General features: G+C 42.9%; 3 protein-coding genes across 4 annotated transcripts in view; 1 reads left to right on the forward strand and 2 right to left on the reverse strand.

Annotated features, from left to right (window-relative positions):
* Nucleotides 1–29968: 29968 nt before the first annotated feature.
* On the forward strand, nt 29969–194376 carry MTUS2 (microtubule associated scaffold protein 2; the record flags this gene model as incomplete). The annotated part of the gene is made up of 14 exons (XM_082279097.1): nt 29969–32260; nt 38201–38441; nt 47871–48077; nt 131537–131698; nt 140938–141036; nt 146123–146331; nt 174039–174105; nt 180278–180492; nt 184631–184736; nt 186502–186575; nt 188038–188136; nt 188474–188593; nt 190970–191067; nt 194160–194376. The coding sequence occupies 14 exons, from the start codon at nt 29969–29971 to the stop codon at nt 194374–194376; spliced, it is 4206 nt and encodes a 1401-aa protein (XP_082135223.1).
* A 7616-nt stretch (nt 194377–201992) lies between these two features.
* On the reverse strand, nt 201993–221599 carry SLC7A1 (solute carrier family 7 member 1; the record flags this gene model as incomplete). The annotated part of the gene is made up of 11 exons (XM_082277575.1): nt 201993–202102; nt 202682–202790; nt 204991–205139; nt 205488–205699; nt 207420–207522; nt 209187–209326; nt 210111–210333; nt 211907–212031; nt 213929–214103; nt 216280–216438; nt 221230–221599. The coding sequence occupies 11 exons, from the start codon at nt 221597–221599 to the stop codon at nt 201993–201995; spliced, it is 1875 nt and encodes a 624-aa protein (XP_082133701.1).
* A 65953-nt stretch (nt 221600–287552) lies between these two features.
* UBL3 (ubiquitin like 3) overlaps nt 287553–288358 on the reverse strand; it is a 58725-nt gene continuing 57919 nt past the window's right edge. For both annotated transcript variants that reach the window (XM_082278944.1, XM_082278943.1), the window contains one exon: nt 287553–288358. This exon is cut by the window's right edge and continues 953 nt beyond it. The gene's annotated coding sequence lies outside the window, so the exon portion shown is untranslated.

Genomic DNA, 288358 nt, shown 5'->3' on the forward strand with positions numbered 1-288358 from the left:
AAGTCATTTTTGTGTCACCTCTTGGCAGATTTTCCCAGTGCTCTGTGTTTGGTAATTTACAGCAGAACACTTCCAGCAATAACCATAACTGACATCTGAAAGTGGTTTATACTCATTTAAAAGATTGGGCAATATAAAAGTTAAGCAAGGTTTACAGGAGAGGTAACATCGCATATTATAACAGCTGAAGTAGCTGAAAAGGCACGGGCACATTTCCAAACACCCATGGCCTTCTTGGGATTGCTGCAGAGACAGAAACTGTAGAGAAACAAAAATCCAGTGCCTCCCTTTCAACTGTGGCATTTCAAAAATGCCTCCCAGTGCTGCAAATCAGTACAAGTTTAGAATAATCTGATTTATAGCTGTAGCAAATGTTGTGAGACTGGAAACTCAATAACGTTTTATTACCTACTAAAGAAGTTGTTTATTTAAATGATTACTTCTTGTGACATATACCAGAAGATAAACAGTGTACAAATGAGTAAAATGTGTGACTAAATGCTTTGTGACTACACTCTTCTGTTCATTTTATGCCATTCATTGCTGAGTTTATTCCACAATAAATACAGATACTACGATTACATGTTCCAGAAAAAAAAAAATTTCAACTAAAGGAATCAGTGTACCTTACAAGAACCACATGTTTTATCAGATTTTTATTGAAGTTGATAAGTTCCTATTTTCAGAGTGAAAAGCAGTGATAATTCATGTGATAATTATCCCAGGCAAAAAAATAAAAAAAACCACCCAACAAAAAAACCCCCAAACTAGGAAACTTCATTTTAGGGATGCATAATTAGACATGATGGGAAGATGCCTTATTCCATGGCATCACACTTCTGTGACTATTACCATGATATTTATGGATATAAAGGGGAAAAATCAGTTTCTCATCTGACAAAAAAGGTGTTTATCTGCTGCTCATAATCTTGAACTAACCTTTCCCCCCACTCCCCATTCTTGAAAGTATTATTTAATGTAAATTCCTGTCTACAGCTGTTGTGCTGTGAAAGGTGCTCTCCTTTTCCCTCAAAGGTAGGGTAGCTCATTTTGAAAACTGATGTATAGCACTGGTCTGTCTTGGTCCTCTGCCTGAAGGAGCAGTGAAGGACTGAAAGGGTTCTGTGTTCCTGACCTCATGATACTGGGCATAGGGTTTCTGCCTACCCAGTGCCATGGCAAATGTTGAGGGCTTGTGTAGCCAAGACTCCTTTTCTCCTGGGCTCCAGCTACAGTGAGCATTAAATCTGTTCCTAGTGAGACTGGCTATAAACCCCATCACATCCTGGCTGACATTCATCATGCTTAATTGCAGGCACATATTGAGGTTCCTGTTGGAAGCAGTTGTTTGCATTTCCATTCAGTCAGCACACAGACACTGGTATTTCTAGAGTGGGATCCACACAAGGATTATTTTAGGCTTTTACAGTGATTATTTCTGCCCAGAGCCGGTGACATAAGTGTAAAAGCTAATCTTAAAGGCCAAATTGTAAAAAATTTAGGTGTAGTGTCTACAGTGTAGGCATGGAAAGTTAGGTGAGATTGATCTCTCTGCTGATGAATTTTACAATGATCTCCCTTTTTCAGGTAAAGGGGGTAAATGTCAACTGCTCCAGCATCCACTGTCTCTAGTAATGGTACGAAACTGGGAGGAGAAACACTTTGCTGGGGACTGCTCTCTGCTTCAGACCCTCACACCCATTGGTTTGCACTCACACACCATGGCCTGAGCTGGAGCAGCAGATCCTGCACAAGTTCAGGGTTGACTGGGAGTTTATCATTTTCACATCCATGGTCATTCAGCTCAGGGCACTGGGACCCTCTTAGCTTGTGATCAGTGATGAAGACAGAGGCAAAGAAAACATTAAGCATCTCTGCCTTGCCTGCGTCCCTGTTTGTGAGGTGACCATAATGTTGTTTGACAATTTAGCCTTGGTCAAATATAATCTAAATATTTGCTGAGAACCATGCTGGTTGTGTATGGTAGGAGAACAATAGAAAAGTCTAAAAATGGAGCTTTCTAGAGAAATCAATTCTGATTTTAGAATTAGCCTGTTAAAATTTCTGCATGTTGTAGAAAATGTTGCAAGCCAGGCTAATGTATTAACAAATATTTGTCTTGGGTAGGATGGCTATAAAATACAGCAGAGCTGTCATGACTTTTTTTAACAATCCTAAAATGTAATCACTGTTTTCTAATGCACTTCTTAATATTTTAGTGTTTCTCACGTCTCTGTATCTTCAGAAAACAACTTCTTCCATTGAAATGCTGACATTTTCCTTAAATAAGAAACACCAAACACTAAACTTCATTTTCACAAAATAAATTATTCAGTAAGTCTTCTTTAATTATCTTCTCTTTGACGGCTTTGTTGCCTGAATTGTTCATTGCTCTTGCAGAGAAAACGAACCCCTGGATTTCCCTGATGGTTACTGTAGATGTCAGCTGTAGTGTTCAGACTCTTCAAAGGATCACTCCCATGGCCTAATCTCCAGCGCTCCCCAAAGCTCACCAGTGATTACTTTGGCATGTTTTAGTAGTGACTGTGAGGTGGGGGGCAGTGCTGATTGCTAGATTTTGTTATCCACAGAAAAAGCTTTGTACCATTGAAAAATGCCAGCTGCATACTGATTAATGTGCCAAAGACAGCTAAGGTTGTGGCTACATATAAAGTGGGAAACTTGCCACACATTGATAGGATAACCAAACAGGATGGAGGAGTGAGTGAACCATAGATAACAGACGTTAGCCACGCCACTTAATGGACTATTGGAAGGTGCCTGGATGCTGTTAAGAGTAACCTGATACAAGCAGCTGCACAGAAGAATAAAGTAGCTTTAATCCTGCACCGTGTGCCCTTCTGTTTACTTCCCTGTTTTCACAGATAAGTAGCATGGTGGTATTTGTTCTTGAAAGCTTCTGCATCTCTGACCAGCAAACAGACGGGAGGCAGTTGCGTGGAAAAGCCCATCTGCTTTGTTCACTGCTCCTGGAGGGGTGCTGCAGTTCAGGCTCACCCTAAGTGACTGAAGTAGTGTTGGGCTGTGTGGGATTTCGATAGAACATCCTGGAGAATCAATACGTTCCGTGTTTGCACTGGGGGCTAGATAGCTGAAACCTCTGTGAAGGCTTATTCCTCCTCCCCTGGAAAGCCATCCAGCGTTTGGATGTTACCAGGCAGGGTTGGATGTATCAGTCATTCAGTCACTGGCTGACTGAACTGTGTCCTTCAGGCCAAACTCTGACATATCAAACAGCTGAGGCTAACTCTGACTGAGGCTAGACTGATGCACAACTGAAAACAATTTTTTTCCTGTAACACGCACTCGGTGACTGTCAGCACTGAACCTGCAAAGTTGAAGTTCCTTTCTCATGTCCAGACCTGAGATGACTTTGTACTGAAGACAAACATGTCTGAAGAGCCATCTTGGGCTTTGTAGTCACTGTCTTTGCAGTAGTGTGCAGCTGTGGCATACTGTTGACCTCTTGAAAACCAAGCGGCCAAGGCTTTCTCTTTCCCCACAGTCTTCCCAAAAGAACAGCAGATTTTTTTGTAAATATATTTGTACTAACAATAGTATCTTTTTTCCTTTTCAAATTTTTTTAGCAAGTCAATTCCATTTTTAATTCCTAAACGTGACAGGTGAACTCTCTGGGCCAAGTTTTAACTTGCTGCTTGTATTTATAAGGGAGAAGTAGGACATGGAAAACCAGGCTTTGAAATGGAAATTCTGCCTCAGCTACAGCCACAGCAGTGCTGCTCAGAGCCCTGTTTTGTTTTCTTTTTCCCATAGTCAGCCAAATCAGGCTCGCCGCTCCTTGTTCAAAGGAGAAGTGTTAACTTTCCAGAATTCCCTGTGCGGCTGCTTATGAGTCTTACACACATTGTCAAATGTTGTATCCAGTAATCCATGTCTTTGAGCAGGTCTTGAGTTTCTAAGAAGAGACTATTCTTCTCTGACTTCCAGAGTATTGGAGCTAGCTCTAGGATACAGGGACCCCAAACAAAATAGAAGGTATGTTTCATATTGCAGTGCTTGCCCATGATTCTGGGCCAGCGCATGCATTTCTGCTGGATAGTCCTACCCCAGCTGTATGCTTCTGTGTGACCAGGCTGCCATTAAATCAGTAGCTGATCATACAGCCTGTTTAGAGTAAACCACTATTGGTTATTTGTGGAAACAGTTAATGTGTCACTGGGAAGTTCCTTAAATGTTCGCTCAATAACAAAGTGAAGTGATGAAGTGAAGGTTAGTTCATTGTGAAGCTGGAGCTTCTACACAATTGGATGGCCACTCTAACTGTGAGCTACTATTAATATCTTTTTTTATGCTGTCTCTTCTGGAATTAATCTTGCTTTTAAATATACAAATTCTGATCTAATTCCATTTAGAGAGGTTTCTGTGTTTTGGCAGATGGCAGAACTTTCTGCAGAGTGGCTTGCAAATGTTGGGGTGTGAAGCACACTTGGCAGTGATGCTCGGAAAATGATCTGGTGGGATCTGTGAAGCATGTTGTGCTGCTATGCAGTACCTGGGAGAACGAAACCATGAGCACAGTGTAGTGTGCCCAGACCTTACACAGGGTAGCATAAAGCATCACTCCTTGGCATTTTCTCCAGTGCTGAAACAGCAGGATTTTAGCTGACGATCTTGCCTGGCCATCTGGTGAAAGAGTGTGAAAGAACTTTACAGGGACTAATTATTTCCCAGATTAATACTGCTGACAAGTACTCCAAGAGGCAGTGTGTATGTTTGCAGGGTGTTACACTGCTAGAAATGCCATTAATTATTTTGCCTGTGTTTCGCCGAACACTGCGATTCTGTGTGCTGGCATTCTGCCCCAACATCACCATCTGTGTATACTGTAGTATTTATTTCAGAACTTTCTGGAGATTTTTCCATTTTCAGATTTAAGAGCCTGGATTAAGTGAAGGTTAATAGAAGGCATTAAACAATCTAACTTTTTTTCAACACAGTTTTCCTCTCAAAGCTTGTCGAAGTCTGCTTACTAACAATATGCTCTGTGGGTTGTACTCTGGGTGTAACTGCTCTCAGGCACTGCAGTTTAAATGGAATGTAAGACTCTTACACATTGATTAACTTCTCCATGTTTTTTTCTTAAGAGAAGTCACTGTGACATAGTTACTTCTTTGTAACTTGTAACTAAGATAAGACTTGTTATGTTGTAATGAGCATGTGAAAAATACAGCATTGGTTATCTCTGTCAAAAATATTTATGCTGCACATGGAGACACATCAATAATTTGATCAAAGATACTAACATAATTGATATAGCCATCAGAAATGTAAAAATAATACTAGAAATAATCCTGGTTCCAAAATATTAGAAATACTGAAGTTTAAACTGTTTTTTCTTTCATTACTTCACTAGATTCTACTTGATGATGATTTTCTTCCCAACACAGAATTCTGGTGCAATTCCACATCTAATCAAAGAACAGTTCCTTTTAAATTGATTTATCTACAGAACTCTTATTAAGAATAATTTCAGATTAAAATGCCCATAGGTTCTCTTTGACCTTTTGTATTACTTGCTGAGTCTTCAAGGTCTTCTAACACTTAAGGTGTACAAAACCAGTCTGATATAAAAAACTCCTCTAGGTTTTTGTGTTGTTAAGACAGATGTCCTGCCTTATTTACTGAAAAATGGAACAATCACCCAGTGGAGCAACACATATGCTCTAAATTCACTGACCTATATTCATCAATAAAAAGAAAATCTCTGGTGGAACCTCAGAGAGGGAAGAAGCATCGTGTTATCCCTTCAGAGGGAAAAAAAAAAGAACTAAAGAGAAGAACACTGGGGAGTTTATATAAGATAAAAATGGTTTTGGAGTGGATGACTGTGTGGAAAAATAGGTCTTTTAAGACTCTAAGAGTGGAAACAGAGGAAAGTAGTGGAATTTGTGAAAGCTGGGGTGGGATAAAATGGAAAAAGTAAGATTTATGGGGTAGCAAGAAGCACCTTGTAATTGAAGCAGGGTTGCTGTCCTGAGGGAGAAGGGTGTTCTTGCTTGGAAGAAACCTCTGAATTTTGCACACTGTGCTCAGAAATATCACCCAACTGAAACCCCAAAGCTAGTACATAACTTTTCAGAAAAAAAAAATCATTGCTCATAATTGAGAAAGGAACAGGTAAGATGTGACTACACAACTCAGTACCTTAGATAATTAAATTGCTTCAGGGCTACAGTCACTGTTTCTTATCACAATGACTACTGCTGTCAACCTAGAAACCTCTTACGAATGGCCAAATAAAACCTGTATTCTTCCTCTTTTGTTACCTTTGCATTTTGCAAAGGTTTTCCTTATTTGCATGAGTCTCTTAGAGCTCTAGCACAGCATAACTCAAAAATTTGCTCTTAATGCAGTGTCTGCCTACCCCTGACTCTGACTGAAGAGGTGCCTCCTACCCCAGTGAGGGCAGCTGTGCTGTAGAGCCAGAATGATGCTGACACGATTAGTGATGACCCAGAGAATTAGAGCTGTTCCTTGTGCAGCAACTCTCTGCTCCCAGTGCATGGCTTCCCAGAGAATCTGTTCCTCTGTGTGGTTTTAAGTCCAGAGTAGGGAAGGTACAAACTGAGTCAGCTCTGCAACAGAAGACAAACTTTTGAACTGCGAGAAGTGCTTTTACAAAACAGACTATTTGACTGCCTAATTTACATTCAGCTACCAGAAGCCTGGGCGGTGGTTTTCCTTGAAGGAGTCAAACCTGTTTTTCAAAGCCTTTTCCAGAGCCCTGCCCATAGGATCCAACATTCTATCTGTAGGAAATACTGTTGCACATCAGGGAGTCAAGATTTACCTGAGTTTTACCATATGAAAGAGTCATGATGATTCAGGCCACAAGTTTAACTTGAATTTCCATTGAGAAGAGCCCTCTTCTCTCAGCAGGTTGCAGAATATGCCTGCATGACTTGCTTAAATTCAGTGCTTACTTCTTGGGCAGCAAAAGTTTGTTGAAAAGAAACTCTGCTCTACAGAGATGAAGTGATTTGCCCTTCACTAACATTGGCTGGAGTCCAGAGACTGGAGTTTAGACCTCAAAGTCTGAGACTCTGGCCAGGTGCAGAGATTGCACTGTTGGTGTCTAGGTCTGAACCACCCCTCAGGCAGCATTTAGCCTAGCACTGAAAATCAACTCATTCTCAGCTAGGTACATAAGAATGAACCATGCCCTGAAAATACTTAATTTTCTCTATTGTTTGTAAAAGGAACTCAAGGTGACTAGTTCAGCTGTAGATGCTTGCAGAAAGGTGAGATGAGTCCAGCCTCTCATCATAGCCTTTACAAATGCTGGCCTTTAATAACAACAGACTGCAGCGAATTGCAGCTCCTGTTGGATCTGTGCACTGGTACAGGGAATAGACTGGACTGGTTGGGAGATTGCCAATTGAGATTTTAGTCTTAAACACAACTAAGACAATCTGCTGCTATTGTTGTGTTGTGAGTGCTGAATCACAAGTAAACCAAATCCTAAATCTTGATTCTAGTCACTTTTGCCAATATAAAAATAAGGGATAGGTTGTTACAGGTTATTGCAGATAGGACCACTAATGAATGAGCCACTAATAAAGAGCTTTAGTACCAATGGTGTTTTAAATTTAAGGTCCCCATCCACAGAGTTTTCAACAGTATTTTTTGTCATCTTACTTCTTCTTGCTCAGTGCTCTGGAGACTCCTTTTCTCACACAAACATCTGCCTGGTGCCCCTTCTCTGGATTACAGGACTTGGGCTCTTTTTCACATATGTTCCTTGCTCCAGATTCTCTAAGCATTTTTTCCTTTCAGTACAGGACCAGCCTGTTGTCACAGCAGCTTGGGTTGGCTTAAGCAACATGTAAGGGTAGAAAAATGGACATGATCCCGAGATGTGTAGTGTGAAATGTCTTCCCACTGAATAGCTGAATGACAGAGCATTAGACAGGATAAGCCTGAGCATCACAGATGAATTAAATCTGTTGCTCCCTCACAGCATGATGGTGCCCTGTGTGCCTGAGCTACGTCTGTGCAAAGGGAGTAGGCTGGATGTGATGTTTGAGTGGTCTGTCTTAACTTTCCAGCTGCTATTTATATTACATTACCTCACAGAGCATCCAGCTGAGAACAGCACCTTGTTGTGTGAAGTACAAGGAGTGCACAAATGGTTTTGTGGTCTTTGACCAAATACCACAGTCTTTTGGCGAGTCTTGAACAGCCTGTGACTAAAAAAAAGCAAGTGAGTTAAACACACATGGTGAGGGGTGAAATAGAGAAGTCTGTAGGGTGCTCACCACGAATCAAAAAGAGGTGGAGTATACACCTCTATGTTTTTTTGTAATTTGATCTTATGTTTCATTCAGTTTTTTCTTGGATATCCTTAGTGGCCTGTGCTAATCAAGCAGGTGAAAGACATCTACAGTGTGTGAATCCATCCCCAACAATGAATATAAAGGTGCTAAAGCAATAAAAGATCCGGTCTTATAAATTACTTGGTACACCTTCAATTTACTGCTTTTAACAAAGGCTGAGGTGGAGCCAGGAATGAGCAAGGCCTGTAACACTAAAGATTAAGCAAATCTCTCCCTGTTTCCCCCAACCCTAGCATTGTGCTGCAACATTTCAAATAATACCTCTTCACTAATCTATAGTTCTAAGTGAAATATCTGTAATATATTTTATTACATTCTTCTGTCTTGGATCGGTTATGTCATAGTTGATCTCTGAGGTCTCTCCAATTTAATGAGATTAGACTTCTTTACAAATTTTCTCTGCTTAAATATGTTACTTTGATCTTTTTGTGTGCCAAACAGGACCAAAAAGAAAATGGAACGACTTCTTGCAGCAAATAGCTGTTTCTGATAATGGAGAAGGATCATTATAATATGTTTGCTTAGCTGCAGATTGACTCTGTGTGGACAGGGACTCCAAATCTGAGCCTTGCTAAGATGTTTAAGGGATCTGTGTACTGGCTGTACAAGAGTTCCAAAATGGATGCAGCTATGCCAAGAGCCCTGCTCCCATCAGAGCTATGTGTGCAGGTTTGTGATTGTTGATAGCCAAGGACTCCCAATAGCACAGTCAAATTGTGTCTTCTTTTTCTTAGTAGAGCTTCACTATGACACCTACCTGGAGGGAACTTTCTAGTCCATGAGTCCCACACCACCTGCCACAAGCTTCACATCATCTAATCCCTTCTGAATTTTCCCATCTTCTGTTTTTGAAATACCTGGATAGCAAAAACTCACTGCTCTAAAGGCTGGGAATTGTCTTCTATTTTCTACCTAGATGCATTGACTGCTATGTTGTACTTACTTGTTTTTGTGACCCAAATTTAAATACCTTCTCTCATGTATCATTCTCATACTGTTTTTTCTTAGATTAACCCCCTTATGCTCCCCTAGAGAGAGAGAGAGAGATCAGTCTGTCTCTGCTTTTGTTTGACTAGACTACACAAGCCACATTTTCTTTACTCCTCTCCCAAACCAGGTTTTTGTCTCCTTCAGTTACCTTAAATGTCATTATCTGCATATTGCATTGAACATGGCTTGCCAGTTGGGTCACTTGGTATCTCACCAATGCTTTATACAGAGACATCTAAATTTGTGAGTCTGTGTTGAAAAGGCTTCCATAATACTGCATTTGCTTTTGTTTTGGCTGCATCACATTAGAAACTTGGAATTACTCTATGATCAGTTGACTCCAGCAATTCCAGCTGTTGAGTGTTCAGGTTTTAGTTGTTACTGGTGTTATGACTCCACGAGGGCAAGACAAAAGTGTTATGAGCTTACTGACTGCCACAGAAAGCAAGTGCTGGAACAAGGACAGACCTAGACACGGCCTGATGCCACCAGTGCCAGATGTGACATCAGACTTTTCTTGCAAAACTTTCTGGTTTTAAGCAAGATAACATTGATTCCATGGAAGTAATGGAAATACATTATTTTCATTATTGTCCTTGTCTCTGAGATAACATCCCTGATTGGTGTAGCAGCTCAGAATAAGGTGAAGTCACATTCAAAACAGTTACTTTGCTTATCAGAAGGAAGCAGTTTTATTTCTGTAGGCCACAGCCACAGCTAATCACTTTGCTTGCATTTGTCTTTCTCAAAAAACATCCCACAGTATATGATAAGGGTAATGGCTTCATGCCACAGTTTCTCACCCAGTGATCCCTTTTCCAAGGACAGGGAAAGGGCTGATGACAGGAGAGCTTTGGACTGTTTGCAGGGGAGGTGCCTGTGGAAGGTGTGTGCGCTGATGGTGATTATCGAGTAATTAGAACAGGAAGGCAGAAGCCAGCCTGAATGCTCACATGCTGTATTCAGATAGCAAATCTCCTAGCTCCTAACATAATCTTCCACTGATCAAACAGGGATTGGGCTAAGCCAGGACTTGGCTGACTGTAATACTCCTCTTGCCAAGGAGGTCAGGGCTAGGCCAGGCTGGCTGGGAGCTGGTGGAGAAAACGGCTGAGGGTGGTTGATTGTGCGTCAGGGCAGACAGATGCTCCCCAACCCACTGAGGACCTCTCTGAGCTGAGCAGCTCTCTCCTTAGGTTTCCAGGTAGGTGCAAGGGTCAAAGTCTGGATCTCATTGGAAAGAAAATAAATTAGAGCAGAGAGGTCTGCAAGAGAGCAAAGAGAGGGAAGAACTTCTCAGTATCTAGATCAGATGAAAAAGGGATATGGTTGCTCCAGAGTGTCCTTTTTAGCAAAACACTGGGAAACAAGGTGTAACAGGGAGTTATTTAGCCTGACTTCATTCACTTCTTAAGTCTTGGTTGCATGCACTCTGGTTTTCTTTAATTTTTTTCAACTTCTCCAGGGTCCAAAGGGTTTTCTGTGAGTTACAGTTGTGCTTTAGAAAGGCAAGAGTTGTTATTTGCAAGTGGGTGCAATTTCTTTCTCTTCTATGATTGTACTTCCCTGTCATTTTCCTGGTTATCAGCCTATTCTAGTTTCTTTTACTTTTATTTTTCCTTTCATTGCAAATAATGGATTTCTCAAGACTTCTTCTTTTTTATTTTTTTCAAATAATCTCATTATCCATTGAGATTGATGAACTGTTTCCTGCCTTCCTGCCTTCTCTCAGCTTTCCTTCTGCTGTCTCTGCAAATATTCTTCAGCACTCTGATGTTGTCCTTGCATCTGTTGTGGGACGAGGCTTACTAATATAGGGTTTGGACTTTCTTTGTAGGTCATGGTGTGGCTTCATGCCAGCTGACTTGCACCCTTTGTCCTGCAATGTCAAATAAAAAGAGCTGGTCAAAAACCATTGACTGGATTATGGGAAAAATGTTAAAAAAAAAAAAAATTAAATTCTATTTAAAAAGTGCTTTTTCAGAATTAACTTTTAAAAAATATGTTTAGTTATCATTGTCATAACTCCCTTCTTCTCATCTCTACTTAAGAAAAAAACAAGATAGAAACTTTCCTGCCAAAAATGTATAGAATTTTCATAGGGTGACAGGGTTATTTTGATTGAAAAAGTTAACCTGCATTAGTAACCCCTGTTCTCTTGAAGACAGCAGATGTTTTGCTATGAACATTCAGGCACTGATCTCTTCTCTCCAGTGACCAGTGACAGAACCTGAGGTAGTGGCATGAAGCTGTTTCAGGGGAGGTTTAGCTTGGATAATTATGAAAAGGTTCTTCACCCCGAGGATGGCTGGGCACTGGAACAGGCTACCCAAGGAAATGGTCATGGCACCAACCTTGTAGGAGTTAAGAATCTTTTGAAAATGCTCTCAAGAACGTGGTGCAACTCTTGGGCCGTCCTGTGCAGGGCCGGGAGTTGGACTCAGTGATCCTTGTGAGTCCCTTCCAATTCCGGATATTCTATGATTTCTTGCCAAGAACTTATACAAGGTTCAGGTGCATCTGGAGGATGAAAGCCTGTCTTGTACAATGCTCTAGGCAGCTGGGCAGAAAAAGACATTTTGATGCAGAAAGTAATGGGGTACTCCAGGCACTGCATCCCCTCCCCACAGGGTTTGACTCTGGCTTTGGTACCATGTGAGAAATGGGGCAGAAGATACTCAGTTGCAGTCTGGGGGATTCCACTGACCATTTATGGTTGTTTTAAAATCTGAAGCCACAAATACCATGTGAATGAGGTATTTTTGTATTTTTGCATGTTTGTATTTTTACTGGGGTATTTTGTACATAAGCTCTTTTCCAGAGTCAAAAGTCCAAAAAACAGAGAAAAAGCATTTCAGATTTCAGAAGTACTAGGCCATTACTATTCAGTGGTTGATTCCTACCTTTCAGGCTTATTTCATTGGGATTTGGAGCCTGATCCACAGGATCCCAAAAAGTTACAGTTTTATCAGCTACATTTTCTTGTATTTCCCCCAGCCACATCTATGCAGGTAAACTAGACAGGGAGCGTTCCTGAACGCTCACTGATCTCCTCCCAGTTAAACAGTTGGAGTGGCAGCCAACGTAACTTTGGTCCATGAAAGTTGATATTCTCCCAAACATTTCCTTAGAATATCTCCAAAGTTTGAACATTCAAGGTTGCAGTTGCAAGTATCCGTCCTCTTTTGGGGGATAATAGTTTTTGGAAGGATAAAGATGGGCTGATGGGCCATTTCAGACCAGCTATCCCCGCTGCCCAGGAGCATTTCTAGCCATGTGCACTTTTAGTCTAGGTGTTGTCTGGAAATGCTATCATACCACTTTCTTTCCTTTTTTTTTCTGTTAAAGGCTTAATATCCTTTATGATTGTAAGTATGTAATTTCACCAAGGGAGCTGTGCTGTAAGAACATAAATGATTGTATTTTATGAAAAAAGTTAGGTATCGAAGGGACATTTTTGTTGTTTGGAAAAATTCTTGCCAATGAAGGTTACACAAGAATAGAGCTAAACCAAATGGGCTTGCACAAACAGCACTAATTGCAACTGAAAGGTGTAATTGTTGTATCTTCATCTGACATGATACATTTGAAATACCATTCATTATAAAAAAAATTAAAGGGAACATTCTGTGTAAACAAGGTAACAATTCACACAGGATAATTTTCACTGATAATTTCTTTTTATATGCAAAACCTTATGCAAAGATACTCTTTTTGGTGATAAGAACTATTCTGCAGAAGAACTCACATATGCTTCCCACATTGTAGTCTTTCGGCTAAAGCCAGGACAGTTTATATCTAACAATTAATCTTGTTACTAAATGTGGGTATTTTATTCCCAAAGGTCCTCTTAAGAAATTTCACTCTGTATGAATTCATCTGGAAATTATTGTGGTGCTTGATTTGGGTGCATTTTTGTCTGCAGATCCTTACTGAACTACTCATTAAATTCTCTTCAGTACACAGGGTTTGAAAAACGCAAATTTTAACTTCATGTGAGTCCTGTCTTACCCAGGGCTTTTAGCTGCTGGGTTTAAGTCAAGGCTGCTCACATGTGGCTTCTACCACCATCCTCACTACAATATTTAAAGTAAGAGCAAGATGAAATTAGGTAATTTCCAAGTGTTCTCTGAGCACTGAGATGTTGAGCTGTTCCTAAATAGCAATATACAAGTACGTGAGTGTAAGAGCTCAGACTTTAAAATCTCTTGATGCAATTATGATATAGGACTTACTGCTAGTGGCCTTCATTAATCTGCTGGTATTTTTATTCTAACATGCAATTTACCAAATATTTTCTGGCTTTATTTATATTTGATGGGGGATGAGGAGGGAGGAATGCGGGCTCACTTTAGCTTGTGGGGGTTTTTGCATTCTCTAAACAACTGGAGATGAAACACTGGTGGAGATGTCTCTGAGTAAGAGAGATAAGAGGTACAAACAATCATTTCTTAATTACTTGGATGATGAGCCTTGGTTAAGATGCTCAGCTTCCAAATCCTGAACAGATTTTAGACTGGAATGAAATTAGCAAAGACAAGAGAATTCATAATTTTTTCACTGTGTCCGGGGGCATCCTTGCTGGCCTGGACCATTGTCGGTGCAGGCAGCATGTAAGCTCCCTGCTGTGCATGGATCTCAGGCCTTCTTATACCTTCATCTTGCTTGTCTGTGCCTGGTTTCTCAGGGACTGAAATCCTTTAATTTAACCACATTCTTGGTGTCAATACACAATGCCTTTGAATACCCGAGATTCAACTGTATGATCAAATACTGTGGTCTCTGTGATCTAATATTCTCTTCATCCTAAAAATCAATTCAGAGAATCAAAATCAATAATGCCCTAACACATGTAACCTGTCAATTCTGAAATCTGTTTCTTGTGGCTTGTCATTGTTTTTGCGAGCCTTGTGTTTTAGCAGAAAAAGTCCTTGCTAAATCATGTAACTTTAAAGAACACCCTAAAAATGTAAGTATGTGCAGTAAGACCAAAGTGCAGAAAAATTTTATTGCATTTCAGTTGCTGCCAGTGCAGTTTTATGTCTTTGCTTTCGTGTCTATGATAGGGGCACAGACTTCATATCATGTAGCAGAAATTGGATCAGGACACCATCCTTATGCACTCACACCACTAGATTTTTTGCCTACTCACGCAACATATGAAACTGGCTGGCATTTTTTGGTTAATAAAGAGGATAGATATTGTAGAGACTTTGTTACCTCTGGTTGATGCTTTGCACTTTCCCCAAGGGTAAGATAAAAGAATTTTGTGCATGCTTGTACTTTGAACAGAACATTAGATGTCAAGACTGTGGGAGAGGAAGGAGAGAAGATGAAAGTTGAAACATGATTAGGTGTACATGTATTACAGAGGAAGTAATTAAGGTCTTGGATAGGTTTTGCATGGATTTAAGATCTGCAGAAGTGTCCCCACATCTTGTAACATCCTTCTTTTGCATTACGGCAATTCCCACTGCTGTTGTACAGTGAAGAGTCTATCACTGTTTGTTTTTCAAAGAAACTTTCTGTCTTAAAAAAACCCCTTCTGTAAATGGTTTCTTTCATTCATTAAAAAAATCTAAGTCTAGGCTGAAATTTACCATCTTGTGTGTCATTCTTGAAAATGTATTTTAGTTATTTAAACTTAACTTTATGTGCAAACAAGGGAAGAAAACCTTTCACATGACTGTTCTCTACTTCTAAAATTACCTGGTGTATGGTGATTCAGATGCTAAAGTTCCTACATAAGCACTCCCTTTTCAAAATGCAGCCTACATTTAGTGTAAGATTCAGCTTTTGAGTGCAAAAAAGGCAAAGGGGGACAAAGGTATATGAGAATGGCAGCTATAGCTAATGTTTGTGTGCACTCACTTCTGTCAGCAGGCTTTCCAAGATTTTTCAATAAGATGTCAGCTGCATATATGTTGCTTGCATTGAGTGACTTGTGGGGAAATATCTCCACAACAGCTGTTCTATTATGTCTTATCAACTGTATATGTATTTGTGTAATAGGCCACAAATTCCACCTTCTAATAAGTTGTTGAATATGTATTTGCAGTACAGATTTCATGTCTCTGCAGATCAGATAATGCTACAGAAAGTTTGCCAAATGATAACTGGCATGTAGTTTTTGGCAACAGCCTTCTTTCCTTGAAAGAATAAAAACCCAAAACACTGAACAGAGAGACACTGTTTATAAATAGGTCTTCCTTACGTTTTTTCAAGCCCAGAAATGGTACATTAGCTGATTGAGTCTTTTGTGAGATATTTAATATAATGCTGCAGGGGTATTTAGACACTTCGCCAAATAAAAGAAGACAAACCACAGAGTTACTCAAAAGGCACTCTTGCAGTTTTCTGCATTGTATTTACTGCCAGCATTGTCAGTTAACCAGTGGAAACTTTCTTGAAAGTTAATTCACTTTCAGAAGGGTGGAATACCCAAGAGGCACCCTGCTTCTTTAGTGCTACTCCTGGCAAGGGGATATTTTCATTCCTCCGTTGTGCTTTTGGATATTTATATCCCCTTATTGCCTCGTGTAAGTTACTGTAAGTAAACAATGAGACTAAATGAACAAGCTCCATATATAATCTATATAATCCGTTCTGTAGCATGAGAGCAATAATTTCATGATGTTTATTTTTCAGTGCTCTCTTTTAATCAGTTTTTAATGACTATAGCAATAGGCTTGGTCCTGCACCATCCAAGGCAGTAAAAATGCCCCTAGTAAAGCTCATGGTGCAGAGCAGAGTCACAGCAGGAGAAATGTTCATTTCATTTCAATTTTCCTTTTCTCATTTTCTTTCTCTTACCACTAATAGTGTTACTTTAGGAGTATGTTAGACAGACCATCTTAACTACTATTTCTTTTTCAGATCCAGCCCTTTAAGCAATTACATCAAAGTTATTAAAGTGTTTATCTGACATAACACATATTAGTCCAGTAAAGACAAACCAGGTGTGATTTAACAGCCTTTATCACTCCTTTTGTGTAAGCATTCCAAGAAGATCCCTAGCACTCTGTCTAGGGATTGTGCCTACTATCTGTGCTTTGGCCAGAGCCATAACAGCTATCAGAGATCCCATCCTGAGAAATACTCTCCCACAAAACTGGTATATGATTGGATTTATATCCCCAAATCTTCATTGACTCATCTACTTGTTAGCTATATTAATGTATCCTGTAATACTGAACAAAAACACCTTACTTCACTTTGAGACTGACAACATTAAGGTCTCTTTATAGATCATGGTATGAATGTGCCAGTATCCTAAAACATTTGGTGTCAAGACATCCTGACTTCAAAAGTGGGAGCTTCTGACACTAGATCATTCTTATTCCATCTCCATACCCTCCAAGCAAATGTATGAACACATTACAAACTTACTGATTCATTGCCCCATCACTTTTTCTGTGTCCAGAATCCTACAACTGTTTCTTGTACAAACTACCAGAGCTCTTCTCTAGCCAGACGTTTCCAGACATTAATTATTTTTATTTGGAAGCTCTTATACAGGCAGCATAGAAGTGCGAACAGTCGTCTTTCCTCATGCTGAACAGAAGTGAGAGTTATTGTACTCACAGTGCAAACATTTTGGCGTGTCCATAATTTTACTGCTCTGAGTCATCCCCTTGACATCTGTGAGGTGACTTAAGATAATAAAGTTCAGCATGTATGGAAGCATTTGCTGGACAGGAGTTTATAGTTCCCATAGTCATTATTTATCCATGTTGCATATATTAGTTTCTTTTATTGCTTTTTCCCAAAGTTTCACAGATAAGTTTCAGAATAAGACTGGGAGGGAGGTCACATTATCCATTCCTCTTCTTCAAGGCAAGATAATCTAGAATCACATAATTTCTAAGATTTGTCTAAAATGTTCTTAAAAACATCTAATGATAGTTCCATGTCTCTTATGAAATTTAAGTACAGTGATGAACTACCTTACTGGTATGCAGAGGTTAATTACGGGATACTGCTATACTATTAAGCATTTATGTTGTATTTTTCTTGATGACCTCCAATTTCTTACTGAAACATTGACATGCTCTGAGCTGTACATGAGGTGCAGATCTCTCCAGTTTCAAGGAAAAGCAGTCTTTGGTTTCTCCATTAGTGTAACGTTTCTACTTCTGAGAGTTCTGTTGTGATCAGCCTAACACTCTAAACATCTTTATGTATATTAAAAGTACTCAGAATGAATTTGAAAATACAGTAGTTAGTCCATATACATTTCTTCTGTAGTTCTTTGAGAGCACGTAGCTAAATTGATGTCTGCTGTTTTCCACTGCTGTTTCTTTTATAACTCCTTCCAAACATCTACAGTATCTTTCCAATTAAGGACACAATGAGTGAATATTACTGACTTCTTGGCTACTGGTGCACTGTGGATTATGAGGTTGAAGGAAGCCAACTAACAGTAGACACTTTATTTAGAATTTTTTTTTTCTAGTTGCTGAAGCAACTAAGGAAGAAAAAAAATTGCAACTTTGATTCATTGAGACTTCTTTACTTTGGGAAAATGAAAGGCACAGTCCCACAGACTTCCTGAAAGCAGATGATGCTGTACTGGCATCATAGGAAAGTTCTCTGTTTTGAAGATCAGCCCTGTAGTTTTAATGGCATCAATACAAGTGAAGGGGATAAGGGCAGGTGGAATGACTGCTCTGCTGCAGGTTAGACCAAAGCTTGGCCATGTCCAGCTATGCATTCTTGCAGTATTAGTCATCTTTACATGTTTATTCAGATTAAGAAACACATTTTGCAAGTGGTAGAGTTGGTTGTAGTATAATTTTTTCTCCTTCTTACAGATTGAAATGGTCTGCCTTATTTCTTCCATTCTTTTGGATTTTCTGCATATTTTCCTGATAGGAGAGACTTCTGTTTCAGTAATGTGTGTAATTACCCTTGTAACTTGGAATTTGTTACTCTAATAGAATGTAGGGTTTAATTGAAGGAATATGCTGCTGATTCGGGTAGAATTAAAGAAGTTTTAACATAATTTTGTGTGCTGCTTTTGGCTTCTATAGAGTTATTTTTCTTTACTGCAGCTAATATGGGCCTATGTTTCAGATTTGTGCTGGAAACAGTGTTCATAATTCAGGGATGTTTTCTTTTTTGCTGAACAGCACTTGCACAGAGTCAAGGCTTTTCTCGCACCATCATGCCAGCGAGTAGTCTAAAACTTCCACTTTCTCCACAAAGGTGAATTTGAGCAACTAAGTCTATTCTTGTCTGTATGTCACTGGGAGAATGATTAATTTAACATAATAAGGGAAATAGGCACCATAATTTTCTGGCAGTAATAATTCACTGACAAAATGTCACAGATGTCAAACAGAGGGAATTTCTTGTCCTGTGTCTCTGACACTTTTGAGTGAAAAAGGATCTCAGTGTAGCACCCACATACCATGTTCAGCAGAGAGGGTATTTAGAGTAAGGAGCCGTTTTTGCCTTCAGTTTTTTCCCCACAGGAGTTAACAGAATCCTAGGACAGCTAGACATTGCTAAGTGCTTTTACAATTGATAGTTTAGTGTTTAGATATATAAAACTTGTGTTTTGAATGATCTTCTGAGTTTTAGCAAATGCGCTCACTAACAGAGTAGCACTGATTTACCTGCTCTAAGTAGATTCCTATAGGGGTCACATTAATTTTGTCTCCTTACTTTATGTCATCTAACCATGGCCACACTATGAAATGCCTTGGCCAGGAGAGAAAGAGGCAGCCTAAAACTCATTGATTTAAAAATAAATACTGTGGTATGAAGAAGGCTTGTATTCTCCTGTTTGCTGAGGACTTGTGCCTGCCAGTTTTACCTGGGCTACTGTAGCTCACTGGTAAATGTTAGGTACCCTGTCTCTGCCACATCCTTGGTGGCTCCACAGCATTATTGCTTCTTCTAAACCAAAACTGGGGCTTTTAACTACAAAGTAGCTTTACATTACAGGTGATTCTTCTCCATTTCTGGAGTGCTGAGCAAATAATGACTGCTACATTTTCTAGGTACTCTTTTTGGGCAAAATTCACTTTGTTGCAGATAAAAATAATAATTTTAGGCTGCACCATGTCTTGTTGAGAGGGATTTCCAGCAGTGTGTCCTTGCCAAAGGAATTTCTCTCCCTTTGAAGTTGCTGCTGTTAGAATCCTGGAAAAAATTGATTAAAAAAAAAGACGTCTGTCTGACTTCAGTTGCTCCAAGCCATGCTCACAAACTGGACCAATTTTAGGTCAGGTTGCTCAGAACCTTTTCGAGTTCTCCATGGATGAAGACTGTATAACCCCTCTGGGTGATCTGTACCAGTGCCTCACCTCTGTCATGATGACATTTTTTTCCCCTCTTACATTCCTTACATTCCTCTTATGTTCCTTATTGCAGCTTGATTTTCTTTTTGCTTCTTTTCCTTTGCCTGGACACCTAGGAGGTGAGTCTGCTCCATCTTTTCTATTATTCCCCTTTTTAGGCAGTTGAGAACACCTATTAGGTCACCCCTGTGCTCTAGTCTTTCAGGCTAACACAACCCTGACCCCTTGGCCTATATTCATACTTTCTATGCCCCAGATCAGTAACTCTCTTGGTGGCCCTTCTCTGGATCCTCTGCAGTATCAGCAGCCTGAGGCCCCACACTTGGACACGGTGCTCCAGATGCCTCATGCACGCCAAGCAGCAGAGAGAAGGGTCACTTCCTTGACCTGCTGGCCACTCTCTGGCTAAAGCAGTACATGGTTAACCTTTGCTGCTGCAAGGACACACTGCTGACTCACATTCAGCTTGTCCTCCACCAGCACTCATCCCCCAACCAGCTCCACCAGCAAAGCTGGAAAGTCTTGAGAAGTTCCTTAGGAGACTACATCCTTCTTCCTTCAGTTTGTAGACGCAGTCAAACTGGAGGAAGAAGGAAGGGGATTTGCAGATGCTCCCTTTTTTTTCTTTTACCTGATTTCAGTGTTTTGCCTTGAAAGCCCAGCTCTTTGGCACATGCTTCAAAGCCTGAACCTCTTCCCAGCTTCAGAAGGAGGGAGGGAAAACAATTGTGTGGTTGGGGTAAGTGGAAAGTGGGACTACCACAACTTGAAACACTGAACTCAAAACATCCCTTTCTCTTTGGGCTGAGGAGGTGGGGGCTTGCTAGTTTTCAGCTGATCTGTATCTGATAGGTGCAGGATGTGCCTAGGACACAACTGTGGGTGCTAATTAACAGCATTAAAAAAATAAACATAAGCAAAAAGCTATTAAATCCTGTCATTTTATTGTATTTAAATTTGACATTGAAAAACACAATAGGGAGAATAATCCCTAAGTTCATGACTCTTTCTGATTTTATTTACACATGTAAGGAATGCATGGTGATACAGTGCTGTAGCTGAATCAAATTTCTGTTAGTTTATGAAAATGGGGATGCAATCTTTTGACACACAAGTTGTTCCAAGTGTTTTTGAGCAACGCACACGAAATTTTTAAAGTGGAACAAATGTAAGTGTTGGCTGTGGAGTACTTGTAGTACACTTTCAGGATCTATGGCAGCAGGCAGGTAATGCATTAGTTGTGCTTCACCTTTCTGAATTGCATTCTGTCTTCTGTGCTCTTAAGTGAGAACTCCCTTGCCAGCTCTCCCTTGCTGAGCCCTGTGTCCCCACAGACACCTGTGGTGCAGGTGGGCAGCGTGGCATCCAAAGTTCCCGCTTCTCAGTCAGACTGGCCTGAGTGGAATAATTGTTTATGTTCTTTCTACCTTACTAATAGTTGGATTTACACCTGGAAGCCTACTTCATGTACTTTACTGAACCTGATAGGAAAGTAAAACTGTGACTAAAACCACACCAAGATTTATGCCCTTCAGTTGGTTGTAGTAACTTTTGTAACCAGGCTCCTCTAGTGCAGAGCCCAGTCTGGATTTTAACCCAGTTTTCATCCTGACACTGCTTTTTAAACAAATTAACAGTGTTTTTTCCTCCCTTAGGTCTGTAGTCACAAGCCATAATTTGTTCTACATTTTGAAAATGTAGATTTCCAAATCTCCAATGTTTGATCTACATTTTGGAAATGCAGTGGCATTTTGGAAATACAGATCAAATTATGGAAGATGTTTTTTACTGAGGTTAAATCAAATGAGCAGAATTGCTGATAATGCTTCACATTTGTTTCAGTTGTTACTGATGGATTGCAGTAATGTTTAGAAAGTTTGACTGCAGTAGTGTTTCTGAAATTTGACAGCATTACAGAACTGATCGTGGTGCAAACTGAAATGTGCAAACCTAGCAATCTAAAATTAGGGTTCTAAATTAATATTTAGGTATTGAGTTAAGAACTGACACATTTACCTGTCGTTGAATTCAGTAGAATTCAAAAAATTATGTGGAAAGACAGCTTACCCTTGGCTACACTTGAAGTTAAACTGAGTTCAGCAGCAGCTGTAACTGCTTTATCAGCAGTGGGTAAATTTGCTGGAGTAGACAAAGCTTCAGAGTTTCTGGGTTTTTTGCTCAATAGGAAGCAAATTTATGAACTTTTTTCCATGTTTGAGTGTTATAACTAAATCTATTTATTTCTGTCTCCCAGATGTTTTTTGGAAGCCAGGAAAGATTTAGCAGTCTTAGCAAAAAAAACAATGATCATTTTGGAAACATTTCACAATCCCCTTTCTGCGTCAAGACTTTGTGCTGCACAGAAATAAATTAAGCAGTGTTTTGGGGCCCCACGCATCCATCGTCCAGCTGTTACAGATTTTATGATGAACTACAGTTCATGTTTTTGGATAGAGAGGGACATTGTAAGTTGCCGGCTGGGCTTTGTGAGGTGAAGGCGCTCAGAAAGGATGGGCAGAATCCCTTTGCTGCTTGCTCCCTTCTGAAAGAGAACAGTAGGAGCTGATGGTGCCGCTCACACCTTCCCTGCCATCTCCTCTTTACATCAGTGGCACTGTGCCCAGGAGTGCTCAGTGGTGCAGCAGGGCATGTGGTGCCCCTGCTGGCATCTGGGCAAAAGAAAAAGTGCAGAGGGCTGTCTCCATGCCTTGTGTTTGGGGTTGACACCAGGGTAATGTCTCAGTGTGTAACAGATGGGCTGCGCTGTGGCAGCAAAGACTTGATTTGATACATAATTTTTCTTCCATTTGTTTGCACTTGTTTGGGAGGAATCAGTTTTTGCCTTACTATTGTTATTCTCCAAGAAAACTTCTTTACTGCTTTCTTTCTTGCCATTTCTTTTGCTCTATGATGCCTTGGGGTGATAAGTGATAATTTTCTCTCCTTTGGGCTTTTGATTTGAGCTTTTCTTGTACTGCCTGTGTTTTGCTCATGGCTGTGGCAATAAAGATATACATGGCTTGGGCTGAGGTCCTGCCTTGCTCTATTTACCAGCTCTTACTACTTAAATAGCAAAGATACCCTTACCTAATATCGTCTTTCTTCACAATGGCTTTCCCTGAGGTTCTGCCGTTTGTTTTGCCTTCAAGTCCTCAAATTGAACAACATTGTGCCCCAGAAAGTATGAGCTGTTCCTATACCTTTAGCCAGGCGCGCTAATCTGGAATTTAAATAAAACCAGACATTTGTTAAAGGTTAGTTGCTATGATTATCAATCAGCCTCCTGGTTGCCATTGCTAAGACAATCAGAGACTTCTGCCTTTTGGGAATAACTAATTAATAGGATTGCTTATATCAGAGTATGTTGTCTTATCCAACAGTGAATATTTGAAAGCAAGTAGAAATGTAAAAGTAAAGAAGTCTTGAAAAACAACTATTCAGGTTTATGCCTGGTGGAGACTTGATTGATATTAATAATTAAAATAATCTGTCAGTTTTGATAATGAGAATCTTTAATCCCGAATCTTGTACTCCTTTGAAATAGCAGTCAGCAGGATACTTTCTATATAATGTACTTTGGGAATTCAGCCCTCACAGGTAATAAATTATTAGGGTATTACATTACAAAATGCAGTTTTGACAAAAAAACCACACCAAACTCATACATTTACAAGCTTCTTATGAAAAGAAAATTATATACATTATTTGGGAAGCTTTTTGATGTGTTTGCATTTAAGACATCGATCCCCACAGTGTAACTGGAGATAAATTACAAAGCTGTACAAAGATTTCTGCTCTTGCATTGCCATTGCCACTGCCACTGCCATGGCAGGAAAAACTGTGGGTCTGTTCCCCAGGGAGACCATGCAGACACAGGTTTCTTTAGCCAACAGCACGTGGTCATGGTTGTTTCCCATCCTCAGTAGGGCCTGTGAGATGAAACACTCCAGTGCTGAAGAGGGGTGTTCAGCCAAGGAAAAGTGGTGCATTCCCTTTGCCCGCTGTGTTGATGTCTTCCAGTTGCTGTACATAGGCAGTTCAGGATATATATAAACACTTCTAACACGGAGCATCTTTTTCAGGGTTTTTTTTCAGTTTATTCAGAAAGGAAAGTTGCACTTGCAAGCCAGTTACACATCATGATACTGCCAGCTGCTACAGTGATTTCCAGGGCTGGAGTCTCATGCTGGCAGCTTATTTTTCAGTCCTGTTGTTTCAGGTGCTGCCACCTCCCCTCCCTTGGAAAGATCAGGGGACGACCTTGCTTTAGCACCTTTACCTTTGGCTGTGCTTTGAGGAGTGTTGCATGTGGTGGTGATTCCCAGCAAACTGGAACTTGTACTGCTTCCAAGGGATCTCTCAGGTGTGTTGTATAAGGAAATAGCATTATTGCAGGCTTGACCCAAAAATCCCTCTGGAAATCCAGTGAAGAGAGCCAAAAAGAAACATCTCATCCTAAATCTAGTGAAAGCAAGAACTAAAGAGTTCTCCACTGGACTTGTTCTCACCCCATTACTTAGGAAAATAAAAACACTAATTTGGGTAGAGGAAGTAACCTTTCTGTGTCACCTGATTTGCCATTTAAAAACCTTGTCAAGAAGTAAATTTGATCTTGAATTATTATTTGGAACTGAAAATGTTTGATTTAGAAAATTTTGAAGCTAAATATGGCAAATGTTTAAAGTCTGTTTTGTTCATAATAATTATTATAAAATCAATTTGATAAATAGGCATAAATTCATTAATGATTTGGATAAAATAAAATCTGTTTTATTATTGAATAAAAATTAAAATATAACAGAAAAAATTGCCTTGGCCTATGAAACCATAAGCTGTTCTATCCTCAGTTTTTATAATTACATTTATAAAGGTATAAAATAGGTAATCATGTAAATAATGAAATGAATTTATCGACTATAGAGACATTAAAACCACTAAAACACTGAAATTCTGGAAATGCTACAGAGCCACACTCTACAAAAGCTTTTAATGTCTTCAAATAATTTCAGTTTTACTTTTGAATCAGAACTGCCTTCCTCCCACTTTCCAGTGTGTAAAAATTTAATATTTGCTCTATCATATCTTATCTGCCTATGTCCTAATTGCTTGTCAGGCAGAAAGTTGTCTCTCTGAAGTACTGTCCTCTTCATGACAGACAGCAACATTTCCATAGGATCTGCCAAAGACGAGGTTATGCTGTAATTTCTCCAAACAGCTGTGTCTGCTTCGTTATGAATAGAAGCTGTTGGGGACTGTATCCAAATCTTAGTTCTCACCCTTCCAAATCACATTAACAAAATTATCCCATGCCTGGGTGAGCACTTTTCCACCACTTTTAATTAATTCCAATTGTACGTTATCCACTCCAAAAGGTTTATTGGCTTTTTTTTTTTTAATATCCTAGTATCAGCTGTCAGCTTCTGTCACCATTAGAAATAGTTCTTCATGAAGATTTGGGCTTCCCAAGGAGATATTCCCACCTCCTTTCCATCCAGCACTGTATTTGTTTCATCTGTGGGCTCAGCTCTTGGCAGCGTGCAGCCCTGGCATTGGATGCGGTGGTATCTTGTCTCCCAGAAAACGCCTCAGTGAGGCTCTGCCTGCTTTGCCAGTTCTCCCCAGTGGCATTTCTTGGGACGACTGTGCCTATCAGGAGGTGTCTGTTCATGCCAGTTTTCTGTAGTAACTGTAAAAAGAGCATCTGTTTCCCACCTCATACAAATATATCCTTCATCTGCTTTCACCCGTCTTCCTGCATCGTTGCACTGATCAGACAACAGGAGTGTCTTTCTCATGGGCCAAGATTTCTCCCTGAGGGTCTTTTTCTGCAGGAGTTTTATCTGTAGGTGTTGTAATGCATCCAAGACTCTCATCCTTTGGATGTGCGCTGCTTGTGCAGAGGGCAGCAGAGCTGGAGTTTGTGCTCAGCCCTTGTTCAGGATGCTCCAGGAGTTTAAAAGCTTGGAGCTCTTGATCATGGTAGCCTCTGAGGAAAATGGCTGGAGGCTTCTCACTTTGTGCTTTGAACTGAGTTGTGATCGAGCAGTCGTGGCTGCCTTCTGAGGACAAACACCCCATCACACCTCCTGACTCCTCTCTGAGTCATTGCCAGGCGGGCTGGTGCACAGGTACCCCACATGTACCACAGAATCGTGGAGTGGTTTGGGTTGAAGGGGACCCTAAAGGTTTTCTGGTTCCAATCCCCTGCCATGGGCAGGAACACTTTCCACTAAACCACGTTGTTCAAAGCCTGTCCGACCTGGCCTTGCACACTTCCAGGGATGAAGCATCCACAGCTTCTCTGGGCAACCTGTTCCACTGCCTCACCACTCTCACAGTAAAGAATTTCTTCTTAATATCTGATCTAAATCTCTCTTCTTTTGGCTTAAAACCATTTCCCCTTGTTCTGTGTCTATCTGCTCATGTAAGAAGTCATTCTCCCTCCTTTTTATAAGCTCCCTTTAAGGACTGAAAGGCTGCAATGAGGTCTGCCTTTTTTCTCCAGCTGAACAACCCGCCTGTGTAATCCTATTTCTTGGGCAACACAACCTGTTGGGTTGAGAGCATTTACCTTGCAGCAGGGGGTGGCTGATGGGGGATGCTGGCCCATGGCTGACCTTTGGCAAGCTCCTGGCTCTGCCCCAGCAATTTACAAACTCATTGGTTTGTTTTGTTTTGTTTTGGGTTTTTTTAATGATAGTAACAAGAGGCATCAGTTCAGTGGCAGATGGTTAATGAAGTGTTCAGGTGCTTCTCATACACACTGTGCTGAAAGAGCAATCAGCCTAAGCCATGCGCAGTGTTTCCAGAACAGCCAGATGTTTTTAGTGGATCTGGCTGTAAATATTCTGGTTTTAGACTTTCAGTACTGGGATGGGTAAGCAGCTGTAACAACCTGCATTAGGAAATGTTTATAGAAGAAGCAAAATACTCAACATATTTCAGGTTTTATTTATTTCCATTTTTATTTGTCCATGTGTTTTGATAATTCCTTTGCATATCTCATAATTATTGCTGTTCTATTTTTGTGGCAAATTGAAAATAGAACAACCAATAGTGTGGAATTCTTCACCATTTTTCTTTTTTTGATGCCTGTTGAGGATAACAAGATTTCTACACTGCTCGTTTAACCAAAAAAAGCACTGCTGTTACTATTCAGAAGCAGGCTGCTGCTTTCTTTTTCCAGCTAGTTTTATTTTATAAAATTGAGCTCTGCTGATGCAGTCCCTGATGCAGGTCCTGGGGCAAAAATCATCCAGCTCAGCTTCTCCTTCTTTCTGATGTCTCCAGAGGTTAGGGTGAGACCTGCTGGCCAAATGTAACTTGGAATGTAGTGGAGGAACTGCAATATCAGATGGGAAGAAACTCTTGTAGGCTTCTTTCCTAGATCATCATTAAATGGGCTCAGGTTTAAAATAGAGTCTCGTAAGAGATAGACATCTTAGAAGGAAACTGATACTGCTGGAGTCAAACAGAAGTATTTAATTCTGTTTCTGGCTCCTTGAACTTTTCTTCTCCCTGTGGGATTCATAGCTAACCATAGTCTGGTGGATATAATTTTGTTCTACTGTCTAGCATGTTCACACCACTTTGTAAAGGGGTTTTGGTTTTTTTTTTCACAAATAAAGTTATTGCATCCTGCCAAGATGCTGTGACATGGAGAACTATGACTTCATTTTCTACTCTCAGTGATTCAGAAGGGATATTTTTACATTATATGGTATCAAGAAAATTTTATCCATATAAATCCTTACGTATACCAAGTCCAGTCTTTTAAGATTGCAGGCATGTTTCTTGTCCAGAGTCCCCAGTGATATTCTGCTAAGTGATGTAGTGTTGTCTTTGTTGGGCTTGAGTCTCCTCTTACTCGCTTCTCCTGTGCTGAGGAGGGCATCTGAAGAGTTAGGAGGTTCATATCCCTCTCATCTCAGAGCATTTCTGCACAGCAGGGAGTGACTTCAGATGTGTGTATGTCAGCCAACATCAGTCAAGAGAGGTGAGTAATGAAAAATAGAGGAAGAGCCAGCAGAACCCAGACACAGCTGAGTCTTTTCATCTCCCTGACTCCAAAGAGCATAGTGAAGTGGAGCCTGGACAGTGCCATTTAAAATAAACTATCCTGCAGAAAATCCAAGCCAAAGGTTCTTAAATAGCAGCTATTTACAGAAGAATGATCAAATCTAAGGTCCCAAATGTAACACAAAACTGTGTATCTTACTTCCAAATGGGCCTATCACAATATGTAAATGTTCAACACGTTGACTGAACCAAGCTCCAAAGTTTGTATTCCTTAACAGGGAAAGTGGATTAATAAGGTATTCATTGACATAGATGGTTGATTATATTTCTTATATTAATTTAGTAGGAGTTCTGTGCTATCAGTATGTTCTGTAGCAGAACAGAGCCTTGTATTATTTACAATCACAGAATCATTAATCTGTGTAGGCATTGTAATGGCAGCTGTAGAACACATTACAAAGTTAAGCAGGCAATATTCTGCAAAAAAAGAAAATATCTTTGGGTAATTGTATGGATGTTAATTGTAAGAATGTAGTGGGTTCTCCCTAATCTGAGAGTGGATGTCACAAGAAGGGATGAAATTGGAATGTTGAGTGCACAGAGTCCATCATGGAAGGTGTTAGCACGAACCACGTTTCCAGAGTGCCTGTCCCTTCTCACTGGCTCTGGAGGAAGCACAAGGAGCAATGTTAACTGCCTGAGATTAATCTCTGCCTGTACAGTGTGTTATTGTTCCTTGTCTTAAATTCCGTGTCTCTGGCCAGCATTAGCAGCTCTAAGGGGTGAGTCTCAACTGGCAGCATACTGAGGTTGAGCAGGGCCCTGTGTTTGAGAGGGGACAGGTCTTTCCTGACCCTCATGTTAATAAATTTGTACTAGCAACATTACACCAAAGTGCTTGGTCTGGTCTCTGAAGCACACCAGCAGAGCCTGTGTATACTCTGTGTGTGAAGATGCTTTCAGTGAACACCCAGACTTGCACCCAGATACTGTAGACAGAGCACTGGACTTAATAAGCACTCCTAGTTAGTGCCCCTGTGAGCCCCCAGCTAGAAACCCAGCACAGCTGCGAGTACCACAAGTGCCTTGAATTCCTCCTTCTGGGAACTGTGGAGCATGTTCCAATTTCCAGTGTCCACATTTCTTTATGATGAAGGGTAGGAACACACAGGGTACAAGAAATACCTTGGACAGTGAATTTAAGCATGGAATAGACAGAAATCTCACCTTCATCTTGTTGGAGGTGATAGAGGACAAAATCTGGGCTCCCAAAGCCACACATGTGACGGAGCCAAAAGGAGATGCACTGTATTGGGACTGGTGTATAATCTTTTATATTTAAAAATACACACATTCATCTGTCTCAGAAAAAACAGGTTTTTTCTTTGCAAGGCCTCCAGCCATAGCTTTTGCTTTCTTGGAATCTATAGATCTGGCTAAGAAATGTCAAAGGGTATGGGGTGTCAGCGCAAGAATGGCAGTGATTTCTACAAGGCAAGGAGAGAAACCCATAAACAACTTCTATGGACCTGGAATTTTATTATTTATGGCTAATCTGTACAGTGATGCTTTAAATGCTTCAGTAGCCACTCTTGGTGTAAAAATTGTTGAAGAAATACACAGATGTTTAGACCCTCAAGACTGGATCCCCCCCTCACCTGGCTATTTTTGGCTATTTCCAGTTGTAAACCTATGTGTCTTAAAAAGAGTAGCACCCACTCTTCTAACCAGGACAGTTTTTGCAGTGTAACTTCTCAAGTCAGAGATCTGTGCTACACTAAGAATCTTTGCTGGGAGCAAAGCTGTGATTGAAACAGCATTTAAAGTGTTTGAAAACACTCTGTCCTGGGGTTATACCTGGGAGTGCTGTTGATTTTGACTTTGATTTAGTTAGCATGATTCCTGACATGAGTGTAATGTTGTCTCTTTCTGTTTTTTGTTTTATTTGTGTTTGCGTTTTTTTTCCCCATAGGTTGGCTGGATTAACTGGCTCGCATTCAGAGGGATCTTGGCAGAACTATTTTGCTTTTGTTGAACCTCTCTACAGCACATCATAAAGACTTCCTAGGTCCAGAAGCTGCAGAAAAACAACTGAGCAGCAGAAAAATGTGACTCTGAGAAGAGACTTCAAGCCTTCTGATGATGAATTTTCTATTGATCAGTTCTAATTTAAATATATAACTGAAGCATGCATAAAAGCTAACCTGATAGGGAAAAACACCTTCTCATTAATTAGAACTGCCAAAAAAAAAAGCAGTCACCTGAAGCTTCAAAATGAGTGCTCCACTAATTCCAAACAAGTCATGTTATTCCCAGCTTCAGGACAACCGCAGTGAAATAAGAAACAATAATGAAAGCATAGTGAATGTTGGGGATACCAATGCCAACCAAATTGTAACAAAAGTTAGAACCACTGACGGGGATGTTAAGAAGCACGATTTGACAGATGAGAGTGGGAATATATACTCTGGGGGAACAGAGAAAGTTACTCATCTGCCTACAGAGCAGAATAAACTTCCAACCTTCAAAGACTCTCGGACCTGTCACACCAGTGTACAGGAAAGTAAGCTGCCCTCCACCACAAGCAGGGAAATGGGAAAAGATTGTAGGACCAGCGAAGCTAAGGATGTATCAAGGCACATGAGGATTAGCCGAGGACAAAGCCTGTCCAATTTAAAAAGTAGCACAAATGACGCCAACCTAGAGGTTGTCTCCAAAGGTGATGTTGACTTCACCCAGAACTTTTCTAAGGGAAAGATGTCCAGGACTGTGGAGGTGGAGAGAATAAAAAGGCTTTCTTTGGGAAGACCAAGTAAGTTCTCTCCTCAGCCTGAAACATTTGCAAAAGACTGCGTTGGCCGTGTGTCGTGTAAACGTCTGCTCTCTGCATCATTGGACTCCATCGACAGGTCTCACCACTTGGTAGGAAGTACAGAGAAATCACAAAAAACATCCACAGAACATTTTCTTGGGATGGTGTTTCGTCCACTCGACAATACCTCAGAGGAAAATACTGTATTTTATTCCAAACCATCTACCTCAGGAAACAAGAAAACAAGTAAACCAGAAAATGTACCAAATGTTAGCATTGAAAGCACACTCCAAACTTCTCATTCTCAAAATTCAGCTGTTAAACTCAATGAGATTGCTAGTAAATCAGAAGCACAATTAGGTCAGGGTGATAAAAGTAAAAAACTGGAACTTAGGACTGCACCATCTCTACAATATAAAAATACGTGTCCACAAAAAATAGAGAGAATTATGCTGGTAGAGTTCCTGGGGTGTCCAAGAGCTGAAAATGCAGCAGTGCAGGAACAGAAAAGCTCTGGGTCTGACACGTCAAAATTTCAAGTATCTCATTTTCAAGACACCTGTAATAAAGTAGAGGACCCATTGCCAAGCCAGGTGGTAACTCATCCTGATGATAAATTGCAGAGTGATAACATCACCATCAGCGGGGAAGGGAGAGGAAGCAATGACAGTGACAACAGGGCAACCAGCCAGGCTGGTGAGGAATATTTTACTGATGAAGAAATGGAAACAATATTTCCACTCGCCTGCAGTGGTAAATCCAGCATCAAAGTGACACCTAGGAAAAACAAAAATTTGCATGAAGTTGACACAGGTTGCGCTGAAACAGTTGGTGAACAAATATCTCCTATACCTAATATTAATCCACCTGACAGCAAACCCTTGAAAGTTAATGAGAATAAACTGATGCTAGTCAAAGAAAGCACTGAGGCTGCTGTTGTGCCTGCTTCTGATCCCTCAGATCATCACAGAGCGCGCAGTGCAGAGACAATGTCAAACCAACAACCTGACAGTCCCAACAGTGATGTGGAAACCTCAAGTGTTTCAGTTTCAAATAAAGAAACAGCTAATGTACAGAAACACCCTCCAGAGGAAGCACCAGAGATCTGTAACATTCCAGCAAAGGCTGATGTCTTTTTATGTGTCCCAACTCCTATGCGCCCGGTGGCAACGCTGGATGTTAATGGTCAGCCCACACTATCAAACAGTAATTCAAAGGACCTTTATGCACTTCATGATGACAAACTGTCACCCGCCTCAGTCCTACCTCCCACTGACAGCACACAGTTGTTAAACATATCCCCTAAAGTGCCTATCAAGACTGCTTGCAGCAGCGCCATCCCAAAACCTATCCTGGTCCACCCCAAGGGCTCCCTCACAGATAAGGCCAGTGTGGACAGTGACGGCAGTGAAAAGCTGGAAGAAGGCATTGAGATGAAACCTGCCATACCCCGGCCCAAACCTGTGAGACCTAAAATCATCACATACATTAGGAGAAACCCTCGCTCGCTAGAGCAGCTCGACCCTTTGTTCGCGCCGGCAGGGCTGCCCTTCGACGGCCCCGCGTGCGGCGTCCCCATCTCTGCGGAACAGAAGGCGTCCAACGGAGGGGAGGCGAAGCCCACCAGCATCCTATATGACAAATTTAAACCCGACCTCCAGAAGCCAAGGCTCTTTGGTTCTGGACTAGTAGTGTCAGGAATTAGGCCCCCAGGTCATCACTTCAGTCCGATGAGCGAGAAGTTTCTGCAGGAGGTAAGTTTCTGCAGCTTAGACAGCTGCTTTTGTGTGCCAGGTGGTGATCATTTGCTTATTTGTTGCTGCCAGAAGTTAGTTCTCAAACCTCAAATAAGAAATAAATCCTAGAACAGTGTCTGATCATTAGAAATAAACTTACCCAACTGTTTCTGGCATTGACCCTGTTGTGATATCTTAGCTGTGACTGGACGTTGTCACTGTGTTCTTCCAGTATTTTCCAGAAAATTGGTCACCTGCTAGTATTACAAATAGGAATGTTTAGAAAGAAAAAGACATACTGAATTGAATAAATGAATTTTTTTTTTTTTTGCTTCCCAAAGAATAGCCTTGGTAAATGATTGTAATTTGCCCACATGGACTTTTCCTTCCTAATGGGAAAGCTGGCAGGTTTTTGTAAACAGAGCACTAGAGATCTAAACTAATTCCATTCTGTTTAGCTGCATTGAAACCCAGGGACTATCAGAGTTCTTTTTGGATTATACATATCACACAAAAGAAGATTTACTTTTGACTAATTTTAATGCTGTTTCTTACACTGACTTGAACCTCAAATAAGATTTCTTCTTTCCCCTGGAAAGCCATCCTGAGCAGCCAAAATGTGATGGAAATCCCTCTGGACGCCTCTGGCTCTGAATATATCATATTTCTGCCTTGCTAAGCTGGGCAGGAGCCTTGGTTTCCTGAAATCCCTGCTGGTAGGTCAGCACAGTGGAGGAACATGAGCTTGCTTGGTAGGTGGAGAAAGGACAGGGAAGAGCAAGCTACATTTGTATCTGTCATGTGCTCTTGCATCCACTGCTTGGGACCTGTGGTAGTTCAACAACCAAGCTTTTCATATAAACACTGAAGATAACACAAATGGTTTTATTTGAATGAGTCTTTAAAAAAAAGGATTTCTTTTTTTGCTCTCTGTCTTGTAGTATTATTTTATTGCCTTCCTCATTCTACATACAGTATTGATCCAAGGAACAGCATTAGAACAACAAATTTAGTGACAGTGTTGGCAGTCAAAATCTGGCAAATACCCAAATTAAGATACTGTGTGTCAGTGTAGATTGACCCTTAGGGCATATTAACCAAACACCTACTGAAGTGAACAAGGATTATAGTTATTTCTCATCACAAACACAGAAAGAACAGTGCCTGCTGTTCTTTTCCTTCTAACTCCAGTTTCCAGCTCTGTCTCTTATATTTTATGTCCAGAGAATGAATTACTAAAGTCTTTGAAAGTTTGTCTATGCCAGCCATCATTAGTATATTTTCACAATTGCCTTGTGAGGGGAAACTACTAGGACATTACTGTTTAATGCATGCAATGGAAATGAAAGCCAAAATGACCCAGACTGTGTGCTGGCTGTTTGGCTGTTTAAAGGGTGGCATGACCCTCTGAAGACCACAGGTGTCTATGACAGTTGGGGTTCAGATAATCAGGCAGGATCAGCAGACACATCTGTGAACAAAGGACAGATTTCTGTGCTCTGCTGAGGATTGTTTTTAGCACGAGAAGGACTCAGGTTGTGGCAAGTCTGCAGCATGGTTTTCTCTAGACTAGGGTTAGAAGTAGGACACCTATGGGCTGGAGAGGATCCAAAGCATCTTCCCCTGTTCCTCCAAGAAATATGACTTTTGATGGGTATTTCAGTGAGGCAAAACCTGAATGCAAGCAAGCTGCTTCTTCAGAGAAGCTGGATTGACTGGAGAAGAGGCTGAGAAGAAAAAGTCAAACTGCAGTTTGCATTGTGAGTTTGCATTAGCCCAGGAGTCAGGAGCTGATAGCAGAAAGTGGAATTTTCTTTCTTGGACTGCCACCCTAAAAGAAATAACCTGGCTGTCCTGCCAGCTGGAGGAATAAAAAGGGGCCTGATTTGTCTGCTTATGGATCAAGAAAAAGGAAAAGGATCAATCCATGGAGGTGAACAGATGCTTAGAACAGCAGCTGTGCACAGTATGGGTTCATAGCAGATGAGTGGTGTGTAATCTGAAAGAAATCAATTAGGATGCATTGAGATAGATCAAAATCAGTGTGCTGAAGGGAGAGTGTTGAAGACTCAGAGGTTTTGGAGACAAGGACACGCTGGTATGATGAAAAAAGTCCCAGACTGACCCATTTCACACATCCAGTATGGTCTTTGGACAGCTTTGATTAGCATTTTGTAGCTCCTTATATAGCTGTGATAGTGTTAATAGCTGTTAGGAGTCTAACCTGTCATCTCTAAGCATCGTTCAGCCAAGTGGTAGGAACAATTAAATATCCCTCTGGGTGCCAGGAGTTAGAAGAAATAGGAAGGTGCTGTCTCAGACGGGAGACTCCAAGAAAAGGCCTGGAGAACTCGATGAGAAAGACTCCAGGGCTGCCTCTGGGCAGTGAGAAGCCTGCCGGGCTCCTTGAACTGCCTGTGCAAAAGGCCACTTAGGGCAGCTCAGACAAAAATCCCAACTCCAGCACGAAGGCAGTTCTGCTGTGCTGAGGGGCTGGGTCCATAGTGGAATTGAGCTAAGGCTGAATGGGCAGCCGTGCCTGTGGAATTGGCAGCTCCCCCAGTGCTTTTCTTTAGAACATTGGCAGAGTGTGTAGACAGATCTTTCATGCCCATCTTCACCAAAAAAAAGAAAAAAAAGAAAACCTCTCAAGGTGAAATTCAAAATGCTTAAGAAAACCAGTCCTTGTCCAGTGAAGGTCACTGCTGTCCACATCCTTCATCACAACGTGGGCTCCCCATCTCATTGTGGACCTCACCCTCTTCTAGTCAGCACCAGTGGGTGTTTGTGGGCACTTTGTGCTCCCAGTTGCCTCAGTGGGAACTTAAAGGGCAAATTGTGGAACCCAAAGACTGTAGCTGTCCTAGAGAACTGAACAGTGGAATGACATGGCTCAGGTAAGGCTGTCGGTACTGCTGGACTGGGAGCACACTCCCCAGCTCAGGGTCGAGCTCTGCCAGAGCGTGCTCACCCAGAAGCTGCTCCCAAGGACCAGCGTGGATCAACCCGGTCTGCAGAGTGAGAGTTGACTTGTACAGGTACAGTCTGTGTCCTGTCAGAGAGTGGTCACTGGCCACTTTTTCACTATTTTATGGCTGTTGCCAAGAGCCCTGATCTGGTGAGGCTCTGTAAGGAGGTCTGCTGATAACCAGCTCTTCTGCCTGCCCCACCAAGACTCTGCCTGCCCCATTCAACCACCTCTTTGGGTCTGTCCCCGAGCTCAGACATCTTTGTGCTTCAGAGAGGATGGACTAAAGTCTGTTGAAACAAAAAGCCTGCTGAGGTTAAAAGGAGTAGGGGAATTGTTTTATATATAGTCAAACCAAAAATTCCCCCCCAAATCCTGTTACTTGAATTGCCTGAACTGATGTTTCCAACTCTTTCCCAAAGAGTTGCCTGAAGTAGACACTTGACAGGCAAATTCTTCCTCGAGGCATTGATGTTTGATGATGTTATAAACAAAGTAACATGAAGGAAAGTGTTGGGCATCTGTACCTGCTGGCCATGCTGCCAGCTCTGCATGGGAATACCCAGCCTGTGGAAATTCCTGTAAGCTCAAGGTATTTGTTGCAGACTTTCTAGCTCATTCTAACAAATTCATTAATGGGTGTGTGGGGAATGAGCAGACAGCCCCACAGAAAAAAACTCTGGGCTGACCTTCTTAGTGGACAGGCTGCAACAGATCATTTCCCTAATAGTCCATACAAAAATCTAGTACAGGGTACTAACAGGGATCATATTAATCCATGTCTTTCTGAAGAGCTTTAAAATGGCAATAATTTTATACAATTCTATTGAGACCAGTTGAATTTCACACTTCATGAATTCACAAGGAAATAGAAAGGAAAAAATAGTATATCTTCATAGCAAGTTTATGTCCCCTAAAGCTGGGATCTTCAAAAAATAGTGTCTAATTCTTGAGAGATATTTGGATAAATTCAGTTGGACTTGATTTTCTTAAGGGTCTTTTCAAATCTAAAAGATTCTATTCTAAGTCCTTCTCACTTCTCTCAGCTTGAGAAGATGTTTTATGCTTGTGATTGATTGCTTTTGTGTCCATGTTTGTTGCCCTTCTCTGTTAGTCCTAGCATACTGTCAATAAAGAAAAAAAGATAGGGTGAAACAAGATCTGAATAAACAAAGCCAGTTTATAAAAAATGCATATTTTCTACATTTAAAGATTTTCTCTTTTCCTTGTACTGAAATATGTGGCATTGGTGTTTCATTTAAATACAAAATAAGAGTATGCATAGTGTAATCTGACAGAAATAAATTTATCAGGGAAAGAGAAGATAACTGAGGCTTATCCGAAAAAACAATCTCAGGTCTAGCAGTTGAAAGTAAGAAGCCGGACGTCTGCAGTCCAAGCGTAGAGTCACATATACAGAAAAAAACTGTATCCTAACTTGTAAAAAATAGGTCATAGGAGTATAATAAAAAAGGAAACATAAAGATATAATGGCAGGAAATAGGACTGCAGAGGAAAAAATATAGGGCAAAATTATAAAGCTCTGTGTTTGTTGCACTAGTTCCTGTGCAAAGGCCTCAAAGATTCTATATTTCATAGTTTAAGGCCAATCTTGTCTCTTAGCATATTAAAGATTTGCTAAATTAGGATTAAAGCTCTTGAAGGAGCTAGGATCAAAGCTTTTATAGCCAATGTTGAAGTGCATATTCTAATGCTTATAATTGCTAAATAGAAATTGATTTGGCATATTATATGCATCATAACTTACAGCAGAGTTAATTAATTGGCAGTTACATTTCTTCCTAGGTAGCCTGTGGCACTTTTTGATTAATTTTTAAACAAATTTAGTTCAGATTTTCTATTTCCTATGCTTTTTTTCCTTTTCCCATGGCCTAAATGGGGTGACTGAAAAAATATTCATAGGTCCTTTCTACATTGTGATGATACTGCATTTTATAAGAAAATGGTGAAGAAGTTGGACTCTACTCAGAAGAGCAAACAGTTCTTTGCAAATGTGAGAGATGAAAACTCTGCACTCTTGTCCTGAGTCATGAAGCAGTACAGAAAAGTGGGAGTCAGAGCCCAGCTTGAGCGTACAAAGATGCAAGGGCTGAATCACGGAACCAGGTCATTCCTCAGCTGCAAGTTCAGTGCTGTGAGCCAGTTTGCTGGAAACACTTCCAGCTTGGGACTTATTCTGCTGTCCTTACAGTAAACACCCGTTAAAATACTGAGAGATTTGTCACTGATTTTCACAAAGCAGCATCTATTTGTGACAAATAGTAAATGTTTTACATTTGCAAATCTGATAGGTTTTTTCTCCAATTCACGTGGCCAGATGGATTTTATAGCTCTGATTTGGAATACTCAGCAGGCCTCTGAAAACATAAGTTAGAGAAGTGTGCTCACCTCCACAACCAGGTCTCTTTCCAGGAACTAGAGGGGCACAGATTGCAGTGAACATTTTGCAGTGAGAACATACTTGGGGTTGTTTTTTTTCTCACAGAAATTATTTGGCAGTACAACTTCTCTGATAAAATGTACTTAAAACACCTCCAGCTTTATTTTTAGCTATCTAAGTTAAAACTACCTTCTCCCAGAATTGTGTCCTGGTAAGAATATTTTAAATAACTTGTATTAAAAATTCCACTTACACACTCTCTTGGTGTATCTACCTCTGTAAATAATAAAACCTTTCGTGACTTAACAGTTCCTTCATTTTCACTAATTGAAGGTCTTCTTTTTGTCTGTTTTCTGATGGGGAAGGCATCAGTTTTTTATTTGGGTATAGTTGCATATTGAGAGTGTCATATACATGTTCTTGAAGAGCGATTCATACAGTAAGACCATAACTTTCTGAACATTTGCAGTGCTCTGAAGACCATATTCACAAGGAGGGAAATTTACCCTTTATACATAATTTGGAGCTCCATTATTGTCTGGGTTTATTGATTTATTGCGTAATGTCTGTGTTGATGATTTTTCTGTAGGTTGCGGACAGGCCTGCGAAAGATGAGTTTTGCCCTCCACCATACACTCACTATGAGGTCCCACCAAGCTTTTATCGATCTGCCATGATACTGAAGCCACAGTTAGGACTGGGTGCAGTGTCCAGGTTACCGTCTGCCAAGAGCAGGATTCTCATTGCGAGTCAAAGGGCCTCAGGTAGTTGTCTCCATCAGCAAGGAGAAATAACAAGTGCTCCCAGCCTCTACCATCCTGATGCTTCAGGTAAAGTATGAACTTTCTTTCCTTTCCCTTTACTGTAGTCACCAATAAGATACCTTTTTTTTGAGACAGAAAAATCACAAAATGAGCAACATTTTGACCTGATACCACAAAGCTCCAACAGCACTCTTTGAGGTGTGCCTTTTTATGCTTCAGCAAGGCTGACTAGGGAGTCTGGGACTTGTGCAAAGGTTGTTTGGCAGGTCATTGCCAAAGAAAGAATAGTTTTCAATAATAATTCTCATTTTTCACCTTTTTATCTTCCTCCGCCTTGTAAATGCCTGAAAATTCTTTGGTTTTGTTCTGGGAAGATAATGGGACATTTTCTTCCATCACGAAGACCCTGCCCTTCAGTCTGGATTTGACATTCCCCACCATGTTGTGCTCTGAAAACCTGGGCAGTGCTCAAATGTGCCAACAGAGATCTTGATTCTCTAAAGGCCTGGTATACACCTCTTTGGAGACAACACTTCTAATACCTCTTTCTTCCAGCTATTGCCCAGCTCAGCATGACCCTGGGCAGAATTACAGGGGATGGAAAAGCACAAGAAGAGCTGGAAGGAGAAGTGTATGGTGCCACAAGAAAGAGACAATAATTACTTCTACAGGACACTCCTTGGTAGCCTGGAAAAGCATGGAGGTTTTAACAATGCACATTTAAACCAGCAAGTTCAGAGAAAACTGAAAATCAGTCATTGCCAGAGTGAAATGTAGCAGCTATTTAACAGACTAGAAGTCTGCAGAGATTTTTAAAAATAGTCATAAGAGCTAAAGTTAATGAATGACTTAAGGTCATATGATGCCTCCTCTTGCCCCAGGATGGGATTCCTTCTGGTGTATGTTTATTTAACCTGTTCATGAAAAACTATTTATAAAAACCTTCAGTATGAGATCTTGGAGCCTCTGAAAGCAGGACTGCTCCAATGCATTACCTTTTTTCTGGTTAAAAGTGTTCCCTAGCCTTTTGGCTAATGCCCTTTGTTACAATTTGTTTCTTCTTTCATCTGGAGTGGTTGTGGGGTGTTTTCCTCTTTGCAGGTATTTGAAAACTATTACTGTCTCTCCCCAGCATCCATTTATCTGTACTAAGAAGCAGGAGAAATTTAGAAAAATTTCGAATGGAAATGCATGAGTGCATCCTGACTTTACCATGAGAGGACAGTCTCAGTCAGTAATACAGGTTGACGGGATTTGGAGTTTATCAGAAAATCAAGCTTCTCTGTAACACAGTGCCTCTTGCCAGTATCCTTTGCTATCTGACCCTGCATCTGGAGTTTATCTGTGCTGATGCCATTAGTAGAAGCTGACCAAGCTGTATGTGGCTTCTGAGACACCCCAGGATTGCAGCCTGGGTAGTAAATAACCATTTCAGCCCTGTGACTTGAGTTCAGTCAGCACTGAGCATGGGAATACAGGTACAGAGAGTAATTGGATCATGATTTCCAGTTAAATAAAACTGCAAGAGCCTGTGAGTTCAGGATATGAGTAGGGTAAGCCCTTGTGTAACAGGAACCAGTTTGGGAGATAGATACGAGAGAAAATGCAAACAGGACCTATTACCCAATAAACGGTCTTTTCTGATCCTCAGAAATGAACATTGCCTCCATTCTTATTCATCCATCACCCATCCATTACCTACATTATCCTGCATCACTGATGCTAGCAGACACGACTTTTCCTTAGCCACTTCTAATCCATACAGGACCTTGTCTTGTATGTATTCATTTACTGTCTTCCTATGTTATGTGACATTCTAAAATCTGAACAGGATCAGCTTATCAGTCCCGTTTTTTGTCTGTAATGCTGCCTTTAAAAATGCTAGTGCATGAGAAGTGTACATAAGTAAATTGCACCAGCTGTTACTGTGATTCTATTCACTAAAGCTGTATTTCTTAAAGTTTTCATATTTCTCAGGGTTTTCTTGTTATTTTTTAAATTTTTCAAAATTATATATTTTTTAAATCACTGATTATTTTTTGGACCTTGTCTGCTTTTGGAGGTCAAATTTAATTCATAGCTCTCCATAATTTTCTTCCTACAGCTGTTATTTTTCTCTCTAGTCTGCTCCTACCTTGCTGTTTCAAAAAGGGTGCTAAAGATAACTCATGGTAGTCCAATAATCTGTCATCTCTTTCAGGGCCCCAAAGTGTGTCTCATCTGATCTTTGGGCTCTGACTGTTTTTATGGATTTTACATTACACAGGACTTGTTCTGGAGAGGTTGCTAATGTCTCTAGTTTTTCACTGTCCGCCCCAGGACACATTGTTTTCACTTCTGGCATCTCACCTTCCATTTTCCTTGCAAGATGAAGAATGTGTTTAATTTTTCTGCAACACCTTACTCTGTTGCAAAGTGATTTTCATTGCTCTCTGTTGGTTCAGTACCTCCCCTTACTTATCTTTCGTGTATTTCTGATATCTTATGTTAGTTTCTTTACATTCATTTATTTTTGGTATTTTATTTCCCAATTATCCATCCAAGATTGTCTATAATCACCTTTTCCTTGACCAAAGCCTTTTTCCTTGTATGCCTCAAATGACCTAATCTTTCTCTCAGCAATGTATAACTTCATAGGTCAGCTTACCAGACTTCTTGTCTTTAAAACTTCCTTTTAAGAAGAATGAATTGGTCATGAAAGAGGCTGATGTGACAGGAGAAAGGATAAAACTGGTACAGGAGTGCAGAGGCATCAGAGAACTGTCTCCTGCACCTGTATCCACAGCAGAGCACACATGCAGACCAGAGATGGGTTGCTGGTTGCCATGGAGGAGATGGATGCGACAGCAACCCCTGGCATACCAGAGCTGTTGGGGTGTTAATTAGAGGGGCTCATAATAGGGTCAGGCACCTTTAAGCCATCTGTGTTAAAGTACTCAACACCATTTTCAACCACTTTCCCTTAATTTGGCTGTTAGCTGTACTATTATTTGCAGTATATTTGATCTTCATCATTGCTTTTGCTGCACTGTTTGAAAAACAGGATTAAGCACAGCTTTGATAAAGTCGTATTTGCAAACATGAGCAAATGACATGCATGAACATATGGTCAGCATCCTGAATGCAGAGCCAGTAAGACTTGCTCACGGGTGTTGTGGGGTGTGAGAGCTTGGGTATCAGCAGCAAAAGAAGCTAGGGAGTAAGGGGTATATTTCTCTCAAAGATACCAGGCCTGCCTTCAAGGTTGCTAATCGGCATCTCTTGCAGCTTGATCCTGAGCTTTTAATCCAGTTTCCAATCCTAGTGATATCAGTCCTGCCCTGAGGTAATGGAAACAGAAGGATCCAGCCAGTTGCTACCCCATGACAAAGTGTGAGGTACCGCAGAGGCTTTTAGACTGAAATCGCTGTGGTATCGAGGACAGCAGCAGTGCCTCATAATGAGGATTTTATTCCCCTTTGCCATACCATTCATAATACAGCAGTCTGGTTAAGCAGCACTGATAAGCTGAGTGGTTTGGCCCATGTATAATACTAATCCTCATAAAACTGACTCTGAAGTAATTGATAATTAAATCCCTGAACTGCTGTGATGGACTGCAAGTAGTACAAGAACATTAGGGGCTTTGTTAGTTTTAAGTCATGCTAGGTAGAAAGTAAAATAATGATGGGTGTTCCCTCAAGTGTGATCTCTAGGTGTGATGCTTAAAGCGTGGTTGGACCAGTGATCCTTCTTCATCAGTAGGATACAGGACATGTGGTGGCATGGGCTGCAAATTCCTTATTAAGCAGTGCTGCTCCTTCGGTGGTGCTTTGCCTCAGATGGGTCAAACAAGCAGCCTGACTGTAAGAAAAAGGGTTCTGCAAAGTAGGTAAAATAGGAAGTCTTTGAATGATGATATAGGTGCCATAGAGTCTCTGACAGCTTAATGTTTGTTTATTTTATGTAAATAGACTCTGCTCTTTCTATAGGAAACTTGTAATTCAAAACAAGCATTGACAGATAATGTGTCTATAACATGTAAAATATTAATATGTTTTCCTTGGTTATAAAGACTTCTTGAAGCAAATGTGTTAGGATTTGCGTTTGGTAGCTGATTATTTTGATGGAATTAATGTCTGATTTTGAAAAGTATAACAGAGATCTCATCATTAAAACTTCACTTTAATTGCGCTCATTAATTTAACTTAATTCTACATTTTTCAGTAGTGTTTAGGGTATTTTTTTCTCAAAGAGTGAGTTAATGAAATGTTACTTCCTTATCACCTCTCTGTATTAAACTTGTCAGTCCCGAGGGTCTAGCTGCTCCTCTCATTTCTAAGCAAGTCAACTTTCATTAAAGATAGAATTTACCCATAAACCAGGACAGCAATATTTCTCATTACACAGACAGACACAGATATATACATTTATTTGTGTCTTTGCATATGTATAATGTATTTCATCTTGAATGCCACAATATGTCTACAGCTTTCTCCCAGCAGGAAAGCTTTATTATTCCTGAGAATAAACAACCTAATAATGACATATTAATTGAACATGTAAATGAGATTTGATGATAGAAAAGAGGTTTTGAGGTCACTTGCTGAAATGTTGCCTTACTGCTACCCCAGCTCTGTCTGTACTTGCAGTCTGAGGTACTTGGATTTGAACTGGCAGTTTCTTAACTGTTTAAGGAAAGAGGGTACAAGGGAATAGTTCAGAGAGGAAAATATTCTCCGTTCTCCTAATCTGCTGAGTTTCCAGTTGGCACTCCGTTTTCTTTGAGAGAGCAATCTGACTGTATTTCATAAAAAAAAATAAAACTAGCTTTCAAAGGGATGCACGCACTTCCTCATGAGTTTTTCTTAAGGACATTGTCGTCATACTTGGGACATAGCCATCTGCCACCTCTCTGCTCCAGTTACTGCATCTTCAAGGAACTAAACCCCATCATAAACGAAGTGTTGTCTATATGACAGTTGTTCCAGGCTGTTCATATGAACAGTATGCGGAACAGTCTGGGTGTAGGAGCAGGCAAATACTTCCTACCCTGCCTCCTTCCTGTGAGAGCCAAGTGTTGTCTCTGGCTGGACATCCACAGCCCTTCTGAGCAGCCAGTGAGCAGCAGCTGGGCAGATGAGATGCAGCTTCAGTGCAGAGAATTGTTCTGGCTGCTCTGGGCTGTCAGTGGAAAATGCAATGAGTGAGACTCACGCACGGATGATTCCTGTGCTGCAAGTTTTTGAGGGATGCTGCTGCTTTTCACATTAGCTGCCAAGTGAACGTGGACATTTGCAGCTTGAATGAATTGTGAGATGACGAGTTCTTGGGGTGTTGAGAATGTGCTAAGCAGCCTTGGTTTGCCTGGGAGCTGGGAAGGCACAGAGCAGTTTTTTGGTGCTTTTAAATCTGAAGCATGAGGAGATGAGCATTTACTACCATATGATGGTGGACTGACCCATCAGAAATTAGTCAGTGTTCAGCAGTGACAACTGTTTGGCCTTTGGAACTGAACTGTCCCAGGCTTGACAGTATTTGGATGAGAGACCTTCGGGGCAGCTGGGCACAGCCTGCTCACTGCTGTTTAGGTGTGAATCGTTAAAGCCTCTCTTTTAAAGCCCCTTTCCTCAGTTCTTGTTCAGAGAGAACTTGTTACGTCTATAGAGGGAAACCACAAAAGCAGAGGCAACAGAACAGGTTTCTCACTTGTGTGATTTGTTTTTAATCTGCAAAGATACCAGTGTTCGGGTTAACTATGAGCTGGGTTAACTCAGCAGTCTTGTATTGTCTCTGACTGATGCAGTGACACTGGAGGTAAGTTCTTTACCCCATATTCCCCAATATGAGATGAGAATAGAGATGTTCAGAGCATCAGAAAGTGAGAGAAAATGACATTTAATGATCAAAGTTTTTACAGAAATGCTGGTTAAAAATTTTTTAAAAAGGGAGAGCAAAGATAACCCAAAAACCCTACTACCAGATGACAAAGACTTGCCAAGGTTCCCTGAATTAGGGAGTTTTGAAGTCTTGAACTGCTACTCTTTTTCATAAGAACACATCTGTATAAGTCATTTCTTTAATTTTTTATTCATTTCAGCTAAAACATATTTGAGATTTCACAGAGAAGTTATATGAAAGTTGCTTCTTACCCGTGCATGAAGATGCAATTCTTGTGCAGTGGGGATGCATAAGAAGTGAAGTTCAGACTTTTATTAAGTCTCCCCAGGCACATCTAGTTTGTGTCAATCAGTCCCTACCTCAAAATGTTTTCATGTTTCTGGATGGGAACAGCTTGAAGTGTCATAGAAAATCACTTGAGTGCATACAGATGACAATACTTAATTCAATAATTAGCTTCAGGCAGTGAGAAAACTGGAAAGATTTTTAAGCTTATTTTGGCAGATTTTTATTAAAATAAAAGCTGCTCATTAAAATAACTTCTGTATTGAACTCCCAGACCTTGCTTGAAGGAGTACTTCTATACTTTTAAGAAACAGAAATAAAACAAAAAACATGCACGAGAAAACTTGATGATGTTTAGAACAGAAAGTACATACAATAGACTTATGTCTCATATATTTTAATGAAAAAGAAGGCACAAAATTACTTAGCTTTAAGGATTTGAATGCATCCCTAATGAGGATAATGTCCTGCCCCAGGTGCTCATGGTACAGAAGAACTGGATTACAAAAAAGGTGAAAAATAATTTAAGGATGATGATGAGTTCAAGATGCAAAATATTGTTAGTTCAGGGGGAATTTGAATAGAAGTAATAAACTAGAAACACACACAGAAGTGTGAGAAAAAAACACTGAATCCTCTGCCCAAATCTGGAAGAATGACTTTGAAGAAAAGGTGAAGATGGCTGGGCAGTTTGTCACCAAAACTGTTTTGGTTTTAAGGAAATTCTTCTTCTTCAGTTACAGCTTGGTGGGTCATGGACTGCAGAGAAAAGTCAGTCTGGGGACTTGCTGTGGGCATCCCTGTGGCTGAGCTGGGGATCTGGGAGTCTCAGGTGAAGCACACTGCCCTAGGGCAAGCACATCTGAAATGTTTTTTAAATAAAGCCATTTCTAACTTTATCCCACTGCCCCACTGGAATTTCCCCTATTTTGTTGCAGGAAGTCTGTGTGTGATAATAGTTTGTTGCTGTAAAATGGAAATATCTCTCCCTCCCCCTCAATTTTCAGAGATTCTTAAGAAAAAGAAATCTCAGCTTACGTAATCCAAGTGCATTTTTTGGAAACCTGTAAAACCCACGAGAGACAGCCCCATACGTTCTCCCTGCTGCTGCTGACCTGGGCAGGTTCCTTGCACTGCAGCTGCTTACCATGAATACTTGTCTCAGCTTCAGATCTGAAGGGTGCCTGGACTTGGTCCAGTCACTGATTCAGCACCTGGAATATTTTGCAGTGGGTAGGGAAGAAGTCCTGGCTTTGGAAGGAGTCTGGTGCTTTGCAGATAGCGATAAATGAGCTGTAGTAGACCACTGTCAAAGCAACGCCGCACAAACCTGGCAATAAACTGATGGTGAGCATCACTCCTTATCTCTTCTCTGTGCTACTGTGCCTGCTCTGCCCTTCACCTGCACCTGGAACCCATGGCTACCTCGGAGCCCTCTTCACGATATCCAAATGAAGCCAGATTCAGGATCATAGTCCAAAATTGCCTCTGTGGGGACAGAAAAGTGAATGGGGATTTTAGCAGTCTTTTACTACTTGCTTCTACTACTTGTTACTTCCATTTGGGTTACTCTGCACAGCATGTATTCCTCTGGGCTGGCAAAGGTGCTGCAGATGTCCATCTCCTTGAGTCTTAATAAAGAGCTCAACCTGGGAAAAACAGGTACAAAGATTTTTAAGAGCCTAGAGTCCGTAAATTGTTTTATTCATTTTGCAAGGAGCATTTTTTTGTCTTTACAGGAATGTGTTTTATAGGAGAACATAAAAGTCTTTTTAGCTTGGTGTTACACATATTTCTATTTCAAAAGGAAAGGCTTAGATATGTTAAACAAAGCTTAGCATTAGTATTGTGATGAGGTACACAAGTATCTTTCAAAATCCCCATAACGTTCTTCTGCTCAAAGGAGTTAGCCTTGTTTTTTCTAAAGTCTTCTCAAAGTGAAATGCTTCATTAAAATTAATAAGGCTGTGACCTACATAGTTTACAAAAGAATTAAATACCGTAATAATATGACCATATTCTTACTGTGCAGTTAATTTGTATTTTTCTTTATATTACAAATGTTCACTTCTTTCTTTGAAGTTTGTGTTGGGCTAGTGTACAAATACTGTTCACTGAATAAAAATGGAAAAAGGGTGACTTTGTGGCCTTTTCTGGCAGAGTACGTTGATAGTTTTTAATGCTTTCTTGTCTCCTGTCCCACTGGTCGTGATTGAACACTCTAGAATTGCTTTTTTTGGAGGCTGTTGTTAATACTTCTAAAAAAAATATGTATTTTTGCTGCTCAGGATTCCACAGGGAACAGGAATCTGGTATTCTCAAATCTAGGAAGAAAAGCTCTGTCCAAATGTATGTATACTTGAGGTCTGGAGTCAATTGGTATCTAGACCTTTTAACCAATAGCAAACTCTAATCCTTGACCCTGAAAGCGAGACTGCCATGATCATGGACCTTTGGCCTGAGAAGAAAATGAGGAACATTTGTGAAACTATGTTCTGTATTTGCCTGGAAAAGTTTGCCTGAGCAAGAGCAGCAGAATACAGGTTAGGGCAGAAGCTGAAGACAGACGAGTGGTTAGTAACCGCAGGCAGACATCACAGCTGAGCCGCTGTGCTGGCCTCACTTCAGGTGCACCTACTACTGGCAGTTGTCTGAGACTTGGTTGATGTCACTCACACGGGCTGATGGCTTAGCAAGGAGAAGTCCACCGGTGGAAATGGCCTGTGGTATGTTAAAAAAGTAGGACTTTACAGGACATGTCCTTATTCCCAGGCTTGGTGCAAGAAAAGGGCATTTTCTTTTAGTGGAATTTGAAAGAAAAACTTCAAAGAAGTGTTTTCTTTGATGAAATACAAAGAAGTCCTGTGTCCTTGAAGAAGATTGTTGCTGGTCTACAATAGCTTCCAAAATTGGAGGTTATGTGTGGCCTGTTTGTCTCCATGATTTTTTTTTTTAAATTGGCGCATAATAAATGTAAAATTGGAAAGTGATACAGCATTGAAAATGATAACATTAAAAGAAATTCTTAGCAGTGTTGAACAACGTTACTTTGCTGGAAGTTTGAGTTATGCCTCATAGGTACTTGGCATATTTCACCTTTTAAAAATGATTGTGACCTGCAGTTTTTCCACTAAACTTTGTCTTTTCAGTGCAGCAAACAATACAACATCACTGCAATTTGATCAGCCATTAAAACTTGTATTCAAGTATTTCTTAACACTTCAAGTATTGCTTAATACTGCCTTTATCTAGCTGGGAGATAGAGGTAATGGTCAGTGTCTTCCAGTTTAGTTTGTTTAACAGAAATTTATTTCTTTTTCCTTCTTTCAGTTGATCTTAAGAAAGGATCATGTCCAAGTGCTGCAAAATCAAATCTCCCAAAGCCCTGCCCGTCTGGACTTCGTCCCCCAGGCTATTCACGGTTGCCAGCAGCTAAGCTGGCCGCATTTGGTTTTGTCAGGAGCTCAAGTGTGTCCTCTGTCTCCAGCAACCAGTCAAACGACAGTGCTCAGAGTGACCAGAGCAGGACAACTAACCGTAAGTCCCAAAAGTGCCCTTCTTTCTGGAGTGATATTAAACAGGTGTGTTCCAGGATTGTCCAAACTGGAGTTTCTATCTAATTTAGGACTAATGAAACCTGTTTAGTACTCACTAATCTGTTTTGTGCCACTGACTTTGGTTTGGTATCTTGATTTCCCAGTGAATTTTTAAAAAAATTAATATTTATTAAATATTAATAAACAATTATTAAATTCTATCAACTATTTAGAATATTAATTATAACAGATGAATAGGGGCTGAATGTGAAGGGGATTTTTCCCCTGCTACAGAGAAAATCCCATTCAGAGTGAACCTGAGGCATTCTTTCTTTTATTTTGTTTTTACCTGGAACATCTCTTCTTACAAGCTGAAATAGTAAATAAAAAGAGTGAACAGTGTTTGGTAAGTAAATGGCAGCCAATGCAGAATGGGAAAAATATTATCAAAAATAAGAGATACAGTTTTTCTCATCTACTTTTCTTCTGCTTCTTAATATTCAGTATAATAAACTTAGTTTAGAAAATTGAGCAAATAATGCCAGTGATGTGAAAGGGATCAGGGCTGATATGGTAGTACATCTACCAGACTTTGAATGATCCCATGGCAGAAATGTCATTCCAAATCCTATTTTCTGTAAAGGCTGTTAATTTTATTAAGTACAATATAGTGCCCACTGGATTGTGCAGTCCTTAGGAAATGTGTGTGTGCCCTGGGCTCAGAGCAGAAAGGGGGTTTGAGGGATTTTCATGCCCATTTTTCTCTGAAGACTGGATTGAGCCTGAACTGTGTCAATATCAAAGCAAGTGGTATCAGCCCAGGAGGGGTGCAGGCAGGGCCACCAGGTGATATGAGGCAGCAGAGGAGACAAGATGCTGCAGGCTCCTAAATCTTTCACTGTTAATATTAATTTGAAATTAATTAAAATAAAAACAATTAATATCGTTCAAAACCCTAAAGATTTTCTCTTTCCCCTTTACATGGGGTGATTGAAATGCAAAAGACTAATGTCAGCAGGGGCTTTTAACTTTTCCAATGCCCCCAAACATGTTTGTAGCTTGTTTTACTGTGGGACTGATCACTCATTTTTGGTTATTTCCTAATAAGCTTTACTTTATGGTTAGTCAACCTCTTTTGCTTTGTGCTTTTACCCTACATTTATGCCTTTGGAAAACTTCTATCTGGTGTTGTAATCTTTTAGTCTTTAGTTACATAAAACCTGTGTTAGGGACAGAATTACCTGATATCTGATTAGATCTAAACTACATTTCTGCAAATAAATTTGTTGTTTAGCAATTTCAGGTGGGAATCTGAATGAAATGACATCTGTAGGTACAACACTATCCTTGAACACACTGGATATATGCAGGTTCATAAAAATTGAAAAGCAATATGCTCCAAGCTGTCGAATTTGAGTCAATTAATTTCTATTAAAAAAACTGTGGAAGAAACTTTAGTAATCTCAGGCACAGAAAGTTACATCTGATTCTTCAGTCTTCTTAAAAGAAGTTGATTTCATTTATATATTCTGGTGTACTTTTATATTATCTTTGTACATTAGGCCCATAAAAACTGAAACCATATTCCAATCACTGGCAGGACATGGAAGCATTTGGTTTCATCTGACTCAGCTGAAGATGGTACTGCTCTTTAATGTTGGGATCAGGATGTTGTGACCAGCTTGTGCACATTACAAGATCAGTTTTGATCGGTATGAAAATTACCCAGGGGAAGTGTTCTGCTTGTACGAATTCATGTAGAGATGAGCTCAGCCCATCACCTGATGAAAAACAGCACCTATAACTTTGCTCTTGCTGCAAAGTTAGGTAACTCATCTAAGATGTTGTCTAGTTTCTCTCCACCTCCATGTGAGAGCAAAAGAATGAGCCCCTCCCAAGGGTCACCTCTCTCATGTGGCTCCTGTGACACGCAAAGCTGTCCAGCCCAGAAGTTTTTTACTTTTCTTTAGTTCCAAAAGGATAGTGCTTCCTCTTGGATAAGGGTGACGGAAGGAGAAGGTGTGTTGCCAAGCAGGTGAGGGCACATCTGGTGTTTAGGGTGCCAGGCCTCGGTAAGTCATCACACGAGGTGACACCTAGCATCACCTGCTTCCTTTGGATTAAAGGCAACACAGCTGTTCATGGGGCAGATAGGTAGGAAGAAAAAGTGTTTCCTTACTTGTTTTTTATTAACTTTCATGGAAGTGTTATCTGTATGAAACTGTACCATCTTTTCCTATTTATTGTCTATATGCCAGCAAGAGTTAAATTAGTTGCCCAGCACCCAGGGAGCACAAATTAGTTGCTTTCCATTCTACTGCATCTTATTTAACACAGAGCAGCAGTGCACTTCAACATGCACAGAAAGGATGTAGGGAAGAAGTACTGGCTCAGGAATCTGAGCATGACATATTATTTCTTCCCTTCACTACCTGCTGGAAGAATGGTTTATTTAAATTAAATAAATAGCTGATTCTGTAGCTACTACCTGTGATCATATCTTTGACTAAATCAGGTTTCCTAGAGGGCAGGAAAAAGTTTTACTGTTAATTTCCTAGCTCGTTAGGGTAGAAAATGCAAAATTATCTACCTTTAGAAGTCTTCAAACATACATAACACAATTTTCTATTTAAGCAGCTTCTCTGTGTGTAAGGGAGACAGAAGTAGTTGATAACATCTTACAAGTGCATTTGTTATAAATAGAGGAGCTGCTACTGTTGTAAATTGAGGGGCTCATTTCAAAATCATGACATATTGTAGGTTACTAGAAAGCCAATGACTATGGCTAGGTGAGAGGAAAACACTGGTTTATTTTAAGGACAGAGCGTTTTAGGATAAACAGTGATTTTTTAAGGGGCCCTGGTGAGATCCTGTTCTTGCTTTTCTCTCCTCTGCCAGATGTCTTGTGGTGCTAGTCCTTCCCAAACAGATTTCTTTTCAGAAGTCCCAATGAGTGTCTCTGCCTAGGGAGTAAAACCCCACTTGTTTAGAGTAAGGAGACGTGATGTTTGTGTTGAGGGGAAATTTGTTAATGGAGCTGTGATGTGGCAGCTTTGTTCTTCACCAGACTTCCCCCCTTCCTGTGACCCCTCTGAAAGCAGTAAGCCTGGATGTGCACAGAGCCTGTGCTGTGCTTCTTGGTTGACTTTCTGGAGGTACTGCGCATATTCAGATTGATTCAATTAAATGGATTTGAAGCAGTGGGACTATACTCTTTTCTCATGGTGAGACAGGACAGACTGCTCAGCACTTGTCTGCTTGTCCTCATGTCTTCCCTGGAGTTCCATCCCAGGATGGGTATAAGCCAGGCTGCTGTTTGCCAATAACACGCCAGCTGTGACAGTCTTGCCACCAGCTGCTACTCAGGATCAGTCATAATGGGGCTCTGCTCCTATGAAGTCCTGCCCAATTTTGTGTTGAGACTGAAGGGGCAGCTCTGGTAACCAAACTTATCAACATCTCACCAGCTTTTGTGGTAGGGAACCGACCTACAAGTCAGGGTCACTAGTCTGTTTTGGCCATTAAAAATCCACTTCTTGGCACCTAGGTGTAATTTGTGGTTTGCTCACAGGGAAGCCAAGGTCTGCAAAGCTCATTCATGATGATGGTGGCACATAAAGCAGCTTCTCACCTTGCTGAAGAAGGTGGGGTGCAATGTCAGCAGCCAAAAACCACTCCATTTCAAAGCTGGGTTCTAGGGTGGATCAGGGGAGCTCACCATGGATCACTACCGCCTGTGCTGCCCTGCTCAAGATGAAATGTTTAAATGGTTCAAGGTGGTGATCTCTTCATTTGATATGGATGACAGGGGTAGTTGTGGTTGAATCAAACAACTCAGAGAAGTGGAGGCAGTTGTACCAATGGAGGTGAGGAGCTGTGGTGTGTCCATTCCTTGTTGCTACTAATGTTCCTCTGCATTCAGTGTGGAGCCTGCAGCTCCCCCTGCCACTTCCACACCTCTCATCTCATGGTTTCCCACATCAGGGCAGCTCTATACTACAGTGCAGCGAGGCCCAGGTGAGGTTTTCTGCTTGAGCAAAGCCACATGGCCTGACAGCTATGGGATGTCTGGGGAAGCCCAGGCTGAGGCTCAGCTCCAGGCCCTGCTATCAGTACTCCACAGATCTGTTCTGCTAATATTTTGTTCAAGATTACCTGAAAAATTTAGCCCTATCTCTGGTGTACTACTTGGAGGTTTTCAAAAATGTCTGATATTTTAAACCATTATTCTTTATTTAGAAAAAAGGGAATTTTGTATGTCTAGAAACTTTTTGCTCGTTTACGGTCTAAATTGACTAGAATTGAAAATTGAGATACTTCAGTCTAAGGAGTGTGAATGTATTCTGGAAAATATGAGAAAAAGTGAATGACTAGACAATCATGTTAAGGTTGAAACCACTATGATTTGGAGGGGAGAGAAACAATTGTGTAAACATAAAGAAAAACTTGCAATTTAAACAACTTATAACAAAGTACCTAACTGTGTATTTTCCCTTGGAATTTTAAATGCCCTGTGTGGAAGCTTTCCCCCTGTCTGCCCCAATAAAATTTGCATGAGAGGTTCACAGCATCCACCAAAGGCTCACAGTTGTGGGATGTGGTTCCCAGTATTATCTTGTGATTCTGCAGTGAGGTAACATGATGCTCGGATTGTACCTTGTGTTTTACTGGTTTGAGGGGCTTAGAGTTCTCTCACTTGCTTGTATCTGCATTTTGAGTGATCAGCTGAATGTCCTGCTCACATAATTAGCTTCATGTACTTCATCAGAATAGACTCCAACATCCCAACATGGGAAAGAGTTTGTCAGGCACTGTGGATGAATTTGATGTGTGGAGGACTGGAAGAAGGGTGGATTGTTTAGAATGAGTTAAGGTATGCTAATTGCTATGAGTTCAGGAAATGGAAGAATGTCGGTGTAATATCGGGAAATACTTCATATTCATAAGGTCTACTAGTCTCTTAAATAATCTTCCAAGTGAAGTGATGAAATCCCTGTTGCTTAAGAGTCTTTAAATAGAACAATAGCACGGTGTTAGAGGCAGTTCTTCTCTGTCGACGTGCTAGACTAAGACATAATGCTATTCAGTACCTACCCACAGCTGTGAATGCTGAAGCAATTTATTTTGAGCCTGAACAAGAAAATGGTGATGAATATTTCAAACCTTGTTTTAGTATCTCACGACAGCTATTGTTTTGTTAAAAATTATAGAAAAATGAAACTGCATGCTTTATTGATGTAAGCCTCCATGATCCTTTCTTCAATATATATATTTCCCACTGGTTTTTGACCTTGTATTGCCTGGCCTTGCTAAATGTTGAATTTCCATTCTAACAAGCAAAAATGTCAAAGTGTCAGATTCAGGTGGGCGGAGAAATGAGGAAATTAAAGTGAGCACAGGAGCCTTGAATAGATGCCTAATTTTCTCCAAAATGGGTAGAACGTTCAAAATTGTCTCATGGTAGACAGGTATAACAATTGTTCTTAAACACGTAAGTGTTATGTAAATACAAAGAATTTACTGCATGAAAATGAATTCCAATCATATTTCTATGACTGATTTTCTGTTCAGTTTTCTACATGATAAATTCAGGGTTTTTTTCCCTTCTGACCTTGTTCTGATATTAATGCCTTGATAGAAGAATCACTTTATGCCATCTTTTCACTGTGAATAGGACTGAAATAGAACAGTATTAACATTCTCAGCTTAGTGGGGTGAAGCATCTGCAAAAGTGCAGTATGCCAGCCAGGAAGAGCAAGGGCTATAAGACATTTTAGCTGCCTTTACTTAGCAGCATTTACTTTTCATACTCTAGTTCCTAATGATGGGGGAAAAAACATTCAAAGAATGGCTTGGGGGTGTAGGCAGAGAGGTTTCTCTCTGATGGCAGAGATTGAAACAACAGTACTGAAGTATAAGTTGTGTAAGTTGTCTATTAATTTCAGGGGGTTTTAGATATGGTGCTTGCAGTAATATTTTAAATGTGATAATATTTTACAAGTTTAGATAATGTTTTTGCTATCTCCATTGTTACCTCTTCCCCTGCCCATCAGAACACACAGCAGAGGGGAGCAGTTCCACACTGGGAGGATCTTCACCACCCCTTGTAATGAATAAGTAGAGGCAGGAGGATCAAGCTGGTTTGGAAATGCAAAACTACTTTTATATGAAGATGCCAACCTGAAATATTTAAAGGGGTTTCAGATTTGCTGAGGTTAATTTTGTCAAAACTGAAGAAATCCGTGAAACTCTGAATTCTGCAAAGCTTGCTTTTTCTGAGCAAAGAACTGTTGAAAGAATTTTGCCAAGCTCTCGTGCCAGCTCAACTCGAGTGCTTAATCATCATGTTTGTTATTGTTATAAAGTGCCATATAAAATCTGCGGTTTTAGTGTAAGAAGTCCGGTCTGGGAGATTCTGTGTCTGTGTTCTAAAATTGTCCTGGCTCAGACCTGGCAGCTCTAGTTCCAGTTTTTGGCACTTATCTCTGTCTGGTTTTTAAAAAGTGGCTTCAATATCCACCTCACTTTCCTGTCCGTAAAATGGGGTGGGAGAGTACAAATGTTTGCGCATGTATTGGGTAACGGGACAAGGAAGAAACAGATAGTGACAAATCCTCTTTCCTGGCCCATTTCCACACAGGATTATTTGACTGATTATGTGCACCTAATTTAGTCACGGCAACTCTTAGTGTTTAATCTGCAGAGGGTAAAAAGTAGTTCAAACCACTTGCACACCAGGCTGCCAGACACCAGTTTCACTGGAGAAGGCAGTGCACTGCCCCAGGATTAGATTATTCCCATTACAGACACCCAAGGTTTCTCTGTTCTTTAGCTCTGTGGGAAGATGTTGGTTCAGTGATCAGTCTCGTGAACTGTGGCAGCATGCTTGGTGCCTCTATACTGGGAGGTTTCATCAATGCCTTCTTTATTTTAAATATGTCCTATGGCTGACTTTGTGCTTCCCTGGTCAATAGGAGATCATGACTACTTTATTTATTGCATTATGATGAACTTCATTAAGGTTGGAAAGATACAAAGAAAGCAGTGAAGCCATTTCTAAAATAACTACTTTTTTTTTTCAATCTTTATATCGCAGTTTCTAAAAAGTCTAGTCTTCAGTGATCCTGAAGGGTATCCCCACTGATAGCGATGTGAGAGAGGCGTGAGGAAGAAGAGAGCTGATGGTGGAGTGTGAATTTTACAGTCTGGGGAAAACCCTCAGTCAGTCCAGAGCCAGTAACAGGCACAAGCACAACACTCATCTTTCTGGGGACACTCAGCACTTGGAACGGTGGCACTTAAAATGTCCTTTTGAAAATATGAAGGCAAGCAGCAGCTGGAACATGTCTGTCACATCCAAATTAAAACCCCTCTGAAGACCAGAAAACTCTCTATAAATCGTCTCCTTTTCATACTCTAATCTTCCTATTCTATCTGTTGAGGGAGGAAATACTCGTTTAGAAGTGAACCCTGTGGGTATTCATTGAAATGGATTAATCTTTTAATTTAGCCCAGAGAAAAATTAAGGAATAAAGCTTTGAAGAAATGAGAGCTCATCTGTTTCTCTTTTTCTTTTTTCTTTTCTTTTTCTATTTTTTTTCTTTTTTTTCCCCCTGCCTTCTAATGGAATCACAGTTAAAATCTTCATAGTCTGCCACTAATGAAGTATGACCTTGCAGGACTTTTGAGAAACTTTCTGCTTCACCATGTCCCTCTCATGCATTTCATTTCAGTTTATAAATCAATATTTAAAAAGGGTTAATTCTGGATGTCTAGCTATGGGGCTTATCACTGGAGTATTCCATTGACTTCATCTGCAGATTTTGGGCTTTCTGAAATTCAAGCCTGTGGTAATCTAGATGCATTCAACTCCACAAAGATGCATCTTCAAAAAGCACCACATATTGCTTCTGGTTCAGTTCTGCATTTTGTATTGTCTGTGAGGTTGAAGCCAGTGAGCACAGTGAGGCATTCTGGCTTTGAAATCTTTAAGTAAATCAAACAGTTGGCCTGACTGAACCAATTACTGTCAGTGACAAAAATCATTACAGACTCTATAGTACTAGGCTTTCTTCCAAATATAACTTTTTTTTCAAAAATAAGTATTAATTTAAAGATACAAGAAGTTTGATATGGTAGTTAGGAGCCAACTTTGAGTCACAGTGAGACAAAGAAAAATACTTGTGTCACAGTTTTGAGTTACATAAATTTTGAAAGGATTTTTTAAAATTATGTTTTCCCTTGTGTGATCTTAACTTAGTGTCAGCAAGGCTGTTAGCTTGTTTTCCTAAACAAGAAGCAAATAAGCTTGAGGTTCAATGTTTCTTTGATCTCTTTCAACAAGGACCAAATTTAAAAAGTGAGACTGAGATGATCTCCTTGCAATCGTATTATTAATAGCTGTAGTCAAAAATAAAATGTTGTGAATTTGTCACACACACGGTTGAATCCAGTTTCCTTACCAGCAATAAACAGGACCAATGTTATAAGTACTGTAAATATTACTGGCAAATCACATTTAGACCAAAAGGTTTCAGAAAACAAAACTGTCCTCGTTATAGAACGTGAAAAATCAATTGACAAAATGGTATGCTGTTGCAAAATGAAGTGTGGATAATGAACACAAACAAATGGGAATTTGGAAAAAGCCTGTACACTGTCCCTTTTGGGAGGCAGAGTGACTGATGAGTTGAGGAGATCCATGGTGGATTAGTGCAGGTATGTATTAATAACAGTGGAGCGAAGGAAGACAAACTTCAAAGATGTTTCTAATCTTTGATCCCATTAGGAATCCTGCAGAAGACTTGTGAATTCTAATTTAGTAGCGTGAGAAGTGTTACAGCCAAAAGAGTGCAGCACTATTTTAAGAGGAAAAACTTTTTCCATGTAGATTTTGGGCTGGAATATCACTTGTAACGTTTTATCCGTCACACTAGACTAGTCCAAACAGGTTAAAATTGAGGTCATTGATGTAAGTCTTCCAGATGCTCTTGAGAATATCTGAAATATAAAGAAGGAACAGCATCTTTTGCAGCTTTCATTATTGCCACGGGTCTGTTAATTGTGATCCAAGAACTTGAAAATTGCAGTTTAAACAGCCTTTCTTTCCGGCTTGCTGCTTGACAATCTCTAGAGACCTGGACAAGATTACACGAGGAAACAGCTCAGAATGTTGTGGTTCTTCATCTTGTGACAGGTGTAAGACCACAGGCTTTCAACTTAGGATTTCCAAAGCTAATTTAAATGCTAGAAGAAAGCTGACTGAGGTCCGAAATAAGTAAAACCACCACTGGCAGAAAAATGACAGCCTTAGACCCTCCAACCCACAACACTAAGCTGAATATAACAGGAACAATTGCACAGTATTTTCCTCCAGGGTGGGAATTATGAGAAACTGTGGGCTGTTGGCACACGAGACATCAGTGATACCACCATCAGCAGTAGCAGACGTTCAGTCCCTTGGAGATGAGCCCAAGGCTTTCCATGTGGCAGCTTTAGGGGTCTACCTGTGGCATTAATGTGGTTGGAGGAGAAAGCTGCTGGCATTTCTGTAGTTTACAAACAAGCCTTTGACTCTCTGTTCCCTATGGCAAGGAATCAAGCTGGGCTACATGGTGTAAATCTTCAATTTATGCTCTTCCCAACTTCAAGATCTGCTCATCTCTCTTGACACAGTGTAAGTTGTCATCACTACTTCCATAGAAGGCTGCACAGTCAGAAATACTTCTGCAGAAATATGAATACTTAAGATGAGAGAATAAAGTGCTCTGATTCAGAGGTGGGAACTGGACTTCCTCGGAAGAGCTGGCAGTGTTCCCATATAAACCTTGACACCAGATTGTGCATCGGCGGGGTTTGTCTCAGAATGGGGCATGTCACTCGCTGTGTGCTGATTCACCAAGCAGTCATAAGGGTACTCTGTTATTTTAGTGCACACTGTCTGGATTGGACCCTTAGGCGTTGAGCAGCGTGTGTTTCTATGTAAAAAGGTAAAAACTTTTAACCAGAATGGTCTGGAGATGATGCCTACACTGGCCAGCTGGTGGACTGATGGCAGCAGCAACTTGTAGCAGCACTAATGCTGCACAGTGGACCTTAGTGACACAAAACAAGGCCAGACCAGTTAGTTTTTTGCATGTCACAAACCTTTCTCCAGCTGAACATGACACCAGTCTTTTCTATTTGTTTTCTTATTTAAAGCAAGCCTCCCAAAGACTACTAATTCCATTATAATCCTTAATTCAACAATCACAAAGAAAGAATATAGCTTCTAGTTGGCAGAGAAGCGTCAGGAGACACCCTTCTACCTCACCACTAAAAGCAGAGATGAAATACAGTAAATGAAGGAGTGAGTTGTCTCCTACCAGTGCCATGCATCTCAGAAATAGTGTGCATTTCTGGTGCCCTGATAGCATAATACTGAAGTCTAGTCAGTGGTTAAGTTCCCATTTATCACACACTGCAGTTATACTGTGCTCCTGCCAGCCGTTCCTGGAAAGGTGTGCACAACCTCCAGAGAAACTAAACAAAACTGAGTGAGGAATGATGAGTTTTGAGTAAAATGGTATGTCTCAATCAAAACATCTTATGGCCAAACCTGCGAAACCCTTGTATTGTCTTCCCCTGCTGCTAAACTGTATGGAATAGTGTGGGCTGGAGTTCAGTCTGTGCCCTCAAGTGTATGGTGTGATTTTTTGTGTTTAAACAAGAGAATTAAAAATGCATCCGTTTTAACCATAATTTTTCTCCTTAAAAAAGAATATACAGTTTATTTGACGCTTTTTATAAACTCTTCTGCTCAGTTCTTACTGCACATGAGACAATCTACAAATTAATACTACTTTTGTAATCTGAGGAAAGGGGATTTCCCAATGAATATTATTATGATACTTCTATTTAAACTGAAGGCCTATTTTTAGATGCTTGGATGTGTCCTGGGATAAAACATTCTTTCTCTGACATGTTGTAATGTTGACTAAATGGATTATGTACTGCATCTAGGTATCTAAGGAATTTTAATTGTCTCTGAGGTACACAATAGTGTTTTGGAATTAGGATATTTATCACTTGTCACAGCTTGTAAATTTAGATACAGAACAGGCCTGTACACTGTCAAGCTGTGTGGGAAAGAAGAATAAGAGGTAGCGTCATGGTCTCTGTATGCCTTCCAAAGAATAGTTTGGAAGCATGTTCTAAAAATGTCTAAGATGTAGTTTAAAAAGGTGTCGTTTGAAAAAGCTTAAACCTGAAAAAAAGGTGCAAGAAAACTCAAAAGAAAAAAGCTGATGCTAAGAAACTGTCTCTTGTGCACACAAGTCAGTCCCACTTCTTTGGCAAAGCAATAGCTGCTCTAAGAAATGTACTGAATTATGCATGGCTTGCCAACAGTCCTGCTCGGGAGTGCAGTCGTGGTGGCTTCAGGGAATGTGTGCACTCCTGAACTATCATCTCTCTACCCATTGTGTGAATCAGAAGTACCTGCAGATAAAAAATTCAGATTAATTGAAAAAAGCCTCCAAGCAGCTCACTGAATGATAGAAGCTTGTTATCAGTCACAGATGGAAGATTAAACTGTGGACCGTCATGATAAACAATTTGCAGCTATGATTCATTTGGTATTCCCCACTTTGAAGCATGGCAGCTATCATGTTGTAAAAAAAAGCCCAACTAGTAAAACTAATCTAAACCATCAAAGATTGGTATATTTTAAATCAGACTGGCTTTTTCATGGAGCCCACGGTTTCATAACTGTAATTTTTGATTTTGTTTTTCTTTTTAACTGGGTTGATGGCAAACGTTTCCCTAAGTGGTACCTCGGCAGCTGTCATAAGATGGTTTCTGCCCTTAGCCAGGGTGCCGGAAAGCATGTTGGCAGGGTTGAAGCAAAGCAGCAAGGTCCATTTATGACTTCTCCACTGCCCATATAGCCAGATATTTGGAGTGATTATCCTGCTAATATACATTATAATGCCTATTAATCGTCCTTAAAATGTGGTCATTCTGTTAGTGTTTGATTCCAGCATGCCTGTGCACTCTCTGTTTTGCTGTGTTCTCCCATGGCTTTAGACAAGGGACTCCCTCTCTTACTGGTGCTGCCCGTCACTCGCTTGGCACCCAGGGATGATTCGGAAGACTGGTGTTCAATAACAATTGTGGTAACATTTGCCTCTACTACAGCAGACACAAAGCTTCACCCTGCTTTTTTTGCAGTTTTTAATTAACTAATGAAATGTATATGTAATTAGTTTTGATAATGCTTCCAGGAAAATACTGCATGCTTGTTTGAAAGTTTACCTCACTGTATAGGTTTTTTAGAGGGAAGTTTTTTTGGGAAAGGAAGCTCTGCTCGAGTTTTTAGATGTTTTTCACTGGGTGGGTTGTAAAGAAGTCAGGGTTTTCCCCAGACTTGGATTTCTGAATTTTTTGTAACTTCCTCCCACTGCTTGACATAATGCCCTGTCACTTGGAGTCAGGCTGGGTGTGCTGGCATCTCACATTGGCAGCTTAGGGCTGGATGAACCAATTGTGGTGGATAATGCACTCAGTCACATTAGCCCTGTGAGCGTGCACAAATTCTACCTGTGGCTAACAAGATGCTGCTGCCTCTTCCTGTGATTGTGGGGGCCAGGAGCCGGCTGCTGGTACCCTCGGACATTTCACCACACTCAGCTGCAGTGCTCGGAATCTGGGGGTCCCGCTGTACCAAGAGCACAGCCAAGAACCAAAAACTCTCAACCTTCTTGATCCCTGTCCTTGGCTTGGCATTGGACCCAATAATATTAATACAATTTTGCCTTGAGAGTGGGACACGAGATGTAGGAGCCTATTGCAGTAAAATAAACTAGGTCGGTACAGCACTTAGTATGTTTTATGTCCCCCCAGTATGTAGTGCATATTCCTGCATATCAAGTGGTATTTATTTATGGAATTTTGGTTACACTTAGAATAAATTTATTTAAATTTAGCTTCTCTTCAGCATTAGCTTGCAGATCTGGAGATAAATTAGCCAGTTGACCTTGGACTTTCGTTGCATTCTATCCTGCTTACCAGATTTTTAACTATTCAGTTCTGGCAACATTTTTGCAAAGATATGGGAACAAATCACATCATAAAAATTACTGTTCATCTGGTAGGGGCTGGGGGGCTTTAGGTTTTATACCTCCCTTCTTTTGCAGTATAGTCCTGGAGATGAAGTAATTTTTCTGATAGTGATTCAAAGGAAATGGATACATGGTAAAAAAATTTTCAGAGCAATCTGCAAGTGCTGAGAGATGGAAAGGGTTGGCTTAGCTGGGGGTGGCCCTGGCACCCACCCTGCATCAGGAGTTCTAAACTGTCCATGAGTCATGGGGGTTTTCAGCACAGGACTTCAAGACAAACTCTCCAAGAGCTCAGAGTGATGCATGGGAATTAAACAGTACAAGTAGAGGGAGTAATTAATGGCTTAGGGATCACTTGCACTCATACTAACTTGAATAATTGTTTTCATTGGCTTCATAAGGTCTAGTCAGTGCCATATACCTTGGAAGGAGAGGTCTCCAGCAGTCTGCTGCAGCATCAGCTGGGAATTCATATCATCCAGGGAACTTGGGAACAAGGTGTTTCCACTGTGACTGCAAGTGGGAACTCCATCAACAGCAGATAATAAACAACCTACATTTTCAAATATCTCAGTTTTGTTTAAAAAAGCCCCCACAACAGATTATTAGACACTTGAAGGTTAATCTATTTACAGCTGCATGAAGAGCTCCAGTTAGCAGAAATATGGAGAGCCTCTCCACGTGGTAGTGTTAGTGCCAGCTCCACCGATTCTGTACAAATTGCCTGCACTTTCCTGCTGGCTGAAGGGACGCAGTGTGGGGACAGATTTTAACATTTCTGTGCTGCATGATATGGCTAGACACAGAAACCTTTATTTTTGGTGGACAAACCTGTTTTTCAGTCAATTTTTTGACTCTTAAGTGCAGTTTAATACCTTGATACTTGTAAAGAAATTTCTGTTGAAAGCTGTTGGTAAATGACAATTTGTTTTCTTTTAGAAAACTGTTGGGAAGCAGGCAAGTGTTGTTATCACTGGCTTGTGAAAAGGCTGAGCTCTCACATGAGCCATCTTGGAGAGTATTGGAGGGTTTATGTGGGATATTTGAAGCCCAGGTGCCTCCAGCTCTCTGAACCTGCTGTGTCCTAGGATAATTGGTCTTAGACCCAGAGATGGGCTTTCTGGGATCACAACAGGGAAAATGACCACCAGCTGTGGGAACAATGCACTGGAAGAGAAGTTCACCAAAGCCATGTCAGGGGGAGCATGATAATGCTTCAAGACTGTGTTTGAAGTGTTCTGACACAAATGTCACACTTAGCTCCTTGTTCTCAGCTCCAGTGGAACAAAGCTCTGCTTCCTTGGGGAAAGTTTTAGGAACATTTATGCTTTTATATGATGCAATGATGTCCCCTCCAGACTTCCTGAGCTGAGGGAGAACTTCCATGGGCGTGTTTCAGCAGTGAAGTAGATATAGTCCTTCATCTCTGTAAAGCTGGCTTTGGCATTTATCATATCAAAGTATTCAAATTTATGAAACAGTTTCTTGGAGCTCAGTTAGTCCCATGGGTGACTTTTTTACAGAACCAGCAGCTGAGCTGCCTCTCTGTTAAAACTGTGCAGGGAAAAGAGAGAACTGTGTCATGTGAGCTGCAGGGAAATTAGAACAAGCTAATCAAAAAAAGCAAAGAGGGAAGTTAGACATTAAAGGTACTTTCATATAGACCACAAGACATGAGTCTAGAAATGTGGTCCTAATGTGTATTACAGTCTAGTGCACAACTAAAAATATAGCCAGAATGCAGCCAGAAAAGACCATATTTGATAATAGATACTTTTCCCATTAAGAAATGGTAATGAATGTATGTAAGGCATTTCACAAACATTTCTCAGGGAGATGAGAGATGTAGGGTCACTGAAAACAGGGCAGCATGATGAGAAATCCTTGCTCTTGACAGATGATTAGTAATACTAAGCATGATTTGGGGCAGATTTTCTCCACTGTTGTTTATCACAAGCGTAAATGATGGACCTTGACTAGGAAGCTTGTTTCTTTTATATTTTTTGAAAATAATTTATGATGTCTAACCTATATTTCTCTTGCAAGAGTTTATACCTGCTTGTCTTGTTCTATCTGCAGAGGATGCAGAGAATTGCTTCTGCCCAATACACATGTGGAGAATTGTTTCTGCCTAATACATATTTGAAGACTCCTGTCATGTCTCATCTCATTTCCCTTCCGTAGAAATGAATCAATCCAAGGGCTTCAACTTTTTCCTATGCCATACTTTCAAAGACCTCTGGTAATTTTCTGTTCCTTACCTTTGGACTTCTTCTACTTTGTCTGAGTGCAATTCCCTGACCTAGACTAGTTATAGAAAGCTAATATAAATCCCACTTCATAAAACTTTACATAATGGAAGTCAATCACCCATCAAGGCCAAGGAAATTGAATCTTTCAGAGTTGAAATGAACTTGCCTAAGGATACCAGTCAGAGAACAGGCAGAGCTAGAAAGATGACCCAAGACCCAAACTCCCTGGCCAGTCCTTGCAAAGACTGGCAAACACACTACTTGCAATCCTTTCCTTGGAGAAATGTACCATGTGGAATCACTAAAAGATCTGGACTGCCCCCAGAAAGTGATCCTTTTTCTTGCAAAGTGTGAGATGTAGCAGTGCCTCTTCTCGTTTATGTGCTGACTGCTCTTGGTATGGCGTTCGCCCAGCTGAACTCCTACAGCTCTGGTTTCTTGCAGGTTGAAGGTATGACAATTTAAAATGGGCTTTATCCTCTTCCCTATCACCTTCAAAACCTTCTGTAAATGGAGATGGGCATCCAAGTTTAAGTTCTATTCAGAGCAAATTTGTGCCTTTTATTGACGGATTAGAGAAGAAAACCAGAGCATTTTAAAAAAGAAGAGCTGGTATATTCTGTTTGCTCCAACCAGAGCTCACTACCCCAGATCCATAAAGTAAAACTACAAGTATCTCTAAAATGAGGTTGTAGGGGAGGTTGCCCAGCATGAGCTGCAATTGCAGCAAATTATTTCTTCTTAATTATCGTGTAGTAGTGAGTACATTAAGATGTTCAGCCTTCTCCTTAGCTATACGATGTTTGCTGAAGCACAGCACATCTCAGCCACATTGAGTAAACACGTACTTATCTATCTGGTTTAAAAATATTAAAATATTCTAATTGTTATTCAGCTTATCTATACATCTTACTTTTGGAATTTCTCATGCATGTTTACTTTTTATTGTTTGGGGATTTTTTTGTGGTTTGGTGTTTTTCTTTTTTTTAATAAGATACATTTATTAATTTTCTTCTCTGCTCTATTGGAATAGTTTATGTGTAATTTAAGATGCAGTAACTTTGTTACCAGTGGAAATCAATGAATTAATTTGATACCAGCAATTTCTTAACCCACCCAATGCCAGAGGGACCCAGTGCAAGAAAGGGTGTACTAATGCTTTATGAACACGCAGCACTTGCACCAGCACACTGCTGATTAAAAAACACAGGAGACTTTTCTTCAAAGGATTCTGAATAAAGCCTTTGGTCCTGTTTTCACACGTGGATTGATTTTTTTTTTTCATTGTCCTAAATACATTTGTTAGACTACCTCATTTTGAACTGTAGCTGAAACTACATTAGAGAAAGATTTTGCATGCATTTAATCCATCACTGAAAACAATCGAGAGTTATATATATATTTGACCTGATAAATGTCTCAGCATTTAAAATCCTTCTGAATCCTTGGATAGTGCTACTTAATCTCTTAAACATGCACTTCTAATTACTAAGAATCCACACACTGGAGATCTAGTGACCCAGTTGTGCTCTGCACTGCTGTGTGTGGGAGGTGATTTGGGGTTTATTAATCCAAATAATTTTTGAACCCTGTGAACATACTCAGGACTTTGCAAGTGCTAATGAGCACTGCTCGCAAGCTGAGCAAATGGTGTTCTCCAGCCAGAAGCTCTGTGATGGGTGCACAGCCCTGCGATGCACACGGTGGTGGTGAGCTCTGCCCTTAACAGATCTTTCAAATGTAGTGTAGTTACTGGGAAATGTGTGTGCTGAAATTTGCAGTGGTATCAGATACTATGGCAAGGAAACTGACTGGACATTGCCTGAAAGTTTTGAACTCAAACAACAGCTTCTTTACAATGTAAATCTTCTCTATAGTACAGAAGAGAAGTAAATGCTTTTTCTTCCTTTGAAGTACAGTGGTGGTCTTAACGTGACTTAAACTGCATTTCAGGGTAGTTGCAGCCTCTGAATGCTCTATTAGTATCACTAGCTACAGCCCCTTTTTATGCCCCTTACCTATGAATTATTTCTGTTCCAGAGAAGGAGAAAAAAATTATTATGTATGAAATAATATAATGTCTAACATATATCTCTCCTGAAGCAATAGAGGTGTGTTTATCGGTATGAATGCACCAATCTTAGTCATCATAAACCCCACTGTATGAAGCTGCTAAAAACTATTTGTTACTCATAACAATATGTATATATTTATTAGCAGTTGTCAATATTTTAATGTCTAGCCTCATAACTAGCTGTACTTAGAGAGATACTGTCAAGTTAAATGTTGCTTCTCTATGTTCCAAATGGTACATTTGGTAGTTAAAATGAAAGAACGCAATAAGAAAAGAAGTTGAAATTATTGTTTGGTTTTGCTTACAATAGTCTGGCCATGTGGATTGATTAGTTGCCATCTAAGCAATTTAATTTCAAACATCCTATCAGGGCAGTTCTGACATGTGCCCTGCACAGCAGCAGCCCTGCTGGTTTCTGTCCATCCTCAAACCCATTGCTGTCTGCTTAAAAAGCTCTTCTCTTTCCTACACCACTACCCCATTTACCTGCTCCACACACACTTTGAGACCCAACATGTCATTCACTCCGTCCCTGAGTCCTCTTAGCACTGATGTTTTCATGCCAAACAAATATCCCAAGCTGCTGCTGGGAGAGATGAAAGGAGCAGCCTTGGCAGTACTGTGATACTGTTTGCATAGACAGCTGAAGGAGCACTGGATTTTCAAGGTGCTAGGCATTTTGGGCTCACCTTATCAACCCATCCACATCAGCAGATGGAAGGTGGGCCTTTCTGGGAGCTGCAAAGCAGGTGACAGCTGCTAATCATATAGTGAAGACTTTGCATGGTGAACACAAATTACTTCCAGAGAAGCAAAATGGTTTTTTTCCAGGTCCCCAATGCAGCTGACCGTGCTTGACTGGGTAGTGTCACCGCAGGTGAAGCCCAGCATGATCTGTGCTTGCCTGTTGTGAGCTGCTGTTGGGTACACCTGTAATAAGGCACACCTGCCTTGAATGTTGCCCTCAGGTACTTCCTCTTCTGAAGGCACCTCACATCCTCCTCCTCCTCCTCCTATCCCAATGCAACAACATCATTTGAGGTTCCTCCTTGACTACAGGTCAGATCAGTAGTCCTCCCTGTCATGTAGCTCTTGCACCATCTGGAGCTGAAGGCTTCCTCAGAGGGCACTGACTCACCTTGCATAGCACAACAGTCATGCATTGTCATTTAGACTTAAATGTACTTCTTTTGTCAAGGGCAAATAAACCTGCTTTCTTCTCCCATAAGTAGGCTTTGGCAGTGAATGAACCCTTTAAGCTAGTTAGCAAATAACTGCACTATAGGATAGAGAATCCTTACAGAGAAAAAGGGGAGTGAAACTGTGAGTGTATTTACATACACATATACTATCTGTATTTCCTGGGGTCTTAATTCAGAAACCACAGGTAGGGCAGGGAACTCTATTAATTGGACCAGATCAGTTTGCTCATGGGCTTTTCTTCGCTCAGAGAAAGTCAGCTCCTTCAGCACTCTCTGAAGTTAGTCACAGTGTGGTCAGAATAAATACAAGTGCAGCCCCTTCCCTTGCAAGAGCCTTGGGGATCTCGCTACAGCACAAGGGCATTAAAAACCTCTATATCACATCTTGGCTTCTAAAACAGCTGAAATATAAACAGGGCTTCTGTGCCACAAAGCTCTGTCCTTAAAAGTACCATAAACAAAAATGAGGACTGTGAACCTGTGGTGCCTTGGAGGTCTGCCTGTGAGTACCAGAGACAGGATGCTGCTTATGCACTGGACAAAACACTGCCACGTCAGAGGCATTAGAATGACATGTTTATCCTATAAAATGAACTTGAAAGGTTCAGCTCTCCGGCCACCTGCTCAGGTCTGGTTAAGTATGAGACAGCCTGGTTGGGAAAGGACATTTTTGGATAGGGTGGCCTTGACTGAGGGACAGCTTACTATCCTCTGAGAAGAAACATATTTTCATTGTGGAAGATTTTACAGGGTTTTGGGGGTTCTTTGTCCAAAAGAAAGATTCCTATCACAAATGAGATAGATGAGCTGTATTGCAGACATAATGAAGAATAGTGCCTGGGTAAAATGCACAAGGAAGATGCTCTGAGGGGGATTCAGTTGTGTGACCATAGGTTTCTTATGCTGACTTGGAAAACCCAGGAGATTCCCCTCGACCTTGTTTGACCATATGATATCTCCAATGCCATGCAGATGTCTCAGGGGCATTTAGACACCTGTGATTGGATGGATGAGTCTCATTTCAAGGAGAGAAATTCAGATTTGCAGACCCTGGAACTTGCAATGCTCCCTGTGTGCGAGCTATTCGTGGCTCTAGCAACACAGGACCTGGCTCAGTATGGTCAGAGAGGCCTTCAGAGCTATGTGCCTCCTCCTGAAGTCACTGCTGATTTTGGGCCTCCCAGCCTCCCTTACCACCCAGGGCACTTTTTTGTTTTATCTTGTACAAAGCAAGCAAACGAGTAGTACAGGTATATTTACTAAACTGTTACTCTCTATTGAGTCAGCTCTGATCCATTCATACCTTAAATTCCAATGCCATGGCTTATCTTTAAAGATGAGCTATGGACATTGGTTACTTTTGATCTGCCTGCTTTCCACTCTGTTAGCTTTCTGTTTGTCATCATGGATGATGCACAGTTCTCTCCAAAATTTGTTATTCATCTTTAGCTGTATATGCTTTAAGGCTGAATCTATTATTTCTACATGGCACATCAGAGATAGAGCTTTTCTTGTTATGAAAACAGTCACTGTAATCAAGTGAAGATTAATGGAAAGATTATTTCTGTGAATATCAAGAGTTCCTGTAATGCGGTATTTTCCATGTTAATATATTCACAAACTGGATTGCGATACTGCCACCCCCAGCTCTGGTATTTTTTTGTCCTCTCTTTTACCCCCATGTACAGATAATGTACTGGACTGTGCTCTCACCCCAGACAATTGCTTGTAGAAGCAACTGAACTTCTGTACCTGCACATGATGTATCCCACTTAACCAACACTTCATGAATCATTTGTCCTTTAAAGCATATGTTTTATTCTAGCAGAACATATGGTCTGCCTTGGTCTGCCTTACATACTATTTCAAGCAGCCAAGCCTCATTCCTAGATGTTTTCTGCCTCATTAGAGTCATTATTATTTTGGTCTTTTGTCAGAATGGAGTCAAAAAAATTTATTTTTTTACATTCTTGGTATGCTGCATCCTTGACAATTATTTCTGAATCAGAGGTGTCCCCGCCTCTCTTAAATTTTCAGCCATATGCTGCAGAATGAGTGTGAATCTTGTCAGTTCTCAGGAGAGTTTTCATGCATTTTTGCCTCCAAATTGTGCCACTGAAGCTCTTGGGTCTTCTGACATGGTGTGAAGAAAATTCTGAGAGCATGTTGTCAGTGACTAGCCTGAAGAGCAGCTGAGGATATTCTTACAGACCTCCCTGCTGCAGAGAAGGGTCCTTGCATGTCTTCTTTTTCTGCCTTCTCTCCTATTAGACATCCCCAAGCCTTCACAGGTCCTGGGCACGGATCTAGTGGGAAAACATGCACAGGGTTGTGATTTCTTGCTGAATTCAACAACATGCTCTGGTGGGCTAGAGGGACATGCTTGACTTTATGCTCATGCTTGAGCTAGAGGCTCAGCTAGTTACTGGGGAGATGTTTTTGCCTATTTCACAGTGTGACTCTGTGCACAGGTTGCAAGCACATGCAGAGGTAGCACTGGATGGCTTTGGAAGAGTTTGAAGCCACATCCCCAAAGTCTGAGTGTCTATCAGTAGCACCAGTCCCTGCTCCTCCTTTTCCTGTCTGACTCTGTAAGAGATGCCTAAATTTGGTCCTTCACTTCTGTTGTGGTGCTTTTAATAAGAATGCCCCAAGTGCAGTGCCATTTTGATTGCTCACACCGCTGTGGAAATGTTTTTTAAAGCCCAAAATGATTCATCTCATTTAGCATGTGCCACATACCTCTGGCCTTACCAGGGCAACCTGGGACCTTCTTGGTGAGGGTCCACCCCTGCTGCGGCAGGGGCAGTGCTGCAGTGACTTTGGGGCACCAGGAGGCCAAACTATTTGTTTCAGTTTTACACAGTGGAAAATCTGCACTAAGAACCAACTACTTCTCATTTCTTCCGTCTATCTGCCGTAGTAACAGTGTGCATGAGCAGTGGCTCACCTGCTTGGGTATGCCCTGAAATCACTGTTGACTTAGTCTGTCCTCACTTACTGTAAGAGTCTGTCCTCTTATTAATTTATAGTTTATTCAGAAAATGCAGACATTTGACTGAGGTGCCTTTGGGTCTTTTAGCTGGCTTCTAGCCAAGTTTGCTTGTCAAGGAACCTTCCTTTTCTTCTGGTGCAATATGTTTGTGCTGGTTGCTACGCAGACTACTTCTCAGCTGCATATTTAACAGGAGTGAGAATGGTGACACCAAGTTCGGAGGTGCTGGAGAGCAGCATGGGTTTTTTTGCGTTAGGAAACAGTAAATAAGGGACTAAAATAATGATAGCTGCTGCTTCCCAGGATGGATTTTTTATGCATGAAGTCCTTGAGAGTCTGATACTTGCTGTATTTCATGCAGTGTCTTTATTTCCGTTAATGGCCAAAAATGTTTGCATGGGCAGCAAGAAAGGTCATCTGAGGAAATGTAAGTAATGTAAAATTTGTTATGAAATATATGTTTCTCAAAGCTTTACTATTTCCCTCCTTATCTTTTATATCTTTTTAAATATCCTTATCTTAAAATATCTTTTAGGCAAAATCCTATTGGCACCTGTGCCATTGTATTTCCTCTCTTTGTGTAACCCTTTCTATATGAATGCCTTCAAGCATAGCTTCGTCTGCTGAGGAGTTACCATGTTCTCTAAGCAAAGTGATTCCTGATCCTCTCATTTCCCATTCATACTATTTCTGTATAAAAATGTGATTATACTGATTGCAGCTTCCTACTCCACAGAGCTCCTCTAAGATGCATATCGTGGGGCAAGAGGAAATCAGGAAAACAGTATCCTCAGGCTAATCTTGCTGTTGAAGTTGGCTTGAGGAAGAATGTTACATGTAGACCCCATCATTTTGAGTACTTTGGGTTTGGGTTTTTTTGCCTTTTTAGTGTGCCTAAGCTCTGGTCAATGCAAACACTTAGTAATTGATAATATATCTTTTCTTGGTTTTTTTCTTATTTTGTTTCTGGATCTTTTCTTTGATGCTACAAGATGTCAAGGGCAGAAAGTTCTTTCAGCACACTGGGAGCTCCAGCCTAGCACCCACAGAGCCATGTAAACCACTAGACAAGTTCAGAGTAAGCATACATTTTCAAATTACACTCCTAAAAATGAGGAGCTTTGCTGGACCCCAGCAAAGCCCCTTGTATATAGGGCCTGATAATAGCTTCATTGTCCTTGGAGGAGAATCTGCTGGGAAGGGTACCAGACAGCCTGAATTCATATCAGGACCTCTCATCATTCTCTCTGAATCCCAGCTCAGCAAAAGGGCACTTGTGGGGCAGGCAGAGCCACAGAAGTTTCCTCCTTGCTTTCTTTAGGATGATGATTCATTGGGATTTTGGGATGTTCCCAGTGGGCAGCTTCCTTCCACTTCTCCATAGAGTAAGTGATGGCCTTACCACGTGCCCTGCTCTTTACACCAAGCTCAGAGGCGCTCGGGGGCTGTCACTTGCTGTAGCTCCTCTCCTCTGCAGAGCACAGCTCTTGGTGCTTTGCCTTTGGCACAGTTAATGATGCACATCCGAAGGCCACTTCCAGTTTCCTCAAGTGGGGATTTCTCTGCCATATATGAACTGCAGTGCATCCAGCTGAATAAGGAGCATAGGCTCTGTACAGCTGAAATCAGTTTGTACCAGGGACTAAGCTGTTGGGCTTGGAGAGGGAAAACAGGATGAACTCCAGTAAGTTTTCCAGTATCTGTTACCTCCACCTGCAGGACTGTCTGTGGGACTACCTACTCCATGGCAATTCCTCATGCATTCCCTGATTTACTGCTGCCCATGTCTGGCCCCGGCAGTGGTGACATTGTTGGCTATTGCTGTTCAGGTAAATCAGTCAGTCTTGGCATTACAAGCAACACCGAGTTTGCTTGTAGTATGGCCAGTTTCCCCAAATAAAGGGGCTGTTGCTTGCTGATGAGTCTGCCCAGTGTTTTGGTGGGTAACATATTCTGGACCAGTCTTGAGGAACCTGAATTGCTCAGGTCTGGGAAGGGTCAGCTCTGACCAAGCAGTTTCATCCTGCCTGTGTGTCTTATTTCCAAAACCAGTGGCACTACTGTTGGCCAGATCCAACCAAATTCAGCAGAGACAGAAATTTCAGCTACTAATAAGAGGTGAGATCTTACTGATGCCCTTACTGAGGGAAAGCCTGCTGTGGAATACTCACAGCTTTTTACCGGCTAGGCTCGTAGTTCAATGCCTTAGAAAGCCTCGGGCAGCCTAGAGAGGTAGCACGGGCAATCCAGCATTTCAGTAGCTCTAAAAGCGGCAAATGGTAGCTGCAAAGCTGATACCACCAGTAGAAGCAAAGAGGGAGAAATATATCCTTCAGTTTGCCTAATTCCTGCAATTAGAAGCTTTCAAACAGAGACAGAGACATACAGATGTTCGCAGAAGGATTGCAAAGCCAAAGAGGGCGGGCCCCCTCTCGGGTCCTCCTTTTATTCGGAGAAGGGGAAAGGGGAGGACTGGGGCGGACCCGGGGTGACCGGCCAATCACACACTGCTGAAGAGTTTGAGTTACATTTGGTTTTGCCAGCTCTTGGAACAAAGGAGTTCCAAGCTCATGGCAGAGGCAAGTCCTGGCTTGTCTTGGGGAAGGGGAAGGGAAGCTCAGAACAGGCAGCAACAGCCTGCAAAACGAACTCATCATCTTTAGTAGCAGGAAATCCTCACAGGAGAATGGCAGTGGAAGTGTCCAAATCTGCAGAAACCTTCATTAAAAGCACTCTCTCTCAGACACCAGAGGGTCCAGCCAGAACACACAAGGCACCAGACTGTGTTAGCTCCAATGCCAATAAGATTTTTTCCCTTTCACTTGCATTTGGAATCACCTAATTGCCACCAGCTAATGCTCTATTCTCCACAATCTTGTTCTTTTCACATGTTTTAGAAAGCTGGGGGAAAAAGGGACATCCCTTAAACTTTTTACAGTCTCAGGAGTTTTACTCTTCCCTGCTCTCCTTCTGAAAAGTGAACTGTTGTTACACGTGTATCAGAAACAGTGAACAGACTGACAGTGGATACTGAGAGGAGAGAAAAATAAACAATACTCACACAGAAAACCCCTTTTCTCAATGACCTTATCACACTGAGAAGAAGGTAGACAATATTATCATCATTGCTAGCATATTTCCCCCAAATATGCTGGCTAACCAGTAACTATAAAGTTGAAGTGAACAGTTTTACTTAGTAAGCATTGCCTCATGCCTACCTTCATTAAAATTTATCCACCGTCACGTTGCCCAGTCATCCACTTGGATTAGATCCTCCTGGAATTCCTCTCCATTCTCAGTCATTTTGTGTGACTTAAATAATTCTGTTTCTCAGCAGATTCACCACCTTGCATACTGCTTCCTTCTCAAGAATATAACAAAAGTTGTTGAGTTGCAGAGATATTGAGAGCACCTACATCTTCATCTTGGCAAGAAAACTATTTATTCTCCATATGACTTCTTTTCTCTTTTTCAAAACTCTTGCATTTCTACATATGATTGCAAACTTACATTTCAGTAATAGACTTCAGTAAAACTAAGCAAATGTATGGCCTAGTAATTTTGTGCCCTCATAGAGCTCTGCCAGCTTTATTGCAGACAATGTATTTTGATGGAAATTTTTCTTTTATTTCTCTGTGTTTACCCATCTGATTTATTTGTGTCTTCAATGATCTTTTTTATGTTTAAATGACTATTTTACAGTGTAGAGTGAGAAAAGGTGTATTGCAAAACAAACAACAGATTCCTATTTATCCCTTGCAATAGAAATACTGAAAAAGACAAAACCACAGTGTTGAAGGCCCTCACCATTATTTATGTAAATGAATGGGACATATCCATGCATTGCTGAAAATCCAGTTAGCAGAAGTCCCAGATACTGTCATTTACAATGATGTCTTTGTTCTTTGCTCTTTTCAAAGAGTATCTGTAGTATTTGTAGTTTGCCACCTATCATGCATTTAGCTGTTTTGTGATTAATGAGTATTAGGAAAGTGCAAGTTTAGCTTACATGCTATGAAATGAAACTGGACCAAAACTGTCTGAGGATACCCAACATGGGCTAGATATGATTTTCCTTCCACATATATTGTTATTTTAGATGGTGTACAAGTACTTAAGAATTAAAAAGTCAAATTATTTTCCTTCTTCTATAGTGATAGAGAATAGACATCATTTTAGGGGAGAGGTGCAGAAACATGGATGGGCTAATTGCCAGTTGCACAGAGGGTAGATTAATACAGATGGGTTTGTCCTGTGCTGGCTTTCAAAGCTGTTGGTGTGACCTGTTGTGCTGTTGGGTGCATTTGTATTGTCTCATGAAAGTTATCAAAGGCAGGTCTTGGATGTGCAAAATGGAAGAGAAAATAATCTTAGGCTCCTAAAGATGGAGCTGTCAGAGCAGTGGTGAACCAGCTGTTCCACAGCAGAGAGAAATCTTCAAATCCAAACTTGAGAGAGTTCAGAAAGCCACGGTAGGATGAGATGCTTTATTTTCTTAGTTCTGTACATCTTAGCTGTCAGAAATAAATGGCTGGTGAACTGAGTCACCCTGCTACTGAGGGTGTATATTGTTTGTGAGTGAAATGTTCAACCAGAAGAAAACATCTTGTCCCTGGCAATCTTTAAAAATTTCACGACTTAGAAGGATTAATTTTGAGAAAGCACTGCCTACCAGCCTCTCAGTCAAAAAGCCATAGGAATACCAATACTTTAGACGGTTCTAACTACTTTTTTAGGGGTTTTTTTGTTGGGTTTTTTTCTTGTTACCTGTGCAAGTGAGCACATATAATTTTCTTTTTCATCTATATGTTCATCTCTGAGGAAGTTACCTCAATTTGTTTACTAGGTTGTTTTTGAGATGTAGCCACAAGTGATTCCGTGCTGGCTCAGAAATATGCCGCTTCAGCGCCACTCATGCGCTCAGTGCTTCGAGTAGCTACCATTTAAATGCAATGGCAAATAACTTCTTAACAGTCATGCAAAAAATAACCACAATCTGAAATATTGCTACGTGCTCTGCTTGTAGACTAAGCATTTTGCACCTTCAGAAGAAAGCCTGTCCTAGTATGTACCTGTAATATCCTGTCTGTAATAGCTAATAAAAGGTTTGTGTTTATTGATCAGTGCTTGTTTGTAACATTTGAACGTGATAAGCCTCACACTTCTTAAGAAAAAAAAAAAGCTGTAAAATTGTTCTGAGTTGGTATTGCTCTCCCAGCCTTCTCTGTGCAGTGTTTTGTGGGGTAGATTGCAACAAGGTTTGACATTGCCCTAATGTGTTAAGAGATTAAAAATAATTTTTCATTTCTGACTGGAGCAAGTTCAAATTGACTAACTGCGATAAATTATGGCATCATTTGGAATGGTTTATCAGTGCTGTCAATACTTGTTTAAAATTAATCTGCAGCATTTCTACCTGTTCCCGTACCAGGAACTGAATGTGTCTTAGAAATCACAGTAAGTGAATAAACCAATTTAAACACTTACCAAGCCATGCTTGTAGTGCCAATAAGATCAAGCTGTAGAAAAAGGAATGGGAGACATGTATGGACATCCATGATGATATTCACAGTTCTTGAAAAAGCTGGGTTTTGAAAGTACTGCTTTATGTTAGGATTTCTGATCCCAAGACTGAGGCATGTGTTGTTTTTGAATGGCTCAGCTGTTATCTAAGTGTTGCTTCCCAGTCAGCAGCTCCCAGCTGAGCATCTCACAGCTTCCAAGCAACTATTATGAAAAAAAGCTTCCCAATAACTCCTCCAGCATACTGGCAAATAGAAACAATAGAAGCATAATGTTGTCCCATGGGTTCTACAGTGTGTGCTGGGGAACAGCAGTGTCTTGGTCTGTTTGTATAAGTAAGGTCTGAAAGCTGATGTATTCTTCAGGTCTGCTGGGGCTGCCCTCCTGGTGCTACATCATTGTCTTTGCCCCACGTACCATTAGTACCTAATCTTTGGTCCTTCTGGGGCATCTGGTGATTTATTTGGTTTCGTTTTTGGATTGTCCTTCTTCCTGGCATGTTCATTCGTGTCAGTCCTCAGCATTACTCTACTGATCTTTTAGTCATTTTGATTCTGTAAATCTGTAGGCTTTTGCTTGGAAGCTACACTCAGAAAAACTTTTTTTAAAACTGAGTAATATTTGTTTGTTATTAGGAGTAGTGAAATTGCAGAGAAAAGAGTTAAGGCCCATCAGCCTTATCAGACAAATCCAGCTCAACATGTTTTCCTATCAGCTGTGCCCCAAAAATAGGGCCCTGTCTTTTGGAAGTCAGGCAGGTGAAGACCTTCTGCAGCAAGAAGATGAGCATCACAGGCATGTTTGATAAGTGCTGTGGAAGGGGAAGTTGGAGAAATGTGTCTTCCATCCTCCAGGCACAGAGCTCTCCCTGCAGTTTAAATTCTCAGCACATCACACTAACCAGACTAGTGGAGGCCCCTATAGTACATAGATGTGTACAAAAGAAAGGAGCAAACAGATATCCCTGAGGTCTCTATGCTTGGAAGCTGTAAATCTTAGCAAACTTACTTTACATGTCAGCAAGATCATGTTCTAACTTTAATAGTACGAAGGCAAGGATTACTTCAATTTCCTTAATGTCTTGTGAGCCAAGCAGCTAATTACCCCCTGTCTTTAATTTATTTTTTTTTTAATCTGTTGATGAATAGAAGTAAGGCAATTCTGCAAGGTATTTTCCACTAATTTTTCTCTTGGTATCTGGACATCTCCTTTGCTCTTCCATGCCTTCTTTGTGCATTCTCTTGGAGGAGTTGTTCTACTGTTACAGTTTTAAGTATTCCTGGTACTGTAGAACATTATCTGATTATTCTGTATCTTGTATGCTCTCAATTATAAATCAGCATTATTGTTATGAGAATGATCTGGTACTCTTTATGTTTATCTACAAAAATTAATATGAAAGTATAAACAGATTCTCTTCAAAAGTGATTGTAGATAAATTCTCAATAAAGCAAGGTATGGCAAAAAGAAACCTTTCCTTCCTGACATCAGCTGTTGAAAGGAAACTAGAAGAGGTTTAATTTCCTTGTAGTTGTCACAGTGGGAAACCACTGGAAATGATGTAATCTTAATATGAACAATTTGTATGTCCCGGTTTATTTAGGTGAGTTGTATTACACCCACTATTGGAACTGAATGGAGTAACTTTTCTATTATGGGAAGGAAAAAGATGCTGTGGTTTGTACACATAATGGTCTAGCTAGAGCATTTAGACCTGGATACGTTTGTCTTCATAAAGATAGAGCAGGTCGAGGTTGCAAAAGCTCTAATGTCTGGACCATTGCTTTTAAAGACCAGAAAGATGAAGCGTTCTCCAACCTGCCAAGCAATCAAAGATTGTCCTTTGCAAGATGTCCAACAGCTCAAGATGAGTAAAAAAGAAACAGAGAAACAAAATTAAGTCCAAGCTGGATCCTTTTCACCCACCTCCTCCTACATACAGTTTGCACCCATTAAAGAGCTCTGCATGTCGTATCTCAGGGGATTAATAATTAATGCATTGTTTCTGAAAGCCTGCCATGTGTCTGCAATTATTTTAATTTACATTCTTTTCCTGAAGGGATTAATTTCCAAAAAAAGTTATAGTTCTTTCGGACTTCCTGTAGTGATTGTAGGAAACCACAGGAGTACTACAACCTTTAGCTTAATTTCAGAGCCGAAAAAGTTGAGCAGCTCATAGACATGCAGGAACAATGCCAGTAGTTTGCTTTTAAAGTACTCAGTCTAGATATAGGTCAAAATATTAAGCAGAACTTCATAAAATTCTGAAATGTAACACTCATCTGTCTTTCCAACCATCCCTCATTATTTTGCAGTGTATGTAATTAGGGAAGTTCAGGCTGTGGGGATGAGGCAGGTCTGCAGTTAAGGCAGGAACACAAATCAGTGCATCAGGGTCAGGATCAGGTTTGGACACCATAATCAGGGACAGGCTCAGCTCAGTGATCTTTAGGCAAGCCCACAGTGATGAGGAAGGTCTGGTCATGCGTTGGGTTACCTGTTGGCTGGAGTTCTGCTCTGTACCAGCTGGTCAGGGCTGGGCATGGCTGTGATGTCGTTGTGAGGTAGCTCAGGTGGGGACCCAGGGCAAGTGCCTCATCATTAAGACAGCTCCAAGAGAAGGAGGGCAGCCTTTGTGCAGGCTTCCTCCAGTCCTTTCTTCAGAGCATCCCCACCAGATCTAAATCCAGAGGAACTAAGAGAAAAATAATAGAACTGCAGTGATGAATTTGCAGTATATCAGTGGATTAAACTAAATGTTTGTAATTAGGTGATGTGAAAACAGTCAAAAGGACAGGAGGACACTAATCACTGTCCACAAGTATGCAAAAAAGAAAAAAGCATTGTGTCAGGACAGTACAAAAATATATGTAACTTCCCTAAGGGATGTAAGAAACATTATAGAAAGAAAAATAAATATGGAAATCAGAGGAGATAAAAAAACCAAGAATCCCATATGTACAGCCACATAGCTATCTATGAAGAGGGTGGTCAAAGTCTGGGGCTCAGAACATTTTTTTACATGGCCTCACTGAAGCTTTCTACCTCTTCTAAGGATTGACTGTAGCCTCTCACCATTTGCTCCTTTGTTAGAGATCTGGACACTGATTTCTGATTTTTTGTCAGACAACTTAAAACATTTTTAGAATTGAAGCACTGTGAGAAGAGTCTTTATGAAATATTGCTGGGGTTTGAAAAATGTTTCTTCTGTGTATGGCCTCCTATTAATTTCCAGAGTCAGTAACTAATGGATGCTAACTGAAAGCAGGAATCATTCTTATGTCTGCTATTTGAGAACATCTGTGAATAGATATTTTTATCCCTTCTTCTTCTTCCAGCTATAACAAATTTAGTAACACAATTTCTTGTATTTTGTTATATATACAGCCATAAATTACAAAGATAAGACAGTGACAATAGGAACCCTTACTTAGTTAAATGAGACTACAGGCGTATGGTTGAGTACTCTTGATAAGTTTCTCATTGGTATAAAGAGATCCTGCAACTGAGTCTTGAAACCTGTGTAGAAACTTGTGTAAAAGAGTTGTTGAGTGAAGCTAATTAACTTTTTTTTTTTAATTTTTTTTTTATTATTCCCAAATCTCAAAGGCCTGTATTGGTGCATGATTAAGCACTAGGTTTTGCATAACTCTGTCTTAGTAAATGGTGTAGTCTGGTGGCAGTGTGCTGCTAGGACAAATACTATGTTTGTTCAACCTGTCAATGTTTTTCCTTTCTCACTGCCAACATCAGCATTAGCTGATTTTAAACTTTATTGAGTGAAAGAATATCCTGAGTTGGCAGGGACCAACAAGGGTCATCCAAGTCCAGTTCCTGGCCCTGCACAGCACCATCCCCAAAAGTCACACTACGTGCCTCAGCACTGTCCAAATGCTTCTTGAACTCTGTCAAGTTGGTCTGTGAGCACTTGCCTGGGGAGCCTGTGCCAGTGCCCAACCATGCTCTGGGTGAAGAGCATTTCCTGACACTCAACCTTTACTTCCTCTGACACAGCTTGATGCCATTCCCTCAGGTCCTGTCACTGGTCACCACAGGGAAGAGATCAGTGCCTGCCGCTCCTCTTCCCCTCATGAGGAAGTTTTGGACTGCAGTGAGGTCTCCCCTCAGTCTCCTCCAGGCTGAACAGACCAAGTGACCAGCAATCAAACAGATACTGCTGCCTTCCTCCTACTGGTACAGAAGGGCTCTTTATTGCCTGATGACACTTCCTGTGATAAGGTAGAAACACAGAGGTGCACTGAGTAGGAAATATGTTGGGATCAAAGCACCTGGTGGATCATTTTGTTAAGGAGGTAAAAATAAATCTTCTCTGCTCCCATTTCTCATCTATAGAGTGTAATTAGTGGTGTACATTTTCTCTGTTGAGAATGATTTCAATGAGAAAATATGAGTGTTCTGGCAAAAAGGTCTTGAACTATCACTGGGCAGAAAGAAGAGGAAGGATTCTTCACTTATTCTCACAGTATTGTCCAGGGAGCCTGTTCTCACTGCTTACACTAGCTTCCGACTGTGAATAATTGCTTTGCTCCTTTGGGGATAAAAATCCCCCACATCTGACTGATCTTTCTGCTGTGGTGGAGACAAAACACTATTCAAAATATTGAGTTTTCCCATCTTGAACTCCAGTTTCTGTGTAAAGGCCCAAGCATTGGAGCTATGTGGTTCAAAGTTAGCTCAAAGAAATAAAACTGTACTGATTGCACTGGCTGGTGATGTCTTGGTAGTGAAAAATGAAGTGTCTGTGATGACCATTTTACATCTGCCTGACATAGCTGACACTGTTGGTCCAGGATATTTATATTTACACAAGTGTAAATTCCAGTGGAAACCTACAGGGATTGTTTTGAAAGGTCTCTTTCCTTTCAGAGACAATACTGGAGATGACATTAGGCAACTATGTACTCATACTTGCAGAGATTTTCTGTAAATTACTTTAGGCATCTGTCTTGTCACTTTGCCCCTACTGTGTATTTTGCTTCTGCACCTTTTATTTTCTGTGCAAATGAGTAAGCTAAGTAGTAGGTATTCCTGTATAAAATCATAGTTAGGAAAATCTCCATCTACCTCCCTGCTGAGACTTCATGGTTGTGAACTTGTAAGGTAAAGTGAAATAGAAAAAAATTAACCCTGAAAGCTTTCCATGTTTTTTCATCCTTTATCATTCTCTAGGTCCTTCATGATTTAACTCAGAATGTCATTGACAGATACATAATTTTTACTTTGTCTTAGCAATTCTTTAAAACGGCTCTGTAACTGAGAAGGACAAGCAGTCTGGGTGATATATCATCGTATATGTAATGCATTTCTTTCCCTTTTCATAGGAGAATTTATGATTTAAAGTGACAGTCCATGCTTTTTACACTGGAGGAAGAAAATGCTGATAATATACTACAGCAAATGAAGGGATGATGTAGCATTTGAACATACTTAAGCAACATTTATTTCATCTTAAAAGCAAATCTTTTCACGGACTCAGCCTCATGTAGACCATGGCTTACCACTAGCTTTTAAAGACTCATGCACTGTTCACAGGTGATTCTTGTGGCCAAAGCCCTGGTGGTTGGTCACTGGACAATTGACATCTGTGTCTGGAGATCTAATGAGCTTCAGGGGTCTGGGAATTTGACACAGTTAAGAGTAAAATGGAGTCAAGGACTGATTCCTGTCTCAGAAGTCAAGGACTGTGGACTGGCAATATGTTACTGGGGATTGGGTCCCTTTGTAGCAGAACTGTGTTGGAGAAAAGTCATTGGAATAGCCAAAAAATAGAATTAGTAAATTGAGATAATCGTGAAGGACAATCAAGAACCCAGTGCTTGAGTTTGGTCCTTGGTACTCTTTTTATTTTACTCTTTAAAGACATTACCCAAAATCCAGGTATAGCCCCTAGGCCAGGTCTATCCCATGGGGAAGCGAAAAGACCTTTAGGAAAACACTACTGCCTCCTGTATCTGTATTATTCCTGGAGCTCTCTTCTTGCTTCTTTGAAGTATGAGGTCTCATCCACCCAGAAGTTCTGGGATGTCCCTCACACAGTCAGGAAAGTGATTCAGTTCAGACTTACGCAAAATGGCCTCTTTATGTAACAGCTCAGGGCAACATCTGCCCTTCTTTGGGGCACCTCCATCTGCACATATTGCACGCTCAAATCCTGGTGTAAGACAACACTCAGAAGATTAGTACAGAAGTAAATCCTGATATAGAAAATACCAGGATGCACTGTCATCAGAAAATGTCTCCTCTGACCAGTTAAAATAGATGGCACAGACTGCAGTCTGGGGACAATACAGAAACGTGTTCAGCTGATCATGTGTTGGTGTCTCCTTGAGATGGACAAACCACTGTACACCTCGACCTGTGTTTTATAGGTTGCTGATGAGGTGCTGGTAGCATACCCAGCTCATAGAGACATACCTGCTTTGCCATACCTATGTGCATGTGCCTCACCTGGAGCTGAATTCCATCCTTCCCTCTCTTGCAGAGTAAATCTCTGAAGATCAGATCATGCCTATTTTTCTGTTCACTTCCAATTGCAGGTCAAGGACACTGGGATTTTATTTTAAGAAGGTCATGTATCTTGCTTGTTATTCCAGCAGTGCTGCCACTGGACGTGTGGCAGTCACGCAGATTGACAGGCTCAAGCTGGCTGGTTAATCATCACACCAGTCCTGCTATTAGATTTTATTTGTCTTGGACATGCAGATCAGCTGCATCTCCCAGCTGCAGCACAGACATATATCCATCCACAAGAGCCTGGAGGTAGAACGTGGGGGATAACTGGGGTGTTATTGAAATGAGCTCCATCAAGGCACTTTCATGCTTAGTGTCAGGGCTTTTGTTCTCGGGCACTGGTCTGCTGGCACAGGTCTGCTCTGGGGAGCTGTCACTGCCTCTGTCACTGCACTTGCTGTCGGTGTAGCATTTGTTAATTTTGAGGGAAATCTGGGCACGCATATCTTTCTTTTCTTTGTTTAGTTCCCCACTACTCACTCCCTTGACTCCATTTTTTAAGAGTCCAGATGTTTTCCTGCATCCTTTTAATTACTAAAGAGGCATGCACCATTTACTTGGCATAATGTGCTCTGGGTTTCCCATACTGCATGTTGGGATGCATGCTTCTCTTCCATTTTCTTTTTACCTCTGAGATTACTGGAAACCAATTTACCGACAACAAAAAAGGGTCTGCCTGTACTTTGAATATTTCTATCCTTGAGAAATCTTTCACATGCTGTAAGCAGTAGTGTTCAAAAAAATCAGCGAGCTATCAAAAATAGAGCATCAAGTCGTGCGCTCCGTTTATTTTTGTCTCCCAGCTCTCCATGTTGGATTAGGAAACATTAAATATTTTAAAATGAGGAGGGAAAAGATGAATTCTGGCATTGATGCTAAATCCTGACTAGAAAAAGATAGAACAAACTTGTATACTATTTTATGATGCATAAATACTCAGTGTTGTTTAAAAATGCATAATTTGACATTGTTTTGAATTTCCTTGCCATTAAATTAGCTCAGCCTGGAGGAAATACTTTTAATAGCTGCTTCAAGCAGAGAATCCAAAATACTCTAAAATTTCCAGTACATGATCCAGATCACTCACAAACCTGTTCCTGTTCTGTTTCCCCCTCTCTCACATCAGTAAAATGTTACATGTTAGAGAGCAGCTTCTGTTTTCTTTTGAAGTAAATAAGCTTCGAACATTCTCTGAAACTAAGTTGATATCTTAAAAGATATTATTTTAAAAAAATACATCATGGGGGCTTCATGGTACCTTCCTGTGGTCCTCAAAAATTTCCATTAAAGTTGATTCTTGTTGATGTTTATCCTCGTCTGTGTTTTTCTTAGCCCACACTCTGGTTATTTGCTATCACAACGCAAACTGTTCACCCCTTTGTGCTGTTCCTTCACATTGTAGTCACTGTACAGTGTCGTCAGGGTTGGAGTCTGCCTACTTCTTTCAAATGGAAAGAAGTACATTTTAAATAAAATACATGAAATAGCAGCTCTACAGAATGCAGGCTCAATTAATTCAATTGGTTGTATGGACTAACTGCGGTTGTTATCCCTCACTGCTTAAATGAAAATGTTTATTTCTGTTCAAAAATGTTGTCAGCTCCAACAAAGCAGAATACTGACAATAACTATAAGGACAGCAATAACTCGTAGCTAGTGTGTAATCTGTGCTTGATATGTGTGTAATTGATAAAAATTGCTTTCAGTTGGTAACAATGAAAGAATACACCATGCTCCATATATCTGTCAGGATAGCTTTGTACTGGCTTTTGATGATCTTTGGAAGCGTTGCAATAAGACAGAAGGTCAGTGCACTTCGTTCTTTTTAAATGAGTTTCCATATGGTCTTTAGTGTGTAATATGAAAGGTGAAGGCACTCCGGGTTTTCTGAGGAAGCATCATTTAGGTTAAGCTAATGCTAGCATGTAGGGATTGTTGTGAAACTCTAGCCTGGTTGCTTGTATAAAGAAGGCTATCAGCTAGTACTCAAGTGATTCTTGTTTGAATAAATCTTCTCTGTCAGAAAAAAAATAATCATGAATTAAAGATGAAAGAGCCAGGATGAGTGAGTGTGTGTGTGGTGACAGAGTACTCTGTTTTACTGGCAAGAAAAAAAGAGAAGGATCAAGGGATCAGGGTCTTTAACAAGGGTGGGCAGAGAAACATCCCTGAGGGAGTCATTTAGGTACAGCAAGAGAAGGGTAGGAGTTATATTCCCATCTCCTTCTCAAGGCCCTCTCTCCCAAGCGAAGAGCAGCTCTGACCTCCATTTCTGCACTGGTCTTTGTGGTAGGAGCAGGATGAGGAGTAGTGAGGGGCACTGTGCTGATTGCTTCCTTTGTCATCTGGGAAAAGTTATTCCTCTTGCTTCCACACTGACTAAAATGGGGTAATATTTTTCCATGTGTTTCTGGGACAGGAGCACAGTTGGATATTCATGAGAGTCAGGTTCTGGTTCCTGGTACGTCCTTTTAAAGGGGTCATTTGGCTCTTTGATAAGACAACAGTATCTGCAGGCACAGGAGATGCCAGCTCCCTAAATTGCTGATACAATATACCTAAGAAAAGTGTTGTTCATCTGGAGAAAACAGGATTAGTATACAAATTGCATTATTGGAGAGGAACTGGCCAGAGAAAAGACAAGCTCAGGTGCCACTGAAACGGGAATTGTTAGGCTGAGGTGAAGATTATTAATAGAGTCCTTCTAAAACTGATTTGGGGACTAATCTTATTTAGCATTTTAATTTCTGACCTTGGTGGGGGTTTGTTAATGAAATTTGCTGACTATCTCGGGTGTGAAAGCTGCATCAATAAAGAAGAGATTTGTTTATCATACAAAGAGTCAGATGACCTTGAAGTCTCTAGTAATAGAAGTGGGATGAAATTCAATTGTACAAAAATACAAGTTCCTGCACTTAAAAACTAATAACAGGAATTTTTACTACAAGCTAAGAGGATCAGCTGGAAAAGCCTCAATGGGAAGATCTGGTTGTATTTCCTACCCTTGTGACCATTAATACAATCAATGGCACATGACTCCGAAAATACCAGAAACAACCCCAGAGATTAATAGAAAGGATTGTTTCAGCACAGGAATATGAACTCCACCTCCTAAGACTTTGTTGAGACCTCCTTTAGAATTCCATCTTAATCCAAAGAGATTAACTCCAGCTGGGACAAAGGGAGAAAGTCCTGCCAGAGGCAGGAAACTGCCCATAGCCACAAGTGAGTGGAAATTCCCATGTCTCTGATAGTTTGGCAAAGTGAAAGTCCAGAGGAGGTGTAGCCTCTAAGTACATGTGGGTGGCCATGTAGTGCCCCATGGTGGTTGCTTCGTTATTCTGTTTCATTTCACTTTTTGTGACTGCTAGCAAATACTGTAAGGGAACCCTGCGGTTACAGCCGAACATGTAAGCTGGTGTCTGGAGAGAAGTGTCCACCAGTTTTCTCTGGGTTTGCTTTTCTTTCCCCCAGTTTCCAGCAGAAATGCGTCCTTCACCCCAAAGATGCAGAAAAAGGGCTACTGAAGTGATCAGAAGGATGAACAGCCTGATACATAAGATAAAACATTAAATATTTGTCTTGTTTAGTATTACAAAGTCATGTATATAAATATTGTGATGGGGGTATACAGGTGAGGATAAAGAAAATATTAAATTAAAGGACCGTGTTGGCTTGAAAACAACTGGGTACATAGGGCTATGTAGACACTTAGACGTGAAATTTTAATAAATTTAGAAACCAGAAGCTCCTTCATATAGGTGGAAAGGGACTTGGGAAGAACTTCTTTGTAGAAATAGCTAAAAAAGCCCCACACCTTTTAAGCCTGTGAACAGCACTCTGTGACACAGTTCCTCACCGTAATCAGGACAGTGAATTTCAGTACACAGATCCTCCAGTCTGTCTCTGTATTTTGCTGTTTGTTCCTACCAAGGTACGAGACACAGAGTCAGGCCAGAACATTTTTAAGCATTGTAGGAACATCTCAGCAGCATTGTATGAACAGAGACTCTCCTGCTTTGATATTTACACGTATTTAATAGTCAAGATGATTTCATTGGTGCTTTCATTCATCTTAACTTACTCAAGTATAATGGAAGCTGCTTACATTTAGAAAGTCTCCTTTTCAGAATCATAGATGTGTCATCATAATTGTAACTGCATTCCTTTTCTTATTTTTGCACTGAGTAGAAATAATAGCACATTCATAACAATTTTTTAAGATACTGCCTTATATGTCCAACCGTGTATTAAGGTGGCAGAAAACTATCGCTGTTTTTTCCAGAAAAATGTGAAAATAATTGCATATTCATATTTTCAAATGGGGAAAAAAAATAATTCTCTTTGGCAGAAATTTTCGGCCTCTTCCTTTTAGGCTTTTAACTTTTGAATTGGCTTTTTTTGTTAGTATTATTTTCACTGAAAGAGAAGGTAAAAGGAAAAAGGAGATAGGCAGAAGGAGGGAAGAAACCCTCAAAAGATTGGTGCAATATCTAGAATAGCACAAATTGTATTCTGCAAAAAACTGGGGAGGCAGAAAAAATCTGTTCCTTATAATGAAATATTGTTGCCAATTTGACCTGAACAGGGCTCTTCAGCCTAAGGAAGAAAAGTCTGGCTAGATAAAGTAAGTCTTCAAGTCATGAAAAGGTGTTGCAAGAAGTAGTAGTTTATTCTCAATGCCCAAAGTCAATAAAACAAGTAGCTAATGGGTGAAAATTGCAGAAGCACTCAAGTGGGACATTATAAAACCCCTTTTTAAATAACGGATGCTGTAGGCAGGAAGAGTCACGTGGGAGGTTGCAGAAGTGCTGTCATCCAAAGGCGATCCTGACAAGTGATGTGTATTCCACCTGCACCACTCCGTTGCACAGGGGCACTGAGCATTTCTTGCGGGCTCCTGCTGGCTCCCAGGGTGGCTGGAGGAAGGGACCAGCACTGTTCACTGCTGAAATGTCTCTCCTCAGTAAATACTATTTAATTGGAGAGATATGAACACACAAACAGAGCCAACAGAAAAAAACCCAAAACAAACAAAAGAAAACAAACAAACAAAAAATCATACTTCTTTTTTCTGATTTAGTCTGTTGCATATACTTCGGTCACTTACTTGTAACAACAAGATTTTTTCTATTTATCGCTTTTTTGTTTTATGACATCCACAAGTTGGTGTGCAATTTATTTTGAGCACCCCAGAAGATCTCTTGGCCAAGTTCTCTAGTTGTACAGCTCAGAAGTCTAAAGGGAGATCTGAAGTTATGAACTTGTGCTATTTTATGGACAGAGATGTTTAACAATTCCTTTTCAACTTGGGCAACCAAACTCGCCACAAGAACTCTGGCTGAAAGCAGCACAAATAATAAGCACCTTTTTTTTTTTCTTTAATGCAGAGAAATGCATTGATTTCTGCAGAGGCTAATGTTTATGGAGATACTTTTTAGAGGTAATTTATAATAAACATTGTCTTCTGGTCATATCGGCCTGTAAACAACCTGGTAGATGTTATAATGTTATTGTCAGCAGCACATTAGGCATAAACTGAGGCTGTTAGGATCTTTGAAAAAGAAAGGAATGCTCCTCTCTACAACTGAAGAGCAGTTTATCACTACAGAATACAACCATCCCCTTTTAAAACAACCCCTTTGAAGCAATGTACAAAGCAGATCCTGTGATTCTGAGATCCACTTTGGTAATAGTTATTCTTCTTTAGTGTGTGTCTCTCTATTAAAAGCTAAGTGTGGTACAATTCAAAAAAGTGCAAATTGAAGTATAAAGGGGTTGATAAGGAGTGATATAAGGAGGGAGATTGGCAGAGTTCAACACATTCACATCTTCTGAGGCAAAGACTCCGGACTTGATAGTTGCTGGTGAGTTTTCATTGCTTTCTCCTCAACTGAAAATCTGTGTAAAGAGCAGGCTAAATAATTTACACATGGTTAATATTGAAGTAGCAAGTTATTCCTTCAAGGCCAGCATTTCCTGGCTGCTCTTTCACGGTTGAATGGGTTCCCCTGCACACACTGAGAAGCCTTCACGAAGCACGCAACCAGCAGTCTCACTTAGCTCTGGTACCTTTTAAAACAACAGAGACATCAATCTTTCCCACAACCTCAGCACGTATTTCCTCACTCTTTCTTTCTCATTCATAAATATGGTAGCTGGTCACACCACTCATATTCATCCTGTTTCTTTATGAATCACACTCTATAAAAAAGGCAGAAAGCAGTATTGGACTTCCTAATGCTTCCCAAGTGGTTTTACTTCAAATCATAATTACTAATTTCTGTTAGATGTTTTAATATTTCATTTTGTTGGTTCATTGTGAAGGGGTCTTCTTCTGGCCAGTCTTATGAAAAAGCTCTGTCAGTTGTAGCAACAGTGGCAGTGGTTAATGGCTTTAAACAGAAAGAGAGCACATTTAGATTGGACATGAGGAAGAACTCTTCGCTGTGCAGGTGGTGAGGCACTGGAACAGGGTGCCCAGAGAAGCTGTGGATTTCCCATCCCTAGCAGTGTTCAAGGCCAGGTTGGATGGGTCTTTCAGCAAGCTGGTCCAGTGGAAGGTGTCCCTGCTCATGGCAGGGGGGTTGGAACTAGATGGTCTTTAAGGCCCCTTCCAACCCAAAACCATTCTACTACTCTGTGGAAATAGTTCTTCTGCTTGCTGTATTTGTGATTGTTATTAGCAAATAAGTTTCAATACCTGCACGCAGAACTACCGAGAAGGTGTGGCACATCATTTGGATCATAATATGGATCTGATAAAGAGCTATAAAGAACATATATTGCATTCTCTTATGTGCACATCGATTTTAAGTACACAGCCATGTGCTAAGGCACATGTCTGCCTGCATGGAGTCATGGACACATGAAAGGTTATCTTAAACAGCCCAAAAGAAAAAAAAAACCAAAACACATCCATATGACCGCTCTTTGAGCTGTCCCAAGCTGGTGTTTATGCTTTTTAGTGTCCTGTTTTAGTAAGGCAGATAGTTTTATATGACAAATAATTCTGTAGAATGGTTAGGAAACTCTTGCTGTACATCTTTTAAATAGTCATAATCCTGATTTACAGAGAACATGTTTTGGCCTGCACCAGCATAATGCAGCAATACTGGTGTCTAATTTCTCCTGGGTGTGATTTTCATTGGCTATAGGAGAGAAGTAAATGCACAAAACAATGAGTGAATCCATTCAACAAAAATGCATTGCACATGAATAGTTTTACTGGCTGGAGATTTTTCTGCTATGTCTAATTGGCCATGACATATTGTATTACAAATTTCCTTGATTTCAGCAGTTTTCACAGTTCTGTGAATCTCTATTTGCTTGAAGATTTTTCTCTTTTTTTCTCTACTTCTTTTTTTCAAAGTAATTTCCCCTATTGGCTCTTAGTTATAACTTGTCTTCTAGTAGCATTCACCTCATGGTGCTCATTTACCTACCCACATCTCTGATCTAGTAAATATTGGGTGCACACACATGCACACACAACCCACATGCCTGCACATATATAGAAAAGCAGATATTATTCTGCAGAAACTTGCATCCTGGAGAGACATGTTAAGAGGGACTGACAAAACGTGCTAGTTGTCTGCAATTCTGTCTGTAGTTCTATATTGGTAATTGTTTAAAATTCTATTATCTGCATCAGTACATGTCTCTGCCCCTCAATGATTAATGACTTGTTTGGCTGAGAGCCTCTTCCTGCTACCTTCCTGCTAATGTCTTTCCTAGACGAGTACTTACATGTTGGACAATCACTGGCTGTGCTTGTAGAGTTCTTAGGGAAAGCACTGACTGGCTTCATTCATAAAACAAATAAATTATCTGATATCTACTCAGGATATTTCCTTGTTTATCCTTGCCATTGATCTTCAGTGTAATTACTTCTGTTGAACCAACTCTAGTTAGTTTCCAAAGAAATTACATATTAAATTTGTCCCTTCTAGCTATTCCTAGTCTTTCTTGTGCAGATTCCCAGTCCCTAATGAGATACTGCCTTCTTCTTGTACAAACACTCCTATAAATTAACAATTTGCCGTATCCATGTGTGTATTTTCTTAATTCTCTGTGAATTGCTGGATTAAGTGTTCCCAGCTTGTCTTTCTACACAGTACTTTGGATAAGCTATTTCTGAGCAATCTGAGAAAAACTGGAAGGCAGATTTCTGAGATTTCTACATAAGCTTTGGACACTCCAGGTTTTTTTCTTCACCAGCTTTGGATATGTCCTTCAGGCTCAACTTTAAGAGTTCAAACATTAAATCATGAGCTCCCCAGCATGAGTGCCTGCCAGTATGAACCAATAGGCTGTTCCAGAAATCTTTATAGGTGTTCCTGGTCATGTGGTTGGTAGCCTACAGGTGGTTCTATGAGTGGGAAGAGCCTAAGTGTAACAAGGCAGAGTATTTTAAAGTAATAATTGTGTAAGTGGCACTGAGATTAGCTCAATCATCATATAAATGGCACTGAGATTAGAGCATGGTGCTAATAAAGCCATGCTTGTGGGTTGAATCCCCATATGGGCCATTCTCTTAGGTGCTGATTCAGTGATCCTTGTGGGTCCCTTCCAACTCAGAATATTCACTGAAAATAAAAAAAATTAAAAAAAAAAAAAAAGAAAAAGGAAGTTATCTCTGTCATGCTTTGTGGCTGTTATCACTTGGTGGACAGCCTGCTTGATGACCAGCACAGGAGGCAGAAGGTGAATTGGTACTGAGCCCTCACTGCTCAGTGAGCACCGCTCCAGGATTGTTCCTGGCACACTGTTGAAACTGGGATCTGAAAGGAGCAGTGGAAAACCAAGATATGGCTGTGTAATTAAAGATTGTAATCATAATCCTTTTGCACAGGAGGATAGAGTTAATATTTCCTTGGCTAAGTTTTCTGCAATGTTCTTCATTTTGCAAATCTAAACAGTTTGTTGGCTCTCATGTTCCAGCTACTTGGTGCAAATATGTTCCTTTTTCTAAGGGCCTTTTTTTGTTGTTAAAAAAATGTATAAATTAAATGTTTTAATTTATAATGAAACTTCCTTTAATATATCTTGGTCCAAAAATGGGATTTTGAACAAGACTTCCAATCCATTTGCAAACAATTGGATGTACTAGTTTGAAAACAAACCAGTGGGAGGCACCAAGTCAGAATAACAATTTAATGGGGAAGTTAAAGAAAAGGAAAAAAACTAAAAGAAAACACTGGTTCAAACTGACAGAGTCAAGATACAACCTGAGTCCCTGTTAGGCAGGGTAGTGGTAGCAGTCTGCTAGAATGGTGGCTGCAGTCCTCTGAAGCGGTGATCCTGTAGAAAAGAGGGTCTGCTCTTCCTCAGAAGGTCCAGTGGTAGCTGCGTAGCTCCTGTCCTCTGGAAATCCAGTGGAAAGGCCTCCTCTCTGGTGTTCAGCCTCAGTTTATATCCACGCTGGGATGCTTGGTTCCTCCCTCTGGGTGGAGCATCTCACAATGGGGTAATGAGTCATGAGGCCAGGTGTTGATTAGGCTCATTAACAGATGATAGTCCAGAGGGAGTTATCTCTGAGTCATGCGGCAGGACAATGATGGGCCATTAACAGCAAGATAGTCTGGGGGAAGGAGGCAAGGAAACACTGCCCCACCTGATTTCAACGGCTGATGGGGATGGTAATAGAATACACTGCAACCCAGGACACTGGAGTAGGAAGGAAAATAAATATTTGTCTGCAACAAAATATTTCTAGTGAAAAACAGAAAAGTGGGGTTTTTTTCTCAGAAAGAATTCAGTAAAGATACAAGTTGAGATTTTGGAAACCTGGCTGCGAATGGGCTGTGCCTTTGTGAGGTAGGAAGAAGCCATGATCACAGATAAAAATTAAATAATGAGGAAAAAAAATTTTGCTCACTACTTGCAGTCCATTGTTGTGAAAGAATAATCACAGTCTTTCTAAGGAAATTTATGTTTTACAATTAAAATATACTTAATATAGTGATTTAGCAGCGCATCAGCCTGTAATAAGCGGAAAATAGGAGGGAATTATCTGTCTTCTCACTGTTAGGAAGCTTTCTTTCTGTATGTGAGAAGCATGAGAAGTTCTGGGGTGACTGCAGAGGACGGGTCATATTTAGTATCTCATTCTGCTGCAGGCAGCAGAGATTAGCTGACCTCCAAGGTCATATCTGATATTCTCAATAGACCGGAGAAAGATGCCCTGGCTGTGTAAAATACTGTTATTTATTTATATCTTCAGTTTTGGGGAACTTGGCATTCAAATAAAACAAATGTGCCAATGAGAATCAAGAATGAAACAATATTGTGCAAAACATAATTTTCCAATCACTGAAACACGTTTTTTTAATGCATGAAACCCATCCCTGGGGTGGTGGTCAAGGAAGCAATTGTACGATAGCCTCTTTTTATCAGACAGCTTGCTTTCTAGCATGGTCAATTTTCCATAGCAATCCATCACAGTGAAGCACTGCTCCTCTGAGCTCCGCAACACCATGGATAACTATGGCAGCAGGGAACCCAATATGTAATTACTACAATGACATCCTCTACCAAATTGTATGAGCTGGTCACAAAGCAAGGTCACAGAAAATTTGTTATGTTCTTGCTGCCACATTAAAAGGAGCTCTAGCGCCAGACACATTTTGCATTCTACATTTTTAGCTCTGCATCTCCCTCTCAAATGTTTTTTTAATCTTCCAAATTAAAGTAGTATTTTAACTATAGGGCTTTGAAATCAAGATTTTATTTGTTGCCTTTGAAAATATTAATGTATTTAAATGAGAAAAACACTGAGAGGTACCAAATCTGTCTGTTCCTGTACACAACAAAAGTACATGAAAGCTTTTCACACAATTAACTAGATTTATTGTTGTTGTTGTGTGCTTTTTTTCTGGATAACAAAGAAAAGAGCAATCTAATAAGATAATCAAACAAATGAGATGTCCTTTATGAAGAGAAGCTGATAATGAGTACTTGAAGACTTCTTTTTTCCCTTTTTGTACTGATATGAAACAGCAGGTGATTTCCTTTAACTGTGAAGAGTACAGTAAATTAATATTGCCAAAAGGCATTGAGGAAGACACATTCCACTACTAATAAAATATTGATAAACGTGTGAGTTTTTTGTCATATTAAATATTCTTCATATTTGGTACCCTAGAAGAAAAGCTGAGCACACAGCTTTTAATCCAGCCACCATCTATTAATGAAAATCTTATTTCAAGGGATGGAAACAGTTTGAAGTAGAGGCAATTTTTAAAAGATGCATATCCTTCTTCAGTTTTTATGCAGACTATAGGTCTGCTTGTTTAGATGTGTGGCTGTATATGAGCACACCAGTTACAGAGACAAGAATACTTGTAGCTGTGCAAAAAACCCAGCCCATCAGGAAAAAATGGGTTTAAGCTTCAAAGGCCAAAGAATTCTTCATCACTTTTTGGTAATTGCCTTGTGTAAAGTGTGGCCTCAATCCCTATCCACTGTCTGCTCTCCACCTCTGTAATGAATTTGTAACAAATAGCTGTAGTCAGCTCCAAACACAAATGCAGAAGAACTTCTCTTTATCACTGATCTTTTCATTATTTGCTGGAAGAACATTTCTCACTGACTTCTTCACAGAGACACCCTTGTGTGGGATGCTCAGAGGAGGAGGAACATGCAAATTGCAACCACCTGTAAAACATCTGGTTTGAGTGATGTATCACTCTCCCATAGGGATTCGGTTTTGTAGTCCAGGTCACTCTCCATTGTGGCAGTCCGTTGTCTTAACCATAAAATCGTTGTTCTCTCTCATCCTTTAATCTCCTGCTCCACTGACTGACAGCCTCCCAGTAGCATTGGTCAGCCCCTCATCCAGCTGAGTACCAGTAGAAATGTGTTTTCCAGCACCTGCAGCCAAACCTTGAAGTTCTGTGCAAGAACAATATGCTGCAGAGTTGTTTCTCACTGCTCAGCCTGGGTTTATTCGCTGAGCATAATCCAGCCTTTGGGAAGAGGGAGGCAGTGATGCTGAAGTAAAGAAAAACACTGAACCTGAACTGAAAGCTAAAAGGAAAAAAAGAAATCTAATAAAGTGGTGGGGGAAGAATATTCCAAGTTATTAAAGTGTATTTAAGTGATAGATTTTTGAAAATGGGATTTTCAATAGAAAGCATCTGCTCACCCTCAGCAGCAGTGCCATTTTGGCCTATATGCACACTTTTCTAGTTGAGGTGCAGTTGGGGTGGAGATGTCCCTGTGTTCCTCTGAGAGGCTGCCCCCCAGAATGGATGTAGCCATGCCTAGACACACACAATTAGGCTATGGCAGTGTCTCATAACCTCTTGCCCATCAGTCATGGGAGTTAGCATCACATCCTCTGGAGAGCTGCAAATGACTTCAGTGATAAAAAGAAAATAACTGTTGAGAAAATGTGCTTTCTCCCCAGACTGAGCTGGGCTTTGAGCAGGACAGCTTCCCTCTCTCCTTTCAGGGATCAAAGAGGGTCTGCCCGCTTTGTAATCCACTGTATCTGCTGCCTTGAGAACGCAGACACACACTGCTTTGTGATTCACAAAACACACAAAATTCAACCTTGATTGCTTTTCTCTGTTTCTGTTTCTGTGGTATTAAGCTCAGAAGAACAGCCCAAAGGGAGCCTGGTTTGATTCCTGGGTACTGTTTGCATGTGGCATCTGGGACAAGTAGGCTTTTAAAGCCTGGCTGTTGCAGAGCAAGTGCGGTGTTGTGGGTACCCTACCAAGAGTCCTGTGTGTTGAACTGGGCTGTTTTTCTCCACAAGGAAGATAGAAAAGGGTTTTCAGAGCATAATGAAACATCTGAAAGCTGAAAAAACCACATCTGTTTAAAGAACACCTTTTCCTAGTAGTCCCTGAACTGTGAGTATTGACAAGTTTGAAATCCCTGTTCAGGAAGTATAATTTCTCTTGTCATACATTCCCTATCTGTACATCTTAGAGGTTTGGTTTTGTCACACATGAGTTATTTTCATGCTCAAAATTTTATAAGAAATTTGTTCAAGATTACATAATAAATAATTGATTTGTCCCTGGTACTGTATTTTTCATCTAGCTGTGTTTGGAGCAAACAGAATATACATTTTGAAAGAGCAGCAATCATTTTAGCCTACTGCTGAAAGCAGAATGAATCTCAGATTTTCGTGAACTGTATTTTCACTGTTTTCAAGACAACATAGTGTTATATTCTAATAATGACCAGTCTCCTGTAAGGTATTTCAGAAGAAAAAGTCAAGGACAACAGAAACCAGTATTTCATCCCAAAGAGTGGGAATGATACATCCAGTCACTCTCACTGCCTCAGACCTTTTATATTTCTCTTCTGCTCTCTGAGGCTTGGCTTTCCCTTTTTGTCAGGGGATACTCCACAGATCCTTTACTGGTAACCAGAGAGGGAATGAGACTTTATTGATGATACCCTTTTAAAGAAACGGTGAGGAGAAAGAAGAAAAAGCCTGCTATTAAAAAAAAAAAAAACAAAAAACCCCCTAACTTTTGCCTGCTCTTTTTGCATAAGAGTATTTTTCTGTTTCAGACAGAGAAAGGAAAGTGGACCCAATGGTATAATACATGGAGATCCTATTGGACTTCACGTAGTACTAAAATTATAGACCTATCTTTGCTTTAATTGAACTACTAAAGCAGTTAATCTTTTAAACAGGAAAATTGTTGCTCTGAGCTGAAAGAATCAAAGAGAGTAGGGAAAAACCCCATGACCAGTTTAATCCCTCATCTTTAATTATTTAGTATGCCATATTATTTATGTGAAGTTTATAATCTTTACATGTCTGTATGTCAGAGGAATTGTGAGCTATGACAGTGTGTTGGGGGCTCAAGCACAGGACACAGCTCTCATGTCCCTCTGGTCTTGAGTTTCAGGCTCTGCTTTGCTGCATCCTTCTTCCAGAAGTACTTCCCTTCCTTGGTGGTATGGAATGCAAAGGTAGCTCAGGTTGCTGTGGAAACCTTGATTTTGACTTCAGTGGATAGTTGCTGGTTAAGATTTCCATCTTTAAAATTGCATTAATTTTTCAAAGTGTAGTTAGTTATTTATATGAAGACTTTTCTTTTGCAGTGTTTGAACAGTTCAGTAGACATTGTAGGAATCTAATTCTGAGTAAGGGTTTCATGCATTTGGGGATAACAATTGAAGACAAATTACAGAAGGTGACCGCTATACCTATTTACCTTTGATTTTTTGAAGGGCTACATGTTGATTACTCAATATATTTTCATAACTAGGTGGACACCCATGGATTTCCTTCAGGTTGATGCCATCCCTTAGGGATGTGCATATTGTCTTTGGAAATTATGACTCATAACCTGTTGGGGTGCCAACAGTGAAAATCTAGAGAATTTCGCCTGTCATCTATTTTATACTGGTAACAGTTTCCAGAACCTGTTTTGTAAATCAAGCAGGTCTATAGTTTCTCAACAACAGGGCTCAACTGAAATATTTTTCACAGTTCCAAGGATGCAAGACTGTGACTTCTGGTATGTAATTCTTTGTACGGTAGCAGCATGACCCATGTCTAAGTCATTAATAGTCACAGAAACAAAATTACTGTGGCATTTTGGAAATGCAAAGATCAGACCTGAAATGATGCAAAGTTCTGATATAAATTCAAAGGACAACTAATAAAAATTGTAGTTCTTTAAGATCCCATGGCTACTTTTTAAGAAAACTGAGTTTCATCTCTTCAGTTTGAGAGAGGAAAGAAACAAAACCTCAACATCCATAAAAAATGACTTCTTAAATATCAGCAGTTTGTAATTTATAAGATGTTCCATGCATATCTCCAATACCACTCCATCTAGGTGGTACCCACCCATAGAGCAGTACCCACCTTTCTTAGAAAGAAGAAAAAACAGGAATTAGAAAAATTGTGGAGGGAAGATACCATGGCTGTAGGGAAAAGGGGAACACAGGTAAGAGGTGTGAGATAGAAGCCTGAATCACAAAGGTATTTTCTTAAGGTTAATTCTGCATGGACACTCACATCCTGTTCAATGCACGATTGGAGGGTACACTGGTCTGGAAGGCCATGTCACTGTCAGACATATATTCACTGGAGGTATGCAAAAAATGAACTCCTCCTCCAATGCACCAAGTTGAGAATGAGACATTTCAGCCCATAATAACCATTATTCTCTAGCACTGTGATGATACCTACACTCAAGTATGATGGATTCCTGTACTCTGGTCTTACCATCCCTCCCCTCTCCCACTTTTGCATGCCTTTGGAAAGAGCTGCTACAGGTGGCCTGGGATATGCACATCCAAAATGTCACTTTGTTTGAAAGAGATTTACAGAACTCCAACTTTTTCTAAAGTTTCGTGATGACTCCTGGCATCTCCCTTTCATTCCAGTGGCCACAGTTTATTTCTTTCAGAGCTGTGCAGTGCACATACTCAGTGGTACCACTTGTCACTGGTCGGGAATGTCCTACAGTGTTGGGTATTTCTGTAATCCATCCATCTGCATAGCTGGCATCGTGTCTTGTTTGTGTGCCTTCACCAGCTTTATGTGCATCTCCCAGCTTGCAGCCAGGCTGTGTGCATCCTCAGGGAATGCATGAGTGCATCATCTGTGCTTGCTGTATTTCTGATGCTTCCTGACTGCTTTTCATGTTAACCTAGTTTGAAGCAAGTACTGCATGTCAACACAAAAGCGGTGACTTCTATGTCAAAAATCCATAAGGACAACATATAATCTCCAAATTAGGTTCTGGACTATAGACTGTGCTGTGAAAATCAGAGGGGTTATATGAAGTTATTGAAAAGTAAAGGCTCAAAATCTCTAATTAATATCCACAGACTGTTGTTGATATTGAGTGAAGTGGCATATGTGCTTTATTAACTTTTGCATAATGACAGTCCTCTGTCACAGTGTGATCTTTCAGTCTTACCTTCTCTGTCATCATGTGTTTATGAAATTGCCATGGACATTCTTCCCCTGAATCATATCATGAGCCACCAGATGAAAGATTATTTCAGGAAAGACGATTAGGAAAGAAGGATCTTGAATAGTTTATATGAGCCATGGACATCACTGATAGGATTTATTTATATTGAAAATAAATTGTCTTTACTTTCTGGAATCTTAGTAAAACAGACTTAAAATGATTGTGCTGTTTTGGTTTAGATAAGCAGGTAACATTTCTTAAAAGCATAGTGGTGTAATGGGTCCTACCTTGAATTTCCCTGTAAGTGATCAAAAGCCTGAACAAATTGAATACTATTTTCTGAAGGACTGCAATGTGTTTCAGTTTCAGGGAATTTTATTGAACCTAGTGTACATTCTTTTTCCTCCACTCTGTAACAGGATTTGGCTAAAAAAAAAACCAAATTGTTGAATCAATGGCGATCTGATCTAAGAAATTATTCCCTCTCTTGTTCATGGCTTTGGATTCACTAGTCCATGTCCACTTACATGCAAGAAGAGATTCATTTGGAATTGATAGTTAAGGGAATGTTTTATAACCTTAGGGTAGACTTGTCTGGTGGGACAGGCTGCACCACTCCAACTACTGGTACCTATGACATTAAGCATTGGCAATATATGCAGCTTGAATTGTTGTGTACTTCCTAGGTTTCCAAACCTCTATGAGATTAATTTGATGCCCATGACTGATGCAGGTGAGGGTAGGTGACCTCACTGCTGGTGTCCACAGATCACTGCAGTGGTTGGTTTGGTTTTAGGGTTTTTTAGCAAAACTGTAAAAAAATTGAAAGGATAACTGGAAGAACAGTGGCAGTGTGGCACACAGTCCTTTTCATTCCTATGCATAAAATGTACAAGGGTGGCTGTGTGAGGTGGAAAGATTTCTGAATAATATTATGGCATGCCAGACCTATGCCCACAGAGCACAGCTAGTCATGGATGGTGAGTTTTCAAAAGGTTTTCAGAGCCTGACAGAGACTGAGAAGACTGAATTTGCTCTTTAAATATTGAAGGGTCAGAGCTAGGGATTTGCTGTGGTTAAATCGTGGTATTTTCTTGAATTGCATTAAATTCAGAAAACTAAATGAGGTTTTCTCAGCAATATACCGGTATCAGAACTAATTGTGTAACTTTTTCTAATTGCTTTGCTTGTATGAGAAGAATGTTTGATTCATATTATATATTCTTGAGAGAATCCCGAGGCAGCTACTGGCAGGGACCTCCACTGAAGACAGTCAGTGTGCACAATACCACAAGAAATCAGAAAAATCTGTTCAATCACTGTGGTTGTTCAAGGGAGATTTAATAATTTTTCAAAAAATAACTAGCATATTTAAACATACAGGAAAAGCAGTGGAAATGGAGTCTTCTCACACAAGGTGGCAAAGACAGCCAGAAGGAATTGGTTTAAAATGAGGAAAAATAATTGTCAAAGCTAAGACAAAAAATAACATGATCTTTAACAAAACTAGCAACAGTTAATTATTAGCTCATAGGCTGTAATGCCCCTGGCAACATCACTTTGTAAAACCATTTTCATTCTCCATTATCTGTTTTCATTTGGTGTGAAAAATGATGCAGCATGAAAAATGATGGAGCAAGAATCCACCGTCTGATCGCAAACATCTATCTGATTCAACCCAGAAACAAAAATTTATTTATTTATTTATTTGCTGCCCTAGCTACATTGCTGGGTTTTTTACCAATGTTATTACCTGGTTTCAGCTACTGCCAGAGCTTCCTCATGTCCTCAGTGCTCCTTGGGGCTCTGCAGACAGCTTCCTCTCCCTCCCTTTCTCTGCTCTCGAAACTTGGGAATGACAAGTTCTCACATTGTGTCCTGAAAGCTATCAAATGCTATTTAGTCAGAGGTCTGGCAGGCTGAGGCAAGAAATGTGATTTAAAGACAAAAGCAAAAATCCAGGAAACATCTCCTGGCTATACAATCCCAGTTATATCATGAAAGAGTGCAAGTTTTTTGGGACATCCTTGGCAATACCTGCTCCACACAGCTGCTCCTGAGCAGGGTGCACTGAGCCCCTGGCAGTGATGACAGCTGTCCAAAAGCAAAAATAATCCCTGGAGATTTCGGGGGAGGATGAAGAACTGTGCAGGTGCCAGGACCCATGAAACCATGTGTGTCACCAAGCTGATGGTAATGAGGGCCTGTCCCAGCAAGCCAGGAGGGCGTGTTGGACTCCCTGCACAGGACAGGTTACACTGCCGGCGTTTGGGGATTTAAGAAGCCACCAGACACGTTGTTTTCTGAAACATACAAAGTGTGCCCAGTGTCTGAGTTGTCACTGAAATGCTCACATGCAGCACCTTCAAACGCAGGTCCCACATCAGGAGCCTGAGAGGCCCCCCAAGATGAAACTGAAAGGGGAACAACACGTGGCAGGTCCCAGTTTGCATGGGGGAGGTAAGGACAGGCTTGGAAAGTCTCAGACCTTGTAGTCCAGTCACCTGTAAGACTTCCCTAGTGTTTGCATGGAAACAAAGTGCTCTTAATTTTAACTCCACCTGGGAATTACGCGTTTTGCTACATTTAAGTAGACTGTTGTAAAAGAAATCAGTCTTTGAATCCAGCATGCACAGAGGTTTTATAGGATCTCAAATTTAAATAGCCATAGCATGTATTCCCCAGGCTTTATCAGTTGGGAGCAGATCTAAACTCATTCTCATTTGCATGATTCTATGTTTTGTAAATGCAGGTGCTATAAAGCATTGGTGTAAAATCCAGGTGAATTTTCTTTGGAAATACATGATTCGGTGTTTCATAAGCTGATATATTTGTGTAGTTGTGTTATAGCCAGGGGTGGTACAAGGATATAAGAGGCAAAATATTTACAGGGAAAAGTAATATTATTTATTAGAATATATGACAGAATTGGGGGAAGAAATAAGCAAGGTTTCAGACACATGAGATCTTCCTCAGGGCTGATACAGATGTCATAAGCTTTGAACTATATTTAAACTACTTTGAGCTTAAGTTGATTACGTTAATAGTTGGATGTAAAGGAAAAAGTCCTTGGTACTTGAAGACTAGAGGTGTCTCTTAGATAAGTGAAAGTTGAAAAAGGCATTAGTTCATCTAGCACAATGAAGGAAAAGTAATAACCAGCTGTGAAACAGCAAGGGTCTAGCTGGGAGTGAGCAAAATTGTTATGTGCCATAAAATCACCTTCCTCTCTGAGTCCATAATTTTAGGTGTCCACTTGAGTTACAAATTTCAGTTCCCAGACTCAGCTTTTGAAGATATTTTTTAAGACATTTGTGGGGCCAAGGACTGAGAAGTCAGAGATGGACTGGCTATTCTGTGAAAACAGATTTCCCACTGACAACTTACTATTTCTGTCCTCTGTGAATTATCTAGAGCATCCTCTTCTAGTCTAGAGAGGCTCATTTTTTGGGAGTGTGTACAGTGCATTGGGTAGAAGGAAGCAAATCCAGGGCTGTACGAGGCCCAGACTGTTAGGTTTCTGGTGTGAGAAGCAGTCACTGAAAGGGTCTGCATCATGCTGAGGACACTGACAGATTTGAGGTTTAGGGGGTCTCTTCCATGGTGCTGCATTTTGACCCGCAAGGCGTTTGTTTCTGATCTTAAGATTGACAAGTTGAGGGGGTTGCCTGATTGCCAAGAAAGGCAGTAGTAGGAAAAGTTAATTTAATTTATGATTGTCCCAACTGTTTGTTGATTTCACCCCTCCCTCCTTTCCAGGATGTGTTTTGATGAATAGAAGTACATAACCATTGGGGTTTACATTTTGTATTTTGTTACATATGTACACTGTCCAGGCCCCTAAACACGAGTCCTTGTTGAGGGTAGGAGCAGTTCTCTTCAGAAATTTTACATTGATGAGGTGCATGTTGTCAGTGTCCTCAGGGCACATCAAGCTTGATATAACCATGACTAGTTTGGTGTATTTGCAATGCCTGTTGGATTTGTGGAGGCTGGGCTGCGCTCTGTTGTGGCTGAAAATGTTTAAACATTTAATGTTGTGGTAAAACTGACCCAGATGCAAAACCATATCCATAGTTGGATTAGAAAGGAGCAGACAGAGAATTTGGAACAGGTCCCTCACCTACAGTGTTTGTAAATGACAGTGTAAGAAAGTCTGAGAAAGAGCTGGGTAAGAACCTTATTTCTTAAATCCCACACCTTTTGGTCACCTTTATAAAAAGCTATGTTTGGTTTTTAACCCATCCTTATAGTTCAGTCACTTTTTTTTTTTTTTCTTCATCTTGAGGACAATTTTATAGCCCATGAGAGCTGTTTTGTCTGGGCATCCCTTTGTTGAGTGAAAACCAGAAGTTAAGCGGATAAAGTTGAGATCAGCGTAGGTGTCACTTCAGATTACAAATTTCAGCTCTGCCTGTAAGGTTCTACAAAGAATAAAAAATGGAAGTTAGAAGTGTTTGAAGATGGAATTGAGGGACCTGTTTTGTCAGGGTCACATTTAAGGATAAATGCTGAAGAAGGAAAGTGTCCTGAATTTCAGCAATTTCTCCTCTGCTGTCACATGGGACCAGACCTTCCACTGGTGCTGTGCCATCAAAAACTACAGTGGCTCTTCAGTGATTTATCCCACGGTATCCGCCTACCCCCTTAGTTGCAGCACAGCTTCAGCTCTCCCAGAAACATTTCCCTTGTATTTTTTTTGGAAGACATTTGCTTCTTGTTTTCCCCAACCGTGAACAGCTCACAAGAGGTACCACAGGTCCTGCTTCTGTGTGGAGGTTTCCCAAAAACAGTGGTCTCCTAATCAAAATTTCTCCTAACAATGATTCATTTAAACCTAGAGGTTATAACTGAAAAATAAGACATGGTATTACTTTAAGTATCAATTGATGGTCTCTCAGTAGCCTATGGTACACCACAATTGGGAAAGATTTATTATTGAGGAAAACCTCTGACTGAAATGAGCCAACTGCCTGTAAAGCATGCCCTGAAATTTAAATACATGTCAGCAGCAATACTCAGTATAGCTACTGGCATTACTGTTAGCGTAAGCAGAGCTAGTATTTATAAAACCAATATCCTTTCTGCTATCGTGGGCTAACAGCCTTTGTCTAATTATTAATATTTTCAGTTGAGGGAATTTTGATATGATGAACTGCCTATTATTTGATAAAACACTTTGGATGCAATTTAAATTCAGTGTCAGTTCCACTTCAGTAATAGGCCATATTTTCACCATTTTTTAAATTTACCTACTCAGTCTTACAGATGTACTATAAATTATGGAAAGAACAATAAAAATCCAGAAGCTAATCACACCCTGGACTATTGCTGCTGGCTAAAGCTGTGTTACTGGTTACAGATTGCATGATATATATGGGCGGAACTAACAGCAGTCATAGTGGCAAAAATTCTATATTTAAAAAAAATACGTATTTTGCAAGTCATTTGTTTTACTCTGTAAAATGCTCCCTTTTGTATTATACCCAGCTTATTGCACCTCATGGAGTCCCTGTTTTTGTGTAGATGCGGTGTTCACTATCTATTATTTTAAAAAATATGTTCAAAAACCACATGAGATCCATGTGGCTCATATGGGTCCAGTTCAGTCCATGAACTTCTGTTTAATTTTTCTTTCCACCTCTGCAAGGGTTGTGATAATTTTTTCTGAAGCATGTGAATTTAAATAAATTTTCTGAGGTCTTTCACAGTTTACCAAAGGAGTTAAAATCGTTCTCCTAAGAGAGTGACTGTGGAGAAAATCATGGTATGCATATATGTTGATGTTTTCTAAGACTGTAAAGAGTGGTTGTATTTTGTTGGTAGTAATGCAGGAGGAAGGGAATGGATTGGTTAAACAAGGGGTGTGCTGTGGTCAAGTGAAAGAGTTGTTTATTCTCAGTATAGCCTAAGACAGAAAAAGATGAGACCGGGCACTAGTACAGGTTTCCTTCATGCTTGTGTACTTGATTAGTCACTGAGAGGCTGAAGAAGTGCTGCAGCCTGGGATGAGAGTCCTCGGGGATTTCCATGTTATAATTGCAGTGTGTAGCCCAAGAGGAGGAGCAACTTCAGATAAAAGATGCAGTGTCAGGAAAAATAATGCACTGTGTTTTGGAAAATTTAAATTCTGCGTTTTATTAATGCAGTTGTAGATTGTGTTACACCTGTGGCTGCAAATGTTTCCTGAAGGAAGCAAGGACTGAGTCCAGTGAAGGGAGGCTGCTGCCAGATTTCATTGCAAGCTATAAGCAGGAATAACCTGGTTCCAGGGGGGCAGCAGCACCCCTCAGCCTTGGAGCAGCACTGCCTTCGAAGGAAAGCCCTAGCAGGATGTGAGGCTTGAGCATTTAACCTCACATCTGGGAGGTTTTATTTGTCATCTGGCTGCACAATTTGGGCAGTGTTCAGTGTGTCCTGTCTAAGGCAGGAAAACTGGGGAAAGAGCCACCCCGAGGTACTGCAGCAGCAAGGGAGTTTTGTTGCCCCAAGGGCCAGGACCTGCTGCATGGAGAGACAGACAGTGGAAGTGGACCAGGCTAGGCACAGAGTCAGGGAGAAGCCTTGTTGGACCTGGCTGGGGGAAGCAGGAGGGACAAGCAGCTCTTTCTGCCCTGCTCAGCATCACTTGTGCCCTCTCCCTAGCCGTGGTGCAGGCCTGGTGGCTTTCTACTGTCCCCAGCACGCCGCTTCCACAGACAAGCTTTGCATTGCATGTGCCGCGAGCACAAATGCTGTCTGAAAGGAGACTACTGGAAGGTGGAGTTTCAGCCTTGAGGTGTGAGTATCTGCCAGCTCAGAGTAAACTCTGGTTCACTCACTGTCATCAAAGCAATGACTTTTTAACCTGTTCTAGACTAATTGAACAGAAAACACACTTTCTAAGCCTTAGACTACTTTCCCCAGCAGAAACTTACTCATTGTCTTACAACTTTAGGACTAGAGTGCAGTCAAATTTTTGATGTTACATCCTTAAGAGGAATACGCCTTGGTTTGGGACTGCACACCTTCCCTGTGCTTATTGAACAGGTGCCCAACTTGATGAAGGATTATGACTTGATCCTCATTTAATTCAAAAGACTTGGCTCATAGATAATATACTTACTTGGCTGTGTCTTCTTTACTGTCTCTTTATAAGATTCTTTTTCACAGACAGACGATCTTCCTAATAACACCCATGCTTTAATTACAAACATATAACAGGCACACTGAGGAGTACAGTGCTGGTGTGAATCAAGTGCAATGTCTGAAGGTTTAATCACTTTCTGGAGAAGCACTATTCTTCTGCAAAGGTCAATCCAACCTATTAACATATTGAAGGTGCAGGGTAGCAATCTTGTTTTGACAGGATCCACATCAAACTAGGGATTTGTTCATGGTTCCCTCCCAGCGCTGCTCTCCACACTTACCCATCCATTGACTCCACTGGCACTTCTCGGTGTGAGAAAGGAATCACAGCCAAGTGCTCAGAGGGGCCAAGGGAAGCACCCCACTAGTGTCATGGGCAGCAGCAGCGGGACAGGCAGTGCTGTCACAGAGGTGGCTGCCTGGGGTGTACCCAGCAGGACAGGAGGGGGAACAGACAGGGAAATGCTGAAAGTGCAGCTTGAGCAGGTGGCAGCATGCTACCCTGCAGAGGAGGTGTAGATTCTTCCATAGCCACCCTCCCTGTTCCCTACAAGCAGCTGTGGAGCTCAAACACCCCTGCAGGGAGCAGATGACTGCACAGGCTTGCAGCTCCAGGGCAGCCTGTGTGTCAGTGCAGTAGTGCTGGTGCTCTCAGGTCACCACGGCACCGGGCATTGCGGTGAGGCCCTTGGCTGCCCTCCTTACCCTGGCACTTGCTGCTTCAGCAAGACGTACCCGCTGTTGGAAAAAGTGGCTGCATTTAAGCCTGCAACCTTTCACTTTAACCTCAGGGGTCAGAAGACAGAATGGGATTTTAGGGGTGTTTGTCTAAGCAGCTGTTGCACCATTTTTTGTAGGAGTGTGTTGGATTCACCGGTTCATGTGCACATACAGCCCCACAGCCTACTGGGCTGTGAGGGAACTGTGGGGCTGAGTCGGTACAAGGTTACACTGCCAGATGGTGACTGAGATGAGATTATATCCTAAGACACTTTCGGAAGTCTTGCTCTTACCTTGTATTTGCTATGAGCTTTCCAGCTTCCTTGAAAAAGAAATGGATGCTAGTTTTGCATTCTCCTCCTGCTATTTGAATGATGCTGAGGTGCTGTGGCAGGCAGTGAACGGGTGCTGGGTTCAGGAGGGCTGGCAGAAACTCCCGAGAAGATTTGCTTCCTTTGTTTCTCCGTTGTCACAACATTAGCTTTTGTCAGAAACCTGCTTGTTCCGAGGTTTTAGGTTGTTAAATATTGATGATGTCTACACAGACATGTATGGTGTTTCGAAGCGTCTGAGCTCCTGACTCCCTGCTCTGGAAGGATTGTCACTGCTTTGAACCTTGCACACAATTTAGGAAATCAAACAAGAGTGAAAGAGTCATGGCAACAAGTCACTAGACACAAAGGTAGTTGGATCAAAGAGAATGTCTCATCGACTTTCCTGCCTATAACCTCACATAAACACCTTGCTCTTTGATCCTGGCTGCACAGATGTGTAAATTATTCAAACCAACAAACAAATTAGATACTGTACATGCCAGAAGAGGAGGACTGGTAACAACGAAAGTCTTAGCTCTGAGAATTGTTTGGGGCAATTGAGGAAAGCAAAGGCAATAAAATATTTGGTAAAGATAAAACAGATATCAAGCTAAGCTAATATATACAAATAAAATACACATGTAACTATGTCCATAGGAACCCAAATGTTGTGCCAGAGCGAATCCCTGTTTCTGCAGAAGTTGGTGTTGAATTTTCTAGCATAGGATTTAATCTCCCAGGTTTTCACAGGTGTAATCTGTGCTACTTTTGGAAAGGAGGATGAGGGAGTTAAATGCTTATGAGTCGGCAGATTGTGACAGGACCACAGGTAAGCATGAGGCATGTCCACCTGAGTGTGAATAAGAAACAAAGTTGTACCAGTTAGGCCAAGGAGACTGCGAGGAGATGTAGGAGGAAATGATACTAGAAGTATAGGAAGGCATTCTTAGGTCAAAGGGAGTTTCAGTAATTTGTTAATTAACTAATTAAGCCCCAATTAACCCCACCCTGCATTAGGCCCATGAGACACAAGGGTTTAGCTCATTGCCTGCAGCAGTCAAGCAGTCAGCAAGGATTCCCCCATGCACCCTGCCAGCTGTCACTGCCTTCACCACACAGCTAGCTGTGTGCTTGCTTTCTAGGCACGTACCCAAACCTCCTCCCTCTGAAGTGTTAAAGGTGTCAGTGCAGCTTAATTCACTGTGGATGGTGGCCTGAAGTGGCACAACAGTCCTGCTGCAGGTGACTGATTAGTGCTCCAGGTCCAAGTGATAATTAGTTGTGAGGATTTTCCTCAAGATTCAATTGGAAAAGCCCCTGGGAACTAGAGGCAGATTGCAGCTCCTTGTCATGGCTGCAGACATTTGGTGGCACCATGGTGTTTCCTGCTCTCCAGTTATGGCAAGCAGTCCTTCAGCTGAATGAAGAAATGTGGGTGCCTGCCTCAAGTATTTGGGCTCAGTGTTAAGGTATCAGGGCGGCATATATAGGATCTCTAACATGGCTGGGATCAAATTAGATGGGCCAGAGGTCCCTTCTGTTCTTAAACATTTGCTCAGCAAATTAAGTTTAAGAAAAAATGGTGTGTTAAAGGCCACAGAACTGAACTTCAAAGCAGCATCTCCTGTTCATTTTTCTTCTGTTTGTCATTCTGTCATCTTTAGGTTTTAAAACTGGATGACGTGGACTTCTATTGCTTGTCTGGCTGGACTTTCTGAGTGTTGAGTTGTCAGTCTCAGCCTTCATCAGAGACATTTTAAGATCTTACATTTAACTACAAATTTGAAACAGTCTCTACTTTCTTCAGTTCTAGTTCACAATAGCATATGAAGGCAATTTTTTTGAAAAATTGATTTCTGATTGCATGAAAAGTGAAAATCAATCGTTTGGCCCAACTAACCTTTTAAATCAAATTGGGTTTCCTAATATAGTAGTTCTTTTCAGATCATGGTTTGCATATTGTCTTTGAATGGTCCTTATTTTAGAATAATCCACGTTCCACTTGCAGTTTTCTAATGTGAAGCCTTTTTTGCTGAAAACAGAGAGGTTAATGATTTTTTGGTTAAATTTAAAATATGCAGCCTGAGATTCATGCTAGTGAGAATATTATCACTTTGCAAAGAATGATTCCCTTTGGAAACTTTATTTTGTTTACTAAATGACCCGGGTTTTTTTCCTTTTCACAAACTTTCACTGTAAGTTTTTAAAGACTTGTTTAGATTCCTGTGCTTCGGAAAATGTTATACAATTCATGAGTTCAGCATACAGTCACCTGAAATATTCTTTCCCGTGTCACATCTTCACTGCAGCATTAGCTACTTGAACAGTACATTTTGTACAATATAAGCATAAGCCTATGCCATCAAACAAACACAAAGGGTCATACCAGATGTCCTGGGCCTTCCAGCAGATCTATATTTTTAATATCATATTCTTAATCAGTGCTTAATCATGAGTACATAGATCTTAGATGACCTTGAATTACTTACATTAAAAAATAATACATAGTTTATTAGAGAACATCAGTCTCAATGAGATGTAAAGCAAACTAGTTAATTGTTGGCTCAGGTTTTTGTGTGTCGCTGACAGTATCTTTGTTCACAGTTCATTCCATAGTTCTTTGTATGTAATTAATGGTTTGGGTTTTTTCTCATTTGTGTAAGTTCTCCATGCAGCTAGAGTGAGGGGACAGGTACCGTTTCTGCAGGTAGGAAGGGCACATCCACCCGAGATGGCAGGGTGCTGAGGACAGAAGGAATGCCTGAGGCCACATACATTCCCCTTGGCCTGGCTTCCTATGGAAATGTGTCTCAGGCTGTCATGTGTGCTGGCAGTTGTTGTAGTTCCTTTGAACTCTGAATTTGACAGGGGGTTAAGAACTTTTAAATCCCTGCAAATTTCCTGAAAGTAAACATCTGTGTAGAGGGAGAGCTACCCTGTAAGTGTTTGGACAGAGAGAAAGGCAAAAGTATGAGCTCACATACTGTTAGGCACCAGAGGATCTGCGTGGGACAGGGCCCTTAATAAATATCCCAGCTGTGAGAAAATGTTGCACTTTACTCCAGCATTGCAGAAAAACCCCAGTCATCTTCTCCTTTGCTCATGAAATAGCATCTGTTGTAACTATAATCACAGTTGTGATAGCTGTAGTTTCACCTTACAAATAGAAGCTTTCTTCTGATAAGCTGCTTTATTTTTTATTAATACTTATTTTATGCATTTCTCGGTTTGGGAGCAGAAAATACATATTCATTGAGACTACTATAAGAGGGAAAATTGCTTATTTTATCTTTCAAAGATTAGATCCCCTCAGTCAATCAGATGATTGCAAATGCATGCTCTTTTGTTTATTTTTGAAATCTCATAACATCCAATTAATTTAGTTTAATCTCTTGCATCTAATCATACAATGTATCTTTCTCATGGGTGGAAAGTAAGTTGTGCTTTACCAAAACATGAAGATAAGTGGCCGGTCATTTCATTCTACCCTTTTTTGTTCTAAAGCATATCTGGTGCTATTGGTCAACAATTTTATACCTCCCAGTTGAGATACCAGTCGGACTGGTCAGTCACAAGAGACCTGTTCTGTACATTGTGCCTACTTTCATAGTTTTTGATTTATAGCTTCTTTCATAGCTTCATTTTGGTTATTAAATATTTATAGTTAAGAGAATGGACTTGTTAAATGAAATTGCTTGCTGTGATTTCACCTAATGGCTTCATGCTTTAAAAGAATTAATCCATGAAATATCTTAGATTTAGGGAAGAGTGTCTCCTTAGGGTAAAGCTCAACTCTTGCGAATTGCATTTGATAACATCAGGGACATTCTGCTTCAGAAGCTTTCTGACATGGAACAAGCAGACCTTGTTTTGTCAGACAGAATAAGTGATGAAAGATTTTTGTTTTTACAGAGAATAAACTCCTGTAAATTTTGTACATCAAGTTACAATATGCTGATATCCTCTGAAGATGTGACATTTTCTCTGAATCTATAGTACACATGTATGAATAAAAGTTAATAAATCTACAATGCTAAACTTGTCAAAAAGCATCCAGAATAAGTGGGTTCTCTAGGTACTGTCACAGCACAATTGTCCTAATTTTTCTTACCCTGAAATGCACTTATTACAATTGCATTATTATAGTTGCATACAAACCCACATGGAGCGTCAGTCTGACCCACTGCAACAGATCCTATGTTCTCTTGGAAATGCAGTAATTTGAAGGTCCAGTCTCAGGTTAGGTTCCAGCAGAGCATGTAAGGCAACACTTAATTGTCCCATTTAAACCATTAACTTATCTGGGCATTTCTATATAAGCATGTGCTAAAGACCTAAGTATGTCTTGAGTTGGAGGAAGGCCTTCTGATGGTCGATGGTACTTAGTGTTAGTCAGCTTAGCTTCAAATAGTGGTATCAGCAGCACAAATTTATTCTGTTTTATTGGCACTTGGCTGCCTTCTAGTTTCTTCGTTGCTTAGCAATTCAATGAAATTGAACATTATAATACTTCATGCATTGCTGGAGCAAATGGTATTTTACAGATGAATAGAGAGCTAAGTTTTTTCATCTCTGCATTAATAACATCATTATAATTGTTTTTATTATTATTGTCCATTGTATTATTTTGCAAATGAGATATTAAAGGCCCAAGTAAATTAGGTTTGAGATTCATCTGTCCTAATTAGGTATCTCAAAGTTAGACTGCCTCAGTCTGCAGTACTCACCACAGGCTTCTTTTCTAATCAGCAAAGAGGAGCAGCACCTCTTGAAAGTAACTCAGGTCTTCCTGGAAGAAAGGCTTTGTTGATGTCTCCTCTTCTCTGCTGACCATGAAGAGATTGTGGAGTCACTCATTCAAATTCAGGTAGTCAGTCTTTTATAGGGAAACATTTTTGCTGAATTCATCGTGTTCACAAAAGTGTCAGTGGCAAATGTGAAAACTGAATTCAAGTGTGTCTTTCTTCTGATCTATGCCACTGGTTCCTGAGTTTCAGGGTATTTCATTTCAGGACCCTGATTTCGTGATTGGACATGATTGTCCAATGCCACAAAAAACCACAAACTGTTACAAGGTGTCAGTGAGTGGTACTTTTCTGTCAGCAGCTTTAGAGATGCCTGAACATAAATGCTGTTGGGGAATCTTATGCTGTTTGGTGCACATGTGCTCCAGGTGACTACAGTTGGATTTATCAGTATCAAATATTTGTGAATTTTGTAATCCTTACTCAAATCTCGATTCTGCAAACTAGTATGAGATGAGGCTTGGTGCTCTGGTGATTTGTTTTGCCCTTGTTTATGTGTTTCCTCTTTGTTAAGGTTCATTTTTCTGGTGTATAGAACCAGGAAGCAATCTTCTACTGCCTCCCTATCCCTAGGGAAGGGCATGGTGGAGTAGCCAAAATGGGTTTTCCTATGTGGCAAAATGATGGTGAAGAAGCTGAATCTGGGGTTAGAGGTTTCTCCTACTGGACTGGGAGCCAACTACTGTTCCCCAAGGACCCTTTATATCATTACTTGCGATGTTTAAAACAGTTGATCTTAACAGTTTGAGTCATATTTACAGCTAGTCACTTGTGCCTTAGTATGGAGTCCCATCATGCCATTACCAAAATCTTGCATATGTCTCCTGACTCTTGGCTCCTCTCCGAGCATGGTTTTTATTTCAGCACTTTTTCATTAATCCAGGAAGAGCTGAATGTGGGGAAAGCAGTTAAGGTCACCTCTTTTGTCTCCTTTTCTTCTTCTCTCTCCTGTTTCCAGGATCAGAGGGAAATGGTCCCTTTAGATGTAATACAATGTTAAAAGCAAAGGAGGTCTTTGTGCATTTTCATGGAATCACACACTCATCAAGGTTGGAAGAGACCTTGAAGATCATCTAGTCCAACCATCAACCCAGCATCATCACCCCTAAAACATATTCCCAAGTGCCACATCAAATGCTTCTTGGGCAATTCCTGAGATGGTGGCTCCATCAGCCTCCTGAGTAACTTATTCCAATGCCTAACTACTCTTTCAGTGTAAAATCTTTTCTAATACCTAATCTGAACCTCCTGTGGAACAATTTAAGGTCCTTTCCTCCCATCCTTTTACATGAGACCCATCAGAAGTGACTGACCCCACCTCACTACATCCTCCTTTCAGTCAGTTATGAATTTGGCTCAGATCCTCCTGAGATGTGGGACAAGTGAAGGGAAATGTCATCTGGCAATTGATCTGTGCAGGGACAAGGGCAACACTGAAGCAGTTACAGATGTGTGAGGCAAGAAAAGTCCAGCATCCTCATCACAACCTCCCTCCAAGCGCTGCTGCCCTTCCCACAAACTATATTAGAGGTCACATTTGTATTTTATGGTGTCGCTACACATGCTGTTGTTCTAGTCTGAGGCTTTGATGATTGTGCAGCAGCGGAATGAAACATGCAGCTTTTTGACAGTATTGATTTCCAAAAATAAAAGCCAGTCACTGACCCATGGCAGCATGCTTTTTCCTTCACTGCAGTGTGCTGCACTGGGCCATGGTCTCAGTTCTTGCAGGACCATTTCATGCTGGAATACAGAGAAATAGCTCTGAGTAAATGAGCAAAGCTGCAACAGTGGCATGGTTGAACCTAGTCAGAAACTCAGCCCCACACAGCTGCTCACTCACTCCTACCAGCAGGATGGGGGAGAGAATCAGAAGGGTAAAAGTGAGAAAACTCATGGGTTGAGATAACGACAGTTTAATAGGGAAAGAAAAAGCCACACATGCAAGCAAAGCAAAACAAGGAATTAATTCACCGCTTCCCATGGGCAGGCAGGTGTCCAGCCATCCCCAGGAGAGCAGGGCCCCATCACACATACCGGTGATTTAGGAAGCTAATCTCTCCAATCTCTCCCTCTTCCTCCTTCAGAGGCTTTATATACTGAGCATGATGTTGTGTGGTCTGGCATATCCCCTTGGTCAGTTGGGGTCACCTGTCCTGTGTCTCCTCCCAACTCCTTGTGCACCCCCAGCCCCCTCACGGGCAGGGCAATGCAAGAAGCAGAAAAAGCCTTGATGCTGTGCAAGCACTGCTCAGCAACAGCTGAAGCATCCCCGTGTTATCAACACCATTTCCAGCACAAATCTGAAACACAGCCCCACACTAGCTATTAGGAAGAAAATTAACTTTACCCTAGCCAAAACCAGCACAGTCAGGCTGATTATTTCCTGGATCGCTGGATCAGAGAGATTGAACAGATGAATGTGTTTTGTTTTATTTCCAGAAAAATTATTTTCTTTTAACCCCATTGTTCATATCTGGCAGCTGGTATCAGTTCAATTAATGACTCCTGTTTTCTTTGCAAAATTATGAATTTACAGTGTACCGTGTTAACTAAAGAACCATTTTCAACGTATTTGTAGAACTCTCCCACTCCATCAAATTCTGGATTCAGTTTCACTGAAGACAGTTTATCCTCTAGCATTTTTGCCATGTTTATTATTTTCTTACTCCGTTATCTAGGTAAGCAGACTGAAGAATTTTCATATAAATATTTTCCCAGTGTTATGAATAATTAATTTGACAAAATTACAACTACACAGGCAGAAGAAAGTAGTAAAACCAGGATTTGAGTACCCAGCGGGAAAACAAGTAGTCCTTTGTTTGTTCCTTCACCTCAGGTAAACTTAAGATGTCAAGCCTTGCCTTGTGCTTGGTGCGGCGCGTGGGAAGCCGCGATCCCGGAGGATGCGCAGCGGGTTTGGCTCGGGCTGGGTTGTCAGGATCGGCGCTGCCCTCTCGTGGCCGCAGCCGTAAATCGCTCTCGGGGCTCCCCGGCTCCTTCTGGGCACCCGCGGTTTGCAAACGCTCGCTGTGCCTAGGAAAGGGAAAATCGATGGCAAAATGTATTCAAAAGGAATACGAGGCTGAGCCTGAATTCAACTGCCTTTACAAACATTTTTTTTTCCCCGAGGCAAAGGCTTGCAATGTAACTCCGGAGTTAATTCCTGATGAGCATCGATGTGTGTGAGTCAATAAGGAACTCAGGACCTCAAGAAACACGTTTCTCTGCAACTGGGCTCTGTGTATCCAGATGATTTGTGTGGTTTTGCTTAGGCTGGTTGGTTCCCAGGCCATTTCCAATGCAAAGGTCTATTTTTCTTCTCGGTGACTGAAGTTCAGTATGTAACAGGGCTCAGTGAGGAAAGCAAATGACTCATCTCATACACTCAGCACCCCTCCACGATGCACATATGCCTTCACACCAAGAGAGCTGAAGAAGAGAAAGCATACAAGAAAGTCAGGGGAGACCACCCATCCTCTCTCTATCAAAAGGCTTTCCTGGTCATTAAGGCTTGGTCTTTATACTGGACTTGCTCCAACTGCCTGGGAGCCAAGCATCTTTCTCAGAGAAGAAAGAGTGCATGGGGATCAAACTGTAAGTAGAGGCTGACCATATAAATCAAGTACTTCTGCATGATGTGTGAACTGACTGTACACTTTGGCAGAGATCTTAGGAAATGCCTAGATGCCATTTAGCTACTCCTTTGGGATATTCCTCAGTGATTTCACTGGTGATCCAAAGGCTTTCCAAAGGGGGCTTTTCACTTTCTGAGGAACCTGTGCCAGCACGTGCTCCAAACTGAGGCATTTGTGCTGAGTTCAGTGTCAGGAAAACACATCCCCTGCTGAAAGGTGGGCAGTGGGAAGGTGCAGAGGCAGCAGGGCCAGGGAAGGGAGAGCTCCGGGGCTGGGCAGCAGTGGGCAGGGTGGCAGGCGGAGCAGCACGGTGCTCCTCATGCAGCTGAGCTGTCTGGATGGGCTTGTGCAGGTGCCAGCCTGCCTCCATTTTCAGCACATTCTGTTGAACACAGTTGCCTGTGTCTGCCTCTTAGAGGCATACTGATTGTACACTGAAGCAGCAAGAGGTTCAGAAATGCAAAAATGTGGGTACAGAGCAAAAAAAAAGGAGGGGCTAAAGTGTGGCACTGCTGCGGTGAGAGCTAAAAGGTCCTGTGGGCACAAGCAAAGACTGGACAAGCCCAAAGAAGTGAAAGCCACAGAGGGCTTCTTTGTGCACAGAAAGGGAAGAGAGGAGGTTCACTCTCTTCTGCTCTCTTTCTGTGTTGTTTCTTTTTTTCTCAGTCTCTGATCACCAGTGAAAACACAAAACTGGGTTAACTGGGTTTGTTGTCTGCCAATAGGGCTGATGTTTTGTTCTTAAGTGACCTCCCCAAAGCCGGGGCTTGGTGTTCTGAAGAGATTCAATTATCCATTGTTGCTCTGCACCCATACTGCAGGGGTGAAAAAGAAGCACAACCAGTTTCAGCCTCATTGTGCTGAGGGCTGTACAAATTCAAGAGCTCTCACAGTTCGGCTTTGTTTCTTACTGAGGTGTTTGCTACCTTTGAGTGCTCCTATTTAAAACTATGACATAGATACACCTACATACAGTTTTCAAAGAATTGTTGTTGTCATAGTTGTTGCTAGATATCAGATATCTCTGTAATTGTGACTCTTTTCTATCTCTGTTTCATGCTGTGCCTCTGAATTGTTTAGAGGCAACCTGAATTATTTTCAAGCCCTGCTAGGGAGGCCCTTTCTAGGTACATAAAAGAGCTTATATAGACTGTTGTACTTGCAAAACCACTTGAAGTGTAAGCAGTCTATATGTTTACATAAAGGGAAGCAATAAATAAAGAGAACTTTCATCTTGAAGGTTAGTAGCAGCTGTCAGATGCTGAGTTTGTATTAAATATAGTCTGGTAGTACTTATATAATTAATAGGTGACATACTGTCTTACCTGATCTGGGTGGTGGGAAGAACAGTGACTGTGAACCAGGGAGTCTCTGTCTGTGTCGCTGCTTGGCTAAGCCATGGCCACGTTGCACCCCACAGTAACCAGCTTGTGCCTGTAACCCTGGCCAGCTGACAAGGGTCCTTATGGGGTTACCTACCCCCTGGGCAGCCCAGAAACACTGTGGGCTGTAGGGGTCCACCTGCAGCCATCCCGGCTGCAGGGATATTGGCTTGCTCCACTGTGATACCGGTGGTGATTTCCCAATACCAAGGGACCCAGCTGCTCTCCGTCCACTTGGCACTTTGGAAAGGCCCAGGAAGGAGAACCTGTCAGCAGATCTTCCTCAACCCTTACTGCACTTTCTTCTGCTTCTGGGGAGCAAATGGAAAACATAACCCTGAACGAGTTCCTTGTATGCAAATGTGTGTTTGTTTATATGTAATGTGGGACGCTGGGTGGTCCCAGTTTTGTGAAGGGAGCCCCTAGGGAGTCCAGGCCTTGAGGCTTAAGTAATCTGACCGAGAGACTTGTATTTACCTTCTGAAAAACAGTCAGGCTTCTAGAAGTGATTGCTCCACCACATAAAGAGTCTTACAACAACTTTGACAGATACAATGGAGGTTGACTTTGGGTCATAATCACATTGGAGGCAATCATAAGGCTTTAAATTAATAAGACATGTATTAAGCATAGCCTGAAAGCACTCCCACTTCACTAATCCACTCAGAGTGGTAGCTTTTGAAGGAATCATGTAGTGTTTAAGTTAATAATGTATTTCTTAAAAATAGTTCTTTTAGTAGCAAATGTATGACAGATGAATTTATTGTTGAGCCTTCTAATTTGTGACTGTAGTCCTGCTTAAATTGGAGTGTCTGTTTAGCATTAGAGAGGCTTCCCACAGCTTACCAGTTGGAAAGCCCAGATCCATGCTTCCTTTCCAGTACCAGTGCAGTCATTTTGACAGACACAAGGAAGAGCTTTTCCTCCTTTCCTTGGGTCCCAAAAGCCATCCCTGATGTTTCACTTTTAAATGTGATTGTAATGACTCAAATGTTTGGAGTTTCTCTCTCAATTTATTTTCTTCATGATTTCCCAAGTAAACAAAATCTGTGTAATTCAGTGGGATTAGTCCTGTATTATTCTCCATCTCTCTTGCATTTTGAACTGCTCTGAGGGAAGGAGCCACTCCAGATTCTACAGGTTTCATAGAACTAGCAGCTTGCTAAAGACCAAAGATCCAAACTAGTGCTTTCCACTAAGAAAACTGCTATCTTGTGGTCTCAGTGGTGCAGGGCCTGTCTGACCTTCTGGAACAAAACCTGCCACAACAACAGAGCCTGAATAGCAGCTAGAGGCTTTAGCAGGGCAGTGAGGGTTCCCTGTGTCATTTTTGAGGCCTTTTCAGGGGGGAAACACTGAAGCTGCAGATACAAGGAGGATCTACAGGTAAGGGCTCATGCTGCATCTGATGGGGAGATGGGAGCATTGTTCTGGGAATAACTGGCACTTGGGTGTGCTGTCATCATCAGTGCAGTGGAGATGTATAAAGCACACTGCACACAAATCCAAAGGAGACCAGATTACATTCGTCCTCCTATTCACAGAGCAGATTGTTGAAAAAATAAGTAGATGGGCAGAAGCTGGCGATGGTACTGGCATTGTTAGAGATGGTCTTCCAGATCGCCCAAAGAGCAAAGACTTTTTTGATTTGTTGCAACTCCCTGCATTCTGCTAACAAGAACAAGAAGGTGAAATACTGTTGAAGAACCACCAGCACCACTCCCAATTTATCTAATTTAGAGGTTTCTCAGCAAAATATGTTACATTTCCAAACTCACGGGAACCCTTTGTTAAGCTTTTTTTTTTTTTCCCCCTAAATTTCAGAGAATACAAAGAAGGTAAGAACCCTGTCTGAGGTGTAGCAGTTAAAATTCCATTATGAGTTTGAACAAAATGACAAACCTTCCAGGGAAACCAGTGATATCTGTTGTGTTGATTACTCAGAAAAAGTCCATATGTTTTTCAGGCTTTCCATTGTGTTTTCATTGTATAAACAAGAAAACAAAACCAAAACAAACTCCAAAGGAATTTCATGAAACTGTGCCATGTAAAACCAGAAGAAAAATTTGTTACCACCCATAAAAGATGAAGCTGTTTGCTTTTTTCCCAGCTACTGAGAAGCCACTGACTATTTTTGAGGTTGGGGTTCTGGTGGAATGGATCTTAATTTCTAATAATGACTATGCTTCACTTAGGAGGGGTATGGTCTATAATATAAAATATTATCTCCATGTGTGTCTTCTGGGGCTAGTAGTGTTTCTTGCTCTCAGACAATAATTTTTGTCCGCTAGAACCCCCAGCCTCAGGGCTGTTCTCCATGAGTTCTTGCCCTATTTTCTAATTTTGATGTCGAAAAGAATAATATCCTTTTTGCAAAGAGCTTCAGCAGTATCTTCCACTCCCTCCTTCATCCATGGGACTTTGGAAATTTGGAAGGAGAGAGATGGGCTTGGTGCATGGTCTTGTCTCCCAGATCCTAAGGAGTTTACAAGTAATATACATGCAGCTTTAACCAAAATCGGCCTTTCTGCAGAACAGTAAAAGTGTTGTCTCCTCTAAGAGTCTCCTTCTTTGTCTTCAGTATCAGTGCTCTAAAGCTGTACTACCACCCACATGTTTAAATGTCAGGGACTAGGACTCAAGTGTCCTGAGATATGTGTTCATGTTTAACTGAGAGATGGAGGAGCTTTTTAAGCACTTCTTAGAGCAAATGCACCTTTAACCTCCATGTTATCACGGTAGTGTGGTGTGATATCACTGCTCATGCCATTTCAAAAAACCCCAGCATATTTCTTTAAAAGGAAGATCTTGGAGATGCTCTCAGGCTACATGTAAGTGCTGAAGAAGGAGGTAAAAAAAAAAAAAAGAGAAGTTTCTTTTTCACTAATAGCAACTGAAATTTTTACATTACCACTTGCCTTCAGTAATGTATTCAGGAATATAAGAGAAGCAGCATGGACGAGAAGGAAACTCTGCAGAACCACCAAAACAACTCAAAGGCAGATCTACTGCTTAGCCTCTCCGGAGGCCTCTGCCATTTGTTAGCAGGGCTAAGAGCTATCCAACTCCTCCTCCAGAGTATGGAGCTTTGGACACCTTTTCCTAAAACTGGAATATTATGGAAATCACTTGAATTACAATCTTCCAGTAGACAACACTTCGGTTTAATATTTCTGCACTTGTACTATATATGCACAGTTAATTAAATGCGCCTGATATACCAAAGGACCTTATTTGTGTTGGTGTAAAACTCTACAGATCATACTCCTAACTGTAGTATGTCCCTACCCACTCCCCATGTACACAAACTCAATCCTGTTAATAATTCCAGGTGTCTTGAAAAAATACATGGATTTAAAATGGTACAAAATGAGAAACTGTACTTTACTCAATAACCCTTATACTACATGTATGATTAAAAAGCTTTTGTTTAAGTGGTCCCTTACAAGTCTTAACTACAGAACAATTCATACAGAGGTGAAGTTAATAGGATATTTCTCATTAATCCTGCAGTTCCATTTTCACATGCCAGAGATGGGCAAATGAATTTATCTTCAAAGTATCTGTACAGTATTAGAGCGCTGTTTAAGAAAAAGAGCAATGTCAAGGATACAGGTAATTATGCCTCTTTGTAACATCAGGACCTTTCTTTTTAAAAGCAGTGGATTTAGAGGAAATCTTGTTCAGTAAAGCAGTGTTATCAGGTGTCCCAGCCATGCCAGGTGCAATCCACACAGTATTATATCATGCCAAAATGGATGTTGCAATCAGGGGTCCAGCCTGGCAGCAACTTGCCTACTGATGCAGAAGACCAGGAACAGATTTATTACTTTTTTATAACTTGTTTAATTTCAATGATACCATGATATAGTGTGCTGACATGGCAAAACACAGCACATGCCCACAAAAGTCGCTCAGAGAAGGCTCCCTGATGCCAGAGCATGTGGCAAGACCACTGGGGTGCTGCAGTCAGACAGGGAATTTCATGCCTGGCTGCCCAGGCTATGTTTGCCCTCTGAAGAGCAGATTTTCTGAGTAATCAGACTGGTATCCTTCACCCTTCACATCTACAAACTCAGCAAGAAATACATATCTAGAGCATAAATGGTATTATAATACCATAATTTATATTTAAACTGTCTGACCAAATGGTGTCTAGTCCTTACCTTAATCCTAGCACTGGAACTTGGGGGTCTTTGTTGATTATTCCCTTTTCGCAGAATCACAGAATAGTCCATGTTGGAAGGAAATCTGTTGATCATCTGGTCCAACATTCTGTGGAAAAGGCATCCTAGATGAGATTACCTAGCACCCTGCCCAATCACATTTTGAAAAACTTTAGTGATGGGGACTCTTCCACGTCCCTGGCGAGGTTGTTCTAGTGACTGATGGTTCTTACTGTAAAATAGTTCTTCCTTCTGTTGAGATGAAATCTCTCCTAGTGCAGCTTGTACCTTCTTGTCTTCTGTATGTGGCTCCTTGTGAAGGGAGAGTCTCTGTCCTGTGTAGGAGCCCTTCAAGTACTGGAATACTGTGATTGGGTCCCCCCTGAGCCTTCCCTTCTAAAGCATATAGGAGCTAGCTCCTTCAGTCTTTCCTCATAGGTCAGGTTCTAGAGCCCTTTGATCATCTTCATGGACTTCCTGTGAAACTTCTCCATTCTGTCCATTTTTCTTTTGAACTAGGGGACCAGAGCTGGAGACAGTACTCCATGGCTTCCATTTTCTTTTGCATAAAATGCAGCTCCATTTCTTTTTCTTCCCTTTATATCCTTCTGAAAATGTTTGTAGCCATCCACTGTGGTTTTCTAGTCCTGAGAATTTTCCCACCAGCTTTCTGTAATTCCTATCACATCATGAATCTCAGGGTGGTCACAGAGTTCCAGTTCCTCCTGTTTGTTGTGCAGACCGTGTGTGTATTTGCCTTTGGAAAGACTTGGGGAGTATTCCGCACTGCTCTGGTAGGTGCTCTGGCTGTGCCGTTATAACCCTGTGAAAATCACTTTTGTGTGCTCCGGTGAAATGGTCTCACATTTTATTTATCAGCAGCATTTATTGTAATGCAGAGAAGCCACTCTGATTCTGCTACTGCCAGTCAGATGCATTCAAGTATGAAGGGGAAAAAAACCTGTAAAAGGATCAAAAGAACAAAAGTTCTGATACTTTATCAAGTAGAAAAGTTAAATTACTTGTTCTATAAAGGCACTGACTTTTTTTAAGAAACTACCTCCTCTATTTAAACTTTGTGGGTTTCAACGAAATTTTAATTTTATGTACTTTCAAGAGCTTTCATTTCTTGAGATAAATGCAATTAAATATCTGTTCTCTGCAAAATATTATGGGTCAACTGGTTTAGATTACTTTATAGAAATATAATCATAGCTAAAACACTTTGCAAAACTTATTTAGCTGGATCACTAGGTCACAGCATTTAGTATTGCTAGCTGTAAGATGAGCTTATTGTAAAATAATTGCATTTTCCCCAAAATCATCTACTAAAGGCATTGGTTTTAGTAAACATGAGATAAGAAAAAATCTTAACAGTCACATCATTAAAAATTAATGCTTACTCTCCATGGAAGATGCCATTTATAATAGAAGCCTGTTTTGCTTGTGTTTCTCTCTTCTGGTGATTTTGAATTGCCTCATAACTGACAATATTAATTAAAAAAACACGTTAGTTTGATTGAACAGGTTAAGATGTTTTGTGAGGAAAACATTTAATGAGCAGAATTCTACAAGTCCAACTTATTTTGGAGTCTTAAAATACACAGTGTAGCCAGTGCATGTGTTAAAAATAAAGCTTTCCACTGAAAAATGTTTCCTGACTATTGAAACCCTGGACTACACAAAAAACAAAAACAAACAAAAACAAACAAACAAACAAAAAATCGTGGTTTTTATTTTGCTATAGATTTCTTTTTTTTCTGTATAACATTCAAAATAGCCACAAAACACAGATCTAGACAGGAGTCAGCCCAGAGCAGCACTGTACATGTTGTGCATTACTTAGATGGAAGATTGTGAAAATTAACTGGGAAAAGAAGGTTCTCCTGTTTTTTCTTGAACAGCATGTTGTCCAAGAGGATGAACATGATGTGAGCACAGCAAATGGCTGCTCTGAACAGCTTAGAAAACTCCCTGCCAGTTTACAAAGCACAGCTTTGGTGCCTGTCACCACCTTTCTCCTCCAACCAAAGCACTGTTCAGCACTCATGGGAGGTTCTGTTTAGCTGCTTGCATCCTTCATAGTCTGAAATGGAGACATCTGTGGGTTTGAAACTCCTTCAGGGCTGAGATGGTGATTAAGAATAAGCACAGTGAGTTAAATTTGAATGTGAAATGAAATAGGAGTTAAGTTCCTAAGCAGCTTTGAGGATCTGTGCCTGAGCTCATAAAATGCAATTAATTAGTGACTAACTGGGGACTCTCTAAGGCTCTTCCATCCTTGAGGTTTCAGTATGACATCTCCCCTCCTTAGCCTATGTCACATGCTCTAAAGTCATCATTTTGCCACGTAAGGAGTCAGACACATTTACAAGCTCTTTGATCTAGCACAATTCCATGTAAACCGTAGCACACACACATCATTGTGTGCTACGGTTTGTGGCAGGGAAGGAGCAGGACTGAACACTACCAGGCCTTAAGCACTGACAATTGTTAGGGCACTGCTCAACCTCTCCTGGTCTGCTGAGCTGTGGCAACAAGCATGGATTGCTAAAGCTGGTGGAAATTCATTATCACTATTGGAATGTCATTAATGCTTTTCCCAAGGATTACATATACTTTTAGGTGTCGAAATACTCCAAGCCAGTGTTCAAGCAAATTAAAAGCAGCAATTCCAGGGAAGAGGCATTTATTGATGATAAAATGCTGTGAGGGCCAACAGATGTCATTCCTCATAATAAGGCATGTGGCTCTAATTTGGCACTTCTTGCCATCAGGAGGAACCTCTTGCAGAGCAGATGTCGCTTCTAATCCTGTCTTCCATGGGTGCCTGTGCCCTGTTGGAATTGGTATGCCAGTTCAGAAGCAGGCTCAGTGCCTTGAAAGCAGATGGTCATGAGCACGAGTCATGCTACAAAACCGATACTTCTAGAAGTGTGGGTGCTGAGACTGAAGGACTACCCAGGAACATCAAAATCTTCCTGTGCAGGAAAATTCCCCCTAAGTAGGCTGATACATGCCATTAGTGCTTTAGTGGTAGTAGAAAATGGATGTTATCTGTATCTTCTTTCTGGTTATTTTAACTTTTGGCCAGCCTCTGGTGATCCCAGCGGTCATTCTGGCAGCTGAGGGCATTGGATAATATACGTGTCTTTGGCAAAAATGCCGTCAATGCTCACTGTTACTTTGAGAGCTCTACAGCACCTGGGAATTGTTGTAGTGTGGAGGACTACCCTGCTGGGCAACAAGGGGGAGAAGTGGCCCTTGAACCTGTATTAATCCAATTCCTCTGTAAGACAGGGCATGACTGTGCCAGACAATACCTGAAGTAAATATATGCTCCTGTTTCATTTCACCTGCTTTTTGCTTGGTATAGAGAGTAGCATTTTGCCTACAACATTCAGCCTAGGTCAAACTTTTGTTGCACTGACGACAACACCTCAGTTGCCCTCACTGGGATCAAATACCGTTTTTCTTACAAATTCAGCCTTCAATAACAATTAATTTCAGTAAATTTACTGAATGCAGGATCCCAGAAAAGCTGGTGCTTGGATATAGCTACTTATTTACTCTCCCAAAATGAATCTTAGAGGAATTTAAATGTTTAACTGATATGTAATATGTTCTTAACTTGTGTCAGCAAGAAGAGCTGTTAATCTCTCAAAACACCATGAGTACATGCTTGCTTTCAAGTGTATCTCAGGTTTTAAAAACCAGCCCTTGCTACAATTAATTGATAGGCTTCAGTAATTACAGAGTAAGATCAGGTTATGCAGATCTGATCTGTTAGGAATCTTAATCCATATGTCTAGGAGAAGCTTACAGTAGGTATGTTTCTCTATTCTCAGTTAGAGAAGCAAACATTTCCCCAGTATATAATTATACTGCTTCAGCTCCTCCGAGTACCTCAAGAGACACCTCAGTGGAGGACTCATGATGCGGGATGTTTCTTGTCACTGTGATCCTTGCTGAATGAGGAAGGTTTGCAGGGAAGATTTGGTCATGAATGACCTTTGATGACTCAGTCGCAGGTAGTGCCAGGAGATTCTCCTTTCAGAAGGTAGATTCAGTGATGTCTGAAATCCATTTTAAAATGCCTGTGCAGCCCAGGTATCTTTGGAAGGATTCCAAAAACCTTATATTATCCTTTCTGACAAACATTACAACTGATCAGCAAAATACTATGGTGTCTTCGCTCCATGTCCTAGGAGTTTTTAATTAGCCAGCTATGCAAAAGCTCTCAGCCAGCCAAGCAGCTGTACAACCTGCCAGTGGTAGGCAAAGCTACCACCAACATACGGTGCAACTTTATTACATAATAAAATGCTCGTCTTTCCTGATAGAGATGTAGCATTTCACAGGAAATCAAATAAAATGGGTTATGTGATTCCAAGGTCTGGCACAGTCAGCAAGTTGTCTGCAACTCCCAGTAACACGCTGAGAAATTTTACTTTGTGGTGAAGTTTTCACCTTGCCCAATGAGGCTTGTAACACTTCAGGAGGGAACAGCACATAGCTCCACTCAAGTAAGAAATGCATATAGCCAGATCCTAAAATACGTATTTTATTTGGTGATGTGAAATGAATTAGTTAGCATTGATACAAGGAGGTGTATCAGCAGAAGGCTGTATTTCTGCTATCTATTATGTATGAAGGACACTGAAGATGGGTTTGTGCCACAAAAATTAATCTAGATTTCAAAAACTCAGTGTCATCAAAAACAGTAAGTCGTGTAAAGGAAGGAGCTTCAATTCCACTTGGCAGAGGCAAAACATCTCCACTTTTCTTAAACTCACTTTGATGTAAGTGAGGCTAAGCTGAATGAGTGCATGCAGTGACATGGAGCATACATGGCCCAGCTCAGTGGATGCTTCTTGGCTGCAAGTCCAGCTGTGCTGGTAAGCAAGGGAAAGCCTGGAAGCCAGGCTAAGCCCAGTCTCCTGATCCCTCACCCTGTTCTTCACACTGTGACTGTGGTTTTGTCTGCTCTAACCCTCTCAGGAAAAGCTGCTATAATCAGCCTGGGTGGTGTCAGCATGAGCCAGCCTACAACACCTGGCCAGCTTTTGTTTAGCAGTGTAAATGCAGTCTGATGGACCAAGCCTCAAACAAAGGCCATGTGTGCAAGGACATCCTGCTGGAAGTAGGGTTGCCAGTGCTGCCCTGGCAGCTCAACTGCCACTGGAGTTAGGAAAGCACAGCCTGAAGAGGTGATGCTTCCCTCTGCCCTCCCAGAAACACCACCTCTGTCTTTTGCTTGCCTGCATCAGCTGCAAGTGCAGAATACAGCCTCTGACTGCAGAAGCAGTCAGGGCAGCTGGAGGCAAAGGTAGAGCCTGCCAATGCATCTGCACAGAGCTGCTTTTGCAGCTCTTCTGGTGGTAGTCAGCCTTGCAGGGTTCCCACCCTTCAGATGCCCAGCAGCTTTCTGCACAGCCAGATCCAGGGGCCCAAAACCATCTGACAACAGGTGACACAGGAGAAAGGTGCTTGGCCTTAGGACTGGAGGGCACGTGGAGAAGGATGGATATGCAGCAATCCCTTAGTGATGTGTTAGTGTACAAAAGCCATGGCTGATCACAGCTGTCTTTAATCATCAAGGATGGCACCAAACTCCCTCCCTAGCAGTGAGGGGGCTGCCTCAGAGGTAGTGCCTCTGGCAGTGCAGAGACCCAAAGCTATCTAAAGCTGTGCTGACAGGCACTGCAGATTTGGCTCCTTATTTTGGTGGAAATTATCAACCTGAGTTATTAACCTGAACTCAAAATTCAGGTTTCATTTTTGAATGTAAAGACTTCTGAAAAATCAGCTTTTATAAAGGCATGTGGTCAGGCACGAACCTCCTCTAAAATAAGTATTTTACAGAGAATTATTGCTCAAACATCTTTGTCTGAGCCAAAGAAAAATGCAAAGGGGAAAAATGACTTTGAGCTAAGTTAGGCTTAAGCATTGTGTGGACATTAGTTCTTAAGCATCTTCTTGTTCTGGATGGAAAAGAAACCTGTCATGAGCTGGTCTCTGATCTCTTGCATATTTGGCCTGTTAGGAAATATCAGGCACTAGCTGTCTGAAAGACAAAAAAACCCAATTAGTCAGCTAGTAATCTTATCTACTATCATAACATCTTAATAACATGGTTAGCCCTTGGGGCCAGTGATCACACCGTACCTCTTGGTCAATAGCTTTGTTTCAGCTTGAGCTACGGAGCTGTATGTTCAGTTGTGTCTCTTGAAAATTACACTGTGAAACCTCATATTGAAATATACTATGTTGGACTTCAAAACAGCCCCCTTAAAGTAGTGAAATAAAAATCTTGGCTGACAGGTTGCATGTCTGGTAATCATTCTACAATGTTTACTTACCACTTTACAAGTAACAATCAGGAATAAAGAATGGGCATTAATTGAAGGATGGGCAAAAGTTCCAAGTTAGTGAAAAGTGTGTCTTGCAGGTTTTAGTTTTAAAAATCACTTGATTATTTCCAGTAGTTTAAGATATTTTTCTTATCAGATCATTCCCCAGGGCAGTGATTTTAAATTTCACTTTGTGCTTGTACTTGTGCTTGAAAACTGGGGCACAAAAGTGCAGCCTAGTAAAACCCAGAGGAATAATACATCCCAGTGTTTTGCAGGTGAAAAAAAGTCTTTGCAACCTCATTCATCATCAGGTTTTCCTGCTCAGTTCTCTGTCTGTGCTGTTTCCTTGCTGTGTGAATTTGGAAAGTGGCTCAACTTCTTTTTTAAAGCTTCTTCAGTTCTGTGACTGGGAAGTGATTTAGAATTGCTAAGTGGCATCACTGATGCAACAACTAGATGTAACTTCATTGTCGTTAACTTGGCATCAAGTAGTGTCCAAGGATCTCTATGCTGGAAGGGCCTTCCTATAACCCTGGGTAAATGTTTGTCCTTCAGTGAACATGCACGATGCCAGCATGTTCCCAGTGTCTTGAGTGTGATTACAGCTGTGGCAGGAGCTATCAGCTCCAAGTCTCCTGCCAGCACACGGAATGCTTGACCTGCTGTGAAGAGCTGGAAACTCACTCTGTGTCACAGGCTGCACATAGCAGCCCACGGGACAGGGAACTGCAGACGCAGCTGCACTCATGCTGTAACACTCCTCTGCAGTTTGTTTGTCAGCAAGACACAGACCCGCAGGCATTGTCAAACAAGCTGCTTTTCTAGAGAGGATGCAAATTCTCCAACAAAAGGAGACTTTATTGCCCTTGGCTGCAGACAGGGAAATCTGTAGCTGTGGGGCTCCAGAACACAGCCCTTCCTATCGTTGTCTCCTCTCAGATCAAGACCTGCCACAGAACATGGCCTAATTTATTTCTCATCAAATGCAGAATTCTCCCCATACATGTTCCTGCTAGTTTTACAGTTATCTATATTATCATATGATATTTCCATCCTTTTTTATAAATATTTGTAAATAATTTCAGAAAAAGAACACCTATAGGAGGCACTAACTCCTAGTCAGACATACAAGAGAGTCTTTGTTTTCTGAGGGTGAGGAGCCCCTGAAATGAGCTGCTGCAGGGCAGGGCCAGATGGTGAAAAGAACGGTGACAGATATGGAGGGAGAGTGGTTCAAAGACATCTAGGAGCCTGTGGGATTTTGGTCATGGTTTTCTTTGAACATACATGTTCAAAGTATGTTCCCAGCCCTAATTTCTCCATGTCTACTGGCAAACAAGTGTAGGGGAAGAGTAGCTGCAGCTGGGACTCTCCAAAGTAACTGCAAGTCTTCAAAGGAATATTCTTCTTTTCTGTATAGTTTTTTTTTCAGAAACAGAAGAGTAGGATTCCTTGGGGCTCACAGTGAGGAGGTGATAAAAGTGAGGATGAAGGCCTTTAGCCCCAGCAGATCGTTAATAGCCTGTTAAACACTACTGCAAAGTCAGCAGTGCTGCTCCTCACAGAGCACAGAGTCTGCAAAAATACAGGGCCTTTTATGTGCCAGCCCCCCAACGACTCACCAGGTGCTTCAAAGGCAAGCAGAGTCTCCCCTGGTTTAGAATGCCAAAGTAGAGGAGTAGGAGGGAAGAGGTACAATACAACAAAGGATGTGGTCACCTGGAAACTGTTCACCCACTGCACATCTGGTGTTTCAGTACAGGCTTTTACTGAAAAATAAGAGGTGGTATCATGGAAGAACCCATGCTACTGATTCACCTGCTGCAGATAATAGTGGGAGGCATTATTTCATAATGGACCAACAGGTACCATCTGATGAATAATCTTTCTGATTCTCCTATAAGTTGATTCCTTGCAGTAAATTAAAACCTTTATTTTCCTCCTAGGTCATGAGGAATATGCATTCTCTTAATCTTCAATTAATTTCTTCTTTAAATGCTATCTGAACTCTGGAATCCAGCACTATGTGTAGCAAGGTGAAACTCGCCTACCTCTGCACCTGGGGAACTAGATGCTGCCCTAGTGATATCCGTGGAAGCAGCAAACATTTGCTTTTTGGGGCATGTTATACACGCATGTGTTGCTGTATCCCACTGTCTCTTTCAGATCTCCATCTATGAGTGAAGAGCAAAGTGGGACATAATGTCTCTTAAGTTAAACATTGACCTTATCTCAAATCCTGGGTGTATTGATATTGCTTTGGTGAGTTGACCTTGGCTGGCTGCCAGGCACCCACCCTGCTGCTGTCACACTATCTCACCTCCTCTACAGGACAAGAAAGAAAATAAGGTGAATAAGACCACAGGTAGAGATAAAGACATGGAGATCACTTACTAGCTGCTGTCACAGGCAAAACAAACTTGACTTGGAAAAAATTTTAGTATATTAACAATTAGAGTTGAAAGGTGTGAAACAAAGACAAAACAAAAAACTAAAACGGCTTTCCTACACCCCCTTTTTCCAGTCTCAGCTTCACTTCTCCCTTCCCAAGTCCTCTACCTTCTCCATCCCATATCCCCATTGAGCAGTGCTGTGGGAGGAGAATGGGGGTATCAGTCAGTTCATTACAGTTCCTCTCTGTCATTTCTTCCATCTCACACTTCTTCCTGCTCCTGCATGGGTCTTTGCCCAGGGCTGCTGTCCCTCAGGACAAACCTGCTCCAGCATGGTTCTCATGTCCAGGGACCACAGCTTCTTCCAGAGCCCTGTTTCTGTGAGGGCTCTCCATGGATGCAGCTTCCTTTGGGCCATGTCCACCTGTGTCAGTGTGGAGTTCTCCGTGGGCTGCAGTGTGAATATCTGCTCCGCCATGGTCCTCTCCACAAGCTGCAGGGAAATACCTGCTTCCCCATGGTCTTCTCCAGGGTCCTTAGGGAACACCTGCTCCCTCTCAGCCTCACAGTGTTTCCCTCACTGCTCACTGCAGGGCACTGTTTTGCCCTTTCTTAAATACATTCCCTCTTGGCTGACAGGACAGGCTGTGCCCTGTGGTGGGTCCATTTCGGGAAGCATCTGTGCCTGATACAGAGCAGCCCTGGTTCCCCTGGTGCAGGCTGGCCCTGGGGCCTCAAGACACCCAGCTCAGTGATGCAGCTCAGCTCCCTGAGTCCATTTCTTAATAAAAGATCAAAAGCTGTATTGCTTTTGTTCCGTGTGTTTTTTCGTTGGAAGGGCTTGTCCAGCCACAGCACAAGGTGTGTGGCCGGTTCTCTCCAGGCTCTGGCATTTCTGATCCAGGGATCCTATGAGGCCATGTTTGTCAGCTTTCTCACCCACTCATTTAAGGAATTAGGAGATCTCTTACGCTGTGTTTTAGACAGAAAAACTGTTTGTAGCTGGCAGCACTTCATCTTCAATACCTAGGAAAACTTTTTAATTTGTTTTTTAATAAGAGGTTATGTAACTCCCCTGGGATTGTACTTGAATGCGGGAATTGCTTCCATTTGGTCAGATTTGAGAGGTGAAATATTCTTGTATAATACATTTTGCAACTGAGAATAACGGGTTTCCATTAAAGAACACTTGAACAGCATTTCTCTGCAAATAATAATACTTTAATCTTCAAGGTTAGTGCTTCTCCAACTGAAACTTACAAAAAAAATAGCTGAAGAAAGAGAAAAAACTTTCTACAAGTGGTGCTACCCAAACTGCCTGGGTAAGCATATATATCAGACCACTTCAGGAATAGCTTCAGGAGTGTGATGCAGACAGCCTGAGGTGGACACACATGCTGCAGCATTCCCTGGCACCTGCCAGAAGAGATGTCCTCGTGCACAGCTGCAGAGGAGACGGGGCTAGGCTGGGCCAGGTTGTCTGCGGTTGTGACTTTACAGAAGTCAGCAGTGTTTGTCAGCAGATAATTCAGCACATAAATGTTTGTTACACAGGTGAAAAATCCATGTATTTTGGCTATTCAACACTGACCTGATGTGCTGAGGGGTTGTTATGTGCACAGCTGTGTAAAGGTGACCAATGCTTCAGGTCTTTCTGTTCCTGCATAGAGGAACACTACACTGTTTTGTCTGAATTTTTAATGTGGCTTGAGAAAGGTCAAATATGTTTGTAGAAGTCCATTTATACTGCAGATACACACTTCAAATTAAGACTTATGTGCAAGCAGCTTCAAAGGCACAGAAAAACTTAAAGCTGGTTTCTCAGAGCCAAAAGGTGTATTCTTCCTGTATCAGAAAAGAGGATTTTCTTTTCCAACCTGCTTTTTTTTTTTCTAGTAGATTTTCAGTAAAAAGGCAAAAATGAAATCTCTTCTTCACTTGCACACTTTCAAGAAGCCTGTGTCTTAAAAATACTGGAGACTTGGACATGCCAATTATTCAGATAATGCTGTCATTTTCCTGCAGGCAGTACCTAACCAATATAATATTGTATCTTTGTAAAACAATTGAAATAAAAATTATAGGCCTTTTCTGACATCCTTTGTATTTCTTGCCACTATCTCCTCTTGTTTCTTCAAACAAAATGTTCATTCTTTTGCAAATGTCCAAGTCCAGATCTGCTGTAATCTTTTGCTCCTCTTAGGCTTTGTAGACAGATAGGTAAAAACAATACTCCAACTTTGCCTTTCTCAAATGTTAAGAAAATACTGTTTTCCTTATGTCTACAAGGAATCTAGGATGTCATTATTCCCTAGATGGCAAGTTCAGGAGGAAACCAGACCCATTAAAAGTTTTGAAAGAGGTCAATATAAGGTGGAAAACTTAGCAACCTAATATTTGTTATGAGAATATGATTGAAGTGGATGTGAGAGTTAAGGCAGAATTTTTCCTTTGGTTTTTATCTTATTATTCAAATATCTCAGTGTGATGAGGGGCTCTGTGGGAAATCCCACCTGAGCAAGAGAATTTGGAACTTTGCACCACTGAGCCTTGGTATTCCGCTTTATTTCAAACACCAGCAGCTTCCAAGTGATAGGGTGAATGTGTGGTGTGGCTCCTGTAGCAGCTACAAAACCATAAACAACTTGTCCACCCAGATATTTAGGAATTCCTTTGTTTCTTTATGAGCATTGTACCCACACATCTTTACAGAGCTAGACCAAGGGGAGGTCTTAAGTTCCTGTTGGAATCAGACTCTAACAGCTGCCAAGACTTGGCATTTAAGTAAGTTGTTGGGAACTCTTTATTTCTACCTAAAGGTTTGTCTTGGAGAAAGTCCATGTAACTTAGCCCAAGGTGCAGTGAGAACGTGTCTTTGTAGATCGTAATTGCTGATAGAAGTTCGGTCTGTATGCCACAGTTCACATATATTTTTAATGTACTTATAATTAGTGTAATTCTGGTCTCCTGCAGGTTCCAACTTCGGAAATGAAGAGCAGACCACCCCTAGGGTGTCTGCACCTTCCAAAGATGTTCCCAAGGGGAGCAGCAAGAGCACGACGCAGGTATCGAGCAGCACAGCGACTTCACGCAGGAGCTTGCTGCCAGCACCAAAAACTGCCACAGCACCCGCTGGTAAGTGCTCCAAACTTAAAACACCACCTGTGTTAAGCCAAGAAATGCAAAAATCTTGCTGTGATGCTGTTTTACTGCTTGCTTTTAATTAATTTTCATGCCATCCCTGGGCCCATTGCCAGTGTGCTGACTTGGACTCCATTTACTGGAGTCTCTTTTAAACACAGTCAACAACTCGGCTATAATCTCATTTTGTGAGCTATGTGTGGATTTGAAGGCATTTGCTGTCCCTAACTGCACATATCAGAGATTTAGTGTATATATTGTTGGTTCTCACCAAGCAGCTTTTTAAAAACATTGCATTGCTTTAGAGACCAAAGCATTCCACTGAGCAGATAATTCATTGCTAGGTATGCTTGCAGTGATGAGAATATTGGCCTCTAGGTTTAAGCAATTTTTTTTTTCACTCAGAGAGGCAGAAGGAGGCAAGCAAATAAAGCAAAAAAAACCCTAGTCTTGTTTTCAATTTGTTTCCTTGCCTAAACTCTCCTTCTGTTCAATTCACTTATATCTCAAATGACCAGTTCCATCAAGTTCAGATTAGACCTAACAGTTTAGATTCCAAAATAAATAATTTTATCCAGGCTGGCTCTTACTTAACAGTGTTTCATTTCTATGTAAGTTCCATTGGGTTTGATAACACACTGCAAATGGAGCTGGGAAGGAAAAGTCAGCGCAAAATATGAGACAAACACCTTATGAATGGCTAGTTCTTGTCACCTGCTTTCAAGATAGATTAACCTGTTGCAGTGGTTTGACCTTGGCTGGACACCAGATACCCACCAAACCAACTGAACAGAGGGAGATAAATACAATAAAAGGTTCATGGTTCAAGATAAGGATGAAGGGATAACTCAGTAATTACTGAGTCATTTTATTGTCATAAACTTGGCTGGTTTATTTTGGAAGGAAGCTAAACATGGAAGTAGGGTTACCTATCTGTGTTATGCAAACAGTCAGACACAGGGGCAGCTGACAAGTTTAGGGAGTCGTTATTATACACAACAGACAGAAACAAAAGAAACTATGTTAGTCCAATGCTCTGGTTTAATTTTTTATGAGCCAAGTTAGCAGCATGTATCTGTGGCCAATTCATTGCTTCTTTTTCTTTTTTTTTTATTATAGCAGTGCCATGGTTCCTCACAATGCAAGTATCTGATAGGAGCAAAGGTTGAAATAAATCAAGAAATGATGAAGACAAGGGTTTTTTAGCAATTCTAATCTTGCCTCTCTTGCAATAGCAAATGAACACTGGGTGTAGATCCCAATGTGATAGAGACACCTACAGGATGTAAATTTTTCTGTTTAGGTATCCTTTGGACAGTAATTTCTATAGGCTTGATGTTGCATATATATTTAGCATCTGACCAACCTCCTGTGCAAGACATTGCAGTTACTAAACTGAAGTGCTTGGAGCACTCTGCAGTTGCAGCTGAGGAGCACAGGCACTATGTGTATTGCACACAGCTCATTTTATGAAAGGAAGAAGGAAAGAGTTTCACAAAGAGGACGGCAGTAATTTAAATATAACTAGTATTTCTTAAAGAGTGCAATATCAGGTAATGTAAAAAATTACAATTGTATTTCAGAGACATACATAATTTTATCTATGTGTGAGTAGTAAATTAATTCACAAATGAAAATATCTACCTATATTAATGAATCAAAAATAACCATCAAAAATCACACAAAAGCTTTCATTATTAGATCTTACTTGAGAAGACCACCTGAACTGTAAACTTTCACTTAAAAAAAAGAATAAAGACACAACTGCTCAAGAGAGATTATACTCCTGATATTTCACTGAAAGTGCTCGTGAAATAAATTGGAATGAGGGGAATAAAAAAAAATTTAATTAATGAAAATTGACTCCTTTAGCTGCTACTGGTCAGAAGATGATGCCGTGCTTCAGATGATAAAAAAATAATTCTGGCATGGGACAATAGGAGTGGAAGATCGTTGTCATGCAAATTGTTGTGCAGGCATGAACTGACGGCCTTTCGACTGGTCTATGAGCAGAGTGCACTTAATTAGGTTTCAGTGTATTGCACAGCCCTTTCTATACCTACATGTCTGTCCATTCATAGAAAAGGGAAAAGAAAGCACATACTTGACTAGAAAAAAGAGGCCTTTTAATTTCACTTAAATATATTAGCTATTTTGGGAAGTACCGTGATAACCTAACTAAAACATGGCATTGCTGTATTGCTTCGTATTTTGTTTAACAATAGGTGAAAGCAGCTCTCCATCAGGAACTTTGCAACTTGTGAGAAATGAGACAACTCTTAAAAAGATTAATTTATTGAAAACAGAAAAATTGAAAACTTACAGAAATTAAAAAAAAATAAAAATTTGGGATCCTATGGCTAGGTAGATGGTATGCCCCAGGAGCGCAGGGATTTGAGATCTTCTGGCTGAGACAGCACTAAACCTCAGGTAGAGAAAAAAAACTTGCAGTGCTGGGTTGACTTTAAAAAATTACTAAAAGCCCCTTAAAAGGGGTAAGGCTTTTAATGCCCAGCACCAACGTCTCCCACAGCTAGTCTGGAGAGAGCAAGAGGGGAAGAAAGAGGAGGGCCCACCTCTTTGCTTCGTTCTTTTTATAGTTTTTGCTCCGCCCCCAATCTGCCCACAGCCCGCCCCTTCGGTCCAAGGCGATTGGTGCTTTCCCTTTGATGGATCATCTCCTTCCACCAATGGCTCACCGTTGTCAAGGGGGGGGGGGGTGGTATCAGTTAGAGATAAGGGAATACAATGCCTTCATTAAAATTCAGATATTCAGGTTGCCATGGAACTTGCCTGCAGAGTAATGGCTCTGTAGCTAAAAATAGCTGCTGGCTAATAAGACTGGGTGGGGGGTTTGGCCTTGGAATCAAAATGCAAGTGAAACACCTACAAAAAGTATTAAAATACATCCAACACACCTCAAAACACTTGTAAAAGTATACAGTAAACACAGGAAAGGTAACTCTTATGGTGTACCAGTGGTTTGTAGCTTGAAAAGGGGCAAGTTTGTGATTTTTAACTGGGAAAATTTTAACTGGGAAGGGTGCAACTCTATTAATAAACTTTAAACAAATGGAAACACTGATAATGGAACTGGATTTTTGTACCTGGGCTGATGGGTTAATTGTAACAGTCAATTTAAAAATAATTAACTCAAAATTAATTACTTAAAGCACTTAATATGCAAAGACCAAGCACAAATAGGGATTTCATGTATGACACAACTGTAAACTAGCTCTGAAATTCATAGAAGCCTCCTCTTTCCACAGATGTTGATGAAAATATATAGTACTTGAAGCATACATATAGGAATTTTCTGGTCTAAATTGCCCTTAAAATGGGGGAATATCAGCAGAAGGCAATGTTCAGAGACTCAGTTCTGTCCACAAGGCTGGACCTGCCACCCAACAGTCTTATGAAATCAGAGAGCTGAGGGATTTCATATTTTCTATGGCCTGTTACAGATTTTGGGGTGTGTGTGTTATGGGATTCCTTTTTCTACTTGCTTATAATTTAATATTTATGTCACAGACAAGTGACTGTTATCACCCAGAAGAAATACCCTGATTTGAGTGCAATGACAGTGGCAGTAAGGAATTAATTTGAGCAGCTTGTTTCTACTTGGCCCACTAAATTAAAGACAATCAAAAGCATTGTTCAAAAAACTCACCCAGTCAATTCCTGTGCTTTTACAAGTACCAGTAAATCATATGTAACAGGACAGGCTGTTAAATGCAGTCAGTCAAGATGAAAAATAGGAGGTCAGTGTTATCTCAGCTCTCACCAGCAATCTTGTAGTGTAAAATGCGCTTCTTTTGATCAGATTCTGCAAAATCCAGACAGCACAACATCAGCAGGAGGGAGAGGGATGAGCTGAGGTCAGCTGAGGGGGGAAGAGTGAGCACCAGCGCTCTTGCAGGGATGAAGGGAGAAGAGTCTGCTGCTGCTTTGTTCCCCCTTGCAAACACTTTCCCTTCAAAGCTGAATAGCAGTGGGTTACATTCATGTTGTTGCCGTATGAACATGGGGATATGCAGCACTGCCTTGCAGGTGAAAGTGGGATGTTCAACTGCAGGTTTTCCTACCTCTCTTCTGGGAACCCCTCTGAAACATGCCACAGCACAAATGTGTGAGGAAGAGACAATAAAATGCCATAGGATCCTTGCAAAATGGCAGAAAGAGATGGAGCAGTTGTTTTAACTCTTCAACTAGCATTGGATGGCCTGAATTATTACCCTGAGATTTTCTATTCAGTCCAAAGAATGACTAGTTTTATCAGGTTTATTTTTTCCTTTATTTTTTTAAACACCAGCTAAAGAGACTTTTCTTTTTCAATACAACAACAAGGCAATTGCTTTCAGACAAGACAATGAAATAGTCACTGTCCTTTTATTCTTATCACATTTAATTTAAATTTGAAATAAACACAAAGGGAAAAGCACAAGCATTAGCAGTTTCTACTTAAACAAATACACAGTCTTTCTTCCACATCTACTTATTTATTCAGTGTTTCAGTGTCTCATAGATCACAGGAAGTAGAGAGTCTCTAGAGAGAATTAGACTGCTCTCATTCTACAGAATCCATCATATTTCCAGCTTTGCTCATTTTGTCTCAAACAATGCATGCAGGGATGTGTCATTACTCACTAAGGACATGACTAGTCGTGGGTGTCAGGGGGAAAGGCAGAAGAAAGCTCAAAGGGGCTCTCTGTGTCTGTGAGTGACTGAAGACATTTCCTTGGGTTTCTGATTTTTTTTTTTAACTTGCAGACTGCATTAGTTAACTTATAAAATACTCCTGAGAACAGCTGGAATCCGTCTGAATGCAGTCAGTCCCATTGAATTGTTAATGATGTCTACAGCATGGTAGGATTTGTTTTGGAATAAATACTCAATGTACAATTTGTTAGCGTGCTTTCAGTCTGAAGTATGAAAGCAAATTGAAGCCTATCCCACTGTACTGGCTTTTGAAGACTCAAAAAGCTATAGGCAAATACAAGTGCTGATTCTGCAGCGCTTGAGAAGATGTCTTGGGTAAGGTGTCTTTTGCTCTGGTTCCTAGGCTAGAATTCAGCTCTCCTGGGGGAATGGAGCAGTGGCTTTGTTCATCTGCTGTTTTGCTAGGTGATTTCTGGAATGCTTTGCCTTGTGTTTCTAATTATTTTGCATTTGCTCCTTCTGTTTCATTTGGAGCAGGCTGTGTATGTTAATTAGGAAATGTAAATACCTTTACAGAACTGTGTGTTTAGAGGCCTTTTTTCTAAAGCAAGTGTTGTAAGCACACTAATAGAAAAGACAAACAAGTATTTCTGCTCATTGTTATCTTATGGCCTGAAATATCCTTTTCTTTACACAAGTATAGCTTTTAAAAGAGGGGAAACACTGGGAGATGTCTAACCTTAAATGAGATGTAGATTCACATAAAAATTAGTAGTTTGTGGCTTTGATTACTGGCTACCAGAAAGACAGCTTCTCATTGCATGAGCTTTGCCAGTGGTAGGAGTTGGCAGAGCCTTGGAAACTGTTCCAGGAAGCCTGGAAGTTAATGGTGGTTCCTGCTATGCCAGGAGCTTTTTGCTGGGAAACTCAGTGCTAAGAGCCCTGATTATGCAGCCAGCAGGAATAAAGCTAATGTACAGGCATTTAACACAGAGCTAACTGGAATTCCATATTTCCAGTATGTGGGCAGTGACACTAAGGATTTGAAGTAAATTTTGTTCCAGATCAGATTTAATATACATTATAAAAGACAAATTTAGAAGAAAATTAAAACAGTGTGCATGTTCAGGAAATATACACTTATAGTGCTTAATTTCCTTTTGTAATTTAATTTTGTGTATTTTTTATTATTTCATGATTGCACGTACAACACCTTTTGACATTTCAAAATCTATATGACAGAGTATGATTTGAGGTTTTACATGTGTCCGGGCCTGTAATAACAACTGGAAAATGTTTGTCTTTTTTCCTGAGTTACCCTGGAGCATCAGACTTTCTATGTGCATTTTAGTCTTTGAGTTACTTCTAGTGCACTTCGAGCTAGAAAAGATCAAACTATATAACCTCCTGCTGCACCATACCCTGTGGTACCGCATATTATGCTAATTACTACACCAGTGCTCTCCCTCAGATTTTTTTAAACCTGAAATTCTATATTTCTGTGAAATGACAAATTCTGAGCCCAAACACTTGTAATCTAAAAATTTATTTTCCCTGCAGGAAATCAACATGTTTTCCTAACCAACTAACAGCTGTTGTTTCAAAAGACAAGAACAAGCCCCATTTTTAGAAAAGCATTCAGCTCAAGCTCTGATATGAGGTCTGATGCCAGGGATGGCTCTTCCCCTAAAATTTCCCTGTGGGTGAGGAGCTCAGCAAAACGCTAACAGTTTGTTCCCGCAGACTGTCCTTCCTTTTGCCTGCTGTGTGCTTTCTAAATCCCTCTCCTCTAAGGAGGGCCACAGAGAGGCCACGAGGGCCCTTCAGCTTAGGAAGGAGAAGTAGAATAATTGCTAGCTCCCTGTGTCCCTGTCCCTGGCTCCTTCCCAGCAAGGCTGTGCTGGGTACTGGCTCTTCCCTTGCAGCACAACCCCTCCTCATGTGCGTGCTTGCTGCACTGCTGCTCCACCAGACCGTAGGAGCTCTCCTGGTCTTGTAAACTGAACAAGGGCACTAATCTTCCTTGTTATTAGTCCTACTTATCTTTCCTTGCCCAGATACCTGTTTGCACCTTCTATCTGCTGGTCTCCGTACCCCATGCAGCTGCCCCTGCTGGCCAGCACCCATGCACAACTCCCACTGCTCTCCACAGACCCTGACTTGCCCTCTGCAAAATTCTGGGCTTCTTTGCTCTGTTCTCTTTCAACCAAGCTCTAACTAGGGAATTGTTTCTCGTTTTGTGCTTAAGGTCAAGGGGCTGAATGAACTCCCATGGGGTCCTCACTGAAAATGTCTCAAAACCAAAAGTAGTTAATTATTTACATGCCTAAGGAAAGCACACACTTTTCTCTACCACTGCCTGTGTTTGGCATCTGGCATAGCAAAATTTATGGAGGAGCTCAGTGTATGGCCCATTTGTGCGATATATTTTTATTTTGAAAGCCCCAGAAAAGCCAAAGCCTTATTGCCATGAAAAAGTAATGCTTTAATCTGTAACTATATAACCTACATCTTATAAAACAAGCCCTGGTTTTGTCTCCCAGCTGCCATCTCAGGTTGGTCCTTAGTAATGAAAAGGCACCATAAACTTATTTTATGTCCTACTCTGTAGTAAAGCACAGTGTAATAGGAGGCAGGCACAGGCAGTTTCTATCTTCAGTCACTTCACTGTGAAAAGTACTAATCACAAATGAGAATCATAGCTTCAATATTTTGTATTTATGAACAGAGAAAATGGAGCGGGACAAAAGTAAAGGTATGAGGAAGTGTTCAGTCTTTACCAGCCCCTGACAACTGATGGTGTGATTTGCCTATGAACAGTGGAAGAGAGTCAAAGAAGGTTTTAGAACTTGTGCTGTGCTTCCCTCCCATAAACAGTTGGACATGCAGGTGCATGTGCTCTTTCCAGAAGCACTCTGCAAGCAAATGCTGAGAGATGGAGCTAGAAATTATGCAGCTCAGCTTCTGGTGCGTGGCAAATGCTGTATCTGCAGCTCTCTGCATGCAAGTCCTGATGCAGACAGGAGTGGAAAGGTGAATGAGGCATCAGAAATAAACCTAATACTGCAGCTGTGACTAGGTGTGGCTTTGGAGAGAAACTAGTAAACCAGTAAGTGTCCCTGAAGATTATGATCCCCATATAAAATTGTCATTTTTCTACACTGTTGAAAAAGCCAGGTCACATTTGCATTAAGCAAAATGGAAGATAGTGTTAGCTTTTGGACTACCAGTCATTAGGCACCACCAAGAAAATCTGATTTTGTTTTTCTGCTTCAGATAGTTCAGATTCTGTGGGACATTTTCCTATAAGATGTCTGTGAACATACTCATGAGAGAGGGGAAAGTTAATAACACAAACTTTGTTTTCCCTCTAGAAGAAGTCATTTGCCTTAAATCTCTCTGTTTTTCCAGTGTATCCACAGCTGTGACACAGTTCTTCAGGCTAAAATGCAGCCCTCAACAAACACTAATGCTTTAAAAAAGGAAAGCAAGCAGGAAAATACATTATTATCTCAGGGTTTTGCTTTTTATTGCTCTTTCTCCTTACTTCTTTGATGAATGTTTTCTGCTTGAAGTCCTGTGTCTGTGACTGTCACACCATGGTCAAACAAGCAGGGCAGGACCTCGTGTTACTGCACTCAGCATGGTCCCCAGAGCTATTTTGATGGGAGCTGTGGGTGGGCAGGAGGATCTGAGCTTGGGTGGCCGCTCTGGCTTTCCAGGGAAGTTGTAACTCCCTGGTACAAGAGGCAGTCTCTGACTGCAGAACTTTGACAGCTGGCAGACCATCCCGAGGCCTTAACCAGAGAGCTCCAGTGGTGGGATGAATAATAACAGAGTTACCTCTCTCTGAAATATTCCATGCCCTGTTTCATCCCACACTGGCATAGTGTCTTGCAGGTTTGTGCACTGAATGTGCTTGCCCACCACTGTCCCTGCCTGACTTACTGCACAGGCAGAGACCCACTCTCATGTGTCTGGGCAGCCACATCCAGCACAGCTCCGACATGTCCTGCCTGCTTCTGGCTCAAGCCTCTCTCTTGCCTACATGAGACCATCTTGGGAAAGCTGGTCTCCAGAAAAGGCAGCTTCCTTACCTGTGGAAAAGGTGACAGGGCAGGGACTTGCAGGTAACTTCAGTCAGCTTTGCACTGTTCCACCTATTCCACTTCTCCTGCAGCCCAGAATGAGGTTGCACAGCAAGGTAAAGAGACAGAACACAGCACTCAAAACAGATAGGATGGGTTACCTGTGTAGCTATTCATGCCTTAATGACATTTGTCATGGGGCAGATGACTGGAAAGCCAATATAGTGTGTAAGGCCTTCTTTTGTCCTTCTTTAGTGCCGTGAATGTCAGCTCAGCCACGTGTACACTGTTGTGGTTGCAGACGTGGCAGGTTGGCATCCAACCCAGAAGTGCTGTGTAGCATCATTCTGTGCAGAGCCCAGGATGTGAATTGGTGAAATACTTAATTTTGCCATTTTGGTATGTATCTTAGTGATATAGTTCTGCACAGTTATGAACAGAATTATAAACCAGGTGTCTTTCTATCTTTGATTTTTTCTAAAACAGGTGTGAAGAAAGAAGTACAAAAAGATCAGGATGCTAGCAGACCAGCTGTCTCATCCCCTAAGAAATCAGCAGTAACAGCCACAAAACTCCACTCACCAGGTATTTATGAACCTGAAAGCACTGCTTCAGGAAAGATTTAAACTTGTTGACTTTGCATCTCTTGTTAACACACTCAAATCTGAGACCTGCTATTGTTAAGTGAGGATTGATTGTGTCCAAGGTTCATTAAGCTGGCTACAGCAGGCTTTATCATACCAATGCATGAGCTGAATAGACTTTTGTTCTCTTTGTTATAACCATGCAATCATCTCTCCCTCAAAACAAAGAGTTGTTGCTATTACGTGTTTAAGGGCACAGGAACATTTTTTTAATTATTCCAATTTTATTACATAAAAAGAGAACAGATAGATATAGCAAAATAAAATACACCTCAGACAACTGCCTGGAGTGATAGTGTGTTGCTCAGAATCTATTCTTACGTTTATGCAGAGGGACTAAATTTCCTGGGCTATTTCTATGCATAACTGGAAAAGGGATTATGTATAGAAATAGCCTTCAAAGTGCTATTGGGATGTTGTCAATTTATCCCTCATTATTGGGCACAAACACATGGTTTTAACATTTCTGAAGAATACCTTTTTTTGTTTACTGAAATGGACTTGTGTCTATTTATGTCTACTAAGTGTACATTAACAAATGGATAAGGTGCCTGAAGGCTTTTGTGAGGCTGGCCTTTGGCTGATCTAAATGCTTCTGAAATGAGCGCGCGTGGTCTCACCGATTTCATTGTGCTTGCAGTTTATCTTCTGTTGCCTCGTTTTTCAGACACTGCTTGAATACCTAAAACATCATCTCTACAGATGTATCATACCTGAGTTATAGGTGTGGAGGATAGAACCCCATGTTGCTTCATTTGGTGGCAAAATGTAAAAGCATGTAGATCGGCTCTCCAGCTCCTATAACTTGCACCAAGAGTCTCTCCATTATTACTAGACTCAATCCCTACTCTTCTCCTTCTCAACCAACAAAATCAAGAAAACTGAAGGTTAAATTTAATCTTCCCAGGCACCAACAGGACACAAAATTCTTCTCCTTACAAAGATATTAGAGTAAAAAGATGAACTTAACACTGTCCTCTGAGTCATATAATTTACAGGCTATTTTGCACCTGGTGAGATCACAGAGAGGTCCAAAGAATTTGTTGCAGAGACTGCCAGACCAGAAGCTCACCAGTGTTTATAACAGTGGGGGTCCAGTTTTAAGCATCAGCACTGATTGTGGCTGTAGCAGCATGTTACAGCATAGCTGATTTGCTTCCACTAGGATTACAAAGCAAAATGGAACACAGGAATGTTTTTAAAGTGTATTTGTATTGTCTTAAGGAGGTTTGCATTTCCACAGGTGACTTAATAATTTTCAGGGCTTAAAGTTTTGGCATATCCAATTCATGAGGCCTCAAAGTTTTCTTCATTCTAGTGAGAGGCTGAGTACTAACCTCCATCCATCAGACTGATTTAGAATTTGTTCAGCTTGGTTGTGTGCAATTAAGGCAATCTAAATTTGTTTATCACTGTAAGGATCAAGTAGGAAAATAAACCTCATCTTAATTTATTTTTTTTAGAGTAGCCTTTGGCATTCTTTGAAATAATTACAGCAATAACAAAGCAATAATGACAATTTTTTCACCTACTTAACTATTTCAAAAAATAGTCAAAGCAGCCTTTGAAGAGGACACAGAGTGTAGCTGGTGCTAAGGGGCCGTAACAGCCTTTCCTCTGTCAGAATCACAAACTCCTGCATCATTTACACTTTTCAGTGGGAGAGAATGTGTCTCACAGGTAACTCCACCACAGCTACATCTGGCCATGAAACAGGTTCTAAAATTTCTGAGTGCTCTTTCTAGGTTGTATTTGCCTTTGTTACTGGCCTTCTCACATTCAGTTTCTTTTGATCAGTGCTGGTTTTCGACTGTTATACACAAATTTTTTGAGCCTTGAATCTGAAAACTTGCAATGGAATTTTGAGATGCAGAGTCTTGCAGGGATCTCAATTTTATCCTTTGATGCAGTACTATTCCTGAGATCTGTGTATAGGAGCAGGTGTCCACAGATGCAAGTGCTCTCCTTCCACTTCATTTTAGAATGGTGCCAACTGTTTCTGGCATCTGTCACTCTACAGAATGCTTGATATCAATTGTCTCAAAGTAATTTGCTCCCTTTCCTTACCAAAATGTTGGAAATTGGACAGTTAAAAGGCGAATAAATTGCATTCCCTATCTAAATCCTCCTGGACAGTGTTAATTATGAGTATATACTTGTCATGTCTCCTTAGTTCAAACACTCACTTAGATAAAAAAGGCTTGGGAGTTTTGAAGCGGATCAAAGGGGTTCAGTGATTTCAGCACACACTGGGTCTGCCCCTCTGGTCCCACCATCAGCAAAAAGGACATTGAGGATCAGGGCCAGCATCATTAATATATACCCTGTTTTGTGCAGAGCAACAGAAGAGAGACATCAATGGCAGAATAAGCTTAGTAAGCTGCCTTTCAGACCCAAATGAACCGAGAAATTCAGATTTATCCCTGAGGAGAATAGCACCGTTTAATTTACAAGGACAGCTTATAATACTGACAAGGACAACACAGAGATGTGCACTTCAAATCTTCCAGCTAACAGGAAGGCTAGAAAGATGCAAGCAACCTGATGGGTTTCTGTTTTAATTAAAACTGAACTGATTTCAAGGGCTTTCCCCTACACTTCTCCCTAAGCCTTCTGTTGTAACATCACTGTCCTTCTTAAACAACCCAAGATTTTTTTTTATACTAAAAAGACAGATATTTATGGCTGTTGTTTTTATGAATTTCTTATTTTGTGGTATTACCTACTGTACAGTTAAGAGCCCCTTGATATGAATGGAAAAATCGGTAAGAAAATACCATTACTGCACAAAAAGGTTGCCAGGCTTTAAGTGACATAAAAATGGATAGAGGGCAACAGCTATGCTGGTTGAACTCTGTTAATGACAAAAACTCCTTGTGTTGTATTATTTAAGTCTTCCAACAACATGGCATTAGTTTTGATGCTGCAGAACATGATATTCTTTTTCACAAATGCAAGTCATGGACACAAAGAGTTTCAAAGGGTTTTTTTGCACTTGTGGCTCTTTGCAGTTGCACCATGAGATGCCTGCAGACCTGAGGGAGCATCTCTGCTGGAGCTGGCTCCCTGTAAGCTTAGCCTGGAGCCAGGACGTAGCTCAGCAAGATGGAAGATGTGCACCCAATGGCTGCACACAAGCCTGGGGATCTGAAAAAGTAGGAATACACTCCTGGGGTATTGCTCTGGGGAAGCCATACTGTTTCCCTGCCTGATCTAGTAAAATTGCCCTAAAGGATCTATTTGCACACCCAGACCAGAGTCTTAAAGATCTAAAAGATCTGAAGCACATCTGACAAAATTACCTCTGGAATTTGTAATGCTCTACTTTACAAATTGGCTCAGATTCGTACCTTCAGAGGCGTCTCTGTGGAAGGATTCTGTGGCTTTTTAGGGAAGGGATAGGTACTATTCACAGCAGAAGACTGTCCCCTATTACATGATTGCTGGGGACTGGTTGTAGACATGGCTTCTGTGTTGTTTCTCAGGGACTGTATACTACAAGACAATAAAATTACAAACTCTCTATTTTTTTCATATTCTTGCATACACAACCTTTTCTACTGACACAGAAATGTTCCAGATGCACGTCCACCATCTCTAGTAACACGTGGGATAAAGATGTCTGACTCATATTCTCCCTCTTTCTTACTGACTTCAGCTTCTAGGCTAAAAGCTGGAGAATAATGGGAGGATCTGTGGAAGACCAGAGGTCCCTGGCCAGTATTCAGGAATGAGCTAAAGAGCATCAGCTGAGGGGTAGCAAAAGGGTAGCAAAAAAGACTGAAGGTGGCAAAAAAATTCAGTAAGCTGTGCAAAGGTGATGCCCAGCTGGCCATAAATGTTTGCAGAGGAGAGTTCTCAGAAAGCAGAGAAGGTAAAGACAAAACAGATTTTTCGAGCAGTGGCTTGAGCAGCCCGATGCTACCAGGACAATGGCCCTTCTTGCTTCGTCCTCATAACTGGGTATATCCACAGAAATGGATAGTTGACTCAAGCAGGATGTGAACTGAGGAAAAACCCTCACTGCCCTGAAGTGGCTTATCATGAGTAAGCTTTAGTTCTTGTGCCATTGATATGAATATGACACAGTATTTGTGCTGATACCCTAAACTCAAGCTACACTAGTGCTTTCACATCTTTGTACAGCATCAGGCTTGCTTTAAGCCAACTTGGAGCACACCAGAGGAGCCAGAGTCTGTCTGGGCCTGGACAAGCAAACTGTGTAGTGATTCTGGTGTGGTCGATGATGCTGAGAGAGCAGCCATGCAGAGCCAGTGATGTAACTCTTGTGCATTGTGTGGCATTTGGTGGCACTTCAGTACAAACCTGCTAAGTGCTGCAATTTTAGACGTCGTTAAGGTGAGAGCAAGGGGAGCTCTCAAGGTAGACTGCAGTATTGTAGGTAGAAAGTAATAGTGATATCCTGATATCCCGGGGTGTTTGCATTCAGAGAGGGACAACTCCAGCCCCACATTGTTCTGTTCAGAGGCCAAATGAAATCTGCAAAGGCAAAGGAAAACTGGCACCTCCGTCGAGTCACCAAGCTGGGGGTTCATGTGGACAAAGAAACCATGTATAGAGTATAAATGTCATCTAGCTGTTTTCCACATCCACAATAAGATAAGGTGAATCCTGACCTGGAAGTGCCCATTTCTCTCACTGCCATTCAAGAGAGTCCAGCATCACACATCAAGATGCAGACCTCTGTTCTTCTAGATGTCTAGCAGAGGTGAGGTGATTCCTTCCTCCAACAACCTCAGTTCTCAGTGATACTCTCTTAGGACAGCTCTCCCCAACTTGTAGAAGACTTTCAGGCTCAGAGCCTGAGGTGACATGACTGATAAAAAGCTTTGAGCTTTGTCCCCTAAAAAAACATATTTCACTGGGCTCTTGCTTTTTTTTTTTTGAAAGACTGAAAGTTTTTTCTTTTGAAGGGATGAGTCTCAAAGGCCATAGAAACACATAAAGGTCATGTCTATACATATAAAGTGAGTCTCCTGAATGGTCTTTTCTTCTCTCCTTTGTAGGACATCCCAAGCAAAGGCCAACCACCCCAAGGAATGGATTCTCCCCCAAACCAGGAGAGGGTCGAGACACTGAAAAGCAGTTCATTCAGAGACTGAAGGAAAAGTGTGATGAGCAGTCCCGGCAATTGATCAATATCCAAGATGAGCTTAAGAGGGCCAGCTGTGGCTTTGATGTCTTTGCTATAACAACCCAGTACTTTTTCAGGCAGGTAAGTGCAATGGGTGCTTCATACCATTGAAAAGATTCTTTGTCTTTCCACCTGCCACTTGCCAAAATTTATTCCACAGTCACTGAAAATTTGTTCTTGGGACCAAAGCATGTAATTTCTTTACAATGTTTATTATGAGAAGGGAATTTTAATTTCATAGAATCATAGAAAGAAAATCTGCAATAACAAAGGAAATCTGACACCTCTGTCAAGTCACCAAGCTTGGGGTTTGGGTGGCTGAAGAGCCATGTGTAAAGTGTAGATGCCATCCAATCTGGTAAGTTGAATAATTTGATGCCATATATTTGAAAATAGAAGTTCAGGAACTTGGAAGAATTTTGTGTGAAGTATTTGTCATAAGCAGGCATTTTTAGAAGTAAAGGAGATGCAGAAATTTAGAATTCCCAGTCTCTGATTGCTAGCACTGGTATGGAAAGTGTAACTGAGATATTAATACTTGTGAGCAACCAAAATTGTTAGATGAAGGAAACTATTTGATTTCCCTCAATAATGATCTACTCTTCCTGTTCACCATGAATCAAGCAGAGTGTCCCTGTTACAGGGTTGCCAGTTGCTGAAGATGTTAGGATAACATTTTCTCAGCATGTAGAAGATTACGCACAGCACGTACAGGGAACATAAAGAAAATGTTGCTGGTAATTAGAGAACCTTGTTTATTCACTCAAGTCAAAATGAATAAATTCTAAGACAACCAAAATAACCATGAAAGACTTGAAAGTGTTGCTTGTTTCAAAAGCTGTTTAGTGATCTAGGAAATGTAGCTGGGCACTCAGGTCCAGGCCTGGTTCACATGATCCCACATAACATCCCAGGCTAAGCTGGTGTCCCAGCTACTTTGTACAACAGGTAGACAATCACCAGCAGGAGGACCTAACGTTTGGATAATACCCTTGATTGCCCCCTTCTCTGCTTTTGGAAGAGGCAAGAATAAATCTTCTGTGTTAAAAGAGAGAAAGAAAAACAAGAAAACAAAACCTAAATTCAATCAATCTTAAAAATTCTGAAATACTTTATTTAGGTTTGGGGTATTTTGTATTAGTGGGAAAGGTTACCTTTGAATAAATAACCACAGTTCACACTGTTCCCTAAGTAGGAGCTGATCGTGCCGGGGAAGATTCACTGAACTGAAAAAACAGGGAATTTTTAAAATGTCCTAAATATTTTAAATATATTCCCAGGAGATTTCCCCCCTCTATTTTTCTTTCGACTTGACATTTCTTTATTTCAGGACTTGCTGAGCATTTCTAAACACTTTTGGGTGGGTTTTTGGTTTTTTTTTTTTTTGGTTGGGCTTTTTTTTAGCTTTTTTGGTTGGGTTTTTTTGTTTTGGGTTTGGGGTTTTTTTGAGCTGACTTTGGAGTATGCTTGTTTAAATCAGAGGGAAATAAAAAAGGGCAGAGCACTGTCAGCTCAGCTTTGTCTATGCATTTTCCACTGGGGAGAGATTTTTCATCACATGCCTCATTCACAATTTGCTGAAGGAACCCTGGAAACTTGGGCTTATCTCCTTCATCTCCTCTGGGTATGTTTTAAATGAGAACAGCTGCTGCAACTGAGCTTTGAGATGACTGTCATTCTGTTGGCTCATGTTGGATCTGTCCTGAAAATGCCTCCTAAATTGGACAACTCAGGTGTCTTTATTTAACAGCATCCTCTCCAAGTCCTGGCCAAGCACAGCTGCACCTCATGTACCCAGCTCCTCTGTATTATCAGGCCAGCTGGGGATTGCAGTAATGCCCCTCTGAGTGCCTGAAGGTGAAAAATAATACACCTGTAGACTTCAGGCACCTTCAGGTTTGGGCAGGATTAGGTGTTGATTTTTTTCAGATCCACCCAGGTGTGGTACCTCCTTTAGGAGTATGGTTGCTTTAGGCTCCATTTTTAGTGCATGCAGGCAGGTGAACACTTCATGAAGATTATTTAAAGCACCAAAGTCCTGAATTTCTGCTTGAGTTACTTGCCTGTCCCATCTGAGACTTCCAGGGAGCAGTAAGGCTGCTGCACTCCTAAATTCAATGCTTAAGTCGAGAGCTTGCATACAGTGGGACAGCCTGGGACTACTCAAGCAGTTGTGTAACTGGGCAGTCAGTTGTCTTGCAACACAGACACAGACAAGTTTTTAAGTATCATTCAAAAATACAATCTGTAGACATCTTCTGAGATGGCTTTATTGTCTGAAAGCTTGAGCAAAATTGAGTTGGCTGGCTTTGAGTTAGGGCAGTATGGGGAAAAAAAAACTTTTCACATTATTAATAAGAGTTGTGTGTGTGTTTGTTTCTGAGAACCCTGCAGGCAAAATGGTTGAGGTCTGAGTGGAACTGCAGTGTGGCAAAGGAAAAACACTCATTCAAGAAAAAGGTGCGGCCATATTCCAGAGAAATTTGGGGCTGTTTTGACCCGCTGGCAGTTCCACTCTGTTTAGCAGAGGGCCCAACCCTATCTTTGGTACTTGGGAGCCTCTTTTGGGCTGATAATCACTTGGGTCCAATGTCTCTCTCTCCTTAAATCACAACAAAATAGTGTTCAAAACATAGATTTTTCTCAGATTTGGACCTGAATTCTGTTGGAAAACATGCTCCTACACAGTGAGGACAGGAATGAGTCCTAATGACAACCCAAGGACCAGTGTTTTGCATGCAGGTAGGAGTCTGCCCATGCCCATGGCTCTCTTGTCTTGCTCACACTGTTTCTCTTCCTTCTCCAAAGCCGGGGAAAGCACCAATGCAAGTGGTCCAGCAGACATATTTAGCTGTAGAAAGAGAGTGCTGTATGTAAAAAAGAGTGTTGGACCACACCAGCAGTTGCTTTGAGTGCTTTAAGATTACATAACCATTTTCTTTTAGTTTCTTGGATTTGTTTTCTGACTGTTTCAGACCACTGCTGAATGGTATCCTGGAATCGTCTCTCTTTCTCAGCTGAAAATGCACATAATTGGCATGGTTCTTTTAATTGGCATCTAGAAGTGCACAGCATGTAACAGTATTTATTACAGACCCATTAAATGCCAGATAAACCAAATATCTATCCTTGGGAAAAGCCTAGGCAATCGGAGCAGGTGATAACTGAGGAAGTAGACACAAAAAATATTAAAGCAGTGGCTCTGACATAAGCATGAAAAGTAATGATTGCAGTGCCTGTTCAGAGCATGGCTTTTAATTATTATTTAATTAGCAGATGTATTAACTTAAGACCCTCATATATGCACATGACTCTTGTTGACTTTTGGAACTGCTTCAAATTAATTCTGAAGAGGAGATTAAGTTTGTCCTTAATGTTGTCAGATGCTCATCTTGCCGATACAACCCTTGTGCTGTGCTGGTACTCCAAAGTGAACAACTGACTGACAGGAGCTGGAGTGACACCAGGAAGAGTTTTTAGAGCAAATATCTCTAGACCCCTGATCTGGATGACTCCTGAACTGCTCTGGCTTGTTAGCCCAGTGATAGTGGCAGTCCTGGCCCAGTTTCAGCCCTGTTCAGCGAAGTGGCCAGCAGTGATCCCTCTTGGAAGTGGTAACAGTGCCATCTAAAGGAGAGTCACCCGAAGTGACAAATTTTGGAGAGAAATATCTTTCCGGACATAAATGGGGAGAAAAACAAAAAAATCCACTTTCAGGTCCCTAGTCCACTCAGAGAAGTGTTTGTGTTGGGGGCTGCTGTGGCCAAACTGCACCGAGGTCCTGGAAACTGGGCTAATGGCTCTCTGCAATCCAGCCTGCCCTAGCAGGAAAGGGGAGTCCTAGTTCTGCCTCTGAAACTTCAGAGGAGGATTCTAGAGCTACAGTGCATGTGAGGAGAAGGGATCCTTTCTGGGCTGCAGACCCCAAGGGTGGGATCAGGGAAGGGAAAGGGAGGAGTTTCCAGACCTGCAGCACGGTCTCTTGGTGTGATTTTCATCGTGGGGGAAAAACTGCTCAGGACAGGTCCCAGCACAAGTGCAGCTGGATCAGCTAGGAATGGAGGAACTACACAGATGTCCTGAACAAGAGTTGGGACAACACTGTATTTGATGGCATCCCAGAACTTTGTGTCTACCAAGACTGGGAAAGGCATGTCACCAGTAACCAGAGTGTGTTTGCCTGCACATCTAACCGTGGGTATGCAGTACATGTCTTCCAGAAGAGTAAACACACACAGCAATATCCTGCAAAATCTAGGGTGGGCAAGGAAGACCTTTCCCTCGTTTAAATAACAAATAAGTGTGTGCTTGTGTGTCTTCTTGAGAGTAATGTTCCTGTCCTGTGAATGAACAACATGCCACCCAGTGTCATGTAACATCTTTGGCCAATGACCGCTCGTGCTAGAGGCAAAACTGGCCATGCTATTTATAAGTTGCTTGGCACTTCCCACCACTGCCTCCAAAACATTAATTTGGGCTAACATTTCAAGGGATTATCTTTGGCTAAGCTGAAAATGGTTTATTTTCACAACTGTCTCAGAGAAGAAGTTCAGGAGAAATATATCTATTTGTTCGTGCCTGGTGCTGGCAGAGTGGTGAGAAGCCGGCACTCACCAGAAAGATTGAACTTCTGGCTTTCAGGGGTAATGCTTTCCCAGCATTTGCAAAATATGTTTTAATCTGGCCCAAGAATAGTCCTTAGAAGAGTGCCATTACTCCCTCCTCACGATTACAGTTAGTCTACATGTCCTGTATTGAGCAAGTTCATTCTTTTCATTCCTCCTGAAGGAGACCAGAGCAGTCAGAGCAGCTCAATATTTCCATTCTGTATCCTGAAAAAAAATACACTTTGGACTCATCAAACACTGACAGTTTAGGGTTATGAATAAAAAAAAACTTATTTCACAGAAAACAAAACACTTTGTTTACTTGGGGGAAAAAAAATAGAAAGAAGCTCTGTCATCATTTAGAGCTTTCTAAACTGCTTTTTAAGGAGAAATGCACAAGATTTGGTACGTGGGGCTATTAGTTATGGTAATGATGCCTTTTCCTGGTCTTAAAATCAAGAGTCATACACGGTTAGAAGGGGAAAAGGGATTTTACCTTGGTATTTATTTTAAGGATCCTTAGGTGCACATGTCCAGGTCATATGCATCAAAATGCACCCCGCTGAATTATGCCCCCCCCAAAAGATCTGGTATAACATTATAGGTTTTACTAATTAGCATATCTATCAAAGATTCCCCAATGAGAGGCTCAACTGAGCCCCCCCTCCCCAAGGAACCTTCCCCTGGATGGTTCTATCTTGGTTTACAGAATGTGTTCTGGAGAGGGCCTTGGGGTCTGGGGCACACTGATCCCTAGCTATGAAGCTTCTAAAATGTTTAGTCTCTCAGCTTGACAAACAAGTCCAAGAATGTAGGCAAAAAGCACTAGGAATACAGAAGTTGTAAAAAGGTGTAACAGGGATATAAAAGAAAAGGCAAAAAATCTTCATGGCATCAGTAAAACGGAGCAGTAAGAATCCAGAGGTATACTCCTTTACTTGCAAGCATTACAATGAAGACTCTACAGTGCAGATGCTGTGGGGCCTGCAGGCCACTCACACGTGGTCAGTCTACCCAAGGAATGGATTGGGGTTTGTGAAATGAAGGAAATCACCTTCTGCAGGCCCCTGCTTATTTTCTGTCTATGCTAAAAGTCAGGCAGTGAGTTAGGTAAAGTGCTACAGGAATAGAAACCTTAAAGCAGCTTAGTATCTTTCCCTTCCTCATCCTTTGGGTACCTTTGGATGTTACACTGCTTCCAGACAGCATGGCCAGCTCTGCTTCAGGCCCTGCAAAACAGAAGGAAAAAGGTGCAGGGAATCTCTTGGCTTCTCCCTGTGTCCTCAGTGGCCTTCTTAGAGACACTGCTGTGACAAAAAGTGCAAATTTTAGTTTCGGGAGGTGGAAGAATATGCTTCCCTGGGAATTGCTGGAGTAGTTACATGGCCTTGTTTTGAAAAAAAAAAAAACAAATTAGACTATGTTCATATCCTTGGCTGGAGAAGGGTTTTGTTAGTTACACATAAATATTTTAAATTTTGAGATAAAAAAGAAATAGCTCCAGGCATTCTAATGCTCCTCTTGAAGAGGTTTTAAATGGCCATTAAAAATTAAAGACCTCTTTATTTACATGTTGTCCTTGAAGAGAAATATATTTAGGATGTGTGCCAAGCATCAGGTAAAAGTGAATTTATTTTCTTCTTTTGTTTGTATTATCCATCTCTTCTGTAAGCAACTGACTTTGACAGCCTTGATTTTATACTGCATTCAGAGGAAAAAACACGTAAGAGTCAGAAGTGGTTCTTGTAATGTTGGCAGCCTCCAAGCTGGGTAGGCGTCTGGGCTTGAGGGATTTGGCAACACACTGGAAGTGGTGTGAAAAGCAGTGATGAGTAATAGGGTCCAGTGCTGTTGTGGCCTCTCATCATGGACAGGGACAGGACAGGGAAAACCCAAATCACAGTGTTTTCATGCTGTTCTTTCAGTTCAGTGAAGGAGTCAATGGGAATGTGCACCTCTTCTAAATTCCATGCATTTTAAATTCCTCTCTTGCCGCAAAGAGGCAATATCCTCAGATCAATCATTGTTTGTTTTCTCGTGTTTTGTTTTTTGGAGGTTTTTTTCTTTGATTGATTCATTGATTACTCCCCAGAGACACTCTACCAAGATTTCTAGTAAGAATGTAACAGAACAAAGGCTTTACAATCCAGTGTAGATCAATAGGTGCAAGGTTCATATATGAAAGTATTAATCACACCAGGAACTGAAGAATTTTTCTGTTTCCATGAGAGAACAGAAATATTTAACAAATGAAAATTTATAGATACCTTTCAGGAAGTAAATAAGGAAACTGTAACTCTCATTAGCAGTGGGGTGGACAAGACCTGGCCTGTCCAGGTCAGAGGGATCCCATCCTCTCTTTGGGAGTCAAAAAGCGGAGCCTCCCTTCGGAGGCAAACCTTTCAGCACATCTCTTGTTTTATGCACACAATTATGTGCATAAAATATTTATGACAAGACCAAATATCACTCCTTAAAGTTGCTGTAAAGGGGGAGGCCATACCTCAATTCACAGATAATCTTCAAAAGTCATTTCAAAATGAAATTTTTGAACATAAGTCCAAAGATGGTTAGAATCAGCCTAGAGAGAAGGCAAATACTGAGTTCCCCTCCCAGAAGAAGCAGTGACCACTGCGTAACTTGACATATATTTACATGCTGGTGGTTACTTTTCAGTAACCTGTCCCTCTGGCAGATCCATGTCCCACTCTCCCATGTGGCCAGCCTCAGGCATCGCATGATCGCTCATTCTGTGGCTGGAGCCTCACCTGGAGATGCCCATTGTAGCATCCCAGGAGCTCTCCTGCCCTCAGATACACACCTGTGGCCTTCCCTACCTTCTCCCTGCTTGGATTTTCACACCTCTGGCAGCAATAATTTTGTCTGGTGGCTTTACATTCCCCTCTGGGCAAAGTGGCATGGCTCCATTGATACAGACATGTCTAATAATGATCTATATAGGCATTGTAATAATATTGGCAACAATGATCAGTGCAATAGAACTTAAATTTTTTCAAGTGATCTTAGTGCTTCTACAGTCTAAAAAGTGGAACAATTTATTATCCATAACAAAGGTCTGGTAGTGCTATGTCCATCAAACCAACCATGTGCCAGCTTATTAATTGCAGGAATACTATGGTTTTAGCCATCACAAAACATAAAGGCTAGCCTCACTTAAAAAATCAATTTTTATCTTCTTATTTGCCAGTGGAATACAATCTGTTTAAGTTAACATTAGCTTGTGTTTAATCAAATTACACAGAACAAGGAACAAAAAGATGATGGGATTGAACTGGGTTTGTTGAAAACAGAAAGCACTTGGCTGACTTAATGTATTCCTCTGTTAATATTTGAGTTTCAAATAGCATTCTCAGTAGAAATGAAGACATTAATATTTTTGTTATTCCACAATTAATCCCAACAAGTGCTAGACATTTTGAGGATGACATAAAGATGATGTTCCAGTCCTGGAGCGCTTAAGCATCTAAATAGGCAAAAGCCTGATTAAAACTGGGGAGTCAAATGGACTGAGTCTGGAGATTACCATATATTTAGTTTCTTAGGGGATTTATGTGGGAAGACAGGCATGTGTTTGTGTGTGTGCATGGATACACACACCTGCATGCATGTGAGCACACTGTGCGGTGTGTTCTGCTTTCAGCTGTCCTCTGGGAAGAGGATCTGTGTTTCCAGTGACTGTACAGGGGACAGGGCTGGAGCACCAGAGGTCTTGGGGTTGCTGACAGGGCCACAGTGACAGGCACCACTGGGCGACTGGACAGTGAGATGTCCTGCCAGTGTGTCACCCAAGTGCAATAGTGAGGGCAGCCAAGAATTCAAAGCAAACCCACATACACCAGGAGGTGCAGAGGCAGCAAGGGTTGTATGTATGCAGCTCTGTGAGCTGCAGAAGAGAGCCCAGCAAGTAGTTTCCTTTCTGCAGACAGGAATACTCCCACTGTTCGTGTTTATTTACACCAAATGGGTGTGATGAATATTTTACATCCCACACAGGTTCGTCCCATCTGCCCTTGTCGGTGTTTCCTGTGGTGCAGCACATTTCTCCAGGCAGCTGCAGAAATGAGCAGCAGGACGTGTCCTCAGCAGCACTTCTGGGCTGATGGCTGCTTCTGAGGCAAACAGGCTCCACAGCTATTCTTATTACCACATTCTGGTTTCATCTGTGAGGGAGAATTAGCTGTGTTTCTTCCTTGCTTTGTTTTGTTGGCTTTTTTTTTTTTTTTTTATTGCTTAGTACACTACAGTCAGTGAATAGACCGAGAGGGATGCTTCCCCTCAGGGGACATATTGAGTGTGTCTGCCCATGGATTGTACAAGAAGCCCTGGCACCTTTGGTGTGCTGCCTGGGGAGTGCTGGGGTTCAACACCACTTACCAGAGAGGTGCCTGAGTCTGGACCTTATTTGGGACTGGAGATGCCTTTATACATCTGAGCTTTGGTGCCCCAGGCAGTTGGCTGCATGCTGCAAGAGGACCCTTTTGGTCCCATGACTCTTCAGTTCTGTGCAGGGTCTTGACTTCCCCAAGAGTAGGGAAAGCTATTTTCCCCCTTCATCTGGAGTATTGCATCACCTGCAACATGGGACATTCTTCCCATGCCTGGCATAGGCACCTTGCTCAGGCTGAACCTGAGCCTGGGGGGATTGGTCTGACCACAAGATGGTTAAGTAAGCAGTGATCCCTTCAGCAGCTGAAGTTGGCTGCATTTCTGAAAATGGCTTTTGAAGCTTCTTGGAAAAACTTGTGTAATGTTGAGCTGTCTGTTTTAAGCTGCCTCACACCTCCTGCCAGGCAGGAGGTAAGCACCAAGACAGGTCTCTGATAGGCAAAGCTCCCCAGCCCTCTGAACAGGCAATGACAACCCACAGATAACTTGCAGGTTAGGGAAGGATATGCTTGATAGGTTTAAGTGTTTGCAGAGTTATTCTGCCCTGGAAAGTAGAAGGAAAATGTTTAGGAGGGACTGGATGTTGTCCAGGTATCTCTGCATTTCCAGTGGGATCCATGTTGCAAAAGAAAAAGGTTTTGGGATTTCTTTCTGCTCTGACTGTAAAAAACAGAGATCACCTCCTGATTTGGTAGAAGTTTTCAGATATTTGGCCTGATTTTTTTGCTTTCACCTCTTACTAACTGGTATTCTTAAAAACAAACACATTACAAAGGAGCATAACATACTCAAAGCAATGGCTAGAACCATGAAAAGGATTAATTTAGAAATAAACATGGAACAGTTGGATATATGCCATATATTTGTGTAGGTGCCACACATATGACTATAATGCTTGAACTTCTTTCCTATAGTTTTGGAATATCTTTTGTTTCATGTAAAACTTAATTTCACCAATCTTTAGTTAAAATGAAGTACTAGAAGTTACTGAGTGTTAGATGCACTTAAATGTTCTGTCTTCTTTCCTGTCACGATCCGTTAATACAAGCGAGGGCCGTGATGGTTCGTTTATTGATCTCAGAGTGTAAAAGGACACAAGGGATTTCAATTTTAATCAGAACAGTGCACCTTTATTAAGGGCCCACAACACAGTAATGCAATAGAGGAGAGAAAGAGAGAGAGATAAAGAAAAACAAAGTAAAAGGGTAAAGAGGAAGAAAAGGGGAGTAATAGCTACCAACAGATGAGACGAAGTCCTCATGGCCTTCTGCCAATAGATTCGTCTTCTTTCCGTGGGGAGACCTCAGTTAATTTAGAAAGTCCCTTTATAGTCCTTTTCAGAAGTGAGGGGCAACTGGCCAAGACCATATCTATGTTTCATAATAACATTGCAAAACTAGAAGCTAGCACTGACTATCACAGTTACATACCAAGCATGCCTTTCATAGGCAGTACTGCCTGCCATGGTTTGCAGCCTAGCAGCGTTAGCTGACATGAGTTTAGCAGTGCTCTCACTTCTGCTTTCTAGCTGTATCTCCACATCTCCCTCCTTTTCCCAAGAGGTGAGGAGATCTACAGCCGATGTTATGAGGCCTGTTGCTTTGGGAAACAGGTACAGGACAGGTGTACAGGGCAGGTCACTCCTTTCCGCTTCAGCGCAGTCCTTCCCGCCTGGGCAGCAAGAACGGTGCAGTCCATTGCGACCTGCACTAATTTTCCTCAGGAATGCGTACCAGTTCCCAGTGGGCACACCCATAGGCAGCACTTGGCAGACATCCCACCTCAGCCAGGCCAGGACTCCTATGTTCAGTCTCTGTCCTTGGCGATGATCGTGAGGCAGATGAGGGATCTTCGGACCGTCTCTTACATTTCCCCGGTCCCAAAGGCATTTTTAAATGTCATTTGTAGAAAGACTTCAGATTATTTACTGTGTTCCCTCACCACTGCATACTCCTAAGCTAGAACGGTCTGCTGATATAATTCCCTGTCTCTCAAAAATTACTGTCGCAGTCCCAGGGGGTGAGAGTGTAAATATCACAAGACCTCTTATGTAGATGCATCAGCAGATGCATTCTGAGCTGACGCACAAGAGGGATTTTGCAGCAATGTAGTGGAACTTTCCCTGTTGACCAAGCTTCCTGGCAGATGTGAGGTTGTTCCAGTGGAAAGCAAGGCTTGAAAATACAGATAGACTGTGATTACTATTTCACCTCGTGTTTCAAGACCGTGTGCCACATCTGCAAAAACCTCTCATATAGACATATAGACATGCTGACAGAAACGCAGCACTTCCTTTCTAAATGAAGTTCTGATTTGAGCTTCAGTTTCTTAGGTACAACTTCATATCCCCATTGCAGTCCGTGTGGGTTGTGGTTACAGATTTTAGCAGCTGGAGAGCCACATATTTGATTAGTGGATGGCAAGCTGCCTGCACTTTTGAGCATGTAAAACCAACACACTCACAATCCCACTGCACTGGCTTTGAGTGGTGGATGCAGCAAAGCCAGGCTGAAACCAGCTCTGCCTGGAACTGGTCTGGCCATCAGCTGCAAGGGAGTAATCCTGGGAGCAATTAAGAGTTTCTGGTGTCAGCACAAATCAACATGAGCTCCTACTGTGAGCATGTGTTATGAAAAACTGTCAAGATCTTCAGGTGAGTAAGCGGAGATGCAGCAAGAAATAAGAGGGTGGTACCACCCGCACATTCAGCACTGGGGAGACTGATAGTGATTATATGACATTTAGCACTGGTGCTCAGACATCTTCAGAAAACAGCAAAACAATAGAGAGGAAACAGAGAAGAGCAATAAGCAACTCTGAGATCTGGAAAAATGCCTCTTTGTGAGAGACAGTAGAAAACAATTGATTTCCTTTGTGAAAAAGGGCAAAATAGCTTGAGTCCAGAGCAGAAGAGTCCTCATAAGAAGGTAGTGCTGTGTACCAGAAAGTACTTACCTCAAGCAGGGGAAAATTTAGCAGAAACCACTGTCCAGAAGCAGAAGCTTTGCAGCTTCAACGTGAAGGAAGCATGTGGGAAACAGAGAAGCAACAGAAGCACAGACTTTTAGGACTAGAGATGATCAGTTATTAGAAGAAACCACTGTGAGAAGAGAAAGCAGATCCACACCTTGTCAGCAGTTTGCCAATGGATGCCTTTGTAGAGGGGATGTTTTCATCGAATGTAGTTATAGAACAGCAACTGTGTAAAATATCATGTCCTGTGATACAAAAATTGTGTTATTTGATTGAACCATCCCTTTGTCCTTTGCCCTTAAAGTCTGCTAAGATCTGTAGATAGCAAGAATATCTGGACATTTAATATTTGGTGGTGCAATATGTGTTAGAGGGGAGATGCCTATTTTGAGGTTGGAAGCCTTTTTCAGATAGATGTCAGGATGAGTTTTCCATGCAGAACATCTTTTCATCACACTCTCTAATGCAGGGTGACTTGCACCTTCTTCTGAATTTTCTGGCAATAATCATGGCTAGATGCAGGATCTAAATTAGATGGACCATGACTCAAAGTTATATATAAATGGCAATTATTGTGTTCCAAGGACATTTCCACATTTCAAGTGGAAAGTATATCTCCTTGATACTCCTTCTATGTCCTCACAGCCATCCAAAAGTATGTAGCTGCACTTTTGAGTCATATACCCAAAGTACAACATGTCTCTTGCTTACCCCCCTTTCAGGTCTGAGCTATCTGGTTCCAGAAACAAACTCTAAAAGGTTTCAGCTGCAATCCTCCCAAAATTCCTGGGCCTTGCTCTCACCCCTGAGGTCTGATGCACATGCTGCTTCCTACAATCACTCCTCACACGTCATAACTTCAGAAGGTGGTGGTGTGGTTATTATAATGATTTGAGAACTGTTTATTATGGTTCCTTCTTAAAACCAGCTCTAACTATGGGGGAGATAGTATAAATGAGGCCTTTCGGCAATGAGTTCTAAAAATCATCTGAGATAGGGGTTTTTTTGTATAAAACCATTCCAAGCCCACAACTGAATTTGTTTGAATTCTCATTAATGGTAGTAAGTACTATTCTTCTCAGCAGAGCACTGAGAATCCTTCCTATAGGAGAAACTTGGTCCATGTAAAGCCGCTGGAATTCTTTGCCGCTGAAATTGCTGTCACGGGATGTCAGCACTTGTCCCTTGCTCTGCTTGGCTTCAAAATACAGCAGCTTGAAGTTGTCATTGGCTTTGGCCCAGAGTAACTAAGGAGGGGAAGAGAGGAGATTACCTGTTTGTTGGGAGAAGGGAACATTTCTCTGCAAAGTTGATTTAAGAAAATGGCCATCTGTTTCCAGCTACTCAGAGGTTTGGAATTTAGATATAGCCTTGCAGGGGATGTATTCCTGGGTAGAGGGCAGATGAGGAGTTCAGTGAAAACATGCATTTTTCCTTGTGATCTTGATGCATAAATGATATTGAATATGACGAAACGTGAATTCCCTGACAACGAGAGCTAGTTCATTTGGAATGCTTACTTTGTACTTTTCCAGACATCAAGAACTAGAAAACGTAGAAATAAAGCATTGTTCTCTCATGAATTTTTTATCCATGGACTTGCAAACTACTGCCACTAAAATAAATGTAAGGCTACACCAGCAGAAATAACAAAAGTTGAAGGAATTCTGTTTAGATCCTCACATTCTTTTTATATGAGAACTGAATCTGGCTCATCTGGCTGAGCTCTCTCACTTGAGAAACAGAGGGCATGTGGTCCATGTTAATTTCTTAAATTCTAGAGTAAACATTCTATTCATCCAAATAGGCAATCGCATAATTGTATAGTTGAAAAACTATATTAAAAAATGTTTGCTTCCATGTAAGTTGCCTGAGGATCATTAAAAGCTCATGGTAGTGAGTAATGCACAAAATGTGAAACCTCACCATAAATCCAAGAGAAATTGCCATTTTGGGGCCATCTGGCATGACTTTCAGCTCTGGCTGAATCATCTCACTGAAACTCATTACTGACGGCTCATGTCTTCAGGAATCCCCAAATCACTGTATTACATTTTCTGATTTTTTTTTTTTAAGTTAGGCAAGAACAAAAATAACAGCCCCAACCTGGAAAATAATGAACCACATGAGTATGTCTGAAGAGCAATGTGGAGAACTGTGTTGCTAACGAGAGAGCTGCGTCAGAGAAAACTTGTAATGCACCTCCAACAAGGAAAGTGAAATGTAATAGTGAATGTATTTGCTTTTCTTATTTCTTTGGGCCACTGTAGTTTTCAGTCTGACAAGATTAGAGTTCAGGGGCTTGTGACAGGATTCTCTTCCTGGCTGACAGCAGAGTGTGGACTCCATTCCTTGTTCTGGGGAAGTTGGCCCTGCGCTAGCAAAGTTGACTCTCCCCAAATTCACCACTTTCTCCCTGCTTTAGTTTAACCCCCATCTGATGCAGTGCCCAAACACTTGTGTGACTATAAGGAGGGAAGCTGGGACAAAACAAGTGACCAGGAGAGGGGAAGATTAAAACCCTTTGACAGCAGCACTCATCTTCATTGGTTTCAAGCACTCACAGAAATACAGTGTGACTGGCAGTTTCAGTAAGTGAAACTGGAAGAGAATTTCGGACTAGTTGAGACTGTTTCCAAGCTGTACTCCTTGCAGAATTGAAGAATTAACAATACTGACAATAAATCAATTTCAGTCTTTGAGGCTTATTGCAAAACAAATTCAGTCTCCCCACTTGTCTGCAGCTCCATCAGTATACTCAGCTTCTCTCTTGTAGATATCAAAATCCTGACAAAGTCCACCTGTGTGTTCTGTCACACAAACTGTAACGGTGTTTGAAGAGAGTACATGCAGAGAAACAGATTGTAATAATCTCATAAGCTGTGCTGGATGTCCCTTCTCCTTGCCTTGCTCTCCCATCTTTGGCATGCCACTCAATGATTTCTGAGTCTCCTGTTCAAAATGCATTACTGGAATAGCATTGCCCTACCCTACCTCTGCACTGCCTTAGACAAAATCCTGCCCCCACTGAATGCTGCCAACCGGGCTTCTCCTCACGCGTCCTTTGGAGGTGCTTAATGTCGGTGTCACGGTCGCCTCCCGCTGTTGACTGCAGAGAATGCCAGGAGGCGGCAGCTGCCGATAGCCTGACTTACCCATCACTCTCCAGAGCTGAGACATTACAGCAGTTGCAGTGTCCCAGTTATGCACCAGGCCATCTGAATCTGACCGTCCCGTCTCTCCTCATTCCTGCAGTCTCCTGTTCCTTGTCTCCCTCCACCACTGCATATCCCTTTGTCCTCTGAAATGCCATCTGCAGAATGATCTTTCCTTTCTTAGTTTCATCTCCTTTTTTGAACCTGTACTTCTGTTTCTTTACCACGGCAAGCAGTTCTTAAACTTCTGGAATGCCCCACCTCAGCCTTCTCTCCCCATTATCTTTCTCTGTATCCCCATTGTGCTGTCTTCACTCAGCTTGGTCCTCCCCTCTAACCACTGTCTCCTTCAGCTTTCTCCTTGTTCCCTATGTTTATTTCCATAAGCACTGGATACTGCCCTATCAACTTACTCCTAGAGCTGGCAGTCCTCTTGCAAAAAAATTTACATCCCTTCCTCTTTCTTGTACTGTCTTCTGCTGCTCATGCCCTCAGAGTGTTATGTATTCAAATTAAATATTTGTTTGACATACTTCGCATGCTATGCCCCTCAGCAAACCTTTCCAGTGCTTCATAAAGGATGAATAATGTGCAGTTCACTTGAGGATTCTCCTGCTCAGTGACACACATAGCACTGTGTTACTACCTTTATCTCCCAGAGCTTTCCCAAGACTTCCATTTGGTTTTTCCCTCTCCATGGATCTCCATCTTCACACTTTGCCGTATCTTTGCACTGTGAAAATCCAGGCAAAGCACTGTATTTCTCCCAGGAAAGTTAGCCAGCCTCCATAAAACAGGGAAGCATCAGATACTAATGGTTAGGAATGCAAATCTTCTTATATATGTTAGAATATAAGTATGTAAGTATAGAACCCTGATGAGATGGTTTGAGCAGAGTGATATTGATACATAAAGACCATTATGGAGCTAAAGAGAATAATGTGCCCCATTTGGGGACTGTAGTAAATTATAAAATATGGCTAATTTATCCCTACCTCTTCCAATTTAGTTCAGATAGATGTAAAATATTAAAATTGCTTGGACAGTAAATAGGAATTGTATTACGTGCATCATGGAGGAAAGCACTGATTCTGTCACTGTATGGAAAACTTGCTGCCCATGGTGCCTCTTTACCATTAGAATAGATTGTTTATAGACTAAGCAACTCCCCTGGGACATTTAGGAACATGTAGATATCCTCCTTGGCCTTTAATTACCTAGGAATCTTGCCCTGTGAGGTGCTAACTACATTGTGTTTCCACTGAAGTCAATAAATATTGTAAAACATACCCTGTTAAGTCACTTGTTTTGTGCACTTACTTCTATGTTTTAAAATCTAATTTTATCAGACTTCTTTCTTCTTATATTTGTTGCTAATCCTGCACATAAGGAACACCTTTCTTTGGGGAACTTACCTGTATTTTCTCTTTCCAGTAATGAAACAAAACTATAACTTTTATGAAAAGTGTTTTTTTAACTAACAGTGCACATTTTCCAGCCCATGTTGATCTGTGTCTTATCCACAGACTTCTTCATTCTGCTTTGAAGCGCAATGTGAGCAAGATCTGTTGGGACAGAGCTCCACGCAAAGCATTTTGCAGAGGCACATTCACACTCTGGGCGTGGACCATCAGCAAAATGTGTAGCAATATACTGGTGACAATGCACAGACAAGCAGTATTGCATGGATAGGAAAGGCTAGCAAAGTTCATTCTGGGTCATCAAATCCCATCCCTCCCTGTTGCCAAATCCCATAACTTCTTCCCTAAAATGATCAAATTTCAGCTTGAAAGTCATTATATTTTCCTCTGTTTCTACCAGAGGACTGTTTCAGAATCTCTTGTGACATAGGTATGCCCAAGTTCATACCCTTTTACTCTTATGTAAATACATTTTTTGACCTTGAAGTACTTCTGCCTCTCTTAGTGTTGTCCTCCCTGTATTTATAGAAAGCTGTCATAGCCAACTTTACTGTTGTTTTCTTAGAAGAAGCAGATGTGTATTTACACAGCACCCCTCCAGTGGTGTGGGCTATATCCCTGCCTCAGAACTGGTATCCCCAAAACACAGGGGACCAGAACTGTGTGAGGTTTCAGCCGAGATCTCTCTGTGGCTTTTCTTAAGGCATTTAAACTTCCCTCTTAGTCTTTCCTAGAGCCTAAGGCTGTATTTCCTTTGTTCAGAGGTGTACCATAGACACAGTTCTTAGTCATCCCATGACTGGATAAGCAACACTTTTTTTTGCTCTTATTTCCAGCCGATGAGTTTCCATCTTCTACTTGAATTTCCTGTTATTTGTCCCTGTGATTGGGACCTTGGACTGCTCAGTATTCTGTATTTCTTAGTATGACCACTCCTATAGCCCTAAATAGCATCCATCTTGATAAACATGGTGTTTTGACTCGCCCCTTGATGGACAGTGCATCCATCATCTCATTAGCACTCACTAATATTTGACCAGGGTCAAAAGTGAACGACATAACTTGCCCCAAGGATTGATCTTTGAACAGCTCCATTCATTATCTCTGCTCAGTCCAACAGTTCCATTTACTGCCACTCCTTCTCCTTTCCCCCAAAGGCTTCCTCCCTGCTTAACGCTTTTTCCGCAGCTCCCAGTCTTTCCCGGCCTGATAATCAATGTTGTCGTTGGCACCACATGGTCACTTGGTCCCCAATAGGTGGGAGTTACATATTACTCTTATCTAGAAGTATCAATTCTTTTGGTGTACAAAGGCAGCAATCTGCACTGGTGTGGATCTACCTGCCTTTGGTGCTCTGTTGCGCTTAACAAGGTTTTTTTAAAGTATTATTCCTCTCAGTATTTGATCCAAGTGCCACATGGCCACTGAAATCAGGCAGATGACTCTAGCATTTTAAAATTAAGAATCAGTAATTTAAAAACCTTGTTTTGAACCTGTTGTTTAAAGTGCCAGTTCTCATAGAATTTGGGTGTAGGGGCTGTCCTCTCCTCTGATGTGCCTGCTTTGCTGAGTGTTTTGCTCTTGTCTCAGTTATGTTCATTTCCTTTTCTATATCCTTAATTCCTGAGGCATTGCTGCCTTCAGGTGTGTGTTCCACATGGTAACCCACCTGTCAGCATGCTGCCACCACAGAGACCTCTCCTAAATTCCTTCTTCATGCTCCTTGTTCCTGCGTTTGACTGAGGAATTGCTTTTTAAAATAGTTTCCATTTTGCGTTTGCTTTCTCGTGTTGGGTCTTTTCTCACCTTAAGGCTACACACCTTGACCTGAAAGATGAGGTTTAATTCAAATTGAGTTTGGTCTCACTTTCTCCAAAAGGATCTAAGCTGACCAAAGAGCCCAGCAGCTCTCCCAAGCACATCCTTATCCCTTATCAATCCTAAATTGGCCTCTGTGGCCTCAATTGACCCTTGCCAGAAGAACAACATGTGATTTCTGCTATATTTAAGTTTCACTTAAATATTTTCTCTTCCAGTTTAGTGCTTAAGTGGTACTAAAGTGGTGCATAGACCTTGCTAGCTAATCTTTACCTCAGATTTATAATCATGTGCAAACAGCAAATCCCCCCTTATTAGCAAAGTAATTGAAGAAGATGAGTATTTCATTTTAAAAGCATAACAAAAGGAATAATGACTGGGTTTTATATTCCCTGCCTGTTAGTCAGACCTGTGGATCTAAATACTGTAGTTCTAATAGCCAGCTCAGAGAAATGGCTGTGGTAATTTGTCTACAGGTGGTTATGTGGGTTTTTTAATATGGTGGTTAGAAGTTTCCTGTCGGGATTTGGACTGTAAAAGATCCAAACTACAGACTTCAGGTTGTGTGGCAAAAAAAGAAGCTCCTACAGTGAGGATGAAATGATTTCACCATACAAGGAAGTCTCTTTTTACCTCTACTTTGTAGCTGTTCAGTAGCCAACCAAATTAATTTTCAAATGCTGTAAAGAAAATTAGGTCTTGAACACAAGTGTTAAAAGACATGTATTTGGAGTGAAATTTTTAATTTGGTTTGGTGTTTGGGTTTGGGTTTTTGTTTATTTGTTTGTTAGGTGGGGTTTCTATGTTGTTGGGTTTGTTTGTTTGTTTGTTTTTAATTACTTGATTGTGATATTCTAAAATTTCAGTTGAAGTCCTGGCAGGGCTGAGGAAGAGCAGATGCAAACTGGAGTTACCTGAACATTTAAATGTAATTTAATACAGTTTTGGTGGACATTCTTGTTGGTTCCTATTTTCAAAATCACTTTTATGCATCACCAATCACTGTTGAACATACATTAAAATAAAAACAAAAGCACCTGTCCAGAGAAGCACAGATGTGAGCATCTTTCCCAGCAGAAGGCAGAGCTGTTCAGCATTAAGGGCAATGTCACTTTTCTGTATGTTTGGTAGTGATTTGGCTTTCAGGAAAATAGTCGTTTTCAGGTTGCGAACAGTGAACAAACACCACCTTGCGTGTGAGTCACTGAACTCTTCTGCCTTTTCCCAGCATTGTCTTGAGTGTAAATTGTTAGAGTAAAATATGTCGTGCCAAAAGCAACAGCCCAGGAGAAGTGAGGTTGCTGCAGCTCCATGTCCTGGGTCCTGCCAAGGAAATGTGTACCCAGTGGGCAAGTGGATACAGACCGGACATACATAACACACCCGCGTGTATATGGAGGTCACGGTTAGGGTTAGGTTATGTGGTGTAAATACATATATACATGGCCAAAAAAATTACGCCAGCCGTCGAGGATTACAAAAGTCTCTGGGTACGCTGCAGACATCTGGTTTTGCCATTAAAAGGAGCCACACAGGGTGTTCATCGTCCTCGCGACTTAAATAAATGACTTCTGGGAAAATCCTTTCAGGGAGATTAGAGCGTCTCGGGAGGCTGGGGGACACCCGGTGTCGCAGTCTGGAGTGAGCCGCTGGCCGGCAGCGCCCGCGCCCGGCCCCCGCGGAGCCGCGCAGCGCTGGGCTCGGCCTGCAGGACCGCGCAGAGCCGCGGGGCAGCCGCAGAGCCCGCACGGCGGCCGGGGGGGCCCAGTGCGGCAGAGGCGCCGTGCAGAGGCACCGCAGCCGCGCTGCCCGAGTCACGGCGGGAGTGGATTTGGGAGCGCTGCGGGAGAGCGGCCGCGCCGGCAGCCGGCCGGGGCACGCTCAGCTTAAAGGCACCGTCCGGGCGGCTGCGGAGCACGGGGACTGCGGTGATCAGTGACTCTGGATGCGGCACGAAGATGAGATCGCAGCGGCACCCTGGCTGAGAGCCCAGGCTCACTCTCGGATTTCAGCCCGTTTGGGGCTGTCGCTGCGAAGTTTCCAACCCCGTCCCGGCAGCCGCCCGCCCCGGCACTTCCCTGCGATGGCGCTGCTGGACGTGCCCTGCTGTGGGCAAGCCTTTGCCAGCCGGAGCGACCTTTCTCGGGAGAGGCCGGACCCAGCGGGCGAGCAGCGGTGCGGCGGCAGGGCGGGGAGCGGGCAGCGCTTGGCGGGGGGCGATCCTGCCGCCGCTCCGCACCCGCCGGGCTCCGCTGCCGCCCGCCCCGCCGCACCGTCCCGGCCCCCGCATCCCCCGAGGCCCCGGGAGGCATCGGGTTGACAGGTCCCCTTGGCCGGTCTCGGCGCGCGGGGACGTGACATCCCTTTCTGACAGTGTCACCGCCCGGGGCTCATCGTCCGGCTCCGGGCCAGGCTGGCGGCAGTCCGGTGGGTGTCGGTCCGGTGGGGGTGGCTGTCCTGCCAGGATGGGCAAATGCTGCTCCACGTGTTTTCCCCCCTCTCTGTGCGAGGACGAGACGGTACTTTTGCCTGTTTTTTTTTGTTGTTGTTGTTTTGGTTTTTTTATCCTTTAGGGAAAGGGAAGGAAGGTAGCCGTGATAGAGCCTGTGCTGCTGCTTCTCGCTGGGGTCGGTGGCGGATGCGCTTCCCGGGTGGCGGAGAGGGGAGCGATGCTCGGCTTGTTTGCAGTGTGCTGATCTCCCCTTCACCAGGGACAAGTCTAAGTGTCGCTTTCTCATTCACTGCAGTGCCTTACATAAGTTTATCCTGCAGTCTAAATGTAAGGGTTGTATGCTCATGAAACAAGGAGGGACCGCTGGCATCCTCTGTAGCAACAGTCGGTTTGATATCTTGCTCTGCTTTTCATACATTTTTAATAGCCATGTGGAGAACAAGTTATAAAGGAAACTTGCAGAGAGTTTTAAAGTTTGAAGAGAGATTATTCAGCCTCTAGCTGTCCTAAAGTTTTACATCTCCAGCAGAGGATTGATCCTCCAATCTAGGAGAAGTGAAACAAGACAAAACTACCTGTTTTCTTATGTTTGTGTGAATCTAAATCAAACACATTCCTAGGCACCAAAATGGGTTATGCAAGAAATGTCAGTGCAGAAGTAACTACATAGCTACAGGCAGCAGGAAAATGGCATGTGGAAGAGAAGGTGTGGGACATTTTGATCACATAGGTTTTCCCATTATTCTTCTGAAAATTTGCCTGGATTTTATGTAGAGAAGAGTGAAAGAATGATATGTGCATTTAATTTGCCTAATAGAAAATATCTTGGCAGAAACATGTTTGTGCAGTGTATTCTTTTAGAGTTCAGCTTTGTGATATATTCATATAACTCTGTTAAATGAGAAACTGATAGCATCTCCCATTTGCCTAATAATAAGTTCAAATACAGCTTTAGATATGCTACTAACCAGGTTAAGAAAAAAAGTGTGGGTTAATATAAAACTTGCCAAAGTGCAGTCCCTGTGCAATATCTAAGTGCTTGTCAACTTCAACCTAAAGGGTGTTATGAGGAATGATTACCTGACAACCAGCATGATTGAACAGCAGTGTTAAAACACCTCTTTTTGAAGGAAGACTGTAGGTAATTTTGAATATCAGCTGCAGTGGGATTCACTTATTGCTTCTGACTATTCAGTTATTGTATCATCTGAAATATTTATTGGTACAAGAGAATTCCCAGTAGATATGATTGTCTTTCCAATTATAATATAACACCTTGCCACAGGGAAGTCTGAATACAGCACAACAGTGACTAAGCACCATTTGCAAGTCAGGGATTTGGTTTCTTTTAATATTTTGAAAGCTCTGCATACAGAAAAGCTGTTCTGGAGGAACAGTTTTAATAACAAGTGCCACAGAAGATCTGTGTGCAGAAAGTTTTTAGGAGATACTGTAGAGAACTGAGAAGTGTTTGTACAGTGGAGACACTGTACATACATTTGGATCTTAGAATATAAGCAAACATTAAGTAAGTTGGCAGGGTGGAGAGTCATGTCAATTTGGAAAGGTAACTCCAGGCTCCCGTGTTTACTTCCTAGCTGCTGCTGAAATCCGATATGGTTCTGAGCAATTTTTTGATGTTCCTCGCCTGATCTGACCCATTTCCGTTTCTATGATGGATCTACTATTACTTACCTATTGTTAAAAAAGTACCTGGAGGTTTAATTAATTAGTATTTCTAATTCATTAGTATCTCTTGGGTAGGTTATAGTTCTCAGAGGACAGAGACTCTAAGACAAACCTGAAATCTGCCTCCCCAACCCACAATTATTCCTGGTCCAAGGTAAAATCTTGACTTATCTCCCTGATGATGTCTCCTTGAGGATATCTACCTGTCATCTGAAGCTCCATGCAACTGAAGCAGAGCCTTTCATAGAATCACAGAATCATAGAACAGTTTGGGTTGGAAGGGACCTTTAAAGATCATCAAGTCCGAGACCATTGCAATGAGCAGGGACATCTTCAATGAGATCAGGTTGCTCAGTGCCCCATTCAGCCTCTGCCCACAAACTTTCATCACTACTTCCTTTCTTAATCTGTTTGGACAGCACCAGCATCTTGCCCATCCTCAGGTCCATATTATGACATCTTCTACCAAGTTATTTTTCCACCTCTTCCCATGGGTTTATATCTAAATTCAGCTGATTTTTTTTCTGAGTTACACTGCTAGGTTTGGACACTTATTTAATTGTATTAATTCCTGTTTTCTTCCTACACCTGTGCGTACCTTCTTGCCTACCTGCCTTGTTTTCTGGAGCTGTTGCACCAATGTAAGTCATGCCTCAGTCCATCCAGGGTGTTTTGAGCTGAATGGAGAACTCACATGTGCCATTTTCAGTGCCTGTTTCACTTGCTGAAATGCAGTCCAACATCCAGCCTTTCACAGGAGAAATATTGGGAGGCCTGTATGCTATAAAGATGATGACAGGAGAAAGAGTTGCTACTGTGTCTTCTATTCAACAGACCAGTAGGGCAAACATGTCATTCTACCTGTTTTATTCTACTTTCCGTTCTGTCTGAGGAGATGGGACATAGTCCAGACACAAGACTTGTTATGTTGCAGAGTTCAGGAATGAGGAAGAAGTTTTTCTTCATCTCCATCATGAGCATAATGTTATTTTATGAAAATTACTTCACTTTCAGAGTAATTTCTTGGGATGCAGCCAACAGAAATCCTTTGTCATAATTTTTCTAAAAAGAAATGCAGTCCATCATTCATTAAAAGTACATGAAAAGAAAATGCAACATTTTAATTTGTACAAAACCTATTGTTTTGGTTTCACATTTTTGGGTGTAAGAAATGAATTCCAGATAACATCAAAGGAATTTTTTTTTTTCCTTGTCATTTAACTGCTGCTCTGGAAATGGTGGATATTTGCACGATCTCCTTACAGGGTCTCTCATCTTTTCACCTACTGAAAACAGGTGTGTACAGTTGCTGAAACCTAAGTTGGATTTGGCCCTTAGATGCTCACCCTCAATGGCTCAACTCCAAGTGGTGGCCTAGTAGAGAGTCCTGACAAAGCTCCTTTGATATCCTGAGCCTTGGTGGATACAAAACTCTTGGGAGGGCAGCTGCTTACCCTGTCTTCTCTTTCAAATACTTTGTTGAGATAAATGTTAGTGAAGACTGATTAACCCAATGGGACATCTATAGGAGAAAGTTTCACGAAGGATGTCTGGACTTCAGGTGGCTCTCTTGAAAGCTGTTTATTGCATAGGCGAAGTTACAGCAGCTCAGGGAGTGGGGATCCAGAGCCAGCCCTACAGCTGCCAGCTCCAGCTGTAGGCATACCTGGAGCTGCTTTCTGTTCAAGTTACAAAACATTATATACTTTTCTTTGCAGAGTATCTTAATACATAACAACCAATAAGCACCATACACAATACCTTTACATTTGCCTATAGCCTATCATAACTACTACCATCACCATATTTTAGTCATTATTATCCAATCACAAGAGTAAGTTACAATTTAAGCTTACAGTGGAAAATTCTCAGACCTCTCTTTTTCTTCCTACATCGACATTTCTTGTTTGCCTGCCATATCTCTCTTTTTGGTAAAGACATGTTTTCTATTTACTTATGCTCTTCTTGAGACTTATTTACTTGGTGAAAAACATGTCTTTGTTTGTAGTCACATACCTTTGTCCTATTCATAAAAATCTCCTTCCAACTGATCTCCAACCTTTGCCTTCTCAGTTATTCAGTGGTCAGTGTTTCAGCAAAACATCTTTTACTCTATATCAAAACTTGCTTTCATTTCTCTCTCATCCCCAGTTTCTACATTCAGAGATCTTTCTGCCAAGCCTACATATCTGTGAAACTTTCTTACCAAACTTTCATCGTCCCCAACAGACATCCTCTTGACTTGGTTTCTTATCCATTTGTTTTGGGGAAGTTTTCCTTGTGTGCTTGTGAATTTTTGAATTGCTTTGATGTTTAGACAGTGGATATATAGGAATCTCAGCACTGAATATGATAGCTCTACATTCCAAAGTCAGATCCAGATTTGCTCTACTGGAATGTTTGGTTTCCTTAGTGCTGGCATTCCAAGTTCCCTGGCTACCCTGACAGGGAGGTGCTGGTTATCTGCAAAGCCAGGCTGATGATGTCAAGCAGGGGCTTTTTTGTTTTGCATTGCTGCCGTGTTTACCATGTCACAGGAACACGTGCAGTCCAAACCTATCGTGTCACACTGACGCAGCAGGTTGCAGTTACAGAAGATGTCGAGGGTTTGTGAGTTCACTGCACATCCAGGAAACCGTGAGGCTGATTTGATGATCAGCCAAAACTGCACCTCACTTCTCTTGCACAAGAGGAAGATAAGGACTCGTGTGCTATTGCTCTCTAGAAGAACCCTCTGAGAAACGGGGACTACTTGAGGCCTTGGCACTGAGGGCAACCCTTGCACATCTGACCTCCCAGGAAGCATAAATATGAGGTCCCAAAGAGCAGATAGGAAGCTCTGACCAAAATAAAATGCAATGCAAGAAGTATTGGCAGGACAGTCAAATGACAGCAGGGGCAACTGAGCTGTGCTGATTTGTCTGCTCGAGGTAGTCCCAGGGGCTGTTCTGCTCTGGAAACCACAGCCCCAGCATGGTGGCAGGCAGATGTGACCCCCACTGCCCTGGTGCGTTGGTGCCCATGCTGGAGCTGGAGTTATGGGATAGAATTTTTAAACTGGCACCATGGCAATTCTCCACACTTTTGGAGAGAATCCCACCACCAAGTATCCTCAAGGGTAGGAAAACCTTATCTAAGATAAAACATCATGTAAAATGTGGAGCCTGTAATATTTCTTATGGGGAATCAAAATTGTAAACACTTTTTCCCCCTAAAATGTAGGTTTTTTACTTGCTTTTAATTTTCGTTGTGTAAATAGAGTAGTAATAATCCCACTGAATTCTGCTTATCTGTAGGTGCTGGTAATGATTTGTGCAGAGCTCCCTTGCTTTGAGTGGCTTTTGTTTCAAACAATGAGAGCTGGTAATTTGAGTGGGCGCTTCCCATCTGCAAGTCCTGCATCCTGTACATCCCTGTGCACATGCCTTCAAGGGCACCAGGCCTGGCAGTCTGTCAAGAGCACCTCTTAATATTACTCCAGTGAGTTAAACAGATGGTATGGGCACATGCAATGGTATTCTCCAAAAGGGGAAACCTTGTCCCTGTAAGGCTGCTGGTTTGGGAATCTCTGTGAAGGGATCTGGTTTTTTAACGTATCAGGCTGTATTTATCTGGACCTTTTTTTTTCCCGTAACTTTTTGACTGATTAGGAAAAAGAAGTCCATAAGAAGTCATATAATTTTATTCTGAGCCTAATGCAGTTGGTCAGGACTGGACACTCTGCAGTCCTGGCACACAGCCCCCTGTGCATTACTCAGCAGAGTATGGAGCTGACTGGAGGAGCCAGGTCTTGCATTCCTGGCTTCTTCCCATAACTGAATAAGAAAGATGCCCACATCATCTGGGTCTCTCAAGCTTTCAAGGCTCTCAGATCAGTTCAGTTTATCACTCCATTTACAGCAAACTTTCCAGAAAGTGTGTCCTTTGAATATGGTGGAAGTCATCCCAAAAGGGCAATATGTAAAGGATTAATTCAAATTCCAGATTCTATCACCAGAAGGTATTACCAGAAGTAAAGTTGTGTTGCTTCTCTTAACAGAGTTAAAAGTTAGATGCAGGAAAAATATACAGAAACATTAAGTTCTGAAATGTTTCTTTTCCACTTTCATGTTTTTAATATAGAATTGACTTGCTATCCTATCTGCTATGTATCCTGCAGCCAAACTAATCCTGTCTGTGCCCTAGATTTTTATTAGCCTTGCTTGCTTAATACAGAAAGATTTGGTTTCTAGGACTCCTTTTAATTCAATTTACTACTGTACTGCTTTTTCTCTTGAATATGATTTTTCTGTAGTGTCCTTTAAGGATTCTTGACCTTTTCTAACCCGGGACATATTTATAGTAACCTGATCTAGTTTTATTAATCATTAGTGATCTTCCCAGCAGGATACATTCGTTTGTCTTCTTTCTAATGTGATTCATGATACATCCCAATTTAAAGTGCCCGTATGATTGAACCGCTGTGCTGGGATTTATTGTACTAAATCAAACTCCAGTGCATGGAGATAAGAATTTTGTTTGTCAGTTTGCACAGCACTCATCAGATATCTGCTGTCAAAGTCCTTGCATTTTGGTAATAGCACCTCCTTGCTCATGTAAATATGTTTTAAGTTTCCTTTAGCCAATTCATCTGTTTTACTTCCTTAATATTCAGATTTCTTCTGAGACTAGTTAAGGAAAGGAGCCCTAATAAATAAAATCACAGAAATAAATGTGGAGATAGGCATGAACATCAGGTTATTAGTGGTGTCTGTATCGGAATGCTCCCCATGCCTAGAATGGTGTGAGTACAGCGATCTGCTCTGTAAGTTTGACTCTGTGAGCATATTGATATGGTTGGAGATGGTTAAATGCAGGCTTAAATAGATGAAAGAATTTTAGCAGAATTAATAAATCCATCTTGTACATGCAGTCAAGCTATAAATGGTACGCAGATTGACCACAAATTCATAAAAAGTACAAATGTCTTTTTAGACACACAGGAGTAAATAGAGTTTTCTGTGCTGTTGTGTGCATGTGAGTGTGTGCACATGTACTTGTAGGCATACAAGGTACTTGTAGCTAGTGAGTTGTGGCTCCTAAGCTTGAGTTAAAAACTGAATGAGTTCATTATAATCCCACTCCCCTCCCCTAAAAAAAAAAAAAAAAAGTAGTATGAGGGTATGAGGAATCAATCTAATCTGCTTTACTAAATGAACATGTGAAACTGCTTATCTGGGATAAACTTGGGTACTATACGTATTTCTCTCTCTTTTTCCTTAAACAGAATGAAAATGCCCTTGTGAAAATAAAGGAGTTAGGAGTCGAGCTTGCAAAGATCAGGGAGGAAGTTGGTAAGTAGTACAAGAAAAGTAACAACAAAGTGATTTTCTCACTTTACATGAAAGCAGTTATTATGATTCCCTGTGACCTGATCCTGGGGAACGTGCATACATGTGATGAAGTGTCTCCTGAAGCCCACTGGCAAAGGGTTTTGTGACTTCGGAGGGAACCTTGATTTCACCTCTCTGCTGTGCAGATGGGCCCATTACCACACATGCTGAAGCCAGTTGTGCATCATCTTTACTAGACAAATTGTTTTTCATGAACCCATGGCTTCTGTCCTCAAACACCAGCACTGCTGAGGAGAAAGCACAGTGTGATGAGGAGTGGGAACCTGGGACCATTGCAGTGCACAGTGACTGGGGATGCACTGCTAACTTAGGAACATTGCTGTGTTTTGCAAACAAACCCAAGGACACCAAGCCCAGAATTTGCTTGTTAATATCTCAAAGGTCTCTTCCTGGTTGAAAGGCAGAAAGAGCAATGCATCACATTTGTCTGTGTATTCCCTATATATCTGCATGCCCCTCTTTTCCTTTTTGGTTTTTGATCTAGACAGGAGAGAGAGTGTAAAGATATTGCCACTCCTGGGAGAGAAGATGGGCTTTTGCTCTGGCTTCAGTCAACAGGCTGAGTTCTTTTGGACTTAAATCTCCCCAGAATGAGTGTGATGTTGGGTTCATCTACCCCAGGGTAAATGGAGAGGAGGCCCACTGGATCAGGGGACACCCTGAGTACCAAAAGGTGTTGGAACCACTGATGACTGGAGCTGTGAATAGGGGGGGCCTCTCAGCTTTTCCTGCATGTGGGAGACCAGTTCCTGGGTCACCCATTAAGCACAGATTGTGCCATGTGGCTGGAAGATGAAGTGCTCAGGCCAAACCCCTGTGGGATGGGCAGAGCTGCAGATCCTCCCTGTGCTTTGCCTTCACCTTGCCCATGACAGCCCACTTCAGAAAAGCTGAGCACAGCCCTTTTCAGATGCTTACCAGCTTGTGCTCCCTGCTTTGCCCCTCTGAAATTCTTAGGCTGATTGTCATTTCATGGAGAGCTTTATTGTCCCCACTGCCAATGTATACTGCAGCAATAGCGAAACAGGTTTCCAGTTATTCCCTGATGCCTGCCTTCCCCATCCTCTGCATCTCTACAGCTCTTACAGAGGAGTTGTTGCCACTGGTGCTTTCTTTAGGCTGGGCACATCTGAAGCTCTCGGTTCAATAGCCACTTCTCATTTGAAAGCCCTACCTCAATCTAGCAGGTTGGGTTTGCTCATTTTTGTGAGTGCTTTTTTAAGTGGCAGTGACATGGGAAGGAAAGAGAGGTTCAGTGCTGGAGATAAAGAGCTCTGCTTCCATTGACACCATGTTTGTACAGCTGAAGTGAATACAAATCCCTGGTGGTTTTGCTGGAGAAGAGAACTTTGCCAAGGATATAACAGCCTGTGTGTTTGGGGGTCACAGAGCAGCATGTTCAGTAACAGGAGATTGCTGCACTGCCTGCCCTTGCCATTGCCCTTGCACATGCAGCAACAGACACCTCCTCTGCACGAAGCTGAGTCCTGATGGCACATTTGGGGACCGTTTTGCTAAGAACCACAGACACCCCAGAAAAGCAGCCTGAGCTGTACCGTTTCAGAAGGGAGAGGAGCTGTAGAGGTGTATGGGCTTTCTTCCTCAGAAAGGGGAAAGATGGTGTGAGAGAGCCCTTTCCACAGTGGTCCTGTGGGCATGTGTAATGGAGAGGAGTCATTACAGGCCACCTCTTCTTCCCATCACTCTGGGAGACATGGAGATGCTGGGTAGAGACTGTTTAGGAGTGGCACAGGTGGCTGGTCACCTGCTTGGTGGAGGTAATCCTCTCTGTGCAACCCTGAGATGCAACATGGCCAGGTAGAAGGACTCCCAGTAGGGATGAACAAAAAGATGAACATGTGCAGGTATTGCACTTCAGCAGAATGTGAAATAATTCATCAGCAATAAAAATCATAGTATAAATCCCTACATATGGAAGGTAATGGTCTACGTTTTTTAGTGTAAATCAAAAATTGCTGGGCAGTCTGTTTTCCTTTGGTATAAAATTATAAAACTTAATTTTGTGAAACAACCAAACTGTGGACAAGGCGAGATGATAAATGCCGTGTACATGAGAGCATTTCTCATCAGCACAGTTCTCTGCAGTCTCTAAAGCAGTTCCAGCTGAGGTTGTTACTGGAGACATGAGGGTGCTGCTGGAGACATGCAGCCCACCTGTGCTAGAGGAGGATTATTTTAGTCTCACTATCAGATGAATCTGTGTGTTGCACAACATTGTACAAGATTTACGCAAATAAAGAATGAAACAGTCCTTTATTTGACAACAGCAATCTTGGGTGATTCTGTGAAGAAGTTCAGGGAAAATCAGAGCGTGTTTTGACTACAACCAAGCTGTAGTTCTGACTTGCCTCCGTCACTTTAATAAGTAGTTTCTCATTAATTTAAAAATAACCAGTCCAGTTAAACACCATGGGTGTTGGTCAGAAATTCCTGGTTGCTCATGTATAAATTCACCATGCCAGACTCACTGATGCAAATGCCTGTATGAATCAGTAAAACAAGGCTGGACTAGCCAGGGTTGATAGAGGCAGTGTGTCCAACATTTGGTTGTTGAGGCAATACCTGTAATTCAGAGTTACAATTTGGGTTGGTTTTCATAGCATGCAGTCTTTAACTTCAGCAGAAACTACAGGATTCTGCTATGCAAAGCAATGAAACTTCAACAGAAAAACTGCTGTTCAGAAAAGTAAGAATCTATGTTTAAGGAAAATTCTTGTGGTAAATAAAACCATTGCTGAAGCAATAGCAGCAATGGACCATGTGTAAAAATAGCATCGGGACACATGCATCCTTCCGGAGCCAGGCAAAATATTGAGGTTCAGACAACACTGTGCACTTTTACCCCCAGCACTGCTGGGAAAGTATCACACCACATCTGAAACCAGCATGGGTGAACTAGGAAAGTGATTCTCCCGTACCAGGTCTGGGGAGGAATCTTGGCCTCTATAAACGCTGAGGGACTTGTTATTTTAAGCAATAAGATTTGCTCACGTATTTTGCTAGAAATAGCAAGGCTAGGAAAACATGACAAGCAATCGTTCTGCACTCAAGACACCGATCCTTATAAATTATAAATATAAGCACTTTTCAGCTGCAACACTGAGTCTCTTGAAATAAAGAGGTTTTGAATACCAGCTGTTTCCCTTCAAATTAATGGAAATTAAATGTCAGAATTGCCTGCTCCTTTGCTGTCAGACCAATGACGTGAAGTGAGTTGAGAGGAGGTATGGAGATGCATAAAAAACCTAGATGAAGGAAAGGCAATCAGATGTCAGGTTTAAAATTTGTATTGCCTGGGTTCATGAGAGTTTGGAAGCCAAAGCCTGTGTGCCATCTCCTCCTGGATATAACACCCAGTCAGAGGACCCTTAACCTGAGTGCAGTGGCTGTGATTTGTCTGTGATTTTGGGGCCGAGGCTCAGGAAGAAGAGCCCATTTGTTGTGTCAGAAGGAAACAGTCCCTCTGTGAGGCCACAAGACGCCAGCCCCCAGTTCCCCCAGGAGTTGCCCTCCTGAGTGCAAAGTGCCAGGGCTGGGAGGTTGCACTGTGGCTCCGACTGTGTGTGATGGGGGGAGGTCAGTCCAGTAGTGACATCTACCTTTCCCTCACCTTCCCAGCCTGGTCTGAAGTGGGTTTTGCTCATCTGTTGTGCACTCAGTGCCCAGGGAGTAGGGAAGCTGCAGTAGCTGGTCTCATTTAACCCAGCATGCTGTCATCCCAGGAAATGCCATGTTGCATCAGAGTCATTTCCAGCCTGTAAGCAGCAATGAAGATACCTACAGAGAAGGAAGAAGAAAACCAGGGTGTAACTCTTCCCAACAGACCAGTAGTGGTTGTGCTCTGCTTGTCTTGTTCCGTGTCAGTAATACATTCATATAACTTTTCTGAGTGATTTTTTCTTTTTTCTCCAAGAGTAGCTCACTTTAACAGTATCCCTGTCTTGATGCCTGAAAGCTCAATTCACTGTTTTCTAGCAGCATCAGCAGGTCTTCTGTTCAGGCATCTGTTACAGGGTCCCTGCTGGAGGTGTCACAGCTGTTTCACCAGAAGCACACGCTGAAGCCACAGCTCCAGCAGGGCAGGCTCTCCCACACTGGTTCCTGCTCCCCGGGAAGGAGAGCCACAGACCCCTGGGCTCCATGGGTGTTGCCTTCTGCAACGCCTGTCCCAGGAGAGCCAGGCCCAAAGGTCCATCTCCCTACTAAGAAGAGATTCAGTTTTTACTCAACACTTCAGTCCTCAGCCTCATTTGTCTTAGTCTGAGACTTATGGTAGGGATCACTCCTTCTCATTAGAGGTGTTTCATATTCTTTATAGGGCAAATTTCCTCATTTTCTGCCTCCAGTAGCATTGTTGGGTATATGGGGACCATGGCATGCAAGTGCACTTTCCCTGCTTCCCTCTTCCCTCCGTTTTGCACCTGCATTAGGGCCTGATTTGTGAATAGTCTTGTATTTCAGGTTGCAGGATGTGTTTCAGATGAACTCTCTTTTGGTTAGAGCACATTGTTTCATTGCCCAGCCCTCCCTGTGTGCTGGGTAATCTCATTAGAGAGACTGGAGCTCCTATTTAAAGCTTGAGTAAGTATGAATTCTACTGAAGGCAGAGCTGCAAGCATAACCCCTCCTGCTCTGGGATCACTTTACATGCCAAAGATAACAAAAAAGCGAAAAGCAAGAGAGAGGGTTTAGAGCTGTAATCCAGACTGCCAGAAGACAAGACATTCCAGCTAATGTACCATTCCATTCTGGATATAAGGCAAGTGGGAAAGCTTTCTATGTGCTCCCACTGAGGTGCTAAACTCACTGGTTCACTTGCTTTCTGTAAGGAGCAGAGAGCTTGACAGGGACAGAGTCCCTCACGGTGCTCCAGAAAATACCAGGATCACAACAGGAGCCCAGTAGTGTTTATCTGTCTGGACTTACTGAGCAAGTCTGGATATTGGTGTCCAGTGGTGTCCAGTAAGTGTAGAAGCAGAGCTCTAAATAGGGTGAAAAATAACTATGTGGGGAAGGGAATGGTTAGCTTGGGTGCCCAAACTACCTTGCATGGGTGCACCTAACATGAGCTGTGGGCACAGCACTGGTAACTTGGACAAATTCTTGCTACCCTGGGAGAAATGAGGGCAGTCTGACACCACAGTAGAAGGAGGCAGAAAAATACAGGTATTGAATAAGTATGTGGCCATGGGATATATATGGGTTTGAAACATTCAACATGGAGACAGCTACTCCCAATCCTCTGACTTAAAATGCCATACAGGTCTGTTCACGGCACGTGCATTTTGAAAGGCAAAGGAAGGATAAATATGCCGTCAGTTTGTTCAAAAACCTGATCATCTTTCTAAATCAGCTATGGGTCTAAATCAGAAAGATGTAGCAGGACCATTAGAAACCCATCCCTTCTTTAGTATTCTGAATGTTATGGTCATGATGATTTTAGTCACTTCTTACCTGTTAGATCTTTACAAGTGAGCAAACTTGCTCTTTAAATGTAGTCTGTCTGATCTTGTCCAACTTGCATCAAGTCTTCAGTATCTGGATTTATTGCAACTGTTCTTTAGCAAAGCAAAAGGCCGAGGACACAATGTTTGTGACACTGCTTTCCTGGGACCTGTGGAACAATAAAGGTGAGGAACCAAACGGGGAAATGGACTGATTATCTCTGACTTGATAGAACTGGTGGAAAACAGTAGTGTGAATTCTGAGATACAGTCACTAGTTAGTTCACTAAACTAAAAATTCCACATGTTCTGATTGCCTTCAGTATCAGCCTTTCATTTGTGCTCTCTGACACCATGAAGCACACAAGATAGTGGTTTGAATACAAAATTATTTTAAGCAAGTGTGCATTAATGGATTTGAATGGTTCTTGCTGGAGCTGGAGACAGGTTTATGGGATGAGCAGCTTTGAACAGCTCAAAAATGGGATGTATGAGATACATATCCTTCTGGTCCAGTGGTCAGTCATACCCCTTGTACAACAGAGTGGGTGAGAACTGCCAAGCTCATTGCTCTACAAACCAGTAGACCAATGCCTCTGCTTGGTCCTGGACAGTGTGAGGACTGTGTGGTCCTGTCTCCTCCACAGACCTCAACACGACGAGATGGAAGAAACTACTGAGCGAGAAGGAGGAGCTGGAGAGGCGCTTTGAGGAGGAGGGGAAGCAGCTCCGCAGGCAGCAGCAGGAGGAGATGCAGGCATTGGAGCAGCGGCTGCAGGAGGAGTACAACACCAAGAAGGAGAGCCTGCAGGAGCAACACAGGCTGCAGCTGGAACAAGCCAAACTGGAGCATCAGGATCAGGTCAGTCTCCACCTGCTGCCTTTGAAGAATAGTTAATGCTAGTACTGATAGGGTTCAGGTAATGAAATGTATTGAACACTCCAACGTGAAGACACTGGTAATGAGTTACGAGTAGAAAAATGTAATCCTGAATATCTTTACTGCTGTTTCTCCCTATTAGTTCTACTGTTTTTTCTACACAGTAGTCTATTACATTGCCATGTCTTGTCTTCACATGCTTCCTGATGTTTTACAATAAAAATATTCACATTATCTCTGCTGCCCACACATACTTGCTCCTCAACCCACCTATTTTAGTCAATTTATGACTAAAACCAAGGGTGAACCTCTTCCATACTGGTAAGGCCAGCAGAGCCATGCCCATTGTTATTTGCAATGCTAGTTAAAGGGCAGTACAGTGAAGGGACAGTACCTAAACATCGTGCACATGATACTCTCTGGGTCCCCTGATTGCTGCCCCACCATTCAGTCTAATCTCTTAGGCTGTACATCCCAAGAGTTTCTCCTTGCTTTGCTCTCAGTACTGGATAGGAGTACCCTCACAAGCAGCTACTTTTGTCTGGTTTTGCCAGAACAAACACTGTAACACCTTTGGGCACCTCTCACATGCTGGCAGAACATCGGGCACTGGGTTATGGCAGTAATGCCTTTACCTGGCCTTTTCCCATTTTTCCTTCAGTGAGCAGTGGATTCTGTCCTGATTTTTCCAGCTGCAACTCTTACCCACTACCCAATACCACAGATCACAAGGGCTTTTCTCACATGTGAACCTGCTGCACCCAGGTGTGGTGTGTAAATCTGTGTCTTTAGGCTTTGTCATGCTGCAGCCCCTGCTGTCATGGGGCTGCCACCCAGGCTCCTGATGCAGCAAAACCCTCCTGGGCTGGGAGCTGTCCTTGCTGGCACTTGAATCAGCCAGCCATGTCAGACAGACACAGGGCATCCCAGCCTGTGCCTCAGAATGCCTGCTGCCCTGGCTACCTCTGTGCAATTCAGTTTGATTCTTCAGGGCAGGGATGTGAAGAACTCCCACTGGATTTTACCTGTTTTAATTGCTGAGCCTGATAGTTGTTACTGATTTGCAGGCTTGTAACATGCCAAACAAAGGCTTTATGCAAGTGGGCTGTTTTGTCCTGGACAAACTACCTATTTCTGTTAATGAATTGATTTCCAAAGATGTATTAGAAGGTGCTATCAAAGAGATTTTCATGTTCTACATCAGATTTTTCAAAATATTTCTCTCTAAATGGTTAGAACTTGTGCTGAGCCATGTCTTTTGGTTCTCGTTTCAGTTTATACAAGTTGGTTTTCTTGCAATGCCCCTCAAAATTTCTGCTTTTCTTTCTGATATGAAGGAGAGGTCGTGTTCCCAAAAGCCTTGACAATTTTTTTCCTTTCACTGTGTCAGTGTGTCAGTCTGCCTGGTAGAAGATGTTGGCTCTAGCTGTAAGGCTTGCCTCTCCTGGATCACCCGACATCAGCATTTGTGAAGGGATTTGTTAATTTTTTTCTGAAATAGCTTATAGCTTAGCTCTGCTACTCTTTGAAGTATTTCTTCAAGCTCTCAGGACCACAAGAACAGATGTTGGTTCTTCTCCTCTCAAGCTGATCAGCGCAAGAAAGGGTGATACAGGTCGTTGTAGGACTTGACTAGAAGTATGCTTATTTTTCTCATGTTTTCATCTGCTGTGACTCTATTCATCATCACAGTGGAAACACATCTTTTCCTCTGTGGGGCAAATGGTTCTGGGTTTGCTCCAGAGCTCCGTGTTCCCTGATTACTGAAGGTAACACAGACATTCCTCTCCATTGCTTTGAAAGTGCTGCTGTGACCATAGTATCTCAGAGTTTTAGCCCACATTTGCAATTCATAGTTTGGTTAGCATGATGAGTTTTAGCAGGTTTTCCCTTTGAATCCCTGCTCTGCTGTATACCCATCCTGTGTTGAGCACTCTTGGATCAGGGGAGGCTGACAGGCCGTGCTGGAAAGCTGCTCAGCAACAGTGTTTCTTGGCCAAGGAAATGGAGCTCTTATACTGTACATGAGAAAAGCCTTGTCCTTGAGCTGCCCATCCCTGTTGGGGGGATTTGAATTTGCATTCATGAAGGCAGTAACAACAGCAGAATCCTTCTGACCATGGATCTGCATGTATTTCTGTATCCATACATCTAGTTTGGAAGATAGTCATCCTGCTTTCATGGTTTCCCGTCACAACCTAATCTTCCATGCTGTGTTGCTTCAGTCACCACTTAGTTCACTGCCAGATAACTGTTATTTCTTTGGAGACACAGTTCCTGTGTCAGGTTTTGGAGGTTCAGCTGTCTGTGAGGATGTAGCAGAGCATGAGAGCCAAACTCCTCACAAACTGATCTTGTGTGCCAGTGCACTCTCACATCTCCTTGCAGCTAAAGGCAGAATTGCAAAGTAAAGGCTGTGATCTGTCCTGCCAGTGTTTCTCACTTGAGGTGCTCAGCTCAAGCTGTTTTGTGCAGCAGCTTACTGAACTTCTCCCACTAGAGCCTCCTCTTGATTTTACTTTATTAAACCTTAAAAATCCCACCTGAGGTACTTTCCATAGCCAGAAATAAACATGACTTGTGTTAAGTGAGGTGATCAAGCCTACAGAGTAAATTAGAGGTGAAGTTGGAATTAGCATCCAAGGCAGCTGCTTCCCAATGCCAAGTTGACTATCTGCCATGAAAAACTGCAGACAGGATGTCACACTGGAAGATTAAAATGAGTCGCTTGGGATGTGGATGTGAAACACACAGAAGACAGAAAAATCCCTGTAGATCATTTGGGACATATTTAATTGGCTTTATAGATAAATAACTTGCCAAGGATGGTGGCAGGGAGAGGAGACCCCTTCACCTCGTGAGGGAGTTGGTGTTGAGCATAATAATTCCTATGGGGTGCTGTTCAGTTGAGAAGCAATTAGAGTAGGAATAAAGGCTTCAGCAAGGGTGAGGTGAAGAATATGGCAATACTCATGAGGCTTCAGCTTACAGTCATCATATACGAGGACACTGTGCTCTGGAAAAAGTCAGGTGATAGTCCTTGCCCCATCAGTAGCCCTTTGAGTCATCTGCCCTCCACCTTTCTCAGCTCTGTCATGCAATGTATCAGCAGACTGACTCCCCATTATTTTGGAAACTGTTCTTCGCCACTGAGTTACCTCCCACATTATTATGAAAATTAGTTTGGACAATTTTAAATTCCATGTTAAATGCCCAACTTTCATTCTAAGAGCATGTTTTCTCCAATATGATTGGAAATTTTGCTTCTGGTGGGTTACTTAATACGTATGTTCGACATTAGTTAATGTCAGTTAAAAGCAGTGAAACAACATTTATTCCAGTCAAAGAAAACTCAGCTGCAGTAACTTTCTACCATTATTTACATAACTGTGAGCAAATAAAGGTGTTTGGAGTCAAGTCACTTAGCCATGAACAGCTGTTTACTATAAATGTGAAATAGTTTGATCCTCTGCCTTGGCAGATATGGCAGATAGTATTGTGTTAAATGTATCAAATAAGATCAGTGTGGTTACAGACCCCGGAAAAGCAAATCGATGCATTGCATTCAGAATGTGCTCTGGACCACTGACTTAAACTTGATTACCACTTCTCATTGTAGTTCCTTTAATGATGCATATTAAAAGACCATCATTGGGGATCTCACTTTGCCTTTAGCCAAGTCTAGTAACAAAACAATACACTGAAGGAGTCCCAAGCACACAGGATGCAATGGAACACAGGCTGCCCACAGCCCTCTTCCAGCTGCACTCCTCACTCCCATGATGGCTGTGGGCCGTGTGGTCATTATTATAATTTAGATTAATGGAATGTCAAGACTTCTGAACATTTAATAAACAGCATCTCCACCTAAGGGCTTTCGCTTTCTTATGTATTTCTTCATCACCATTAAGTTAAAAGAACAAAAATACCATCAGCAGTGACTACACGCTACCACTCAAGGTATCAACATGGCAAAAATGGCTCAGGTGCTGGAAGTGACACATTCATTAGATCCCTTTGCTGTTTCCAGATCACTGGAGCTCTCCAGCAGTGGCTTGTCAGTGTGCCACGGCCTGTCTAACCATGTGTCCCATGTCTGTGCTCACTGTTGTTGGAACAGGTGGAAGATATCACAGCTGTGCATGAAGCTGCAATGTCCCAGTTGGAAAACAACCACATTGTGGCCATTACAGTACTGAAGGATGAGAACGACTGCAAGATTCAAGGTAAGCCAAAGACAACCCAACAGCTACACAGCTGCTCCAGAGCAGGAGTGTGACACTGTGTTTCTTCCTCCAGAGCAAATTACACAGAAAATTTGTGTTGGTCTAGTGCTTTCACGTGGGGTGGACCACCAGGTTCATGCTAGGGCAGAGGGAGAGATGTCTGCAGTCTGTATAGCATCTAATTTTGACCTGAAATTATCTGAGGGGGGTCTCTGGGTCAAAGATAAGGCTTTCTCTATGTGTTGCTAAAATAGAATCCAAATTCCACATCACTTCGCACACATACTTTTTCAAGAGCCTAATCCTCGGGTGCTCGCTCAGGAGGATAGAGCTCTTGGGATATCTCTGAATGTAGGTGCTTAAATGCCCACACTGCTTCTAAAAACAAGACTCATTATTTTCAGTAGCAAATGTCTGGCCATGCTAAGCAGACCAAAGCCACTCACTGGTGCAAATCTGCACCTCAGCACTCTTATCTTTATTTTGTGTTACAGTTTGGCCACGGGATTGATGCTGCAGACAGATCTCTTTCTTCCCTACCAGCTCAGTGTCTGAACACATGCCTTTGTGCATGCTTTAGCTGACATTTAACAGTTATCTGTACAATCTCCCTATTTTTTCTATGATTTAAATATCTCTAGTAGGTTTTCCCACATTTCCCAAACCAAGCCATATTGCTTAGCTCTGCATTGTGTCAGTTAGAGACACAGTCCAGAGCATAGTATGAACTGAGAACAGTCTATTCCCCTCTCTCATGGGCAGAGGAGATATCTAGCATAGCATTTATAAATTAACATATGCGATTTTGAAAATAAATAAGTAAAAAGCTGTTTCTTGCTTGAGGATATTCTTCTCTCTCCGTTTTTGTTCGTATTTTCTGATGATAAAATTCAGTTGTGGTTCAAGGGTCTGGTGGCCAAAGTTTGTGCTCCCTGCTCCTGGTGCAGGTCTGAAATGCCCTCCTGTGCCTGGAAAAGGCACTGCAGCAGCCGCTGCGGGAGAGTACGCTGAGCACGGCACTGGAGCGATGGAATCATCGCTGCTGGGACTGTGGCTGCTGAGCAGGGGTTAGAGGGCACAACCCATGGCTTTGGGGAAAAAAACACAAAAGATACAGTGTCCATATACTAAAAATGCAGGTTCTACTGCACTGAATGACAGTTTGATGCCATTGCTTTAGAGATTAAGCTTTAATTCACTTTGTTTATTAAACTTCTGGTTATTAGTATGTCCAGGGTGAGTTATTCTATTTAATAATGTTTTTTGTCTTCTCTGTCTCACTACTGGAATAAACCTCCTAATTCATCTATCACAGCTTGGGGAGAAGCACTGTCATTTGTATTTTTGCATCTGAGGTGGTGGCCCTCTTTTCTCTCTCTCCAAAGAAATTGCAACCCAAGCTTTTAAATGTATCCAATTTAAAATTCTTTGATTTAGGGATACTAACTCTGAACTGGAAAATGGCCCATTGCCAGACTGACCCTTTTCAGATCAGAATGCCTGGGAGCTGAGAATTCTGAGCAGTTCTGAAAAATCAGAACCTGGTCACACAGAAACAGAGGTATCTGCAAAAAGTGAAAGATCAGGAAATTCTGATTTTCAGAACAATTTACCTAAGGTCACAGGGCACATTGCTACCAATTTCCTGCTCCATTTCCATCTCCTAAAACTGCATCCCAAATTGTGCTCGGCTCATGACGTGTGCTCTCAGACCCTGCTTTGCTGGACTTCACTCGGTAATGTCATGCCTATGTAACTTCTCCAGAACTGAATACAGCTCACAAACTGGAAAAGGCACAACTAGAAGAGACTTTTGAAAAGCTGCGTCTGTCACTCCAGGTTAGCAGTTTCTTTATTTCCCACCCTGTAATGGTGCTGTGGAGCAGCTGACAGGGCAGCCCCAGATACGTTGCCTGCTGCCAGCACACCAGCCTGTTGCCTCTTACCAGCTGTGGTACCTCTTGTGCTCTGCCTGTCCAAACTGGGATCTAGCAGCAAACACTCAGGATTTTTCCTCCCCCTTGGCTGGTTCACAAAAGAGAGAAAACCTAAAGGGACAAAAAGGCATCTGGATAAAGCAAGAAATGTCTTTTTTACCCTGCTGGCAAATTTGAGCTCTCTCCTGCATGGTGGGGAGGACTCTGGCACCTGCAGTGGCTATGAGCATCACCTTGTCTACATGGTACCCGCCAACAGGCACCCCCAGGGCTCAGAAACATCTCCTTGCCTGGCCCTGTGCCTATGTCTGTGATTTATTAACTCCTCCCTGCTGCCTGAATGTGGGAAAGCCGGTCCCATGCTGTAGACACATCTCCAGTCCCACCGGAGGGCAGTGCAGTCCCTGATGTGGGTTGCCCCAGGACTGGCCCCGATGTGCAGGCAGGCTGTGGATGGCCCGGGTCAGCCCTGCACATCACAGCTCCCACATCCCACTGTTTAACACCAAGGTCGAGATTGTCTAACCCTTCTAAAAACTCCATGCTGTTCTCACTCCCTAGATGAAGAAATCATAAGGAGTGGAGGGCAGAACTGTGCCCCCGTGACACAAGCTAGGTTTGGAAATGTGTGAACAAGTAAAGCTGCCACAGCAAATAATGCAAGCCCTGTTTGATTTCACAGGCAGAGATGAATTACAATTTTTCAACGCCCTGACTAGCACATACTGTTGCACTGCTGCAACAGCTCCAGGCACGCCAGCAGTTTTGCAATAAGGGATGATGTAATGTTCCAGACAAGAAATCACAACTGTGAAAGATAAAAATACCATTTTCACAGCAACTGTGGATTTTACAGGTGTTGTATAGACAGAAATGCCTTTGATAGTAACAGAAATATGATTGCTTAAAATAACATGCTGTTCCCACGTATAGCTCTGAGATGAAATGATGATCATTTTAAAGCCCACACCACTTACTCATCACTTCTTGTTACCCTGTTAGAAGCCTAGAAAGGGGAAGGAAGCAGGTATCTCCTGCCTCATTTGAACTCTAAGGACCACACAATCATGCATGTGATACAAATGCCGGGTCTCCCAATAAGGATCTGTCTATTCTCATCCAGCACAAGGTGATGGGGTGATTTATCATCAGCTGCAGGTGTTTTAGGGATTTTGTGATTCCCTAAGGCTTATCAAATACTCCACTCTATGTTCAAGTGGCCTTACATAAAAAATATATCCCCTTACAGGGGTTTATAATCTTTGTTTAGCTTGCCTGGTAGTTTCACAGTGCAGACTGACCAGTATGAATGTAAGAGGGTTGGTAACACAGTTGATGTGTTAATTGGTGTGTTTCCCCCCCAGGACCAGATAGACACCCTCACCTTCCAGAATCAATCTCTTAAGGCCAAAGCAGACCGGTTTGAAGAGGCTCTGAAGAAAAACACTGAGGAACAGCTGAAGGTAGATGACAACTCTAACTATACAGGCATCGAGACACGTTTCTAAGTATTACACATCACCTGATTCAACGAAGAGCAATGGGATCCTCACTCCAGGGACAGGGGGGCAGGTCCCAGCTGAGACCCCAAATACTGAGCTCTGAGGAAGAGTCACAACTCTTAGCCAAAGGGGTGTCAAGGAGAAAAATCAGGGGTCAGATGGGCTGCAGAGGACCAGGTCCAAGTAGTTTTCACACCACTGATTCTCCTAAACCACAGGGTTCCATTAAGGAATCTCCCTCTTATGGCTTAAGATGTATTTCTGGCTGACATATCCAAATCACTGATACTTTTTCTAGATTGTGCAAGCTCCGTATCTGCACTTAGAAAAAGATTTGAAGAGCTTAAAACATGTTCTGGAAATGAAGAACCTCCAGATTCACCAACAGGAGAAGATGATCATGGAGCTAGAAAAACAGGTGAGTTGTCATTTTTCCTGCAGAGGAGACATCGCAGAGCTAATAAAGGAATAGTTTGGTTAGAGCAGATGAGCTTAAGAGGGGTGAATAAACACATGAGGTGGGGGCAAGACTTGGTCAAAGAGGTTCACATCCATCAATCTGGATTGCTTCTTCATACAATACCTGCTCAGCATGTTAGGTCAGACAGTGAGGTGAGTGTGTAGGAAGAAAGGAGGAAGGGGAAATTTGTGTTAATCTATGGTACACCAGCCTGCATCACATGCCCCTACAGGAGTCAGGTAGCCTTTTAGGGCTGGAGAGAGCAAGTGGGGGAAGGTTGAACCATGGTGTGTCTTCCTGCTGCTCCTGCAGACATTTAGGGAGCCATGTAGGAATTAGCAATACTCAGCAAGCAGTTCCTAGCAAGGCTTACTCCAGAAAAGGTCTCCCCAGCCCTCCAATAATGCTTTTCTGCAGGCTGTGCTGTTTTCTCATCCTTTGCTTGTGGGATTCCCTAATGAAGAACTCCCCAGTTCACTATCAATTACATTTTTTGTGGGAAAGGGGATTAATTTTGTACAGCATAACCTGCAGTGACAGTAAAATACAGTGTGGTGACAGGATGAGGCAATACCTCAGCTGGGAGCTGTGGCAGCTGGTTCAGCATAGCATTCAGCAAGATTTGTTTCCATTTACAGGGAAATTTGAGAACTCCGATGATTATTTTGCTGAACAGATGCTTTAGTAAGTGGAGGTAGAGAAAAGTGCCACTTTGCAACTGAGGCTTATTATCTGTGCTCCTTCCAACGTGCTGCTCTTGGAGCTAAGCCAGAATTTGGAAACACCAGGAAAAAAGAACCCAAACAACAGCCTATATAATTCCTGGTCATTTAGCTGCTTTTGCTCATTAACTGCATACAAGCACACAGTCCTGTTCCTGCCCTTTATCACAGTAAAACACTGGGTTTGCTGTGGTCAAAAGGCACAACTGCTTTCCATTTCAAGATATACCTTTGTAAGTGCCAGAACACCTACAGGATATCTCCAAATGCTCTGAAAGTTGGGGTGCCTCACAAGGGAGCAAGAGGGCATTTTTAACTCAGGGTCAGCCTTGGCTCCTTGGCAGCTGAAAGGGAGGCTGGAAATGAAGGTGGCACAGCTATTACTTGTGAAAATTACTGAAGAAGCAGAGAGAGAGCCCATGATGGTGATTCCTCTCTCAGAGCATTTCAAAACAGGGCCAGAATCCATGTTCCGCTCTAACAAAATAAACTGGGACAGACCAGAATATCTGAGAAACAGGAGTATCCTTTACAATTACCTGCACAGAGCAGAAAACACAACCTAAAACTGATGTCTCCACCATTAAGTGTGAGTTATTGCTATCCCCAGTGCACAATATTTTGGTTCTTTATAAAAGGTTGGGAAATACAATAACCAAGCTCACACAGAGATAAGCTTACCCTGTCCTATCTTGTTTTCTTTCAAAAGCGTTGAGTTCAGCAAAATTTAAACTGCTGAAAAACCAAGAACAAAGGGGATGAAGTTTGTCAAATTCAAAGCTTGGGGAAAACAGGGCACCTGAGGCTGTGGAACATGCCTTACTGATGTTTGATTACATTGCTGCTGATATCCCTAAACTCTGACCTTGAACTGTGCTGAATAAAAGCTGTCTGTGCTTGGGGTAGGATTAATTTCAATTAATTACAGCTTAAAGTTAAATGTCTGATTTAAGCCTGTCATTTAAGCCAACATTGTCAGCAGTAGTGAGAAGAGTCTCCAGAGGCCAGCCAACCTCATGAGAATGCAGCAGCACTCTAAGGCTGCTGCTGGGCATCATCTGCCCTGGTGGGTGACTCTTTTCCTCTCCATAACTGAGGAATCATAATCCTGGAGGCTGGATGTCAGACTGTAATGTCTGGAAGATGTACATCCCATCATCTTGCACTTCTCCTTCATCACTAGACTGATCACTCATGCCACAGTGCTGGGCAACTTTCCATGCTGGGTATCCTCATGCTCCTGAAGTGTCACCAGCACTTTCTCCAACATCTGGTAATGCTGGCTCCCTGGGGGACAAAAGTTGTGGGGGCACCTCTGGAGAAAACATCTGTTTGCACTGAACAAAACTAAGACCCTCCTCCTCGAGGACTCTGTTAGAAGTAAGGGCTGGTTCAGCTCTGCCCCTGCTTAATGCTCTGCTGATGGCCCCACTTACTTCACCAGTATGATGTGGTGGTGTGAGTCAGATCTCTAAGTCTCAGCTGCAGTCAGTATAACCACCTCCACCTATCCTCAAATTTTAGAAGTTGCTCTACACACTAATATAGAACAAATTATCTAGGATCAGGTGCTGAGTGTTCTTCAGACTTAACAAACCTTCTTTTGCTGCAGGTTGAAAAAAATTTAAAACTGGAAGAAAAAATCACCATGCTGCAACATCAGAACGAAGAACTCAGAGCCCGGATTGAGCAAAATACTGTCATAACAAGGTTTGTGCTGGTGTTTGCAATCTGTCTGAGCTTGAAAGGAGGCTCCAGGTCTTAATTGTCCAAGGCTGACACTTACTTCAGAAGGGGAAAAACTTATTTCCTCCTGAAAGTGTATTGGTGTTCTGCTCTGCTTTTTTTATTAAAAAATATTTTTATATTAGGATTTGCTTCCTTTAACACAAGGAAGGGCGTGTATCTGTCTATGTATTTCCATGATTTTGACACACTGCTGAGAACAAGCTTGCCAGTGGTTGTGGTCTCAGTATCAGTGCCCTGAGACCCTTTAGCCAGTGGGTAATGAGGATGGGAAATGGGAAGATCTTGGGAAAGACATCCTAACAACGGCACTGTCACCCAGGCGGGATTAACCTTTGGCAGGTTTTTTCATCAGCACTGCCTTTTTGAAACCTTGTCACAACGTGACAAGGGTGACAAGCCTCCTTGTGTTAGGTGACATACAAAGAGAAGGGAAGGACAGTCCCTGTCCCAGAGAGTTTATATTATGCTGTAAGGCTGGAGACCGCAGGTGGAGCCAGGGAGAAGAGGTGCCAGAGGGAGAAATTGGAGCTGGTCTTATCCCAGCACTGCAGCTACCTAGCTGTCATTGCATCCAGAAATGATGCCACTGGCCAAAAATGAAATTTAATTTTTAGCTGTTTTTTAAACTGTCAAGTGTCTCATCTGTGATTTTAGTTTTTGTCTTTCTCATGCCTTGTTTCTTAATGACTCAGCCTTTTGAAATTGTCTCCAGCATGTAGATATTCTTAAAAGGCAGCATTGCTTGTGCTAACATTCAGATCAGGGTGAGGATTATGTTTTCTCTCACCTGATTGTAAATACCTGTAACGCATATCTCTCTGTCTGAGGTGGGTGCCTACAGCATTTCTGTGCTGGGGGAGGAAAACTGGGTATTTCTAAGGTCTGGTTCACCAGACCAGTTTGAGACACCTGCTTTTGGGCTGGATGAATTGTGGCCTGGAAGTGGCAGTCTCTCTCCATGCCTGACAGCAGCCAGGGTGCCTGGTTCAGTGCTTGGCATCTCTGCATTGCAGCTCCCTGTCTCTGGGCGAAAGCACCCTCCCTCCACTCCCTGTTGGCATCCAGCTGCAGCACTTTGCTTGTTGCCTGCAACTATGTAGGTACTGCTTTCAAAAACACCTTTTAGGAGAAACTGAATTCAAGGTCAGCCTGGAAAGTCAACTTCGAGGAGAATAATTTTCAACAGTAATTCTTTGGGGACAGCTGTGGGGCAGCTATAGGGACAGCCAGGGCTTTAAAGTTGGAGTTATTAAAGCCTGTATTTTCCTGGCAGCAGTAACCATCCTGACTGCTGATTTCTGTTGTACTGGCACTGCCTGTGAAGTGCAGTGTGAATGAGCTCAGGGAGCTGCCCTGGATTAGAGCTATTTCTGCCAGCTTGCAGTTTGGGTGCCCAAGCGGCTGTGGCAGCCCAGCAGCAGTGAGAGGAGGGAGGGGAGCCAGAGCAAAGCCAGTCTCTGCAGCACAGCCAGGAGGGGGGCCCAGAGGCACTGAGGGGTGCACCAGAGAGATACTTCCAATTACAGCCAAGGGCAGGTACAAAGGGAAGGACAAGAGCCTTGCAGGGTAGATCATGACCCAGTTTTGGATGTGGGAGCTCCACAGAGCACCTGCTGGGATTTCCCCATGCACTTGAATAAATAATCTGATCTCCCAGCATTTCAGATCCTCCTTCCAAATAAACCAGTATTTTTTTGGTCGTTTGGACTGAGAATGTCTGAAGAATGATCGTTTCCAATAACCAAGAGATCAAGGTGACACTGCTAGCCACTGCTCCACAGTTCAGAACTTTCAGGGACTGGGAGAAGAAACACATTCTTGATTACACGAGCTACATTTCTGTAGGAATCAAGGCTAAAAAAAGCAGAAATTCTTTAAAAATGTCTTTTAAATAAAACCAGAAACGCCAACCCCACTCTCTGATGGGCTTTTGGTGAGTAGAGCAGCAGTCCATGACATCTGCTACAGCCTTCAGGCTACACCCAGAAAAGGAGTTGTACAGAATTTTTTTGTATGCATCCAAAAGCCACACCCAGCTGCTGCTGAACACTGAAAACACCTAGGGGAAGGTTAGGTTCCTCCCTGTTCATTTCTATAAAATCCTAAATTGCCAGTAAACCAGGTGAGGTGCCTGCCCAGAGCTGCTGCAGGTTGATCACGTCAGGAACTGGCTCTTGTCCAAGCATGGTGAGGCTGCAGAAGCCTGGTGCTCCTGCATGCATCCTTTCAGACATCAGTGTTGTCAGTACATGCCCAAAACATGTCTTGATCAAGTCCCACAGTCTACCTGCCCTGCCCCATTTGTTTCAAAACCAGTCACCTGGTTAGATGAGTGCAGACTCACCAAGGCTGTGGTGCCCCTAGGAGATTTCCATGCCCCAGCTCCCAAAACTGGGCATTCTGGGGAGAATGCCTCTCTGGTCATTACTGGTGAAGTTTCCCTAGTGTTGCAGTCAGGAATAGAGGCTATTTTGGGACCAAGGAGGAAGGAGCTGGAGAAGGGCCCACAGCCCTCATGACCTTTTACAGAGTGGAGGGAAAGCCTTGAAGCTGAGCTGTGTCCTGCATCAGGACATCAGCTAAAATGGAGCATGTAAAGGGCAGGCTCCTTTTCCTTTGCATGCCATAGCAGCGAGTTGAAAAAATCATGGATGCAACTGCTGTCACTCCTCTTTGTGCTTACTCTGACACTCCACAAGGCCAGGGAGAAGGGCTGGGGCTCATCCCATCTGAGCTTTGGCAGCTGAGATGCCTCAAAGAGGTGTAGAGCAAAGACACAGATGCATCTGGAAGCAGAATCGGACACTATGGGGAAGCTGTGACTTGTGGAGATGCCTTTCTCACCCAGCAGTAAAGAGATCTGGGGACAGCTGTGCCCCAGCTTCAGCAGCTCATCTGCAGCCCTATGGGCAGGGGGATGGGATGGGATGGGATGGGATGGGATGGGATGGGATGGGATGGGATGGGGTGCTCAGTGCCCTGCCTGGCCCTGGCTGCATGAATGCTGTCTTTGCCCTGGAGTGCCTTACATGCTGACCTGCTTCTCTCTCCAGGCAATTGTCAGAGGAGAATGCAAATCTTCAAGAATATGTTGAGAAAGAAGTGGAGGAGAAGAAGAAGCTCAGCAGGACTAATGAAGAGCTCCTGTGGAAGCTGCAGGAGGGAGATGCCGTGAGCCCAGTCAAACTCCCACCCGCACCATCCACTCCTTTTTATCGCTGCTCATCAGGGAACTCCTCTCCAGCAAAAGTCAGAACCTTGCGGCGATGAATTGGCAGCTGTGTGCCGAAGGTTCCCTGCCTTTTATGCATTTCCAATCTGCAAATTGTTACCATCCAAGGAAGTACTACCATCAACAGGCACCCAGGGTTCATGGCTGCAAGCATGTTCAGTAGCTGCATAGCTTTACACTAGGCAGGGTACTCTTATAGTCCCCATGTAGAAACTCTTGGTTCTGACACGTTGACTAGGGTAGCAAAAAAGGTAGCCAAGAGCTAGAACAGCAGAAAGTTAGGATAGCAAAAGGTTTAGTTTGATGTGTGAACATTTTAACTATGGTTAGAGCCAAAAGTTGGGAAATGCTCTATTAATGGTTCATCAGAATGAACTTTTGCTGCAGTATTTCAGGTTAGTTACAAATATAGTTCAAGTTGTGAATATTTCTGTATATGTGTCTGTGTTTATATACATGTACGTATTGTACCTTTATACTTATATATAGACGCACACACATATATATGTAGTTGCAGATGTTCTGAATTGCATTTTTTATATTATTGGATACTACTAAGTGCTGATATATTTTCATTACAGTCAGCAGTTTTCTAACTCGTGCCTAAGACTTGTATCTAAACAAAATGCATTTCTGTTAAGCCTCCCAGGAATATTTATACCCAACCTAGAAGAAAGTTACACAGAAGTAGAAGCGCCTTCCAAGTGACCACCAAGTGGTACTCTATGAACACCAGCGAATTTGAAATTCTAAGACAGTACTGCCTTCAAAACCATCACCTTTGCATTGAACACCAGAAAAGATATGCATACCATCCACTGCTTTTTAACTCTTAGCATTGGTATTGTAAGTGGAGATAGGCTAGAGATGAGAAAACTGAGGGTTTTAGCAAATTTGGTAGAGGTTACTGGTTAACATGGTTCAATTTTAGTGTCTTTAAATCCTAGTCAGATCTTATTTTACCTTGTTGTGGTTAGGATGCAATCAAAATCTCTGGCTCTACGTTTCTGTCCATTTTGTTTTATTTCAAGTCCCAGAAGCAAGGAGAAAATAAGTTTTTCATCCTTGACCTTTGCTGGATGAGAGGTTTCCAATACTAATATGAGATACTGGGCACCTGCTAAGGCTGTAGCTTCCTTCCACCTCAAATGCCAAATAGAGCATAGTAAACTACATAGGTGCAAATGAGGTCAGAATTTCTTTCCTTCCACATATCTGCATTATTTCACATTGCTACATCTTACCCAAAGTTACAGAGCACTTTGAAGATGAAATGAGTGGCTAAACTACCTTTAACTTTCCCATTTAGAAGCAAAAATGTTCACCCAGGCTTGGGGTGACCTCCCACCTGAGGGGATGGTGAGGCTAAGGAGTAGTTGGGGTGAGACTGTCTGCAGGGCCCTCACGGGCATTGCTAACAAGATAAAAATATCCCTGAGCACAAAAACAAAGAGACCTGTGCAATGCTCTTCTACCCAGCTTAGGACAAAAAGCCTGCATGCAGGCCTGCTTTGTGCACTGCTGTCAAAGTTAGCAGGGAGACAGTGTCTGGAGGAAATCCCTGAGGTGCAGGAGTGCTGCAGGGAGAGTGGCTTTCCCACCCGGGTGCGTGGTGGCACCAGCAGGCCCTGCACCCACAGGGGTGGCATTGCACAGCCCTGCCATCCTGCTCAAGTGGGAGCTGTGCTTCAGCTTTCCTGGGAAGTACTCAGGATTCACAGGCTGCAGCTTAGATACAGCTTCAACCACCGTCAAAGCACCTGTGGCCTGTTCCAGTGTTAAAAAGAAAGATGATTTTTTTTCTCCTTTTTAGAGAAATTTATTTTTGTAGCAGTTTTTGCATGGTACTGTGATACTGAGTAAACGGAGCATCTTGTTAGAATAGGTCATGCCACAGCAGCTACTACTGTTGAAATGCATTGTTAGATTTTAGTGTGTCCAGCAAGTACAACCTGAAAGTAAGATAGATACCTAGCACACACATGCACACAAAGCCCCTTCTTGCCAAGTATGACTTTAATCACTTTGATACTTGCTAAGTGCACAGCTATTTGCAATACCTACAGCATTGTCATCTTTCATCCCACCAATATAATTCTGATACGGTGAGATCACAGACTCATAGGGTGATTTGGGTTAGACGGGAACTCTAAGACCATCTAGTCCAGCCCCCACGGCCATGGGCAGGGACACTTTCCCCTAGACCAGATTGCTCAGAGCTTCATCCAACCTGGCCTTGAACACTTACAGGAATGAGGTATCCACAACTTCTCCAGGCAACCTGTTCCAGTATCCTGCCACTCTTAATTGTAAAACTTCTCTTCCTTGTAAAACTTCTCTTCCTTATGTCCAGTCTAAACCTATCCTCTTTCAGTTTAAAACTTGTCCCTTGTCCTATCACTACAGGCCCTGGTAGAAAGTCTCTCTCCATTTTTCTTACAGGCACCCTTGAGGTTCTGGAAGGCTGCTAAAAGGTCTCCCCTGAGCCTTCTCTTCTCCAGGCTGAACAACTCCAACTGTCTCAGCCTGTCTTTATAGTAAAGAGGTGCTCCAGGCCTCTAAGGTCTTTGTGGCTCTCCTCTAGACCCACTCCAAGATGCCCATGTCCTTCTTGTGTCAGGGGCCCGCAGAGCTGGATGCAGCACTCCAGGCTGGGTCTCACAAGAGTGGAGTAGAAGGGTAGAATCCTGTCCCTTGCCCTGCTGGCCACAGTGCTTTGGATGCAGCTCAGGATACAACTGACTTTCTGGGCCTTGAGTACCCATTGTTGGTTCATGTCCAGCCTCTCATCCACCACTATTTCCAAGTCCTTCTCAGTAGGGCTGTTCTCAGTCTCTTCCTCCCCCAGCCTGTGTTCTTACCAAAGGTTGCCCTGACCTACATACAGGACCTTGCACTTGGTCTTGTTGAATCTCATGATGTTCACATGGACCCACCTCTTAAGCCTGTCCAGATCCCTCTGGATGGCATCCCTTCCCTCCAGTGTACCAGCTGAACCACTCACCTTGGTGTCATCCACAAACTGCTGTGGATGCACCTGATCCCACTGTTTGTGTCATTTAAGATATTACAAAGTACTGGTTCCAATACTGACCCCTGAGGGACACCACTTCTTGCTGATTGCCATTTGGACATTGAGCTGTTCTGGATGCAGCTATCCAGCCAATTCCATATCCAGCTTCCATCCATCAAAGCCGTATCTCCCCAGTTTAGCGACAAGGACGCTGTGTGGGACTACGTCAGAGACCTTGCAGAGTCCAGGTAGGTGACAGCAGTTGCTCATCCTTTATTCACCAACACAGTCACACCATTGCAGAAGGCCATCAGATTAGTCAGAGTGGCCTGTTGGTAGTTTCTAGGATTCTCCTTTTTACCCTTTGTAAAAATGGTTAAGATGATACAACTGGAGTTGTTACCAAGATGCTACTCTAAATTTTAAATGCACTAAAAGCATATTATTGGCCCAGGACAGGCTGGCTGAACCTGGTATAATTTATCCATCTTTCCCCATTTTATCTGGTGCTTTCCTTATCACTTTGTTGGTTTAAAGTCATATTCAAGAGATGCTTCCAGCAGTGAATTGGGAGTGGGGGCTTTTATGGTGGGAAAACTGGGACTGAACCCAGAACCATCATTATTTGGTATCATTGCCAATCCCTTTCCGATCTGATTTTTGCCTCCCAATCCTGCCTTTCACTGGTTTCTTCCTTGGCACAGCCTCTGGGGCCTGCCCAGTCACTAGCAAAGCTACAGGAAGTTCTGCCTAACTAGATGGACCCAGCAATCTGTCCCTGTGGGGGGTGTGAAGAGTGGCTCCTTCTGGTGCAAGCCCAGAAATACAGACTTTTTTCCCCATAAAAGGTTATTCCTTTTTTATACTTTTCCTCTGTCCTGTCTTTCTTTGCCTCTGCATGCTGAAGTAGGAGCAAAAGAAAAGCCCAGGTCACTTGGACAGTGGGAGGAAGGGAGCAGCCCTGAATGGGGCAGCCATTCCCAGGGAATGAAGACCCCTGGTTGCATGGTCAAGCTGGTAAGCCCTGCTCTTGCCAGGGAGGTGCAACCAGGCAAGGTGAGCTTGGCACTCCCAGCAGGGTAGGGGCTGTAGCTCTAGTCCATGCTCCTTGCCCATCTCTGTTCAAAGACAAGGGGAAGCATCTTTTGCTTTCTCAGGGCTGGAGACTTCCTGAACACCATGGCCGCTGTGGGGACCTTCCCATCTGGAAGTAGGATGGCCTTTGGCAGGAGAGGGAATGTGGCCAGCGCTAAGCAGAGAGGGTTTTATCACCTGTCTTTAAGGAAGTTGTTTGATTTCGTTAATGTTAACTCAATGCAGAAGGGTGCGGCGGCAATAAAACCAGCCTACAGCTGCTCCCAGGGGGTTCCAGAGACAGGCACTGGGAGCAGGTATCAGCCGTGGGATGGCAGGAGAGCCGGCAGCAAGCAGGGGACACAGAAAGCTCCTTTCTATTGTGGGAAGGTACCATTTGGCCCTGCTGGGATGGCAGCTCCAGGACTGTCGGCACAGATGGGTTGGCTCAGTCGATGCACAGCAGCAAAAGCTTATGGTGGTGACACGCAGGGGGAGGAAAGGAAAAACTATCAAGTGCAAAATCAGGTATTTTACATCTCTGCACTGATGGTGGTTGTGTCCCATGGACACTCTGAGGAGCCTCTGTACAGCTTCCCATGCAGCAGGAGTTCTGTGGTCCCAATTATTATGTGCTAATGATTACAAGAAGAGTTTGTATTATTTCAAGTATGATGTACAGATAAGTGTAATATATTCCTGATAATAAATCCGTGCGTCAGTGCACCTGTGGGCTGACGCATACAGATCAGCATGTCCTGCTGTGTTTTCTGTGCACACAGAAACTGGGATGAATGGGAAACAAAGCAAAACCCCATTAGAGGGTTACCCCATTAAGGTAAAGACTGAAGCTACACAGTCATTAGCTTCTGGGCACCAGGGCGGGTCAGCTGGGTTACCTGACACGCTCACATGCTGTGAGTTTCCATGGACTCATTTTCTAGGATGCTTCCAATATGACTGGGGCTCCCAGAACAGCGATTGTGGTCTGCAATGTTTCCGTGAAGGTGTTGTGCTGCAGCACGTGGCAACAGGAATATTTCTGCCAGTGGTTCAGGCTCCTCAGCAAGCACCTGAACTCCCCAGTGTTCCAGTTCACTCAGTTTCAACACCCCAGCCCCTGTCCCCTTCACCCTGCCCTCCTGCTGAGAGCCACCAGGCCCCTGGCTTGTTCAGTGCAGATGGAGCTGTGGCAAGGACACAAGCTTCATGTTTTCATTGAACAGAAGCTGGTCACCAGCTAGGGAAAAACAGCCTTATATTTTTAGTACAATAGGAAACTTTGATCCTGAGTTTTCATCTTGTTGCCCTCCCACCATATTTTCAGTGCCTTTTGGGAGGCTGTGGAGTGTGTTGACCTTGTCTGTGTTTAAACAAAATAGATGTCAACTTAGTGGCTTTTAATATCTATATTCATCTCTTCCTGCTTGAGTAAGACTTTGTATATGCCTGAGGAGCAAAGGCTTGACAGATGGTCAAGACCCGGTGACTGGAGCAGACTCCCGACTTCATTTTGTGGGGAAGCTGCACTCAAAACACACCCTGAAGTGCACCTGGGAGGCAATGAACACGTTGCCTTCACTTCCTCAAATTCCAACCCTGCCAAGAAAAGCCTCCCAGTGTACTAGAAACAAGCCAAGATTAAAACCTTTCAGTGGGCAGAAAGGCTATAAAGTCTCTCTTGGAAAAGTCAGAAATGGTCCACAATCTGGCCATGTAATCCAGGAGATGGTCTGATTCCCCTTTCTGCTGCATCAGATGCCTGGTGAGACCCTGGGCAAGTCATGCAGGCGTCTGTTTGGTTCTCCAACTCAATGACAGGTACAAGAGCCCGTTGCTTCAACAGCAAGAGCCATACTGACAAACAAAGATTGTCCAGCGTTCAGAGGGAGTAGTACAAAGGACACCTAGGAAAGCATCCATTCACATCGGGAAAGGGGATTTCTGCAGTATCTATTTGGGATGCTCCAACCCCAGAAGTGTTTGAGGTCAGGCTGGACAGGGTTTTGAGCAACGTGACCTAGTGAAAGATGTCCCTGCTGATGTCAGGTAAGCTGGACCAGATCATCTTCAAAGGTCCCTTCCAACCCGAACCATTCCACAATTCTATGATCTGTGTTTCAGTACAAGCTGAAGCGTGAATTTAAATCATTGGCATTACTTGGGCATGGCTCACGTTCATGGTGCTTTAATAAGCCTTTTTAGGGTAGTGGATTAATGTGGCTAGGGAAAGCTGTTAGAGAGAATTAAAACAAAAAATCATTTTACAGCCAAAACCAAGGCATTGCCAACCAAACACAGACCCTGGTCTCAACTCCAAATCTCCTGCCTTTCACTACTGGCAGGCTCTGGAGGTGATCTCCAGCCCCAAAGGGAAAGCTCCCCTCAGCAAGTCAGACCCTAGAGCTTAGCAGTGTTTTCTGGGCTGCATGCTCTGCTGGGACTGAGAAGCCCCTGCACACCCCCACAGCCTCCCCTGGGCAGGGGGCAGACACCAGGCACTGCTCATGTATGAACTTCATGCCTCTGAGGATCCTCCTGTGCTTCCCTTCACAGGGCAGGAATGTGCTCCACCTGCCAATGCCAACCAAAGCATCACTGCCAAATCCTTTGCTAATGCCAGGCACCCAGCACACAGAATTGATGTGGGGGAAGGAAAATAGGGCTCCACTTGCTATCAGAGCTGGCTCAGTTCTGCTGGCCACCCCACCACTACAGCCACACCACTGGTGATTTCTGAGGCAGAGAGGTAGGATGGCTCTTTGGAGATACCCATTGTTTTCAAGCCTTTGCAGTACTTGCACCACAAAGTTTCCTGACTAAAGCTGGCAATTCCTCTGTGGAGTGTACAGCTGGGAGAAGCACCTGCGGGCATTACCTGTGTGCTGGCGAGCGATCACTCACCTGACAATCAGCAGCCACAAACCTTCCCAATATTTCACAGCAGTGACGTGCTTTAAAGCACGTGAGCACACAGCTAAAAAAACAGTTAAAACAAAAAATGTAAGATCTGATACTTTAAAAAATGCAAATCTTGCAGGTGCTTTCTTAACCTGGTGAAATCTAGCGTTTGGTGAGAGCCTTTTTTTTTTGTGCGTACAGAGGGAACAGCTCACATAGGGTAAAGGATGGATCTGGTCTATGCCTGACAGGAGCACTGCAAAATCTACTCCATGTATGATCAGGTAGAATATCTGTGGGGAGATAATTCCCGGGGCTACTGAAAGAAGGACATTTGTGAGGCCTGGTTTCATAGCAGCATTTGTACACAGAAGCAGTTCTCTTTCTACGCACTGGGGAAAAAAAAACAACAGGAGAGGGAGAGAGGGAAGCGCCCCAGATTAGCTGCCAGTGCTGCTGGGAGTATGCCAGAGTTGTCTTTTCATCTTGTGGTCCCTTTTAACTGTGCTGCTAAACAAACTGCAAGCTGCAGTAACAGAGCTGGGGAGGCCTGCCTTCTGCTTCCTTCCTGTATTACTGATTACAGGTGTAATCTGGTTCAGGATCCCCACCACAAAGTTTCTTTCACTGCAGCCATTCTTCAGTCACCCGTAAGCCAAACACAAGTCATTTACAGCTGTCTGAGCCAGTGTCTGTGTTTCTCTCCACTTCTGCTGAGGCTGTGTAGCTGGCTTCCACACTGTGCCATATTCCATAGGTAAAGTAGATGATAAAGCCTGTGGAAGCCAAGGGAGAGAGCAGCATTAGCTCTGTAAGGAAATAGAAACTGCTACACACACCCACTGACGCAAGTTACACCAGTGTAAGTCCAGCCATCCTCATGGTCAGCTTCTAGCACACAGCCACTACCTTCCTTAGAGAAAAAAAGCCATTAACACAGGCACCAGCCTTTAAAAGTCAATCTATCCCAGCCCCAAACAGGATCCTGATTTGAGCATTTCAGGCAATTCAGCCTCATCTACATGGCTGCTGGGAGCATCTTGGCATGCAGCTTAGCTTCTTCAGCTCCAGAAGCACAAGCACCACCACCTGGACAGCAGCTCAAGGCCAGCCAACAAGAAATGCTCTATGGTTTCTTGTTGGCAACAAGACCCATAAGATGGTTCATGGGTTGTTGTTTTGTCCACACAAAGGCTTCAAGACCCTTGAATTTGAAACAAAGCTTGCTACACGCTGCCTAAATGGCTTCAGTCAAGTCACCAGACTTGCCCAAGGATGATCCCTCCCTGGAATGCTACAATAAATTTATGGTTAACAAAATCTAGTAACTTTGAACATTTCTCATTCTAACTCACCTAGGAGCATCCAGATTGCAAACCGGATCCATGTGCCTGCGTCTAGCTGCATCATGAGGTAAATATTCACAAAAATACTCCCAACAGGAAGAAAGGGCAAAAAAGGTACCTGAAAAAGAACAAGAGACATGTTACATCCACAGGCATGATTAACAGGTAAGAAAGAACAGCACATCCCTCGCAAATGGGAAGTGATGGCTGTTACCAACTCTTCAGCTGCCAGATCTGAGAAAAGACAAGGTTAAACCCAAAAGAAGGACATCAGTCCACCACAGCAGGGGGATGTGAACGATGTTGTTCACCTGTTTTAAAAGCTTGTTTTGTGGTCTAGAAGGAGGCAAGGGGCAAATTTTAGTGGCAATACTAAATACTTGTGGGGCAAAGGAAAGAAGAGTAAAAACCAAGGACTGTATCATGATAGGCACCTATTGAACACCAAGAGATGAAGCTAAGGGGAGTACCAGAGGAGGGACCTGAGGTCCAGCAGGTACCAAGGCAATGAAGCAATAGAGAGCAATAGAGAGCAAATTATCCCAAGGCAAAGAAAACCAGAAAATACCACAAGAGATGACTACAGCTGTACCAAGAATGCCTTAGTGGTCTGAGAATCAAAGAAGAATGAGACAGTAAAGCCAAACTGCAAAAATAAGAATATAAAAAACAGCACTGGTATGCAAAGATAAAATCAAACAAGGCAAATTGTAACAATAAAAAGATCTCTGAATATGGTGGAACTAAGTGGAAAGTGAACTTCACTCCTAAGGGAAAAGGAGATTTACAAAAACAAACAGGCTGAAATGTGGGCCTTTCTTGATTTAAGTTTTGAAAAAAAAAATTATGCTAAGTAGCTGCTCACATAATTAGAGAAAGGAGATAGGCACACAGAAAAGAAAAGAATATATTTATAAATTTGGCTTTATCAAGTCAGTAGAGACAAATAAAATTTCCCTAGGTGGGTGAGTTATGTACCCAGAGATTGCAGAAGTGATCTCTGAACTATTAAATAAGCAACTCTGAGAGCTCTTGGTAGACTAGTACAGTCTCTAAAGACTGGAGTAGGGAGAAAAATTACCTATTAAAAAAATACAGAAAAACAACTGGGAAACAAACAGATCAGCCCAGGATTTCCAGAGTGATTTTGGAGAAAAATCACAGTCAGGTTGTAAATGTCTAAAGAACAGCAAGGAGATAAGAAACAAGATTGTCAAGCATTGGAACAGGCTACCCAGGGAAGTGGTGTAGTCATCATCCCTGGAGGTGTTTAAAAGACATGTTGATGTGGCACTGAGGCACATGGCTTAGTGGTGGACTTGGCAGTGCTGGGTTAATGCTTGGACTTGATGATCTTAAAGATCTTTTCCAACCTAAATGACTCTGTGATTTTATGATTGCAGATTTAGCTGTGACCGATATAATTTTTCTTTTTTCTCAGACAGGGTAGTGGCTGAGGAGAAAAAAAGGAGGTAAAATATCCTGAGTGAAAGGTCAGCAGACTTCCTCAGAAGCAAGTTCAGAAAATAAGGTCTAGATGAGAATTCCTAAGTTTTCTGCTCCTGGACATTTCTGCTTCCACCTTTGGGACCATAACCCCAAAATGAGCTGCAAACACTACCTTGGAAAACTCTGGTTGTATTAAGTTATTAAAATCTGTGGATTTATTGAAAAACTTTAATTGAAGAGCAATCGAAATGAAAGTTTGGAGGATGGAATTATAATCCAAAATCAATTTAATAAATTGGGGAGCTACCTGAAATCAGTATGATACAGCATGACTTGTAGGATTATATTGGTGGGAAAAAACTCATCCCAGTGTTTGTTTAATTCAGAAAGGATGGTGTGCTTGGAGAGGAAAACAACAGAGTTCCTCATACTTAAGGCTGCTTAAGAGAGAATGGTTATCCCTCAGCCTCCATGGGGACTAAGGAGGACATGAAAGTGCACTTTCTTAGAGATTTAGAGCCTTGGATCTTCACACACAAGTTTATTTCTTGGGTTCTTTCTCCTTCTGTATCCATGATCACATGTGGCCCTTCACAACCATCCCCTTTCCTCCAGTCTCTGTCTCTTCCCTATCCTATAACCACCTGCTTTCAAAAGCAGGGTCCTGCCCTTCCCTTCCAGCCACACCTCTGTAGCAGGTTCTGCCCTTTCAGCTTCTCCTGGATAGAAAAGTTCACATCATGCCTATATTCTATGCATGTCCATATGCATGTCCATATGCCCTCCTTTTGATACAGGCCAACACACACTTCCTCCTCCAACCACCTCCCAAACAGCTCTTTTCTAGCTACATGTCCCAGGACATTCACCTTAAAGGAGAGTTTGGTTTTGCTTTCAGGCTGTTTCCGTATAATGAAGATGATAGTGACAACAAGGATGGCGGCAATAATCTGTACAGTGTTTATCAGAATGTTTGGCTCAAGGGAAGTCAGGATACAGATACCCACAATAAGGAAACCTGTGAACAGACACCAAAGATTACTGATTTATTTATTTTTTTTAGATACAGGGAAAACCTAAGAATAAATCATAAGCAGGCAAAGCAGAATCTGGAAGCTCAGCAAACAAAACAGCAACTCACAAAAACCCTTACCATAACAAATATGCCTTTCCCACTCTACACCCCCACACACCCCATCTGTGGATTTCTTTTTAAGTCAGGAATTTAATCTGTAGACCTTCAGTTATTCTGGCTATTACAAAAGCTCATCAAAATCACATCAAGGAGGTGAGTTTTTCCACCATGGTGAGTACAAAGCCCTACCAGCTGACTCATTGCCCCAGAGACACACTGCCCAGCTCTTACCAATGACGAAAGTTGAGATGTTCACCACCAAACCAGAGAATTTGGAAGGATCCGAATCTGTAGAACACAGTATGGCTTTGAGGGAAAACTTCTCCTCTTCCTCTGGCAGAAACCCAGCCTGTGACTCACTGGTGCTCACAGACTCGTTATTATCTGTCTCCTCTGTCGACCTAGCCATCTGGTACGCCAAATTAGGCTGCTCTGGTTGGTACCTAGTAAAAGGAAATGACACAAAGAGCCTGTTAGTTTGGCTTTTAAATGAGGCTACCACAAATTGAAAAGCCCCACAGACAGTCATGGCTGCATGCCAGACCTCTACAGCACCGGGACAGGCCTACGTCACGTCTATACCCTTCTGCTTCATGGGGGAATATGAGGAATGATGTCATCATGAAATAAGCAAATACGGCCAGCTTTTATCACCTACAGCTTGGTAGTAACGGAAGTGTTTTGAAGTGGACAGTGCTCCCTTTCATGAATCCTGTCATCCACGTCACCAAGACATGACTGGGTGACAGGAGAAGGAAACAGCAGAGGGACAGACAGATGGTCATAACCAGGCCATTGTGTCATCTGTGGCAAATCAGCTCCTGCATTTTGGCACGGAGGTGGCTGAGCCAACAGCTCTGCAGCTATTGCACCCTGCAGCAACATTCGTGGTGCCTCTACTCCTCCATCCCAGACTCTTCTGCTAGCTTGCCTGCTGCCATAGGGAAGGAAGAAGTGAAGCAAGAACAGTTGGTGCATGTGTGGACAGCACATTCAACAGGGCTGTGACACACAACCATGTGGATCCATAAATAAAAATCTCTCTTCCAGCCTCAGCTCTCTGTTACAGAAGGTTTTGTCAGTGACTCAGCCACATATCTGACTGAAGGACTGAAAGTCACCTTAAAACTGTTCCTATGGGGATGTGTTCACAATGAGGCATTTGTTAAACACTGAGAATTGTGAAATGCAGTGAAATCCTTGGGTCTAGCCACAGCAAGAAACTAGCGGCAGGATCTTGCAGCTTTGGAAACAATTCAGCTGCTGCATCATTAAGCAGTCAAGAGGCAGACAAATCAGCTGCCCAGGCCACTACAAGACAGGCTGTTGGCTCTGCCAACCCATGATGGGGGAAATGCAGTAGGTACAGCAGCTTGCAAAAACAAATTAAAAAGCCACATTTAGCTCTGAGGAAAAGAGTAGGCTGGGAAATCAGGAAACTTAAGACGGACAAGGTAAATCTGCAAGAATTTTCAAGGGGCAGGGCAGAGAGCACAAACACAAAGCAATGGTACTACAGAACAGCACTGGCCCTTCACCTACTGCAAGACTGTTCTTAGTTCAGTGCAATTGCTGTGAAAGCCTCCATCTGATTCTGAATAAGTCATTCAACACACAAAGGTATTTTTTAGTAACATCTTCAGACATTTTTTTCATGAGTCGAGTGCTGTTGTCTGTAAGGTGCCAAGCACTGAAGACCTGAGATTTTTAGCTTAGGTTTGGGAAGATGTGGGAGCTCAGCACTTCTAAAAGACACACACTTAAGGCACTGATCCTGCAAACACATGCTCAGTTCTTTTCCTGCTGCTAGACTTCATCTTGAATCCCCTTTCAAAAGAAGGACAACCTGAAATTGTATCCCCACTGGGGACAAGAGTGGTGACAAGGAAGGCATCCAGGATCACACATCTCTCCTCCCTATCCCTTGGCATCTCTCCTGGGGAATTTAGAGTTGACCACAGCAGGACTGGCACGGAACAAAGGTTAACCAAGTTCAGAGGACTTCCCTGTAGATCCAACTAACATAATCCCCCATGAGCTTAAAGAAACAAGCTCTTCACATGTCTGCAGCTGGAGATGTGCCCAAAGAAACTATGAGGGCATCTGACTGCTGTGCAGAATTCTCTCTGTGTGACAGAAGAGACAAAGCTTCAACATTCTTACCTCAGTACCAACACACAGGCTGCTACCAAGGAGTAAGCCAGGAGGGTCCCGATAGACATGAGGTCCACAAGATCTTTCAAGTCAAAGAGAAAGGCCATAACAGCTGTAGGATGAGAGGAAGGTGAGAGAGAAGAAAAATCAGCAACATGGCAGAACATGCACATCTCAGGAGGACTAATAATGATGCAGCACACATGTGACTCTTGCTCCGGACTTGGCAGGGGAGCTGAGGATGTCCCAAGACAAGGAGAGGCAGGCCTTGGTGCATGAACACTCTAAGCCCCCACAGGCTGTCGCAGCCTCAGTAGCTGAAACAACAGGAAACGCTTACTACAGTAAATTCCAGCCTGTTTGTCTCACATGGGTATGTTCACCCAACTACCTACAATAAGCAGGGGTTTAAGCCACAACCTCATTGTTAGTCCCCCAGTGTAGCTGCAGCACACCTGAAGTCACAGCTATTTCCTGGAAGTAGCTAGAGGGAACAGAGGATGGGCAGCACCTTGCCCTGGTGTCTCAGCTCAGCTGGAGTGAAACCAGGCTTGTGTATGCAATGGGACCAAGCATCAAAGAGGGCATCTTGAAGTAGCAGATATCATCATGGGAGTTTCCAGAAAAAGGCTGCCATCCCTTAGGGATTACCCTGCTTACACACCCTCACCAAGTAACCCCAGCTGTACAGGACTTTGTATAGGGCTTTCAGAAGGCAAGTAAGTGGATAAAAGACACACAGTCAGATGTCAGGTGACACCAAGAGTCATATAAGAGTGTAGGGACCTCAGAGCTGAGCTTGGCCCAGCCTGTCCTTAATGCACAACCTGGAGCCCAACAACCAGCCCAACCTTCAAACTCAGCTGGCAAGAGCTGTCCCTGCAGCTTTGTGTGGGTTTTTGGTCATAGGCACGACTTGGATGAGACTGCAAAGCTTTTTTTTTTTACTTTATATTGCTCTTTTCCCTACCCCACCATGGTCTGGACCCAAGAATACTTGAAGAGGAAGGTGCAGGAGAAGGAAGCTGTGAGGAGGCTCTGTGAGTCCCACTGGCAGGAGCTGAGCCCTTTCACAGGAACTCAAGAGCCCAGGGCAGCAGTCTGGCAGCAACTCCCCACCAAGGGCATTCTTGTACCCACAGTTCATCCTGCATTTACAGCAGAAGGTAAAGAGGAAGCAGCAAGGCTCTCCTCTTTGCCAGGCATCATGACGAAGGGGGTGGCAGCAAGAACAGGGTAAGCTGCTCATCCTTGCTGTCTGGGAGGTTTAATTCCCATATTTGTGGGGAGCCAGGAGAAGGAAGGGGAGAACAGGATGGCTGCCAGCTGTGACTAACTGATTAACAAATGCCAGTGCCACAGGGGCCATCTGCCTGTCTCTGGCTGCTCTGGCATCTTCTGCAGAGCTGCTACCCACAGGCGTGTGGTGTCTTCAGCCAAGCCAGGCCAACAACCACAAGGATGCTGGGACACCACTGGCTGCCACCTTGCAGGGAGTTAATTACTTTTAAGGCTGGCTGAGCAGATAAAGGCAGTTCCTGGCATGAGACAGGATGGCAGCAATGAGCTCTGAGAAAGAGGGACAGGCACACAGCAAGCTACGAATGCTCACCCAGACTCTCCAGGGCATGCCCTGGAAATCCAGGACACCCTCTGGGATGTTGTGTTCTGCAATATATCCAATTAGTAAGTGGGCTAGAGTCAGACGGACTTATCTGCCCTGAAGATGAGCTTATGTCTCCTTTCCACAGATTTGTGCAAGTCTTTGGATCCTACCTGCAGTAGCTCCTGATGTCACTGTTGCAATTAAGGGAGTTTTTCTCTTCTCGTTGACTTTAGCCAAAAATTTAAAGAGAAGTCCATCTTCTGCCATAGCATAAATTATTCGAGGCATCGGAAACATGGAGCCAAGGAGACTACGGACACAGGAAGGAGAAATAATCTACTTATATTACCTCCTGCTGAGCACAGGCACACAAATGAAATCAAGTTTATGGCAGTGTGACTGTCGAACAGGTGGCTTTCGTTCACTTCAGCTTCTCCTTCAAGGACTCCCTCTGAACACCCATGTTACTGATAACTGCTAACTGAGGTGCAGCTCTACGATTTTGGATAGCTAAACTTAGCCAAGGGCCATAAAACCAGCCTGACTTTCAGGTAGTAAAAGAGCTGTCACTTCTGTGAGCCTCTGCAAGTTGCTTACCTAATTGAACACATCTAAGTTGATCTGAAATAGGCGTTCTGAGTTCAGAAGGTGACATGTTCTGCCTCCAGCTTGCCCTGCCTCCCATCCAGATGCCTGTCCTGCAAGTAACATGCAGACATATGGCCCTGGATATGGTATGCCCCATGCACTCCTGAAGATGCACCCTGCACTACCTGACACAAGTCTGCTCTCCATCCAGCAGGCTAGGATGTCTTGCACCCAAACTGTGCTTGCATTGCATAGCTGCCTCCATGACTTAGTCACTCAATCCAGATTTATATTCCTGAGATGCACCTGCTGGGTGTTCTGCTAAGATGGGCGTTTCTGAAGTGATACTGGTCACCTGTTTCTCTGGTATCTATCACAGGATGAAATCCTGGTCCTTTTGAAGTCAGTAGCTCCAAATTTCATCCCTGGTCTCTGCTCCATTTTTCAGAGGAGGTGGAGATACATGTGTGCCTTGAGAGATGCAAAAATGAAGAGCAGTGCCTTACCTCGTAGAAAGTGCACACAAGGAACCGACAGCCACTGCATAATTGGCTCCATCCCAACCCACATATTTAAAGGCATTGGGTAAAGGGCTATTGGTATCCAGCTGGTAGTAAGGCATCATGAGTGTCAGGGCAGCCGACACGCCAAAATAAGCCACAAAGCAGATGAGCAGAGATGCCACAATGCCAATAGGAATGGCCTTCTGAGGGTTTTTTACCTCCTCGCCTAGAAGAAAGGAATTTAAATATCAGCTAAATGACCAGCAAGAACTTTATACCAGCCTAGGGCAGGAGTGCTGGCTGGGGCTTTCAAAGGTTTCGTGGGCACAGATGTGCTCTTTGACCATAATACTCCTCATGGCCTGCTCCATCCACTGGGAATACCCACAGCCTGTTTGCTCCCGTTTCTGCTGCTCCTGTCACTTCTTCTGACACACATTCATGGAAGCCTTGTAAACTCAGGCACAGAAACAATCTGGATTAAAAATAGTCTTTTCCCCAAAATAGATCATCCTTCTATACTCCTCCTATCCTACTGATGGTGCACACTCAAGAAGAGTTCAATGATCACAGATGATGAAACAAGAAATTATTGTGCAGCTGTAGGGAAAATCCTTGGATACCCATTTTAGTAGCATCTCCACCAGAACTGATACACCATGATCATGGTACCATAGGTGTCCAGTTCCAGAGAAAGGCAGAGTACCTGAAAGTCATATGAATCTTTGAAAATGCATCTTAGAAAAAGGACCCCCTCTAGTTTTTATGGAAAATTTTCAACAAACAAGTAGGAAAAAATGTGTGTAAAAAACCAAAATTCCTCAAAATTCAGGCACTGATCAAGTACAAAACAGATTTGCGTATTCCTAGTCCTACAAAACTGCTCTGGAAGCAAGAGCTCCTGAGGTACAGCATTTCAGCAGGATAAACTGATAAACATAGATCCATACACCTACAAGTCAAAAGCAGATGAATGTTTCTCTTACAAGGAGAGGCTCCAGGGCTGGCTGGAGTAATTGAGCACTTCTCAAACTCCTTGCTTAGAACAGGACATAGTAATCCTTTATCTGTCTGTGACGATTTCCTTCTCCCTCTGCTCCAACCGTTCTTGCCAAATGTGAAATTAAGGATAATCCTTTCTTCAGGGAATTAGGATTCTTCTTAGCCACAAGAAATATAACTATGCTGATGGCTTCTCTCTCGAAATGAGACCTCTTAACCTTTAGAGGTAAAAACTCCTCCTGATTCTGAGGCACAGCTTTAGGGTGCAGATTACTCCCCAGACGCTTCCTCTTTCTTTGGATCTCTAAAATACTCCAAGCCATCAGAGACTCTTCAGCTGAAGGCACTGAAGAACTCTGTTCCAGAATAACCTGTTGATTAAAGTACCATCTGGAGTTAGAGGCTCAAACTCATCCGAACCTGGGCCTTCCCTGTTTGCCCTAGCTGGTAAACCTCGACATGTTTTCTGTGGAGTCTGACCTGGTTAGTGTCGTATCTGACTATCCACAAGCTTGGGCCCTGCAGGCAAAGAAGAAAGGAGGAAGCTTGTGGGTTATACAACCTATCTGCATGCCACAGCAGCTAGAAGTAAGCACTTGGGCACTCAGGGACTTGAACAAATTCAGCACTTTCACTATTAGTAGCAGCTGAGCCAAAAGCCTATTTTGAGCTGAAGTTCAGAGGGATGACAAATGCGGTGTCGTGAATTCCCTATTATCAGCGCTCTGCAACATTACTGAAAGTCAGTCTACCGGCAGCCAGGTTCATAACCAGAATGAAGACATCTTCCCTCTTACCTGTAGTAGCAATACAGTCAAATCCCACAAAAGCATAAAAACACGTGGCTGCCCCTGAGAGGACTCCTTTCCATCCGTAGGGCATAAAACCTCCAACACCGTAGAGCTTTTCTTCCTGTGTTTGACTGAAAGGCATGGCACTGGGTTAGAAGTAATCCTGCCTAGCTGGGAGGCACAAAGCTATTCACATAGCTCATAACAAGATCCAAAGCTGAAGTTTGAAGGATCAGGCTGTCCCTTTCATATGCTAGCATACAAATACCAGGCAAAATGCTAAGCCCTACCCACTGCTGAGCTTTGGACTGGCCTGCAACAGGCTGGGGAATGCACGGAATAAAAATGGTTCACGCTTTGTTCCCACCACCTGTTTTGTGGGGTGGATAAAAATGTCTTGGCTAAGACAAGGAGAAAATAGCATGAATATTAAAAATCCTCTCCTAACATTACTGCATGTGTGTAGACACACATTCATTCAAACAGAAGCTTTAGGAAAAGCTTTTGGAAAAGCTGAAGACTGAGAAACAGGTAAGCCATCCACTTTTTACATCAGATGGACTCAGACAAAGTGTAGGTGAGTAGACATAAGAGAGGAATGCAAGGTGCCATGACTGTTTAAAATCCACCCCATCTTCCATTCTCAACTTCCAAAGTCCTTATGCCAAGCTCATACCCAAACCATGCTTGCAACCATGAGAGAGAAGTGGAGCCTGGATCCTTGACACACCAAATGCTTTGGTGAGCCTTATCCAAAGCTCATTTAAGTCAGCAGACAAGCCCAGGCTGATCTCAGTGCACTTTGGATGGGGACCCCAGATCCATGTGCCTTGTGTTGAGTGACATATAACAAGCATACCCTTCAGTTCAACTGATTTAGGTCACTTTTTCAGTGAAAAGCCTTTGTAAAGATGAATTAAGGCAGTTAAACTAAAGTAAATCCCAATTCTGCAAGTCTTCTCACATAAAAGCATCTGAACTCTCTCATTGCAGCTCTGCTGAGACTTAGATGAAAACTGGCCTACAGAAATAGCACAAGCCAAATGTGGATTACTCTGGAAATAATGAGAAAATAAACCCCAGACAGATTTTACAAAAATATTAAGTCCTACAGGTCAAAGAGCTGCAGCTATACTTTGAAACTCTCGCACTAATTGCTCCTTGCATGGGAATAGCAGCAAGGAAGGAGAGGGGACCTGTCCTATAGAAGCAATTTGTTTGCAGCAGGTTGAATTTTGAAAAGAGGCTCAAGAAGCGTCTTTTACACAAGATAAATTTGACCCACACAACATTTATGAATCTCATCAGATTTTGTGCAGCTGTGCTTCCTTGCAGGCCACCATAAAGAGTTTAGGTAGCAAGCCAGGACTGAGCTGATACCTGTGGAGATATTTAAAGGTCCTTATTCTGTGTTGTACAGTCTCAAGAAAAAATTAATAGCTTTGCCTTACTGGTAAGCCTTGTAAGCTGCTTAATTTTGATCTTGTATAGGATGACAGGACTTTGGCCAAACAGCAAAATGTAATTAAAAACATATTTATGATATGCTTGCTGCAATGCATTAAAATAATCTGCAACTTGCCTTCACTTTGTTGAGGCATTTGAGACAAGGTGTCTAAAAGGTGTAACAATGCTCCAAACATATTGCCCAAGTATTCAAAGAAAGTACACAGCTATACTTGGACATGGCTTCATACAGACAGGAGAGCCAGCCCGGTGTAGCCTTGAAGTAGGACACTGTCTAAAGAGCTCTTTTCTCTCAACTTTGGACGCTATACTGGTCATAAGGCTAGAAATGGTCAGTCCTACAGCAGAGCCCACGATGCAGCCAACTCCTAGCACTTTCAGCCCATAGGAACAGCCTGCTTTCAGCAAACACGCACCGAGGACAGCTTTGCCTCCAAGGTATCTGGCAAAGGAGGCAGCCATCTCATTCACTGGTTTTCTAACTCGGTCCACAACCCCCCATTTAAACTTGCTGTTGAAAATGCACCAGCTTCTGAGATGAAAAGAAAACATCCAACCTACTTGTCTTTGGAAATGCTATGGCTGGTGTTGTAAATGTCCTGTTCAGTCAGATTCCAGTTTTTAACAGATCCTTTCACGAAGCCGGAGATAACGACAAATCCAAGCACAAGGATGTTGATGCAGGTGAACACTTTGTTCACCAGGGCAGATTCTTTCACTCCAAAAGCTAAAAGGCCTGGGGAAAAAATGGCATAGGTCAGGTATTTCACCACCAGCAGCAGGCACTGGGGACTCGCAGATGTAGCTCAACTGTGTTCATGCTGTGCTCCGCCCAAATTATCACACTTTGTTTCTTCACAAATCCAGGCAGCTCAGGATTAACTCTCCCAGAAGCAGGATGAAGACTCCAGACTAGATATTACTGCTGCAGAATGTGACACACCTTCCCACCCAGCACGCCCATGTGGACTGTGTCCCTGATAAAGTGCTTTGCTAACACACCTTAACTACTCCCACAGCCTCCAACTCCATACAGAGACCTGGAGAAAGCACAACAGGTGGTTTTTCATGAAGGAACATTGTCTTAGAGGTCTTGGCCAAATGTAGAAGTTATGAACAACACTCAACTTTCCTTAGAAACAGGGAAATATGAGCAAGGAGTAGAATCCAGGAGGATTCTACCTCTAATAGCTACTTCTAGTGCTGAAGACAAAGAAGAAGCTGGCATCTTGGGAACCCTGCTCCCACCTAAATCAGCAAGAGTTTTGCAAGTGAGTTCAGTGAGAGCAGGATTTCAGATTGATCTTAAGATCATTTATCTGGAGAAGAGCATGGCTACAGGCCTTGGCAAACAGAATTTTACTGAGGCATAGCTTGGCTTCTCAGGTTGACAAGCTCTCTTAAGTTCCTCTTCAGGTGCCTGATTTTTAAGAACTGAAAATTTTAACCCAAATCTAAGGCTGAAGGAGAAGTAAAAAAACTTCCTACGGGCCTGAAGAAGCACAACAGTGTTCTTTTACTGCTACTCCAAGGGACTTGAAGGAGCATCCTGTGTACTCACCTTTCCTTCTTTGAAAATAGGAAATAAGTTGACACTGCCATATCAGGAGTGTTTGATAAGACTGCATACCAGCCCATGAAAATCTGTAAGGTACCATTTAGAAATCTGAAGCTCAAGACAGTGCAAGCAGAAGTAAACTTGTGGTGATTATATTTGGGACTAAAGCTGCTCATTCAGCAGCTTTTTTTTAGAAAAGAATGGTTTGCCTTTTTTATCAGAATCCATGGAATTTGCTTCATGCAGGAGCATAATGCCACCTTATTATAAAGTAACCTTTACCATTTCACACCTCAGCAGTGCTTAAGTTAGGAGGTCTAAATTTTGTAAATTGTATATGAAGTGAAAGACCAGATTCTGATTTTAAATGATAGCAATTCATATTACATACAAATGAACAAAGAGGAAAATCTCTCCCATTCAGATGTAATCCTGAAAACAGAGGGCTGCTTCAGCAGCCCTCGATGTAATCCTAGATCCAAATGCAAACCCAAATGCTAAAGCATCCCTTGTTTATGAGGCCTGTCCCCATAAGCACAGCTCACACCATGAGAAGGCCATTCCAATCAGAATGGGAAATGTCAGGATAACCTTGTTAGTGTGACACTGCAGCTTCTGCGTGCTGGAAATCACAGAGTACAGAAGCATAATTTTTAAAATTTGCCTAAACTTGGTAATGCTTTGCAAGATCCAGCTGGAGCAGAGGTAAACATTCTGAAGCATTTTGATCTTCCAAGTTGTCAAAACTTTTCCAATTTATGATCAAAGCCTTGGCACATTTTTAGAAAAAATAAAGAGGTGCAGACTGTCTAAAACACATTTATTTCTCTGGAGTCTTGTGTTCACTTTTGCAAATTGAAGCCCATATATATTTTTAGGAAAAAAAAACCAGGTAGTACATGAGATTGTAACCAAGTCCTCTTTCTTTTTTTCCCTCACTTTCCTGGCTCAAGGCATCAAAAACTGGCAGATTATCAAAAAGGGAATAAGGTTGATAGAGCAACTGCATTAAATTCTTGTGTAATAGGATTTGTGGAGGGAAGGATTAAATTTCCATACCTGACTGAGGATAACAAGTCATCTTTTCTTTTCCTCCTTATATAAAATTTGATTGAAGGTTTTAAAAGTGGCTCAAAAAATATCAGGAATGCTCCCCTCTAATTAAAAACCTTGTAAACAGGCTATGCCCTGTGCTAACTCCACAGCAGCTATATAGGTCAATCTAACACTTGCAGCAAAGAAAAAGCCTTTAATATGTTGTCCAAAATAAATCAGGACTTCATGCTCATTCCCAAAGCAAACAATGGGATTACAGAAGGAGGTGCAAGACCCACAAATCCCTCCAGTGCCTCACCTGTTAGGATGACGATTATCACCACAGCAAAGATGTCTGGGTATTTCGCTAGCACTCCAGGAGCATCCATCGTCATGTATTTTTTACAAAATTTTTCAATGTGCTGCCCTATGATTTCATCAAATGTAGCACTCCAGGCTCTGGCCACACTCGAGGTTCCTGCCAGAGGACAGAAAGGATAAAGATCACCTTTTGTAGCTGGCACATGTTCCAAACCAGGGGGAACCTTGTAAGGTTTTTCAATATGGAGGGCCTCAAAGCAACCATGCATGTGCTCCCAGGTGCTGGGAGTAGACTTTCCTCTCCATATCCAGCCCATAGCCTGTGTTTTTGCTTGGCATCTGCTCTGATGGTAACACACACAGGTGGTGGGCCTCAGACTTATGCTGAGCTGACAAGATGAGAAAAATCCTTTTAGTCAGGCTTCTTTGCAAACTTCAACTTTGCCTTAGATACTGCCCTGACTGACCTTTTCCTTACACCCTCAACAGGCCGACCTTCCCCCAAACCTGGTAATTTCTGTTACCAGAGAGGTCCAAATGTAATGCTGGCACAAGTCTCTGGCAGCCCCAGTTAGGTGGCTGCAGCCCAGGCAGAGAGACCTTACAGAATCCAGCTGCCCTCCAGCAGTGCAATGCTGGAGCACCAGAGCCTGGACCACACCACTTGCCCAGCTCTGCACTCTGGCAACACTCAGGTCTGCTCCAACCTCCAGTGCTAGAGCACATAAGCAGGAAAAACCCAGATACAATTTACGTGTTATCTGAGCATAAGTCAGCCTATTGCAGAATGCTGGTGATGATCACAGCAAGTGGCACAGCTCCTGCCTCCAAAAGTGCTCAGACTTCACCCTCTGGGGCCACTGTTTGCTGTGGTTCAAGTGCATTCAACTACATGCAGCTTTGCTGGGGCAAGGACTGAACCTGGGGTCTCAGGACAAGCAAGTTGGGGACAGTGTCTGGGCCATAAAAGTAATTTGAGAGAACTGAAATAGTAACAATAAAGAGCTACCACCAGACAGTGACAGCATTTTGTAAAATAAGTAGGTTTGGGTAAAAGCCACCTTCTCACTCTCCTGTGTTAAACTGGCTACTGTTACACTCCCAATGTCTTATACAGTACATACACTATCTATAACAGCACCTAATTGCATGTTATAATTACTACTGTACATAATTACCTAGTTAAAAAAAGAGCTTGGCTTGGTTTTGGCTTGCAGAGCAGTTCCTCAGAGGATGCCATCAGGAGCCCCTTTCCACCCAGAACAGTCTGTCCTGCCACACTCACCTGTGAGTGGGTGTTCAGGTCTCAACTCCGGCACCTGCAATCCTGTCAAACAATGTCTGTGCTCACCTACAGCCAAATCCTCTGCAGCAGTGGTGGGCAGCACCTGCAGCACAGCTGGGAACACTCACCTGCCCAATCCAGCTTTGCAACAGCATAAAAATTAAGCTGCAGAACAGACCTGTTGGGAGACTCTTCTGTTAACCAGGACAGAAGAGTGCACAGTGTGAACACCTTTAAAGAGTTTGGACATCACTGCCACCAATTTAATCTTAAGAAATTGCAAAAGTTATCGTATACCACATTAAAAATTTCAGCTTAGCCTTGGCACGATTTGAGGAAAAAGACTATTTTAGTGCTATTTTTTTGTCCTAGCTCTAATATTTTACGTTCTAGGACAGGAACACCCAGCTCCTGCATGTGTTACATTAGATGCCAGCTGCTTGGATGCCAGTTCCACATAACTATCAGCCATTTATCCAGAACTCTCTGTAACCAACAGGCTTGAGGGAGCAGGGGGAATCTGACATTCTTTCAACAATGCAGACACCTGGATAATATCTTGCTGATATTAGAGAGCACAGTGCAAAGAGATTCAGCTTGTAACCAGGAGGATTTACTCGTTCTGGGTCAGCACAGCCTCACCAGATTGGATTTGGGTCCTGCCTACAGCACACAGCTCCCAGGAGAACTGCAGAGCTCAGGTGCTGGGCTCGCTGCAGGAACAGGCACAGATAAGGAGGTCACCAAGTGCCAGGAAACCCCAGCAGCAGCTGCTTACCAGAGATGCTGCTACTCATCATACTACCAGCTCCCACCAGTTTCCAGTTCCTGAAATGCATCCCACAATCTGGCACAGTTCCCCAAATCCACATCATCCCAGAAGAAAGTTCTCATCAGATCCTGAACACCTTCCTCCTTTTCTCTAGACCATAACTGATTAGTTGCATGCCCATTTTTTTCTCATCACTCACCTCCAAGACTCTACACAAGCCTTCCCCCAAGTCAAGTCACTTCAATTAATTAAAACCTACTGCCCACCCATCCTTGGACCCCAGGATTTCTTTTTCCACCCTCATAATACTTCCTGAGCATATATCTGAGAACCTCAGCATGAAAACACCAAGCTGGTTGAGCCCCTTAGAGATGCAAGCTCATTTTCAATGCACTGCTTGGCATTTTCTCAGCAAGATTAAGACAAAACTTGGCTTTCTGCCCCCTCAAGCCTTGGCTCTGAAGTGCAGCATGTGACTCAAAGGACTGACGTCTGGAGACATTTAGTGATGCCTCTGTGTGTGAGAGAGAGCTGGTCAAGCCTTGCCCTGGTGAGGCAGTGCCCTGCCCCCACACCCCCCAGCCTCTATTCCAGCCCTGCATTGGCACACCAGGAGCATGACTCCACTCCACCTAACCCAGCTCCTGAGTGGCCAAATGACCAGAAGTTCCACCTGTGGGGCGGCACCACAAAGGCCCAGGGTTTTTTAAGGTGGAGCATAAGTCCAGCACATCTTGACCCTACCCTCCTCGTGGAGTTGGTATCTGAACACTGCTGGAACCCAGGAGCTGGTAGCTATGTGTGCTTTTGTATGTCTTTTCTATCTTTCACTCCTTATTCTAATTCCCTCTTCTTGGAACATTTTGAGTACCTTAATATGGAACAGGTTTAAAGTTTGCTAAGTTGGATGGGCTAAATCAATGCTGTGAGAAGTGTTTTATGTTGACTGGATGTTGTACTAAGTTTTTTGCCAAAGTCTCCTGATTTTTCTAAACTTTGCCAGTAAACTTTTGTGTTGTTTTGACCTCTTGAGAATATCTGGTTGGTATTTCTCCCATGTGTCTAACCCAGAGTACAGGAACCATTATAAACACTTTCAAAAGTTTCATCAAGCAAGTTGATTGGGGCCTTACAGTGGCACCCAACATATCTTTCTCCTCCATGCCCCAGAAGCTGCTGGGAGTTGTCCTTGCTCACAAACAGGGCAATTAGCACTGAGAGAAATGCTGAGTGAGATAAAGAGACCTCCTATACCTCATATCCTCCCCCAATGTTTTTCCATCTTAGCCGCCCTTTCTCACAAATTATGAGAAAGACAGTTTGCAAATACACATTCTTGACACAGGACTGAAATAAAAGTCACAAAGTTGTATTCAAACACATTCACAGATAGTATCTACTTATTTGTTACTGTATTTTCTGCCTTGTGACAATACAATGAGCAGTCAACTCTGAGATAAAAACTGAGGCAGTTGTTCAAAATCCATTATGAGAGGGGGGAAAAAAAAAAAATCTCAGAAATACCACTCTGAGCCCAGATCCTTGGAGTAGAACATTCAGTAGGCAAAAGTTTTCATTGTGCATTTGCAGAATCAGGTTTTGGGACAGCAACCACCGCTATGTCACTCATTTTGGTCGTCCAGTATCATGGTAGGAAGGGCCCCAAAACCAACTAGATGAAGGGCATGAAGGAGACGATTTATCATTACTTTTCTGGAACAGAAGAAAAATTACCAAGAAATCTGTTCAATTTATCTGTGTGTAGCCTAAGCAGAGTCCATTTTAGAAGTCTGGAGGAAATTATACACTTAATTTTTTAAAAAGTATTTTTATCTACTCATTGCAGTGAATGTTATTCACAAAATAGCTACAGGACTCTGATTTCTTAAGGACATGAGTTTAATTGAATCTGGCTTTTCATCTTCTCTTTTTTTTTTTTTTTTTAAAGGAGGAGGAGAAGAGGAGAAAAATATTTCAAGTAACACACAGAGGAAAGCCAGCATGATCTCAGACAGGCAGCTGCTATGCCACTATGTTGTTCTTGATATGATCTCCAAGCACCATGGAAACTAAATTCCAAGGTAATGCTTACAGATCCCATAAAATGCAGTTAAAAAAAACCAACTCTCTTTAATAATTTAGCATACAGTCGGTTTTCAGTTTAACTAGCAAGCTTTCAGTCTCAACTGGCGAGTCTGTTGCAGCCTTAATTAGAGGTGTGATAACAAGCAGCCTGCCCAGAATGTGCTTGAAAAGACAGGAATCCTTAATTAGCAAAGTGTGGCTTAGTTTTAATGCATCAGCTGAGTTGCACAGCGCATGCTCTGAGCTTGATCCAGGGCCTCTCCTAGTGGGAGTCAAGGGCTTAGAAGGGATTTGGTTTGTATTTTCCAGAGACTGTGAACCTGCAGATCATCTTAAGATTAATTCTGCAGCAATTCACAAGACAAAACTCTTATCTCCAGATACTTTAAATAGATCCCAAAGGGACCAGAATTAATCCTTGATCAGCTGTGAGTACAGATGCTCTGTATAAAAGCATCTTTCTGTGAGCAGCTCCTTTCTCAGCAGAGAGGACACTCTTTTGCACCCTAGCAAGTGTGCAGCAGCCAGGGAACACCAGAGGGATGAGGTGGAGATTCAGAGGAATTCCCAGCAGCAAAAAGCCCACATTAGGATAAACCCTCAGCCAGCAGCACACGACTCGACTCACCTCACCAGCTGGCAGGAGCCACCAAAAATGCATCTCGCAGACGAGTCCTGAAATCCTCAGTGAGTGCGTGAGTGAAGCATCTATTGGTAACACAGGCACCCAAACAAGGGTGACCTTACAGACCAGGCTGCCACCTTGAACTAAAGCTGGGGTCTGGCAGCACACCCACCATACTTACCGATAACATAGGAGAGGATTAGATTCCACCCTGTGATGAAGGCCCACAGCTCACCCACAGTCACGTAGCTGTAGAGATAAGCTGATCCTGTCTTAGGAACTCGAGCACCGAATTCTCCGTAGCAGAGTCCGGCAAGCACTGAAGCCAAGGCGGCAATCAAGAAGGAGATAACGATGGCAGGTCCTGCATTTTCCCGTGCCACAGCTCCAGCCAGTACATAGACACCTGCACCCAAAGTGCTGCCCACTCCCAGAGCCACCAAGTCAAACGTGTTGAGGCATCGTGAGAGCCGACTGTCTTCTCGAGTGCAGTCCACATTTTTCCGACGAAGAAGCTGGTTTCCAAAATTGGTAATTTTCTGACATTCCATCTTCTTTTTTGGGTCTGCAAGAAAGATGCTGCCATCATTATCCAGACCAGAATACCCTCCGACATCAGCATCACTGCACAGTTATAATGGTACAGCCCTGTTACCTTTCAGCAAATGAAACTTCCCATCTTCCACCTTTTTACAGGGCAAAATGTCTCCTTTAGCATTTCATCTGCACTTACCATGGGTAATTAAAATAAACAAAACTAAAGCATTTTCTACTTCCAACTCTCAGTCATGCTGCAAACCTTCTGCAATCCTAGGAGAGAGGCAATACTTGAATACAGCTCCCACCCCACTCCACAGTCACCCAGGCCACACACAAGTGGGCAAACTAAAAATGCGAATTCCGTATTTCAGATTTCAGAAGGGTTTTCCTGTTCTGAGCAAGAGAGTACTTTAAAAGTGAATATCCCAGTTGCCCCATTTACCACACTGTGGTTCACCTTGCAGAGAGCTTGTGGAATGCACAAACCCTGTACTGCTGGGATCAGTTTAAACCTGAGGATGTTGTAGGGGTGTATGTAACATCTCCCAAGCTGATGGGTACTCAGCCTAAGGAACAGCTACTCCAGGACAACCTCCTCTGTAAGATGTGCTGTGCAGACATCACATTTTCTCTGCTTTACTCTACAAATCTACAGGCTGTGTGGCCACAGCCTGTAAGGATGAACCTCATCTTCTATCTCAGACTGCATCCTCCAGCTCCAAGAGCCACACCCTGGTATTTACACTGCACCATTAAGCCTGGCTTCAGCAAAAGGGCTGTAAAAATGTTTCTTCATTAATTATGCAAAAGGAAAAAGGTTATTTTATTTAGATGCAATGCTGGACTGAGGCATATGCAGCAGCACACATTGCACACCAACAACAATACTATGCTGAGAATAACATGCAGGCAAAAATACTCCTAAATGCAATTTACAGTACAGTTCAGTGAGATTGGTACTGCATCAGCTGCAGCTAAAACCCAGCGTAAAAGGTGGGAAAATACATGCTAAGAAACTTAATTAACTGAGTCAACTGTTAAATCCATGCTTCAGTTTTATCACCACAGCATCAACTACAAAACCAAAAATCCTCTTCACTTTTCCAAGACACCGGTCATAAGTCCCGGCTTAAATCCCTTTCTCTTGGCTTTACACTAACTCCCCTGCTATGAGAAAGTAATTACAACTGCAGGAACAGGGCTGAGAATTACAAGGCCCACTGTGTCAGGAATTGTATCCCACCAACAGCTCTCAAACATGCTCCCAACAGACATGGATTTAGACAAATAAAGGCAGGTTTTAGGCCAATCTTACAAAACTCTTGTTTCATTAACTATGGGAGTTCCCAACACATTCAGAGAGGGAAAACTATCTTCTCCCTTCAGCAGGAAGACAGGCATAAGTCTTTACCTAAGTGCATTTGTATGTCAGATTGAGTGAACAATCTCCTTCCCACCTGAACTTTACCCAAATCCATGTCAGCCAGGATTGCTTCTGGCTGGACAACTGCCCACCTCCCTAAAGCTGGGACAGGGCAGTCACAAACTCTGAACTGGGTTAAATGGGCAAGAAGATTGTGGCACTGGAGTATCCCCAATGAATTCTGTTGCTTTCTAGGATGACACAAGTCCTAGGTTTTGTTTAACTCCCACCAGAGTAATGCAGAAGAGATCCCACTGCTGCCTTCATCATCCTGTGAAGATCCTGGCAATGGGGCTAACTCATCCACTCTGCCCAGCAGTGGTGCTGATTTACATTCAGCCTGAAGTTCCAGGAAATGGGAAGAATGCCAGTGCCATGCAGAAGAAAAAAATGGTGAAGGTACAAAAAAAAGCCCTCCAAAACAAAACAAAGAAATTCCTGCCATAAACTAGATGCAACTAAGAGCAACATACACACAGGAGACGCATTAATGAATTTATGTTCCAAAGTTAGTGTGAAATGCAAGACCAGTTTGACTCAGAACCAAACTCTGAATTTCAGGACAAACACGGATCTATTCTGAGGTACAGAAACATCAAGACATACCAAAGGACTGCTGCAAAACAGTTTACTTTGTCCTAAGTCAATATTTATGGCAAAGTTTAGACATTCAGTGGCCCAGACAGAGGAGTTAGAAGCAATACAGAAGACCACAGGGAAGGCCCAGCTGAGGCTATTAATAAAGACAGAAGAAAAGAAAGCAAGCTGAGATGGCCCAGATCAGGGAGAAGCTGAATGTTGAGCCAGGGAGGTCTGCAGAGATGAAGTGCAGCTGGACTCATGTGTCCTTTGCACAGAGCCGTGGCCAGGCCTCAGTGGACCCCTGAGGCTGAGCTAGACCAACCAGAGAAACTCAGAGATTTTCCTGAGACATTTCACCCTTGGGAAGGGTACAGACCCGGACCTCCCCAAACCACAGTGACTTATGCACTGTGTTCGTCAGGATTTGCACCTCCAAGTTGACATCAGCCTTGCTGAACATAGTGCTGAACATTTCTTATGCGGAAAAGCAAGGTGAGGGAGGAGGGTATCTTGCAGTGTTAGACCATGCAGTGTGCAGAAGGAAAAGGTTTGTGATGCACACTTGTTCATCAGCGTGGGGGTTTCTACAATGCCCACACAATGCAATGGGGCTGAACCCTAACTGCTAGATAGCACTAATGATACACTTGCTTGCAGTGTGAAGTGACCTACTGTTCCCATGCACCACACAAAGCTCCAAGGAGGATGTACTCTGTGGTGGACAAAAGCAAAAGGCAGAGGTCAGGCTGTGCAGCCTGACATTATCTTTGTCCAGGGATGTGCTTCTAGGGTGGACCAAGTTTCCCTGCAGGTGAGAGCCACTCTCCCTTCTCCTTCCCCCACCACTGACCCCCAAGGAGCTGTGGATGCTAAGACTTTCAGGATTTGGCTTAAGGGCTCTTTTTCAAAAACATACTACCTAACAATAATGGTAGATTTTTTACTTCTTACACAGCCATTTACTTTAACAAAATCTGGTATCCTGCAAAACAAACATGATTTACTGGTTTTAGTTCTGCACTGAAAATGAAGGGGTAACTAGTACCCAATTCCCTGCCTTCTCACAGACACACGTGTCATGAGAAATCACTTCCTTGGCAAAAACAGGGCTGGTGAGGGGCAATGTCCCCAGAAGAGGAACAGACCCTTGGTGCAGAGATGGAGGATCAGGGTGAGAACTTGGCAATGTCCAAGGGGGCAGGGGGACATACAATTTATTCATTAAAAAAATAACCTAGTGAATTATTTCAAGTTTTTATATCACTCAAGAGTGCAATTTCATTTGGAAGTTCCCTTGGGCCTCTCTACAGGTGTTCACAGCTGTACTACAGCCATCAAGAATAAAACAGAACTGCTTTTTATGGATAATTTGCTTAGAAGAGGGGCTATTTAATTATGACAGGCCTGGAAATTAAGACCAACATCCTGCAATTGGCTTAATGTCAGCAGACAGTGCTCATCTAGCTGATTTCCAGATCAAGATATCAACTCCCTCTTTCCCAAAAAGCATCTCAAGGTCTGAGCATCTCTGTTGTGAATAGAATACTTCCTACAGCCTGCAGGTAACAAACAGGGAGCTGCATGCAGGGCATAGTGCGACAGTTTTGTGGCCCTCACATACAGCACTGTCATTCATCTCACAGGCCACTGATCACCATCCTAAGCATCTCTTACATGTCTTCATTGGTTTTGAAACAGCAGGTACCAAACCAACCTTTCAATTAAATTCACTGTAGCTTGACAAAGAGACCTTCAATGAAGACAAGTGGGTTTTTTTCAGGAGAACAATTTTTTTGTTTAGAAGGATGTTTAGCAGTACAGAGTCATTACACCTCTGCCCAAAACCTTCTCTGTATCATTTGTTATCTTTGCAAGTGTATCAAAGGGTGATGTTGGTGGAGTTTATGATTTTTCCCCTCCTTAGAAGTTGCATCCAGCTGTGATTTTGCTTTCTGAAGCGGTCATCCTTGACTTTGAAGTGACCCTTTGTTCTGGGCTGGTTCCACTCCCAACCTCACTTGAAAAGATGAGCCTTTTTTTGAATGTACGGTCAGTATTCCTGTGGCAAAATGCAGTCCTAATAACATAAAACAATATAAATTATTCCAGAAATGTTACCTGGTAATACCTAACCACCTTCAAGATGAGGAAACTTGAATCTGAATGAATATACATTAGCTTTGTTCTGCTCACACCTAGCTCCTCTCACCCCTGCTTTAGCTCTGGTTTTTCTGATAAGAAACACTGAGCTGCAAGTCCCAGCCACTCAGACCCTGGGTAGGAAATGGCTTCACCCCAAGGCTTTGGGTATCTCCATGTTTTGGCTGGAGCTGAGGTCTTTGAGAGTGGTGGGAAGCAAGGACACACCTAGGTAGCCTAGCAGGGTGGACCCTGGGCCAGGGGCCACATCCTTGGGTGAATCCTGTCCCACTGAAGTTGATGGCAAAGCTCCCACCAACTTCAATAGTCCAACTGCTACTGGTACTCGTGTTTTATTTATAATTATGTTTATTACTTTTGTTCCCTATCCAACTTTGTGTCTTGACTCTATTGTATTTTCAAATAAAGTAAGATATTCTTCCTCCTTTTATCTAATGGTTAACATACCTATTATATCAGGTTGATAGATTTCCTTCCCCATTCTTCAAAACAAACCCATAATAAAATAAGCAATCTGCCATGTGGTTGACAGAAAAAAGTAAACTATAATAAACATCTGTCCAGCTAAACATAGAACACCATGTGTAAAACTAAGCTGACAGCACCATTTTACATAAGCAATACTATCACTTCCTCAACAATTACAAGTTGTTTCAACTTCTGAAACGCCGCTCCTTACCTATTTCAAGGCACTGCTGTTCCTGAGAATTTTCTTCTCCAATTTGCAGAAGAGCATAAAACCAAAGCTGATTACACAGAACAAGGAGTTTTCTACTAAGCAAAGAACAAAACCTAAGCCTAAGCTTGCTGCATGTCCAGCAAAGTCCCCAGACATCTCCTTGGAAGACGAGTGAGCAGAAATCCTCATTCAACATCGTCCCACATATATATGCTTATTCCATTTGAAACACGTGGAAGTGTCTACTGCCATCAGTACCCTTCTCTCACAGCAAAGTCATGTACTGTGGACAATCTAACATTTGTTGAAGACCAAAAGGATGCTGAGGAAAAATATCCCCCATACAGCTGTATAATCACTGCTACAAGTCTGCAGAACAAAGAGCTTGTGGAACAAGGAGCTTGTGCTTCCACCATGCTAGTATATTTGACAACATGGAAAGGTTTTTGCCCTGTATTTTTAGTTTAAACATGGTCCCTGAACAAGTGTGTAGTGATGATGCCAACCAGTTGATCAACACATAGGTAACAAACCCTTTGGGAACCCTTTCCAAAAGGCTGATTTTGCTGTTTCCGTCCCCAAGGCAGCATCATTCACACAGAAGTCTTATACAGGAAAAGAGGTGGAAAACATCAATTCCTACTACTGCTGTTAGCATTACAGGTATTTTTGGGGTGTCAGATTCAACTGCAGACTCCTAAATGCAAATGGTCATAATGTAAGTGACCAACTAGAACTCCTGAATGTTTCCTGAATGATGCTTTAGAAAACAAAGTCACCAAGGCACATCAGTCCTGGGTGTCATCCATTCCAGTATAAAGCAGGAATTGTGTCAGATATGTCCTTCCAAAATGTCTTGCCGTGAAAATCTCCAATGTTTTATGTTACTCTGCAACAAGCAACAGTGTAGAGAAAAGACGGCTGCAGAAGATGCTGAGCTTTTGCAACAGATATTTGAGCGCCTATCTCTAGACTTTCAGAAGCAGAAGCAAAGGATGTGGCATTAGACCCTAAGTTTCATCTGGCTGTCCCCTTATCAGGTGTGCTGGAGAAGGCAGGCAGTTTAGAGAAGACGTGCTTGGGACAAGTGCTGAGGACCAACTCAGAGACTTTGACTGTAGCCATTTGCAGATGCAGCCAGCAGCAAAGACAGCAGTGAAAGCAAAGGCATGACCAAGCATTATGCAAAGCTGGAAGTTATTTCACTATAGCAGCAGCAATGGCAAGGAGTCCAAGCCAAAAGCCACCAGAGTAGCTGCAATTCTTTGCATTTGTTTCATTGTGCATGAAGAGATGTTGTCCTGCTGAAGTATTTTAACCAGAAAAGGAAGGTATTGTCTATGTGCTGTTAAATTGTTCCCTTCTTGATTATCATAATTTTATTTTTCTTCTTTTTCATATGTGTGCAAACATATGCATATATCTCAATATACATTAATCTAGATTACATCAGAGTGTGTGTATATATATATATGTATATGGACATTAATGTTATATTCTTTACCAATTTTGTCATTAAAAATCAAGATCAGCCACTAGCAAAGCATTCGCTACTCAAAGGAAGGGAGCCATGCAGTTAAATAGAAATGACACATTAAACAAAGACACGGGCACACACAGGTGTGGGTGCACCTTGTACACAAAACCCAATCTTATTCACCTGCTTAAAGGCACACTGCCTGTCTGAAGGGGATCATATTACTCTCCTTTGTTGAGCAGATCCTTTAACACCAGGAGGGAGATGGTGCTGGGGGACCAGCCTGATGTCACAGATGGCTGGGCATGCTGCAGGTTTCTGTTCCTCAGACTCCTGAGTATTAGGAACATTTTCAAAGTAGCATTGCTCACTCCTCTCCAGGTGTCTCATAAACCTCGAGGATTTATTCCATTGGAAAAGAGGCAGTGAGGTGCTCTTTATAATCCCTATACCACCCACTTACCAGCAATCAATTACTGAAAGGTGACCACCAAGTCCCATTGGACATGAAGAAGGTGCTCAATTACTGCCTTGGGAGAACATCAGGGTGCTGCAGCTCACCCACCTGCTTTCCAAATTGTCACGGCTCTGACTGTACCAAGGTCAGAAAATCCTCTCATCCCAGGACAACTTCCAAGATGGCAAAGACCATCCCTTTCCACAAGTTCAGAGAGGAATTCTCAACTTCCCCAAAATTTCAAAGCAGGCAAACTTCAGTGTTTTTTCTCAGTATCTGCAGAAAAGTTGATTTGGGTTATCTGTGACGATACACAAAATCCATTTTGAAATGAACAGTCATTTTTGACCAAAATAAAGGAGGGAGGTTCCTGCTGTGGAAGTCATGAGCAGAGTACTTCAAACACTCAGAATTCAAGCTTCAAAGTCTCCAAAATGGAAATTGTGATGCCCTTTCTTCTGCACAAAGCTCCAGCTGTGATTATCAACAAATGTGGCAACACAGTAAGCCATTCACCAGGGAAAAGGTTGGATAGGCATTAATTCCCCTACTGCAGAAACACTCACCATACAATGCTTAATTTGCAGTGGGGAATTTGATCTTACAATCACTTTCCAACTGCAGGCACAATGAAAGGTTGGGATAGGATTCAATACAAGATCACCACCACCCAAGTGTTGCAAAAACAGGTTAGAGAAATACCTTTTAGACTCACACTGGATATAGTGCACCCTGCCTCAAAGCAGGGAAAACTCAGGTGCAGCCAGACATGTTTGTTTTGGCAGGGTTAAATCATTAAACCAGATCTTCCTCTCCCCAGACTACTGCCTATCATCCCACAGCTGTACCAGAATAACCACCTGGGCAATCATGCTGAAAACAGCACCACTGAAACAAACTCAACACTGTGACTAGAGCTGACCAGATGGCAAGCTACCACAGATAGCAGCCAGGGCAGAGGAGAGGGATGTGACGCTTTCCAGGATGGATTCCCATCTGAGAAGCACCATCCAGTGAAAGGTGTCTTCAGTGCCCTCAGCCCTTTTAGCCCACACCTCAAATTTCAGCTGGTGAGGATACTATCAGCTCAAAACAACATCCAGATGTTTTGAGGAGGACAGCACCACATTTGCCATCCACAGCTCCTCAGAGATAAAAAGTTAAGGAAATGTCTTCCTGCCTAGCCAATAAAGGGCATCACACTTCTCTAATTACATGAAGCTCTATTTTCTGATGAAAAAGCATCTAACTGAAAAGTCTCCCACCAGCTCTAGTACAGTCTCGTCAAATAGCTCCTCAGCATGACTTCAAATTACACCTTGCAAGAAAACTGCTTGATTTAACTCCCTCAATTGATCATAACACCAAAAGGGATCTCCACTGATAATTAAACTTCCCAAATGAAAGCCTGAGACAGACTGGCAGGAATTCACCTGAAACAACCCATCGCCCATAATCTGCCAGGGACTCAGCCTTGGTATTGGGCAGAAAAAAAAATAATGCTCTGGGAAACAATATTTAATAAGTGAGCTTCTATTTCCTTAAACCCAGATAAAATGAAGACAGATCTTTGCTTAGCCAAAAGTCCTGGTCGTGTCATTCAGCATACACCAGTTGCGGTCCTTGGACAACATTGCTCGGAAGAAGGTGGGAAATGTCCTTAGGGGATAAGGAAGTAAGTTAGACAGCAACAGAAGTTGGTTTGTTATTAAAACAATAGTGGAGAAACAAACAAAGCATTAAGAGCCCCAACCTTCATGCAGAACAAAAAGTATCCTGCACAGACATGGGACACATCTAATCATACTGACAGAAGAAAGGAAGGAGAAGGCTTCCCCAAACACCGTTATTTCACCAGGACAAAGGGCACAGCTGAATTGAGATTTTCAGGTGCAGAAAACAAGCAGATCAAAGTGGGTATAAATAATTGGATTTTGCTATGCCCCTGAGCAGTGGGGAGCGGGAGGAGGCCAGCAGGTAGGTCATGGTGAGCAGTGGCAGCTCCAGCTGGAGGCAGGGCCATGAGGCAGCAGCAGACCCTGGTCACCCTTGCCAAGCAAGCCATGAGTATCCTGCCTGAGTGATGGGCTGGATCATGGACCTGTAGCCACCCCTATGGATCAGCATGTCTGCAGGTCAGATGTTTCTTGAACAGGCACACTCCCAGCACTGCTGCACCAATTAAAAAACTGTCCCAATTAACAAAATGCTGTCTCAATAAAAACTTCCTCCATTACCAAAAAGAGTACTGAATTGAAGCAAAACGTCCCTTTACTGGGAAAGCAGGAGTTGTTTTTGTGAATGAGGTGGAAGTGTTTGAAGAGCTTTTTCAAAGGAAACACTCCGTAACAAACCTCAAAAGAACTGCTCACACAAGGCAGAACACAGCGTGTGCTGGACCCACACTCGTTCAGGGAGGAAGTGGAACAGAAATTTTAAGTGGTCAAGTCATGGGGCTCCCTGTGCCTTATGCCAAGGTGATTGCAGGCTTCTGAGAAAGGTTTTGCTCTCCCTGGGTAACCGTGTATGCAAATTAAGCATTCAGAGTCAGGATGGATGGGGCTTTGAGTAACCCCATGGCAGGTGGATTAGACTGCATGGAACTTCAAAGGTTTCTTCCAATCCAAACCATTCTAGAATTCTATGAAAATTCAAATTATGCTACATCACTCCTTTAGGCTTCTGCAATCAAAACAAAGCAATTAGAATTCATTTTTGTTAATTTAGTTTTTCCACTGATTTGCAGGCCATTCAAGGGCTTGCCCCATGCAGCATTCCAAGTGAGATCTATCAGCCCTGCACCCTGGTGTGGCTGTTGGAGAGTGACTCAACACAGTGGAAGAATTAAGAAAAACTTCCATTTTCTGAAGAAACCAAAGTTAGTTTCTAAATGAACACACAAGCTGAATTAAAAAAACATATTACGGCCTTCTGAGGGCACTTGCATGACTACAGACCTAATAGTAAAGCATTTTACAAGTATGATTTGCACCATACGGAAGAGAAGCTGACTGTGAAAGGAGCTAAAATGTTTGCTTTTAGATTCAGTAGTCCCACATTCCAGACATGATTCAAGGGCTGGGGAGGGATCAGCTCCTTCCAAGCACCACATGCTCATCATTGCAGGCACAGACAAGCACTTCACACCCCTTGGCTGGTGTGTGCAGACACATCCTCTCCTGCAGCAGAGAGGCTGCTGCACGTCTGCAGTTTCAGGGGGGCTCTTCCAAGTAATTCCCACTGTAAAATTCTTCAGAAAAGCCTTCCCCTGAGAGACAGTGCCCTGATGCATACTGGAATGATTCAGCAATGACTGAATCCTACCATCTGATCCAACTACTACTGCCCATTGACCAGACACACTCCACTGACCAGGATCACTCAGTGCTGAAGGAAACAACAGTGCACGACTTGGATGGGCCACTGATGCCTCAGCTGCCTTGAACAGCATGAGAAGCTCCCACACGAGGAAGCCCTAAATGAGGCAGTCTGGGTAGCCCAATCCAAGGCAGAGAAGCATGCTGAGCACCAATGGTGTGGCCACATCCCCACTGTAACTGGGATATGGCAATGTTCCAACTTATTGGGCAGTAAATGACTCCCTTTCTCTGCCAGTCCATGACATGAGCCTCACCAGGGACCGTCGTTTTGTGATGGGAATTGGTTGTGCAGGTCAGTCGCAGAGCCTGGCTGCCAGGACTACAGGATATGCCTACATCAGTGTAGCCTAGACATACACCCACAGAAAAATGAGAGCAGAAGATGGTGCAAGGAGGCGGAGCAAAGGAGATAAAGCATGGGGCTATATGGAAAAAAATTCAGTCTCAGAAGTGTTTTGCAAATTATCCCACAAGCCATCACTGCAAAGACTTCACAGCTCCTAAAGTGATGGGTTTACAACAAAATGCCTCAGAAAACTACATCTGTTTTAGGCATTTAAGTCCAAAGTAAGTACAGAGCATGGCAAATCATACAAGCATGATGTTTGATTAGTATGTCAGTGGGGTAATCAAACATTCCTATTTTCACACACAGATATCAGAGCCTAGTTTTGATATATTCTACTTAAATAAATCTCATCAGGAAAGAGCTAAAACACTAATGTGGAATTAAATTTCACAGTGAGGAAGGTGTGGAGGATTTTTGCTTTGGGTAAATACTCTTTTCTTAGGCACAAGTTCACCATTCAGCTGTCTCCTGCTCTGGGACAGGAGAGCTGTTGTTTAAGAAGAGTTTTGCCTCCACCTAATCCAAACATTCAAGGCTGCAGATGGGGAAGAACTGGGGAAAAGAGGCATCCAAACAAAGCCCAATTCATATTTATCTCAGAACATCTATCAAAACCATAACAAAAGGCTTCCCACTCCTGTGTCAGATGAGAGCAAGACTTGCTGAAGTTTGTGGGATTTTAAGGGGTTTTTTTCCCTCAAAAAGCAAAGATGACACTGACCAGCGAAACTGTGAGCCAGACCACAAGCCACACATTTCAGATCTCACTGCTGACAATGCCATGCAGAGGGATCCTGCACCACCTCAACACAGGACTCCACACTGGGCAGCCCCAAGAGGGATTTGAGCAGAAAGCTGCTGCATGTGATCACTGAAGGAGCAGGGACAATGCAGAAATACCAGGTGGTAAGAAATGCAAAAAGTTGACAGACTTGGCCTGAGCCTAGCCATGAGGTCACTGCAAAATACACTGCAGATTCAGCCCCCTGGTTTGCACAAGGAGAAGCATTACCTTGTAGCCACTCTTAACAGTTTATTTTGCCATCTGTGTGGCAGAAAGCCAGGTCTTAAACCCACACCTCTCCATGAAGAGAGCTAGTTCTGGCTCCCTTGGAAGCACAAGTCAACTTACAGAAGTAATTCACTCCTGTGAGCAAAAAACCAGATGTGTCATCTACTTTTTATTCAACCCCATCAGCGTTGTAGTTATCTAATCTGTAGGCTAAAATCTTACTCAGATTTCTGAATTTATTGAAATAAATAATAGCCACCTGCACCTCCCTACTCTTCATGCAGAAGCCTGGTCTGCTCCAAAAAATGCTCCTGCAATCCAGTGACAGAGAAGTGAAGCCACGCAGCACGCAGTCCTGTCAAGGGAAGTTACACGGCTCTCCTTAAAAATAATTGTGTCCCTATCAACGAAATACAGTGTTTGGAATAAGTGAGCTCTTTTTATTGGCAGAAAAATTACTAATATCATCCAGTCTAACTTTTTAGAACACTATTATATTTTTCCACATCATCATTCTGGCATCAAAGGAAATCATTCCTAATTATGTTTATGGGACTGGGGGAATACACAGAGAGACCTAGATATGACAGTCTAGAAGTATGGTGAAATGCATAATGCAACAGCTCTCAGAACATGTACAGTGCTGTCTGTCCACATGTCACTTACCTAGAACAAGAAACTTTGAAGTATAATAAGTTCTGCTGCTGCAAGGTGCTTTAAGTGACAGCAAGAAGGAAACAAACTGGCTGTAAATATTCTGCTTAGCTCCACTCAGCTGGGACTTGCAAAAGAAAATAGGTGGGTTTAAAGCAAGGTAAGTGAAACAAATGGTAATTACCATTTTCACCCCAAGGGTCTGAACAGGAGCATGAAAAGCAAAGCACTGCTGTTGTGTTTTTGATGGTGCTCTACACCATGCTGTTCTGCTCTCCAGGTATTTCCTTTGAAGGAAAAAACAGGTTCAAAAGTTCTCTAACATCTGTGACCATTTATCTGGAGCAGCCAAAGTACAACAGTGTGGCTTCATCACTGATACAAGTTTCTTTGGGGGTCATCCTTGTGTTTCTTCACATGCCAACCAGGTTATGAGGGGCAGGATTCCTCTTGATTAGCTTCAGCCTGCTCCAGAGCAGACACAGGGACTTAGGGCATCATCTCACTCCCCCCTGTAACCAGCAGGCTAAGACAGGCACCTCCAGGCATAAACTTACCCCTTGGAGGAGAGATGGGAGCCCTCCAGAGTTACTTGCTTTCCCTAGCTACTGCAGGGCTCTAGCAAACATCTACAAAAACTCCACCAGACTAATGCTCAAGACAGGGACTGCACCTGGACCCAGCTGAAGGAAAAAACACCTCAATGAATTTTGACAGGTCTTTCTGTGGACAGTTAATAAAAGGATGTGAAAGTCTCTGAATAGTCTTAGGGGTTTTAACAACTCAGACATGCACTTCTCTCACAAGAGCAACAACTCCTTACGCTTGCTTTCCTCAAAAATAATAGTGTTTTCTGGAGAAACACTTGGATTTCAGGACTGTCCAAGCACTGATCCTAGAGCTTCCAGAGCAAAGCATAAACATTTTGCTTCTGCTCTTCTCCAGTTACTTAGCTGTTACACTTTTCACTGTATTGCTTGTGTTGGTACTTTTCCTGAACTATAAAGCTGCTAGAAGCCAAATTTCTGTTCCCATCTCACAGAAGTTCTCACTTCCAAAATCCCAACAAACACCTATTGTTTTTCTCCTCCAAGATGTAGCACCTCCACCCTAATCCATCTATCCAGCGCCTTCATTTTGCTCACAGTGCCAGAACATTTTGCTCCTTTTTTCCAGCCAACTGCACAGCCAGACATTAGGTCGTGTCTAATGTACCTGTACTCAGCACAGACATACAATGGTACAGCACTTCTGCACTTCAAACCTAGATCAGCCAAGTGCTGTATTGTTCTCAATGGCCTCCTCTCAGCTTTTGGAAGCTATAAGCACATAAACCAGCCTGTCCCTGCAACCTGAGACAAAGAGTAAGAGTCTTCAAATCACATATGTTACAGGTCACCCTGTTTTGTGAACTTTTTGGAGGGAGAAGAACAAAGTGGCATGCAGCAGTATCCTTTGCTTGGGCAGTATCTCACATGGGTCATCAACCAGCTGTCAGGCAGTGTGCAACCCCAAGGAAAATTTCATCAGCAACCTAATGATAAAAGACTATATTCTGGTTACCTGAGATAACTAATCCCCTCTGGAATATTTTCTAAAGATACAACACATTATTTAGTTTGTTAACTGAAACTGCTTTATAAAAGAGTCACTTCAACAAAACACCCTAGTTCTAAAAATTCAACAATGCATTTTTCCAATAGTGTAAGAATTTGTCACCTGACAAAAGCAAGCTACTGTTCAGCTTAAGGAAACAGTTCATTTATCAAATCACAGTAATTTCTTGTACAGTGCATTTACTCCTGCTGCATAGATATCCCAATAAACCTCCTACATCAGCATTCCCAAATGAAGCTATGACTAGCATTAACAATGGACTGATTTTGCTATGGTTTGAAGCTTGTACTTTTCCCCCCCCCCCCCCCTTCCTTTCTTATTTTCCAGGATTGGTTTGGCTTACTGACTCCAGATTTCACAGTAAACAGTTTGGGGCAGCAGATTCTTTGGAAGCATGTTCTCCCAAGCCCTGATGTCAGAATGCTTTACCCATAAAATTAAAAGGGGATTTTGCATGGCATCTCTTTTATAGCAACAAAAAGTGGCACTACACCACAACCCACAAATACCCACCAAACTCAAGGCAAACTCACCTTTGGTTTAATCGAGCCACCGAACCAACGTGGTCCACTGCCAACACATAGAGCAGCACAGTTACCAGTGCAGACTTGTTTCCTTACAGCTCCAAGTGCATCATCTGCAGCCGTAAATGTACCCACATGCCTGATACCACCATTGCCTTTCATCTCCCAGACATCATCCTCACTGCTCTGTGGGCTGAGCTCTCTGTGCAGCATCCCAGACCACTTCACTCAAACTGCTAACCAGAGTTACAAATATTTTCTAGAGAAACACCATACTATTTGCTTTGCCAGCTGAAACTTCAATGATATAACCTAGCTGCTAACTCATGTTAGCAAAGACCTACCAGTGAAGCAGCCTGTGCTTCCCAGCCTCACTTGAGGTGACACAAATCTGAAGAGAGCTCTCCTAGATGTATCAGGCAGAAAACTGAAGCAGCAATTGCCTCTGCAGCTGGGATGCCAGTGAGCAGCTGCCAGCAGCAAACTCTTCAGTAGGCACAACTGCAGCCACAGACAATGTGCATGCACACTACAGCTCATTCTTCTCAGTCATATTAAAATACCTGGTAATCTCTTGCAGTCAGGTCCACACACATCCACGTGAATCATGACACACACTTTCTCTTTGACAGAATGTGTTTCAGGAATAAGTAAATTATCTGGTATGGGGCATTTTAAACTGCTTACCTGAATCAAAACTGGGGATAAAACCTAGTTAAACAAAAAGCTCATTGACATTATACGTTTTTAAACTCCACATTGGCTTATAATAAACTTTGTGCAGTGGATGACTCAAAAAGGCACTAAATTTCAATAAAACATAGCTTGCTCAGTAAATAAGGGTCGTAATTAAAAGCAAGTCCTCAAAAGCAAGATACTAAGTGAAATCCTCATCCTTGTAATTTAAAAATTAAATGGGCCACTAAGATCTACAAGGAAAGATACAAATGAATTACAAGGATGCAGAAAATAAGGCAAAAGTGAATTGGGAAATTTGTACAGCTCAGGAAAGCCTGCTAAGGTATTTCACTGCTAATCTTGTGAAAAGGAACCCAAGAGTTACTCCTCATCTCAGAAAGGGGCAGGAGAAAGAGGAATGTAAGAAAATATGATGCTAAACACTACCACTAAGTAGACTAATAAATTTAATGTTTCCGACAATATAGTAATCACATGGATCTCTCAGAAAAAGGGTCAAGACATGGCATAGAAGGCACTAAGGAACTGGTATGATTTATAGAAAAATTGAAGGAGGGATCCTGTGTTGCTGTGAAATAAAGTTTTCTGAACTACTTTTCACTTGAATAGGAAAAAACAAAAACAACAAGACCAAAACCAAAACCAAACAGAAACTGAAAAATTATACCTAGAACCAAACATCTCACAGTATTCTATTTTGGAAACTCTGAAGTCAGGCACTTCTGATACCATTCACAGGATTTATGATCCACCACTTTGGTGATCTCCGGCAGCATCAGGGACCCTGGCAACGGCAGCAGCTGCCGACTCACCATCGAGGGCAGGCGGCTCCAGCCAGTGCTGCCAGGGCAAGAGGCATTAGATTTCTACAAACCACAACAGGAAGGTGGGAGCCCCAGCTCCTGATTCCTGATACCCCCGAACTGCCCAGGAACCACAGGCAATAGTCAAGAGTCCTGCAACAAGTGGGCCCATCATATGGCAAGTGATAGCCCTCATGTTTTGTTTGACCATCAGACTCAGTTATGCCTTTTTCTTTCCCCTTTTTTTTTTGTTTTGTTTCCAGTAGGTTTTAGTAGCCAGTAACGTTGCAACAACTGCACTAAGGAGGAAGAGCCCAAGTACCAAAGCAATCCCACCCTTATGGCAGAACTGTCATAACTTTTCCCAAAGTCCTTGGGGTTTCCAAGAACCTCAAAAGTTTCTTGAGATAAACACTTAGACTATTCATGCCTTCTTTTATACTCAGTGGAAAGCAGATGACTACATGAGCACGTCAGGTCACAACTCATTTATTTAAGTGTACTGGGCTGAGGTGAATCACGCCCAGGAATGTCCATCCCTCCCCTGGCTGAACACCTTGGACAGGGATGAGTACATATACCCAGATGAATGCCACCTTCAACACCATTCAGCACATGACCGATTTTCAATGATTTTGACCCTGGGATGATGAAGGATGGGGCTATAACAGGTAATGAAAAAACCCCTAGGATACTGCCAAACAGACTGATGTACGCAGAGCACCCACCCTGGGTTACTAACTATGGGTCAGTATTGACACAGCTGACCCCAAACAGCTCTGCCTGAAGCACTGAAATAGCTCTCCACACCACACAGCCTCACAGTGCTGATGGTCAGTAGCACCAGTTTCTTCACATACAGTGTTAAGTCAACAGGACTTCTTAGCTCACCCTTCAGGAGAGGCAAAGGGGCTGTGTCGCATCCCCATATGCCTCTGTCACCAGGATGGCACAGCCAATAAATCTCACCAGGATCAAGCCAGCATCTACCCAGCACATCTGCAGACAAAGTAACTCACACTCTTTTCCTCCTGACCCACTCTACACCAATGCTTTCGGCATCACAGATATGGGTCAAGAGAAGATAATTAAAGTTACCACTTTGTTTTCTACTCACTTAGAGCTGGGATACAATTGGAAGTGACATTTCTGAAAGGCTATCAAAGTCCATTAACCTGTCCTCAAGGTTGAGGAGCTTGCTAGAGCAAGCATGAACTAAAGGTAGCGGAGGCAGTAATTGCAATAAGACCCCTGCCCTCCTTCACTCGAGCCATATTTCTCCCTCTTTTCTTTCCCAGCTGCTTTTTCTTCTTTTCCCACCACTCCTTTTTTCCCTTCCACTCACATACACTAGGCCATCAACTGTGCTCAACACCAGGCAGATTGGCACTTGCTCCTGTCATCTCAGATTCATGCTCTTAAGGTTGGAAAAGGACTCCAAGATCACCAAATCCCACCATTTACCGTGTCACACAACTTAAAGCAGAGACACAGAGCTCAGGCCCACGACCATGAGAATGAACGTTACCTGCCATCTAGCAAGAGATTACACAGGAAAAAGGAGGGGAAAAAAAAAAAAAAAAAAAGAAGGGGAAAAAGAAGGAAAAAAAAAAATAGGGAGTGACAAATCTTTCAACAGTACACCTTGGAACTGGTTTCTCCAGTAACTGGTTAAAGAGTTACTAGCTTCCTCTCCTCTGAGTCAGTTGCTTCCGTTTAGAAAAAATATGGCAAGAATATACTCCAGGAGGAGTCAAGAGCATATTGCGTCTCACCCACACTCACAACTGAGCTGCTTGAATTAGAAGCCTAGTAGGCCTCAGACTTCTGTTACAGCCCACTCCAACAAAGAAGTGCCTTCTGAACACACCTCCTCAATGTTAAGCACAGCCCTACAAGCAGCAAGGCTCAAAACTTTACAAATACCACCAAAGTGGCATAAGTCAGGGACTAAACACCCATTAGTTCCCCTGCTCAAGAAAAGGCTTTATTTTGAAGCCAATGGGACCATCTAAAAAACGCATGTGATGGAGCACAGTCGAGGTCTGTCCCTGTCAAATCGCTCAAAATGCAACATACTCAAAATACTTGAATGCTAAGTAACTTTCAAGACTTGTAGCAATGCATGAGCTTGCTCCTGCTTTGTGCCAGGGTCAGCACTTGCAGCTATGGAGCCTGTGCCATTACACAGTCCCTCCTCTTTTGCATTAGATGGAAAGCTTGTCCAAAAACATGTCAGTTGGCTGCTGAAGGTAACAGAAGTCCACAGAGTACCTGACAGGTAAATTTGCACCTGTTCCTTCCAAGTTTTCATTGTATTTGCCTCTAACTTGGAGACAGCAGACACTCAAGCATCAGCGAGTGACTGAAGGGCTTCAAGAGGCATTGCTGTCCCACTGCAGAGGGTCCCACATGACACCGGCATTGCCATGGGTGACCACATCTTCACCACTTGCCCCCATGGCTTAGCAGAGTCCACAGAGGCGGGAAAAGGGAGGCAGGGTAGGATACCGCTAGTTCTGCTGATGTTGGACTACGCGTTGAAGTTGTTGCTCGAGCACAAAGTAACAGCTGCAAATGACCACAGGCAACATGCTAACTCATGAACCTTCAGCACTATTATCATCCCAGCTTTCCTGCCCGTATCTGCAGCCTCTCTAGAGCTGCAACTGCCTTTCTGTCTGGAGTCTATACAGCACCTACAAAAACACCACCTTGCTCCAAAACTAAGGTTTCTAGCAGCTGACACTAGAACCAACTAGCAATTCCATATGTAGTCTCAATCTTCCTCTCCAGCCTTAGCTGCATATAAATTTCCTCTTAATAATTTTTAGTAAGTTCCCCTTGCTCCACCCCATCTGCCACACACATTCACACATACATATGCAAAAAAAGATGAGAGGCACCTGTCAGCCAGGACAGCTGCCTGCAAAACGCTGACAAACCAAATGGAGACAAGTCCCTGTCCTGATCACAGGAGTTGGTTTGGGAGCAGCAGACTGCAGGAACTCCTGGGGTACGTGTCTGGCTCGAGCACTATGAGCCCTATGGCCGATACTGGCATTTTCGGTAAATTCTCAGTCTCTTTTGCAGTTTGACGAAGGAAGCCAAGCACAGCATGGCAGTCTCTCGGGAGCCACCCTGGACATAGAAAGGCCGTCAAGGACGGCTTCTCCTTAGCACCTGGGCCTTCACCTCCAGCACAGCATGTTCCCTGCGCCGCAGAGAAGACAAGCAAGAAAAAGGGTTAGCTCGGGAGCAGGCACACACGGATGCATGCTCCCCAGCTCCGCGCTGGCCCTCTCCATCCCTGGCAGTTCCCTGGGGACACTCGCTCCGGCAGCGCCAAGAAAGGCCCTTCCCGCCAGCATTGTGGGGGCGGCAGAGCGGCTGCGACCCGACCCGGCAGCCCGGGCTGAGATCAGGCGAGGGGACGGGAGAGCTCCCGGAGGGAACCGCCCGGGGGCCACAGCAGGCCCTGAACGCGCACGCTGCGCCTGCAGCAAGATGGACGCGCCGCGTACGGCCCCCGCCCGCTCGGCCTCAGACTCACCCAGCCGGGGGGCTCGGGCAAGCGGCGAGGAAGCACAGCGACAACCCCCACCTCCCCGCTGCCGCTTTAGATCTCCTACGCGGGTCCGCCCCAATGAATGGGAGGTGCTGTTCCACGTGGGAAGAGCCCCACGTGGTGCAGGGATGGGCTAGTAGCGGGGGGATGAGGGGGAGGGGCTGATGGGTGCGCAAGCGAGCTCGCAAGGCAGGTGGAGGTTACCTGCGCGGGGCAGAAAGGGGCTTCCCAGGCCGGCTATCTGCCGCTCATTTGGCGTGGACTAAAAAGCTACTCGGTTTTTCTTTTCCTCCTCATGCTCCCTGGGAGTGAGAACTGAGGGGCTGGATTGTACTGAATCATCCATTCAGCTGTAGCGCACACCATGCTCTGACAGCTGCTGGCTTCTGCAGAACACGGTTGAGCAAGAGATGCCGGCATGAAATTGATGCAGTGGATAATCATAGAATCAATCAAGAGACTGTTAAGGGTTTGGAATGGACCTTAAAGATCATCCAGTCCTAAACTCTCCTGCTGTGGACAGGGACACCTCCCACTTGACCAGGTTGCTCAAAGCATTAGTCAATCTGTCCTTGAACACTGCCAGGGTTGGGGCATCCACAGCCTCCCTGGGCAACCTCTTCCAGTGTCTTGCCACCCTCACAGTAAAAAACTTCCTGTTATCAAACCTAAACTCCCCCCTTTTCAATTTTTACCCATTACTTCTTCTTCTATCACTACAGTTCCTGACAAAGAGTCCCCTTCCAGCTCCCCTATAGGCCCCCCTAAGATATTGGAGGGCTGCTGTGAGGTCTCCACACAACCTTTTCTCCAGACTGAACAGCCCCTGATAAGGACAGTAGAACAGCATTTCACTCCCTTGATAAGGGGCAACATTTTACTTCTTACCAGGGACAGTAGAACAGAATAGCACAGCCTTGGAGAAATAAATAAAGGATGTAACTTAGGCAAACAGAAGTCATGCAAAACGCAAGCAGGATGCCAGCTCAGCTCTGCAGGGCTGAAAAAGTAGAAGTTAAGCAAAACAATGACACTGCACTTAATCAAAAGCAGGAGTTGAAGAACAGTCCCCTGAAAAGGACACTGGATGTTGAAGACAAACCCCAAAGAACCATGGAAGGACTTTGATAAGGGGTGTGACTATGTTAACTGAAGTCCAGGAAGGGGGGATAGCTAATGAATAAGTAATCAGTGTTTATGATAAAAACTGTACACCTGACACTCGGGGCATTGATTAGAGGAAATATCCTCCAAGTGACCAGCATGCTATAATAAAGACTGCCTGCCATCTAGTACTCAGAACTGTGCTAGAAAGTTTCTAGCCATCTGATTTCAGTATCACCCCAACTCTCTCCATCTGTCTTCACAGGAGAGGTGTCCCAGTCCTCTAACCAACTTTGTGGGCATCCTTTGGACTTGCTCCAACAGTTCCATGTCCTTTTTATGCTGGGGGCACCAGAACTCCAGGCGAGGTCTGACAAGAGCAGAGTAGAGGGGCAGGATCACCCTCAGCCTGCTGGCCATGCTGCTTTTGGTGCAGCCCAGGATTCAATGATGGTGGACACTGGTGGACTTGAATTAGGCTTTTGACATAACCTCCCATGAAGCACAATACTCCCAATCAGGAAAATACACTGTTGATGAAACTGTCATGGCTCTCCCCAAAACTGGGGCAAACAGCCCAAAAGAGCTGTGGATGTTGGAAGGAGAACAGCATGGGGTCTGTGCCAGGCTTGGCAAGATCCCATTTCCATTACCATTCCTAAGAGACCACTGTGGGGAAATTGTCCACTGCACTGCAGGATGAGAAAGCATCTGAACATGAATCTTGAAGAAACTCCAAAAATAAAGTGGAATTCTAGAAAGGAGGAGAGTGATAGTTAAGGAAAGAAACCAAATAAGCAGTGAAGAACATTTGGCTGAGCAACCAATTCAAATTGCATCGGAGGAGGTTTAGATTGGATATTAAAAAAAACTTCTTCACAAAAGGGTTGTGAAGCACTGGAACAGGCAGCCCAGGCAATGGGGGAGTCACCATCCCTGAAGATATTTAAAAGATGTGTAGGGACACTGAGGGACATGGCTTAGTGGTAGACTTGGCAGCACTGGGTTGATGGTCGGACTTTATGATCTGAGAGGTCTTTTGCAACCTAAATGACTCTGATTAGAAAGAGATCAGGAGATCACAGTGGATCCCAAAAGTCATGTGAAACTGCTGCATGGGACTATATGGTACTAATGAAATAAAAAATACTACCAAAAAGAACAGTATCTTTCTAGTAGAGCACCTTACTTGAAACATATGTAGAATGTAGAAAGTAATTATGAACCAATAGTGCTGAAATTGGAGTACTGTGCTTATTTTGACATTTAACCATAAAGAAATCCATCCTCTTGGTGGAATCCTGAAAAAAATAAGTAGGAACCCCATTCATTAAAGAAAAAAGTAAGGAATTGTTTTTCTTTTCCAGAACAAAAGTAGAGCAATAGAACAATCCTTCAGTGATTAAGAGGCGAAAGTATAAACAGTAAGGAAAGAAACTGTTGAATGCCAATTACAGCTGCACCATGCTCATTAACAGTTACCCATTGGAGAGACTGGAGGACATTTTGGGGGTAAGCATTCACAAAAACCCCTAAAACAATGTTTTACTGCTGTGTTTCTTCATCAGCTTCTCCATGTGAAAACAACAGCTATACCTGTCATGTTGCCATCTGCTTCTGCCTGTCACTGCTATAGAGCCCTGGTTCATCTCCTGTGTTATTAATAGATGTAGATGCATAAATAAGGGGAGTGGTGGTCTGAGATAAAGGCTCCTAAAATTGCTCTGGAAAAAAAGCCCCTTTTTTATGCCAAGCTGAAGTACCCAAGAACACCAAGTACCAATTAATAGGAAAAAAACCCCAACCAAACATTTCTGAAACTTCTCCTTTTTTTGCTAGAATTAAACTCCGTATTCAAAAATCATTTGCTGCACCTTAATCCTTCCTTGCTCTTTAATTAAGCAGCTGGTCAGCCTGTCCTAGTTAATTTTAATCTGTGGAACCCAGGAGTAGCATTATTCTCTTCTATCCTGGGCCTCATTTTGTTTCTTTTGACCCTGCTATTTGTTGGCTTTCTTTTTCTTGCACTGGAGAAGACAGTGAACAATTCATACCTACTTCCATGTCTGTGTTTTGGAGACTTTTATACGTCTTTATGAAATATATATTTAACCAGATCTTCGTTTCTAGTCTGGGAGGATCCAGTCAACTTAGTCATCCTTTTCATGGAAGTTATTTTATGCTTTTGGTCATGATCAGTTCCCTCACTGGACCTTTTGCCATCTCATTCTAAGTAAGATACCTGAAGTGAACTAGCTGGTTCATAATCTAGAAAGACCTGATCACATCCCAGCTGTCTACTGGGAATGGTCCCTGGGGCATACTATCATCCCAAACATGCCTGTGTGTTGTTCTAAGAGAGTGTTTAGTTGTTACAGGCAAAAACTGTGCCAGGGTGGCACCAACATTGTGGTGCTGACTCCTTCTATACTTGTAATTTAAACATGGTGAAGGAACACTCATGGAACTTAATCACGCTTTTGCTAAATTTTTTTTAAAGGCCTTTGGCACAGTTTTCATCCATACCAACAAACAGTATCCCAAATAATCCTTAGACACAAGAGCTGTTAGGACAAGCCTGTGGCCATTCCCTGTTTACAAAAAAGCACCATATTTTGGAGGGTAAGAGAATTTAATAGTGTGGGTGTTGGGGTCCCTCCCCCTGCCATGGAGCCCTGGGAGAGGGGCCCTGGGGGGGAGACATGAGGTTTCCCTGCCCCTGCTCAGCTTCATTTCCCATTGGTTGGTTTGGGTTCCCCGGTGTGGCCAAGGTCCCTTGGGTCCCGTGACTGGGGAGTTCCTGAGCTGAGCCCCCGGCCATGCGGCTGGAGAAATAAACATCTCTGAAACATCTACCACGAATCTGTCCATATCTACTTCGCTTTCCACGGGACTCCTGGTTTGAAATATACTTGTTGCAGTAATCCCCGCTGCAACATGTGGGCACTAACCATTCTGTTCCATAATCATTTTCTGTCTTCAGCAAGCTTAGTAGACTAACAAAAAAGCAGTCAATACAGCTGTTTGTGGAACAGTGCTTAGGGACACACCTTATGTTTAACTACCAAGCACAGATGTGGGCTGGATGTGTGAAACTAAGTGTGAGATGAATACTGCCTTGTCTACCACAAGACCATGACAGATAAGGCAGTGAGGAGGCCAGAGCTGCTTTGACTAAGCAGTTCGACATTCCCTGCAAAATTTATCAAGCCAAATGTGAAGATGTAACAAAATGTGTAAATGTGGAAATGCAGTAGCTCTCTACCAGTTTAATGAAAAAACAGTTAACTAGTGGTTAATGACCTCTAACAGTACATGACTAAGGTCACCCAAGATGTCCCAACAACATCTGAGTCATTTGTATCATCCCAGTCTCAGAGGTTGGACTTGTGTAACTAAAGAAGATGGGACTTGTTCTCTGTCTCTGAGGACAGGTTGCACAACACAGCTTACATCCATACAGCAAAACCTTCTTCTTTTCCAAAACAACTCCATAGCAGGGTGGCCACCTCCAAACTGCTCACTGGCAAGAATAATCTGATGCTGTCCCATGAACTGTGTGCACGCATTTCTTGGGAGAGGCCTGTCTTGCCTAGACCATACCTGTAGCAGGAACTGTTTAACACCATGGGCAGTTGAGGACTGGTACACCATCCTAACCCCTCACCATCCTCTATTTGCTGACACAGGTGTAGCCTGTATCAGTAAATAGAGTAGCTCCAGAGAGGCTGGAGCTTTGTTATAAACCTAGAACCAGACAAGACAGTTTTGGACAGGTGGCTTTGGCATTTCCTTATGAGCAGCTCAGACACCACACCGAGTTGTTGTAGATTTTAGCCCCCAGAACGTGACTTTCTCTCACTTACTAGGCAAAAGAATAAGACATCTTCCTCAGCATTGTACATTTTGTTCCCAGAGCTAAATTAACTTCCTGGCATCACAAGCCTGTGAACCCCCCTAGGTCTGGCCCTTGATGATCCAAAGTATGGTCCAAATACTGTGTTTGATCTCAGCCTCCTACTCTGTACACAGCAGCCCCACTTCCTCCTTTTTAAATTTTGTTTCTATTTATACAGTTAACAAACCTTTCCGCATTCATCTTCACAGATCTTTGCAAGGTCTAACTCAGCTTGACTTTTGGCATTTGGTGCTGTATTCCTACAGTTTTTGACCTTCAAAACATAGACTGACTGACCTCTTTATCTGTTCCCACAGACTGTTTACACCTAGCATCCTTCCTTGGACAGTCATTCATCCAGGTAACTCAGGAAAATGTCCTTGTTCATTTTCCCTTTGTTTGCCATTCTAGAAAGATTTTCTACCTCTGATGTAAAATCTCATACACCCTCATATGCAATCCCAGAGCTTGTCAAATTTATTAACTCCAGTCACTACTTTTCTTAAATTTCTTGATGTTTTCCCTGTGGAAAAATAAACAAACAAACAAAACCCAGGAAGATCTTTTTTAACCTTTACCCCATTCTGTTGAAATGCTACCAACACTCTGATCCAATTTTTCTTACAGTAACTCGTTCTTCTACAGCATGTTCACTACCAAAACTAAATCCCAAATACAGCCCCCTTTGCTTGTAGAGATACACAACTGTAATACCACATCCATTTATGCTTGAGTTTGCAACTCTGACTCACACTGAGCTGCTGCCCACCATGAACCCCTCTCTGCAGGGCTGCTCTCCAGCCACTCCTCTCCCAGTTTATACTTGTGCCTGGCATTACTTCGTCCTGGGTGCAAAATCCAGCATTTGGACTTGTTAAATGTCATGCTATAAATCATAGCCCAATGTTCCAACTCATGTAGATTCCTCTGCAAAGCCCCCCATCCCTCAAGAAAGCCAAAAGCACCTCCCAGTTTGGTATCACCAGCAACCACAGTAATGGTGCACTGAACTCCTGCATCCAGATCATTGGTAAGTACAGGAACAGGACTGGCCCTACAACTGATCTCTGAGGAGCACCAGTGGGGACTGGTCACCAGCTGGGTGTAGCCCCATTCACTACAGCCCTTTGAGCTCTGCCCTTCAGCCAGTCCTTCACCCAGTGCACCATGATGGTTTTATGTGCCATGTTCTTCCATACTCAGATCTTGTTTCTGTGGTCCTCTTACATTGCTCACATACACCCTTTGCACCCTCTTCACAGAATGGGTCAGGTTGGAAAGGACCACAGTAGGTCATTTGGTCCAACCTCCCTGCTCAAGCAGGGTCATCCTAGAGCACATGGCACAGGACTGCAACCAGATAGTGCTTGAATATTCTCCAGTGAGAATATCTTTTCTGCTGCTTCTCTTTTTTTCCCAGCTCAGTCGTTGCAGTAATAGAGAGCTTTTGGTATTTCTGCCTTCCTACCTGAATTAGAGACAGTCTCTTCTATAGCAGGACCAAACTGTGATGGTAGGGCTCCATGTGTATGCTCTGTACGGCAGGAACTAGTGGCCTTGCATCATTTCCAGTCTCTCTTGATAGCGAAATTCTTAACTCTCGCTCTGCCACTGGTCTAGTTGATGGTTTCTGGGCACCTGAGCAAGGTCCGGGGAAGAAAGCCAGGCAAGCCACACCGCAAGCGAGCAGGCTGTGCCTGTGACCACCACTGCTAAGTGCAGCGTACATGATTAGACTGGACCATGCTGTGTTCAAAGGCGTGTTCACACCTTGAATCCCCAGGAACCGGTGAGGCAGGAACAGCCTCCCGCACGGGGATCAGCCCGGAGCCCAGCCCGGAGCCCATCCCGGGCCCGCGCCAGAGGCGGCGGCGGCGGCCCCGGGCCAGGCGCCGTCCTGCGGCGCCCCCGTGCGGGCGGCCGGGGCCTTGCCGGGGCGGCCGGGGCCTTGCCGCCCGTCCCGCGCTGCCGCCGCGGCCTCTCCCGTTCCCTTCCCGCGGCGGGATCGGCGGGAGCCGCCTCCAGCCCCCGCCCAGACCCCGGGGCTCAAGCCTCAGCTAACAGTGGCTGTGGCTGGGGCTTCACCCTGTCACCCGCCGGGCCAGACCCCAGGTGTGCGCACCCCTGAGGTCCCCAGGGTTTATGGGGGGCTCCTGTCACAGCAGTTACTGCCGGCTTTAAGGACCGACCTTTGCTCCCCTGGCTTCACCTCCCACCACCGAACCTTCCTCTTTCCAAGAACACACAAAGACATTTGGGGACCTAAATCCCCCGATTTCAGTAGGATGTTGGTACCTAAACATATGTGTAGTTCTTAATTTCTTTCACATTCCCCAGGCAATGTGGAATTTTTCACTGAGCTAATGGGGAAACTCCCCAAGAAACCCCCTACAAACTCTCCTTTATTGACATAAAAATAAAGTAAAGTGAAAACCCCAACCGTGTAGCTGTGGAGTACCTGTGTTCCTTAGAGGTGGTGGTTGTGTTTCTCCACCAGAGATTATGTTGCACCCACGACACAAAGCAATAAACATCTAAGTGGAAAACCATTCCCACCCAAAGACTGTGCTCTAGTGATGCTGGGCGCAGTTTGGCTGGCTTAAGTAAGATGGATGCAGTTTGCAAAGTGCTGGTGGGGCTAATGCAGTCTCCCAAGTCTTGGCCAGGTGAGACACTGAGCAGGGTGACTGCTGAGCCCTCCTGACACCTCCACTGTGAACAACACAGTGGGGCACTGGCTCAAATCAAATTATTCCGAGGCTGGTTCTTACTGCCATAAGAGCAGCCTTCCTGGATGTGGCCTGGAAGAAATGCTCCTGAGGGAAAAGCATCCTCCTCCTTATTTAAAGGTTCCCAAATATGGCCTGCAAAAGAAGCCATTACTGCAGCTTTTACTTGAACCTGCTTAATTATACCAGGAAATGCCTGGACTTTGACCCTCCTCCATTTGACATATGTCCATCTTCTCCCCCACAAACTGCACACCCTTTGGAAATACTCTTTTGGTCTCCCCATTGCTCCATGAAAAGTGGGGTCATTGCCCTCCGCAGCTCCTGTTCTTGCTGACACATAAGTGTCCTGTTTCCATCCAGGACAGAGTTAATTTTTGCAGTAGCCATGAGGAGGGGAAGCCTGGACCTGTGTGGATGTGGCTGGGAAGTTATTCTATACCACCTAATGTCAGTTGCTCGGGGCAGTCTTCAAGGAGAAAGGGCCACCCTTGCAGGAAACTTGAAGATGATAATGAAAATGCAGCATGGAATTATGTGCATGTGGTGACTCCTGTTTCAGCTTGCCTAATGTGGCCCATTCCTCTTTGGACATTCTTAGTGTTTTACTATCCACTCCTAGGTTCATAATATGGCTTTATTTTAATGCACATATCTTGCATGCAATTCTCTAAGACTTTATGGGTTTTGGCTGCTGTTTATGCCTTTTTTTCCAGAGGAGTAATTATGTTCCACCCCAGTTGTGGTGCCATCTAGAAATTCCCCAGCCTTTCCCTCCCACAGGTAGCCTTTAATACTTTTCTCCAGAGCAACACAGCATCCTCCAGTCTCCCAGTAAAAAACCATGTGTTTGAGGCAAAACATCTGAGTAGCAAAACCAGAGGCAGCTCTGGTCTTTGCCCTGTCCTCTCAAGACCCTTGCTGTCTCTGAAATGTAGCAGCGTGGTATTCGCTGTCTCCAACTTCCCCCACTGTGTTTCCTTTCTCAGGTTCTGGCAGAATTAAATTCAGACAGAAAATACCTAATCACCTTATGCAATGTTTTCACCCCAAACAAGCCTGGTTCTCCTGGTGTTTGGAAGCCACAGAAGTGTTATGTGAAAACTTGTCTCCATCACTGGGAAAACCCATGCCCACCACTTGGCCTGGGGCCTTGACCTTGTGCAGGGTTCACTGAGCCTGACAAGACCATTACTGTCTCTCTCACCATGGAGCCTCTGCATTCCTGCCCAGTGACACAATGACTGCGGATGTCCTGGGACTGCTGAAGCTCATGACAGAGCTCAGATCCTGCCCATCGGTGACCATGCATAGCACAGACAGGAGGAGCACCAGGCTCTCACCCTTCCCTGCAGTCACTCAGTGAGGGGCAGCAGAGAATCGCTTGTAGAAATCAAGAGTGGGTCCCACTGCCTGGGGAAGAGATTGGTGTTTGCTGTGATACCCTTTCCTCAGAGGTAAGAAATTGATTCCTGGTAAGTTTAGTGTTATCAGGAATTGTAGCAGTTTTCCTCAAAAACAAAAAGAATGCTTTGACTCTTTGTCCCTGAGGAATGAGATATATGACATACTGCCCTGGAAGAGGGAGCACAGTGGGAAAGAAAGTCTGGGAGAGCCAGCTGAGAGTGCTCTGGGTCTGGAGTGCCACATCATGAAAATCAAAACAAATCTGCAGCATTATAGGGACATTAATAGTCACAGAGATCTGCCTTTTGCCCTTCAAGGGAGAGAGCCAGGCCAGGAGCACTGGAGCTATTAATTGAGTCACAGAGCAGTCATTTCTACATTTAAATGGTAGAAAGCTAAATATGTTCTGCAATCAGTCCTACCAAAGGACACTGATGGGGACAGGCTCCTTTCAAAGCCTGACATTCAGCCACTCTGGGCTGCCTGACACAGCTCTGCAAGTACAGCTCTTTCTGCCTGGCTCTTACCAGGCTCCCTTAAAGAGAGCAGTGCCTTGTGCCTTTTTCTTCCCCAAGCCAAAGGTAATAGCAAGTAAGAATTGAGATGGTTATAACACATAGCTTCCAGCATAAATAAACAACCTCACTGATTTAAAATGTCTTATTGATTTTTGAGGTGTATGTGTTGGCACTTGTGCTGATATATCTGCACCCTGGACAAATCTGTCCTCTGGCTCTACCTACAGCTACCTCAGCCAACCAAGTGTTGCCTTTACAGCAAGACTTCAACCATTCTTTCAGTTTGTCCCCCTGAATGAGATTTGCTTACCATTTTTTCAGTCTCTGCATTATGCAGCTTCCAGGTGTTGCTTGAGGAAGATGAGACACATGTTTTTCTGTAAACCTTTCTCTCTGGCAGGACAAGCATATTGCAGCTGTCTTCCATCGTTGTCACTTTGCTTTAGCCCAAGTGCTCTAGCTGGTGTCAGACCAGCTAGGTGTGCTGGCACAATCGCTGCTACTGTGTTTTCCCAGGTCTTAGTACATGAGAGGCAGAATTTAGGGGCCTTGTCTTCAGTTCATAGCCCAAACGCAGCACCATCTTTACCAGCAGTATGCTGGATAGATGTTTGCTTGAGATGCTCTTTAAAAGACCTGTGAGGGCAGTCTCCATCCCTCCCCACACTAAGAAATGATGGTTGGTTGGCCTGTTGAAACATCTGAGCTGCTGAATGCAAATTAAGCAGTGGTTGGAGACAAGCATCTCTCTCAAACAGAATGCAGAAAAACATGTGCTGTCTTTTTACAGCCTTACTGGAGACCTGCTGATGATGAAGTGTAGAAAAATGTCTGGCATCAAGTATACCTTAAAGAAAACATTCTCTTTGCATAGTGAAATCACTCCCTTCCGACACATTTAGAGGAATCCTTTAAAATCTGTCCACCAGAGAGTTCTGATCTCTCCCTTCTTCCAGTCTCCTCTTTCTTTGGTTCCTATCCCTTCTGTTGAAATTTAACATGCAGGATTTCCCAAATAACAAAGAGACTCTGTTTCCTGCACATACACATTCCTGAATGTAGCAAATTTACACTCACTTTGGTACTTATCTGAGCTTGCATTTCACACCTTTCCTTTTAAAAATCAGCTTGTGTAGTCTCTAGGGTTTACTGCATGTCTTGTCTTATCTATGGTGTTGCTGCCAGCGTTAATAAAGCTGGTTTTAGTACCACACCACTTTGGACATTTGTATCCAATTTTAAATAAACAAATACCCAGTTTGGTCTGGGGCTGATCATCCATGTGTGCTCTGGACCTACTGGCAATGTCGGTCAATGCTGCAAAATGATGGAGCCGCTGCAGGTTTTGCATCTCCTTCCAAATGACAAACATCATCTCTGTTTGTTGTGTCTGCCACAGAGCAGGTCCTTGTGCTGTGTCTTTTCCCTGAATGTCTTCCCTTTTTCACTGGGGGTATTTTCCATTTTATTTCACATGTGGTACCATGTACTGTGCAGGAACCACTCAGGACTAAGGCAGCTGATAGACGTTGCTCCTTTCAGCAGCATTGGCTTCTGAGCACTGTGTAGCAGAAACCTCACTAGAGCTCCGCAGCATGTCCTAAGTAGCTCTGGCAAAAGCCTCTGAAACACTGGTTTTGCTGAGGAATGCCCAATCACAAGTCTTCTCTGGATATTATTTGCTGTGTGTTCCTGGGATTCCTTCCCCCTTTGCAGTAATACCATCTTTGCTCCCTCCTGCCAGAGGGTGCTGGAGTATGGACTTTGATTTATTGGCTAGTGGAGAAGGGGGGTTGCTGGGATTTCTCCCAGAAAGCACAGCACTTCCTCAGGCTAGTTTGCTAAAAGCTGAGTAGAAGCACGCTGTGGAGACCAGAGCAGATGGGCAGCTTTTATTTAAATGGGAAAATGCTCTGTGGTGATGGGGGAGGGTAAGGGGGGGGGAAACTTGGGAAGAGAATGAGAGAGTTCTCTGAATGTTCTCTGCAGGAATCCAACTCTAACAATGGCCCTGAGGTCTGGGTCCTCCCACTGCCAGATACTGGCTCCAGAACAATTTATTTCAAGGCTGGGGATGATTAGACCAAATGGAAAATAAGATTCAAGCAGTCTAGCCAAGGAACAGGCTGACAAACTCCCAGAACAACTCTGCTCTGTATTTAGTGGGCCAAGAGCTGAAAATATGTTTTCCTTCAAGCTGATGACTTTAAAAATGCAAAAGCCTAGAATGCTGAAGCTGGCAACTTGAATTAATATTTCATAAGAGACGGGATTATTTTTTTCTCAGTACAAGATTGATTCTATTGGCAAAGCTTTCACAGCCCTGCACATCCCAGCAGAACACAGAGAATTCACCAGCAGGTTTCATTATTAAATGTTACAGGAATTATTTTTACTTTTTGTGAGAGAGATCACTGGGTGTCAGAGAGGCTGTAGCTTGACACTGATTTGATGCCAGGGAAAGCAATTACAGCAGATACACAAACCAAGAACTCCAAGAAGCAGCAGGCGACATTGCAGGGTCCAGTAGTCTCCTAGGAAACATCAACCATGTTATTACTTGATGCCAACAGTTAAAGAAATATCATCAATAACCTGCATCTGCAGCAGCTTTTCCAAACAAGCTGAAAGCAATCTGTACTAAGGAAGGCAAAACCAAACAGCTTTTGTATGCATTTGGTGCAGCAGTAGCTGCTTATTCCAATGGCTGAGGTAATAAAGGACACAAGGGCCATTAGACACACATCTGACTCTTGGGAGAAGAGGGAGTAAGTCACTGGAATAGAGAGATTTCACACTGAGAGAGTACAGTCTGTTCCAGGACTGTGATTGGAACAGATACTCCTGAGAAGATGTACAAATCTCTCCTGGCTCAGCACACGCCCTGCCCTGTTGGCAGGCAATTATATGTACCAAAGAGGTCCATGCAGCCCGAATCAGTATTCAGGACACCAGCATGGTTTGAGATGGTGTCCACACAGGAAGACATCTGTTGAGTTAAAACCTTTTAAATAGTGCTGCTGAGCTGTATTTAAGTGAAGAACTAGCTATGACAGAGGCTTAATGAGAATCCTCACTCAAGCTGGGAAGCTAAAGGCAATCCATGGCTGGCCAGCAGGCCTCATACAGCTCCACTTCCTGCAGAAGAGCTGCCTTACAGCACACGGCCCTGGTCAGAGCTGAAATGTGGTGTTTTGTTGTAACAAGACTTAAATCACTGACACCAATGCAAACAGACATGCCCAGCAGTGTCAGTGGCACTCGGATTCTCCTCTCTGCTTCTGCCTCCACTTCTCACACAGAGGACTCAATAAGAATTAGGAAAATTATCCTTTCTTTGTAGGTTATTTCCTATGGAAGTCTATCTGATACTCCTTGAAATTAACTCTGCAAAATAAAGCTCAGGAAATGTGATGGGCCATGGCATGGTCCCAGCTGGTGACTTGGTTGTATGCCTCCTAGCTGGTGGGTCCATTCATGCTGGTGGCAGAGTCCTCTGGGTATGTCTGACAACCAAGAGATCAGGAAAAGCTGGAACACAACCTTTAGCCAGGCTAGCAGCTGGGCATGCACTTGGCCAGGTGAACTTGGTGCCAAGAACATGCTAAAATGAATGGTAATTTGTGGATATCACTCCCTCATATCTGAGCTGCTCTCTAAACACCCACTAGCTACATTTGAAGGTGAAAGCTCAGATATTTATTTTTGAAATTTCTTTTGCATCTAAGACATTTGGAAAAACAATTAGCCACCCACTGTAATATTCATAAGCATGACCTTCACCACATTGTAGTGCATGGCGTTATTGTCTGTATGCTTTGTGATCATTTGACCAAAATGCCATGACTGTTTCAAAAAGCCAGACTCATCTGAATGCAAGCAGATGTGGATTCACAAGAGAAAGGATTCACTTCCATGTCCAGTACTCCCCCGGCAAGAGCCAGCTGAGGACATCTACAGAGCATCACAATGGAGCTGAACGCTTATCTGGGTGTGACCAACTTATTGGAAAAAAAAAGGAATCCCAAAATGGTTAGTTCAATTTTTGAACTGTGGTACTTTGACTGAAGTGCAGAAAAGGAGGTGAGGGGTGGGCATAGGAGGAATTATGTTGCAAGATGATCATTAGCTCTATTTAGAGCTCACCTGTTTTCTGCCAGCATAATGTGCCAATGCCATGACACTGAAAGAGATCTTCTACTGAGAAAGAAGGATATGGTGAGACTGGGCTGATGGGATATGCCTCAGGAATGCTCTCCCACAGAGTGAAAAAACATCACCACAGGCTTCTGTGTAGCTCTCACAGCTGACCACAAGCTGATCTTCCTGTCAGGTTGTCCCAACTTGCTCATACAGGGAGTGCAGTGAATACAGATGTGAGTGATGAGGCAATTACCTTGTGGTCCTGGCAGCCCAGAGGAAGACTCTTGCCATGGCAGGTGCCCTCTCAAGAAGCCCAGTGCCTGAAGCCAGAGGCTGACTGATTGCAGAACTGACTGCTGGCTAATTAAGAGTGTGTTACCAGCCACAGATCAAAAGTTGGCTGAAACCTGCTCAGAAAAGCAGGCTGATGAAACATGATCAAAGGAGCTGTGCCCTTTAGGACACTCAGTCTCAGCTAGGAATGCAGACAAAAGTTCACCCATCCTCCTGGAGAGCTGACAGAGACATATTTTCTGCTCATCCAAGAACTATGCAGGCTGAAACATTCCCATGTCCTTGTCAAAGAAGAGGAGCTGACTTGTTTCACCTGACCAGCATATCATATTGTTTCATGTCTGACCAGTATCACACAGTTCTGGGCCAGCCACACTTGGTGGGGTTTATTCTAATATTGGTTTTAATCCCTTAAAGTCCATCTTTGTACTGCCAGAAGAGAGCTGACTTTCACAAAGACTGCAGCTTTAGCTGCTGTACTTGGAGACCCTCCTGTTCACAGACCACATTGAAACAGTGATGCAGAGTATGAGAGTCTGCCTAGCAGGAGCTGGTAGCACATACAAGGTATTATTGACTTTCTGTGTCCTACTGTGACTGTGTCTTTTCTTACCAGCACATTTATTCCAGTTTATCACAAATTTGTGTTCTCTCTATATATATATTCATCAGAAATATGAGAGTAGACAGAATAGGAAAAAATGATCAATATTTTGGACACCACAGGCCTGCTGAATACCAAATGGGAGAATGTATTCTTTGGTGATGGTATGTACATTCAGGAGTCAAAGAAATTATCATATCCATATGTTTATTTTCTATCTGAAAACTATGTACTCTTCTCCTTACCACAACTTGCCTTGCCTTGCCTTGTCTTGCCTCCTTCCAGCCACCCTCTTGGGGTCATAAGAAACAGGACCAGACCAGATCCTGACCTATCTGCCCTCCTACCTCATGACTATAAGGAGGAAACACAGTGGTGTGCAGCACCTCCCCTTTCCCAATGTGTTCATCACAGCCTGGCACATCTGCCTTTGTCACCATTCAGAATAGGGTGTAATCCCCTCCTCATAATTGCAGTAAGTGGGAAAACATCCAACACAGGTGTATCCACCCCCACACCAGTCTTCAGCATGAGAAGCAGATGTACCAGTAACCCCAGAGCCTTCCCTTGCAATGATGGTCCTTGAAAAGTAGATATTCTCCTTCCTTGGGTATCCACTTGCCACAGTTTGCTTGGCAGGGACAGTACCCTATCCTGAATCTCTCTCCTGATAGACTTGGTGTGAACGGCTTTCTTTCTCATTCACTGACCACAGAATTAGGAGCTCCTGTGCCCAGACAGTTGCTTTCCATGGTTCCCTGAAGAATGAAGGAGGTTTAGAACTCTTATTTTTGTCCTGCATGCAAAAAAGGGCCAGGGCAAGGCTGACAAACAAAAAAGAAAACTGGAGTCTGTTGTATTTTTTCTTCATCTGGTCAGTGACTCATTTGGCACTGGTGTCTCAGAGCTCAAAATTAAAACTTAGATATGATCCAGTTTGCAACCCATAGAAGGAGGCATTTCCCTCTCTCTGTTCCAGGACTCTCCCAGTAGGCCACAAAGGGTTCAGCAGATAGATAGAATGTTTTCTGTGCTATGTATAATGAAATTATATTCACCACAGTTTCTACTGGGAGTTTTTGAGCTCCAGGTTTATTTCTTAAACAGCCACCAAAGATTTCATTGCCAGAACAAATAATTAAAGAGAGAATGGAGAACCTTGTCTAATGGATGTAAGTATCTCAAAGGAGATAAAATGATAGGTTTTAGTCAGATCATTTTCTAGGGATTGTATCATGAGATTATATGATCAATTATAGGGCAAATTTATATGAAGCAAAGGTTTTTAAAAGTTACACCTGCTTACCCATATCAGAAATTCCTTAAACTGCTCAAAACTAGAATAATCACCCATTAAAATAATTATCACTTAGAAATGAAGCATTAAAGAAAGGTAATAGGATGTGAGCTGTCAGCCTGTGTGACACACGTGTGGTTGAACTCTCTGGATGTATCCATTTCCCAGTTACAATGAAGCCTGTGCTAGGAGCTGCCATTCTTAGACAGCCACCGATTTAAAAAGAACATCCAAATATAGCTCTATTATTCCATGTCTTTTTCTAAAAAAATGTCTGCTAATTCACTAGTCTCCAGGGCAGCTTCAGACTACTTGTACTTTGGAGAGTCCTGCCCGGTATTTTTGATACATCAAAGCTTGAATTCTAAATTTGAGAGGAACTTGACAACCTTAGGAAAGTAAATTAAGCACATTGAGATGGGGAATGGCTCCGTAACAGGAACAAATATAACAGGAAGGAAGTGTTTCCCCTTAAGGAATTACATTCATAACCAGAACGCAAAATAAATCAGCCCATGCAAAAGTAGAGCAATCAGCTCATTCCCCGGCATAGAGATAAATCCAGTCCCATGAACTATAGCTGTGTCACCCAGCTACATTCTCCCTGTTTTAAGCACCTCTGCATGAGGAAGGACAACCACTCACAAGAGCCAGGTGCTGTCCTGGACCTCTCACAAGGCACCACTGACTTCAGAAGGCAGTAAACTCTGGATGGTGCTAATTGCACTGATAAAGCCATTACTTTCAGGGAACATTTTTCCATAGTAAAAAGCCCAAAGTCCCATTCTAGGAACTGAGATATTAAATAAGGTTCATGTCTTCACTTCATGAATGATTCATGTAAGGAGGCTTTTTAGGGCTCAGAACCAATCGTTTAGCCTCTGCTTAATATTTTAAACTCGGAGAAGAGCTCATTTTTTGTGGGGGCCGGTGAGCCAGGGGTACAAGGGACAAAGAGAGTCTGCTGGTGAGACACTCTCTTGTATCAGAGATCCTCCCCAGGTCAAGGTGAACAGAAAAGGCTTCCCCCCGCATGCATTGTTCTGGTATGTTAATGTATCCCAGTTTTGCATTCTTGGTTGGCCATCGGCCGCCCCGCCCCCTTGCTACCTTATATGTTTCATATCCTAGAAAGTTCTCCACTCCAGGTTCCCCCCATTGGCCCTTGCCCCTCACCACTCCCCCAGAGCTTCCTCACTGGCTCCCGTTCCCTAGTCCCACCTTTGTACCACCCCCATGCCCTCAGATCATTGGTCTCTGAGGCTCGCTTCACTCATGTACTTAAACCTGGACTCTCCATTGTTCTTGGTCTTCACCTGTTGATTCTTTCGTGGTGTGGATGCAATAAACCTCCATCCGTGGAACTCTAAGCGGAGACCCTTCCTGCCTCTTTGCTGCCGACCCATCTTACTGAAGCTGTCCGTGCGTTTGTGTGTGGACACGTGTGTGAGAGTGTGGCTGGTCCTTCTGAGCAGCTTACAAAATGCTCTTGGAAGACCGCAGCACCTCGCGCTCTGGCACAGAAGCCATGGAGCTCAGGCTAGTGATAATTTTTCTCTTCATTTTTTGTTCTCCTTAATGCTTAGGTAAGCATAATATATGGCAATTTTCATGTACCAGAACCAGCTTGGCTTATCTCCTCTCCTCAAAGCGTGTGTCTGTCAGAGACTTTGGCACAGGACTCCACGTTCAATTACAGCTTCTGCTTTTCAGTTGTATAATCAAGACATCACAGAGAAAAGTGGCTCAATGCTTCTTCCCATCCTTCACTTCCTTTCTCATCAGCCAGTCTCACCGCAGGAATAGCTCCAAAATTGGTCAGTTGTCCAGGTTGTTCTCCTTCCTCTAAGTTTACTGGAAAATGATTGTTGATTTGGGCAGTTTCACATAGGCCATTTAATGCATTTCATCTGCAACAGTGCCAAGAATCTGTTTGTACGAAGCCCTTTGTGTGGGGAGCTGCCATTGAAACTGGTCAGCTGCAGAAAATTTAAATACTCAGAACTTCATGAACTCCATACAGAAATAGAAGTGAATCTCCAAGAAAAGAAGAAAAAGCTCATTTTGCACAATTCCAAAAGAAACATTCCAGTATCTTGACTCAGTTGGAAAGTAATTAAGATAATCTGGAAATCAGATTCAAAATCTAGCAGGAAAGAAAGACTCCCACTGCAAAGAGAAACAGCCTTGCAGGAGATCCTGATATATAACACATATTCTGGTGAAACTGAGAACAACTAGATTGTCTGTTTTAATAAATAAACCCTATATTTTCATTCATTTACTGCTCTGCCTGCTTTCTTTTCTTCTTTCCTTGCTTGTCATTGTCCCCTCATACACATTCCAGGCAGGTCTGCTGTAAATCCTTTTCGTCACACTGTGACACTAACTGACATTTCAAGGACATTTCATTTGAAATGTTAAGATAAACAGTACTTTGCAGCCTTCCAGGAAGAAGCGTCAACGACTGTCAGCATTTGAACTAAAGTTGTGCCATCTCCAGCAGGACCCAAATCCTGAGAAGCAACATCTGGAAACAGAAATATCAGAAAAACTTCTAAAGGCCCACACACAGTTTGGGTTCGCCTGTGGCACCACTTCATGGCAACAATTCACTCACGGCTTGGTGCTGTAATTTAGCACAAGCTACCTCATTACTTTTTGCCTGGCTTGTCTGTAGTTTTACCCTTCCACCTGCAGTTTTGCTCATTCTTGGCATCCCTTGTTGCTTCCTCGGCATGCAGCTCTCCCCAGTTCCTCTTCTTCCATTATTGTTCACATCACAAACTCACTTAGAAGATTGCATTCAAAAATTATTGCTTTTGTAAATTATCAGCACCGGATCTTCCCCTGATGTCATTCATAGTAGTCCTTGACAATTAACAGCTCAAGGCTATTGAAGCTGCTGGGGAATATGGATTGCTGTTGTCAAACTCACAGTGCAAGTTCTTTGAGATAGGGCCTACACTGCCAACAAGTAAAAATATGTATCAGTAGATAAAAAGATGCTGATAGCGTCAATGTGGAGTCTAAACAGCAAGGAGGGAAAAGGGAACCAGCCCTTGAACTATGAGACATATGGCAAAGAGAATAATCAAAGGTGACCCCTGGTAATGGAGTGTGTGATGTGTGACTTTAAAAGATTTGGAGAAGATGGCAGAAGCAAGATGGTAGAGCAGACCCTAAATCTTCGTGGTCACGTGGACAGAGAAGGTGGGTGCAGCTGTGCACGAGTGGAGGCCTGTGGGGACAGCTGTGCTCCTCTGCACCTGCTCAATGCTGGGGCTCTGCTGCTGAACCCCAGCCATGGCAGTGGGTGGTCCTACATGAACTAATGGGTTTATCATACACTGTTTTCTCTATACAAGGCATACCATTTGCAAAACAGAAACATGATATGGCACAGAGTAAAAGCCCTTATTCAGTTTTGATCTGCTGGAACAGCATTATTTGGCAACTGCAAAGAAGAAAAGATCAAAAAAGTGCCACTGTAGACCAGCTAGATACCTGTGTCTCTAGTTATTATTTCTCTGCTTAAAAAAAACCCCAAAACCAGCCCAAGTACGGGATCCAGATTTTCTTGATCTGCTCAAAAGTCACTTCCCTGATGATGGATTTTGCCTTCTCATCATATCCTCTTCTGTGTGAATCCCGTCCTTGTGATAGACCAGCACCAGCTGTCATGGGTATAAAAAAGAAGTGAATCAAGGACTGTCATTGTTTCCTTGCTCTCCATCACTCTTCCCTCACTTGCTTTGTTTCTTTTTTTGGTTTGAAAAAGAAAAATCACACAATTGATGATATGCCAACCTGAGATTCGCTTTACTGCCCGCCCTCTGCAATTGCAATAAAACTGTGGAATCACAGTCTTCAACAATATGTCATTGATGGCCTTTGGAAGTGGGACAAAAAAGTCAATAAAGTCTCATTTCTTCAGAACGACTTCTCTGTTGTTTTTTAATATTTGCCCTGTGGGAAGTTTGGCAATTTGTCACACAAGCATACATAACCAAGTTGACTTATCACACAGAGTTCTTTGAAATAACACTGGAGGAATTCAAGGATTTTACTTAACGCAATATTGTGAAGAAACACATCAGGGTTCTGTTTGCATTAGCTTTAATTCCCTAATGTCCCCGGGGGTCTGTTCAGCTGAAGCTTGCAATTAAGCTAAAGTTGTTTATGCAATAATTAAGTTTTAATCATGGATACTTTTTAGAGCTCTGTTTGGGGAAAACCATTATTTAAGAACCTATGTCCAGATGAATGGTTGTCTTGGGTTAGGTAAACATGTCAAAAAGTGACTAAGATGATACTGAGGGCATTTTCTATGATACCAACAATTGTCACTGTTGCCTCCTGTGGAGTCTACGTTTGAGAGAGTAATGAGCAATTCAAAGCCCAATTTTCCAGCATGCCCAGACCCTGCCTGCTTACGTGGTCAATAAAGAGAAGTCATCCAAACACCCTAGGGAGGTGCCAGTCGATTATGGTTTGAACCTCAGACAGGCTATATGGAGCCATCACTGGGAAGTCAGAGGTCTAAACCACTGTTTTGGGTATCAATATCATAGGAAGCATCTGAGCAGGACACTTAAGGGTTCAACCACCTGTTATGTTAATGCTTAGCCCTTAGTAGCACTGTTGGCTGGACAAGTTTGCTTGTAAATAACCATCCAGGTTGGTTTTATTGCAGATTGTTTCATTTTTACTGCCTGTGTAGAGCAGGATTCCAGCACCCTCTCCACAGTGAAAACCCTCTCTGTTGGCCTCCAAAGTACCTCTGCATTGGCATGAGGTTGTGAGTCCTCAGCATCCTACACCTGGTGCAGTTCAGTCCACTTGATTTGCACTTCCTACTGCAGTGGTGCTGGACACAGTATTTCCAGAGTCATCAAAGCAGTGATTCATGTGCCCCAGCAATCTCTGAGCCCAAAAGCACCCCCAGGCTTTTCATTTGGGAGGGAGTTGTGTTCCTGGGGACAACTCTACATGGTATTGGCTTTAACTGTGCGGGAACATTACTGGGCCAAATCCTCAGCTCTTGCTCAGTCTCTCTTCTGGGCTTGTTTACCTCTATAAATAACAAGCAAGAGAGAGACAGCAAGGTAGAGCAGAAACAGTCTCTGCCCTACCTTTGAACGATGCATGAAATCATAGCAACCTCACCCTCACTGAAGGCTTTCTGGTGTTACCTTAATAAAAATAATTATCCTAATTGCTCACTTTAAGTATTCCAGGTTGACAATAGTTGCGTCTTATAAATGAAAACATGAAATAAAAAAAAGTAGATGAAGCAACTAGTCTTAAAAAGAAAAACTTGATCTAAACATTAAGTCCACATCACAGCAGTAAGACAACATGAAGAATGTGGCTGTAGCATCAACATCAAACACAACAATTTAGAAGTATTTCTTTAGTACTAAAAGTTTCATCAGTTTCACAAGCTTTTTGGTCCTGTGTGTGCCTTTGTCTCCCCTGAGAAAGCCCATGTCTCAAAATGAGGGTTTTCAGGGTCCATGTGCCTCCATGCTTCATAGCACCTGAAGCTGGTTATAGTACCAGGGGATATCCACATCCAGTGGAGAATATCCATTCCTGTGAGTGAGACACTAACAACTTGCAAAGTTTGATGATATAGCTCTTCCAAATGGTTATTTTCTGCCAAAATCCTATTCATGACCTGGGATTGTTCAGCCTGGAGAAACTGAGGCTCAGTGGGGATCTCATTGCTCTCTACAACTACCTGAAAGGAGGTTGTAGCCAGCTGGGGTCTCTTTTCCTAGGTAACAAGTAACAGGACAGGAGGAAATGGCCTCAAGTTGTTCCAGGGGAGATTTAGGTGGAATATTCGAATTTTTTTTTTTGTGGAAAGGGTTGTCAAGCACTGGAACAGACTGCTCAGGGAAGTGGTAGAGTCACCATCTCTGGAATTATTTAGAAGATGTGTAGATGTGGCACTGAGGGACATGGTTTAGTGGTGGACTTGGCAGTGCTGGGTAATGGCTGGACTTGATGATCTTGAAGGTCTTTTCCAAGCAAAAAAGTTCTGTGATTCTATTTCACACCTTGAGGACCACAGCAGAAGAAACAGACTGCACTGCAGCAGGAGGGTGTGCCCTGGCAGAGCAGTAGCCATGTCTGCAGTAGCCTGTGGTGACAGGGGGAGAAGCTGGCAGAACAATGAACTCCATGTGTCTCTGCTGTGGTGCTGGCCTGGGGTAGGTCTGCCTGCCCTACATTGACATGGCAGGTGGAAAGCCTCATTTGAAGACCTGATGAGCCCTTTGCCTGCTCTGCTCAGCCATGCCCAAAGCAAACAAAACATCCTGGAATCAGCATACACTGGTGGAGTGGGCATTCCAAGCCTCATGAGAAGGCCTGAGAGAGGCTGTGAGCACTCTCCTCACGCGTCAAGGGCAAGCATAGGAAGGCTGAAGAAGCTTTCTGCACTGTAAACCAGTGCTGGCACAGAGCAAGCTGATAGCAGCTTGCCAAGGGCGCGCTTCAGCTGGGTGCTCACCGAGGGTCCCACAGGCTCAGAGCAGCCCCTGACCCAGCATAAAGGGCCCCACTCCACCTCGGCCTAAAGGATGGCAGTTTTATAAGCAGCACTAGGTGATGTGGCACAGGAGGCAAAAGCAGGTTTGTTTTGATGAGCCAGGAGTCCCATCAGTCCCTCAGTCTACTGGGGAATTTTCATTAGAAAGCAGAAGTAGGGCTTATTATCCCTGCCTTATCTATACACGTCTGAGTCCTGACTAGTTGCCTTGCTGCCACTGACCAAGAACATTGAGTGCATCTTGCAGGGGAGCCCCTCTCTGGGGAAAAATTTATGAGTTCCTAATTTAAAGCACAGGTTTCTGAGACTTCATCTTGTTCTTGCTTCTTTCCACAGTATGTCACTGCCAGGATGATCCAGCCGTGTAATAGTAGAGTAGAGGCTCCTATCTAAATTTCTTCCATTGTGAAAATTCAGGCCATGACATACCTTCAAGAATATATCCCTTTATATAACTGGTGATGCTCTTATGTGAGTCAGTCTGTGAATCACAGGAGATACACCTAGAAACCCAACTAGACCATGTTCCATTCTGTATTGTTAAAGAACTATTTTTCTGTAATATCAAATTACTCTATCCTTTCAGTTTGTTACTTTTGCCCTTCCCTCTCCCAATTACTTTCCTTTTTTCTTAATAGACGTTGCTTATTTGCCCCTGACTGCAGTCATATCCTGCCACAAGTCAATGTGCCAGTGCATTCCCCTTGTCACTGGACTCAGGGGTGCGTGTGGGACCAGTGGGAATGCTCTCTAAGGCTGGGATACTCTTGGTTCTCATGAATGCTGCAGCAGTGCTCAGAAATGCTTGCCAGGAGTATGTAAAAATTGCATACAAGTATGATACAAGTATGCTTTTAAGAACTTCAGTGTGGAATCCCAACTGGGGCTGTTGTGCAACCTCTTTCTCATCCTAAAGGGAAGCTTCATGCTGGAATATTTTGCTGCAAAGGGCCTAAAATGTGGCAAGGAGTAAAGTATGAGTGCCCCATCACACTGAGGTGCACAAGGACTGCCTGTGCTGGGGATCTGTGAGCCATGAAGGAAATGTCTCCTTGTGGTTGCGTGGCTGCGTCCAGATGGGGTGAACCCACACAAATACATGTCTGGGACTGCAAACTCCTGGCCTGAGCAAGTAGCTCTGTTGCATATGAGAGCAGAAAGTTGATTTTCCTGGTGGTAAGTATAGTTTGTCCATGGAAAGCAATTCTCTGTGATGCTGGTGTGGAAACCAGATAGAGAAAAAACCCACTAGAGATGGGAAAAACTTTCTCATGATTTTTTTATCCAGTGGTAAATCAATTTGCATTCAGCCCTCTTCTGGCCAAGTTTTCAAGATGAACTGGCACAATCACGCTGGGGAGGGAGAAAAAAGTTTTCCCAGAAGTGTTTCAACATCCATCTTTCCATCTCTCAACAGTTAACATACCTGCAGAGTGGAGTTCAGCTGCAGGAGGAAATATCCTGTTCATTTGATAGATACAGATGTCCAAGTAGAGGAGTCCACTCCTGCCTAGGCAGAGGAGCCACTTGGGCACACTTCTGCCAGGGACAAGCCCAGGAGGGACCAGGCTTATCTCATGCTGCAGCTCCAGTAGGACTTTGCTTTTCCACTTTTGCAAACAATTTGCCCAGACCTGAGTTCATTTTTGCCTGCAGGTTTGGGGTCCTCTCTCAGTGAGGTGTCCTCTCCGGTGGCATGAGCAGTTCCAGCCTTCATGACCACATTCAGCCAAGCTGCAAGCCCTGTTCTCCTTTCTTCTTGGACTGCTTTTGTGGGCAAAACACAAAGGAACATGGGTACCTTTTCCCATGCTGGATGGGCTCCCTGTCCCTCCTCATTCTGCTGAGCTGGTGCTTTTCCCAGGCTGTGGCTGCAGTGGGCAGGGGAGGGGGCAGACATGGCTGGGCAGCAGAGGGAAAACAGGGAGTGTTCAAGCCAGAAACTAAAACTAGTGAGAGTAACTAGCACTGTGCAGGAGCTGGAATTTCCATTTTTGTGGGGAATTCCCCAGTTTTGCAATGGGCTATTATTCTTTGCTGAACCAAAACCAGAAAGTTTTGGAATTTCCTATAAAACTAAACTTGGGAAAGACAAGTAGATCCTTTCAAACCTGTCAAAGTGTTTGTTGCCAATTCAACAACTGACAGGGCTTTTTTTGTATTAAATTAATTTCAGAATGTGTTGCCTCACAAAAGAATAAGCCAAGTATTTCACCATGCAAGGGTTGAAGCAAAGTAATTTTATTACTTTAGCGCAGTGCTTCCTTCCTTGCTTCCAGGATTTTATTCAGTCTTTTTCTCTAGATGTTCCCTTAAAAATTTCCCTTAAAATGATACTTTCTCCTGGAAAAAGGAATGATACTTTCTTCTGTTTTATTACTGCTAACAAAGCTAAGCAATTGCAGCCATAAGTGTGTCCCTGGCACTTCCTGAATCTTGAAAAACAGCCCTATGGAAATAAAACAGATGCTTTTCCTTTCTCCTAAGTTTTCTTGAGTGCCACCTGTCCTGGGAGGGGCTGGAGGGATGCCCTGGTGGCACCTCAGAAGGGGACCAGCACCAGCTTCCCTCCCATCCCAGGATCCTCGCCAAAGAGAAAGAGGGACAGACAGACAATCTATTGAAGGACTACAACAGCTCTTCAAGCAGGGACTGAATTAAAATTTGATGACTGTGGGAGCAAAAACAAAATTCAGGCTCTGAGCAGCTGCCTTTGACAGGCTGACAGCTTAATCTTGGACAAAAGCAAGCCTTGATGGATCTATCAGCCAGGCCAGCTCTGCATATGTACTTAGGCTACATGTTTTTAGTAAGAAAAATATACAAACACTTTATCCATGTCCTTAGTTTTCCATAAATCACGATCCTCCTGCAGCAAGGAGGTCCTGCAAACCCAGATGCCCACGCCACAGAGTGCACCTCACTAGTGGTGGGAAGGAAGGAAGTTCATGTCTCCCCCAAGGCAATTGGTAGAGTGAGATGCACAGCCTGCGTCGGCTTGTGAGGTGCTGCTTTCATTTAATGAATTTTAAATAACCACGATCTCACTTGATGCACTGATTCCCACCCCAGTTCTCCCTGGTAGGTGTGCACAAAGGCAGTGTCCCCCTCTGGTTTTGGTGGGCACAAGAACCACTGCAGTGTGAGCCATCCTGTTGGAGGAGGAGCACTCCTTCAACAATGGTAAATCCAAGTTCTTGCTTTTTTTTCTTGGCCATATTTATTACTTCAACTAAGTCATTCCCATCTGAATTCCTGAAAGCCAAATATCCTGACCTACCTAAGGCACTTTTTTACTCTTTATGGGAAAAGCGATGGGATCATTTCTTTGTATAGGTGCCTTTGTGTTTGTATTAACTGCTTTTCTTCATTTTAATTACTCATTTAATAGCCACTGCCCCTTTGCAGCTACCTGAAGTACACTTCAAAGCTCCAAAACATAAGCTAGGTGCATATACATTCCAACACAAATTGAAGCAAAGATGAATCTCAGAAAGCCATAAAAGAGCTGCGTGGAAAATCTTCCTAAACTATCCCCACTCACAGCAGGCAGCTGTGATGCCCCATGGTTCCTCCCTGGTAGCAAAAAAACTTTGGGAGAATGGTGCTCTTCCAGTATCAGCCCCTTCTCCAAGGATTACAGTGGGATGTAGGTGCCTAGATAGTCTGAAGACTGTTATTTCACAGGTTTCAGTGAAATATTCAAGCCTGTCCCTGAACAGCGTCCACCAAACACACTAGGGACCATGAGTGCACTCTGGTGTCTTGGCTGTGAGTAGAGCTGGAGGAGAGTGCTGGATCTTAATCATCTCCCCAGGATGTGACAACTACTTCCAGCCCCTTACCAGCTGTCCCAGGGACCAGCAGCACCTCCAACACCTGGGCAAGAGGTTCTCTTTGGATGGGTCAAGTCGAGTTTTAAACCCTTCTGTGAATTAGCTGAACCAAGAAAATGATGATGGCTTTCTATTTTCCTAGACCATCAGCTCAATAGAAGTTTCTTTCTACCCTGTTGGTCTTGAAGAAGCCTCCCTTGTCTTAAAACCATTTATCTGAGTTCTGCTCTTCACTGCTTGCCCCATACTCAGCATTCTTCTATTCCTAGCACTCCCATGTGCATTGCCATGTAAGGTATCTTTCAGGCGACATTCCTGACATGCATCCAAGTCATCTCAGCTGTCTTTCCCAATACTTCAGTAGCAGGGCAGCTTCTATTAGCTGTTTCCCTCATCACATCATCTTTTATTTTCTGCAGCTCTAGCCCAGCTGGCTTCTCTCCGTGGTCCCCATTCCTGAGTTGCTGCCGTTCTCATGCTCTACATCCTGACCCATTCAGCGAAGCCGTCTTAAACGCACTCATTCCTGACTTTGGCACAATGTTGGGAGTGCACTGCAGTCCTTGCAGTTTCTAGAATTGTTCCTCTTCTGGTGCCAGTTTCACAGCTCTAATCACTTCCAATAGTTCTCCACCAGGTTTTTCAGCTTGTCCTCCCTTTCCACCTCCCAATTCAGTCTTTGTCTCTTCCTGTTGGTTTCATTTGACATAATTTTCACCTGTATGCTGAGCTTTCTGATCTTTTGGTCCCGCCTTGTCCGTTATTCCCTGAAGACCTTTTTTCATCAGTGGTACCAGGTCACCAAGAGAGCTGAGCTGGGAAAGTGGCAATGAATAATTTATCTGACGGGTGTAGCTCCTTTGTGTGCCATGGCATAGCTGTGAGCAGCTTGTGTTTCCCTGGACTGCTTCCAAATCCTAGACCCATTTAGAAAAGTCTCTTAATCACCAACAGTTTTATTACTCACTCACAGGCTCATCAGCCTGGGGGAGGCCAAGTCTTGGCTGTCACCAAGTACCATCAGCAGCTGGGTCTTGCACCCTGGTCCAGCACTGGTGGCTGAGAAATTTTCACTCTAAAGATGCCTTGCTGCTCATGCCTTCCACTGGAAGAGGCAGTTGAGAGTTTCCCCTAGGGGTGGAAAATCTGGTTCCCACACACCTGTGGAGGCAGCATGGCCATTCCTCATCACTGAACATGAACAGCAGCATGGCTGGTCTGGGCAAGCATGTGTGGCAGCTGGCTCCCAGAGGGATTTTGAGAGAACGTGGGGCCAAGGGGCTGTTCATGTCATGCAGCTGGGAGCCCCACCCAGCTCCCATCATGGGACAAACTCCTGATAGAGACTTCTCCATAAGGAGCTGCATGGGCTATCAGGTAATTTTAAAATCTAATTTCATCACCGGTTAAGTCAGAAGAAAAGGTTGTCAGGAAACTGAATAGCACAGGCAGATGTCTGACTCTCAGAAATGCCAAGGATTATTCAGGGAAGCCTGTGTGCTGGCCACTTCTTTCTGAGTAATCCTTGCAATGAAAAATGGATATCTAAACTGAGCCCAGCCCTTCCTCCCCTTGTAACCGCGGTCACAACAGACTGACAGACAGACAGACAACGTATGCAAGTGAGAGAGCATTGCATGTGTAGCTAATGGGTTGCCTTCATTCCCTGCAGGGATGGGATTTTATTCCCTTTTAGCTTCAAGTGCTGCCTTTGCCCAGTGGGCTGCAGCGGTGATTAATAGGAGGAAGAAGCCCATTGACCCAAACAAAAGCCCATTACAACAGTAAATGGATGCTGCCCATTGATTTTTCTGCAGCCTTCCTCCCATGGTCCAGTGAGAGATGATTTCCCTAGAGCTGGTCTGCAATGCTGCAGCAGCTTGGAAACAACTTTGGCTGGGAAGGTGGGAAGTGGAGGATGGTTCAGATCCCCCCCCCCCCCCTTTGCATCCCCACTGCCCCATGCTTTGGCCCCAGCATACCATGACATTGTTTCCATTGAAACTGTGGGTACGTACAGTCACCCCACATTACTTTCCGAAATCATCGTAGTGATGAACGCCCGTGGAAGAGGCTGTGCAGGCCCTGGGAGGGGGATGCAGCTGGGCATATAAACCCCCTGGATGTGGTAGGGTTTACCCCAGGGGTCTGCTTCACAGCTCACTGATTTGGAAAAGCACAGGAAGGGAAAAAGGCTCCTGAAAGAGCAAGTCCTGGCAAAGGAAGGCTGCTCCTCTGAGGGGTCTGAAGGAAGCACAGTCACATCATGCAAACAGATGTATGCACAGTTGACTCCATCAGCTGGGGTCAAAAGGACTTTCAGGGTTTCAAACCTGCATTTTCTGGCATATCCTCATCTGGTTCACAGGAGGTCACCAGTCAAAACCTGGTCATATTTTTGCCCTTGAAAACTTCAGTGTCAAGTGGAAAAGCTTCATTGTCACATGGGAGCCTGGAGTTCCCATCAGTGTCGGCTGGCACAAAAGCTACCACTCCAGACAAATGTAAGCTATATGCAGCTTCTACATCATTGCAGACAACAAACTGTTTGCCTGGCTATTCACAAATTGGAACAGGCATAGCTCTAAAAAGGGAAGTAAAAAGACCAATGGGAACAAACACAAATGCTAAGCAACAGCAGAAAAAATACTTTAAATATGCTGAATACCATCCTGGGGCTGTTTTCTCTCCAGATGAAAATAGCTTTCAAGTCTCTAAATATTGGCTAGATGTTAGGATACAGCCAAATGGCATCTATAAGTCAGAGTAGGTTACTTTTCACCTGGGATGTGTTAAAAATGTTATTATAACAGTCTAGAGAAAGTTAAGGTTATTAAGCCACTGGCTCTTGGAGCTCAGTCTGCAACACAGCTTTATTCCCATAAAACCAGTGATGTGGCAAAGCAAGCCCTGGTAATATCTGAATGTGCTTCCCCCTGCAATCTCACCGTGAGGCTTATGGTGCTTGGCAGCATAGTAGTGTGTTTGAATTTATAAGATTTGGAGTTATTTCAGGGTAAAATCTCACAAAGTTGTTTTTTTTTTTAAACAAGCATACATGTTTGAAGAGTCAGAAAAACAGAAAAGAGGATAAATGAGGCAGGAGTTGCTCTTAGTTGATCAAAATATTGAATTGAAAACAGGAAAACTCTTCCTCGCTGCACTCCATCCTCCTGCAGCATGGAGTCAATGAACCCAGGGTGCCCTGATTTCAGAGAGCACATCCAGGGGGGAAAAAAGGAGCATTTGTCTCCTTGTTCTGTGCCAAGTGGTGCCCTGGCCTCTGTCTGCCATGCTTTGGACTCACTGGCACTATAAATCAGGATTTCCCAAGCTGTGGTCGAAGCCTATGCAGTAGGAGTTGAAATACTGAGCATGTGGCTGCCTAAAGGCAGGCAGAGCCCCGAGGCAGGGGCAGGCAGGGAGGGAGGTGAAGGGCCTGGCTCCTCTGACCTCACACAAAATGCAAATGCATTGCCCAGATTTGACCACAGGGAAATAGGGGGAAATAATTGTGCCCCTCAGGCCAGCCCCAGGCAGCTTCTCCCCCACCTCTGCCTTTCCCGGCTGTCTAGCTCAAGCTCCACTTTGCAGGCGATGGTTTTGCTGCAGATGGCAGAGGAAGGAAAGACAGATTTCCTCCAGAAGTGGGTCCAAAATCCTATCACAGCAGAACTCATGTCCTATTTCCCAGCTCTGTCCTCAGCTGGCATCCATCTACCCAGCAACTCCAGTGGGAGGCAGGCCATCTCCACATGCTGGTGTCATGCCCCCAGCTCCTTGTGTGGCCGTCAGTGGATCACACTAGCAGTGATTAACTCAGTTCACACTCCTGCCCTCCTGCTCTGGGTCTCCAGACCTCTCACCCACCCAGCCATCCATTACTCCTCTCGTCACCTGTATGATCTTCTCCCTGCTAGGACTGACACCTGCCTGCCGGATTGAACAATGGCATCATCAGAAGCTGCAAGCAGAAAGCAAGCAGACCCAGCTTGGGTGCCTGGCTGGTGAGACAGATGCCTTGTGTGAATTTATGGACCTCATTTCCTTAGAAATGTAAGCTAAGCTAAGTGTTTATGCCGTGACAGCAGTGGTTTCTATGATGATGTGAAAAGGTTGCTCTGGGCTCATTGCATGTCCTGGGCAACTGAGAGCAAAAAAGGTCAAATAATACATATATCCAGCAATAAAGATCTGTTAATGCAGACTTTCTTCTTTCTATGGCTGACAAAGAAATCCATCCCTGAGCACAGAAGCAGAGTCACAGAAAATAAGGATGGAAAAGCCTTTAAATATTAATTCAGCCTCGTGTTCCTCAGCTGGCACCCACTGCCCCCAACCCAACCCCAGAGTGGGGGTGTCGGACTGCTGCCCAGTGAGTATGCATCCACACTCCTTCCATGCTTCTGCTGGCCTGGGGAGCCTTCCAGAGACATCCTCATGGCCAGCAGGCCCTTCACTCATTACAGCACTGGGTCCCAGCTCACCTACTGCCCATGCTTGCTCAGATTCCTTGAAAAGAGTCGGTTAAGCCTCGTTTAGCTGGTCCTCCCTTGCAGGAAAAGCTGTGCACCATTTGAGTCCAGGACAAAGCCTGCTCTGCCATTTTTATCCATCTTATTTGGGAGAGGAGGCAAAGAGGCCTGGAGCAGTAAGGCTGGGGTGCAGGACTCGTCCATCCCTTTCTAAGGGACAGCACTGCTGCTGCCAGGCTCATGCCAGGCATTATCTGTGGGCTGTTTCTGACTTGAGGAGAAGAGCAAAACAATCATTCTGTTGCTGTGTTTCCTTCTGCTTCATCTGGCAGTGGTCACAGCAGAACAACATAAACGACATGCAGGTGGTCCCCAGCCCAGATTCCCCCTAAGCTGCAGCTTTCTGCTTTCCTCCTCTCATCCCCCTTGACAGAAAGGACACCCAAGGTGCTCCCTAAAGAACACACCTACAGCACCACACAGCAAAGATGAGTAGGGGCCCAACCCATCCCCTCTACTCCAAGGATAAATGATGCCAGCTCTCCCTTTTTTCCTTGGAGGAAGGCACAGGAGGCTTTGCCCTACAAGGTGATGACAGACTTTTAGATCTATGGCAGTAAAAGAGATCGAAACGTAAATTTAAAAATACCATTAAGAGACATGAACAAGACCAGCATCTCCTCTGTCCACACACAGGGTCAATAGGCCAGTGCAGGAAGAAGGATGCTGGGGCCATAGCAGCAGGCAGGGAAAGGACCAGAAGCCCTTCTGAAACTTGCTTGGGGCAACTTCACTTCAGTGAAGCCCGTTCAGGAGCCCAAATGCCTTCTTTTCTTCAGAGCTCAGCCGTGGCTCTGCACCACTGCACAGAAATCAGTCTCAACAAAGTGTACTTTAAAAATAGATGGGCAAAACCCAGGGGCAGTTCCTCAGGCAGGGAGGGGGCCGCTGTTCATGGCTCCTTCGCTTTAGTGCAGCCGGCGTGCTCAGCGCTGCCGGGGACGTGCGTGGCCACCCCTTTGTGTTTCTCTGCAGCCTGCTGGTGCCGAGGAGGCAGCGCACAGAAACCGGGAACAATACCTGCAGCCACCGCAGCCGGCCGTGCCCTTCTCTGCAGGCAGAGCGTCAGCAGCCAGGCTGCCTTTCTGATCTGGAGCAGTCTCTGCCATCAGGAAATAGCCAGTAAAATAAAGGTTTGCATATGAGCAAAATACACGCCAGGATGAATTTCCTCCCATTTTATCCCTGTTCTTCGTGGTTTATAGGAGGTGAAGCACATGCTGCACCCTGACACTCCTGTGCTGCCTTCAGGATGCTCTTCCATGGCAGGAGTATGCCCATCTATCAGGGCCAGACAAGGGCACACTAACAGGCTTTCTGTGTTCCTGAAATCACAAAAGAACACATGTCCTCTGCCAGGAGTCCCAGTTGGCTTCTGTTGAAAACCAGGGACGTCAGAAAATGGAAGTGGCTCAGTTAAGTGGAAGGGACAGGTGGAGATTTCCTGGTGTTCAAGCAGAAGCCCCAGCTGAGGGATTTTGCTTTTCAGCCAGAATTTCACCTGACAGCAGCCATCCTCCTGGCTCCCCCTTTGACATGAATCTCATTCCTGTAATTGGATAATTATGTCAATTATGAAGGTGAGGGAAAATTTTTAAGCTCGTAGGTGCTAGTACGGCTTCCTGGAGCCAACCTCTCACCACACAGCCAGTGCCTGTGGCTCGAGAAGCCTTCTGCATCAAGGATGAAATTCACCCCAGGATAGACGTGCCAGAACAAACCTATGTGAGCACACACGGTCTGTGGTTGGGGAAGGGCCAGGGCTGAGCTATCACCCACTCATCCCCTGCTGCCTGGTTTGGAGGTGCCTCTGGGTCTGTCTGAGCCCACTGAGGCTCAGGGCTGCAGTGGTGGGAAGCTGCTGTCTCTGTCCCTGGAACTCCACCATGTGTGGCTCTGCTGCATAAACTGCTGTGAAATAGATCCATTTCTTTTTTGCCCTTTCCTTACAAGCAGACAAGCAAACCATTTGACCCTGTGAAAGCTGTGGTGTGTGCCACATGCCCCAGTCCGTGTCCCTGCTGCGGAGCCTGGGAGCAGCACTGCAGGGACTGGCAAGGGCAGAGAGGTGAGGGGGAGGCAGCAGCCCTGGCATGGGGCGCACACCCAGGGGGAACTGAATGGAGCTCCGGAGGGTTTTTCCCGGGCATTCCATGAACATTATATCAAAGTATAATCTAAAGTCATCTGACTCCAAAATCCCAAAACTCAAAATCCAGCTAAGCAGTAGCCAAAACGTGTTAAAGGGAGTGAGTGTCTTCAGTCACCTCTGCTGCCCGCTGCAGGATGGTGCAGGAGTAACTGGGAGTACAGCACAGCCAGGGACAGGAGGGGGATCCAGCACTGCCCCCACCTGTACCTTCCAAAATAAACAGTGGATTTCCACTGCATGGGCTTGTAGTGAAGGCTAGGAGCACTTTGGGTCAATTGTAAAGAAGGTCTTTTTCATTCATCAGGAATTGCATTCTTGTTATGCCACCAATGGCAAAAGGTGATATGGCAGGGGCTGGAGTGGCAGAATGAATTGCAGCTTCCAGGGACTGGGCTTTGCTGAGACAAAGCAGGAAAATGTCTTTGAACCAGCAAACTGAGCTGGAGCATGGGAATTCAAAGGTTTCTTTCAGTGCACCCAGCTCAACCGGCAAAGCAACGAGCTCAGCAGTCTGCAGCAAGAGCAATGAAGTCTCTGCAGATAAGTGATCTCAGAAGGACAGGAAGGAATGTATTGATTTAGGGGCTTGGAGACCACTTTCATGCAGAGGATGCACAGGAAAGCCAGGGCTGTTTAGCAGGAGCTGTACAGGTTTTTTGGGTTTTTTTTAAGCTATGAGATATCTGCCAGACGAAAAAAAATGGCCTGGACAGGAAACAAACTGCCTTCTACTTCTGTCTTATTACCCATGTGTTTTTTGGCAGAATCACCTGAATTGGAGACCCTGTTAAATGTAAGAGAGAAAATAAATTACCCTTTTCAGACTGACCTTTCTTACATTTACCTTAATGTGGATTGCCTGCCTCACTCCAGTCGAGAAGGCAAAAGCTTTTAAGTATGCAGGGGTCCTCACCACCTGCCACACAGAGCCACCATCATTCCAGACAGGGCCAGAAAGAGGCTTTCTCCTCCCCTTGCTCACTGCATGCACATCACTGTTTTCCTCCTCTGTCCCAGCAGAGCCTCCCCAGAGGATGCTGCAGCTATCCTGCTCCTCCCATCCTCCCCAGGGCCACTTCAAAGAGCAGGACTGCCTTTTCCATAGTGACAACCCATTTTGTACTTCTCCCTGGTTTTAAGCAAGAAGGTTTCTGGAAAAAAATTATGAGTAAATAGCTTTTGGACCTAGCAGTCAGCCACATCATTTGATATCACTGCTCACACTGGGGCCATTTTTAATTGAAGTATCTCTGGGTTTTTTTGTAATTGTCAGGAAACTATTTGGAGATAGATACACACCAAACGAGTCTGGGGCTGCTGCATGTGTGAGAAGGTAAGTAATGCACCAGGCTATAGTTTGTAGCTCTAACAATGGTTCAGCATTTTGTTAATCTTAGGACCCTTGGATACTTCTGGCAGGGGCCTCAGGAGGTCTTCAGTCCAACCTGCTGCCCAGAGCAAGGTCAGCTTTGAGATCTGGCCAGGACACTCGGGGTCCTGATGTGTCCTGTAAACTTCTGAGGACAAAGAAATAGGGCACCCTCCCTGGACAACCCACTCCAAGGCCTGGCCACTCTCACACTGGACATTCAGTTCTGTGGCAAAAGGGTATTTTCAGCCTGACTGCCCCCAGGCAGGCTGTCCCCTGGTCTGTGTCATTGCAAAGGGACAGGGTTTTCCTAGGTTTTTGTCCCTATTGAATTTCCTGATGTTCCTGCTGACCCATTCCTCCAGGATGCCTAGATCTCTCTGAATGGCAGCATAGTCATAGAATCATAGAACCATTAAGGTTGGAAAATACCTCCAAGATCATCAAGCCCAGCCTATGACCAAACACCACTGTGTGAACTCAACCATGACACTGAGTGTCATGTCCAGCCGTTTCTTGAAGACCTTCAGGGATGGTTACTCCACCAGTTCTCTGGGCAGTCTGTTCCAATGTTTGACAATCCTTCCAGTGAAAAAATTCTTCCTGATGTCCAAACTGAACTTCCCCTGGTGCAGTTTGAGGCCATTTCTTCTCACCCTGTTGCTAGTTGCCTGGGAAAAGAGGCCAACCTCCACCTGGCTACACCCTCCTTTCAGGCAGTTGTAGAGAGCAATACAGTTCCCCTGAGCCTCCTTTTCTCCAGGATAAACACCCCCAGATCCCTCAGCCCCTTCTCATAGGACTCACTCTAGAACATTTCTCAGCTCTGGTGCCTTTCTCTGGACTTGCTCTAGCACCTCAATGTGCTTCTTTTAATGAGGGGCCCAAAACTGGGCACAGGATTCCAAGTGTGGCCTCACCAGTGCCATACACAGGGGGACAATCACTGCCCTGGTCCTGCTGGCCACACTATAATGACAGATCAGTCATTATAGTGTGGCAAGTGCCCTCTGTTGCCTCTTCCAGGTAATTGGTGGCCAATGTTTAGCAGGACAGGTCCCACGATGGCCCCTGGTACTCCACTTACTGGGCTGTGGGTAGAGAAAAACCCATTAAGCTCTGATCATCCAGACAGGTTTTTGCTTTTATTCCAACACAGCAGAGAGTAGGAAGAGGATAGTAAATCTGAAAAGCTGGTCTCTGCTGGCACTACTGATTTCTCCTCTCCACAAAGTTTGTCCTCTTCTCAGTAATTATTTAGAAGTGTACTAACAGTAGTCTTTGTGAGATCAGTAGCTTGCTTCTGAAGAGAGTGGACATGACAAAGCTTTAGGAGGAATAAAACAGAACCTGTGAAATGTTACTATAATCGTCTGGACAGACAAAAGTGTCCTCAGGTCCCATCCATGGCTGCATCTGCACCATGGGCAGAGGAAAACAACAAGCCACCAAGAGAAAGACTGCTCTCTCCTTCTAGCCCCTTGCAGGAAGTCCTCAAAGGAAAACTCAGGGAGGGGAAGACTGATCCAGCCTGCCAACTTACTCAGATATCCAGGGGGATCTTCCTCCCTGAGGGATTTGACTCTGGTCTTGAAAAGGACAGAGATATTCTGCATTCAGAAAAGGGACAAACTCTTTCACGGGGAAACTTCCATCAGAGCTCTCACCATGTTTGGTACACGGGCCAAATGCAAAAAAAGTAATGACTGGAGTCAACAGAAAGCTTTCTGTGAGCTACTATGGGAACAAGACAAGGCCACATTTCTCAGTACCTTTTTCTTTTTGCTTCTCCTCTCTATTGGCAGTCCTTGGAGCCCAGCCAAGTCTGTTTCCTGTGCTCCTCATTTTTCAGCATACACCTAAAAATCAATAGCCTTGCACTGGCTGCTTCTGTTAGTGCATTATCATTTCCTGCAACGAGGATAGCTTGACAAAATGAAGTCTCAGCTAATTAAAGATGGTAAAACAGTTGTGTTGACAACTGGGTCTCCAGCACTCTGTAAGCCACTTCGAACGATTTCTTCTGGAGGAGACTCCAAGAGATCTTGGCTTCTTCATGAGTCCTTATGCAGTTGCTACTGTGTGGTGTTCAGGTAGGACTCTGTCCCCCATCCATTAGGAATTGCTTTGATTTTAAGGATGCAAGTGTCATCCAGGTTCAATGGGATGTGAGCCCTTTGCATCACTGTTGACACAAAGGCATGGAAGGCTGCATCCACATGCAAATTTCCCATCTGTTAATGCTGAAACCTCCCTCATGGCACATGCAGTCCTTCATGTAAATGAGAATCAGCTTTTCTGATTTCCAAAATGTTTTCAGCCGAACAGGTGCCTGCTGAAAAAACAACACACAATTGCCAAACGGCTCCCAAGGGTTGACCAAGGCAGCCCAGTCACAACTTGGAGCCTTTGAAGGGAAGGGAAGGAAACTGTGCAGCAATTTTCAGTTTGCTAATAAATCCCAGGGTAGTCTGGGCAGAGGAGGACTAAGCAAAATCTATCTGGCAGCTGTAGCTCTCAAACAGTCCAACAGGCCAGTTAGGCTTGACAGATTTAACAGAGCAGTTTGCACAGCAGCATCATTTAACACATGAGCTGCAAGTATTCATATAAGGTGGATCCTCAGGTTTTCAGACGGATGCAAAAAAGCACTGAGGGACCAACAAAGGAGTGAAGCTAAATAGGGTAAAGTCAGTACAAGCTCCTTTCCCATCTGCCCTTTCCCTAACAGGGATATTACGTCAACTTAGAGTTGTACTCACATGCTCACAGAAAAATCACTCTTCCCTCCTCAACACATGGTGAATGCAATCCTGCAGCTTGGCATAATCCAGATGCAAAAAGCCCAAAAGAGAGGATGCGCTGGAAGAGGAATCCAAGAGCCTGGCTGTGAAACCGCCGCTGGTGAGAGCAGGCAGCCGGTTTGGTCCCCAGTGTACCAGTAGGGTAATTTACACCAGCCCAAACTCAGTCACCTGCACACCAGCCCACCTTCCCAACTATAGTCTAAAGCCTTTGATATATGATCTCAGAGTACAGCAGCAGCCTCATTTCCTCCCTCCCCGTGTGATGTGTGTGATGCAGCTCTCAGCTGGTTTTGCCGAACCTTCCCAGCAATTGCTTAGTAATGCACCAGCAGAGCAGCTATTGCTGTGCAAACAACTGCATCATAAAGATGCCTACCTTGTAGGAGGAAAGGAGATTGATTTCTGCTGCTGCAGCTTGGCCAACCAAATCCTGTAGTTGCCACTTTAAAAATGACAAAGAATATGTAAGTACACAGACCACTGGTACAGGATCTATGCAGAGACACAAAATGTGGGCATTATCATAGAGTTTTCCTAAAGAAATTCAAAGACCTGCCCATTCATAGTTTCTTGTTAGCACCTGAAAACCTGGCAGCCTCATCCAGGGTGTGATTGAGAGCCAGAGGTGGTGACCTCTGCCTGTGTCCATGCTCAGGCCAACAGTCCCAAAAGGGAGCAGTGATGGAGTAGCCATAAGAAGGAAATACTTCTTCTCACCACAGCAGGACTGATGGTCCAGTGTTGCCAAGATGTCATGCCACACAGAAAGGTGATCTGTCATGTTGATCAAGTGAATTCAGTGCTCAAAAGAGGTGCAAAGAAGGGACGTCACACAGGAAAAGAAATTTTTATTGAATCAGATTCCAACATTGTGGCTGGATTTTCAGTCTAGAAATGAATAATAGCATCTATTACAAGCTTCTGCATCTTTAGTGTGTCATACACAATCTTTTCCAGTTTTCAGTAGAAAAATGCTGTTTTCATTACAAAACTAGGACCAAAAGTCAAGCTGCTTTTGCAGTACTGTAAAAGTGACTAAAAGGGCCTGCTCTGGTAATTATCATTTGTGAGACCTTATTTTCATCTTTAAGAAAATAACCAGTAAGCACAAATACCCTGGTGCAGGAATGGCAGCAGGTACAGGAGGGAAAGTCCTGACCTGCAGGTGCTGTGAGTCCCTTGTCAGGACCTGAGACGAACGTCAGAAATAAAAGCCACAGCCTCAGCTCCCCTCACCAGTCACTTCTCTGCTTCCTTATAAAACCAGCTCATCTCCCTTGGAGCATTTCTTAACACAAAGCTCTTTTCACCAGTAGAAACTGTACTTCTCTAAGGAAACAAGCTCAAGAACTGCAGCTGTAATGGGCTATCAGATGTCGAAATTCAGCACCTGTATCCAGGGATCGATATAGCCTCCATATGACAGTCTGCAAAATCCCAAAGTGCTGGAGGCAGCATTGTTTACAAGCAGCCTTTCATGGCTGATGCTGAGACACTGCGGTAGCCTGCTTGCTTTCCCAGCTGAGTGGCACTCAGCCCTTTTCCTCCTCTTCCATTACAGTGCTGCTTTTCACCTTGGAAACTGGCATCCCTGACAGCAATGCTGCTTCAGGGGAGTTGAACGTATGATCTCTTTCTCGTTCCACAAATACTTCGTTTCAGCTTTGGCTCACAACCCTTTAGACTTATTTGGCCTGACGGTGCAATTAGGGATGCCCACATTCCTAATTTAACCCTCCTTATGCAGGTGAGTAGGGCTGAGGCAGCTCCACCACGCAGCTGCTGAGCCCCTGCTCCCTCCTCCCACACCGGTGCCAGTGGGGCTGGGGCTCCCCGAGACTGTCTGGCCCTACACAGGGCCAGGAGCTCTTGAGGGCAATCAAGTTCCATTGTCTTCTCACTCAGCAGATAATAAGCTTCAGTCTGGGACTTTGGAAATCCCATTGGCTATCTTCAAAGAAACATCTGGTGAGTCAGGGAGTATTCATCCCAGGGGGTAGGGACTGAACCACCCACATTTAAATATCTCTCAGTGTCTGAAAAGGTGAGTTGTTGAATGCCAATTATGTCATGCTCTCAGAAGCTTCATTATCTCCAGGCTCTCGTGTTTGTCCTAATCCACCAACATGAAAATGTCTTTTCTCTGCATTTTTCATTTTTTCTCCTGAGAAAGGAGAGGTGTCTCTCCCGGTTTTGGAATCAGCCTGCAGGGACCAGATGAACCAGTCAGGCTTTCCCTGGCAGCACCGATATTCACTCTAAGGAGGATGCTAGGAATGTTTGCTGTCTGTGGCCAACTCTTCTCTCTTGGAGCACAGGGGAATACTTACACCTGCCCTCCAGGCAGCTATTTCCAGCAGAACTGTTACCAGAGCTGACTAACTTCTGCACACTGGTTCCCCTTTCCAGGAAACCGAATGAAAGTCCTTTACTAAATCAAAGGGGAGCTGAGTTAAAGATTTAGATACCACAACACCAACCCAACATCTTTAAGACCGGGCTCCGTCAAGCAGCCCATGAACTTGTGCGTGCAAGCCTTGCCACAGATGGGATTCTCCCATCCATGCACAACCCTGCATCACTGATAACCCAGCCCTCCTCAAAGGCAGGGTGGGCGTTTGGCACTTACACAGGCAACAAACCACCACACCTTCAAGCTGCCTTAATTTCCAGAGGTAACAAGAGGCTTCTCAGTGCCTGGCTGCAGTCTCCAGGGGTTAACCATTAACTTTCAGGTGAAAAAGAACCGCCAGGCACACATACAGTATCTAACAGGAACAAAAGCCTCTCAGCCTTTTAACCACCAGGCAGAAGAAACTGTGTCTTTGAAGATGACATCCCCACATCCCTGAAGCCCAGGGGGAGGCAGCAGCTGCCGGCCCAATGAGGCAAAGGAAACCAACAGGCCTAGGCCTGGTACCCTGCAAGGCCTTCTGGAAGCCCAGGTTCCCCCATCCCACTGGTGGCCACACACCTCCAGGGAGCTCATGGGAGCATTGGATTCCTGAGGAGTCACCAGCTCAGGCATGGGTGCTGGATTTGGGAACAAGACTGTTCCCTGGTAGTCAGGTTGAGCCATGCAGCACCATGGTAATCAAGGTCACTTCTCGAAGGGGGCTGGAAGCACGGATGAGCAGGCAGCTCATCTGCCACAGGCAGCTGGCAGAAGTGATCTGCACTGACTGCACCTCCCCAGCAGCTCTCTGAGGACAGGGCTGCCTCAGGCTGTCCCAGCCCTGCAGGCACATCCCAGCCTCCCAACCGTGAGCTCAGGATTATTCTACTCATTGCAAACCTTGAGATGGTAAAAGGCACTGGCAGCTGAGCAGCCCCCAGGCGAGCTCCTCCCAGGGCAGCTCGGGGTGCTGAAGCCAGGGCCTGTGATCCCAGTTCTGGTCCACTGGGACAAGGAGTTCCAGCAGCAAAGGGAACAGAGCCAGGTCCCAAACCATCCCCGCAAGCTCTCTTCCCCTGCCTGTTTGCCATGGTCCCCAGGGTAGCCAGCACAGCACTCACCTCTGCAGTAGGGGCAGAGCTTAAGGTGCTCTTGACCCACACCTACTCCCATGATTAGACCTGGAAAAGCACTCCAGGGGTTACAGCCTCCCTGCTGCAGGAGGGCCAGTAGCACTCACCAGTTTGATCACCACTGAGGTTCTCTGCTGCAACACAGCCTTACCCAAATGAAAGAGACAGAAGCGGCTGGAGCTGGGGGTGGCCAGTGTCATGAATGGCAGGTCTGCACTTTGCTTGGAAGCTCAAAGCGTGTTCCTCTCCTCTCAGCAGTTCAGACTACCCATCAACAACCAGAGCCATGGAGGAGTCCTGTCTGCAGGCCAGAGGAGATGGCTGCAGCGGGATGCTGCATCCACACTGGCAATGTTTTTTCCAGTGGACTCAGCTCAGTGGAGCAGGTGTCCGGTGGTGATCCCTGTCCTCTGCAGCCAGAAGCACTAGGCTGGGAGAAAATCAGAATGATGCGATGCTCAAAGACCTTGGTGATGAAGCCAGAGAGTCACTGCTCAGGGCACAAGAAAAACAGAGCCTGAGGCAGCCTTCGTATCTGTTTGTTGAGAGCAGACCCTTCCTTGGGATGCTGTCAATCAGGGTGACAGGAACCAAAAGATTTGGCTGGCATTGATTAATTAGTGCAAGAGTGCAAGAGAAGACTCTTGCCTATTTGCTTTCCAGAGTACCCATCAAATTCACTGAAACACAACTCAGCTGGTACAGCCCCATGGACTTGGTGGAGTCCCCCATTCTGGACACCTGCTGACTTGCCACACTGACATTTCATCCCACTCAAGACCTTTGTGCTTTTCCTCTCACATGGTGGGCACAGTTGTGGTGATGACTTTTCACCTGGTGAGGCTGCAGGGCACCCTGGAGCTCCCTGCCAACTCCAGCAGAGCGGTAATCTTGGCAGCACTGGGGATTAATGAGCCTTATTGAGGGACACGTGAGCTGCACAAATTAAAGAACTGAAATCCAATCTTTCTTTAATTTAGCCAGCACAGGTAACAGACAGATGAAGGTATACACACCAGTATGTATTTCCCTCATTCTGGAAGTCCAATATCATCCATCCAATATAGAGTTGGCTTCCAGTACCATGGATTTTTTAAAACATTAATTTTCCAATCTAACCTCTACAGGCACTTCCACTCTGTTACTCTGCTCCCCAATGATTGGTGCAAGATTCTATTCCCTTTTTTTGCCAGGCAACAGCTGAAAGTCTCATGAAGTGACAACTTGTCACCCCCTTCTGCCTCTCATTCACAGCCTGAGCTACTTCATCCTGGCAGTCACTTGCTGACTGTGGGCAGTGGTCACCTCTTTCCCACAGTTGCTCTTTCTTGCATGGGTAGCTGCTGGTCAGTTTATTTTGACCAGACATTTAATGGTTGATCCTATGGCAGGCACCTAAAACTTCTCCCATTGTTTCTTCCTGATTTTTAGTTCAGTGAATAGATGAAAGTAAGAAAGGAAAATTGTTGTTTCATCCCACTACCTTGCCTCTATCCAAACGAAATAGTAGTTGAAGAGTATTTTCTGTTAGAAGAGTCAAAACATTTACTACCTATAAATTCAGCATCCTTGGAATTGATAAAAGCAGGGTGCCTGCATCTGGCACCACTCAAGAGACATCAACTTCTGCCCCAAGGAACTGTAGTTCACATTCTCCACCAGCTAAAACACAGTAAATTATTCCCTCAAGCTTGCTTCAGGAAAGCACAAACATCCCCTTGAGTCTGACCAAAATTTCTTCTCGGGAAGCAGGACGTTTGTAGAGATAAACTCCTGCTGGAGTACACGATATGCTGGCCCTGGGGCTCACATTATGCACTTGCTTGTACATAATGGAAGTGGTAACATGCCAGAAGTATTTTTCCCCTAAAAGTTGGGCTCTTCACTGAAAGGTAACATAATGTCTGAAGGACAGAAATACTACCTTGTTGGGAAAGAGTTTGGCATACTAATGTTGCTAATTCTGGAAATTCTATCAATTTTCATTGATAAAATAATCCATTTTACTTTTATATCTAGTTAGCTGCTCTCCTCAAATTCTTTCTGGTAGCAGTGAGTGCCATTAATTTAATGAAAAAATGTTTCTATCAAATCTGAATTTGTCACCTCTGCTTTACAGACAAATGTAAAAACTGGGCCTATAAAGCTAAAAGACAAAAATAGAAGTCCTCCATCCATTTTCTCTGTGTTAAGCATGACTGTAGCTATTTTAACCTCTCATTCTCTTCAATCTCTCTGTAATATTTCTGCTGACTCATTATTTTTGTAAGCATTTTCAAAATCCTAAGGAACTTGCAATACAAAGTATCTGCCCGTGATGCCCAGAACTCAGACCTGGATGGACGCAGGTAATTTCAAAAGTAAGAGTTGTAAGAGTACTTTGCTTTCTCTACCTATGCTGTCCTTCACATTCCAAACTGCAACCTCATTGTCACTGTGATCCTCTCCGTGAGCTTGATACGGTATCATTACAGTCTAATTTTTTTTGTGAGCTTGACTTTCATAACCTTCATTATTTTCTATTTCACTGGTCATTCCTTTTCCAGATTAATTAAAATACCCAAACCCAGACCCTTACCAATTAAAAAAAAAGCCCAGCAGAAGTCAATAATAAACTATTGGAAAAACCCAGAGCATAACAATTGCATTTATACATAACATTGCAATTATACAGTCTAGTGTAATAAATTGGCTCTCACATTTTAAATCTCTTCACAGGTACGTACATGTGGCACAGAAGGACAAATATGCCTTTATTATCCTACTTTGTGAGGATTGTTATCAGCTTATTATCATGAGCCATATATTACCATCAGCCTCTTGAGTAACAACAAACCTTTTATTGTGCTCTGAAAATAAGCTTGAAACTCAGAAGCTATGGCCAAGACAGGGTATCTAGGAAGAACCTCGGTACTTCAGCAGGAATAAAGGGGGTAGGAACTCTCCTTTAAGAGTCTTAACAGATCTTGGCATTTCCTCTGATTTAGGCACAGAATTCCCCCTGGTTTCAATGGTGTAACTGCTGTTAATTGTCTAAATGCCAATTTACACAGGACATGCAACTCAAAATCTGCTTAAGCTTACCCACTCAGCATAAATTTAGCAAGAGTGTTTTAGATAGAGAGGTATATCCATCCCTCTATTTGCTTTTGGAAACGAGTTTTGTGTAAGAAATCTTATCAGAGCACACACAGAACTACAAAATACATAAGCTTTACTTCCCTGGAAAGCAGCAGCAGCCACTCCTGATTTCTGGCTAGCCCAGAAACATCTGCCTGCCTTCTTACCTGTGAGAGAGGAAGGAAGTTTTTACAAAGTGCAGTATGTTTCTCTTCTAAATTAAATCATTGTTCCTTCTGCTGCAAATGCAGTGTACTAAGGAATGGTATCCAGAAACTGCAGAGATCAGCACTGAATTAATCTTGATGCAGCACCTTAGCAAAGCCTCTAACATTACAGTGGCCGCACTTTCTTCCTCCAGCAGCTGAGCTAATCCCCATGACTGTTTCCACAATCATAATTTTGCTATCCTTTAAGAGAACAGAAGTTGTAGAGTACTTTCATTGCTACCAAGTATTACAGACTCTCAGAATGAGTCAGGTTGGAAGGGACCCCAAGGGGTCATGTGGTTAAACCTCCCTGCTCAAGCAGGGTCATCCCAGAGCACACGGCACAGAATTGCAACCAGGTAGTGCTTGAATGTTTCTGGTGAGGGAGGCTCCACAACCTCTCTGGACAGCCTGTTCCAGTGTGTGGTCACTGCACAGTGAAGAAGTTCTTCCTCATGTTCAGGTGAAACTGCCTGTGCATCGGTTTCTGCCCATTGCCTTCTGTCCTATTGCTCAACACTGCTGAGCAGAGCCTGGATCCATCCTTTGACACCTCCCTCTGGATACTTACAGACACTGATGAGGTCCCCTCCCAGTCACTTCTTCTTGAGACTGAACAGGCCCAGCTCCCTCAGCCTTTCCTCATAAGAGAGATGCTCCAGTCCCCCAGTCATCCTTGTTCTTCTCTGTTGGATCAGCTCCAAGAGCTCCATGTCTCTCTTGTCTTGAGGTGCCCAGAACTGGACACAGCACCCCAGATGTGCCTCACTAGGACTGAGTAGAGAGGCAGGATCACTTCCCGTGACCTGCTGGCACTGCTCTTCCACCCTAATCCACTCCAGGAGACCAATGGCCTTCTTGGCTACAAGGGCACTGCTGGCTCAAGGACAGCCTGTTGTCCACCAGCACCTCCACAGAACTTAGTCCCTCAGCCTGTGCTGGTGCAAGGGGAAGAACTCTGCATATGCCTTTGTAGAATTTCAGACAGTTCCTGCCTGCCCATCCCTCCACTCCGTCAAGGTCCTTCTGAAGGGTTGCACAGCACTCCGGGCTATTGGCCACAATATTACTCCTCATATGTGTGAGTGTTTATGATTGATAACGCACACACAATGGTACAGGAGACAGATGTAGTCCCTTCACAGTGTTTCAGAATAAGAAGAGCTCCAGATCATCCTCTCCTTCCCCTCCTTCATGACATCTATTAACTCATCCATAGGGAGAAGATAATTTCTATCTAGCAGTGAAAATCAAATGTCAAACTCTTCAGTGTATTATCAGACCATCCAACAGCCTGACCCTGAAAAGACTTAGCTTTAATCTTTTTGCGCTGCTAGTATCCACTTGACTCCAATCAAAGTAGAAGAGAAGCATATGTGTGACCTTTAGCAAGGCTGGGAAATGTGGGATTAAGAGCTACTGCTTTTGTTTCAGCAAATACACAAACCACAATACAAAGCATACAAGGCAAAAAGCACACATCTTTTAGCAATCCCCCTGCCCCAGTTTTCCGCCCGCCTCACACCACAACGGAAATGCTCTTCCGGGGCAGAACTCTGACCATTGTTAGGAAAATTCAGGCAAACTGTTCTATCCACTTTCTGCAGGAGTTATTTTGGCATGCTTTAAATGCCAGGCAGTATTTAAGGATTTGCCTGGACATGTGCATATATGGATCTTATTCATCTTAACTAAAGGGAACTCCACATACTTTGCTACAGAACCTCACCAAATACTTTAACTAGAAGCTACTGTATTTTCATGTATTTATTCTAAGAACCTGACTATTTTTTCAAACCAGGATTACATCTCATGCATTCATTTTTCAAAATCAATTTGAAAGACTTGTTTAACTAGCCGAGTATGTCCTGTCTCAGACCATTTCTTTTTCTTGTGCTGTCATAGGCATTTCCCATCTACGTCTGTGTTACTTGGGTGGTCAGCATTTTGGAAAAGGGAAGTCTATCAGACTTTTTTTCTTTTTAAAGAAGAAGGTTTGTGTCCCTACAGTTTCTTATTTAGCAACCACACTGCAGAGCAGAAGGAAATGCCCCCCCTCCAGATTCACTTTGGTAATGAGCACGTAATGGTGTCATCTCAGTTCCCAGCACCTCAAGGGATATGTGTGTGCTCTTTGCTATCAGTAAATGAAGGTTCAAAAACTCACAGTATGAGCACACGGCTCCTGTGAGGCACACAAGGGTGTGACACAGCTGCACATTTGCAACTGCTCATGCTCACATTCCTCTTCAACAGAAAAAAGGCTTCCAGGCCACTTATGAAGTAAAAGGAAAACAAAAATTGAAGTGATAAATCCCTTTAGCATTTTTCAGCAGGTTTTGTGCCCCTCCTTTTTTTTTTAAATAAATAAAATGGAGTTCTTACTCAATTTCCAGATTAAGAAGTACTATTAAAAGCAGTTACAGACCCAATTACAACCCTTGAAACACCACTGAAATGCACTACAATATTCTTTTATTTAGTTTACAGAAGAGTCTATCAGTACAGGTTGCAGAAAGAAAATGTTTAGTGCTATTTACAATTTGTTTTAAAACTCTGCTCTATACAAATTTAATTCTGATCAGTATGAACAATATTTTTGTAAATCTACTGCATATAAAGCATTTCATCAAAGCAGTAACAATGAATAAAATAACCTGTTTACATTTGAATGATGCCAATCATTCGGAAAAACCATTACACAGAACATCTGTAAGAGTTGTGGACACTTAGGTACAGAACACAATGTCAACCTGTGACTCAGTTTTTTAAAGGCTAAAGCTATTTATATGGAATATTGTTCTATTATACTACACGCCAATCTATATTTAACCTCTATAGTTATGTATTTTATAAGATCTTTATTAAATATATTCTACATATATTTGTAATTTCACCCAGGAAGAATTCCTCCCCAGTGAAAAAATATAAAATCTTTTATACTTTTTAATTTTTATTTATTTTTATTTTTTACAGGTTTAGATGAAACTAGCTCATGCTTTAGTGCTGTGCAAATTTCTTTAGCATATCAACGTTTAAATTATTGATATGAAATAAAAGAATGGCATCCTTTTCAATTATGTACGCCTTCAAAAATCAGCTTCTGATTTTAATACCATTGCAAGCACTAATACCAAATGCAGATTACGTAAAGAAACAAAACTAGTACTATGGCAGAAGTTTTTCTTTTTGCTTTTTAAACTTTAATAATTCTCTTGAAATCTCTAATGAGTAAGCATGACACTGGAGTCTAAGGTACAGATGAGAAAAATGA

This window comes from Coloeus monedula (genome assembly GCF_965178545.1).
Source record: "Coloeus monedula genome assembly, chromosome: 3".
In the NCBI taxonomy this organism is placed as follows: Eukaryota; Metazoa; Chordata; class Aves; order Passeriformes; family Corvidae; genus Coloeus; species Coloeus monedula.